Raw genomic sequence first — 288,358 nt, 5'->3', positions numbered from 1 at the left:
CCGTGCACTGAGAAGGCACTGAAAATAGCAAGTGACTAAAACAAGAGATTTCTCTTCCCATTCAAAACTCAAGGAGGGAGGAAGTAGGGCACTTTTTGACATCTTCACTTGTTAGTCCTTTTCAGTAGCGGTCATGACTTTTTAATGGTTTTTTGTGATGAAAGCCTTTGACAAGAGCATGTGTCACAGAAAGTGCAGTGGTGAGCCATGGCTTTCATATATATGTTAACCAGCCTTTATAGCATTACAGAGCCTGGGTGACAGAAGAGTAATTCAGTTAAGCTGCAGCAAAGTACATGAATTGTGCACTGAACGTCAGAAGGCGGAGGAGCATGGATCCAAAGGTGAACAGCCATGGAACAGCCAGCTCCACGGTGTCTCACAGCACCTGGTTAATATGGAAATGCCTCTGCTTGAAACACATGGGACACACATTTCTGGGGATGGTGCTGCTGTGACCACTGTGTTGGGAAAGCATACTGTGAAGAAAAGCCTTTCAAGCCAGACAAGAGTTTATACACAACTTAATGTTGAAATGAGAAATCAGGACAGCATGGGGCACTGAGGAATATCATGTTTCTGCTGCAGACAGTCAGATCTGCCCACAAGCAAAATTCTCTCAGAGACATATACAGAGTGAATTTGCCCATCCTTCCGATAACGTCCTTCCCTCTGTCCCCTCCCCCTCCATGTAAGAGGAATCTCTGATTGGTGTAAATCTGCCTTTGAATGAAACTCATGCCTCTAAACTCCTCAGGAGGTGTTTTGAAAATCTTTCTTTAAAAGCCAAAAGTCCTGGTTTTCACCAAGATAACAGTTGTGTTATTTGAAAATGACAATAGACTCAGTATCTGTCCACATTTGCAGTCTCTAAGAAGAGCTACTGAACAAATGCAAGTATTCTGCCTTAGTTTTTTTAGTTTAGTACTTTCTACAGTGGCTTAAAAAGAATCACCTACTCTGAGATGCAATTTTCACATCAACAGAATAGAATAATATAAAATCAAACATTTATGAATAGAGCCATTTATTGGACTTCTATTTCTAGGCCTCAATTAGGGTCACATAATTTGTAAAATGGTGAACAGGTGATCAAATTGCATTCAGTAAATCTTCTTAAGAAAAAAAAATAAGGAGACTGAGAGAAAAGATTTAAACAACAAGCATTAGAGACAGGAGAAGAAAAGCAAATTCACATCTACAGCCCCATGGGAAAATGTAGATGTATTTAATTCAGGGTAAAATTTAATTAAAACACTGAGCAACGGGATGGGTAACAAAATACCGGTATATAGGAAATCTTTGAGAAATACTTCTATGAGAACACATTATTATTCTGCTCATACATCTGTAAGTAATCTGTATATATGCATCATACCACTTATGGGGAGAAAAATAATTTTGTCCCATTCCCCAAGCAACTCCCAGCTTAGAGGTGTTAAAAGAGCATAACAACTTCTTGATAACATCGCAAATATTTCTATTTCATATTTATGTGCCTATCCCCAAAACAGTAGTTAGTTTATCAGTTCTGCTTTGTTTAAATCTTAAATCCTGCTTTGCCACGTAATTTTGTTTGAAACCCACCTAGAACTTATAATAATAATAATTATAAAAGAGAGAAAGACAACGGACGCTCAAGGTTTTCTTTAACTAAAACCTGCTATTGAGCTCCATGGAATGAAAACCGATTCAGTAAGGCACATAACTCATTATTAATGAAAATCTTGTAACTCATAAGGAACATTAAGTTAATGTACAGTACAAATAGCAAGCTATGTAAAACTGCCTCAGCTCTTATATACCTTTTATAAACCTAAGATTTTACAGCTCTCATAGAAAACATTTGGGAAATGCCATTGAAAGATAGTGTGAGGAAAGGACATGAAACATAACAAATAATGGAAAAGAGTCTGATGTCATCCAGAAACTGTTATATTTGATTTGAAAAGCATGCAAAGATCAAGCATGAAATACCAAGAAATAAATTACTTAAACCCTTCATTGCACAGCACAGATTATATACTGTAATTCATTTATTGGACTCTTTCTGCCAGGACACTGCAGCACCTGATGGTCCAGATCCTCAGCCAGTAAGAGCTGTTACAAACCTGTGACTCAGCTCAAATACTGGCACTGCACACAGGAACACTAAGAGTTATAAACAAACAACACATAAAAATAAGCAGCCCTACAGCAAGAGCATGCAGAGCAGGTACAAAAGGAACCTGGCAGAAGGGACAGACACCTCTGGCCATCTGAAAAGAGCACACATCACCTTTGAGGCCATGCTCCAAGCTCAGAGGATGGCCAAGCAAAAAAAATTATGTTTCAAATTTTCACCTGAGCGGAGAACATTTTGTCAGAAAAGTAAATGTACATTTTGTTCACTTGGAGAGTGAAAATATGCAGGAAGATTTTCACAAGGCTGGTTGGTTCTGCCAACTGTGTGAGGTCATTCACAGCATGCTACTCCCTGGGGACTGTTCCAGTGCAGAAACAAGCACAGCCAGTGGTCTCAAGCCTCTACACAGTGGAATTCTGTGGTCACTGTCCAAAATATAAATAGCTCCTATCCATCCCTACCACTCCTGCAGATTACTAACCCCTCAGTGTATGACTTCCCTATCCTCTCCTGGTATGTCTGTGCCTTTACAGAGGCCTCCAAATCACATTGTAGCGTGCAGCTGCAGGAGGAGGGAATTTGTGGATGAAAACTATCCCTGACCACATCAAACCCATTTTCCATATAAGTAAAGAGCTGCTTCAAGAGTAGCCACCAAGATTTTCAGTTAAACTAAAACAAAATAAATCCCAACCCCAATGTTCAAACAGCTCTGATGCTGTACACCTGTGATTCCTGCACATGCACTGGAACTCTGCACCTCTATGATTAAAACTGGCCTGTGCCCTTACTGTACAAGCACAGGGAGCCTGGTGATGAGCTGGGGGCAAACCTTGAGGCTAGGTAGTGAGAAAGTGGTCAGAAGGAGGAAGTAATAGTGGAAAACAAAGAGAAATCTATCTCCCTAAACTCTCAGTGAGTTCCATGATGTCTTTGTAACTCTAGAAGGCAAAACATTTCAGGCAGAAACGTGGATTTTTAAGTTGAGAGTGTCCCTTCAAAACTCTGTGTTCCGATGATAATGGAAGTGTCTCTTGTTCGCGTTTTCTTGGCAAAGGCTTCCAACATTCAGAAGGGAAATGAGAGAATTTGTAGAAGACAAATGAAAATGTTGCTCATTGATAGATGCAAGGAAGGCATTGTTCTGTTTTGTTAAAATGGCCTCTGTAAAACGTTCATTGCCCATCAAATAATGTATTAATTATTGATAGGGGAAAACCAGCAGGCAGCACTGCACTCAGTTTGACTGATGGTAGGCAAACATCCTGGCTTGTAACACCAAATGCAGAAAGTGCCTGATTCACAGGAAGCTGTCCCAAATGCAAAATCATTTTTAAGGGGAAATTTCTACATGAAAAGATTATACTTGTAAGAATAAATCCTGCTGCTCTCTCACTCCCACTTTCTCTGAGTAAGTGTGTATGCTAAAGGGCTTTTACTTCAGCTGAAATGATGTATCACATTAGCATGCTTTTAAAGCTTGCATTCTAAATGCTAGGAAAACACAAATAAAAAGTTAAAAATAATTAAAAAAAAAAAGAACAGCAAAAACTCTAATAGTTAACAAGAGTTCTATTATAAAGCAGAAGAAATACATATCAAATATAAATATATAATATATTTGCTGGAAGCTAGCTGGAATTATGGATGTGGTGGAAAACCCATCATCAGATTTTGTTTGAAGTCAGATTACAGTTCAGTGTGTTTTGGGCTGTGTGTCACAGAAACCTCTTCAGAATTTAGGCCTAAATATAAAAAACTCATGACACCAGCTATACTTCAGAAATTCTACCAGTGTGGCAAGAAGTTCAGCTGAATAAAAAGTTGAGGTGTATGCTCTGTGTGTGCTGGATAACCAGTGCACATTGCTCAACTGAGATGTGCTTTGAAGTTCACTCCCAAAGACATTACTGGGGATGGTGTTTTTTCCAACCTTATAACTCCTTCTTATCGGTTTTCTTCTTCCATTTAAAGAAATCACTTACCTACCACATTTCAAAGGAAAGGGTCTTCCCTGCAAAAACTCTTGGTTTTCTGCTGTTGCATTTTCCTGGCTCTCAGTAGGGGTGCAGCTAAACATTTGAATGTGTATACAGCAGGCCAGCACACTGCTCACCCACTGTAGAGACAAAATCCTGGCAGGCAGGCAGGCTGGTCTTACTGCTAACAGACATTGCAGAGTAAAAGATTCCCAAGTGCTAATGAAAGCCCCGCTGAAGAAACCAAAGAACTTTTCAGACCCTATTAGAAAGTAATCTGTAATCAGATGTATAATTACACATCAGGGTTCACTTAAGGAGTCCTACCAACCTCTGGTCTTCCTGTCCTTCTTTTCACCCTAAAATCTTTCTTTTTTCTCCTTTCTTTTCTTCTTTTCCTACACAAACTGTGCTCTTGGCCCTTTGAGTAGATTTACAAGATCTACTCCTGACCTACTTTTCCACTGTTAGTCCTGCAGCTCTTGTCAAGAAACTTGGCAGAACCAAAAGGTTTAGTAGCAAAGCAGCAAAATCCCCTAACGAGCTAAACCAGTGAGCAAACCTTCCCGAGCCTCACCCTGCCCTTGTTTCAGTTCCTTTGTTATTCAGGTCAGGAGCAAACTCTCAAAGGAAGAAGCCTGATTTCCCTCATGGAGTAACGACTCCGGAACTAAGCTCCTGAATTTAACCAGAATAGCAGTCCAAAGAAGACCCTAGGAGCAAGCAATGACATTTTTAACTTTTAAGGAAGAAACCAAACTCATTTTTCTCATTTGGAGGCTTACTGCTCTGAGCAAAAAAGTTTGATTTGGGTACCACTCTTAGAAAATGAAAACACGACACAGCTGATAGCCTAACAATAAATATGAAGATACAAACACAGTCAAGGACAAGAAAAAAAAAGACCAAAATGTGGCTATTTTGGAAAGAGGTAACAAAGAAAGTGACTAAGAAAATGTGTAGGTTTGGATTTTTTTCTACTCATTCACTTTTTGCATCTGGCAGAGTATTGTGGCTTTTCACTCTTTCAAATCTCAGCTGGTCTCCATCCCTGCAAGATAACCCACATATCAGGTGCACACATGTGCACACAGCTCTCCTGGGGCTCTGATGGGCCTGTACACCAGCACAAAGAAGCACCCCATCAGCCAGCAGGCAGGATTTGCCGCATGATTAATATGTTTCACCCTTGATGAAAAGGTCCTTTACAAAGCTCCACTGACCTCTACCATTCCTAACTAATAAAGGGAGGAAAAAGAATTAAGAAACTGAAAGGAATTTTAACAAGAGAAGTCAGCGCATGGTCTTGTTTTACAGGGTGTTATACTGGACGGAAATCTTTGGCAACTTAAAAAGCAGCTAAATAGGAAGCATAACCCACACCAACACTCCTCACACTGGGGAAGCTTCAGCTCCAGATCTGGAGCTTTACTCTGTCTCTAGCCTTCACACATCCCATTACAGCATCAGGGCTCTAGAAGGTGCAACCCCTGGCACAATAAAAAGTTTGGGTTGTCTGGGCAAAGTTGACGTTTCCAGTATCCCTAGTATTCTTGCTAGGTTACAATTTTAGGTACTGTTCAGGAAAGAGAAGCCCTTTATTATTAACTATATAGCACAGCTGATTTTCTCTAAGCAAACACAGAGTATATGCAAGTGGATGAATTTATTGCTGTAAAAGCTAAAGTATATTTTCATCCACAGTATGAGTAGAGTCACTGACACCATAACCAGCTGTTGCTACCTAAATTACACTATTGGTATCTTGACCCTTGACACAAAAGGAGCACCTGTCAGTGACACACAGAATTTTTAGCCAGAAGGGTCTATTATGATAATTTAGCTTGGTCTCTTGAACAATGCTGGCAATGTCCATTCATCCTTTCAAGAATACTAGCAAAGGAACCAATTTATTTTGTTTGTGGTAGAAGTGACTGCAGAATGGCACCTCTCAACTACTAAAGACTTCAGCAGTCCCCCCTTCTCTGGTGCCAAGCCCTTCAAGCCCTTCTTTCTCTGGTGCCAAAAAAAGCCTTTGCATACAAGTGATGAAACTACAAAGCCACACACAAACCTGTGAACAGCTGAAAATCTCTGTAGGTAATTACTGGTTCCCTGTGTGATCCAACATGTTAGTGACATAAAATCATAGCCAACATGTTTTCTCTTAGCTGGCTCTAAGTACCTGTAAACTGTGATTTCCTATTCTAGTAATAACACATATTCATGGAGCTGTTAAGCTGATAGCATCTTTTATTTAAGCTAATATTGTCTCCTTTTTGCCTGTGTGATTTCAGAGGAGTTTCCAACACACCTCACTACACTTATATAAATATCCTGCCACAAATTGTATTGATGATATATTCTCCAACTTGCAGATCAGATAAGATCACAGCACATTGTTTAAAGATCTGCCTTTGTATGTTATACAGTGACTGTGCCAAGCTGCAGTACATTGCAAAGCAAAGCCTTTGTTTATTATTATTAAAGAAAAAATAACCTCCTACTGAAGACCTTTTGTACACAGGAAACCATAGGAGTAAAATTAGAGCAGTATAGTTTAATAATTAAGGCCGGCATTTTTCTTGAACAATATACTTTTTCATGATCCCCTTTATCTTTCTTTTTTTTCACAGAAATTTAAGACAGAGGATTTTACTGCATGTTCAGTCAGTTAAGGGTGTAAACATGGTCACTGAGAGATGCAAGGTTCATCACTGTTCCTTGAGGTATCAGCATCCATCAGCTGTCTGTGCTTGTTTGCATGCACAGGGCTGAGCTAATCACCAGATTTGGAACTGCAAAGCAACCCCCTTTCAGATTAGCTCAACAGGGACTGCTGGGTTTTGTTTATCTTTCTCTGCAGCACAGTGCGGGGTCCAGAAGCATCTGCAAATGTCACCCAGCAAATCTCCAGCTAGTCAGGAGGGCTTAGAAGTGCCCTTGATCTCTCCTGTTCTCCTCCTGTGACACAATTATTGTGGCATTTCGTCTTCTAGCACAGACTTGGAGTCTGTTGTGAGCAGCCTGGAAATGTTCAGCATCCCGGGGTGATATGAGCTACAGAGCACATGACTGCGCATCTGCAGCGTGCCTTTCTGCATTTGGAGAGGCACTGACTGGACAGCTCGGGTGGTGCCATTCAGTCCTATGTCTTCAGTTTATCTCTGTGGCTGATCCCTTGCTCTGGAAAGACTGCCATGGAGAGACCTCTGCAGGGAACTGCAATCCTAGATGCACATAACTACCCCTGAGCTATTGGCTATGGGTTCATTTATAGTGTAACAAGTGAAACAGAATCTTTCGGGGTTCATCTCTATTCATCTCTACGTTTAGCCTGCATTTGGTCAGGCAAGTTCCACCTGAAGTAACAGTTCCATTTCAGGCTCCATCTCTAACTCCCAGCATCAATGTACTTGGCTTTGCTTTACTATCTGGTTGTGAAAAATACTCTTAATATCTAGTGCTAGAAAAATAAAACAACTGACCACTCTTTGTCTGCCAGCCTCACCAAAGATCAAAGTTTAGCATTCAAAGTCACCCCACTCAATTGCAGATATTTAACCAAGGCAGCTAAACACATCTTGGTTCCTGTACAACCAACACACAACAGGAGGCTACACAGTGAGGCAGTCTGCTAATCTGAAGACCTGACACTTCTGGAAGAGCTTCTCATCCCTTTTGGCAGAGGGCCAATGTGGCTGGGTTGCCTCCACTAAGTAGGAAGAATTCAGGCCTTAGAGCAGAGATGAACAAATGGGGTAGACATGCAAATGAGAAGAGCAGAGAGTGAAATGAAAGCCTCTGCAAAGTTGACCTCTGTTTTTTGCAGTGTTTTCCACACACAGATTAGAGGTGAAGGGGTTTCAGTCTGCTCACCTCGTGCTAAGAATTACACACAGCCTCCCCTCTTGCTGTCCCACCACAGCCAGGCACTCCCACGCCGTTACCGATCACGGCACCACCTGCCTGGTGTGTGCTGCAGAATGAGCTTTTTTCCTGTTTAATATCAGCCTGCAGAAGCACAGCTGACTTTCCAGAAAGTGTTTTACCCACTGCCTGCTTGCAATGATACAGACAGCTTTCAACAGAAATGAGAAGGTATTAGGGGAAAGGAATCTTCCTCTGAGAGTTTGCAGTGTTAAGGCCTTCATGAAAGATGTCATTATAAGGAAATGAATGAATGCATTTGTCAGCCTCCAGGAGGTCTCAGAGTGGCTTCAATTTTTATCTTTTCTTACCCCTTGAAGAAACTGAGAACTAATATTTGTGATGCCTGACTGAGGATATTAATGTTTTAAAAAGCTGCTATTCCTTTCAGGGCAGGAAAGAGAGTAACATCTTTGGGTTTTTTCACTAGTTTGCCTCTTAAAAAGAAATTTTGGTGTCTGTGTTTCTAGTAAGATGTGTCTGCACAAGCATCCAAACCTATCCCTGTCTATTTATCTGGTATTGAATCTTAGCAAGTCTGAATGATGTATGATCAGCTAGTACATGTGCAAAATACTTTTGTTTTTCCCTTCTTGAAATATTTTGCCGTGCTATGCACTACTGTTTAGTCTGAACTTAGAGAACTCAGAGAACACAGGTTCATGTAAAATCATGATATGTGTTTGCTAAAGCTAAAATGTTGAGTAGAAAAAAAAAAAAAAGGGTATTAAAAGGATGCTTTCAGAACAGAAAGGTCTCACAGTAACTGTTATATTGGTACCAAACCCTCTGAGTGTAATGATCTGCCTGCCTGGAGCAGAAACATTTTTATTTATAGTCAGCACAGTGAGAAACCATTAGTCCAGTTACCAGTACATTCATGCCTTGAACAAGTGTCTGCAAATATAAGGTGGCTTTTTGAAAAACCTTCAGCCACTACTGCAAGACTGGATGAGACTTGTCTAAAAGACTGTTGACGTTGCATTTGATGAGGCAGAGGGTCACTGCTGAGCACGCACTATTGCCTTGCCAGAGGCTGCGTCTATTGTCAGAGCAACACTTTTGGCCTCCATTGGCCCAAACAGCAAACCATCAATGCAGAAAACGAGACTGGAGACCCCATCAAAGGGAGATGGCAAAGAGCTTGCTTCATAAGGTTATATTCTATGGAGCAAGGATTTCCTATGTATTTTCATTCACTGTATTTCAAATTTCCCTCTTCACATGAAACCATTACCAGCCTAGTCATGTGTTCACTGTCTCAGGATTTTGCATGGAGAAGAGGACAAGTTACTGCACTCCTGAGTGACCTAGGACAGAAACAGAGCAGGCCTGCGTTTTTCAGAACTTTTTCTTCTTGATTATTTCCCCTGCAAAATTAAAATAAGCAATTTAAAAGCAAATTTAAATTAGCATATGGAGGATAGTTTATTATTTATGAGATGGAAATCAGGATCTTGGATGACTGAACTCATTAAAGACTCTTTGGAACAGTTCCCATGTATTTCTTCCATGGTACCCACACAACAAATAATTCACACAGTAATTAATGCCATGTCTTCCCAAACAATACACGCTTCCGACAGGAACTGTTCAAATAAGAAATGCAAGAAACTGCACAAAAATAGCAATAAGCTTAAAATACACCCCAGCAAAACCAGGAAGTTTTGTGTTATGGCAATACAGATGCTTTAGCTGAACTTACTAGGCCAAAGACATCCCTGAATTAGCTCACAAAGGGTCAGTGGAACTAGCAAAGAGGGAGTTTGGCCAGCCAGGCCCTGCACTGGCATAGGTTTTGTCTGACCTTGTGTCAGGGGCTTACAACAGACAGCAGTCTGTTATTCTGCCACACAGACTACACCGTGTAGCACAAGAGAAGCGAGTCTAATTTTCTCCCTAGCTGTACCCCACAGGGCTATTTGCATTGCAGTGAATTAAATACTTTTCCAGCATTGTGACTACCTGTAAAAGTCCCTAGAGGCAGAGCTACACTCTGCAACAGAGTCCAGCACTTGGATCCCCAGCCAGGGTCAGTTGAGGAAGCAGCAGCAGTACAGTTGTGTCAGTGCCATGCCCAGACCAGCCCTCTCAGGAGCTGTGGAAATAATTAGCTCTGACTCGGTTAGTGTTTTCTTTTTGGTTTGTTTGCTTTTTCTCATTTTTCATATTCCTAGTAAAGAACTCTTACCCCTATTCCCATATCTTTGCCTGAAAGCCCCTTCATTTCAAAATCGTAATAATTTGGTGGGAGAGGGCTTATATTCTCCATTCCAAGGGAAGCCCCAGCTTTCCCTGGCAGACACATGTCTTTCCAAACCAAGACAAGGGTTTATTGGTTCTTCATTCTGCAACTTCAACAAGCACCTTCATAAGTCCAGTTCACTAAGTGGGATGGAATTTTTCAGCCCCCTTCCTACCAGGCAAAGGCACATGGATATAACTCAGCCTCTTGCACATCCAGTGAGGATCTGTTCGCGCTCCACACAGCAACATGCCAGTCTGTTTTTATTTTGCTCTCTCTAAAGGAGAGCTCTCAAAACAGTCAAATTGGTTTTAAGTTGTTTTTAAATGGGAAAAAGTGGAACATCAGTGGTTGAAAATGTGCAGCAAACGAAACAGCTGTAGTGCAAAAAAAACCTCTGAAAAAACATACTTTACAATGATAATTATGACAGATTAAACAATGAGTGTCATCAATGTGATGGTACAAAGCACACAGTACTGTTTCCTACTCAAATATTTGCAGACATCTCTGATTTTTTATTTTAATGAAATCTCATCTAACTATTGAATTGATTTTAAGAACCATCCCAAGGCTCACAAGGGCTTTCACTGTCAGAAGCCCTGTCAGATATTTGAACAGCAATTTGCCCCCAATGGTTCCCAGCTTGAGCTAGAGAAATGCTGTAAACATATCCTTTCAGGAGGTGATGAGTCTAAAAAATCACTGCCTGCAAAGACAATGTCTCTGAGGAGCCGAGGACCTCTCTGGCTGTAGTTACAACAGGAATTTTAAGGATCCCCACATCTTGACAAAAACTTTTGCAGCAGGTTTTCTATGCTTCTCAAACATATCCAGGAACTGCTCTGTTGTTTGATTGAACTGTCCTCTTTGGATGGCTAAGCACCTGGAATCCTCTCCTCATTCACTACATATGTGCACGACAAGTATGGGCTGCAACCATGAAGCCAAAGGAAATCAATCTAATCCTTCTGAGGACTTTTGAGAGCTTCACAGCTATTGGATGGGAAGCAAAACAGTTTAAACAATGATACCTTATTAATTATAAATGACAGCAAGTGAATCTATGGAATTTATGTTAATATCAAATGAGTTTGTGATATAAAATAAGAAACTGATAGAAAAGCCTCCATGTGCTAATAACACCCAGATATTTAAGGAAACTGGCTTTGAATGTTTGAATTTCTGGGTATTATAAAAAGAATATTCAATGAGCTGAATCCTGAGGTTGATCCTTGTAAAACAAATTCTTGTTTTGTTTTAAGCAAAAATGTCTATTTGTTTTAATAAGAACCCTTTTCCAATAAAGGAAATCACTTCAGATGCGACCTTTATGGATATGTTTCACTGTCATATTCAATACAGTTGTCTGAACTCCTGTATTTGTGACAACCTGCTTCCTGTTGGCTCTCACAGCAGGTTTTCCTTGTTTCTTTTAGGTGTCTACTTGGACTGAGTTTTGCTGCATCTACAAAAGATGATGATGACTGCTCAGTACAGAAGGAGAAGCTGTGCTTTGCCGCAGTCACATTAATCCCTGAAGAAATTTGGAATCAGAAGACAACCTGGCATGGGTTTTATTTCTAAGCTGGCTGTGAAAACCACATGCATCTCACAGGCCAACCGCTTCCCCCACCAATCCTGTGTGCCACCCCTGCTGACTTGGAAGAAGTAGCTCTGCCATGAGCCCCAACTCTCACCACTCTGAAGAAGTGAAATACTAAGGAAAGCAGTGAAATCATTAAAAAGAAGGAAACAGACGGGTGTTTGCCAAATGGAGAAGGGCCACATGACTAGGCAAAGAATGTTTATTTTAACACTCCCAAAGTCTGCTAAAGATAGTCAGGAGTGAAAATAAACGTGAGAGCTATCACACTGAAGTAAGAGGAGTTCACAAGCATCTTTAGGGTAGCAACACAAGGGAGGAATTTTGGCGCTGTATGTGTGAGTAGGTTCTGTACCACCTACTCTGACCACCCAAACAATGGGGCACTTTGTGCACAGGAGGGTACACACTGAGAAGTGGGGTGAAACCACAGTATCCCTCATTTTGATGGATAACAAAATGCCTGTGCCAGTAACACCGTTGCAACTGTCCCCAGAGTGCTCCATACATCACTAGATATGGGTCAGCATGAAATTAAGGATCATGAAGTAGAATCTGAACACAGAAAACAGCAAAGTTCCCTGCAAGACTCTCCACAACATACCGAAATATATGCAAACAGCAATTTCTGAATAAATTCAACTTTCTTATTTGACCTTATTCCTTTTCAAAACTTCTTCTAGATTCTTCAAGAGGTAAACCTAAATAAATTGCAAAAACCTCAAATGCTTTGCTCATGTGTTTTATAAGTTTTCATATTTTTTCTGAACTGATGAAGAGAGTTATCGAAGAATGCCATGATAATTCCTGAATTTCTTCCTGTTTATTGCCCTTTCACAAGTGGCTGACTCAACAGACAACTGAGAAAAGACTAAATAAGTTTTCTCTGGGTGGCATTTTAAGCTGGAGTATTTTAAGAACTGCTATTATGTTGCAGCTGAATATTCCAGCAGACTGTCTGACTCCCTTCTGAATCAGAGTGCTACCAGGCTAAATATTTGCACAAATTCCAAGCATCGCCCCATACATTCTGCACAGAGGAGAGCAATTTTATATGCAGGTAAACAGTGACTCTTTATGCCAGCATTTGATCTCTAAAAAACGTCACCTTTAGAACAACACAAGAATAGGCAGATTCAATTGTGAATCTAGCAAAATCCATGCTTTTATAAGATTTTTTTTAGCGTCGTATGTCTCAATCCGTAAACAGACATACAATTGTATAGACACCTCTCCTTGCGTACAGAGATCGATACATCTGAAATTGTACAGGAATTAAGGCCAAAGAAAGAAGATACTTTAAAACCTTCAAAAGACAGATTTGAACCAAAGTTGCTGAGTTGCTGTTAATGATACCAATTGTCCGGGTTGGAAATTTTTGAGATAGAAACTTAGTACTTCAAACACACAAACAAGGTCAGTGAAAGATTTCACTGAATCAGCAAAATTTCTCAGTCTTTTAGAAAAAAGCCAGAAATTTTGAAGTCTATTTATAAGAAGGGTGGATTGAGAAGAAGCAGAGCTATTTTAAGAAGATTACTAAATGTAACTAATGTAGATCTGAATACGTACCTGCGGTATTTGGAGTGGTAGAGGTAATGAAACCTGGCTCCATAACCCTACTTGTGAAGCATGACTGTTTTCTAAATCACTCTTCAGTGATATGCAATCTAAAAAGGGTCCTATCACAAGTCTCCTTTAAATGGTGGTTAGTAGAACCTAAGATTATTAGGAGGAAAAACACCCTTTTTTTTCCTAACTTGCAACTCAAAACCAAAATCTTGTTTTCTGTTTATTTTGAGGAGAAATATGTCCTCTTGACCAGAGGATTGACTTTTTAAAACACACCAACTGGAACAAACTTAAAATTCTTTACTCCTTTCTATTTAAATAATTTTGTCACTAACTTGCTGACTGATCTTACACAGCTTATTAACACCTCTAGTTTTCACAAGTATTCAGTGCTTTTTATTTATATTGTCAGTGCAGAACAAAATGCAGGAATTGTCTGATTTTCACTCTGAAAACTGCCGAGTGCAGAGGCTCAGCATCTTAAAACAAGAATATGGCTCCTCCATAATCTACCCCTTAAGTCCAGTTGCAGTTACCACACAGAAAGATGAATATTCCTCTACAAAGACTGGAAGTTTCAAATATAAGAGAGTAGAAATCATGGACTCTGCCTCATAGTCACAGTAATGTCCATCTACAAAATGGGCAAAATGCTGATCCATTGTCTTTCTGGGCAACCTTAAGAGTGACTATTTGACCACTGTGAAATCTCTGACAATTTCAGTGTAACAGGACGTCTTTCTTCTGCCATTCTCCCTTATGGAGAATGTCTACTATGCTGTCAGGCCCTCCTGATGTGGGAACTGGTTGGTGTAAAACGAAACACAAGGAGAGCAGATGACAGCAGGATGTAGAGGCAATAGTGAAACAGACCAGCCATTTGTCTTGTCTGCCCCAATGCCAGTACAATGCCACACGTGAACACTGGCAGCCTAGATGGCAGAGGACGTGTAGCTCTTAGACTCACGTGCTTAGAATAGTGGCAGCAGAAGAACTGAGAACTCAGTTACGTAATTTGTAAGTCCTGATCACAACACAGAAGTCAAACTCCTTAACTCTCTTCTTGGACATAATAGCTAATGAAAGGTGTCATTTAAATAATAATCAAGAGACCTGACCAACAGTGAAGAGTTGGATTCTTTCACCATCTCCTGTTGGTTTCTACTTGTCTAAAAAATTGTGAATCAATAGCTGAAGGATGGTGGGGAAAAAAGGAGGAAACAGCCAGAAAGAGAACGGGGATTGGTCTTTCTTTTAGTTACTTTCCTGCTGGTAAAAGGTGAGGGTGTACTGTAATTTTAACCCAATACCCTCTGTTTAGGAGACACTGTTTTAGAGTCAGCTTACTAACTGAAGAATACAACACAATTTTCTTTCTAGCTCAGCAAGTATTCGTTGTGCCTGTAGCAAGGAGACTGTGGTGTAAGGCAAGGATGGCCAGAGAGGGAAGGGCGCACTCCTTGCCAGGCAGCCGGCTGAGCAGGGAAATTCTTCACAAGTGTGTTCACTTCAACTCCCACTTTACATGCAGACAGGACAGAAAATATGAGTTTATCAATGCATATCCAGGATACTGTCGAGAGACTCTTCAGTATACAGCCCTTGACACAGACCCCCATGTTTCTCTTGGAGCAGGAACAGGTTGCAGCTATGGATGGGACAAGAGGACACAGTCCTGAGCTATGCCAAAAGAGGTTTAGATGGACATTAGGAAGAATTCCTTCACAGAAAGAGTGATCAGATATTGGGATGGGCTGCCCAGGGAGGTGATGGAGTCACCATCCCTGGAGGTTTTTAAGGCAGGACTGGACATGACACTGAGTGCCATGGTCTGGTTGGTGGTGTTGAGTCAATGACTGGACTTAATGATCTCAGAGGTCTTTTCCAACCCAACTGATTCAGTGAGTCTGTGAATGTGAAAACAGTTTAAGGTCCCTCAATACCTGCACAAACACCACTCCTGGTGCCTTATGGAGCACAGGGTCCATACCATCCCTGCTCCTGTCTCTTGAGAACGTCACTGGGGAATACACGATCAGGGTGTCCAGAGCCGAGGGACACGCCGGCTGTGGCCACGACACACCGGGTGCTCGTGAGCGGACACCAAGGAGCACCAGGTCACCGCGGGCTGCGACCGCTGCTCCCCACCCAGCCGCCAGGGCAGGCGGCCAACATGGTTCCTGGAGGCTCACTGGAGCTGCTGGAGGCACACCCCCGCCCGCGGGGCCGAGCTCCCTCAGGGCCCCGGGCGGGAGCTCCCTCGGGGCCCCGGGCCCGAGCTGCCTGGCGCTGCGGGCTGTGAGGCCGCGGCCCCCGGGACGCGCCGCACAGGCAGCAGCGCTGCGGCGCGACTCTCGCGAGAGCGGGGCCCGCGCCGCCTGCACCCAGCACACACGCGGGCCTCTCGCGAGAGCGGGGCGCGCGCGGGCATGGAGGGGCTGTTCGCGCTGGAGCTGCTGGTGGAGGCGCTGCGGCCGGCGGAGCCGGGGCCCGCCGAGCTCCCGGGGCCCGCGGAGCACCCGGCCGTGGCGCTGCGCCTCTTGGACTTCCCCACCCTCGTGCTGCGCCCGGCCGCCTCCGCGCCGCCCCTGCGGCCGGGACAGCTCTTCCCCTTCGGTCGCGGCAAGCGCTGCCTGTTCCGCTGGGGCTCGGACTCGCTTTTCGCCGCGCTCCGCCGCCGCCCGCTCCGCGCCCTGCTCCTGGCGCTGCCCGCCGGGCTCGCCCCGGGACCCCCCCGCCTCCTCGGCAGCTGTGCCGTGTCCTTGGCCCCCGCCGCGGAGCTGCTGCAGCGGCCCGGGGCGCCCTCCTCCTGCGGCCGCCGCGGCCGCTTCGCGCTGCGGGACTCTGCGGGCCGCCCCGTCGGGGAGCTGGTCCTGGGCTACCGCCTCAGCAGGGTGGAGGCCGGAGAGGCGAGTCCCGCCAGCCCCCGCCCTGCCACCACCCCTGAACCGCGAGACGACGAGGAGGAGGAGGAGAAGGAAGAGGAGGAGGGTGAGGAGCTGGAAGGCAACGTCTTTTGCCCTCCGTTGCTCTATTACAGTCGTGAGCCGGCTGAGCCCCAGCGGCCGCCAGCAACAATGGAGCAATGGGAGCATGTCGAGCCCCAGAGACCGCAGGAGAAGGACAAGGGCCACAGCCCACCACGGCCCAGTGCTGGGCCCTCGCTGCTGCACCCCGCCGGCCCTCGACAGCCCCACAATAGCCCGGTGCAGCTGCCGCTGCTCAGTGCCTTGCTGGCGGAGCTGTCGGTGCTCACCCGCAGCGCTGTGCCTGCTGCTGCTGCCCAGCCCCATCTTGCCTGGCTGTACCAGGCCCCGGGGAGTGGGGACGCAGCCTCACAGCCCCCCAGCCGCCCTGCTGCCCTCAGGCCTGCAGAGACACCTGTGGGGCCTGGCAGCAGCACTGAAGCCACGAGCCCACAGTTCAGACAAGGCTGTCAAAAGGCCACCTCCCCAGGGTCTTCTGGCGTTGGGAGAAGACCCAAGAAAGCTGTGCCCCAGGGACAGCCAGCCTGTGAAAGGAACTGCAAAGCTAAGGAGAACAGACCTCCCAGAAAGAAATTGTTATATGGGCTGACAAATACACTGAGGCTACGGCTGCAGCAGACCAACCCAGATAAGCTGATAATTCATGAAAGGAGGGAGCAGTATAGAAAAAAGCAAATGGAGATGCTGAAAGAGAGAAGCCTCTTACCCAAGAGAAAGCCGGTCAGAAACACTGAAGAACAGCATGTGACGTCTTGCAAGCACTGTAGCAGGGGAGGCAGTTCAAAGCGGAACAACCAGTTGGATAAAACTGTTCAGACTTCATTAGAAAACAGTGCTCTCTCAGAGTCCATTGCTGTGACAGGAGATGTGTCCCCTGGCCTGCAGAAACAGTCTATTGGAAGTCTATCTAGGAACGATTCAATTGCAAGAAAGGAATGTTCTAAGGAAATAACTACAGCCCCCTTACCAGAGGAAACTGTGTTAAAGTCTGCTCATGAGGAAAAGAGTGCAAAAGCTCAACTCCCATCAGATACTAATGCAAAAGGAAGTTACAATGATGCAATACGCTTAATCCGTAATAAAACCGTGGAGCATGATGATGTGTCTTCTGTAAGCTGTCATAAACTAAGCCCCAGCAGAAGTGTTGAAAACAACTCTGAATTCATATACTCTGATGACTTTGTCACTAGTCCAGTGAACTCAGTTTATTCAGAAGATTTCACCAGTGTTGAGTGTGCAGGCAGAGACTCGAAAGTTCTTGACAGCAGTCCTGAACCTCTGTGGGTTGAAAGACCAAAGCAAGATAGGTCAGATACAGAGCCAGAATCCAGCAGGTCCAGAATTTCAAAGACAAGTCAAAGAGCTCAGAGTACTTCAGATCTTGTGCCAGTTCCTTCAGCTTCATCTCCAGTCCAGTCTTTGAGGAGAAACTGTGACCTTAAAACCAGCATGGGAACTAGTGCTGAATCTGCTGATTCATTTAACCTTGCTGAGATGGAGGCATCATTATTAGATGAAGAGCAGAAAGCCCAACAGATGAGTAAGGAAGAGAACAAGGGTGACCGACATACTAAAGAAATACCCACACTGAGAAGCAAACAAGTCATATGTGATACTGATCTGAATATAGGAAATGGCCAGACCTCTACAGGACAAAAGCAGTCAGGAACTCAAGTTAGCTCTTACTTGCCATCTAACATGTCTGATCTTGAACTTAGTGTCTTGGAAAACAGTATGTCAGACAAAGATGATTTTCTGGAAAAACTACATGGTCCTAATCAGTACAAAGACATCAGTGAACTTGTAATGAACAAGCTCCCAGGATATACAATGTAATTATAAGTTTTCACTATCTGGATTAAGATACAATATTTAAACTTTGTAAATTCTGTTGCATTTAGTTGCACTGTGTGCAAGCTAATTTAAGATTTTATCATGCACATTTATTACATCAGTGAATTCAGTTACAAAATCTTTAAAATAAACTACTTTTGAATCTCTAACAAATGGTGTCTGTCTACAGCCTGACTTCAGTATCCGTATCTTAACACAAAAGTAATCCAAACAGCACATTAAACAATTTACTGTCAAAGCAGAAATGGAGACAGAAGCAGCAAAAGCAGCCAGTACCCACAAAAGTAGTCCAGGATAGAAGTAATAACCTGCTACCAGAACAGCCAAATACAAAATTAATTCCTAACCAAACAGAACGTTTTATTCATCCTGAAATTTTCCAAGCTTCTTTTTCATTAGAAATAGTTACTTAAAACATATATTCACAGCCAGTAGCAACACAGAATTTTATCAACTATTCACTATAATGATGTGTTTGTTTCCCTTTTCCATCACTAAATACAGTGACTGGGACTGGATGAGCTCCTTTAGTTTCTTAGGCTTAAGTTTCACTTAAGTGAAATGAAACTTAGGTTTCAAAGGTCAGATTTTCACAATTTATTATAGAACAGTGTAAGAATTATTTGTGATGGTAAATCTGTATGATCTGGGAGAGCTTTAAGAGGTGGATGGAAGTTACTTGACCTTGAAGACTAAGGATGTGCAAGGAGTAGGGAAGAACACAGTAAATCTTCAACACTTCACAACTCCCTGATTGCAATCTCTGACTCTGGGGAAAGAGATGGGGTCAGCACCCACAGTCCAGAAACTTGGAACAAACAAGCATATTATGTCATGATGTAAAGATGTGAAGTAACGAGAAATTTGCCATGTCTCCTTTGCCATTAAGATAGTTGCACTGATGTTTGCTTTTGATTTCAGGTTTGCTTTTTATGGCTTCCAGTTTGATCACTGAACTTAATGTCTTCTGTTTAACTATGGAGTTTTTTCTGTCCATATGCTGATCACAGATTTTAGATATGTTTTTTGACTTGAATTCCTGCCTTAGTTTCTAGTCTCATGTACCCCCCTTTCCCCTCTCTTGGAGTAGTTCATCTCCTATGTCAGCTTTACATTCCTCACTGTCTCATCAGTTAGGACAGTTATCCTCAGGGTTAAATGACAGATTTATCCACTCCGCTTTTCTTTATAATTTACAATCTGACTTTTTTCCACATCTTTTTCATTTCTCACTGTAATTTGCCACGTACTTTAGTGCAAGAGCCTGTGTTGACACTTTAACATCTTGGAGAAGTTTTTTTTTTTCCCTCCTAGTATGTGTTTATTTTGTAGGAATGACTAGCTCTCCTATTAAAAGCATGAACATCTGTGAGGATTATTGGAGTATCTAGTGTTGACTTGTTAAAACACCAATACTAATATTTTTAATCTAAAGGTAAGCAGCTGAAGTTACCTATATATCAAAGAAATCTCTGGCCAGAACAATTCCTAAATCTTACTAAGGGTGTCTTTCATCAGCTACAAGTTTAGACCAGTTTTTTTTCCTTTTTCTTCCAATGCCATGGACTTCTTTGATACACTTGGATTCAGACTGTCATTTATACTTGGAAGTTACTCTGATTTTATTGGTGGAGTAATATCTTGCATGTCTTATGAGCAGAACTGTTATTAAAAGATATCGCTGACCAAACATTTTTACAGTGTGGCTATTTAAATGAGTTGCTAATGCTACAAGTGCACAATTTGAAGAACAATGTTTAAGAAAATTTTATTTCAAAAATAAAAAATTTTCAACTACAAGTGGGTTGAAACTCAAGGGCAAATTTCCAGTCTTTTTTCTATCCCCTATTCCATCTTCACTTTTCAATTTCCAGAAGCAAATAAGGTAGGAGCAGTATTGATTTTGTTTAAATAATGAAACTAATCTCTTTTCAGCTAATTTTATTTGGAATAACATTTCTAATGTTTACTGTGTAATAGCATTTATAATTTTATCAGGAGAACAATGAAAATGACAAAAAAAATGCATACTAGGAAAATAGTAGAAGACATTACGCTAGAACAAAATTGCAACATCATCCTTGCATGGTTTAGCTTTTTTCCTTTTCAAATATATACTCCGGGTAGTGATAATTGCATGGAGAGGTTAGCAGATAGTTTCTACCCCCAGGGATAAAACTCTTTTCAGATATTACTATCTTGTGAGAGTAAATGAATTTTTACTTAACATTCAAACAGCAACTCTAGTCAGCAAAACTGGGAAAGAACTTTATTACTGAAAACTCATAAACCAATATATTGGCAAGAAATAGCTGCTAATGACAAGAGGATTCTATGTCAACACAACAGAACAAAACAGAGATATTTACTACCAATATAAAATATTTTAAACATTACTGCAGCAAACTCCCTTTTGTACAATTCATTTAATAATCTACATCTACATTATACTAGCTAGCCAGTTTTGTCATTATAACTTGCATCCCTATAATACAATCCCTTGCATACATATAATTGTACCCCTGTTGTCAAGCAGTTAAGATCAGAGGTTTAATAAGAGATTTCTCTAACAGAGGTATTAAACCATTCTTTCATACAGACATCATTTCTAAACTGTAAGTGCTGAATTGCATGGATGACGTTTGTGCAGGGGACATGACAATATGCTGGAAGAAGCAAATAATAGTAGCCTGCTCACATACAAGTTTTACATTGTAAACTTAAACTTTACTACAGCAAAATTAAAAGGTGAGAAGTAATTATTTAAATTTATAGGTCCTCACTAAACAAAGCTACCTAACTTCTTACTTTAGACTTGTTATTTTAGCAAGATTGCTTTATATCTGTATATGATATTTTAGAAATAAGTTAGATGGGTGTTCATAGTTTCAGTGGTTATGGTAAGGATGGTTAAATCTCCCCAAATAAAACTGAACTTCATGTTTTACAACAAGACCCAAACCAAGAAATAAACTCTTAGATCAACACATTAATTTAGATTTTATGGCTGTTCTGACTGTTTTTAAATAGTTATTTCAGCATACTATTTATTAAAGTAAATTTAAATAGCCACTACCATGTAACTGATGATGTGATGGGAACAGCAGGAAACCGAATGCTCATAGTTTCTGGCACTCTTCCCCTTCTATTGTAATATTTTCCTGCTGCTAAGTGCTTCTTACAAGTCTTATTTCTTGATGGCCAAGAACAATGCTAAGGAGTCCTGGCCGGGTAAGTTTCCTCCACTTCATTTTTTTATTCCTCAGCACTTTGATTAGATGACAGTTTTTTCTCTGTGATTTCTCTGATGACAGCTCCTACCACCTATTTTACTACTTGTAATCCCTTCATCATTTTGGAAATCCTTTCCCTCAGTTTTCTGAAATTCCATCCAGCCTTGGTAACTGTGATTGAACTTTTGAGCTGTTCTTACTACTTTCATTTTTCTAGGTTCCAGTATTTGCCTGGTATTGTAATAATTTTATTTCTGTTTGTGTAAGTGCTGCTCAGAGTTAAATGCTAGTCATTATTTAGAAATCTCTGTGACTTTGCTTTCCTTTTCTCAGCATTTGTCACCAGCATCTACTTTACTACTTGCTCATCTTTGATTGTCTAAAAAGAAGTCAAATCATTGAATCCTGTATTTACACCCTTAAAAGGTTTTGTTGACTTCTACATACAGGACCTTCACCAGCTGCTGTGTAACACCGCTCATTCAGAGCTGTAGAACGACCGTCCAGGACCATGAACATTTGTCCATAGTTATCACTTGCCATGGCAGACATCAGGCTTCTCTACCTCTACCAAACCCTGCCTTTAATTCTTTTCTGAAGTTTTGATTTCCAAATTAACTTCTAAGATGACTGAGGCCAGCTCTATGAGAACAGATGTTGCCTTTAATTTAACATGCATTTAGAGCTAATGGCAATCACATCTGCTATAGCTAATGTTTGCTACCAGATAGCTGCTTGCATTTTCCATTCTCTCTTTCAGTCAGTATACTGCTCGATTTTAGTTTCAGTTTTGTTCACATTGAGGTTCTTCCCTCGTGTTTAATCCCTTGTATGCACACAGTTCTGTTATATTAAAGTCACTCAGACAAGCTGCAGCTTCACTGTCTTTTTCTTGTTTGGCATTGACAATCACCTGCATTAAACTGTTTCTGCTTTGGTTTGGCTTTTATGATTTCACTTGTCTGAATTATATACAGCAATTGTAATGTAAACCTCCCCTGACTTTACAAAATTGCTTGCATATTCCCAGAAGCGTATTCAGTGTTCTCTGGTGTTTTCTAGAGGATAAATTTGAGTGTCTCATGCTGGAGAAAACAGTATTAATCTTCAATTCTGCAGAGACCTCTGCAAGTGATTCATTTACCAATTGTTTAAAATAACATGGCTTGGTAGAGGAAGTGATTAAATAACATCTGACATACATTTTACTCCTAACTAAATGAACATTTAAAGATTGATTCAGGTACAGAGAATAAAAAACCCCAAAGCCAAAACAACCCACCTCCCCTCCTGAAACAACAACCCCCCCCATAAAACTAAAATGCTAACTAAAACAATTTCGGATGTCTATTATATATTTTTATTCTAATCATAGACATTTTACGAATTTCAAGTATTAGCCTAGAAGTTTTCTTCATGCCTTCATGTTCTCCACGTATTTATTAACAGAAGGTAGCAGGCTTTTACAATGAAGTAAAGGTATTTATATTGTTAAATCCCCTGAAATTCCATGAGAATTAGTCACCTCAAAAATGATTGCAGAATGGAAATCCATGCAGAGGACTCTAACTGTATTATCACTTGGAATGCAAACATGCTTTTGAAAGAAGATAAGTCATGCTTCAACAAATATTTTCAGAGGCATTTGGACAGTTTAGTGGTATCATGATTGAAAGAAACTCCCTTGGTGTCAAGGATATTACAGCCCTTTTTCTCTTGCCTTTAACTGTTGGCAGATTCAGTATTTTTCCTGTCCCTTATGCTTATGGAGAGAGTACTTAACCTTTGACTCCTCCCTAAATTTCCATGCCAACAGGATATCCAGAACCTTATTTCAGAGACATCTCCCTCTGCTTGCCCTGTTATACCTTTTGTCTTGACACCTTGCCGGTTCCAATTCCTCATCACGTATTCCACGCCATCTTTAGAATTCATCTTGCCCTACTCACCATTCAGAAAAACTCCTGACAACATTTCTCAGACACTTTCACCGATTTGTTCTCATCTTTGATATCAAAGTGAAGTTCTGACCATTGTCTTCTGGGCTCTGCATGGTTTATGCCCTTCCTGCCTCTGTGAACCTGTTTCCTTCTCTGTATCCATTTCTGTGTAACTCTACCTTCATCCATCAAAAAAAAAAAAAAAATGGAAATTGCTGTACATTTGTGTTTCCTTCCTTCACATAAGCCCTAATCATCCTCTCTCTGGGTACCTGTCTAGAGTTCTTGTCCACAGGAACATGGCAGACAGAGTTGTTTAGATAGAAACCTTCAGATCATGCATGATCTTCTCTACATTGCAGACCTTTACATTTTGTATGCTTACTCCTGACAGCTGGTGTCAACAGGACTAAGGTAATGATCAAAATTTAATAGCATATGTGGTGAAGGAAACTCGTCAGGATGTATTGTCAAACCTTGCTAACATCAAACACAGTATGAGGGAAGCTCTGGTGTACCATGGGATGCAGTTTTAATTTTCTTATCCATAATTCTAACAAGACACAGCAGTAGAATTACTGTGTATATGAAAATCTGTTTGTTAACAGCCTTTTGATTGTTGCAGGTCTCTCATCTCCCGCTGCTTCTACAGTGTTACTCTACAGCCCTCCGAACACTGTGTGGCTTTATTTGTAATGTGGAGTACATGTATAGGGTTTCCTCAAAACAGCTTTCAACAGGGTTTGAGATCCTTCAATAAAAAGGCAAACTGAACACAAATTCAAATGTACTTCAGTACATTTCCTACACACCCATTTTTAATAACAAAATATTGACACACATTCACCATTATCAAAACTTTTTATCAACAGGAGATTTGGTTCATTTTTAATGAGAGCAGCAGATTTGCTAACCTGATGCTTCCCTGGTATTCATCACTGTTAGAACACCACATTTTAATTGCATCCTTTTTTCAAATTTTTAGCTGTTGATTAAATTTCTTAAATTACACACGTGCCATGTGAATTTAGTATGGCTTAATACAGTCAAGGTCTGCATCAAGGAAAGGACTAATTGCAACCGAGTCCTAACTGAAATTTGCTTTTTGTTTTTCTAAACCTTATAGCAGCACAGTAGTCAGACAAAGAAGCATCCCTTGCCAGCTACTGAGCACATTTATATGTCCAGAATATATGTCCAGAACAGTGAGTCATGGCCAAACTTTGAGAAGTGTGTCAAGCTGGGGGCTAGGTTCCAGATGTTCCTCTGAAATTTTCTTTGCCTCTTTTGAAGTCTTAAAATGGAACTGAAATTTTGTTTCCCCAGCCTCTATGAGCTTTCTAACAAACAGAAGGCAAGACAAAACTAATTTTCTAGGAAGTGTCCCTATCTTCTTAAACATACACCAAACTTAGACACAGGAAAATTATTCAAGGAATGTTTACAGAAACCATTTGAGAAATATTTCCAAGCACTTTGCAATTCCACTTAACATCCCAAATAATTTGACAACAGTGTCCTTCACTGTACTTATTACTCCTACTTCTGATCTCAATAGGAAGAACTGTGAAGATATACATTCTGTTTTGATTAGAGTTTTGCAATAGTGTAGATCCCAGCAATCCTGCTTTTACTGGAGCTGTTTCACACAGGCCCGCCAACACTTCCACAACTGGAGTAAATACCAAAGTTATGGATCAGATGTACAGCAGAAAGCAGACTAAAGCTGTACTGATGCAATAGTAACAAGATTTTGATCCCTGCATTCCAGGTCAAAGAAAGTATGTGTTTCTGGAACAGCTCCACAAGCCTTGCATTTGACCCGTGGGACATTAAAATGAAGACAGACAGTAAAAGGAAGGAGAAAGTAAGTTTTATAGGGATGAGTCCTTCTTGGATGGAACCATTTCTTCTCCCTTGGCTAACTTAAGCATCTCAACTGGTGTCTCAGCTTTCTGATTGTCTTTTAAGACAATCTGAATAAAAATTGTTAACATATCAGAAATGACATTTTGAGTATTCCTGCACAACACACCACAACTTGCTTATCTTTTCTTTCTTTTCAGTCCAGGAGTTGTTCTGGATAAAAACAGCTTTCGGTGCCCTTTGATATTACAATTTAAGACAACAAAGTACAGCAAAATCAACCAAAGAAGCAAAAAGGAAAGCCCTGCCACTCAAAGTTTAGAAACTGCCAGAAAGTCACTAATGGTGACAGGGATTCCTTGTTCTTTCTTTTTTCATCATTTTCCTGACAGCACTGGGGAATATCAGCAAGAGTTTCAGGCACATCTGGAGGTTAAATGCTAAAAATGTCTCTTGAAGCAAATGTATCAGCTAGGAGACCTCCTGTCCCCACTCAAGGAAGTGGTCAGGAAATCCATCAATCACCACATCATCTATTATTACACTCTATGTTCCAAAAGCTGTCTTTGTGACTGTCCTCAGTTCCTATGTCTAAGAGGGTAGCTGGTTCTTTCAGTATCATGCTTATTACTCCTTAAGAGACCAAAATAATTTTGTCCATTTCTGCATGAGAGCTCCCTCTTACCATTTACTCAGAGCAGCCCACATGTCTGCTCTTACAAGAATCTTCTGCAATCACTTTATCTTCTCCTCCTTCATTATCTCACATACAGTCACAGAACCAGCTACAAGAAAAAAGGCCAACCTACCACTTCTTCATGTGCACAACCAAAAGGGAAAACAGCTCCAAGGACACAGGCAGGCAGAGAAGCAGGGTGCAATTGATGCCTGCAACTTTACCAGGCTTTAGTGATCATCCTCCCTTTCTGCCAAGGATAGGCCTGGAGCTCATGACACATGCTTCTAAGCACAGCACAGTGAGTGTATTTCCAGGCCCAAAAGGTCCTAAGCAAGAGTTCCAGAAGTATGAAGTGTATTGATGCACATCTTCTCAGTGTGTATCCTTCCTTAGATTTCATAAACCTGCTGTGCTCAGCAGATTTCCTTCATTTGTTTGTCCTGTTAACATCTACTCTAACTTCCCAGTTTGGGTATCCTATCCCATATTTTGGAAATCATTTGCCTCAGGACAATTGTTACTTTTATTACACATACTGATATTACGAGACAGTGTGACTTGAATTACCACCCTGATCGGATGATAGTTTTTACAATCTCCGAAATTCTAATTTTTTAAGAAGGACCCACTGGTTTATTGAAGTTAAAAAGTTGTTTGGGTCTCATGGAAATTTATTACTTTATATGGATTAATACTGAAGTGATTCTTTTTACATTATTTAAACACCAAGACGTGTATTAAACATTTGCAAAGTACATATAGCAGTTGTCCCAGTAACATTAGCACAAACATTGTCTGCTGCAATCCAGCACAAAATATGTGGACATAACTATTAGGAACCATCTGGTGACCTGGCACTTCCTGGTATAGGCATGAAATTTTAATTAAGTTTTATTATCAGAAAGTGGAAGTGACAGCTCCCACTTGAAACCTCACAGCCAGTAAACTGTCCACATAAAGAGAAGGATGTCACCCAGTTAATGGGTTGGATCACACTGCTTGATTACATATTTTGTAAGTAATGTGCTCCTTCCCATGTTCTTAGGCATAAATTGCTTGTGCAGTTGGAATTTTAAGAAGAACTCACCATATGGCAGGTAAATTGGGAATCCCACTGCAATTTACTGAGAACAAGGCAATACAGTAGATGAGTCACTCATTCCCCAGATTTGGCATGCCAGGATTGCATCTTGTGCAAGGTAAAAGCCCAAAGGAAAGACTGTATTGTAACAATAAGACTATTCCAGCTACCACTGCACCTGCATTTGGGTTTACCTGGAGCTGTGAAACAAAGCTCAGAAGTGTAAGAAAACTTCTCTCCTGCCCCAGCACTCACCTTACTATCAGACAGTGATTCATTCAGGTGTTGGTCTTCGGGGTCCCAAAATAGCAGCCCATCAGCACCAGATGAACAAGCCCTAGATTTCCTGTCTTCTCTCAGCCATTGGTAACTATTACTGCTATCTTTAACATTTAGTATATAACACTAAGAGTCTATCAAAAAAAAGTCTCCTCATCCAAAAATGGCTCATCTTTTCTATATTACAGTTGAGTTATAATTCTAGTTCCACTAAAGGCATCAGCTCTGCAGGTACTGACCCATGAAAGTTATTAAAGATCTGAATTTTGCAGTCAATAAACCAATTTGCGATTCAATCATGAGCACCTGGAGAAAGTCTGGTCTGCTTCTACCATCTCCAGTTGTCTAAACCAGAATCAGAATTTGCAAATAAGAAAATTAAATCCAGACTGTGACCCTTTGGGTTAATCCAAGAAAACTCCACAGATCCACACTGCTGAAGAGAGTTACAGTTTCAATCTTTGGAGAATTTCTCCAATGCACTTTCACAAATATGCAGATACACTTGACTTTGCAACACTAACCTTGAAGTGTCCATCAGCTTAAGAAGTAGAGGATTTCTTTTCATTCATTTTTAAAGTTTCAGCAATTCTCTTTTAGCAAAAGTGACTGCGCAGACAGAAATTACTGCCATCCTCTGCAAAACCAAATAATCACAGCCTTTAGATTAAGTTTCATTGCACAAACATAAATGTTGGTTAGGGTTTATATTTATGCTTTTGGGGCATTTTATGTTAAATAATGTATTTTTCACTCATAAAATTATTTCTTTTAGGCCCTATGTTTAGTAAGGCAGCAAGCTTTGTACAAACAGAAACTACTGTCAATGTTAAAAAACCCTAACATAAATTTACTCCTAAATTCAAGCAAACCTCAGTAGCATAATCCTTTTCTCAGGGTAAGCTCTGCTTGGAAACTAAATGGCCGAAGTGCTCCCAAGGGCAGCAATTAGTATTTTAGCCAGTGGATTCATTTGAGGAGACTTGTAAATTTAATGAATTCCCCAGTAGTCAATCCATCATAGTCACTAATATGCTGGCAATCTTGCTACTGATAATGTTGCCAATACATTATAAGCCCTCATTTATTGCCTTAAATTTTTATTCAATGAATTCTGCATGTGAACTCTTCTCAGACAGCGATACTTTGTGCTAATGCAATCACAGATGGGCCATTTGGGAGCATAACAATACTGAACTCGGTACACTTGGCAGGACATCACTGGGAAGGCAGGACATTTCTCACCCAAGATTCTTTCTCTCTTACCTCCCTAACACTTTGCCTCTAAACTAAAACATAATTAGATCTACCCCTTCTGGGCTTCATTTTATGGATTAGAGGAAAGCACAGGGGAGAGATCTGAGTGAAAACTCAGGCTCCCTATATATTCAGCCAGCTTTTAGATATGAATATGGAAGTGCTGAATTCAGTAGTGACATATAGAACTACAGGCAATAATGCTTGAAGAAATCAAGAATTCATCTAACCCATCCCCTTGCCCTAAGGCAAAAATCAACTTGTAACTCTATCAGCCCTGACAGATTTTTGTCTAGCTCTTTTGGAGGGAAAAAAAAAAAAAAAAAAAAAAAAAAGAAAAAAAAAGAAAAAAAAAAAAAAAAGAAAAAAAAATCAGTAAGAGATTTTGCATCTTCCCCAGGCAGCATGTTCCTATGTTTAATTATCCTGAATGTGAAAAGGTTTCCACAGTGTCAAACTTCAGTGTCCTCTGATAAAATTTAAGTCCATTATTTTCCCTCTTATATGCCACAGACAAAGAGAGAATTTTTTCCCTTCCTCTTTAAGAGAGCTTTCTGCATACTTAGGACTTGTCTTTCCTTTTGTTTTCTTTTCTGGGCCAAGCAACCACAGCTCTTTCAGCCTTCCCTCATATGCTCCCGGTCCTTCTTGTTGCTTTCCAATAAGCGCCTTGGGATACAGTATCCTAAGCTATACACTGACACTGCACTGGAAGTTTCTCTAGGACCTCATAGGACCTCACACACCTTTCAACCTCTCCCTGTTTAGCACTACCTGCAAGTATAATACCCATCCTCCCTCTTCTGTCAATTTATTTCTAATGAAAAGACTGAGTGTGCCCAGAGCCATAACAGACCCTTACAAAGCCTCACTACTGCTTACCACCATTTGCTCAGTGACCCACGGAGAACTATGCACTAAGAACACAAGATCAGCCACATGAGAAATTTCACATCCAAAGCATGTTTCCCCAGCTTATCTGCAGGAATGTGAGATCATTCTAATGTCAAGGCTTGTGACATCTATTGATTCTCCCCATCAAAACAACCTGTCTATATGGCCATAGAAAAAAAATAGATTAGTCTGATATAATTTCTTTGTGACAAATCCATGCTGGCTGTTATTCCTTTCCTTGTCAATTTTCAAGCACTAATACAATGTTTATGTGATGATTTGTTACAGCATTTTCCCTCATGGATTTCCAAAGGGAAACCGGCAACATGCAGGTAAGAGGTAGTAAGGACATACTGTCCAGAAAAACAAATGATGAGTAAGGGAACAAAACATACCTCAGTGGCTTATATCTATAAGCAACCAAAACGCTAATAGAACAAAGTGCAGTTGAATGGGAAAAAACCCAAACCTGTAAGTGAGATGGAAGAAATTCTTTATGTTTCTTACTCATCTTTGGCCATTGTTAAGGTAGACTCACCAGAACACACAAAAACTTAATAATGATAACATTAAACCATAGCAGTATGACCAGACCCCTTCAAATCCCTGAACAACTTTGCCATAACAGGATAACTTAAATGCTATCAAACTACACTAACAAGACATGCAGTTCAAGAGGCTCTGAAGAGAAGTAAATAAATTTGTATTCTACTAAATAGAAAATGCATTTCTATGTAGGCTGGAAATGACTTCTGGTACAGATCTCTTACCATCAATGTTTAGGAAGAAATTCCCTTCCAGATGTAATCAGGAAGAGCATCAAGCACCAGCTCTTGCTGGCAACAGAAGAACTCCAACAAGAAAAGAATTCAAATGCTTATGGGGACACAGTACTTGGGCTATGTCAAAAATAAGAAACTAAGTAGGCCCAGAGCACAGACCTGTGCCCTGGTACATGTATAGCCACACTGTAACAGCCTGCAGCTCACCAGCTGGGCTTTAGTTGCACCCAACAGCTTTAACCCACATGTGCAGGCTTGGGCTGGGGGACAGCATGGGCTGGGACCAACTCCCAGGAAACAGACCACGTAAGACTGTCCCTGTCCATAAGAAAAAGAATGTGAAAATGTTGAAATGATTGCAACTCTTTCACTTGACAATGGGCTGGAAGATAAACACAGCCTGCCATATTTGCTATTAAATACGTAGCCTTGGAGACTAGACTGGAAACAGAAAAGGTTTCCCAAAGTAGTGTAAAGCACCCTACTGAGAATTTGGGACAAGCTCAGAGCATGTATCTACCCAGTCCCTCAGTGCCATCTCAATGCTGTATTTTTGGTTTAGCCTGGAAGTAGCTTTCTCTCTGCTTACCACATCAAAAGGTATCCAATGGTTCATATAGAAAGGGCAGGGAAAAGGACCCAAATCCCTAAAGGCCTTGCCCACAGATCCCAGTGCATGCCTGTATAGAGCAGCACACCTCCTTTTCTCCCATTAAAGAACTGCACTTTCCTCTTCATGTTATGACATGTTCCAGTCTGCCATCTAGGAGAGATTGATATAAACCTGTTTTTCCTATGGAAGGGCATAATCTCAAAGTTATCTTTTCTCCCCAAAGGACAGGGCCCCTCCAAAACCCAGCTTTTGTGGTAGAGAGTCTTGAAGGTAGCTGGAAGGGCAGACATTGCAGCTTTTCACATGAACTTCAAAAATAAAGCAAAAATATTCATGTTTACAGATCCCACTGTCTCCACTCTTTACCTCTTTTTGGATCTGAGACCTCCAGAATTCCTCTTCATTCAATCCAGTACAACCAATTCACTTAACCATTGAATTTAAACTCCCTCTGCTATTTATTTTCACTTGTGTATCCCTTGATTACCTTTTACCTTCTTACCAATATTCAAACATTCTCTTTTCAAAACTGTAAAAGCTGTTTCACAGCTGGACTCAGGTTATATATTCCCCAAATAAAAAGCTGCAACATCCTCTCCTTCTTTAATTTTTAAAACTGTTTAGATTCAAGACACCACTGTGTCACATACTTCATGCAGAAGAGAAATAGCTTTGCAAAACTTTTGAGTTTTCCATTTATTCATTTTGACCATTCAGTTGACGTTTTCATGCCTAGAAAATAATTCTTAAGGAGAACATTTTCAATTTATTGTTATCTGAAAAACTACTGTGTATTGAGCACCAGTGTGAATACAGCTGAATGACAGTGTGATCAAAGTCAAAAGTTAGGTTTTATGTCTCAGCAAACACTGGTGGGATCTATAAAAACTAAAACAAGATTCTTTAGAGTGCAAGAAGAGAGTATTTCAAGATTTTTTTTTAATAAATGAACATTTAAACAATAATATTGTTAAGAAAAGCATATGGCATACAACAGATGGACTGACATTTACATTTCAGTAAAGGAAAAGAGCTTTAAAAGTTGGGAACTTTAAAACCAGCAGCAGAATTTGCAAAGCTAGAACAGACCTACAGCATGCCTTCCTTCATTGCTTATGCATGACTCCAGTTTTAGTGGGCTTAATAAATCATTTTGAGTCTTGTATTCACAGTGAATTTTTAAAAATATCTGTCAAATAGATACTTAACTTCTGTATTTAGAATCAATTTTGCTTTAACCATCCAAAATGTATGCTTTAAATACACACTTAAACATGTAATGATCAGAGTAGGAACTGCAGTTTCTAACTTTAAATTTGCCCCACAACAATTTCAGCCCATTCCTACTTCACAAGGGAAAAAGCAGCACTGATAAATGTATTTTGCATTTTGTGATTCAGTTTGATTTCATTGTTCATGGGTAATCCTTAGATGTGATACAAGAACTTCTTATGTTTTTTCTTAATACTCTCCCTATAGAAAGCTATTCCATAGTGACTGGGTTAGCACAGAATACATTCGTGTGGTATGCTCTTTTTTCTATGGCACATCATAAAAAAATTAACTTTTGACTCTAAACTTGGTTTCTGTTCTCAAAAGAATGAAGTACAGTGAGCCAAATTTGAAGTAGATTTGCTCAGATGGTTTGGGATTTCAGTAGCTATTGCTTTATGCGTGGATATAGAGCTTATAATACAGTTCCTATTACATTTTTCAGAAAAGGCTTGAATCTACTATAGAAAAAAAAAAGAATTTTTAACTTGCAAACAAAAGATAAAAAATTCTTAACTAAGTCAGATTTCTGAAGCTCTTAGACTGGAGGCTTCTTGGCAACAAGAGCTTTGCCTTCTGTGATACTCTCCCTTAGGCAAAAAGAAACGGGTTGCCTGCTTTTACAGAGTGGAGATACATTCATTTGATGTCAACTCTTAGCTGGAACCTATCAGATTTAACAACAGAAGTAACTTTGAATTCCAGGAGCAAGTCCTTAGTGCAAGGAAGAAGGTAGGGAGATGCAGGTTAGCAACAATATGGAGAATCTGTCATCTCACTAATGCAGTTAATAAGCATATTTTTCAGTCAACTGTTCTTGGATTAATTTCCATTGGATGCACCACATTGAAAGGTGTTAGCCCTCAGAGCATAAAAATTCAAGAGTAAGAAGCTGTAAATTATGGAACAGATTTCCCTTCAACAGAGGACAAACTGGAGAAGTTATAACAGAGCCAGAACACAATAAAGCCTGTCTTTCAAAGATAAGCTGAAAAGACCTTTCCACTGGGAACTAACCACTTAGTTAAATATTGATAAGCCAAGTTTTAAAAGCTGTTTTACCTAGGACTTTATAAAGTAGGCTGTACTGGGTGTAACTAAAGGTCCAGTAAAAACTCTAAGGAAAGGTCACATGTACATTAGCCCTTCCTCAGTGTACTTGCAGCCTTTGCTGGATGCATTGGCCCAGTGATGCAACCTTGACAACACGCTGATGATCCCTGCAGTGCTAAAGTAATCACTTCAGCCTGCTGCACCCCAGACACCTTTGCTCCATCCTTTTATCCTGTGAGAAAGGACTCATGGGATTCTCTCAGATCCTTCTGACTTCCTTTATTTTCGAAGGGCCTGTGGCAGAAACACAGCCCTTCGTGCAAAAGAGAGATGGCAAAAGCAAAGGATAATTAACAACACACACCTTAATTTTACTTTTGGAAAAGAAATCACATGAGGCTAACTACATTTGAAGCACTGGAGATGATGGCTGACCTGATGGTTGAGATACCCCAGATCAACTAAGAAGGACTGTAAGTTTAAATTAGGTTCTTTTAAATTATAGCCATTGTTCTCAGCAATCAACACAAACCATTAGTCAGTCTTTATTTCCAGCAGTACTGTGGTGAGCTTTGGGTCTTGAGATGAATGCTGGATTAACAGGTTGGGAGCTTGTGAGTTGAACAGGCTGTCTTTAAAGCAAGAGGAGCTCATTTAGATGGATGAGTCAAGCAAATGAAGAGATGGAGTTACTGACAGAGTGCTGGAAGAGGTCTGGTTTTGGAATAGCTGCTGGCAACATGAAGGCTCAGTGATCAGGTACCTCCATCCCTACCTTCCCACAATGCCCCAACCTACTATTAAGTTGTGAAAGGCTGTGAAACACGGTGAAACTACCTGAAGGGGAAAAGAGATCACTAGCCCTTTAAAATCTTCTGTAGTTTAGCACTGGTTCTACAAATAGGCAGAATATATAGCTTCTGCCAGTCTCTTTTAGTCCCCTGAGAGTCTCTTTCTATAAAAAGACATTTATTTTTCCCTTAGATATCTCGAGTTCAGAAACAATACAAGTTATACATCATTGTCAAGTTTTGAACTTCTTCCTCTTCACAATACATTTTTGAGTAATAAATATTCATTTATTGACCTAGAAAACCTGACTTTTTGCAGGCTTTTTTACTCATGGCAACACAAATACTGCATTTTCATTTGCATATTGTCAACCCTCAAATACCCATCCTCCTCTAAAAATACTATAGGTAACAATAGTAATAAAACAAAAGTAGTCTCAAAAATAATCCAAGCCCTTGAGTAACTGCAACAAATCAAGGCTGAAGGGTTTTTGTGGCAAAGGCATTAGACTGTGAGGGACCAAAACCAGGGTGATGAGATAAACTTGGTCAAATGTCCCACATGGTTACTGAATCACAAGGATTTAATTCTTAATTCATAACTTATACCTGGGAAAAAAGGTTTCTTAGAAAATTTAGTCTTCAGGTAAGCAGAGCAGCAGAAACCACACACTAATTTTTTTTAAAACCCAACCCAGCCAAGTAGCTTTGAGAGATCAGCTGCAGTCTAATTCCCTTTAATCCTCCTCCAGTTCTCTCAGTACACAAAAATAAATGACCTGAGACCTACAGAAACACCCAATGAATCTCCACTCCAGTGGCCCATGATTCTGCATTCACTCAAAGCAGTGACTTCTTCCCTAGACTCTGCCTGTCACCACAGGGACAAGCTAGGACATGAGCCTACCTCAACAGAGTCATGGAGACCAGCACTGCTGCAACATGACTAGAGCAGGGTCTGACAACCCAAAGGATTTAAAGGGGGCTCTGGATCATAGGCAGGGTGGCCCCAGCTAAGACTTGTGGGTGCCTCCAGGGCAATGCCACTCTTCTTCCACATACCCTTATCCAGTACAACATGGATCCTCCCACTGAAGGAATAACTGGTGTAAAATTCAGAGCCACACTTTGGGGTAGTTTTCCTACTGCCTTTCAAAATGAGATTGCTTGAGAGTCTCAGGTGTTCAGCCAAATCCACACAGCTCTTCCCCAATAGGAGGTGCCCTCAGTCACAAGATGGGGAGCAGCTGTAGTTCTTCCCCATCTAAACCTACCTGTGGTTGCATTGACTCCTGGTCTTCCCTTGCCAGGACACAAATCCCCCTTAATTCCTCCCCCTTTGTCCAGGATAGAGTTTGATGTGGCACATCAGCTACAGCCACTTGTAAATGTACAACAGTGCTGACTCTTGTAATAAACTGTTGCAGATTAACACTCTGCTTCATCCCCACAGCATTTGGCATACTTTATCAAACTCTTCTTTTTTCCACAGCTTCCCACAAACCCAAGCAAGGGAACAGCAGTGACAGTAGCCATTTGCCATCTCATGGCACAGGAGGGTTTCCTGCAAATACAGTTTACCTAAATGCCATCTGCTCTCCCACACAGTCAGGAATGTTTTTCTTGGGTAAGGAGTTATCCTGGATCTAGTTTATGTAACCCTCTGAGGCATGTTAAGCCCAATGCCTAATTGTTTTCAGGATGAAGATATATTGCTTAGACAATCAGAGTCTAAAATAATGTGTCCTCAAGTCCAGTTGTGGTTAATTATAAAAAGGAGTAAGAAAAAAAAAAAAAACCCTCTCATTTTCTTCTTTGCCTCTGACTGAACTCCCCCAGTTTGTTTGTGCTAGCTCTCTTGTTTATAGCCAGCGTGGATCTCACACTGGGCCGTGCCGAGATGCATTAATGGTTTCAAAGCACTCTGTTCCTCTGTGCATTCCTCACCCTGGCTACAAGAGTATCATTAATCATCTACAAGTCCCATATGTCTCCAAGCTGAAGAGCCCATCAGTCCCTCCAGAAGCATCCTCCTAAAGCCTCACGCCCGAGCCTGCCCGTCCTCCCTGCGCCTTCCTCTGCTGACCCCAGAGCATGTACAAATTGTGCTGACTTTTCAAAAGAAATGACTGCAGGTGCCTCATTCTTTGTTTATTCTGGCAAGGCTGAAAATAGCAACTGCTAACAAATATCTTGCCCTTCACAAGACTTCTCACAGAGATGCAGCTGTTTATCTCATCTACTAAAAGTGCCAAACTTAAGGGTAAAACAGACACTTAATTTGGTTAGGATAAGCGTCAAAAAGGCAGCTATCTAAAATCAGTATCCATAATGCTGTGTGGGCTCAGATCCTTGCACCAAATTCTCACTTGTGTGGTAGGGAAAAATTATTTCAACCATTTTTTGGCCATACTTGTGTCTCATGGGTTGATAGCTCTGTTTAATCATCAAAAGCAGCAAGTAAGAGGAAAATGCATGGCTGTGTTGAGGTGGACAGACACCTGGGATATAACATTAAGCTTTAGAGAATATATCACCAAATAGTTCTGAAACTAAAAACCTGCCAAGGCAAGGTGCATCCATGAGGAGTCCACTGCAGAATTTACAGTGAGACCATTGTGTTATGCTGAGTTCTGGGATTTTTGTCTGCGTCCTGTGAAAATCCACACAACAAATGGTGGAACCTGAGACACCTTTTCCCCAGTAATCTTTAGCACCTTAACACAAGGAACTTCCTGTTATTAGAGACACAGTAGTTAGTGCCAAATTTGCCAGGAAGAAATTCAGGTCTGATTCTATTAATATATGTTTCAAAATATATTGGGCTTTGGACAAACAGCCCCCAAAGTGAGATATGCAATTTTATTTTCTGAGCCTCTACTATCCATACTAAAAGGAAAAGTTGTTCAAGCACATTGCCATTTTTATGAAATAACAATTAAATAATATTAATACAGAACACAATTTGTTTTGGAAATTGAGCCCCACATGAGAGCCTCACCAAGGAACTTCTGTCTCACAGTTCTCCTGCAACAGAGTCTACAGTAAAAGTTCCAGGAGAGACTAAGCAAAAGGTCAAATCAGAACGTTTATAATGGCTTAGTTTGAAGTATCACAAAGCTTCAGGTACAATCCTTAAATCCATTTTTGCAACATTCCATTGTCCTTTTTTATATATATTCAAGAAGAGAGTCACAGGCCTTCTGACTTCTTTTTTCCTGCTCTGAAGGTTTGAAAGCTTGCCTCAAAAGCTTAGGAGGACAACCAGGGCAGCATGTCAAGATTATGTTTCCCTGCTCAGGTATATGCAACCATTTTAAAAATGATGGGGTACTATAGCCTGGTTAAGAGGCGAAAGGGATTAAGCCTGATTTAAAACATTTGAGGTTAAACTATGTTTAATATTTAAACAGAAATTGCCTTCTTGGGATTTCATACAGGCTATGTCTGTTATATGTGTTGTTTCACGTAAGCACATGACACATACACACAATAACTTACTGCAATTAAAAATAAATACACTGAATCCTTGCGTTAATCCTTAGAAAAGCAGATGTAAAGAAGATTACAACCTGAAGTTCTGAGCTGGTAAGATATTCTTTTTACCAAGCACTTACATCAAATAAGAAAAGACACCTCAGTGTTCATCTCTGACTTTTGACTGTCATTCCGTTTTTCTTCAAGTTTTCAGACTTCTGTGCCTCACTGTTGCTCAGGAAATGCTTATTGTAATAAGGACTGAAATATTCCCCTGCAACTGCCCCATGCAGTGTAAGGAAATAAAAGAAATTGCCTTCTTTTCTCTGGATAGATTCCAGCCTCTGTACATTTTTATAGTTAAAACAACAATAAACATTCAGGTCCCTCAATAAAATGAATCGTTAAAATCCCACAGTATCTCCTCTCTCACCAGGGGAAGAAAATCAGTCTGAAAATAGGCATTGTTATGGAAGAACCCTGGGTAAATATAGTAGTTTCTCACCCAGGTAATTTTTTGTAAATGTCCAGGGCCACGGTTCTGCATTTTCCACAAAAAGCATGCAGTAGAAAATGTGCAGACAAGCAGCCAGGATCTAGGGCCATGTATTACAGAACTATACTGTGCATCACAACTATCCTTTTTGTAACAGTCATCATCAAGGAGGGCTGGAAGAAGCTGTAGCTCAGAGGTCCCTCAGACCAAAAGCAACACCCATGGACTTAGCCATGGTTGCTCTGTGGACTTAGCCTATACTGGATGATAGCTCATGGAAGAGGAGCTGTCTGGCCCAGCTTCTATTGCTGTTCCAGTTGTTCCAGCTCATTCTCTTTGCTTCACAATGCTGTGATTTATGACTGGATGGTATCCAGAGTTCTCACCTGTAAGGGAGCCCAAAATAATGAGCAAGAGCTGTTTCAGGGGTTCCTGACTGAACTGGTTGGGCTCATTCAAACAGCTCTGTTTCAGAGCTTCAAGCAGGTCTGTGCTGAGCACACAAGGAGAGATAACTCCATGGCTTCATGAAACTCCCATAGCTGCAAAGGCTTCTGCATCTCAGGACAGACAGGACCTGATGTTGTAACCCTTCAGAGAGGTAGGCAGGACACATCTATTTTCCTTTTCAAGGACATACCCTGAAGAAATCACCATGTCATAGAATTTGAGAATTTCAGTATCAAATAATAACTCAAAACCACTTATATTTATTTCTGTCAAATTGTGGAGGGTAGAAAATTAGTAAAGAGGGCCTTTAAATGTTATTCAATACAGTAATCACTCCTAAATCTTGTCTGTAAAACATACATTGCTGAGGTCAACTGACAGCTTTAGTCACAAAGCTTACTTTTCCCAAAATCATATTAAATTTCAGATTTCTTAGTGAGAACAATTCAACTGCCTGACATCTAGGTTTTGGCACATCTATTGAAGACCTATTTAGATAAGCTTTTTATTTAGCTGCAAATAATCATTCTTTCAAGACAAAAGGTAACAAGTATAATCATTCATGTTGCTAAAGTACAGAAGGGGCTGGAGTTACACCGGGGAGCAGTCTGACCCACCATCTTTCAGCTTGAAATTAATTACATGAGGAAATTTACCATTTTTATACTTTATTTTTACAGGTCATTAAATACCAGTGTAATTGCTGCTCTGTTTCCTTTCTAGAACATGAATTCTAATTAATAGTATTGTATTAAGTTAATGTAATATGGTAATGACTTGAGAATAGCATAACTGTTGTCATTATAGAGCACCTGCAGATGTTCAGCCAATTGGCTCTTTCATTATCTGACCATTCTCATGTATCCATATATTGAGAAAACTTTGCCTGCAGGAAGGGCAATGAAGTATTTCCAGCATTACTACTGGAAAAAGCTTGGCTTTTTCTGAGTGAAATGTCTAAGGGGAAAGGAGGAGGTTGTGGCTACATAGTAGGATTTTTTGACATCACTGACATTTTAGGAAATTGAACTATCTCTCAATGTCTGTAACCTGAACAGCCTGTCCTATACTGCCTTCCACCTGCGGCTATTATAATTGCTTAAATTCACCCTCACATTGCAAATGCCACAAGCTCTGTGTAAGTTAAGACTGGACCAGTTCTACATCATTTCAAGCAAATTTGCATGTGAACATGATTGAGAATAACCAGATGGCATTATTTTTGCTCCATTTAGTGGTGCTTATCTAGATGTAAACAGAATTGTTTCTGGAGACCTAAAAAGGGGGGGAAATGACAAGTATACTTTAAAATTTCAATCCCTATCATCAAGAAACCTCCTTTTTTTAAGGTGTTACAGCAGTGTCAGGGTATTTGAACTACTGGCCTGTCATTTTTTTCAGTATTTGCCTTCCTAAAGATTGGCATTTTCTTTATGGTTTGCATACCTTCGAGCATAGCCTGGAATGAAAAAAAGTCAATAACAATGAAGGACATAGGCTTCATGTAAGTAAAATACTACTTCCCATATGGAGGTAAGCAAGCAGAGGGAAACAGAATGAAATGACTTTCCACAGTCACTTCAGTTAGAAATGACATAACTATCAACCTGGCATCAAAGGAAAAATAGAGGTATGGAGCTTGTCTCATGCAGCATTCCACTCCCTGCAGGGATACCTTCAAAGGCATAGCATGTTGCTCAGACACATGTCCAGTCAAGCAAGGCTGACTGTTCTCCAAGCATGGAGACCCTTCACCTTCCCTGGACAATGGGTTCCCATGCCGCATCCCCCTGGCTGTGATTGTTTTGTCCCTGTATCAAGCCAGTGTTTCTCACTGCAGTGTGTGACTGATGTCACTGCATGCCTGCCACTGTACACCTCTGGGGAGAGCCTGGCTCCATCTCCTCACTCCTTCTGGCTGCAAGCAACAAGCAGACCTCCCTGAGTTTCCTCCAGGCTTACCCAAGTCCTTTCATCTCACCATGCACTGAAGTTGTTTCCACTCAGAAGCGAGTGTGTTTTATTCTTGGCTAGAGATTTACAGATTTGCCTGTCCTTGTTTCCACATCAGGGTTGGTAGCTTTTCAGGACTGGCATGCAAGACTGTACTCTGCTTTCCTAAATTAGAGACTGCGTGCTGGTAGGAAGCCAGCAAGAGATGCTTCCTTCTCAGTGGGTGACAGTGCCAATCAACCTACAAGGAGTACCGGGCATCTGTGTGAACGTGTGGCTCCTGGCAAGTGTAGGTCCTGGGGCTCCTTCGTTCCCAAATGCTGTCTTTCCCAAAACGCTGCAGGCCCCAGCTCTTTTCTCTGCTTGGAAACCTGCCTGCAGCTAGTGCTGCCTGAGCTGCCTCGGTCATAACGACTGAAATAGATGTAACCTTGTTTCCAAAGTATTCTGCAGTTACGTAAAGCATAAAAGGACTGTTCATCTCTTTGTGAAAGGCAATGGGAGTTCTTTACAATTTATTCAGGTTCTCACTCTGCAAGTTGAAACTTACAATGTTAATAGAGGCTCTACCCTGACAGCCTTTAAATGAGAAGGAGGACAGATGACCTTTGTGGCATCTGCTCTAGGTTTCTGTAGCACAAGAAACATTACAGCACCATTTTTGGGAAAGAAGAGACGAATTTCTGGCAGAGGAGGACAACTGAGTGAAACAAGCTGCATATGCCTTGCAACATCCTCTCCTCAGTAGCAGAGATCTGATTTTTGCTCTTAGATTTATTAAAATACAGTAAAGCAACAGCAGAATTTAACAAAGAATGGACCCTTAATTCACAGTAAGATAAATGTGCCCTTTATTCTGCTTCAATATAGATCATTCTTATCTATATTTGACATCCAGGTTCACTTAGTCCAGGGACCATTGTGCAGCAGAACTCTAAAAGAACATTCATTCTGATTTAGTTTTGTAATTAATCTGAGGCCATTGGATCTAATTCAAGGCCATCTCGGTGTCTAAGTTTTTAGAAGAGTTGTTCTTATTTTATACCAGCATGTGTTAAAGAAAATATTGGCCTCTTTTCCTGGAGCTGGACTTGTGCAATGCTTACATGTAAAAATAATCCCACTGAGACCCCCCTAGCTGCTTTGATTGCAAAAAACAAAATGTTCATATCTACCATGTAGCAAGAAAAGGAGCAAAGGGCTTTGCAAACTGGAAGAAAAGACAAGACAAAAGCACAGATGAGATGGGAAAGAGCTTTGCCCCATATTCCTGGTAAGTTTGCAGAATTTCTTCCATATTCGCACTGCAGTTTGAAATCTATTCAGAGAAGCCAGCCAGCAGCCAGCCAGCCTGGAAAAGGAATTACCTTTAACAACCAGCACGTTTTTTAGTCAAAGTTAATGCTTCTTGCAGCAATGTCACCAGCACGTAGGTGCAGCTGCAATTGCCCACTGCAGCACAGAGCAGTAGCAAAGCAGCTCTGGCAGGCAGGATTTTTACGGGCAGGGCTACCACTCCCTGGAACACTGAGCAAGAGCAAACCAGTGCCACTGCCATGATGGACTGCCACAGCCCTCTGGCTGGAACAGGGCCCTCAAGCCCTTGTGCCAGGCTCCAGGGCTGTGGGGATGTGAAGCTGAAGTCTGCTGAGCAGCTGCAGTACTCACTGTGTGCTGTGGCCTTTCCTTTCTTGCTGCTGAGAAGTCTCAGGTTTGCAGCATCCACAGGCTCCATAACACTCATGCTATCACAAACCTCTTCTCACTCCAGGAAAGGGCTTTGGTTTATGTCAATATGCAGAGCATTTCAGATAGCTTCTCCTTTCTACACAAGTAGAAAGGTAGGAGGCATTTCACCAAGATGAGCAGGAACTAGCACAGAAGCAGAGAAATGACTCCTCACAGCTTCACGGGTGCTAAAGTCTGACTAGCTTTTGGCTGACAGCTAGGGAAAAAATGAGAGAGATGTGCTTTCTTTGCCCCCTTTTGCTCTCAGGAAAGATCTTGAAAGAGCTAACTTCAATAAGACTAAAAAATGGGAGAAAAGAGACAAGATAGGAAGAATAGAGATGACCCTAAACTGCCTGTTCACTCTTTCCTTTGTGATTCATTCCAACTCATCCACTTGACCTGCAGACAACTCCTTCCAGCAAAGGGGGAGAATGTCTTTTATGCATGTTAGCATGGTGCTAATAATGCCAAGGTTGTGGGTTCAATTCCCATGTGGGCCATTCGCTTAAGAGTGGGACTCAGTGATCCTTGTGGGTCTCTCCCAATAACAAATATCCTGTGCTTCTGTGATTTTTGTCTGAATAGACAATGCTCAGTTATCTACAGCTTCCTCCCTCACTGTGAGAGAGACTGCAGTCCAGAATGGAAACAGGACACCTGTCATGGCAGTGATGGTGAATAGGGAAGTTATCGGCTACTGAAACAAATGGGGTAAAAAAAAAAAGAAAAAGAAAGAAAGAAAGAAAGAAAGAAAATTAAAAAAAAAAAAAAAAGAAAAAAAAAAAGAAAAAAAAAAGAAAAAAAGAAAAGAGAGTGAGAATCTGCCAGATCAAACATAAACACAAGAGTCATTACTTTTCAGAGAAAAACTAGCTGTATTCTGTCTGCTATCTCAGTAATGTCTGAACTATCTCAAAAGCAAAGGAGTGTTAGTGTGCAAACAAGAAAAGAAGAACAAAATAGTGAAGTTTTGTGTGACATAAATTGGAAACGCAGACTTTTGTGCAAACACAAAGTACTGACGGTCTTTTGCAATTGCCGTGTTCTCAGTGTGCTCTGTCCTGTGTCACCAGTACCTCACTGACCATGAAGGGTGCCAGGCTCACAGCCAGACAGAGGACCTCCACTGTAGTGGCCTTTGCAGAATTGGCTGGAGCTGGAATGCATAAAAGTGGAACTACTTTTCATTTTTCATTTAAAAAATAACCCCCTCCCTTTTCTGGATCTGAGAAGAGACAAAAGTAAAATAAAGTCTGGATCATAAGGATAACAAATTGTCAGCTCCAGTGAATTATCACTATCATGAATGTCATTATTTTTACTTAATGATTCATCTCAAAGAAACTACTAAGTATGCACATTACTTTCTGTTAATGCATATTAGTGCATAGTAGAAGGTAGGAAAAATCTAACCAGTCTTCCTTAAATTTAGAATTCTTGTATTTGGAAAACCTTGCAATACTCTGAGCTTCTATATGTAAGTTGTAACATTTATTGTATCTTACTATATTTTGCTCCATCTTAATACAGTTCTGTAGCAGTCAGCAAAGAGTCTGTTCTGAGTTCTTCCCAGTTACGAATTTTCCAAAGGAAATTCGTTTTCCAGGGTCATTTTAAATATATATTATATTCCAAGCTGTTAGCGGATACTTTTCTTTGAACTGGTTTCAATCTTTGTTCTCCAGCAGCCAACCCACTTGCAAAGAGTAGTTCCACAGCTTGTTATTCACATGCAAGATCCCAGCAACACTACAGAACTCACTGAAGATGTGTGATATGTAATCACCTCCCCAGCAGACTGATCCTGCCTCCATGAACTTGCCATTAGAATTAATTACCTACATCCCCCATCTAGAAGTCTGTACATAGAGGGAACACTAACTTTAAAGGCTCTCCATTTTATTCTCCGGGAATATTTGAGCAATTCCTATTTGCAGCAACACTAAAGTGCCTATGGAAAGATGTGTACATAGCTTAAGTAATTGATCAAGAGCTAAGACTACTTTTTTTCATTCTCCAGTCAGTTCTCAGGCACCTCTAGGTGATGAAAATACAGTTAAACCCTTGGGATTTAGAATTGTACCTCATGCCGCAGATTCAGCTAAAAGTGCTTTAGCTGCTGGACCACAATGTCCTATTAAGCACATGCCAATTCCCTGAATCACTGCTCAAGCCTCAGACAGGCCATTTCTTTTTCTAACCATGATAACTGACTATGGGTAGTGAGTGATTCAAGAGGAGAGCAGCAAGCACTGCATTGTGGCAGTGAGAAATGCTAAACCTGTTCATTCCGTGGCTGAATTTGTCCCTTCCTGCTATCTGCCAAGGGTGACAGATGAAACATTGTGTTAACCTGATGTAATTAAAAGATAGACCTAGCAGGAAACAGAACAAGCGACAGCTGTCAAAACACAGTTCAGGCACAACATTTAAGCGTCTCTTATCAGTGTTTACTCATTCGCAGGTTGAACTAATAGAGAAGAGGTTGTGTACAGCTGCAAATGCATGTCTGTACTTGGGAAGACAAGCGGTCCTTGCAGGTTTCTCATGGAGCTGTGCAACACTGGTGCTGATTGTTAACACACCAGCTCAGTACTTCGTATCTAAGACTAGCTCTAGACAGTGTTTTGTATTTGCAGTGTAATTCATCACAGAAGTGGATCCCAATGATCCTTTGCTAAATAGTCCTGTTTCTCTATCTGAGTAACAACCAGTGGACTTCACTCAGCAGAAATTGTGCCTTTGGATATCTTCAGTTTAGACCATTTCTGGCTGGACAGTGCTGCCTTTGTATTTAAACACAAGTACTACAAATGAGGAGTTTGGCTAGATTTTACTCTCTGTAGCAGGGATGGTCAGGAAAACCACTGCCCTGTCTTACAATGGTAGCTTGGATGAGTACTTGGCTGCCTTCAGTTGGCAACAGCATTTATCCCAGTTCTTCAGGCTCAGTTTCTTAAGGAGAACTGTAAGATTCAATCCAAATTAAAAATGAGTCTTCCACACTTCATTCTGAGGAACGAATTCTAGTGTCTGAGCCATTTCTCTGGCTCCAGTCACAGGGAATGCTTCCAAGTACCCTACACTGCCCAATACACGCTCCCCTTGCAGACCACACGTGACTCAGCAACACAAGTTTGCCATTCCTGTTACAGTTCCACTCTGTCACAAAGAAGCCAAAGGTTCCCTTAGATGGATGAAGCTAAATGTCACACTAAACCATCGAAATACATTCAAAGAAATTTCTGAAACTTCTACTTTGTGAAATGCCATTAAGGCAAAGTCTGAATTACTGCATCCATTTTTGGTAGCCCACTTCAAGGAAGAGATCTAAAGAACAGAAGGTTATGATCAAAGGAAATGGGGGAGATTTAATCTGGAAAAAGAAGGCAGAGGGAAAACTGTAAGCTTCATGTACATAAAATGCTACTGTAAAGCAGGGAACTTTTCCCAATGCCTGTTGCAATAGAACAGAATTAATGGCTTTGATTGCACAAGGGAGATGCAAATTTGACATAATGAAAGCTTTCTAGTGGGAAGGTTAGTTTAGCACTCAAAGACTGTGTGTGGAAGATGTGGAATCTCCATCAGTGGAGGTTTTTAGGAGGAGATTAGACAATCATCTGGTCAGAACAGTTAAGGAGAGTGGATTCAAGAAGCTCTCACAGTTTCTATTGATCCTATATTTACAGTCCTAGGAAAGATTTTTTGAGCTGTTTCAATGGCAGCTGTTTGGTTCAGATTCCTGCTGGCAGGAATGACATTCAAGAAAAGTAAAATACCTCAAAATGGATGTTTCTACATTTGCTTACATACTACTGTGATGACTAAAACTCCCCAAAGTTTTGTGTGTTAACCCACCAAAACCATTTTGTTTCAAAACGTGTGGGGCTGTAAGTAGAAGAAGGTATGGATGTTAGGCATCATGAAACCTCAATCGTAGAAGCTCCTTCCCTTTTGATTTTATGATCACGATAAGGTTTAGATACACACACACACAAATATGAAATAGAGGGAATCAATGATATGCTTTTATAACACAAAACCTTAATTTGAGCACACAAGATGCACTCATAATGATCTCAGTTCCACAAGCCTCACTCATGCAGGTAATCCCCTGAAACCTGAAGGTACAGAACCCACGAAGAAACAGCACAGCTCATCAAAACAGGAGTCAGGACTATGAGATTTGCAAGGCCAAGGCACTAGTTTATACCAGTAAGCTACTACTCTTGCATGACATCTTTGTAACTACTGGCAGCTGGAAAAAGGAAGATGCTATCTGGAATGAAAATCAGATTAGGCAAGATTTATTTTGCTGCTGCCAATGAAAACACCAACACAGGAGGCCAGATTTTAAAAAAGAACATGTGTCAATATGTGGATATGCATGTGTTATCTTTTAAGGCTGGGTGTTCCCCACTGCTCTATGTAATTTAAAGATCTGCTGCCATCAATAACTTATGTTTCCAGTCTTGTGCACCACTGTTACATCTTACTGTTCCTATTTTCAAGGACAAGGTTTCAAATTTTGAGATGTAATTTTGTACAGGAAATCCCTGCTGTACTTCTCCTGTAGTGCTTTATTTTCTCCTGAACTTTTGACCTAACTATAAATGGATTTTAGGTTACAATATTTAATGCATGTATCAAGACAAGGTCTCATCTGAAACTTCCTCATCATTCCTTTCCCACACCTCCTCCCCTAGGCTTCACACTAGATTTCAGGATTAAGTTTTTTTTACCTAACAGTACAAAGTGAGTCACTCTTTGGAAACTCTTCTTGCAGTGAAAAAGGAGTTTCAGTAGTAGTCTGATGTGCCTTCACAAAGCAGAGACCAAAAGCATCGCTGTTTTATGACTCCCATTTGCCCATGCAGCACACATTTCAGTACACATCACATGCTCAGCAAGGGATCATCTGGTCTCAAAGTATTATTCCCACTGTGGGCATTAAATGAAATTGGCAGGTGGCAAGAAGTTCAAAGCAAATGAGAGATTCTTGATGATACAATATGTGGTTAAGCTGCAAAACATCTTAGCAGGAATAGGTGTAAAAGTGTGTATGTTCAAGACTGGGAAATTCACAATGAAAATATGTCAAGGACTCCTGAATACAAAGTTACCACCATGGTACTTAGGAAGTACCTGAGCGATAAATCCCTGGATTTTGGGGGAGTATTCTGTGGAGGGATCACATATGCTTGCTGCGTTCCTATATTCCTCTCCAGGCTTCCCCAGCTGGCTATCACCAGTAATAGGATAGTGATTAGATTAACTTTTCTCCTGTCTTTGGCTGGATCTTTGCATTTTCTTACACGGAACTGCTTGTAGGTGATAGAAGGTGGACTCTGCCCCATTTGTTCCCGTTTCACACAAGCAGATTAGTCTCAGCTACAAAGTGGGCAATATAATGCAGGCCCCAGTAAATCTCAGGAATGGAGCACAGGACCCGCTCCTTGCAGCCTCTCACGCGCTTGCAGCACAGCAACACACCCGGCTCAGAGTGCCCCACAGCGCATGCAGCCAGCCTCAAGGGCAGCGGCTGTGCTGAGTGGCTCTGTCTGGCACAGAATCATAGAACCATGGCTTTGGGCTTGGGTTGGAAGGGACCTAAAAGATTATCTAGCTCCAACCCTCCTGTCCTCACTCTGGAGTTCGAACTATGTGATACTGTGCATGGGGAGGCCCTGGAGCAGCAGAGACATGCATTGCAGAGTGGGGAGGTATCTTGGCAGGGGACATTGCTCAGGAAAGGCATACAGCAGTCAAAGGCATGCTCCCAGCTGCAACCTAGCACGTGTCCCCACCTTGCAGATCAACAGTGTGACTGTTCTGAAACCTCTTAAGTCCAGAATCTGTGCCTCAGTTTCCCCTGAAAGTAATGTAGGTACAAATAATTCATGATATCACATCTTGCGCTTGACATACTTTCAAAAACACTCAAAAAACAAACAAAAAACCCCTCTTGTCATAGCAGTTACCCCATTGTTAACCCAAAGGTGAGGCTTTTGAAATCTGTGGTCCTGGGTAATTTGCCCTGGTTCTAGAAGTGTTGCGATTCCTACTGATACCCGCTACACCCCTTAATTCAAAGTCGTGCACAGCCCATACATGGTGGGTAGAAAGAACCAAGAGAAGAAGGTGTCCATTAAGGAAATCACCAAACCATCAATGAGCTGCAATGGGCCTGCCTCACACTGTGTAACTGTAGACAGAAAGATAGACAGGTCTCTCCAGACCTGTTTAAAACACAGTACAGAGATCAAACAGCTGCCTACCCTGCTGCCTACCCTTTTATTTTTGCTTTCCTGCCTTTTTTTCTCTCTTATACAATGAGCACTGTGGAACAAAAAGTGCAGCCAAAGCAAACATCACTTAGACCAAGAGTTTGAGTTGGAGAGTTGAAGGTGAAGCTCCCAAATTCACAAGAAAACACCCACCAGAGCTCTCTTCAAGAGCACCATTGGGATAATGACTTCAGCCAATAACAAAGGAACAACCATCATCATCAGAGTTACAATTAGCCCAGACGTAAGATGAGGAAGCTGGTCCCCATCAGTGGGTCTAGGCTGCATCACTTCCTCAGACCAGCAGTGGAGAGCAAGCACCCACCCCATGAGCACCTTATGGCTCTTACTAGAGAATATTTATGAGCCCCAAATTACTAACTCAAGAGATGGAAGTCAGTGAAAACAGTTAATGCAAGCCTCTGTGATTAAGTTGCCTTTATTGCATTAGGGGAATTAATTAGTCATTCTGGGGATACTGTATCAGGTTGTGTTCAGCCTCAGAGTTCTGAGCACTCATCAAAATATGCTATTTGGAAAAGCCAATTTCAACCCATTTCCTAAAGAACAAAGTCTTATTTGTGCATATTTGCCCAAATAGTTTTAAAATTAATTCCCAAGTCTTTGCAGACTTCACACAATTCATCAATTTCTCATGATCAGTCTGGAGAGGTGCAGAGAAGTCTCATGGTACTTTCATGTTTTCTCATTAAAAAACACCCATTGGTACATTAATAAGACAAGAGCATCTCAGCAGGACATGTAGCTATGTGACATTTCAAACCTTTTGAAGAAAATGCACAGAAAGGAAATGAACCTGAGCAGCTATAGCCAGCAAGACAACAAGTAAATGAGCTTTTCGTGTGGAGAACAAAGAGACGGGATGCCAGGAATGGATGAAGTGAAGATATGACAGAAAACAGGAGATCATTCTATTCTACTCATTAGTATCAACAGACTGGAAAGAATAAAAGACTTCAGTGGTCAAGCTGTCTTGATGAGTCCATCTCAGGCTAGGATAAAAGACACCAAAAAAACACTGTTTTGTTCTTTCCTGTGTATCACACCCACTACTGAGCCCCATTCTGAAAGGCTAAACAAACTGTTTACATTTATTGAGTGTATGTGTTATATATACTCTGTTTATTTTTAAAGCTTTAGCTTCAGAGTAGCACTGCTACTCTGGGTAGCGCAAGGTACGGTAGGACAAAGACAGAGTAAACCCTGTCTCATGGTAGGATTCCAGAAACCAGTATTCCTTGAATTTGTTACATATCTCAATTTTTTTGCAGACATGCCTCTCTACTTGTGCCTATCCATCTACATGGGCCTATCCTTCCCTTCTTTCAAACAAACTTTGTCTGAAACCACACAAACCGTGCCTACACAGCTATCAGAAGTAAATCCCCCCCTTTGATGCCACTGCCATATTGACCAGCACTTCTCCACAGGGAGCAGCTGTTAAACCCTACCAGACTGTGAGAGTGAAAAGCATCTGCAAACATTGGCTACAAGTCTAAATACTGACTCACCTGCTCTGGAGCATGAGCGGCTGCTGGCAGTAAAAGCAAATAAATGCATGCTTTCCAGAAATATTTCCTGGTAGATAAAAATTGTTTTAAAATATAGATTCAGTTCTTCAAGACTGCCTTTCTATCAACCCCTGGTTTGAGAAATATAAGTTTAGTGTGTACTTGGGCAAATGCATCCCCCACCTTGCTGAACCTCCTTCACCTTAACTTGAAGGGTATCTCCCTCTAGCAAAAGGAAAGCAGAAGCCTTTTATGTATTCACTTCAATAGTTTTCACTTATTCCCGTGTGCTTGGCAGCCATCCTTCCAAGGAGCCTCCATACGTTGTTAATATCCTGGATTTATTAATCCCATTTTACAGTTTGTTGAACTTTCCCTCTAACCCTTCTCTTTGACTAGGAAATTCAACTTTTACAGTCAAAGGTAGAGAAACATCTTAATGTCTTAAATTTTCCATCATATGATCCCCGTGCCTTTTAGATATATTTGCATATTTTTGGAAAGTAATTTTTTTGGGTAGTGCCCATAAAACACATCATATTCTTGAATGTGTTTGGGGTTTTTTTTTAAACCTTGTGTTCTTTCCATGTAGGAAAAAATACTCTCACAGAATGCCACATAGCATAACCAAAACTTCAAATTTATTGTACTGTTCGGGAAATTTCCACTCAACAAACTGGATAGTACCTGTTTTAGCTGCCTTAGAAATGCTGAAGTGCAGCAATATAACATACATTTCCAAAACATTTTCCTTCTGATAAAAAACCATCAACATTTAGTTTCTAACAAGGGACATGCTTGCATGCCTTGGTCAAATTGCCTTCGTATTTTACAAAAGTTTTTAAAATGCTTCAATTAATGTTAAAAGGCTTCAGTGCTTTAATCTTATAAAACATACCTTGAATTTCAATATATGTGGATACATTTTTTCAAACATAGGAAACCAGAAAGTGGAATTGCTGGAACTTGCCATAAAAACAAAATCAGACCCCAAACAAACAAAACAAAACAAAAACCCCAACAAAAACAACAACAACAACAAAAATCCATTGTAAATGGCAAAAATAAAGACAATTTCATGAGAAGATCTGTTTTTCACCTCAAAGAAAATTCCTACATAGTTTTGGGACTTGTGACTTTTTATGGTTGTTTGCTTTTCACAAAAAACAAGCATTTTCATTAAGAAAATAAGCAATTTGCTGACCAGTTCTTTGAATCGTCTCGTATTATCTGTCCATATTTGTCACATTCAAGAAAAGAATCAAGACATCCCACAGATGGCTTCTCACATACTGACTGTAGTATTAGAAGGCAGATGCAAATAACTAATTTATGAGCTGATATTTATGGTCTTTTCAAAGTGATTAGGAATGTGTGTGTGAAGTAGTGGAACTTCCTAGCCTTAAGGAACCTTTTAGCACACCCAGCCCAAAGCACAGCACTCATGTCCAGAAAACCCAAAGACAACTAACAGAAGAAAAGTACATGGATGGGAGGCATTCAGAAACTATTCCTACATCAAAGTTAAGTTGGAAGAAAGTAGATACTGGCTTTTATGTTGGTATGACATTAAGAAACAAACATGATTTTTAATACAAAATGCTTCAAGTTAACCCTTTGCTATCAAACTGCAAATAAACTTTCAGTAAGAACTCCCACAAATCCAGTACTGTATTTGCAATAGTGCTGACAGTCATCAGAGCACTAGTTTATAGTACATTGGGTTGGCAGACAACAGCTACAGATAATAAAGAAAATGTATTTCCAGAAAACTATAACCTGCAAAAAGAATTGTTTAGGTTATACCTAAGGTTGTTTTCCCTAGATGCACAATCAGAAAATACTGTTTGCTGTCCCAGCTCCTAGAAAGGAAGTACTCACATTTTTCTTCCTCAGTCAGAATAATCAGGGAATAAATATGTTAATAATAATCTTCTTTTTACAAAATTCTGATTTTCTGCATTCTCACCAAAAATTCTCTATAGATACCAAACATGCCATTGGTTTTGATGAGTAATCAAACTAAAAAGTCCACTGAATTATTTTCTTTCCATTAAAAAATAAGTGACTTTTGGGGTAGTTTAAGGAAGTTGGCAGTCCATTTCTACTCTAAGGTAGAATATCAGCAGCCTCCACACCTCTGGTTAAGGGCAATAAGTGCTTCTATTCCTAAGTAGAGAGACTGAATTAAAAAATTGCCTACAAGGGTGCCAGGCTGTGGAGGAATTTCTGGTAGATCTGACATTTAAACTAACACTTCCAAACTGTTCCCTATCTAGAACTGAATGGCACTATTTGGACAGCAAATTGGAATCCAAAGCACATCCATTTTCCTTCCATTAGTCTGAACTGTTTATAATAAGCCCCTTCAGATACTGAAAGCAGGCATCACTTCCTACAAGAAGCCACACCAAATAAACATTATTCAAATACCCATGAATTATCCTTGTAGCAATTTGAAATGGCTGCAGGAAAAAGTCCAGGGAAGAGTTATAATGAAGCTGGTTAAAAACAAGGAAGACAAACACTGCACAACACCACACAACCTGCTCTAGACAGCAGCACCTCTGGGAGGAGCTCTATCGTGTTGAACCCACAAGCTGAAATAGTTGTATGGTGCTGTCCCAGAGAGATAGCACAGCAAGAAGAAAAACATGGCACCAAATTATACTGGTTTCAACTCTGTGTGCTGAGAGTACTGCCCCCCTCTAAACCACACTCTTCTGAAGAAATATTATATAACTATTCCCTATTTTTGCTCTTTATTCTTTAACTGTTGACATACGGGAAGTTTGAATTATCCACTGCTAGTTTCAAGAGGCATCTTAGTTTACATTTGAGTCAGGCTTTCTATGTGTATCCTATCTATGTCCTCTACATATCTTTTAAAAACTTTTAATTTAAACAATTAATTTACAATTAACAATTAATAATTAACAAGGATGATTTAAACAAAATTTTATATAGTTGCTAACAAGTAAAACATGCCACTGGATAAGTGAAGAAGACCACCAAGAGTGTGACATTATACTGTTTTTTTCCTAAGTATACTCTTGCTGTCTAAAATGGCACAAGTCTGTCTCACAGTTCTTTATTTTTCTTGTGGAGACATTAATAAGGGGTCTATTTCCCTCCTCCTTTTGGCTTCTTCCTGAAGCTTGTGGGATTATTAAATCCCTGAGATCAATGCCCTCCTGCCAATCTTCCTGAACATATTGGTCTACCTCAAACGTTTTTCATGGAGCAAGTAGACATGATCCCAAAAACCTGCTTGACTTATGAAAAAATGCTGTTAGAAGACAAGACAGCTGTGTAGAGGTAGAAGATACTCTTGTATCCCATCACACTGCACTGAGAGAGAGGTAAAACAAATCCAGCATCAGAAACACTTTCAAAATCCAGTCTGAGAAAACAGCATGACACAGCACTTGTGTCTTCAGACAAAGAACCCCTTAGAGATTTTTCTACAGTCATGCTCTCCGTGGGATTTGTGGTTGTGTTGTGTGGCTGCTGTGAGATAGGAAGGACCAGTAAACCACCTCCCAGAGTCACCCCCAACCTAAACTAAATAGACTTTTACAGCAGGACTGAATTGTTATTTCTCAATTAGGGGCAGGACTTGCAATTTCCATAATTTGTCTGACTTTTTCCTTGCTTTGTACAGACACCCATCTTTGCTTTTACTTAAATAGATCTTCCCTGAATGAAGGGGCAGGAAATATTTCTTAACAATCTACATCACCCTGTTCTTTGACAGTTTGCTAGTACAATATAAAATGAACCCTTAATGGTCGGTATTAAATGAATTTGCAGAAGGTCTCTAAAGCACACTGCAGTAAATCAGTATGTTCTGTGTGACAGTGTGACAGAGACACCACAATTGTGGAAAACTCAGAAAGTATTTTTGGAACTTTCTGATAGCTGCATGCATGTGCAAGGATTTTTTTGTCTACAGAGACAGAAAAGAAAGATTAAAATGCACTTCTTCACAGACTTAAGACAGTGAGAACAAGTTAATATAAATCCTCTGTACCAGAATGGGGAAGATAAGTTGTTTGTTTTTTTTCACATCCTCACCCCGCAACAAAAAGCATGGAATATTTTAAGCAGATTTGTAGCCCTCTGTGGATAACACAGACTGGTTTGAGGACAGTCAGTCTCTGTTAATGGGAGTGAACTCATAGCCAAACAGAGCTGGCTGTGTGTAGCGCTCTGTGGCATTGGCCTTTGAGGAACACTGATGAAAGGCTGGGGACAAACCATTTAGCTATGGATGCTTGAAAGAACAGGGGAGGGAGAGTTCTGAAGAGCTAATGTTTTGGTTTATGAGCCCTGACAGGTCATAAGCAATACTGTTGCTTTAATTTGTGGTTTCTATAACAAAATCAGACCTCTGAAGGTAGTCAGGCCACATGTCCACAACACACACACACTGGGAGCCAAGGGCAGGCCTCACATGCTCTGTATCCATGTGCAGTACATATAAGGTCAGCACTGCAAGATACCTTCCTGCAACGTGGAGCCTTGTTGCAAGACAAAGACTGTGCTGCTTCTCCCTTCTGGAACTACAATTTGCACATGGACAAACCTAGAGCAGATAATACCAAGTCATGTCATTTATAGCTTTGGAATCTCTATTGCAATTGTAGAGATGCATTCCGTAAGAACTGCTCAGTTCTCAGGCAGGATCAGCCCAGGATTGAACAGTAGGAAGAGAAGAACAGGACTATCAAGCACGGGAGACACCAACTGCAGCTAGGACCATGGAAAGCCAGAGACACAAGTAACTTAGAAACTACAACACAAGTCACTACATCCATGAAGCTGAATGGATGATTTCCTCCTCTTCTGCATCACAGAATACTCTGAGTTGGAAGGGTCTCACAAGGAACATCAAGCTCAGCTCTTAAGTGAATGGGCCATAGGGGGCTTAGACCTGCAACCCTGGCATTATTAGCACCATGCTCTAATCAACGAAGCTGATCTCAGGGTCTGCACGATCACCTTAGTCTTGAAACATGACTAACGTGAACTGAACACAACACTGAACAGGACTGTATTAAAAAGAAGGACAGGAGTCTCTTTAAGACTCTTTCTCTGAGTCCACTCATTCAAAATATTTAAAGAGAAAAAGTGACTTCTTTACTGCACCACTCTCTTGTGTGATCCTGGGCAGCCTGGGGAAGCTGCTCACACAGCTTTGAGAATTAATACATTTTCCTGTGTTGGGCACTTTACCAGAAACAATTTCCATCAAACCAAACTGACTAAAAAAACACTGGTTTTACAACCCAAACAAACAAAAACCTTGCTGTGATGAGCCACCAGCAAGTTAGTCCAGAAACCACAATATTAAAAGATTTATGCTATGATAGTGACTCATAAAAGTAGGAGAGATTACACTGACAGGGAGTAAAGTGTTTAGCTAAAATTACAGATAATAAAATCATTCCCTTCAGAGGTATTTATTCTATGAGATGGAATAAATGAAACTAAAGATGCTACAATAATGGATGATTTGGTATCTTTAAATGACTGTTTCAGCCAGGTCAGGTTCAAGCTGCTTCTGGATCCTACCAGAACATTTTCTGTGCCCAGTGCATTGATGTGCCCAATGCATTGATGGGAGGCTTTCTTATGGACGGCATCTCTTCAGAACAGCAGGCAGAAATGAAGCAGAGAGTACAAGTCAAAACAAGGCAATGGGGAGGCAGAGGGAGGGAGAAAGGAGGAGTGGGGAAGGCAGCAGTAGTCCCTATGAGACACATTCCATCTTGCAAAATTAAACATGATTTTTATTTTCCTGGAGCTCCCTCTTGCATTATTGAGAACACAGTATCACAGAATATTCTGAGTTAGAAAGGACTGACAAGAATCATTGAGTCCAACCCCTGGTCCTGCACAGCCCCAGGAGTGACACCATGTGACCGAGAGTATCATCCAAACTCTTCTTGAACTTTGGGGCTTGGTGGGGCTTGGTGCTGTGACCACTTCCTTGGGGAGCCTATTCCAGTGCCTGACCACCCTCTGGGTAAAGAAGGACCCCCTGAGTCCTTTTTCTAATATCCAAAACAGCTTCAGGCCATTCCCTCATGTCCTGTCACTGGTCACCACAGAGAAGAGAAGAGAGCAGTGCCTGCCCTTCCACTTCCCCTCAGGAGGAAGTTGTAGACTGCAATGAGGTCTCTCCTCCAGGCTGAACAGACCAAGTGCCCTCAGCCACCCCTCAAATGCCTTCCCCTGAAGGCCCTTCACCATCTTCACTGCCCTCCTTTGGACACTCTCTAACAGTTCAGTGTCTTTCTTACATTGTGGCACCCAACACTGCCCCCAGCACTCGAGGTGAGGCTGCCCCAGCTCAGAGCAGAGCAGGACAATCCCCTCCCTTGCCCTCCCTGGCCATGCTGTGCCGATGTCCCCCAGGACAGGGCTGGCCCTCCTGGCTGCCAGGGCACTGCTGGGGCATGTTCAGCTTGCCGCTGACCAGGACCCTCTGGTCCCTTTCCATGGAGCTGCTCTCCAGCATCCCATTCCCCAGTCTGTCCATACACTCAGGGTTGCCCCATCCCAGGTGCAGAGTCCAGCACCTTTCCTGGTTGAACTTCCTAGGGCTGGTGATTTCCAGGAGCTGTAATTTGTCAATGTTTCTCTGCAGGGCCTCCCTGCCTTCAAGGGAGTCAACAGTTTCTCCCAGCTTTGTATCATTTGCAAACTTGCTCAGTATCCCTTCCAGTCCTGCATCCAAGTAATTTATGAAGATGTTGAAGAGCACAGGGCTGAGGATGGAGCCCTGTGGAATCCCACTAGTGACAGGTCCCCAGTCTGATGTCACCCCATTCACTGTAACTCTTTATGTCCCACCCTTTGCACCAGCTGCTCACACATCTCATGATGTGTTTATTCAGCTGTGTGCTGAATACTTAGTCCAGAAGGATCCTGTAAGAGACAGTACCAAAATCTTTACTGAAATCAAAAAAGATTACATTCCCTTGATCAGTTTGGTGGGTTACTCTGTCATAAAAGGAAAGCAGGCTTGACAAGCAGGACCTCCCTCTCTCATGAAGCCATGCTGTCTGTGAGACAGGTCACTCAACAAATACAAGCCTATCTGTGGGAAGAACACCATAGAATATATTGTCACCTCATATCGGTAGAAGCCCATGTAACAAAGTTATCATAGACAATGTGTCCCACAGAATCCATCTCTTTGGGGAGAAGAGGGGTTATTTCCCCTTACCACCGCAAATCATATTGCTGAAGCAACTGCAGCACTTGCTTTCAGTTTGTTATAGCCAGCTTTGAAAGTAATATATTTTAACACTGAAGATAAATGGCTTGAAAACTACAACTACAGACGATCTGAATAATGAGAAGAATCCTAACAACCTCTGAGTGGTACAGAAATGCTGAACAACCTTTCCCAAATTATCAGCATCAAATTCTTTCACGGCTGTACACACAGTTTAAGGGGTTTGGATTTGATCTCCAATCTGTTACATTACAAGTAGCATGGCGGTATTCAGTGGAATTTGCAGGACTCTCCACAAGGGCTAAGAAACAGTCCAGGGAAATACTTCCAAGAGTTGCTGAAAAAGCATAGCAAGGAGTTGATGATCTGCCAGGTCTCACTGGAGATCCACTGAGGACATAGGTGATCAGGATGAGCAGAGACCACTCTAAAAAAAGTAATGCTGCCTTGAGAGATGAGCCACAATGAGGGAGAGTGTTTCTATTTGTCACAACACAGTGGAAGTATTCCAGGGATTTGCAGTTTTAAATGTGGTTTGTACTTTCAGTAAAATTGAATCTTGGGATTTTCTGTTGACTAGGAATGTACATCAACTACAAGTAAGTTTAAAACAGAAAACACTCATCTAGCCAGAGCAGACACTCTCACAACAATTCCCAAGTCACTTTAATAAGCTGCAGTCAAAACTAATTGTATGGAGAAGTGCACAATCAGATTTAAGGTCTTGGAAGTGATGGAAAATCCATCACGACTGCTACGACCCAGGAGCTAATTACCATCCCATTGTAAAATCTGGCACTCTATTTCTAATATGAATTGGTCCAATTCCCCTATTACAGCTCATTAAAACTGCCATACTACAAATCTTCCTGTGTATATTAAGATTGATATGTCACCTCAAGTCACCTCAATGGGTAAATTTGAGAGCTTACCTTTTACTCTGGGAGACTTAATGAGTTTTCTACAACACTTTTCTCTCGTCTCTTCCTTCCTAAGTGTCTTAACACCAGCACAGGATAAGGAACCCAGTAACAGGCTGTATAATGGTGGAATGTGCTTTTCTATCCCTGCTCTGGATTCCTTCTGCTACACTGCCAACAAGGACTGTGATAGCTACTCAGCGTCAGCATAGAACTAGGAATACAAGTTCAACCAACTACCCCTCAACCCCTGGCCCTTCCCTGCTATTTCTGAAGCTTTCTTTCTCAAGATGCAGCCCCCACTATGTTAGTGGGATCAGCATCTTTGTGCTTCTGAAACACATTTCATTTTTCATGTGCAAGTGCTCCTAGTTTATAATACAGCACCTTCTTCATTTATTTAATCTCACCAGTTTTATCATCTCCAAACTTCCATGCAATGCCTTATATTTTCTTCAAGCTACAGAGGAAAACTAATTCTGTAGATGAGAGAATTACTTCGTTTTCCTTAATCTCAAAAAACTGCAAGCAAGACTGGTACATTTTCTGTACAAAACATGGCCAGCATAAAGGAAACCAGTGTTGCTATTGATGGCCACAGTTCCACCAAGATATCAAACACAGGCAAAAGGCTATTCCTCCATTCACTCCTCATAGCTTATTTCAATTTATTTTGTTTTAAAGAAACAACTCAAGCCTCACAGTTCTTCTTTAACTGAGAACACTGCCAAAAGTGGTATTTGGTGGCTAAAATATGCAATAAGCATATAAAATTCATAGCTAATTTTAATCATAAAGAGCTTGATTTTGGAGCTATGTATGCTCTGGTATTTACTAGGACCATAGGATATCTAGGAAAGAAGAGAAAAATTACAGTCACCTTTATTAGGAACTATTCTCTGAAACAGCTTTTTTTATAAATACAGACTTTTCAAAATCACATGAGGTTTTAAAAAAAGAGGAATGTTACTGTTTGTGATGAGCTTTTGTTGTGGTTGGGTTTTGCTTGTTTCTTTTAATGCCATTTAACAAATCCTTTTGACAGAAAGTTCCTCAGGAAATTCAGAATTGGTCTTCTATCCCATCTGTGGGTTTAGGATAGGAAAATACAAAGAAAAGTATAGAATTCATTGTCTGTCTGCCACTACTTTAAGTGTGTCTTGCCACCAGTTCTCTCTTTCAAACTATGTTGCACAACGCGTAAAGAAGACTGGAGGAGTAGAATGAAAGAAACTGATTACCCTGAGCAAAAAGTTTCACTGATTTGCATTGCCCTCAATTTGAATGTTTCAAGCAGATTATTTTACTGAAGTCTGCATTTCTCCAGATAATTATTTTCCTTACATGCCTCTTAAATAATTCTTCTCCAGAGTCAAGGACAGCACTCTTTTTTCTAGACAGTTCTAGACATTTTGTTAGCAACTCAGTTGGTCTGTTTTCAGGATCCTCCAAGCCTGGACCAATATTGTATTTCCTGGGGACTCACTGCTTTCCAGTTTTCCTGGGCACTCCAGTGTACGTTCACATTCAACATACTCCTACACTGGTGCAGCTTCAATGCAGAGACAGAGGCAGCACAGCACAGTACCTGAGATGATCCCTACTGGATGACCCTAAGCGCCCAATGTGTCAGATTGGCAATGGCAAGGAGAGACAGAAGTTGGGATACAATCCTGGAGATCTGTCTGCCCAAATCTGCCCCTCCATCTCACAGGACAAAATATACAGAAGAGAGGTTCTTACAATTCTACATGAATAAAAGGCAGGGAATAGAAGATAATTTTCTGCCATCCCATCAGAACACAGCCAAACTTTCTGCTCAGTTTCTCTCCAGAGGCCACATTCTGCCTCTTATTTTTGGCTTTAGTGACGCAGTAAAATTCTAGTTTATTGCCAGGCATAAGACAAGGAAGCAATTTTAAAACTGATTCTGTGTGAAAAGAAGAACAAAGAGAAAGCAAAGAAACCAACTTTTCACACACCATAATTATTCCAGAATTCCACATATATCCAGTGCACCGTAAACTCTAATTGTGGGATAAACTATAAATCATGGCTTTTTTAATTTCTAAGCACAGGAAATTCTCTTTCCTTGTACCCTGTCCTCTCCTTGCCTTGCTTCTACTCTTGGCTGGGAGAAGCAATTCAACATAAGAAGAAACAAAGGAATAAGAAGTCAGAGTTTAGTAGTTTCTACAAGATAATCGGTGTCTCACACTTGCTAGAAACTAAGATGAGAGGATTAAAAAAACCCCAAATCCATAGTTTTGAAGTAGTAAGTAGTTCAGAAAAAGTTGCTTGTGGAGACAGAAAATAATTTGGAAAAACTTGTTCCCATGGGTTTCATTGCATGTCTTTGGGTTCAGCATCTTACTGAGAAGCCTTTATGATTAGCAAGTCAATACCTACAACAGTCAGGAAGCTACATCTAAAACTTCAGGCACAAAATTAAAAATTGCACTTTTCAGTAATAATAATACAGCAATCCAGCAAGTTTTAACAATGCAAGTGTTAAAAAGTGTGAAAGACTGCTTACAGTAAGTGGCATTGGGCTTGTGCACTACACATAACCTCTGTAACCATTTAAGTACGTGCAATACTTAAGGATTATTCTGGCAAAACAGCAAAAGCCTCAGTAACACCTACAGACTCCTTTTTAATTCCTCTTGATGTCCATAAAAGTAAATTGAATAATGAGCAGTGTTCACCATGCTGTGATCTCTGCTGGATTCAGTCCAATTTATATGTCATTGTGAATTACTGACAGACTGCAGCAGTGATTTTCTGTGTATGATAAAGATAAAACACAACATGTAATTTGTTGACTCATTCTCAAAAATCAATTAATCTTCTTAAATGCTGTTTGCTTTGGGGAAAAAGTAACAAGGGAAAAGAATAACGTCATGAAGTTATTCAAGTATTAGTGTCACCATTATGGAAAAAAGTGGTCAAAATATATTGTCTAATGCTCACATTTGCCTGAAAGTGCACTTAGTGCCATGAAACTTGACAGGCTAGAGACACTGTTACAAGGTTAAAAAATTCTGTACGTTCAAGGAAATAATTTAGAATCTGCACTGGTGGCTCTATCCTGACCTGCAAACCTCTGACTCTGTACACTGAATGTCTCAGCTGAAAAAAATAAGACTCCTCATTAGAAAATGAACTTTCCTAATACTGGCCTGGATAACCAAGAAAGGTTTAAAATAACTTGTTATCCCAGGAAAAAGAAGGAACTGAAGTTAATATGACTTGAATGAGGAGAGACAAATTGAAGAGTGGCCTATGGATGTTGTGTGCAGTTTGTTGATTGTTTTGAGCGTCAGTGCTTACATTGTTTACATTGGGAAATGGGGTAGATCTAAGAAGATCCAAGGTCTACATGCTGAGAACTGCTGAGAATATGATGTATGGAGTGGAGGGCACTGAAGTTGTTTCCATTTTATTTCACTCGATTACATGATATGGCTATCTGTGTTCTTTCCCTTAAATGTTCCTTTTCCACTTCAGTGAAAACCCTCCAGCATTCTGAACTGTAATACTCCTATGCAGATAATTATATTCAGCGTATTAGGAAAGTCTTCTCCTACTGACAAGATAATCCTCATCAAATCAAACTGTTTTATGGATTCCACAAGCCAAATAGGATGTCACATTGAAGTCAGACTTCTTAAGGGGAACAGAAACCTTTCAATCCACCAATATTTTCATTATGCCTCACCACAGAAAAGCAACTTGAGCCACACACTGCAAACAAGAGTTAAATTAATTTGGGGATTTACTGAGACTGGTAAAGAATATTTTTTAAACTGTAAACAGACATCTGTTTTGATACTGACAACCATTCATTAGCCGTGGTGTTTGCCAGCATAGTGCAGCAGATGTTATTTTCTTGTTATATATTTTCATAAGATGCGGTCATTGTTTAAGCTACATTCTAACAAGGACTCAGAATTAAATTGAACTAGTTAAATCAAAAATGGAATGTTATTCTCCAGTGTGAATTAATTACAATGACACATTGAAGTGAGAAGAAATAATTCATGTTCTGCAAATAGCTGCAAAATGGTTGCAATGTTAACCTTTGGCTGATCTTTATGCACAAGTGGAAATAAGAATATAATGATAATGCTTGTTATTGTGTCTCTGAGCATTCTCTTAAAACATAGATGTGTGGATAAATAATGTGTATTTGACAGAAGCACATACATCTGTGCACATATAAACACAGTCAGGTATTTAAATTTTGGATTTTTGTCCAAGCCAATATATTTAGTGGGAAATAACAAAATAATCCAAATAAACAGGAAATCTCTGGCTTTTCTCTGTTTCTGTGAACTGACATACAGTCCAGATTCAGACAGCTTCCAATTTTTGTTTTGATACAACAAATGGTGAGATGTAATTAAGAAATTTACCTTCATGTTATTTCATTTTAACAGCACAGAATGGTAAATGTATGTAAGATCTTTCTAGATTTGACTGGTTCATGTGATAACAATCTGAAGTGCTGGATGCTCATTTGGAATGAATTTTAAATTCCTGAAGGTTCACCTAACACCAGCTTATAGAACAGAACAAGAACACTATTTACTTTATATTTTGTTTTTCTTATCTTTCTTTTTTTCCCCTGAATTTGCTACTTGTGAAAGGTCAAAAATTACTGTAACTGGAGACTAGACAGGATAAAAAGATGTTCTCTTTATCACCAGAAAAACTGCCTTATCTTGTCCTCTCAGCACAACTTCAGTCTGAAACTTAAAACCAGCTGCCACATTCTAACTACAAACATGTCTTTAATCATTGTGCTTTTAGTAGAAACTTTATGGCCCAGTTTGAGACTCCCTCTTCAGCATTCAAGGAACACAAAATATGAAAAGAATTCTACAGCTAAGGACAAGACAAAGCTTGTAGGTCAATGTAACTTATTTTATTAGACCAAGAGGTACAGCTTTTTGAAAAAACTTGCATAAGCTTTTGGACATGCAATCCTTCTTGGGGTATGAAATACATAATAGAAGCAGCCTATTTAAGAACTATATAACAACAAGGAAACCTGAGAACTGTGACAATTACAACAAATCATCACAAGACCATTGAAAACACTAAATTGTGCTATTTGAAATTGAGGCTAGGCAAGATAATGACAGCAGCCAAGTTAATTATGACATTTCTTTCCTAAGAGACCATAGAGACACTGTTATTAGCCCTACAGTAAAAAAAGCACATGACTAAAAGCTAGTTCATGTCCCAGGCTGTGCAACTATGCTATCCTGTTACTATCTGTAAAACTGTAGTATCGACTTTCTACCTGTTCCACCAGACCAGGCTCACCCCAATTAGATTAATCTGTGTAAATCACATCTAGAACTTCAAAGGAAAGCACTGTAAAATACAAAGGATTGTATAATGAATAGGACTTGAAAGAAAAGCATAAAGAACATACAGTGTTAAGCCCCAAATATCCACAATTATCTGACCATCAGGTTTTGCCTTCAGCCAGAGTTCTGAACAAAACTTTGGAAGAAAACAGTGGAAGCAGGAATCATGGATGACATAATAGGAATGGATCTGAATACCATTTCATTTACTGAGGTCAGTGGACTACAACATCTGAGCAAGAACAGGTGAGAAGGGGAGAGAGCACCCTTGTAGTCTAAAGAGCTCCTTCCCTCCCAAGGCCAAAAACCCTATGAGCCTTTTTGGAGGACACAGGGGTCAGACTTGCAGGCTCAGGGGCAGCGGCAAGCCTGCTGTCTCACACTGATGGGATATAACTGCAAACATCCAGAGTTTCCAGCCCTTGAGGCAGGAAGCTTGAGAGTAAGGTAAAGCCCGTCTTTTGTTTGGATTGCAGTTGCCAGGAAGGAATGACTTTACAGCATCAATTATGAGTCAGGAAGGAACAACAGCAGAAAAACCCCAAGAACAAAAATGTTAAAAAGTGGGCAGAAGTGGGCAATAGGAGTCAAGAGACAATATAAGTTACTAGAAGGACAACGTGCAGGATATGTACGTGTGTGTGTTAGAGCCTGTGCTCCCCTAGCACTTCCCATAAGACATGGCTATTTGCCAGAACTTGGCTTACTATTGATCATGGTTACTTCAGACATCAGTGGCTGGTATTCCCAGGGAACATTTAGTATCACTACTCACTAGGCATGATGCTTAAATGTCATTCCATCCCTTGAGGAATTATATGTCAAACTTAAGATATAAATTGCTTTAAATAGTGATCTATTCTTTGCATGCTGCTTTTATTTATACAGGTATTATAACAGCTAATAGCACCTACTGTAAAAGGTGCTGGGACCAGTTTGTGCTGAAGAATGGTTAGTTGTGGGAGCTAGGATTCTCAGTTTATTCACTTTAAATAAAACTCCAAAACATTAGGATGAAAAAGCAGGAAAAGCACTGAAGAACTAGCACTACCAACAAGGAAGGAGCGTCAGAAGACTCTCCAAGAAGCATTCTGGTTTTCTTAGCAGTCATGATAATGATCTTACACTTACAGAGAATCTTTCATCCAGAAGGATTCATTTATGCGCTTTGTGCATGCCATGGGAATAAGTGTCCTCTCTTCTGCCAGCTTACAGTGGGAAGAGTTGTTTACACTTCTGGAGGAAAAGTGTTGTGCTGTGAGAATTGCAACATCCCCAACAAAATGGCTTAGCACAGGCAATGCCAAGTGCTACAACAGTTAAGTACAAAACATAGTGGGGAATTTGAAGAAACAGACCATAAATATTCAAAACCATGTTCTAGTCAGGATGCTGAGACCAACAGAGTAACTTCCAAAATGTATCATGGTATCAGTCATCCAACTTGCTTTTAAATCCCCATTGGACCTTTTGGCTCTCCCTTAGTTTCTCTCAATGTAGACTCATACAGGCTGCTCTCTAAAACATAAGCAACCACTAAGCTGAACTTGACAGTGCTCCTTCCAGGTAAGTTACATAAAAAGGTGGTAACTGCTAGCTTTTTAATGCTACCCAACGTAAAACAAGAAGGATTTTAAATCAAATAACACTAACAAAAAGCATTTATAGAGTAACATTTGTATTTTAAATGCATTTCAATAATTCTCAGTAGCTTCAACTACCCTCTTTAATTCAATTTGTGTCTTGGTCCCATCATCCTTACGTACATAAGCTGTTTTATTCCCATAAAGGTGGAAAAAACCAGGACTTCCCATGGAGATAACAGGAGCACACTCAGGACTTCTGTGGAGTCCTGAACAGAAGGAAGAAAAAAAGAAACGTAATATGAAAATTATGCACCACCACACCAACCAACCAACTAACCAACCAACCAACCAACTTACCTACCTACCCACCTACCAAGGTGCTGACCTTCAGTTCAGGTTGGGAACTCAGAAAAAGAGCAAAGAATAAATGGTTCTTGCTATTCATTCCGCACAACCCTAGTCTGATGTTTTCATTTGTTGGTAAAGAGACTTATGACTGAGGGGAAAAAGAGTATCTTAATGAACCTTAACTGTTTCCCTGTCCATTTTCTCTTCCTCTCATGATCTCCCCAAGTAAGAAAGGTACTTTTGCACATAATCTCCCATCAACTCAACAAGTCGGATCAGTCAGCTCTCCTTTCAACACCATAATGCTGTGGTGATCTTTGGATGTTACTTTCCAAAATATAATTTCCAACCATTAGATTTAATTCAAGGTTAACACTGATTTCTCCCCCTATGGAATAGGAAAAATAATAAATGGAGAGCAGTTTCCTAGTACAAAGGTAGGTATTTTCAAATCAAATTAAAAGGAAAGAGCCTTCCACCACCCCTAGGAACAGGCCATGATATTTCTGGTTCATGAACACGTAACAGTGGCAAGGCTGAATACAAACTAAGTGCTTGCAGAATGACAGCCAACCTCTGGTACAAGGTCATGAGGCAGAGATCCACCCTTTATTACATTTTAAATGTGAAATGCATTGCCTTGCTAAATCTACCCACTTGGTGTTGATCCACCTGCTTTACTCATGAAAGATTTCTACTTGAAAAACCTCTAAGCTACAAATGGACTCCAAATAACAGTAAGGCAGACAAAGCACATATTATGAACGAGTAAATAACAAGCTTTTCTTCTGGGAAAAAAACAAATTATTAGTTCCTGGCAAGGAGGAAAATCGCCGTTTCCAGCAACCACGACTTCAGAACAACAATCTAAAACTGATGAATCAGAATTCATAATGACACAAACAGAATTATACACAGCGCTCTACAAGGGTTTATAGGAGAAATTAAACTTCACTACATTACCAGTAACATGACAAATGCAGCTACCCTAAAAAACACATGATAAAAAAAGGTAACTAAAGAAAATTGTAACCATGAAGATGGTTTTATCATTTAAAAAATGAATTTCATCCATCTGATTGCTCAAATTACATTTTTTCCCACTACTGTTGAGCTGAATTGGCTATTCAGAAATGTCAATACCATTAACTGCTAATGCTGAAATAGGATTTTGTTTTTCACATCAAGCAATACATGACTGACAGCCATGCCAGAGATTGTATAGATTTTAGCACAGGAGAGACTGTTTGTTTACTCTCTGTGACTTTCCTCTTTGTGGCAGGGCAAAAACATAGGTGGCACTAGAAGGAATTTATTCAGCAGGAAAATTTCTTTCCCTTGTTCTTTTCTTGGTAGAAAAAGAAGAATAAGAAAAGTAACTACAAGAGACTTACTTTTCTTGGAAAAATATTATAATAAGCATGGGGTACAGGATGTCCCTTTTAACACCACAAGTGAGGAAGAGGATGTAACAAAAGAAATGTACAAGAAATGTCATTTGATAATGACACAAATGTAAGTAAACATAGTATCAGATCAGTAGAAGTGTCAAGTTTCTAGAGTAGACAAAGACACAACAGGATTCACTGGCTGAAATCCAAAGCTAGAAAAATACAACCAGAAAAAGAAATGCAAATTTTAAATGAAGGTAATAAACTACTGGTCTATTTGATTGAAATGTATTGGCAGATTCCTCAGCATCCCACTTGGACCCTCAAAGGACCACAATGCATTAGACTTCACACAGAATAAATGTGTAATGTGTAAATAAACTATTTCCTGGCATCTGATATAACACAGATATTAGTACATATCCATAATGGTCTCTTCTGACCCTGAGTGATCAAAAGCTTTAATCCAAACTGAATATACAAAAGAACAAGAGAATTATTTATGGCAGCTTTTTATTTAGCTTTCTGACAGCTTCATTTATGCTGATTAGTATTTTACTGGAAAATAAAATCTAACTCGAAGTAATTTCGAGGTATCACTAATGTGAATAAGGCTGGAAAAATTAGAAACGTCCTGTTTTAGGGAAATTAGATTTTGTAGTTATGCTGCCTCTCTATTTCTTCAGATTTCATAACTTTTGACAGTAACAACTAATTTAAAAAACAAATGAGATACTAAGTGTCTGAGAAATTAAATTCTTGAAGCTGATGGACCAGGCATATAACCTACTTTTCCTCACTGTCTGCAAGAATTATTCTATTGAAATATCCGTGTCTGGAGACTTACTCCAAGAATGTGGTGTCTGATCCTAGCAAGAAACCAGTCATGTTTCACAGATCTCCTAGATTTTATTAGAGCATATGGAAATAAATAATCCAAATGAAAAAGTTCATTTGGGTTTCCACCAGGCCTTTGAAAGGCCACTCACCTAAGGCCACAGAAGGGCCAAACCGCCACAGAATAATCTTACTACAGATAAATAATTGCAAAAATACAAGAAAGAAAATATAGGGGCAAATGGACATTTTTCATAATGATGAGGTTCATCACCAGATGTGCATCTGCACCCACACAAAGGCTATTTTACTCAGCTTCATCACAAATGATATACAGAAGAGTAGACAGCAAAGTGACAAAGATTGCGAGTGGTGTTAAATTATTCAGAATAGAAGAAAAGCTGAATAGAAAATTACAGATTCATAAAATTGTTAAGGTTAGAATAGACCTTTAAGATCAAGTCCAACGATCAACCTAGCACCACCACCACGTTCACCATTAAAACATGTTCTCAGATTCCATAAACACGTTTTTTGAACATGATGACTCCATCACTTCCCTAGGCAGTCTGTTCCAATGCTTGACTACTCTTTCTGTGAAGAATTTTTCCAAATATCCAACCCAAACTTCCCCTAGTGCAACTTGAGGCCATTTCCTCCTGTTCTATCACTTGTTGCCTGGGAGCAGACCAACCTCCACCTGGCCGTGCAGCCAATCTTCTACTCAGCAAAGAGCACACCCGTCCACACACACCGTGGGACGCCACTTCCTCCATGAGAATGCCATGGAAGACAGTATCAAAGGCTTTACTACAGTCTAGGCAGACAACATCCACAGCCTTTCCCTCATCCAATAAGTGGGTCACCTGGTCACAGGAGTAGATCAGGTTGGTGAAGTAGAACCTGCCTCTCATAAATCCATGCTGGCTGGGCCTGATCTGCTGCTTATCCTGTTCATGTTGCATGAAATGGACCTGGATGAATCCATATTGTGTGTACATATGTGTGTGTGTGTATGTATAAATATATATACATTACTGGGTTTGTGCAGGACAGGGTTCATTTTTGCAGCAGCCAGGAGGGATGTGGCTGAGGGGGCATGGCTAGGACCCTGATATTATTCTATACTACCTCACCTCATTGCTGGCCACAGGAAAGGAACTCTCTTGGTTTGCTGGGGAGAAGGGGTTCCTTCCTGTTGGAAAATGTGGCAGGGAAGCTCTCTGCCTAGTGCACTTTTTAGTAAAGCATTTTGTACTCTGCCAACTGTCACTCAAAGTAGTACAGAAATTTACTAATGTTCCTGCCTATTTAAATCAACAACCACAAGAATGACATTTGCTTGACAAAACTGTTACACCTTAAAAACCAGCAATGAAAAATTTAGCAATACAATTAAATTTACTCTCTTTTGCAATGTTCTTCCTCAAATGTACATTGACATCTGACAGAATTCAGTTGAAATTTGAAATTTTCAGGTCAGTATCCCTGTCATAATAACAGATTATCACAGTAGATCTGGTTTTATCATCCCATAACAAACCAAACTGCATTTTTTTTCAAAGTGAATGCTTCTTGCTATTTCTAGCAAAAATGTAAGAATATCATACAACATGTCATGCAGTTTCAGGGAGAGTCTTATCTTTTTCAAGTAGGAGGTAGGAGACTAGAAGGGCAAACCAGCAGGGTATTTAATTGAGCTGATTGAGCTCTATGTGACTTCTTCCTAATAAGGATCCTGTTTATGCTGCATAGTTCATTAAAGGGGTCTTCCTCTTATATACAGACATGTATGTTTTTAAAAATGTACAGCAACTTATTGGATTTTTTACTTTTTCCCCTCTGTCTTCAGTTGCCCTGAGGGTTCAACATATTGTACTAGGAGAGACAGAGGACTACATTCTTTGAATGTCGGTTGCTCTCTGTTGCTTACAATAGTAAATTCAATTTCACAAATACTCACCAACTACCATATATTTATTTATAACATTTGATAGATGTATCTCTATTATTTATTTCTATTTTCAGGAAATACTTTCAGAAATTTATTCTGTTTTGGGGGACATAACCATTGATGGAACGAACATAACGGATTGTGCATGACCCACACAAAAAAGCTCTATAGGTAAATCTCTGACAGAAGGAGGACCACAGTTTTCATCTAGAAGAAGCTCTGAATGTAGCTAATGGCTTATCTCTCTGGGAAGTTCAAGATTAAAGATGGTCTGTTTGCAAGAGAAAGGTCTTAACCATACAGTGAAATAACTCTGAGAGTCCTGTATCTGAAAATGGGATGAAAGAGTTCTTAGAATACCAGAAAACAAGAGTTCTGTCAAACAGTAGTGATGTTCTTAAAATTCTCCACACGCACTTCTGAAAAAGAAAGGGTTGATTTGTAAAACCTAGTAAAGCTCAGCATCGAACAAAACAACATTGTCAGGGTCTCTTTATGTGGCCTGCCTGGGAGACCAGCCAACAGACTGATTTAGTTTCATATTATACAGAAAACCTACCTGTAAAATCAATCACGGTAAGCTCTGTGCAGGAAGTTCAGGGCAAGGGTGAAGTAGCCAGTTGTCAAGTGTTGTTCTGGTGTTAATAGTCCATTCAAACATGCAGTTCTTCTCTTCAGTTCTCTCTTTAGATAAAAGATGTTGACAAACACCCACAAGAAGCTGTAAGTTAACATCACAATTTCACTGATCCTAAAAAGCCACCAGAACAAAGAACTGGAATGTAAACTATGAAAATGCAGTTTTCATTTTAGATGAGAAGGGAAGCTGTTTTTGTTACTTCTCGACCCTCCAACCTCCCAAGAGTCATGCCACAGTTGTCAGGTTTTTTTAATTAAGTATTTAAGCATGAAACATGTTCCACATGTAGTCATTCCTTCTAAGAATATAAAGAATGCAAGGAAGAGTGGCCACACATCAAAAATATTTTGTTCAGTTTATGGAAATACCCATCTACTGTGAGGTGCACTCTATCTGCTGATGTGCACATTTCATCTGGCTGACAAGGATACTCATTATCTGTGTGAAAATTGTGACTAACCATTAACTCCTTGAGAAATTACTGAAAATGAAAGCCTGACAAAGATCAGCTGAATCTGAAGTGATCCATTCTAGTGAAGCAAACAGAAATTGGCATGTATCCCTTCCTCAGCTCACTATTTTCGGGTAACCATTTTGGTGCTTCTGGCCAGGCAGGAACCAGTATTTCTTGGTGTCCATGCATCACTTCACCCAGACAGAAGCCTGTGCAACACAGTCCTCCACACAAAAATCCTTTTCCTTGATCCCTTATTGCTCCCCATCAGGGAAGTCTAAACAAATAAGGAGGCCACATGCAAAGGGCATTTTGGGATGCAGATGTCTATCAGCATCTTTGTTAAACACTCCAGACCTTCTCAATTTACTTAGCTTTCTAACAATCCCCTCGTTGTTTATCAATCCCCCTAGTTATATTTGCTGTCTGCATCCACGTATCAGACAAACTGTTCTTCTTTTAATTTGCTGGTTTGCTACATCCTGGAGCACATTGCTTACTTGAAACAGGCAAAAAGCTCTAGGGAGAGTTTATTATTATATCTCTGCATTTGTGAGATCCCATCTTAAGAACTGTGTACAGTTCTGGTGTCCCCACCATAAGAACATAGAACTGTTAGAGCCAAGTCCAGAAGAGGCCACAAAGTTGATAAAATGACTGGAGCACCTTCCCTACCAAGGCAAGCTGAAAAAGTTGTGTCTGTTCACCTTGGAAAAGGTTTGTGGAGACCTACAGCAACATTCAAGTACCTAAAGGGGGATACAGTGATGCCAGAGAGGGACTCTTCATCAGGAACACATGATGAGTACAAACTGAAAGAGGGAAATTTAGGTTAGATATTAAAGACTTCTTTCACTGTGAGGATGGTGAGGCACTGAACAGGTTGCTCAGGGAAGCTATGGATGCCCCAAGCCTGGCAGTGTACAAGGCCAGGCTGGATGAGGCCTTGAGCAACCTGGTCTAGTGGCAGGTGTCCTGCTCATGGCACTCAGGCTTGGCACTGATCTTTACGGCCCATTCCCACATCTTAACATTCTGTTATTGTACTAACATACTCAGACATATGACAGGTTAAGCTAACTAGATAAAGACTCTGGCCTTCAACTAGGGAACTAATTGCCTTTTTTCCTTCCCCTCTTCCCTAACCCTAGGTTGCGTCCTCCAGTAAACACCACGGCAAAAACCTCTGCCTGGCCCCGCCTCTGAGGAGGCCTCAGGCCGGGCAGGGCCCGTCGCGCCCGAGGCCTCGGGGGGCACCGCCCGCCCGGGGCGGAGCGGGGCCGGGGAGGAGCGGGGCCGGGGAGGAGCGGGGCCGGGGAGGAGCGGAGCCGGGGCGGAGCGGGGCCGGGGAGGAGCGGGGCCGGGGAGGAGCGGAGCCGGGGCGGAGCGGGGCCGGGGCCGGGGCCGGGGCCGGGGCCGGGCCCGGGGGGCGGAGCGCCGGACGGGGCCTAGGGCGGAGCGCGGAGCGCGGCCCCGTCATGTCCAAGCACGTGTTTCTGACGGGACCCCCAGGTAATGGGGGCGGGAGGAGCCCGAGGAGCCGGGCAGGGGTCGTGGTGCGGCCGAAGGACTGCCCTGGGACACGCCTGGCCTGGCCCGGCCCGGCCCGGCCCTCGGCGGTGCCGGCGGGGCCGTGAGGCGCTCAGAGCCGGGGAAGGCAGCTGCTGCCGGGCTCCGGGGAAGCCCCGGGAGCGCCTCCAGCTGCAGCTGTGCCCGGCTGCCCGAGGTTCCGCTGCTGCGGGCCCGGAGCTCCCCCCGTTCCCCGTGTCGAGGTCGGGGCTGTCGCGCTACTTTGTTCCTAATGAAATGCCCCTTTGCCTCTCCATGCAGTCCTCCAAGGCATGCACTTTTCCTGACGCTGCTGCTTTGTCCATGGCTTCTGCCCTGGAGTTTAGTGTTGGGGAAAACAAAACAAAACAAACCACCAAAACACCCCAAAAAACACGTCCTGGGCAACTAATCCTGCTTCGATATACAGCAGCGATTAATAATTTCTGAGCGCTCATCTCTCCTGATACCTAATTGTAGTGATTTAGCACTTGCAGCCTCAGTGAAGTGCAGGTGTAGGTGGTAAGTGGTGTCCGGGATGGGCAGGCCTTGACTGAAGCAGTGGAGTAGTTTGTCATGGTAAGGGGATCTGATTATTGCGGAAGCTGAGTGGGACACAGTATGAGGGTCAAACTCTACGGCCGATAAAGAAAGCAACCAGTTATTATGGTTGCAGAGCTTTCCTTTGTGGTGAGGGAGTAAAGCAGTGGGCCTAATTCTCCTTTTTGTGAACCTCTTGCAGATGCCAGTCTTGACTGAAATTAATTTAAAATGCTGCTGTTGAGATAGGGAAACATTCCACCCACTTCACACTGGCTTTCCAACCACTTTGAGTAAAGTCAGCCTTTCAGGAGATAAAGAAGTTGGGGCTGCTTAGGTCTTACCTCTCTTCATTTATCTGAAATTGGATGTACTGTTTTGATTAGCTAAATGTCTAACTTCAAGCTTTCTTAGTTTGAATCACTCTAGCTTCTTTGGCTGTTTAATGAATGAATGTAAACAAATTAAAGATAGTAAATCCACTTAGCAAAATTAGTATAAATTAACTCACAACAGACAAGGCCTTGAAAAGGTGCTAAATACTGAGGGTGCCACATTTGTCATTTTTTTTGTTGTTCAACTGCTAGGAAGCCCCCTTCTTCAAATGTGAAAAGTTTGCTTACATGCCTTTGAAGCCACAGAATATTTTGTCATTGGTATTGACTGTTAGGAAAGCAGTTCCTAAATCTGCTTAAAGTATAAATTAGAAGTTTGGTGTGTGCATGTTGAAGTGATTTCTGTTGGCATCTTTAGGCATCTCACATTTGGTCTGTGTTCCTTATCTCCAGGAATCTGAAGGTTTGTTCACAGGATTATTTTCTGTCATCTGAATTTCTTAGAGTGATTAAGAATGAAGTGATAGCACTAAATTTTGTGAGAGGCAGTAAAGGTGAGTTTAAAAGGAGATGGCTGGGGGATGTACTTATACAATGGCAAAGGAGAAAAACTGAAAGGATGTCTGGAACATGGCCAGTGTTCACATTATAAAAGGTGCGTCAGACCTGTGCAAGGAGCTATCAGGTGGCGAGAGTTTTAAGGACCTGTCTTACAGTAAGAAAATGAATTATAAGGTCAGAAGATAATTAATGTAAAAAGGGACTTGAGGTTTAAAGTAGTGTCAGCTATGAGGCCAAACCAGGTTGCTTAAGGCTTTATTCAGTCATGTCTTGAAAACATTAAAGCAGATGAAGGTTGCACAGCCTCTCTGGACAACCTGATTCATGGCTTCATTGGCTTCACAATAAACAAGCTTTTCTGTGTATCTAGTCAAGTGTCTCTTGATTCAGTTACCAGAAGTTACCCAGTTGTTGGGTAAGAACTTGGTATCTCAGGGACATTGAGTGCTTCTGATTTCTAGCACATCAGTGGAAGAAGTGTGTCCTTTGTGCCAGTTAGGTGTCTGGAAATAGCAGTCAGCTTTGACCTTTTGATCTAAAAAGAGGGTGAACTTAGCTCTGATCTTCAAAGTGGTGAATATCAGTGGTAGAAAGGGAGATTCATCAGTCATTCTTCCAGTAAGCTGGGATATCAGTTTTGTATCACGTATTTACCTGCCTTGTGGTAAGTTTTGTGGCCCGCTCATGCATCATCTAAGCCAACAAATTCATTGGTAGCCTGGGATATTTGTACCATTCTGTTCTGAAACTTTACAGTGTCAGTACAGGATGAACTTTAAAAGATGCTTCTGTTCTTTCCTACCATTTAGAAAAAGTAATTTGCAACCTTCAAAAGTAATCAATGCTCCCGCTGAACTGAATCATTACTGTGGCATTTGAAAAAAGGGCTTTTAGTGCAGAAGAAGATTAATGCTTTTTTCCCTTCTTTATTTTTAGGGGTTGGAAAGACTACTTTGATCCAGAAAGTCAGTCAAGCTCTAAAATCCTCAGGCGTTCCCATTGATGGGTTTTACACACAGGAAGTTAGAGAAGGTGGCAGGAGAACAGGATTTGACGTTGTCACTCTGTCTGGAAACCAAGGACCTTTATCTAGAGTCAGGTACTGAAGTTTTAATAACTGTAAGCAGCTTATTGTTTTATGTGTCTGCTCCAGTCCTTTGGCATGTTAAATGCTTCTCCAGAAGGTGATTTCCAGCACACATGGCTTTTATGGTCAAGTTCTTTGCTTGGTTTTTGCCCTGGCTGATACCTGTATTGTATATGTAGGCAGTGTCTCTGTTGTGCAGTGAAATATTGAAAATGTGCTGGGCAGGGGTGTTCTCCCTTACTGGCTGATTTACACCAGATAGGGGAAGCACTGTTGAGCCTTCTGCTGTGAGGCCAAGTCTCTTTGGGATACAGTTAAGTAGCTTATTTGGGGCAGGGAGGAAGATTTTTGTGTTTCCACCAGCTGAGTTATGGATACAGAAGTGGAAAATGTAAAGGGAAATTGCATATAGCATTGTTTTAAAGAACACTTGACTAGTCCACAAAACTCGCCTGTGAATTTTAGTAAAAAAAGAATTCCAGAGCCCCAGAGGGGAGGCCTGTGAAGTGCAGAGTCTCACAGTCCTGATTCAGTAGACTTAGATTTTTATACCTAGTCTATGTCCAGTGTGACCTTAGCACCTCATTCACACGGAGTTGATGTGAAAATAGTTTGCACTGTGCTAATAACGGAGGTGCACCCAGCACAGTGTGGTACAGCACATGCAAAGGGAGTATTTTTCCAGGATTAAGGGTTTTGCAGCCCCTACTGAGACGATACAGCTATGATGCTGTCTGTAGTGTTACATTACAAAATTCAAAGATCTGAGCTGCAGACATGAGCTTTGATTTCAGTGTAAATATACCTGCTGACTTTGAAATGCCATTGTCCTTCTATGCAGTGTTGAAATTTGAGCTTGCATAGTTGTGAAGGATGCATATGGTATATTTATTATCTGATAGCAAGCTGTCTGCAGTATGACTTACTGCATGGTTTAGACTTTCTTTCCATTCCTTTTTGAGAAGAATTAAGGGGATTTGATTTATTTGGATAACTTGTTATAAATTCTCTTGAAATGACTGCAGTGAATTCTCACTAAACTCAGTCCTTTGAAGGAATTGTGTATCTTTTTCAGTCCCAGTTCTGATTCTTCTGCTTCAAGACGTGAATACCGGGTTGGACAATATGTTGTAGACCTTGTTTCATTTGAGCAGTTGGTTCTACCTATGCTGAGAAATGTGAGTATTCTATGAAGGCTGATGATAAATGTATGCTGTATGATAGTCAGTGTTATTGGAAGGCCCTTCTCTACAGCTAGTTTTTGATACTAATTAGTGGCCTGTTTCTTGGATGTTGCCAGTTCTGATTGACTTCAGGGTCAGGAGGCTGGAGGGGCAAATCTGCCTGGTTCTCTTGTCATTACTGTGGTGTTGCAGAGATTGCAGTCCTGTGAGCAGGACCTCCTTGGCCTGAAGAGGCAGCAGGTAGGAAATTTCTTCCTATGTTATACTGGAAAGCAAACAAAATGCACAAGTGGCTTACCACTGAGAGCTGGATGGATTCAGTGGGTCTAAGAAGGCTTTTGCTGCTCCTCTTCTTTGCAGACTTTTTTCCCCCCCTCTTCCTCTGATTCCCATCTTCTTACAGTAGAAGCATTTGTTTCTTGAATCCAGTGAGTACTTTTGATTACCTTTGTATAAATACCTGCAGACTGATAATACCAGCCTGATTATTTGAGATTTAGCCTGCTGCTCAAGCAGTGCTCTGGCTGTGACAAGACTTCCCACACAATCTTTTTCCTTTTTGTCCTTTTTCCCCTTGTCCTTTTGCTAATATTCTATCACTGCTTTTTTTTCTTCTCTTTCCTCTCTCTCACTGCAACCTTTCCCCTCTCCAGAATTAAACAACAACAGATTTGATTTGGGCAATAACATACCACAAACAGTGTGCAGCAGCTGCTGAACTGTACTACTAAAAAAATCCTGTTGTGATTTTTCTAACCTGCCAAAGCTCAAGGGGAGAAGGAAGAAGGGATTTTTTTGTGAACTTAAAACAAAAAAAAAAAACAAAAAAACCAAAAAAACAAAAAAACAAACAAACAAAAAAAAAAACAAACCAAAAAAAAACTCAAAGAGGTGTAAGTAGCAAAAATAAGATTGAGGATCTGATTCTTGTTTTCGTCAAAGAACATTGAAGTCTGAGAGTAGGAACGCAAGGATGTTGGGACAAGGGAGAAGGGAAATATTAAAAAAATGGGACAACTTTTAGATGTTAAATTTCACTGTAACCATATTTATGATGTTAGTAAATAGAAAGATAGTTTATTTAAAATATTTCATTAGGCCAGTTCTGTACTTGGAATCCTTTTACCACTGAAATCCAGGAGAGATCTTCCTAGAAAAGTATTAGTAGTGTTGAATCTTTTCCATTACTTGTATAGCTTTCTGCAAGTTCAGGAAGGTGAAGAGAAGAACTGGGGCCAGCAGAGTCACACAGTGCATGTGCCTGTGCCCATAGAAAGTGCTGTTAACAGTTTTGTGGGAATGTGGGCACACAGGTAGATGGCCCAAAATAGAAGAAGAGACTGAGGAAGATCAGAGAACTGAAATAAGGAGAGACAAATGAGGAATGAGGGTATATTCTGGTTTGATGAGAGACCAGCACAGAATGGGCACGTGTCCATTTAGACTTCGGGACAGATTCAGCTCTTAAGGCTTTGTTCACTCCAGTGACATTGGGATAGATCCTGCAGTGGAAGATCTCTCTGGTTCTGCAAACTTTATCAGGCAGGACTGATAGTTTTTTCAGGTTTTTTTCAAAGCAAAATAGTCTCTTCCTCAATATGTGACCTAGTGACTAGTATTGGCTTTTTGGCTCACTGATCTATGAAAGGATTTTTAGATAAAACAGCTACTCAGTAGGGACTTAGCTTGAAAGGATTTTAGGATGCATGTTATACAGTTCCTTCACTCTCCCAGAAGCAAATACTTTGCCTTCACAAGGAGAGATGTTCCGATATTTTTTCTCTTTTTTTAGTTTCTGTATAATATGGCTCGTATTGGTACATATTCATGGACTTATAATGATTTTGAATTGAGTTGATTTTCCCCTCACTTCTATGAATAATGGAGTACAGTTGTCAGTCACTTTTATCAGAACAGGGTAGGCAGTGCAGTTGAAGAGTTCCTCTGCTCTGCGAGCTGCCTTTTCCTCAGCAGCAATCACCCTTGTTTTCTCCTGGACTTCCCTGATGCTCCAGCCTCCTGCAGCACGGTGCTGTTTGGCACAGCATTCACTTCATGAAGAAAACAAACAAGCCCAAATGTGGTTAACTGTGTGTCTCCTACTATCCAGTGGCTAGGACTATAGAATAAGGTATATCTCTGTATGTATCTGTTCTAATGTGAGAGAAGCTTGCAAATGTTGTTACCCAGACAGCTTTGAAGACAGCCAGGAGCTCTGAGTGAAATGCTCCACCATCCCAACTGCAAGAGGAGAAACTTCCAAATCTAGATTGAATGGAAGTCTTCCTTTTTTTAGATACCTGTTTTGACTACTGATCACATAATTAAATGTAATCACAAAATGCATAATTTAGAGGGAAGAGTAAAGATTGCTGACCCTCAGAGTGGTTGAGAGCTGCTTCTAGGCAAAGTGCAGTTCTTAATTGTCAAGTAGCTTGTATGGGTACATTGTGAAAATTCTGCTTTAAAGGAAATCTGATATTATGGATATTTCCTATTGTAGTTGGTATTTATACTGTACGGTTGTTTCCATCCTTCTAAAAATCTGTCCTAAAAAAGAAATTACAGATTTATAAGTCTATCATTTACCAGCAGCTTTGACTTCCCACTTTCCCCAGTGTTACGGTTGAAGTTGTTTCTTTTGGAGGTATTTCTTTTGTCAGCATAGAACTTGCTTGTTCTAAGTTTTGCTGTTTACAGTCTCTTGATGCACTTTCCCACAGGTAAACCATGGTGGTGACACAGAGAAAAGAATTTGTGTCATAGATGAGATTGGTAAAATGGAACTCTTCAGCCAGGCTTTTATTCAAGCTGTTCGTCAAACACTGGCTGGCTCGGGGACTGTGGTGCTTGGAACTATTCCAATACCTAAGGGAAAGCCACTGGATCTTGTTGAAGAAATAAGAAACAGGAAAGATGTTAAAGTGTTCAGTGTGAGTAATATTTAATATCCTTAAAGAGCCTTCTGTTCTAGGTTACTGGTTTGTATTTGGCTCTGTTCAAAAACTGTTACTGCCACTTGATAGCTGTGGGTAGCTTGCATGAAATAGGTTTTTTAGTTTCCATTTTATTCTTAATGGGCAGGTGTTCACCTTATTAAAAAAATCTCTTTTGGCACTTACTGTAGCAGTCTCACACAGCTGGCTTTTCTTCTGAGGGGCTGCAGAAGTAATGCTATAGTTGTTTTAAAAGGTTTCTTTGCTGGAGTATTATTGCTGTGTAGGTATTCATTATTCCTAAGAGTTAAATCTTTTACAGTCAGATTTTTAAGCTTTTTTGGTTTTTTTTTTTCCAGACTGGCTTGCAGAAATATTACCAGTAGTTGTCAAGGAAAAAATAAAAGGAAAAAAGGCAGCAGTGGAGTTTGCAGGAATGATTTATAGAAGAAAGACAGTTGTAAATGGAGTGTACTTTCTCTGGAGTCAGTGAACCAATTTTGGAATTCGTTATGTTACTTTTACAGACATAATTTTCAGAATATTAGGGCCTCAAAGTACATTTCTGATCAGTTACTGGGCGGCTCTCAAAAACTTACCCAGCAAAACATAGCCTGTTCCTAGGAGTGCATGTGTGAGGTTTCCTTAACATCAGCAAGTGCCCTGGATGCTTCACAAAAACAAAGGCGCCTCTCACTTGATTTATGTTGTTTTCTATTCAAAGCTGGCTTAAAAATCTGCAGTGCTCAAAGTTCCTCAGCTTTCCTTTAACTGAGGGTCCCAGCGTCATCTTCAATTTCTGTTTTTATATTAAATGCTGATTTAATTAAATGCTAAAGCAACTGTAGGAACAAAGATGAGAGATTTTTTTTTTTCCTTGCATAAGCATTCAGCTCCCTTCATTCCTTTCAGAGATAAACCTCCAGGTTTTTCCACTACCTTGTAGTCAGGCTGTGGAAAAGAAATGCACATAAATGTGAATTTTGTATGAGTTGCTTTACAGGGGCAGGACTGGGGAAGAGGGGATGGAGAAGCCTTGCTGAAAGTACCAGGCATTCAGTGCTTAGACTGCAGTCATGGCAAGACAGTGGTGCATGCATTTGGTCCTCTCATGAGAGGAAATGGGGCTGGAAGACAGCATTTGGCTTTTCAAGGAAGCTTTTGAGGCTTCTAGTGTCTCTTTTTATCAGGTGATATTCAGAGGGCATGGGCTACTCAGTCAGCCCTGGGTTTTCAGCCGTATCAGTGTGCTGATTAAATCTTTCTCTCAAGTCCTGACTCCAGCCAGCAAAGGTCTTTCTGTAAGTTTCAATGGAGCAGTGTTTTCTGTAGCTAAAAGATCTTTACTAAAACAATGTGACCCATGCTGTTCACGCTGCTGAGATTAGGACATGCAGGTTTCTTTAATTAAATAGAAATCTTTGGTGAATCCATTAACCAAAAGCATGGATGTGAAATGTGTGACAGACTGCAGTCATTCCCAGGTGCCACAGACCTGCTAAGCTGAAGTCTTGTGCGGGAGAGCATCTGTCTCTCTGGCCCAGTGTCACTGTACATGCTCTTTCCCAGCTGGTTGAAGAGTGTGCATGAGCAGGAGCAGAACCTGCCCCTGGGCAGTCAGAGGTGTTAGCAGTGGATACTGGGTCAGCAGCTGTGTTCTTCAAGGGCTGTGGCATGGGGAAACCTGAGTGCCCAAATAGCTCACAGTCAGTAATTTCTTACTAACTTGGATAGTGCCTGGAAGTGTACAGAAGTAGGTGGCTACCTTCCAAAAGCAGCCTGCTTTCTTTGTCACTTTATAAGGAGTTAGACTGCATTCAAATAGCTCATCTCAGTTTTTTCATCCTGCTCCTAGTGTCACAAGGACAGTTCTGATGAGAGAACAGCTGTTTGGCGTTTTACAGTCCCTTCTGCCTTGAAAGCATGTTTTGTTGGTGTAAGTGGGCCCAGATGCCCTAAAAGCAATTCAGCATTTGGTCCCAAATGTATAATTTATTATGTTTAGGGCACTTAACGATAGGAGCTCAGATATTTAACACATTTCTTTCTATTGTTGCCCAGTTCTATTTTGCTGAGAACTGAAGTTTCCAGTGAAACTACAGAGGCTCTTTTTGCACTGCCTACATCTGTAGTTTTGCAGACATGGTGGCATGAAAAGGATCGGGTTATCCTTAGCAGCTGGCAGATACTCATTTTCTCCCATTTTCCCATCTATTAATTTTGCTTGCATGAAACCCATTAGTGAAGTATGGTTGCGTATGCCTATTAAGAAAGAAAATAGTTAAATGGAGAGGGAGAAGTAAAGGTTCCATTTGAGCAGATTGTACATGAGTGGTTTCCTTGACGGTATTTTTAACAGTTAGAGGAAGAAAGCTTTTGTTCTCTATAGTTGCCTGCTTGGAGTCTAGGTGGTAATTTCCTCCAAATTACATAAATGCTTAATATAAGCAGCATCTACAGCTATTTTCAACTCCTTTCTAAAAACATACCCATCTGTTTGTACATTCAGTACAGATACCGGGAGATTTGTTCTCTCTGGGAAAGCTGCCTGCACAGAATGTCTCCAGATCTAAAGAGGAGACTTATATCTATCAAACACCCTTTGTAAAACAGTTGTGAAAATTTCCTAGCACTTGGCGCTTTCTCTCTGCTGCTCTCACTGGACTTCTGGCATATAGGTATGGAAAAAGGACAGATAAAATGTAGTATTGTTTTTGCTGGCTGTGAGAGAGTGGGAAGAGCTATTAAATGTGCAGAAGGTCTTTTGAAAGTCAGGGTATCAGTACACTTGCTGTGAGATTTAGAGTTTGGCTCATCTGTGCTGCGTGTTGTTTACCTCAGGGTCCCAATAGCCTTACTGAAGAGCATTCTTTGTTGTCTTGCTTGCTTTGTTTTTGTGGGGTTTTCTGTTTCTCTTATAAAGCTTGGACTGATTCTCAATAAAATCAGTGACATTTTCGGACAGATCTTCCTTTTCATTACTCCCCCCCTTTTTTTTCCAGTGACACTGATGTTGACCTACAGTCTTGAATTCAGTGGTAGGTGAGACCACTGTCTGTAGGTTTTACAGGGTTGGTTTACAGCACTTGGATAGGATGTGTGTGACTGTAAATAGTGGTAGGCTCCTGGGACCAAATTTCTCAGATAGAACTGTGACCTCTTTAACAACAACAATAGTAATAATACCAATACTTTGTCCTCTTCATTACTGACTGTAGTGTTGGAAGGGATTCAAACCCTTTTGCTCACATCCTAAATGCAGATATAGGGAGTGCACTGGGACCTTGCTGGTAAAGAGTTTTTGCTGTTCTTGGTGTTGTGTCTCATCAAACAGCTTTTCTACAACCTTGTGTGAAAGCCCTTACTTATTTTTTCGGCTCATGTGTCTTTGTCTGGTTTCTTCCTGCCCTCTCTGCAGGGATCTGAACAGTGGGGAAAATTTCTAAGACTTTTTAAAATGAGGCTTTTGCTGATGCTTCACAGTTGCTTGTTACCCTTTTTACAAGCCCAGTCATCTCCCCAGGTTTTGTTTGAGTGAGTAATGCATGGCACTGTGGGTCACAGGGCTCTGGATCAGGACCCAGTCTGTCAGGAAGGGATAATTTACACACACACAGCCCCCAGCTCTGTGCCCCTGGGAGCTGAGCTGACTAGCAAGCACCAGCACTTGCTTGGCAGTTTACAGTCATCTGTATTCACATATGCTGGACTTAAAGCCCAGCATTCCCATGGACTGGTCAGCCAAAGGCATATCTCAGCGTGCTAAAGAACACCTCAGCTTTCTCAAATAGTTTTATTTCTTTACCAGGGTGTTTCTCTCCTGTAGCAATACGGTTTCTCAGAGTACAGTTACTCTGCTAAGCCTGTTTTAGTTTTTTTTCTTTGAAGATGTTTTTGACTAGGTCTGTCACCTTAATAAATATAACCCTTTCAAGTATTGAAGGCGTAAGAACTCCACTTTATATCAGGAAAGTTAAATTTGGTAGTTGAAAAGGTTTTCTAGTAATGACAAAAGCACATGCTGGTTCTTTGAGTGATTCTTGTTAGTTATTCAAGCCCTGAATAATACTACAAAATACTACAGGTAATTAAATCCAAAGATCACTAAATATTCAATTGCGGCTTTTGTGGGTTTAGCATACTGTGTTCTCAGTAGCAGAAGGCAGGTGTTTGACACTCAACATTCCTGCACTGAAAAAGAAATGCATTGGAATTGCTGCTTTGATTGTTTTTGAAGTAAGCACTGATATGGAAGCTATTCATGAAATTACATGAGTTTTAATTTCTCTTTCTCTAGGTTACTAAGGAAAACAGAAACAGCATTTTGCAAGACATCTTGGCAGCTGTGGAATCCTGCAGAAAATGAAGACCTTTTCTGTCCTGTAAACACTAAAGCTTTCATTTCAACAAAATGTTACAACATTTCACGTATGGTTTAGAGTCTGTCCTTCCTGCTTTAGCCCCCTTGAGGCTTTACTGGAGCCTTCAGGGTGAGCAGGGTAAAGCTGGTAACACTCTAAAATGTCATAGCAGGATTGTAATTTATTCAGTTCACTGATTTAAAAAAATTTAACAGATGTGTAGCTAACATCCAGTTCCAATCTGGGCGTTTGGAAGTTAGGTGGTCAACTCTGATCTGAGTTAACCTCATGTGAAAACAATTAACTGTAAAATCTGTTTGAGATCTTTCTGAGTGTGTTTGAACTGTTCTGCCTACAGATCAATTCAATATCTGCAACATAGCCCTGGTGCAGCAGAACAGAACCCTGTCCAAAATGTATATGAGTCCTGTAGGAATATTCAGCTGTTGGTGACCCAGATTAGGTGTGTTTTAGCAGGGGTGCTGACAAATCAGCAGGTAGAGGGAATAAGCAGATGTGCTCTCTCCTCCTACCCCCAGGCACCCCTGTCTGCAGTATGAGGGTTAACCAGAGTTTCAAGGAAACGTCCTGTAGTCACGAGTGATATTCACAGAATTCCATTTTGGGAGGAAAAATAGCCAAATCTACCCTCTCTTACATGGCCCAGACACTAATTGATAAGAAGACTGCATTTTGAATTAATTTTCAATTTTCTGATGGCAATCCTTTCCCACACCCCCTTACAAATAATATATATAAAAATATTGAAGTTCATCAAATCTCGTGGTTTTCATCCTGAGTCTAAGTCATGATTGACTTAATACTGCATTTGTCTATATTAATTTTGCAACCTGCTATGTTTATTGGTACTTATGTTTGGGTTTTTTTCCTTATTCGATTCTGTACATGCCTAATGGTGAAATGAGAAGTGCTTGAGAGTATTAGACAATGTGTTTCCCTGTGAGGAATGCAAATGTGTTCAGCAAAGTGCTGCCAGTTAATCAGTTTTGCATGTTGTGAAAACAGAATTCCCTCCCAGGTGCACACTGTTCATTGTAAAATTTATGGTCACCTCTGGCTGAAGAAAGCTGTTAGAAATTCAGTTGTTTCTTAACTTTTTTTCTGTTCATTTCAATGACTTAAAATGAGCAAACTATTTAAAGGCGTCTTCAAGTATTGTTTCATTGATTTATTTCTGTAAAACACACCCAAAGTTGTATAGGGCTGGATGGGCACAGGTATTTTTACACACGCCCTGTAAACACCTTCTGGGAGCATGGAGGAAATGTCCTTTTTCTCTCCTGGAAGCAGAACAAGGGTGGTACAAGCAATTGCACCTCCACAGCCTTATTAAAGGATGCCACGGACTCATTCCCTCACTGCCTTGTTAGGACTGCCCATCTGCCCAAATCCGTTTGGATGGTAGTACTGTGTTCATCGTATTTAGGGAAAACTCCTCTTAGGGTCTGCACTTGACAATGTATAACTTCTGGCTGCTTTTTGCAAAATAAGGTGGTGCCCTAAAGACACACTAATCCCTTAATTACTTCAGGCATTCTGCTCAGACAAAACACCTTTTTAGATGTGGAGGACTTGGGACCAAAGTAAACTTTGTCAGGGCTGTATGCCATAGATTTTTGAACAGAAACCTCTCTGCACCAAGGTGTTGGATGCCCTACTGTTTCAATGTTAAGTCTCCTAATCTGTGAAATGTGCTGCAAAGGAATAGTTCTTTCAATGATTAAAGAGTTACCCAAAATCTAGCACAGTTTTAGTGGCATTGCTGTTGAGTCTTCAATGAGGACTGACCTTTAAAGCTAAATAAAAAATGGATAGATTTGACACTTCTCTGGTAGAGGCAAGGAGGGGAATTCTGTTAGGAGTCAGTCTCCTGAATTCTGGTTCAGCCGGTATTGCTGAGAGATCACTTAAAGTGGTGTTTATTCCCCTTGAAAGTAGATATATTGCCTTGCATGTAGTGCTGTGATGCCTACTGTAGTCCCATCATTTAGGAGAGTGCAGGGAAAAAAAAACCCAAACAATTGCAACAAGAAGTTTGGGGAACTTTTGATCAGTGCTTATAGTACTTTTAATCCATTGTCTCGTGGTTCAAGGAAGACCTTTTGTTCTGAGGGTGGAGTTACTAGAAAATGCAGGTGGATTTTTCCTTCTCTGGAACTGTGAGTTAAATATCAGCCCTTTTAAACGAATGCATATTTTTGCTACTGACATCAGTGTCTCTTGTTTACTGCTCTCTATCTCAAAATTGGTGAGTGTCATTAATTTGTTGTGCATTTTTAAGCCTGTTTTCTCTCTCTGAGCTAGAGTGCTTTTCAAGAGAAATAAAGAGAGGTTCTGTGATCTGTTTCAGCAGGAGAATGTAGATGACCTTAACAGTCATGTCTGGCCTTTAAATCTCAGACGGTCCTGAAGATACGATTTGCCTGTTTCAGTGTACGTCGAGTGAGGGAGAAAGTTGTATTTCCAACTGCATGTTAAGTTTTTATGACAACTTGTGTCTACTTTAAAGGTAAAAATTTATTGTCTGGTCTTGCACTAGTAAAATACTTGGAGGGCCTTGAGAGCACTGTAACAGCAAATGGAGCGTTCAAAATTCCCCTGATGGGCCAATTTTATTAATAGCACACATTTGGTGAAAAGCACCTCTGATGTACCAGCTAGATTCCAGATGACAGCATTAGTGCACCTGCAGGTTTTAATTGGTGCAAAGAAGGGGAGAATGTGGGGTACCAATTACTGTCTGGAAGCCTGAGAATCAAGGACATTTTTGGCCACAAGTCTTGTAATTCCAGCATAAAATTGCACACAGCATGGGATAAACAGGGCATGCATTATTTGTCATGCATTAGGCAATTTTTGACTTGTAAAACTGCGTAAGAGAGGTGAATCTTCAATACTGGACCTACAGCAAAGTTAATTATAAGTAATATGTCTGTGTTGCAGATTTAAGGATGTACAACACTAGTGAAACATGGTAATTAAATACCAGCTCCTAATGCAGGGAGTAATCTAAATATGGCAATAATTGGGTATTTTAAAAAAATGCATTGCAGAGAAGATGATTATCACATGCTGGAGAATCTCACTGGTAATTCTAATCTTCTATAATGAGCTGCACAAAATTCAGCTAATCTTTAACTTACATTTTCCAGTAAGAGCCATCAGTTGGTGGGCTAGAGACAAATGCAGATGACATTTCTTGCCTTATTCTAAAAAGCATTTTTTAAAAAAACTGTGAATGACATCACAGAGAATCCTAAGAACTTAATAGTGTCAGAATGTCATTCATGGATATTGAGAGTATCTAGTGGTCATGTCAAGGAAAAACGATTCACACTGCTAAGTCCTTTTCATTGAGATTTGTCTTCAGTGAAGTGAGTGCCAAGATTTTCTGTCTATGGGAATGAAGTGAGACTTTCCAACAAGAACTTCAGTTCCTCAGAGAAGTTGCATGACACTACAAAATGGAGGGAACAGCCAGCACCTCTGTTTTTTATTTTTGGAAGAACAGGAATGAACTTTGCAGACTATGTCTGTCACTGGTTCCTACTTGCTTGCTGTGGTGGGAAACAGCTGGGCTGAAGGCCAGGCTGGAGCTTGCCAGTGTTCCTAGTGGATGTGAGCAGCTCAGCAGCCTGGGCTTGGCTTTAGTAAAAAGCTACTGAAAGTCTTTTTGCCAGATCATCAGGCCATGTTTCACCATTATGAATGTAGCAACTGGCTTTTACTACATGATGTAAACAAGAGCCTGTGTGGGAAAAGAAATTTTAGCAAAACAAATTATGAGGGAGGCAAGTATCCCATGCTCAGTGCAAAGACTGAAGTGCATTGTTTGTGCTTGTTTTACCATATTATCCTCCCTCCTGTAACCTGCTGTATTGTTCATGTTCCTCCCTGGTTGTTGAGAGTGGATAAAATCACTCCTAGTGTTTGTTTTCAGCAGTGGTGATGTTATCTGAGGTTAAGCAGGGGGGAGGCAGAAAAGGCCTCCACCTCTGCATCCCTTCTGACTTTTCTATGAAAGAACTGCATGTACAAATGGTCTTGTGGATTGAGCCCTTGATTGCCTCAAAGGACACATTCATCTTGCTAACAAGATGGGAACGTCACTATTTTCATGTTGTAGAAACAAAAACATTCTGGACTTGGCTGAATGAGGTAAGTGGCCTCTGCAGCTCTGGAAAAATCAAGCATAGCACCTGATGCTCTGATGGAACTCTTGATGAAAGGTCCTTGCATGGTGGTGGTGGCATCCTACTTACATCACAGCTGTAGCAAGAGATCAGGCACATAGGCAAACTGTTAAGGCTGAGCAACTTTAGGGCCAAGTTTTAACAGTTTAGCATTGTGAAACCCATCAGCAGGGTCACAGGTGACATAAGCAAGTGTGTTTGCATTGCTTTTTTCATTTGAAGGCCAAAACCTGCCTCAAAAGTGGCATACTTCCGTCTTGCAACTCTAAGGCACTTTGTGTGTGAGGGTAAGTATCAAGCTGTTTTTCAGGAGTAAAGGTGTTATTCAAAGCCTTCATGTGTACGTAGGCACTGGTGCTGAGGACTCAGATGCTTTTTGGTGTCATGCAGAGCTGTTTGGAGCAGCTCATTGTTCAAATTAGGCCTTGTGTAAAGGTTAGGCTCCTATTTATTAGCTTGGTGTGCACCAGAGCCGTAAATGCACTTCTGTCACAAGCAGAGTTAACAGGGTCTATCTCTACCTCATGAAAAAATGGGGGAAGTCAAAGATGTGTTTAATTTATACAACCTCATGCCTAGTTGCAGGTTTCATTTCTAACCATTATGTCAGATTATTTGGTAGGATTGGCTCATATTTAAAACTGCTGCATATAGCAGTAGTCTCATTACTCGAACAGCAGACCATCTCCAAAAATATGGAGAAACATAATATGGGAGAGTTTGTGCTCATTTTGATTCATTTTTTTCTGTGTTACGCTTGTTAGCGGTCACTCTTGGGTTTTTTCAACCCACTATACTACAACAGCAACTTTAAGTCAAAATAAAAACTCTGTAAGTCATGGCTACAAAAAAGGAGCTCATATTTGAATCTTACCTTGACTCCTGTTTTGCTGTGCTTTCTCACTTTGCACAAAGGCGCTAGAACCTGCTGTTTCTGGCAGCCTCCTGGGCAGCAGGCATCTGGACTTCATGGCACAACTGCTCTCCCCAAGGAGTTATGGTCCAGGGGACAGTGACTTGCACTCAGTCAGGAACTGAGAGGCAGCTGCATTATTTTAGGATGCAGTACCAGAGGCTGTGGAGATGGTGGAGTCTTGCAGAAGATGTGCTGCTGGGGGAAGGTGCTGTCCCTGGGCCTCAATCCATGCTCAGCAAATACAGTGGTTGCCACTGAAAGGATTTGTGCAGTCATTCCCCAGTCTGGTTTAGTATACTTGAGCTGGACACACAGAATAATTTAGGTTGATTGGGACTACTGGAATTACTTATTTTTGACGGAAATTGATTCAAACTTAAAGATGTGAAAATTGGAGGCCTAAGTGATGCTAGGGAAATAGGGGAAAGTTCTTGGTGCTTTCCAGAGCCCCTGTTAGCACTGCCTTCATGCAGGAAGACAAAGCAGTGATGGTTTATCCTGTGGACTGCCATACAAAATCCTCCAAAGAGAAATGGAGCTGGTGGCTATTAGTAGGAGCCTACCTGTATAACCTCCATCCTTCATTTGTAATGAAGCACTTCATGAACAGTGTGGTGGGACAAGAGTCATCATCTGCCAGAACTGGTCAGAAGGGAGCAGCTGAATTCAATTTTCTCTTCCACATCTCACCTGGATGCTAGAGGAGGCACTATAGGGCCTGAGCTGTGCTGATGACCATGTGTCTAGAGGGCTGCATATGAATACTCTGCCTTTGTGAACATGAGCAGAATTTTTCCTAGACTGTGCTAAGCTTTATTAATAATCAACTCATCAAGATGTGAACTAAAAAAGGTTCCTAATTCTGTAAGGCAGAAAGCAAATGAAAACAATGGCAAATAGAAGACCCAGAAACTGCTGCTGCACAAAACATACTTAGATCATTTTATTTTCACTCAGTCTTACTTCTACTATTCAGATCGGAAGTGTGGCACAGTAGGAAGCTCAGAATGCAACTGAGTATTGCCTAACAGTAATGAGACTTAGCTACAGCATCTCTTGTTAAATCTTGTTAATTGGGATAAAGCCTGGCTGCACATCATTGTGTTGAGATTTAGAAACAATCTATGGTAGTTACAGTAAAGAGGAACAGCAAGACACTGATAGCTGCATTTTTTTTAATTGGAAAAAAACCACACACATGTTTGTTTAGACTCTATAGTAGAGGAAGGATTTGTTGTACCCTTTTTGGTTTCAAAGTAGTCATGCATTCCTGTAAATCAGTGTTTCCCAAACCTTGTGAAGGCATGGCCCTCCCTTTTTGTATCATCTGTCTTTATTGGCAGCCGCTCTGTTTTCTCTGGGGGAAAGAAATCAGAAGGCTTTGTAATTACTGGCTACAAGTGTTTATGGACAGTGAGTTGTGTCCGGCAATTAAAGGTATTCAGCTGTTCCCTTCCTAACACAAACACTTCCAGACAGTAAGTACAGCCTGCTCTGCACTTTTCTGTCCTTGAGCAGGACTCCCTGTGGCCCTTTTGCAACTCCTAAGGGTACTGTTGCTTAGAATTTGAGAAACACTGTTGTAAACCAAACAGGAGCACGAGATAATACCTAATTTAGGCAAAGCTGCTTTGCAAATAAGGTGCACCATATGCTTTGAAGACTCCATGCACTGGATACTTTCTTTTCTTACACTTGACTTTTGTTAATTGGTGTAGCGTGGCTTGTTCACACAGTATTTCAGTATGGCTGCATGCAGTATATCAGTCTGAGATGCTGTGTTACTGTTCAGCATTAGCACCTGCATAACACATCAAAGAAAGATGAGATTTGCTGTTGGAAAAAAAAAATCAGATTTAGCTCTAATGTTACAGGACACTGTACTGTCCTTTTATGTATTCATTGCTTCTGTTCTCTGTTCTGTTGCTTCTGTTCTTAGTTGCCTTTTGCTATATGTTATATACCAAATTTCAATTTGCATGCAATCAGCTGTTCAGTTATGGTAGGAAAGAGACGTCTTTTGTGTGCTTTTCACTGAGTTGTATTAATATTTCCTACTGTATTCGTTTGTGATTCTAACCATTCCAGGGGCAGGAACGTTTAACAGGTGGTATTCATTGTTCTAGGATTTACAAGAACCTGAGATGAAGTGGCACTGTGTGTTTTTTGGGATATCTTCCAACCCTACCCATGCCAAGGCCATTAGCTGAAGAACATCCGCCCTGTAATATTCTTGTGTAGAAGTTAGAAAAATAAACATTTGAAGATTGCTTATTACATTTGAAAGAACCTAAACCTAAGTGCAGCTTTCTGACCTGTATTTAATGCTAAGAAGCACGTGGCCCTTGTGCTAGGAATGCTCCTTACTGCTCCTCAGACAGGCTCTGCTGAGAAGCTGTGTCTTCCAGGGCCATGTCTTCCTGGCTGGCCCTTCTGCACTCCAGGTTCCGACTCATGAATAGTGCATGGGCCGGACCCGCCTCCTGCTGGGGTCTTGGTTCCGTCGCATCTGTTCCTTCACAGGTCTCAGTGACTTGCTGGAAAGTAAGAAAGAAAAAGTCAACTAGTTTAGGAAATTTCTAAGTAACACTTCAGCTATTTTTGAAGTGACAGGTGAAAAAAGTTTAAAAATTGACGTAGGGATGTCATTCTGTGAAACTCCATGGGATTCTTAACATGCATTATTCACAAGGGAGTTCTGAAGAGGTACTTGTCACACTTTGTGTAACGCATAAATTTGGAAAAGTAGACCAGGAGCTGCAGGTTTAGTACCACAGATGTACATGTATAGAGAACTGTAAAAGAATTTGGATTGAAAAGGACTTCTGGAGGTCATCCAGTCCAAACTGCTGCTTCAAGCAGGGCTGACTTCTAAGTTGTTAAATCGGGTTGCTCTGGAGCTTGCTTCATACACCAAATTTTAAATCCAACTTACAAAGAAACCTTTTCATTAAAACTGGAATGCAATTATCAGTCTGAAAACGTTAAGCACAGTGCTGCCCCACCGTAAGGAGTCCATTAAGATAAAAGTATTCCAGAACTTTGCTGTATGAACGTTGAAATGAAACGCTTCCTCGTTACTGCTTTCAATCAAATGGGCACCTGGACTCTGAGCAGTCACTTTGGCCAGGATTCACCTCATCTAAATGTCACCATGTGGATTTGCTGTGTCATTTAGGATGCCAATTGGTGGCAGAGAGATACAAGTCTTCTGGGGAGAATTTCATCCTAATAGCTCCAAGGATGAAGTGGATGAAGGCCTCTTCACTGAAAATAGAAGCCTCAAGAACCTACTGAGACATCGTGTCCAAATTTTAGATAGCTTGAAGTTGGACAAGGTGAATCCTACCATTAGTACTCAGTATTGCAGATTGGCTGAGTTCTTACAAATCAGGCAATAAACTGAGAGTTGGAATTGTGCCTTCTAATTGGAAATATTCAGCTATATGTGTAGAAATATTAATACTTGTTACAGTAACAAAGCAGGATTGGACCCAGATGACCAGTATTCAGTTGACTCCTGTTGAAGTTCATGGTGAAACTCTAGGGAACTGTACCACACATGCTATTTTGGGGTTGAGAGCAAAATATGCACAGGCCAAGGAGCTTTTTTCACTTGAGCTTTGGAGAACTCTTTGGAAACTACGGAAGTTATACACCGTTCAGAAAGATAGTAACAGAAAAGTTCTTGGGACTTATATCTGCAGTGTTCCCCTGTCACCAGTTTGGTTTCCATTTTGATAAGCCAAATGCAAAAGGGTGTCTAATTATGTTGTCTAATTGCAGTCACCCTTTATTTCTAGTCCATCTTCTCATGTTTCTGCTGTCTGGTGCTAAGGTTAATTTTCAAAATTCAGGACAGCAATGGATGGCAACCAAAGTTAAATAAATACACTTAAGTAAACAATAAAACAGTAACTTTACAATGTGAATTGAATTTTTCAGGGAAGATAGGAATAAAACTGCCAGTATATTGAAAAGAATGCTCAAAGTGTGTAGTGTTTTGCTGTTAGAAAATGCTTAATCATAGGGCATGCTGGTTTCCTTTGGTAAATATTTCATAGAAGATTCCTTTGACTAACTTGCAGCAACAAGGTTTCAGGTCTTAGACTGAATTTCTGGTCAGAGAGAGGGAGAGAAGAAATCCACTATTCATGGGAAACCGTTCCTTTTCCTCCGGATAAAATAATTTTAAGTCCTGCACAGGACTTGAAGCAGGCAAGGAAGGAGCTCTTTAGTCTGCTATAGACAGTCAGCACCTGGGCTGCAGAAAATGGAGATGAAAGTCCCTGTTTTGAGTTAAAGTCCCTGACTGTGCCCCAGTTTGCAATTTCAGGTGTGTGCATAACAGCCCCCCCATTAGTTATTCACAAACTCTCACTAAACAGTCTCATTGTGATGCAGCAAAATCCCCCCAAAATACCAAAATCCCAACTGTTTTGGAAAAAACTGTTTTCTGACCACTGAGAAGGAAGAAACCCGGTGGTGGTGAGGACAGTTAAGAACCAGACAGGCGAGCAGCACGGGACTCACACTCAGCACTGCTGGTTTTGCTTCAGCCTTACCCGAGCTGCCTGGCTCGCTGCTCTGGCAGACGGCCCCATGGCGATGTTCATGCTGCTGGACGACTGCGTGTCGCTCGTGTTGCCTCCGTCGGCAGCCGAGAGCCCAGAAATCACCAAAGCACTTGAAAAACTTCTCTTGCCAAACAGCAGGCTGAGAGTTGAGCTGGTGGAGGAGGCCAGGCTGGACCTGAGCATCGCTGCAGCTCGGTCCTGCACAGTCAGCTGGCCAGCAACAGGAACAGCAGGGGACTGAGAAAACACAGATGTTGCCGAGTTGTGGAATGATAGCTGACTACCAGAAAGCCTCTGGGCAATTTCGTGGGCAGATGTAGATGTTTGGATGAAAGGCTGGCGGCTTTCTACAATTGGTCCAGAGTGACTTGAAGCAGGGGGCCTTTGGTTTAAAGCAGTGTGTGCCTGGACAGACTGACTCCTGGGTTTTCTCCTGCCTTCAAAAGAAAGATTAAATATATTAAGTCAGTGAGCCCATTCTGATGAACCCCCATGCTATTGACGGTGTCCCATGTGTACATACTACTGTTGGCATACTACCACTGGTTTTATTAGCATAAGAACTCCAAGAATAGCAAAGGTAACAAACTCCTAAATGTATGAATCTTTTCTGTGTTTTCCACTACATCTGTTCTGAGTTTTGGTCAAAATAGCTCTAGAGGCTGTGCACAGAGTCAAAAGACAGGGAAAAGAGAAGAGACCCCAAGCAAAGCACTCGAATCACAGGCTCACAGCTTTTCTGCTGCGTACAGTTTAATCAGCCCAATGAAGACTGAACATGGTGTTGCTGTAACTCCGCTCCCCTTTGACAACCACACTAATGGAATATTGAATATGCACCTTAAATGGCTTGGTATAATTAAATGTAACAATGAAACCAAAAACCTGTAAGTTAAAACAATGGCACATTTAAAAGAATTATTCCTGCATATAGGGAGAGAGAATTTGAAAATTCAGCCAAGTGGAAGAATACAGCATTCAAGCCACAAGAAAGTTTTTAAGACTAACAGTAAACACTGAGCTCCAAGAGAGACATTCACAGTACATCACAGACTTGAAAAGATGTGAATGCTTTTAGGTAGGATATGCTATTGGAGGTCTGAGTGAAGCCCCCATAAGGCTCTTGTCCCTTTCTGGGAAGCATCTCAATGCAGCCACTAGTGGATACAGAAAGTAGATTAGATAAGCTATTCTGACATGCCTAGACAAATCTTTCCTGTACAAATACATCCCCATATTTAACATTTATATCAGCACCTTCTGTCATTCAAGCCAACAATTTCTGTATTTCTTATACTTGTGTATTTAAATAGCCATGGAAAGCAAAATAAATCACAGAATACTGGCCAGTGAACCTACCAGAAGCCTGCTTGTACTCAGGCATTTTGCCATGGGTTGGTGCATGCCACAAGCCCCAGCAGAGCCCACTGTTTCTGTAGACAGGCTCTAACCCAGGTTTACACAGCAAATACCCAGTCACAAGAGTGCCTGCTTGCATTTTTTTGCTCTCCAGGAAACTCCAAACATTAACACAAGCTGGCATTTTCGTTTCCTAGCTATAGCTGTGGGGTGGGGAGTTGATGCCAGGAAATCTGTTGAGAACCATCAACACAGAAACTAGTTTTTCTGGCAGGCATTTTCAGGCTGTTGGTAATTTTTTTTTTTTTTTTTTTTGCTTTGGTTTTCCCCAATACCCAAACTCCTCCAAATACTGAAATTTTGCTGGCAGAAAGGAATATAAATCTCACATTATCTTCTAAAAACATGACTGCTGCATTCATGCAGGTTCCAGCAATGCAGAATCTCATATCCAAGCCATTGACATTATATGGCTGAAACATGCTGTTTTATATCCACAGACCTGCTTTTCAGAGGCTGGTATCATTATCCCCATTTTTCAAATGCTGATGCAAAGAGAAGTAAGGTAACTTGGCACAAAGTCAGATGAGCAGAGCTGGGCTACAGCCTAACTGGAGCTCACTCAAACCTAGTTGGTTTGGCAAGTACTGGACACTTTCACACCTCATTTGCAATGTATCTTTAGCTCTACTTTTATACTCCAAACAATAAAAATATAACTTTCCTAAGTAATAAGATCCCCGAGATCTCTTCTGGAGAATGATGGGACAGGCACACACATGGCTCTCAGAAGCTCCTGGACAATGCTCTCAGGCACAGGATGGGATTCTTGGGGTGGTCCTTGCAGAGCCAGGAGTTGGACTTTGATGGTCCCTGTAGGTCCCTTCCAACTCAGGATATTCTGTGATCCCATGGCCCCTGTGTACTGCTCTGCCAGTGTTCTCTGTCCTTTGCGTGCAGTGATGGGCGCCAGGCCTGGCTGCCGAGTCCGCGGCTGTGCGCACGCACGTCTGGCCTCCGCAGGGATCCAGGCTCTTCAGACCCTGGGGTTCTGCTTCAGTGCTTTGGTTTCTACATCTGATGGTTATTTCAATAGGTTACCTTTCTTCAATAAAAAGAAAGGACCGGAATTAAGAACAGAGGGGCTGTGGTGTGTTAGTTTGCGCCGTGGCTAACGTGGCCAAACATCTGTGATTTAAATTGCCAAGCTGACCCCTGTCCAAAAGTATTCTGTATTCATCTCAAATGCAGTGGTTGGCATGCTGGGCAGGAGACCACCCGCAGCTACACCTAAAAATTCTGTCCCTGAAAACACTTAGAAAAACAAAGGCTGTTCTATAAACTGCATCGTGAAATAAGGACACTTGGGGGGAGAACCCCACTTGTTTCCAGTGCTCCTGATTTTGGCCTCGCTTTTATAAAGGGCTTTCACTGCATTTTGCAATTTTGCAGACTCAGTGGTACCAGGCTGCAGAACGTAATATGAAATAGGAAGAAGTTAAATGCACTTGATGCACAGATTATGAATCTAGAAGGCATTGCTATGATTATCTAGCCTGTTGCCCTATATAGCATGGGCCATAGAACTTCCCAGAATTAATTCCTGTGTGGTTTTATTAATTGCTGCTGTGATTTTTAAAAATGTATCCAGCATCTCCAGTCATGGAAAATCCACCTTTACCCTTAGTCTCTTGTTTCACTATTTATTGACTCTCCCAATATTAAAAATGTGCTCTTGATTTCAAATCTGAATTTGTTTAGTTTTGTTACATCCAAGTCTGCTCAGACCAATGGTCTTTGACCCCTTCCACTGCCCAGGTAAATACTTACAACTACGATCAAGGCATCTCTTACAATACCAATTGCTTGAAAGTGCTTTATCTTTCAATACAGGATGTATTTCCCAGAATTCTGATCTTTTTTGGTTCTTCTTTGAAGTGCTTCCAAAATAAAAATGTCCTTAAATTAGGGCACTAGGACTGAACGTGGCAGGACAACAATATTATGGTTTTTAACAGGCATAGCATAAGTTCTTTTCCAGTGCTGTAGTATTGCCTTAAAGTCCTGATACTTACTGAAGATCGAACAGAGCTTGTTTTTTAACCAGCTCTCTTAAAACCCTTCTTAAATGAGTCATTTGGCTTTGCTCAATTAAGCATATAATTTTGATAGCCACTCTTTCATGTTCTTTGTAGATGCTAGGATGGAAGGAACTGTTTCATGATCAGATCACAGAAATAGATTATCTGTGGTTTTTCCCAATATAAACCAGACATTTTGTTTCTCATTTCTACATACCGCATAGTGGCAACTCTGCCTTTCTATACAGTGACAGATCAAGACCACTGCTAGGATTTCTTTTGCTTCTAAATATTCTTTAAAAATAAACAGCCACAAGCTCGCTTTTATCTGTTTGTCCCTAATGACCCTAGCCAAAAACTCTTCTTGTTTCATTTTCTACAGTATCTCAGGAGTGAATACAGATTTCCATTTGCTACCATTTTCTTGCATTTGTTGTGCATATCTTCATTTTACCAAAAGCCAGATTGCTTTTCTTATTTAAGTGTGACTTTCTCTCTTGATTATGGTTTTCTGGGCACTCAATCAATAGGTTCTTTTAAACAACGCACAATTAACTTACTTTATTGTATGGTATGCTCAGGATCATTATATCACAATTAAGTTTGCTACTCTGATTACCATTGTGTCAAACTATGAGTATGCACATGGGGATTCCTCTAACACTAGACACAATTAAAAGCAGCAGTTATTTCATTCTTGCAATGTGATTTATATTCAGGGCAAGATTTATTCCAGTCCTGCCCATTATCTTTATTGATAGGTCAAAATGATCTAACAGGAAACAAACAAGTGTCAAAATCCTCAAGTTCTGTGCTTTAATTTACACAATAATACCACAAACTTGTTGAAATGTAGACTTAATTGGCTTTAAATTACAAGTCCTGATCCCACAGTGATAGATCTGACAGTGACCCACTGGCAAACTTAGAATCATCAAATGGTTTGGGTTGGAAGGGACCTTAGAGCTTGTCTAGTTCCAAGCTCCCTGCTGTGGACAGCAACACCTGTCACTAGATTAGGTTGCTCAAAGCCCCATCCAGCCTTGAATACTTGCAGGAATGGGGCATCTAAAACTTCTCTGAACATGTCCCAGTGCCTCACTGCCCTCACAATAGAGATTTTTTTCCTAATATCCAATTAAATCCCTAAACCCTCTCTCAGTTTGAAGCCATTCCCCCTTGTTCACTCCACTTTCTTGTAAAAAGCCACCTTCCATCTTGTGAACTCCCTTCAGGTACTAGAAAGTTGCAAATAGGTCACCCCAAACCCTTCTCTTCTTCAGGTTGAACAAACCCAACTGTCTTTGCCTTTCCTCATATGTAATCTCTCTGTATATATAAATCTATATATGTAATACAGTATCCCTTCTCTGGACCCGCTCCAACAACTTGATGTCCTTCCTTTGCTGGGGGCCCCAGAGCTGGATGCAGGGTTCCAGCTGGGGCCTCAGCAGAGCAGAGCAGAGGGACAGAATCCCCTCCCTGCCCTGCTGCCCACGCTGCTCTGGATGCAGCCCAGGACATGTTTGGTTTCTGGGCTGTGAGTGCTCATGGCTGGGTCATGTCCAGCCTCTCAGCCACCTGCACCCCCAAGTCCTTCTCACAGGGCTGCTCTCCATCTCTTCATCTCCAGCCTGTGCTGATTCTGGGGATTCCTCTGATGCATGTGCAGCACCTTGCACTTGTCAGCTGCATGGGATTCCCATGGGCCCACTTCTTGAGCTTGTCCTAGTCCCTCTGGATGGCATCCCATCCCTCAGGTGTGTCAGCTGCAGCACTCAGCCCAGTGTCATCTGCAAATCTGCTGAGGGTGCACCTGATCCCTTTGTCTATGTCATTGCTGAAGATACTAAATAACACTGGTCCCAGTATGGATCCCCGAGGGACAACGCTTGTCACTGATGTCCATCAGGACTCTAAGCCATTGACCACTGGATGTGACTGTCCAAACAACTGCTTATCCTTATTACTTAACATACATTTCCAATGCAAAGGCCACTAGTTCTACCTAGTGAATATGTCTGAAGCACGTTTGAATCCATAATTTGAGAAGGGCTCAGCTGTTAGCTGACAGAATGATTGGCAACATTTAATTTTCTCTTGGTAACTGCTATATAGACAAAAGAAGCTATTTTCCATTTGTTTGTTCTCCACATGTGCTGATGAGCAGCTGAACCAATTCCTCAAATAAATTGTCACGGTCCTTCCAAGATAATTAAGATTTTTGCATGCTTTCACTCTGCTGTTCCCTGTCAACAATAAGCAGAGGTTCACCGTGGTACAGGCTCCCTGCATCGCATGTGTACACTCCCTCCCATCTGCATTCCTCATTCTGGCATTCTTAGTGGCACCCGCTAGGCCAAAAATTACCCATAATGGGCTCTGACAGTGGCACCTTTGGTGAATCACTTCTATGTTACACCCTCCCAGTAAATACCTGGAACAATATCAGGAAGCCCTCTCCTACATGTTCTTGGTCATTAGGAGAGACAAATGGCGCTCTCTTTATAAAATTAGTTTTCCACTGGATTTAAGGATGCTCCAAAAGCATCTGCCCATGTGTTCCCCCAGGAGAAGACTCCAGAGAAAGGCAAGTAAATTGTGCAAATACCTGCCCGCTGGACCTCTTGAGATGAAGTTTGCAGCTGAGGTGTTCCATCCCTGGTGGGCTGTGAGCTACTGCTCTGGCTTGAATTCCCTGTGGAATTGTTGCTAGATGAAGACCCCCCTCCACTATCCACCTCTTCAACGTTGCCTCTCTCGTGGTGAGCTGCTGCATGGCAGTCCTTTCGCATTCTGTTTGCAGGAACACACACAGGGTCAGCCACTTGCTGCACATGAAAATTTGTGTCACCAGTGTTAAGTGCCCTCAAAGAGTGTTCTCTCACACCACTGCAGTTTCGGTGAATAGCAAGTACATTTTTAGGTGTGCTTTGGTCAAGAACAGTAACTTGGGGATGAATATTTAACTGCTGAAGCTTCGGAGCATAACTCACCAAAATCCACCACCACATTTACTCATGTTCAGAGTTACAGAAAAGGTACCCTTATTTAGATGGCATAAACAGTAAAATTCCATGGGATAAGGGAAGTGTCTGTAGTGCTGTGTTATTTGAATGGCTCTTGTTGAACATGTAGGAATCTTTAACATGAATGAGTTAATGGATTTTCTTTTGGTTCTACTTGCAGCACTGTTTTGTTATATTCTGAGTTATTTGCAATTATTTTCTTTTCTCACAGATAACAACACGGAATTACTCTCTTTTAACAGAAAATACAGTGAAACTGAGACTGCAGGTCTCTTATCAGCATAGCCAAAATTTAACACCTACCTTAACCACTTGGATTTGAACCACTTTTTAATGTTGTCCAAACTGACAGGTCCCCCCCAAATGTTCCTCAGTTGGCTGTGTGTCCCAAGGTACGAGGTGGTTAAGGGGGAAACATACATTGGATATCCCAGTGGCTGATCACAGGATGAATTAATTAAGTTCCGCAACACCTGTTTATTGTTCTGGATGCTTCCTCTCTCCGGGTTACGATTGCGTAAGAAAATCAGTTCCTGCTGCTGGCCAGCCCAAAGCCCTCTGACGCACTCCTTGTTGACCTGCAGGTGAGTTAAAAGCACCGTGCAAAAACATTTGCTGCTCAAGATGCAGAACTACAGGATCTAAGTAGAACGGCAGTGGCTGAGTGCGCAAACACATCGTGTCTTTGCACCAACAGCTTCTTTATGACCTTTTGCAGCTACTCCCTGGTAAAGCCCAGAATGTTATTTCAGAGACACAAATGTGGGTGACAAAATATAAGTCAACTGAAGAGGGTTCTTTTGGCCTCTAGTCCCTATTTTAAAAACTACAATTAACTACCCCTTTCAGCCACATTACTCAGAAACATTACTAGATACCACAGTCCTAAATGACTGCAATATTAGAAAGATGGCATGTGTACCTTGATCACCTTGAAGCTCAGGTAGCTTTTGTGGAGCATGATAACTTTGTATTCATCTGCTCCTTCATCTACCACGTGTCTCAGAGTCAGCAGCTCCTCCCGGTTGGACAGGACTGCGCTGCGCCAGGCTGGGTCCCCTTCATGACAAATCACCACCTTTTCTTCAAAGGATTGGATGGCTTCGTACAAAACTGCCGGGTCCTCGTACTCATCCGGGCATGTGAACTGGTCCTGGTTGTACAGGAAAAAGCATTGGAGAGGTCAAGTACCTTTGTGAAAACACAGAAACTATTGACAGTACACAAAATGCTGGCTTCCAAACAGTTATGAGCTGGCCTCCTCCAAGTGACTCGACACTTGATCAAGTGTCTTTCAGGAGATTCATTTAACAGTGATATAGAAAGGTACAATTTTGGTTTTATTGTAACCTGTTCTGATCTCATGACTACACTGGAAAAAGATACTTGGAGAATATCAGCTTATCCTTTTTTTTTTTTTTTAATGAAGGGTGAAACTATGGGAGGCAGAGCTTTTGGGTAAGTTGGAGAGGTACCTCCTAGGGCAGTCCACAGTTCTTGTGGAAATTCTTATTTTTATTCACAAAACCCCACCAACAATAGCACAGACTGCAAATCCATCAGCAAATACCACACTGCTGAAACTTCATCCAGCAGCACCACAGCCAGTGATAACATCACAAAGTTATTGTGTCAAAGAATCAGATACAAATTCACAGCAGTTCAGTGTCACAACACCCAGAACCATTATAAATATAATTCACAATAAAAGCATATGACACTAAATCATAATGTGCCAGAGCAAGAATAAAATCAACTTCAAGCTATACGGGGCCTAACCTGAAATTAGCAGTGAAATCCGCATAATCAATGTATTTACTTTCAATCTAGAAACTACCTTTATAGTATCCACACAGGTAAAACATTACAAGATTTTCTGCTTTCTTTTGATGAAAAATGCAGGGTCAAGCTCTGCAAATTGGTTTCAAATGGGCAGCTGGGGGGTTCAGAAAAGAAAATCAAGTGAATGCAAAATAAATAAACGCCAAACTCTGTCATCTTGGCGAAGGTTGTTTTTTAGAATAAGGTGGCAAGTACTCCATTTCCCTCTTTCTTTTTCTCTCCTTTGGACAGTTGCTAAAGTATCATATGTTTTCCTAAGAAAACAGACACAATAGTAAATGTTAAAAATAAATACATACATAAATACCCTACCTGGTGTAGCTTCAGAGACATTCGGATTGCTGGGGCAACAACCTTATGCAACAGATCCATGTCTGCAAAGACCCACTCATCCTTCGCTGCTATCCGGAAGTCTCCTTTAAACAGTGCATGGAGCCCATAAAGAAAAGAGTCCAGGCTGTAAGAGAAAGGCAGCAGTTACTCCCAGAAGCCTTTCCCATCTCTTCAAGCCAGATCTGTCTGTCTCCAGCCTCGTGCTGATCTGTGCAGTGGCCAGGGACTCTCTGGCCCAGGGTGAGTGCCTTGGTGGGTGTAAAGCAGGGTCACGTCATGTTTCTCTAATGAAAAAACATTCCTTGGGAGAGGCAGTTTTCCTTCTGCATGCTCTGTACATGACTGGACACGAGATGAATGGGGCACCCTGAATGAAGGATGTCCTGGGCATGGGTGACTGAGTCACAGGGTGCCTCAGGGCGCTGTGCCAAAGAGACCAGGTCAGAGGGCCAGCTGCACTCCCTGCTCAGCCAGCAGAAGCTGCTTCCTTATTTGAAAGTTTATTGATCAGTCCTGTTAGCACTTCTCCTTGTAAGTGAAAAACAATACTAGAAAATAATAATAATAATAGGAAAAAATACTTTCAGGAAGTCTAAGACCTTTCTCACAACATTCAAACCTAAATGTGAACACTAAAGCAGATATACCAAGAATACTAAATTTCAGAACTGTTCAGCAAACCAGGTGAGAGCAGGAATCAACCAACAGGTGCTTCCTACTGAAGCAATGAGCCATAAAGCAAATACACACTGGGTTTCTTTTTTCTACCATAAGAAACTAGATGTAGTCAGTTCTGGTGCCTTGCATGATGGTTTACCTGGACCTGAGATATGAGCACAAGGTAAAAGCTGCAAAATCAGGCAGCTGTTAGAAGATGGTTGCACAAGGGCTTTGTGAAGGGAAACAATCAACCTTCAGCTCCAATCTGCACCCCGAGTTACAAGATTCCCATGCCACTGTCACTTGCATAATGCTTGTAGGTGACTGCTGTCCCAATTTTGTTTTGAAGAAGTGATCTCAAAATTGAGGAATGCAGACCCATCTCTTAAAAACAGGCATATGTGGCAAACCCACAGGTCATGGTTTCATCCACCTGCTAAGATTTTACTCACTCTTACAACAGTTGATCTTTTAGATTGTAAAGACTCTGGGGAGAAGCTGTATTAAGATGTTAGTAGTTTTCATTACTGCCCAGCCTTTCTCTAGAGAACACACAATCTTTCCCCATAATTGAGCTTTCTTAATTATTTTACAAAAAAGAAAAAAAATCTTTTCAACATATTCTCTTCCCTGAGAGAGGAAGAGGAGAGACTGGGAGAATGCCTGGCCAACTTTGGCTCAAAGGCATTCTAATTTTGCCCTTGGTGGGTAGCATGTGTTAGAAATTAAAGTGGAAATACATATGTTGTTACCAGAGAAACAGCTGGATACTGATTTTCTCCATGAAAGCATCATGTAAAACAAATCAACTAATCAGAGGACCAAAACTAGCCAGAAGGACAGGGCTGCTGTCACTGCTGGGAACATAAGGAGTACAGAAGAACTTTTATGAATTCTTAACTGATTATTTGCATTTATTAGTTCTAAGTTACATATTAAAACATGCCTATGTGAGACAGGCACACTCAGATCTTCAAAACATTCAAGCACTGATTTCAGTGGGAGTTATTATGTGTCCTTAAGGACTGGGTCCTTGTCCCCACTGACTTTCAATCCATCATCTCCACAGTTCAGAAAATTATAATATACTCAAACTCTGCTTAATAGCTAGGAAAGCCCTAGAATAAGCCAGCTGGGAGGGTGGGAGGAGAATGGTGAGTGCAGCCAGCGTGGTGAAATTTGTGACTATCACCCCCTTTGAAAAGGCTACACATCAGGAAGGTTCCTTTCACTTTCCCACTCACCAGACCACATCAGCATACACAGCTGAATTCTTGTCTAGGAAAAAAAACCCTTCTGTACCTAAATATTCTTCCCAGGATGAAACTGTAAAAGCTACCTTCATCTGCATCTAATAATGATCCGTAGTATAGTTTCTCCCCACATAACACTTCCTGTATTTGCTCTGAAAATTTGGCTGGGACAAAGGGAGTAGGCAGGAGAGAGAACTGGTTTTTACATCTTGGGAGGCTCTCAGAGCCAAATCTGAACACCAGAGCAGACAGAGAGTTTGCATTCACATCCAAGTGCCTTACAGGCATCAGCACCAGCTAAACAGGCTGCTGTGAACAGCAGGATGTGCTGAAGGCACGGCCGGGACGAGGACAGCCACGCAAACACAGCCCAGCATCAGTAGAGGGAGCGGAGGAAAGCACGTACAGCTCTCCCTGGGCTTAGGGGAGGCTCATCCATTTGTCATCCCTCTGCATAAGAAGTTCTCCAACTCAGGGGACTTTTAAGAACAAACATGACTGCTACAAGGAGCAAATGAGTGGTGGCACTAGTTGTGAGACGCTGAGAGTCAATTATTTTATGTATTGTATTTTCCACCAGAGTGGTCTGGAGGAGATTGCTGTACTCACAGAACCATGGGCATCTTTTATTCTCCTGACAATTGTAATGAGGCTTTGGGGTATATTCTGCCTATAATGTGACACTATCTCAAGCCATTAGTTCTGTAACATGCAACCTCCTTAATCCATATAAGATACAACTCTCGTTATTCTTCCCATTGTTACACTTTCTCCTGAAGACACTAATGAGATTATTACGAAGCTGTAGAAGTCAGCCACTTTGATCTCAGGCCTGACTCTCAACCACTTTGATCTCAGGCCTCACTCAAGGTTGTTGCTGTTTTCTTGGCCCACTTTTAACATACCTCAATTAGTAATCTGGTGTAGTTACAGACTGGTTCAAAATATTTAAAAAACAAGGTAAAACTACATGTCAAAGAAACAACATTAATCTGTAAGAGACATAACTATGGTATCTGGCAACATTTCCAACCCTCTGAGTTAACAACCTGAAAAGCTGCTGTCACAACTGCAAGCTATTTTAGAAAAAGGCTGGTAGGTGCATGGGAAGCGTCAGCCCCTTGAAGGTGCAGAAAAGAGGGGATTAAGTAGCACCACAGACATCAGAGAGAGGGCAACAATGCCAAAGCAAATACTCCCTCCTACTGCACTCCTTACGCTGCTCCGACAGCTGAAACTAAAAGCGTTTGGTGCCAGCCTGAAAACAGTGTGGATGCAGACTAATGAGCTGGTGAATATCTCTGTGTGTATTTTGCATCTGCAGAGCTTCTCCAATGTTAACAGTACGTTTATTTAAGGAATAAAGGAATGAGCATGTCTGTGAGCTAGTAACAACCTCAATGTCAGAGTTCACCTGAAATATTTTCAGTGGTAGCCCTTCTAATTGGATATTTTAGATGACAGTGGTTGTGAGCTCAGAGTCAAACTTTTGTGCCCTGCTCAGCTCTGGCAGACATCAAGCCGCGCTGTCTGCTGGAACTCCCACCAGCAGTGGCAGCCCTGTGGTGCCATGGCCCGTGCCCTCTATGTCCTCCCCTTCCCTCAGATGCTGGGAGTGCAGTGGGGTCACCAGGTGGGAAAGGCCAAGTGCCTCAGGCAGAGGCATTCCTTGGAATGACCCTTTGTCCAAACTGAGATTGGGGAACCTGAGCAGCCAATCTTGGCAGTGCTGGAAGTGTCTGAAGAGAGATGCTTTATTGAGAGATTTTTGTATGTTTCCAAATCTGAAATTTTTACTAAATATTTCTTTACTAGTAGCTTTAATGGCTGAATAGAATTATTCTGCAATTTTTTTTAACAAATACACAACTAAACATAACATTCACATTTGAATAAATGAATGGTAATGTCATGTCATACTTCAAATTGCATTTTGTGCAGGATACCTCCTAATGAGAGTTTAAAAGAGCAAGTGATTTGCATTGCAATGTTCTGCCTCCTTAATGAATGCATTTATTGTGTAATCTAGTGTTAATGTTAGGTTTCTACTGACATTTACATGAACAGGTACAGTGAATAATTATTTACATACATTATATAAGAGCATTTAAAATCTTGGCTTACACAGTGACATTTGCTGATTAATAGATTAGACAAAATCATGTGTAAATGAGTGCAAATTGATAGTTTGCATACACAATGTAAACTTGACTCTCAACTCTGTAGTGCACAGCCCACGGTAACATTTTACCTTTGCTCCACTGCACAGCAGCTGGATGACTGTCACTCCTTCAAGACACAGCAAGGACAAGACTTAGTTCAGAGAAAGTTTCCTGCTGTCTGCACAGTCACCTCTGAGAACACAACACGAACTGCAGAGCACAGCAGATTCTTGGCTGGTTTCCTCCCACTGAACATCTGAAACGCTTCATACAGCGAGAAGAGTACGATGCCTACCTGGCCCTTACACCTCAAACTCATCCCAAAATCTCTAGCAGTGTTGTACACAAGATGCTTCCTTGAGAATTAACAGAAAGTCCTGAGATGATCAAGGTAAGTTCTCAGTGCTTACCAGAGTAATCTAAATCTGTATTTTTGTAATCCAGCATTTTGAGTGTGACAAGATGTGTTAGGAGCCTTGACCTCTGACAAAATGACGCACAGCCCAACAGCCAGAGTCATGGAATGGCCTGGGTTGGAAAGGACCTTAAAGATCATCTAATTCCACCTGCATACATGTGGTACAACCCCCTCTCATGCACACATCTGGCTGTGGGACCACTTGCTCTGACCATTCCTGGGAAAACTAAAACCCTCTTCGGCACCAGTAGGCTCCGAAAGGTCCTCAAAATATCATGGCACCTTTTCAAAGGAAAGGACTGTGAAGCATCACTCAAGGAAATGTTCCTCTTCTGAGGAGCTTAAGTACCTCGCCCCCATCTGACTGAATGCAGACCTGCAGCAGTCTGAGAGCTGGGGTCAAGGACCTGCAGGAACACTCAAGATCACCCATGGTGAGAGCTGCTGTGCTCTGCCAAACACAGAGAGAGGAGTGCCTGAAGACAATTCTCGTGAGCATCTCCTTCTGGCCTCATCAGCATTGCACACATTGGACAAAGTCTCCTTTCCCTGGCACACTGTATAATTGTATTCCTATTGGAATCTCACTGACTGACTGCTCATTTGTGTTTAAACAAGTTGTGCAGATCCGTCTGAATCAATGAACACCATAAGTAGGGTGCCCTTCATGCTCAAGTGAATGTATTGGGGGGATTTCTGTTGATAAAGGTCTTGATGTCAGGGGTGTAGGGTACCCATCTTGCTCCTTAGCTAATAATTTCTACTGAATTTTGTTTGTCAGTTAAGATATATACATTCTGAAAGACAAGAAGAAATGTATTTTACCTAGCTAAAGTCATAGCTGCAGCAATTTGTAGCTGCAGCAATTTATAACTTCAGCTGTGCTACTCAGATTCCTTTTCTTTCTCCAGATCCTTCTGACAGTGGAAATGTATTAAAGGTAATTTAACCAGGTGGGGAAGTGACACAGTTTTTCCAGAGTGAAACTTTTCCAGAGAAAGCTTTTGTGAAGTAGCATTGGAAAAGATACCAACAGAAGCTTCCACTTGGTCCCTTTTATGTCACAAAATACATTTTTAAAATACAATGATTTGATACTGCCCTGGAGCACTTGCTTAATAAAAAGAAAACCAGGACTTAATTGAAGATTATATAGAACAGATTAAAAAAAAAAGTGACAGAGCTGTGCACCTCAGATGACTACCCCAGTTTTTGCCTTTCTGCAGACCTTCCCTCCCCAAGAAAAGTATTTCTAAATATGGAGAGTCCACTTATCAGAAGAGAGAAAGTAATTCAGTCCATTGGTATTTGTCAGATTTTGAACAGACATGGTATAGCTGACTCCTGAAATTATTATTAAAATCTTTATAGAACACTATACAAATAATTATCCTCAACATTCGTACTTTCTATGTTAAGCTTTGGAAAGTTTCTGATAATATTATCTCCTTGCATTAGCTACCAACCATGTAAGCCAATACGAAGAGGGGACATTGTTATTGTATCTGTACCAGAGTCAAAGCACTGTAATGAAGACTTTAAGATCCAGTGGAAAGTACATGCAATGTGATGACAGTTTTAGGAAGCTTTTGTGTTATTTTTAGATGAATTCCTAATACTGCTGTCACCTATCTGTTGCAGGCCCAGATAAAAAATCACTTTAATCTTTTCTCAAACAAATATCATAAATGCACATAAACTTTCCCATAATGCCCCCAAACTCTAAAATTTGGATCATCAAAAAAATAAGACAATTAAAAAATACCAATGACTCATCTAACATCACACTAATTTGAGTGAATAGAAATGAAGGGAGAAGAAATGCAGCCAAAATGAAAACTACTACAGAAAGGGAATGTGCAAAGACTAGTAGAAAAAAAGATGACAAAAGCCACTTTAGAAAGCAGAAATAAGCAGCACAACAAGAAATAAGCCACGTGAGCCACAAACATTTTGCAAGGAAGACATAAAACAAAATGTTATAAACGTCTCAACAGATAACAAAGCTAGAATGAATATTTAAAAGGACTGTTTTATCTTATAACAAAATGCATTCAAAATCACACACGCTGTCTTTGTTTGCTTGTTAGTAAGACAAATCCTCTCTAAGGAGCATGTTGATAGAGGTCTAGGTAGCTTTGCTCACCATTCTGTGCCAACACAGCAAGGTCACTTAGAAACTGTATTTATTCAGCTTTTCCATTGTTACTAAACTCCTGTGCACACAGAGGGTTCAAATAAATCTAATAAAAACCTAAAATTATGTGAGAAGTTAAACTCCATTAAAATAATCATTATTTCATTAATAAAATGGCTCATCTATAGCACAGTGTAAATTATACTGTATAAAACCCAAACAACTCAGAACTCCCAGTGAAAATGGAAGAATCCCTAATGAAAATATAAGATGAAGAGCATATTTAGAAACTATCTCAATGAAGCATATTTTAATTAACCAGACTTCCTAGGAAGAAGTGTTTTGAATGAAAGAACAAATGAGCAAGGTAGACTGAGAACACACAAAGTTGCAGCCTCAGGAGATGAGAGGTTCTCCCTTCCTTAGCTGCCAGAATGAAGTGGCACAACGAACAGGAATGCACTCCTGAGGAATACAGAGGAGAACCCTTATACATTTATTATTATTTCGCTAACTACAACTCAGAGAGCAGCTTCTTGCTCTTCTGGAGATTTCTTCCTCCTACTGCAATGCCAGGGACAGCATTCCAGTAGCCAGGCATGAGTGAACACAAGCAATAACCATTGGTACCCATTTTTTCAATCAAAAATTCTGCTTTGCCCTATAAAATAAAGACTGGTATTAGTTATTTAGCCAGTCACAAAGAAAGAGATAACCAGGAATGACAGAAAACATTTTCTGGAGGAATGAGATTTCACCTTAATCTAATCTTCTCTTTAAGTCCTACACACATGAAAAAAAAGACAAACAGGCCTTTGTTTTAACATGAGGAGAAAGGATTCCTAAAGATTACCTGATGGCCATATTGTGAGACGCAGTCCCCAAAGCTCTCCGACCCAGTATACACAAGGCAAAGGAAAGTGTCACTAGAGGAGAATCCTCATCGCTGTCCAGGTGCTACAAAGTTTTAAAGATTAGCATGTAACTCTAAGTGCAAACATCACATTTAAAAGCACCACAATGCTGCAAATGGTGACATTTATAACTTATGCATGTAGCTGGACCTACACAGCAAAATATTCTTTTAATTCTGCAATTAAACAAAAGGAAGACCATCACCATCAGAGGATTTTTGCAAAATGCAACTTGCTTTACCCACTGGTTGGAAACAGAACATTTGATTCTCAGGTAGTTAGATCCCAAGGGAAGGCAGTTTTGGTGGTGGTGGGGTTTTTGATTCCACTCCTCCCAGACCTCACATTCTAAACTGGAAGAAGTTCCTTATTGCTGGGAGACACTGCGATTGGAAACAGCCAAAACCCTTTTCATGGAACACAGGTCCTATGAAACCTTATCACAGATTCCAGAAGTACAATCTCTTTGGAAGAGTTTGGAGGCACACACTTTCAGTGAATAACAGTATCTATCCAAATGATTTCTGATTTCCCATTTTAACAAGCAGTCAGAATGTTTCATTTATGTTTACTTACTCAGGAAAGGTTTTTAAATGAAATTTTCACAAAGAAAACTTTGCTACCAAGCAGGAGGAAAAAACTGGAACAACCCTCATGCATGTTAATCTTCAGGAGGATACAGATTATTATTTCAGTCCATGCAATGAGTGATCTCTTAGAGCTTTCTTTGACTCTAAAACTAAAGCCAATTATAACAGAGAATGTAGCTCCTTCTATAAAACATTGATTTTCTGGGTTATGTGTACAGTGAACTTGGGTTTTTTTGTCCCACCTCCCACATGAGCTTTGCTTCTCTACAGACAGTGAATTAAAAACCAAAGGTAAATATATAACAAAAAGATACGTGTGTGTGTGTGTGTGGCACCAGTGCAGGCATTAATTTGCCTTTTCAAGTCTAACTTACATGTTTCCAGCCTGATGGCATCCCTAAATCTTTTATTGAATTTGAAAATCTAAGCCAGAGAACAAGTGGAAAGGCATCAGTTAATAGCGGCTTTCCTCACACTATGCAATTCTGTGTGTGTCAGAACTTGGGAGCTGAGACATGGAGATGAGAAAGAAAAGAAGTATGAGGACATGGTAGAAAGGGCTCAGAAGACAATTCAATGAAAACAATATCAATATAATGATATTCAGGGGAACTGGTGGAATGGTACTCAGCATCAGAGACGTTAGAAGGAACCAAAGGAGCAGAAACATTTGATGATGTTTCAAGAAAGATTCAGTGATGTTACACCAGCTAAGGTCAGCAGGATGTGCAGTCTGTGATCCTGAGTTGAAAAATGCACAAATGTAGCACACTGTGGCCAGGAGAGAGACACTTCTCCACTTTTGCCACTATTAGTAATAATTAGATCAGAAAATTAGATCGAGGCAATACGCTTGTTGGAAACTGTCCTCTCACTCTGGGCTATTTTGGGTATTCCATGGAAATACAGTAGTGCGTTTCTGACAAGTGACTGCTGACCATCAGTGATCATAGTGGCTCAGAGCATGCAAATGCACAGCAGCACATCTGCCCTTGACCTTCTAGAGCTGCCAGTGGTTTCACACAGCTCTGGGGTGTGGCTCATGTTTGAGTCACGAGCGCTCAGAGGTGACCTAAGCCAGCAGGGAGTGAGCCACGCTCTCCCCTACCATCCTGCAAGTGTACACAAATACAAGCAAATTTCTGAAAAGGATACACAGACATCAGACATGTGGCAAATGGACCAATCACTGGCAACACTGAAGGAACTGTAATGTTCTGAAGACATTCTCTGAATGGAGCCTGCTCTAGCAGTACTTCTGTGAGCACTTGATACACCCGTACTTTCTAGAGTCGACGAAATTAACACTGTTGGAAATTGCACAGTAAAGAATTGGGTCTGCATTCAAAGACTAATGCTCCTTAAGACTCCAGTTTTTGCACATGGGTACTTTCCAAAATATGTTTTTTCCATTCCACAAAACATGTTTTCCGTTTACATTAAAGGTAAAAGCTTATATGAAATAAATTTTATTTGACTAACCCTGAGCAAGTAAAAGAGTAGCCATGCACCATTTCACTCCTATGCCAAGAATTAAAACTAATACTGCTGAAAAAAAAATAAAATTGACACATACCTCCACCCTTTTCCTGGCACAGAACTGAATCCAGTCCAGATAAACACTGCAGAAGCTAGCTCTGGTTATTCCTTGGAGACAGGGAACATAATCTTCGTCTATGTTCACGTTAAACATTGCAAGGTCACGTTCAATATAATGCCACTTTGCATAAGGCTGCAGTATCTTTTGGATGGATTCGTCTTTTATCCAGTCAAGGATTTTGGGAGAACTTGCTGTAAAGTATATTATACTCTGTTGGCAAAATGTACAAATGTTAGTCACTCTGAACTCTGATTAAAGCAGACATATTTTACACAGAAGAGAATAAGCCAAATAGGACCCTGTTAGGAACTATAATAGTGTGTGTGTGTGTGTGTGCATATATATATATATATATATATATATAAAATTTCTTACATTTTATTGCTTAGCATCATTACTGCTTCACAAAAGTGTTCGAGTTAGAAAGATGGCAATAATTGATATTGATAGCAGACAACAGAGAAAAAGTAATATTTTTAATATCTTTCTGCCTTACAGGAAAATCAATACAATGATAGGAATAGACAGTTCCAGCATTCAAATATGTCAATACTAGTGGGGTTCTAGAGCCTATCAGCAATAAGGTGATATCAATAATAGCTTAGGCATGTTTTGAAAAAACAGCAGTAGATTGTCACATCCTCAAAATAGGGCTCTTTTTCCCTCAGTGGACTTACTGTTTTCTGGGGATGTTGCTTTCCTAATTCTTTATTAGTCACAAAGATGAGATGTGACAGACACAAATTTGTTATTTGTCAATGCAGCAGGTAAAGAATAATAGTTTTTTCTTACATGTCAGATTAAAAAGGTGATAATTGATATAACTGAGTTGCTCTTAAACCACTGAGGGGAGAGCAGCATTTTACCAAATATATAAATGTTAGAAAGCAGCAACACACATATCTCATATCTGTGCCTGAGTTTCTAAGTTTTCTAAATGCTCTGTCTGGACACATTAAAATAATTATAAATAAAAAAAAGCAATTTAAAAAATTCTACACAAACACAACTTGGAGCATATTTTCAAAAGAATATGAAACTGAAGAAGTTCCAGTGGGTTCCATCAGCAGGAAAGTCACATTATAAGGTTTTATACTATTAATTTAGAGTTGGATTCCAAAGCAAATGAGAAGCAAGTATGATTCACGACTGAAGATGATGTAGTTCCACTTTACCCAGTCAATGGAAATAGCACTGAGTAAATAAATGTATAACATGAAAATATAGTGGATTACAAAGGACACAAGCACTACTAGCCCTTTTAAAAGCCCCAGATGCTCTCCACAGTTTTTCTTTCAAATTGTATAAAAATACACAAGTAAGAGGAGAATCAAGCAATCAGAGGAAAAAGACAAGTCAGACAGACACAGACAGGATGCACCCTTAATTTCATGGCATGAGGAGAACAATGCACTCCTTAAAAAGGATTCATGCAGAAACAATAGGAGCTGAAAACACAGCACTCAGCGAATACACAGACTTCTTGAATACTAGAAGATGTTTAAGTAAGAATACATTAAGAAGAGATGGAAGAGGCACAAGGGAAAAATATCACAGTAGTTGGGCAGGAAATTATTTCAAAATATATGCAGAAGGGCTAGAGGAGCTGACCCACTTTATTTGTGGGGAATAAAAATCCTTTCATAATAAGAAATGTATGCATTTCTAGGCTGCCAACAAAACTGCAAATGAAATAAATATGATTTAAGAATAAGATGCTCAGTGCAACTCATTGTTTAAAAGACCAATACAATAATTATTCTTGAAGGATAGAAGAACTAAAACAAAGCATACATTCTCTTTGTTGATTTTTGAGATGGAGTTTGCTTTTTTTACCATCCTCATCTGTGTTTACAAAGAAGCTGATTCAGCTGGGAAAAAAATCACACTTGCAATCAGACACAGAAACAAGAAAATCTTCTGTCACCTTATTAAATTCTGCTCTTGGTAACCCTTACAAGATATGTTTTGTGCACAAGTACATCCTCAGCTATATGGCATTTCTGAAACAATATGGTAAATATTTACAGTATTGTAAGCTACAGAGAATAAACCAGAAACATTCCAAATGCTCAATGCGATGGACGTGCAGTTCCTGCAGAAATTTCAGCCTAAGTGTTTTCTGAGTTTGTGTTTTACGTGACCTGAATACTGCCTTATCTATACTTCATCTTACAATTACTTTCACACTGTTAAAAAGAAAGTGTCAAGGACTTTTAAAATGTTCACAGTGAAACTGCACAGGGTGTTGATCTAGATTCCCCAGAAGAAAGAGTTGGGGAAGGAATGAATTCTCACTTCTGTGTCTGATACTGTTTATTTGGAGGCAAGCATTAAATAAACAGGACAAAAGCTGATCTAATACATATTACAATCTTCTCACTTTCCAAGGCTGTACTAAAGATTCTGCCAAATCTTTTTAAAGCTCCTGTTTATGGAAAAAACTAATTACTTTAAAAATACAAGGAGAAAAGATCTAGATAACTTTTGGGAAGTGACATTCTACAGAAGGGATTTCCTGAGTGCACCCTCCCTTCACTAAAGGGAGCCTCAGCCCAGGCTAATATCGAAGGTGCCAACAGGTTGTTATTATTATTTTCTGTTTGTCCTTCTCTAAAAAGAGAAGTAGATTCTGAGAATGAAGAACGACCTTCCTGAGAAGGGAGCTCTGTCAGAGCAGTATAATAATATTGGTTCAAATAAATCCAACAAGAAGAGATTTGATTTTCATGCCTTCAGAGCCATCAATGGTGCACATGAACTCTGCACAGAGTGGAGATGGAGCCACAGCACACCTCAGTGACGTGCAGAACATCTAAACCCACTCCCTTCTACTCAAAACAGGATCAGCTGACCACACCTGTACCCCCTGGGATGAAAGTTTGTCTCAGCCTTCTTACCAATGTCAGCTGCTTCTCAGGTGTGTCCAGAACCAGAAGCTCTAAACTACCTTTCAGTTGAATTTTACATCCCATGTGGTGAACCTCACACTTCCCGCAAGTCCTGCATACATTAATTCATTTAAAAGCACAAAACCAGTTCCAGTTCATGAAGCAAAATTCTTCACTGCTTTAAACTAATAAGATGCTGATTTGATTGCAGCTTAGACTGGGATTTTTTTCAATCTCATTCCCCATCAAAAGCTGAGTCATTTGCCAGGTTGCACCCTTCATGTTCCAGTTATTCAGCAATTGTAATAACATACATAAGGCAATTATGCTTATAAAAGCAATTGTAGCAACATACTTATTTAAGAAGGGTTGTTTTTTTGTTTTGTTTTGTTTATTTTTAGCTTAGTTGTATTGCTTTAAAACAATTTATAGCCACAAATCCCACTTCTAAAATGAAAAAATCATGCTCACATACAGTTTTATTTCTAATTAGTTTATTAAACAAAGCAGGTTGGTTACCAGGCCATACTGCCTGCAAAATTATTTATGAAATCCCAGAAGTAATCAACTGCATGATCAAAGCACCTTTGTAAGGCAATGAGCTTGTTTGTACTACATTGGTTCATTTGCACAAAATGGTGATTAACTTATTTACAACAGGTCTCTCTCTGAAGTTGACAGATTTTTACAATTCCAGAGATATAAGTAGAAAGGAGGTGTCAGGGATTGGAGCTTTAGCAACTGGCTTCATGGCAGTACCAGTGGCATAGAAAGCAGCACTTGGCTCTTGCTGTTTCAGTAGAAGACTGTAAAGCTCAACAAATTCTTCATTTGCTGGATTGGGAATTGTTTTGGCAGAGGATGAAGATGTCTTACTGGACTATAAGGTTCAGTTGTGTTTACAAATTAGTATCTGTGTAGTTACTGTGATCTTAATAACAATGCAAATATAGAAGTGGTGTAAATGAACTGTTGTGTTATCAATGGAATAAACTAACATCAAATGTGTTGTGGTATATATGTAAAACAGGAGGTAAGAAGGGGTTTGCACTACTAAAAAGTACATTTGAGAAACAGATCTTCAGAAGTTTCCCAAGAACGTTATGCTTGTTAATACTTTCCTTTCCCAGAAAAAAAACAAAACAAAACAAAACAAAACAAACAAACAAACAAAAAAAAAAAAACAACAAAAAAAACAAACCAAAAAAAACCACAACCCAGTAGAAAGGCCAAGGCAAGAAGAAATAACAAACTGTTAGTGATGTAAGAACTTAAGTAAGAACACTTCATCTGACTTTATCACTACAGGATGGTAACTCACCTTCTTGGATCTCCACTGAAGTGTGCCTGCCACTTTCTGTACTAACTGTAAGTATAAGTGATCAGAATTAAATTTAGCAAAGGGAGACATGAATTAATTGTCCCTATTCCAGTGGAAGGTGTCCCTGCCATAGGAGGAGGGTTGGAACTGGATGACCTTAAGATCAAACCAAATGATTCTATTGTTTTGTGATCTACCATCAACTCAGTCTGACTGCCAGACTGTAGTGCAGATGGATTAATATAAAGCAAAAAATTGCAAAAGCTCCTTCTTCCGCAGACAAACAGTGTTTCATTTGACAAACCTGCCTAGGAACAAAGCACGCTTTCCCCAGGAGTTTACCTTGATATAGTATCTGATCAGGATTCTGCGCAGGTCGAACACCTGCAGCATTGTGGCAGCGTTGTTGTCAATGATGCTGTATCCCTCCAGGATGTACTGGGTGCGTGTGATCTCCCACGTCAGCCAGCGCAGGTTGAAGGCCGCGTTACACGACAGCAGGTGAGGCAAGTGCCCAGGCTTACAACAGCAGCAGCCTTCGTTGTCTTCATCTCCTTCTGTTATAGCTTCCACTTCTCTCTGCTGGCAGTATGTCCCTTGGCAGCGACAAAAAGAGAGTGTGCTGCCAGTTATTGGGGGAGGAGGAAACAAAGGACATCTTGCAAGCTCATATTCAAAGTATGTTTGAAGGTTGCACGCACTGAGCAAAAATCTGAAAAAACGAGCTACGGCAACAAACTCCATGTGCTAAGTGAGCCTTGTTCAGCAGCAAATAAAGGGCTGTACATTACTCTTTTACTACCAGCACCTATAAAAGCCAAAAGGCCCTGATCTAGTGTTCTAGTTGGTTTTGAGCTGACCTAAACTACGGACCACAGCTTCTGCCTTTGTAAAACTCACCAGGAAGAAACACTAGAGTCTCGCTCCAAAAGGCACATTAAGCAAATTGATCCCAGTTTTAGTCTGCTTATTCAACTAACATACTGGACCCAAAGAAAAATTTTAGTTAGTCAGAGCACTTGTAAAATCTGGGTTTTAGCAAACTATCTTGGAAAGCAGGTTCCAAAAATAACATCTACCAGGTTGTTCTCTCTCCCACTGGAGTAAAAGCTACTCTGGATCAAACATCTCTAATGAACAGCACTACTGTGGCAGTACATCACAAGAACAGAACAGCTTTCTAATTAGTCTATTACACAGGCTTTAGATCAAAGTAGAGCAAATTTTTCTAAAAAGGATATGTTACCTCAAAAAGGAGTCATGAGGCAGATGCAGAAGCAATAATGCAGGCTCTGCACTTTCAGCCTGTGCTGTGCACACTAGATGGTCAAGCTGAGCCCTTGTGGATTTGAAATCTATGAATGCAGTTTCTATACCATGTAGGGCACTACTGAGAAAAACCATGGCAGACACCCATGTACTCCCCCCCAGTATTCTCAAAACACTTAAGTTTTATGTTCTTGATGTAGGCTTCTTTTTAAAATTTACTCTTCTTAGGCTGCTGCAGAACTTACTCCCCACTGAGTTTGTACATAAACCTCTTCCAAGGGACACATCTTGCACAGGCCTTCTGCCAGAGGTTCAGTATCACCCCACAGACTGCTGACTCCATCACCTTCTAAACAGACTCGACAGGAGAGGAAGGTGTGAGACACTGCACTGCAGTTCAACAGCTCCCTCCCCACCAGGACCAACAGACCTGTTGTGTCACTGTAAATGAGAGAACAATTTGGCTGTGTTCATCACCTGAACATTCAGCCAGGAAAGAACACAGTGCCAGCTTCAATTCCCTGCAGTCTGCCAGCACCCCAAAAGAGAGCCTGGAGCAGGGCAGCATCCCAAAGGCCTTTCTGTGGAGCATGTTGACAACTGCTGTGCCCTCGCCTGTCTGTTCCAGTCCCATCACAACTCTCTGGTCAACAACCTGTGACCTTCAGTTTGTATCAACAGCAGAAGTAGCATCTAGAATATTCCTTTCTCACTAAGAAAAACCTTTAAAAATACAACAAAATATGCTAAAGTATGGGTTATCACTTCTTTTTGTTGCCTGTGCATCTGCTAAAATGTGTGCAGCAAGCAAAACATATAAGTAAAAGAGAATAGAAAAATCTGAAGGAAATGTCTGAGAAAAAACAGGATCACAGCCCCAAGAGATGGAGGAAAAAGATTCAGTATATTCCAGTGTTTTCTGTTCAGTTTTCCATGAATGAAAATTTACACTGTGAACCCACTGATAAGCATTCCTCCTTAGACTTCAGGGACATACAATATGAAAAATTATTAAAAGTCTTCAGGTCATCCAAATATAAACATCTTGACTTTAAATACTGCCAAGTACAGAACATGACTTATTAGGCTGACATTTCCAGTTGGACTGGACATGAACTGGACTGCTTCTGCTTCATATTTCACAGATTTCTACATGAATTAACACTTACTGCTCAACAGCAAAAAAACCAAGAACTGCTCTGGGTCAGCAGATGCTTCTGTGAAACCAAGTCAGAAGACATTGTACTCAAATTAAAGCAGGGAAAACATGCCTTTGTAAATTGCTTGAAAAGAGTAAAACAAATGCTCCATGCTGGTGCTGTTACTGCTGATGTTATGATTATTTTTGAAAGTTTAAAGATCTTTCAGCATTACAGTGAATTTAAGAGAAGACACATCTTCATGCCAGGTGCAGAATTAAGTATTGCCAAATGTTTGCAAGTAATGAAAAATGAAAACCACAATGAACAACTGTCCTTGATCCCTCTACAATAACAGGATTTAAAGATGCCTTTGCTCAGTCTGTGTAACTATTTGTATATGTATATTTTTTTTTCTTTTGGTATGGAAATATCAGATTTTATTTCTATGGAAGGGTTTAGTCTCTGTACTACCTCTTTCAATAAATGCCAAATATTACTGCAGTTTCTGTAATTACTAGTTTTCTTAGGGGACATATTTTGTAAAATAGAGGCCCAAAGAGGCTGGTAATGCAAAGAAAAAGTGAATTCAAGAGACCCTCAATGTTTAAACTGTCATCACATGCATAACAAACAGGACATGATGGCAGAACATTATTTGTATTTTTAGCTAATTCTACAGGTTAAAATGGCTCCAAGTTGTCTTTGCTAGGTAATTTTAATCAGCTAGAGTTAAAATTATGCTACAGGGGGTGCAATCAATGTTGAACTTGAGGAGCAAGCATCATTCTAAGAGGAACTGTGTTAATACAAAAGCTATGGGAAACAACCAAAGGAGTTCATGTGGTTGTTTTATCGACTTATTCCAAAGAATGAAATCGGGGTGTGCTCTTCAGCATCTGGCAAACATGCAATTGATTAACAAAAGCTGTTTGATGGACTTGGGCACTACCACCTTGGGGATTTGGGGACTTCACTGCTTGTGGAGCCTCTGGGGTATCCCTCTTAATTTTATATCTGTAACCTGAGCCATGGCCAGTGCTCTGACAGAACACCAAATCCTCATTCCTGCTGATTACTATTTCTAAACAACATCTAATAAAAGGACTCAAGTCCACAAAGACAACATTCAGGCTTGATGCTCAAGTGCATGTTGGTTCCCTCCCAATACTGCAGTCAATTCTAGAACAATTGCCAGTAATTTCCTCTCATCTTTAACGGAGCCTCGCTTTAGCCCTTAATACACTGGCTGGATTTCAGTGCCAGATTGGCATTTTACTGTAGAATTTCATTTACCAGAGCATACATCAATCCTGGTTCAGTACTCCACACACTGGGACCACAGAGACTACGAGCATGTGCTCAGCTTTATGCATTGAGCCAGGACACAATAAATGAAGTCAAGCATTTGTGTTTGTCTTTTACAGAAGGCTGGCCCTGGACTTTTTTTGTATGCTATAAGCTGATGACTTAAACAACAATTTTTATATTGCTTCTCAAAAAATTAGCAAGTTCAAGCAACTCTGAGAGAATTATTCATAAAACCAAAGAGCAGGGAACAGAACGTGCATTTCACTTCTGCAATGTAATTAAGTGTAGTACCATTAAATATTAAAATACAGGAAAATGTTTTCACTAGTAATTAGTCATTTCAAAATCTGAGGGAAAACATTTTTTTACACTTCTTTCTGCAGTAGAAGGAAAATAATCTCGTGCACTTCACTCAAGTTTAGTCATTCACTCTGACCCTTGCTAGTAGAGATATGACCAATTCATTTGTAAGATATCTAACATTGGAGGGTTGCCAAAAATCCATCAATGTAAAAAACATGTGCCAGCTGAACAAAGCAAGGTCAGCCTGTGTGAGCTCAGGAAAAAGCCAGGGTGAGAACTTGGAGCTCTTTGTATTTTCCTGACACATCAGGATTTGAGGACAGACTTGTGATCTGCCAGAATGATTTGACCTAAATGGAAATGAGAAAACTGAAACTGAAGACTAATCTTGCTTCAAGAGGACAAAATACACCTAATTGAATGATCACCCAGCCTTCTAGAATTAAAGGCTGAGACCATAGTGTGCTTTTGAATTCAGCTGTGAAAACTCAGGGAGTGAAAAGCATTTTCCAAGTTCTGAGGGGCCAGAAAGAAAAATCCATTACACAACCACATACTAGAAGTATTCTAGGAGCAGTTTGAATTTCCATAAAACACATCAGTTTAACAACACATCCAGAACAGGGACTAATTATTGTGGCTGAAGGTAGCAACAGCTTGAGCACTGAGGATTGCTGACAAACAAGCAACCAGGATGCAAATCTACACAGAAAGGGCTCATGCCCAGGGTAACTCCTTTCCTAAGCCATGCAGAGGTCTCTTCACAGATGACTCCACAAAAATGCCTGGCTGCCCACCATTTGTTTGGCAAAACCAAGCACAAGAATGTCTTACAAATAAATGCATTACAGTAGAATTATCTGGCTGTACTTCAACAAGTTTATGCTGCAAATTCAAGTATTCCCAAATTCTGATGGATAAGGCTCCTTCTCAACCAGCATTTCTGCTCAGGATAGCAGTTTAACAAGCAGTAAGTTATCAAACAAAAAAAGCACAGTGATCATAATGACAGCCACTGGAAGGCCATCCTCTACTGAAACATGCATCAGATATGGTTCTAGAAACACAAAACCCCAAATACTTCGAAGAGGAGAGAACTGAGCTCACAAATGGAAAGTCGTGAACATCTGAATTAGACGCATTCTGGAAACCTGAAACTTTTTAGGCTCCTTCCTGCTCTTTTGCTTGTGGAACTGGGATAAAGAACAGACTTTATAAGTTCTGATAGTCTCAGCTTGTTTCAAAGAAAAACTTCTGGACCTAAAAAACTGTAACAATTCCTCAAATATCAAAGCTGTTAGGTATAAAACAGTGCTTTGGCTTTCAGCTGCTTCAGGTGCTTGTATGTATGAAAAACAGTCTGGTTTTCAAGCCAGATCAGTTGCTATAATAACAGGCATCCCCTCTCCTCAGAAACCTTTCCTTTTCTTGGCCCATAGAGACACATTAAGAAAAGCCACATGGAGATGACATTCTTTAAAGATGTTTGTTGTTGAAATTGCAGCTACGAAATACCACAAAAACTCCTCATGTCACATCTTTTGCAGCGCAATGCAACATGCAGTATTTTGGTCTTGGCAAAGATATTTTCTCAGTAAAAAGGTTGGACTACATTTAACATTTTCCTTCCTTCAGAAGTCTTTTCCAGTGCCCCACAAATACACATAAATTGTGAAAGGAAGAAAAAGGAAAAATGACATCAAATATTTATTCTAGTAAATGCTACAGAAACTATTCTAAGTCTATTTGAAATTTATAGATGGCTTCCACTGTTGGAGCATCACTGTACACCTAGAAAGGGCAAAGGGAAAGGAAAAGGAAAATCACAGATTTCCTGCATTTAAAGTATCCTCTTCCCTGTTTCATGCTGTTTTCCCCAATTAAATCACCAAGATTAACAAAACCCCTTTGCATACTTTTTATCCATGTTTCTAGTATTTCCAAGAATTGTGTCCCGCAGTCTTTGTTCTTTCCCACAAATACTGCACTTTTGGTTTTTAATCTTTTCTCCCAAGAGATGTGTCAAAAAATGCTGGTTTTCTCTGAATTCTTTGTAATTTATCAATACCTTTTAATGTTCTGAACATACCTCAAGTGTGGTCTCAGGAAGAACATGAATGTGGGCACTTTTACTTCCCAACAGCCAGAAGTGATTTATAAAAAAATAAAAGTTGCAACCACTCCTTAAATAAAGAATGATTCTTCCTAGTGCTACAGAGCCTTCAGACACAAAAATCAAACACAAATAAATATTCCTTACACTGGTAATGTACTTGCTACTGTAATAAAACTGTGCACCATACTCATGCTGCAGAAATGAGTAACTGTCCTTATTAGACATCACTGCTGTGCCTAGAGCACACAGCCTGAGCTGGCTGCTTTCATACACCATTTTGTGTGGGAAATAAGCTAGCTAGCACAGAGAGAGCCCCACAGGCAATCCCATCCTGCTGCCACAGCTGCCTGCCACTGTGTACAACTACATCTGTGTCTGCCCTGCACTTCTTGCCTTGATCCATCTAATGAAGTTCCTAGTGAAGCATGAATACTGCACGTGCAACATGAAGTAACAAAAAAAATCACAGTAGGGATTTAGAAGTTCATTAAATTACTGAAGAACACTGTACAGGAGTTAGAAAACTGCTCCTGAAGACTTCAGCAACACCATTAGTAAGTAGTTTCTACACATGTAATGCCTAAATAAATATCCTCCAAAAGACATTTTGCAGACACAGACTAAATAGGAAAACATTTTAAATCTCCCCTGTTCTACAGGGAACTCCTGAGAGGGGGATATTTTTGATATTGTTTCTGCTTGTTCCCTGACTGTGCTTTTTCCCATCTCCTCCTTTCAAATTAAATGATATGTTATGTATTTCTCCTGGCAGGCTGCTTTTAGCATTCCACTGTGGTGTGGCACACACAGCAGAGTTACTGGAGGGCCCAATTCCCCCACATCACTGTGCAGCTCCTTGGAGGTGTTCCCCTGGTTTCAGCTCATTACTGTCTTCTCTTTACTGTCCAGAAAGGAGGACCTGGGCATTTCCTGTCCATGCCTGGAGGTCTTGAGCCTCCCCTCCACTTTACACTCAGGATGAACAACACAATGGAGGCACATCCCATTGCTGTCCATAGAATGGAAGAGCGGAAAACTAATTCATCCAAGGTGTTTAATAAGAACAGGACTAAAGACAGATAAAAGGAATCCCAGATTTGCTGACTCTCTTCTTTCAGTCTGCTCAGTTTGATGCTGCCTGCAGGCATTTGATTGGGGTTGTTTTTTCATTTAAAAGCTGAGACAAATGCTTCTATTACTAGCAGTTAGAAAGGCATCTGGATCAGTCACTTACAATGCCAAATCTCAATTAGGATGGACTGCAAACTGAGGAGGCAGCAAGTACTTCCTGCCACCGTACACTTAAAATTCAGAAGGCTCTGTGACCCCTTCTTCAGGCACTACTAGTATTGCCAGCACAGCCTTTCAGCCATCACAACAAGAAACAGGCATAGGAAAACCCAGAGCTCCGCAATGCAAATATTGCTTTTGGTTTAGTCATAAACAGAAAACAGTCACAGAGAACACTGTTGTGATTCACTCATTTCCAAAGCAAACACAGATTTCCTATTTAAGGAATAGCAGATTTTTGGGGCCCTCAATTAGAATTACTTGTCTGAAATTGAAGTTAGGCAGCCAAAGCTCAGAAATTACAGATTACAAGTTCCTCCTCTAGCCCATTTCTCCCTCTTGTGGGAAACCATTCTGCACAATGAAAGGAACTGGGGTCCCCTGAAAAAAACAATGTATGACCAGACAACTAAAAATAGGAATGCAGGATGCCCAAAGCAAAGTCTGGTGCTTAGTAACTGCCAACTTGACTTTGTAACCCATCAGCTTCTTCCAGGGCAGGTCCACAAACTCTCTCACTTCTGCAGAAAAGATTCCTACTGTATTCAGTATTCAGGCTGTATTCCAGCCCTTTCCAAGATTTGAAATGGGGAAGAACATGCCCAGCCACACAGGAGATGTCTCTTGGTAGAAGCCTGCTCTACCTTCCTGCCCCTGTAGGCATCAATCCTATTCAAGGGAAGGAGCAAAGAATGCCTTCCAAGGCAGAATTTCAGTCTCAGCTTTCACACAACTTCCTTTGAATAGCCTTGGTTCATCCCCTTATAAACTTCCGCATTCAGGTCAGCTCCTCTGGCTCCTTTTAGTCAGACCAGTGCCTGAGTGCCTGGGCACCCCTATGGCCTGCAGCCCCACCAGGGCAGGTCCTTGTTGGCAGAATGACCAAACCACATACAGAAAGGGCACATTTCTTCAGCATAGTTTATTTAAAGCTCACCAGCCCTCATGGGTTACCTGGAGACACAAACAACCTTCTGGTGTCAGCACAGCACCTCAGGAAGTCTCCACTGGGCACACAGCAGATTATCTGCTCACATTTTGGTGTCCATGAGACTTTTGTTATAGTCTGCCTCAGGCAGATCCAAGCATCCTTATCTGGCTTGTGCTTGGCTCCTCTCCGGGCTCCTCTGCTTCTCCTACTCCATCCTTAAGCAGGCTTGAAATCTGTGTGATTTCTCTGGCACTCATTCCACACAGTCCAGTGGGGTTCAGCTCTCACACGCATAGCAAAAGCTACACGTTTGAGCTGGGTTTGTTTCAGGTAAGTTCCTTTATTCAACCCTACATGGCTTCTCTGCTCCAGGCCAAACAACAGAATGGCAATGCACACACTCCTAGTTTCTGTTCCCATAACAACTCCTCTACCAAATACTCTGAAAACCAGAGAAAATCTCCTTACATACCATGTCTGTGAGGACACAAAATAGCCACAAATTTTGTCTTATTCTTGGAACAGGATTATCCACTGGGTTCAGAGAAGAGATGGAGTCAATTTTTCTCTTATTTGCAACTACTTCCTCCTCTAGTATTGAGCAGTCTCTTCCCCCAGTGATACTCTGAGGGTGAGGAGGCATAGGTAACTGGATTTGTACTGAGGATGAGATAATAAAGCTGAAACCACCATTTCCCCACTCCTCTCCACCTCCAATAACTGGCAGTACTTTCCAGTTCAGTTTGCTGCTGCTCTCTTGGTCCATGCCTGTCAAAGATTCAGGTAAGAAAGAGGCTGGCTGCTTTGCAGGATGCCAGCCTCCCCCTGAGGAGTGCAAGAAAGATGGGGAAAGAGGATATTCCTCTTGAGACCTCAGCTGGCTCTCAACAGCAGTCCATGAAAGACATGTGAGGCTGTGGGGCTCAGCCCCAGCTGAATTTAAAAACCTGTTGCAGCTGGCAGACATGCTAGATCTATTCACAAAGTAAAACAGTATTAACTACAGTTAATTAACACTGAACAGCATTAGGCAATCTGCATGGAAAGGTCAATTTTCAGACACATTTAATTACTTAAACTGTGATTTTAGGGAATACAGAGACGCCTCGACAGGTGGCACACTGCAATTTTTGAGCTCTGCTCTCGGATCCAAGTGCCAAATGGCACTTGCTGGCTCTGAATGATCCTGGCTCACAGTCAAAGAAAGTCTTCCCAAACCACTTTGCAACAAAACTCTCCAGTTGTTCCCCATTCAACTTCCAGTTTATTATGCCTGTCTGCTAGTCTTGAGCATCCTCTCATATGCTTTCATCTTGTTTCCAATATTTACTTTACTTCTACTGCCTGGCAATGGTGATGATGGAGAAGGACCTAGCAGTAAGGAGCAACTGCACAAAGGAAAAACCACGTCACAAAACTCCTGTAATTTAAGTGGGAACGAGATTTCTTTCTTCTGTTTGTTTCAAATCTCACACTGAACTATTTTAACGCAAAAGGATGATCAGCAAAGATAAATTTTGGAAGTTAGACTAAAAGTACCTAGCCCTGACACAGCAGCACCACTGCTCACCATGGGGATACCCAAGGAGAAGATGAATACAAGAATACTTGCACAGATCTCTTGGAAGTTGAAGCAAGCCTCACAACCACACATGCATGACCATATATTCCTCAACAACCATCATCCAATTATGAGGCTGATAATGAAATTATCTTTCTTCCTTTCCAGTTGTTTTTCCTCACAATTCGCATTTCTGAAGAGGCATCTCATGAGGTACTACAATACCAAGCTGTTTCAGGCATCTACTGTTTTCTTTCCATGTAACTTTGCTGAGGACACAAGACTGTTATCTTCATCCCCACTACACAGGAAGGAAAGTGAACATGAAGCATTCACCACAACCTGTTCAACATCCTACATGGAGTCTGTCACAGAGTCAAGACTTGAGCCCACACATGTTATTTCCTAGTCTAATCCTCCCACACTTAAGTGCATTCAAAGAGCCAGTCTGTCGCTTATTTTCTCACACTCAACCTTGTTGAAAAGTCACCTTGACTACACTCTGTTCTAGTGCTGTTCTAGTGTGACAGAGACCATCTCAGCACTGGCTTCTTGCATGGTTTGACACAGGATATTTTCTACGGCAGGAGCCTTGTTTTGGTGGTTTTGGTTTTTTTTTCTCCCAAAGACAGGGTTTTTTGAGTTTAACAATTTTAAGAACAACTCCAGTTTTCACAGTTACGGAAGCAAATAAATAATCTGAAAACATAACTAAGTATTATGCAAAAGACCTGTGAACCAAGCAAACCACTCAACGAGTCTTTCTGAAAGTTTTATGAAACTGCAGAACATGGCTTCAAATTTCTTATCATTTAGATTTCAATGCAACATCCTTATAATGACACAACAAAGTACCAAGCTTTCAGAGACAAGTATCTGTAGAAAGAAAAAGGTGCTCAAACTTTATGTCCTACTATAGAGTTGTGATAGATTAAAAAGACAGACAGGATTTATTGCTGGTTTTGTTGCTATTTAAATCATCACGGATCCTTACCTCGAAATTCGAGCCCTCTGAGCTGAAAGGTGACAAGGCCATTTCCAATTTCGATCAAGTGCACAAAGGCATTTAAATAATCCGATGTCAGGATAAAACAGTCCCCTGTGCTGTAGTTTCCCCAGCGGCCCAGGATCAAATCTCCACAAAGAGATTCCTGCAGAGATCTTGTCAAATGCTCATAGAAAATGGAGTTGAGATTATTGTCATCATTTCCTATAACCAGAGCAGCACACATTTGTAAAAAAAAAAAAAAAAAAAAGATACAAAGCCATTCTGCGTAAAATTTTATGTTATTTTTCATTCCTACTTAAATCTTCTTCCTCTAGCTATATAATATCTTCCTGATACTTTATACAATCTACATTTCCTAGGTAGCCCTTCAATGAATGAGGTTAAATATGAATATTGTAAATAAAAGATCACATTAGTGATAACATATATTTCAAACTCAGTCAAATAACCTCCATGATTTACAACAGGAAGAGCTTCTTGGCTTCACTTAAAAGTCTCTGTAATACTGTGGTAATGTCTACATACTATTCTTAATCTAAAGAAACAAAAAAATCATTATTACTTCAGAATATATGCTTAAATTCCCCCAGGAATTTTTCAAGGCTTTGTCCATGAAGAATGTGTTGGTACTTAACATGAGGATACTTCTTTTAAAAGATTTTACTTGTATACTGAGTAAGAATGAAACACTCACCACTAGAATTGTAGCTTTGTTTCAATTTTCACCACTTTAAAAATTGTTCAATTACACATTGCTTGGACCAAATGTCCAGGTGAAAAACACCTCACCACAGTCTAGAAGTGTCATAAAGGTCTGTGGCCTTTAACTGTTTTAAAAGGAGCACTTTATGATGGTGATTTGTGAAAGAGACTGAATCCTTCACTAATGCTAACATGGTACCACATAATCCGACGTGATGTTATTTTGTGCTTGTACTCTTTTACATAACATATGCTTGATATGTTAAGCATAACAACTGCTTTCCTCTTCTGTAGTGCATCAGTGTGCCACCTTCAACACTCCTAGAATGCTGGTGCACAAATACAAGTACAAACCAACATCTTGTAGGTGCCTTTGTATGCATGGGAGTGTACGTGGATACAGACGTACAGGCAGTCATGCATTTTTATGTCTGTGCATAATTAGGAGGAGATCTAACACAGAGGAGGAAAAACCCAGAAGAGGAGGCTTGCAGAGGCTATGGCTCCCCCTACAAATTGCTCCTTGATACCAGAGGAGGAGAGGGTCTGTAACTACACTGCTTTTTGTGCCCGTAGCCATTACACACTAGCCCTGGTATGTTTGTCCATGTGTGCCCATGTCCATGCAGACACACTCACCTGTGCACCTTCTGGAGGGGTTTTGGTCAAAATTTAAGCAAGTCATAAAATGAGTCTTTTAAGCAGATACAAAAAAAGGAATGCTTTTCTTGAGCTACAGGGTTTAAAACATAATTCACCTATTAGCATATATAACAATGCTAAACGTCATTGCTATCAGATGACAAAATGGCCTTGGGAAAAATCTTAGCACTCTGCCTTAAATGATAAATAACTAAAAGGCACTATTCATGCTTCAAACTATTAATATCTCTCTTGACTCCTGGATTTAACACCCTGGATTTAATCCATTTCTGCTTGAAGATGTGTATTTGTTCAGGTTTATTTGTTCATGTTACTGATGTAATGGATAAGGATAAAAAGGGTGTGGGGGGTAAACCAGCAATAATTAAAATGTAAACTTCTAACTCTACCATACAACCCCAGCCATTCCTGTGGTAAGATAAAATTTGCCACAGAACACTAAAGTGAGAAAACCCCATATATTAAACCTTGGTCTCTCTCACTGGGATGGGATTTTGGCATCTGGCATCAGCTCCCCCCACAAAGGGCTCTGTCCCACCAGGCACTGAAGAGTGTCAGCTGATGTACTGCATGTTCTCTGTGTCCACTGATGTGCCAAAAACTGTTCTCACTTCCCAGTCTCAGAGGAACCACTCAGTGTGGGTGAGTTGCTTTGCATGGCCACAGATTGGTGTTCATTTAATGCACTGACACCCAGGAGAGCAGCCCACATCTTTCCTACTTCTTCTTCTTGCAAGCTGTCCAACTTCCCTTCTCCCCCCTCTCAAAAACATTTCTCTCCAGGGAAAAGGAGATACCTGTCAGCCCAAACTGCTCTAGTGGTAGGAGCACCACTAACTTGCTGCTTTTTTTTTTTCCAAAACCTTTCCCTGTCCTCAGCTGACCTCTGAGAGTCTAGCTAGGGTGGCTGCTGCATATTCCACACAAACCCCAATGTTACGATTAACCAAGCAATTGGCAGCCCAGCAGTTCTGTCTCATCAGTCACACATAACTGAGGAGTAAATTTACCCATCGGGTCACACAACTTAAACTGGTGCTCTGCTACATTTAAAATGCTCTGGTTTGCACACACAACATTTAAACCCTTTCATGTTTTCAGCTTTCCCAGCAAAGCCTCACCAGTGTAAATACATCACATTTTGCAAATCAAGCAAGACACCCAAGTTCCCAGGCCATACCTGCATCTTTTTCAATCTGAATTGCCAGTCTGGTGTTGGAATGGTCCGATCTTTTGGTGCTGGAAATAAAGGCATGTTTACAGCAAATTCTTCTTCTTTTTTTTTTTTTTTTTAATAAACAATTCTCACAATAAACACTTTTTTGTTTAATACATCTCTTCACTTTGTGTTTATATAATTAGGCAGTTCAGACTAATCCCTTCATCAGGCATATATAGTTATTTCTAGTCAGTATGGCTACTGATATTGTAGCTTATCAGCACATTCTTTCTGCCCATTCTGCACAGTCCGTTCAGAATTTGTACAATAAGTACAACACTGTGTACCTAAATAATTGAACTGACTCCAGAAACAGATCAGCCACTGAAAACAGTGAACTGAAAGAATATTTAATCAGTCTTTCATTCCTCCTAAGCCTTAAGGAATACACTCGGACCCAAGGAGTTCTTTGGTTGAAAACATTTCTGTGGGTGGGTGTGTACCCTCTATGGAAAAATAACAATACAAAAATACTTTACTTGGTTTCATATTTAGCTAGGCAGCAACAAGAGAGTCCCTGGTCATCCCTATTGCTTGAAAAAGAGTAAATTAGAGAGCTTTAGTTCATACAGGCACTAACCCTGTCACCCTTATAAATGGCACATTCCCTATTCAGTATTTTCACTACAGCAGTGGAATATAAACAACACAGGAAAAATGATTACAAGAGAGAAAGCAACTAAAAAGGTAGATTGGATTGAGCTTTTATTACTACCTGTAATAAAAGACACTGTTAAAGTTGGAAAATAAGGAATGAGTGAATCACTGTGGGCCAGCATGTGTTAAACAGAGGAGAATGATTGTTGTGGTGAGTAGGGATATTTAACACCAAGTCCAAGGCATCTCCCAAGCACCCAGGGGTACTTGGGGTACAAGTGGAACTCTGACTAATAAAAATGCTATAGTAAATGTCAAAAATGTCCCTGAAATACTGCTCTGGTATGGGTATATTGGGACTTCAGGACACTTCATTAAGAATATTGCCTCAGCAGTTTTGCGCTCAGTCACAAGCCTGAACAGAAGATCTGTCTATCAAATACGTAAATATGATCTCTCATTCCTTGGAAAATGAGATTAAAGCAAAACCAGGAAAAGGCCCAAACAACAGTCAACATCAGTTTACGTGTGACAGTGGCAAGGGCCCCATCTGTAGGAAGGCCTGCAAGCACAGGGGAGAAGAGCCACAACAGCACTTTCCCTGGCATGGGATCCAAGGGAGACCCCCAGGTGTGGCCCTCACAGTGTCCCTGGTGGAACTGCAGCGAGATTGGCAGGGCTGGGTGGGACTGGCTGGGGTCCAGCTCACAGCATGGGGAGCACAGGGCCCAGAGGAGATTCTGAACAGGCTGGTGATTGGCCAGTCAACCTCCACAGCCTGAATTTAACAACTCACTGTGAAAACCACAGACGTGCCCGAAGGAAGACAGAACCAAAGGGAGATCACGTATAAGGGAGGTTTCAAACAGTTTAAATAACACTGAAAAAGGCTGGTGTAAAGATAATGTTGTCTTTGAAACACAGCAGAGACTCAGGATTTCGTCTGTAAGTTCATGCTGAATCCAACCAGGAGAAGAAGGATGACACTGACGTGTTACAAAGTCTTTTCATCCACTCCCTGCAGCTTCCCCAGAAAAGTTGTGGAAAAGTGACCAACAGAAAAATTGCACACAGGTTTCCATGCAGTAGACAAAAGAGGAACAGATTTGCTTTAGTTCTACCTCCTATCAAAAGCAACTGATATTCTTCCTTAAAAAAGCATGTTCTCTAGTTTGCAAAAAATACGATTGAGAAAATAAGTCTTAATTAAAATTATTTGTAATTAATATTAGTATATTATCTACATAGATTAACATTTTATTTGAGTATTATTCATCTTCCTGCTTCTGGTTAGCTCAGCTCATTGTAACTGCAATTATCATTTCCTATTCAACAGAAAATTGCAATGGGGGGAAGGGCCTTCTAAGCAGTTTAGAATATAAAGAATCATTTTACTTTTAAAAGGTTGTCAGAATTCTTCCACCCCGATATATATTCACTGCATACACAAAAGTAAGCACAAACATTAGGTTGTGAATTGAATCAATTTTCTCTTCTCAGCAGAGAAGCACAGCTGATTTCCAAATGCGTATGTTTTAAGATTATGAGACGCTTTATTAACTTTCAGTCCCTCTGAAATCAGTGTGGTAGTGTAAGGTAAAAGTTAATACTATTCTTTACCCCAGTTTCTTACCATTTCTGTTCTGGAGGCATATTGAGACCCATAAAATCAACCAATACTTCAGAAAATTCTAATCTATAATAAACAGGAATCCTTTTGCACAGCATGCAGCTCTATTTCTTTCCCCACCCCTCCTTATTTTTTCCTTTGACAGAAAGATGCGTGAAATAATCAGGGGAAATCACAAGTGCTTTGGGATACTCCAAGAGAGATGATGCAGCCTGATTGGGAAAAGGGGAAGGAAATAGAACATCTCTCACAAACAAAAAACCCCAACAAAACAAAACCAGGCTCCATTAGGGCTTTGTTTAAGCAGCTAAAACATGGGCCTTAGGACATGAGATAAGAATTTACCTTTTCAGACACTACTAGAAAAACTCAGATCTTTATGCAGCTAATATGAGACATACTTTTGTTTCATCTTTTAAAGACCAAGGGTAATATAAACAGTTTATAAAGCAAACTTCTATGCTGACATTCAGCTTTGTTGAATAAATGCCACCAGGTAATCAAGCCTGGATTTTAAAAGTCTTCTACAATTATTAGTAACCAAAGCTGTGTTTGTATCTTCTTGAAGGCAATGGGAATTTGCATTGGATTAAACTATAATCCACTACACCTAACAATCAAACCAGCAACACCTTAACTTCTCAACCAGGACCTCTCACTGTGAACTTTTGGGATTAGAAGGTGATTTGGGCTTTCCTCCAGTGGCCTCTTGTTTTATATTTGGTTGTTACCACTCATCCAATGTGATAATTAGTTCAGTAATTGAATTTCTTCCTGAACTGCATTATTCTATGCAAACCAACTACAGCTCCTCCAGCAAATGCCCTAGAGGAAAAGTGATTGTCTTGGACTGTCTTCAGCTAAGTCTTCAGCAATTTTAAAGCCAATATCCTGCTTAGTTCTGAAATATCTACTTCATGCTCTTTTAATCCCCCATTTACATGGACACTGGGATAACCCACCGGTTTGTGTAGCACTGCTCATGTCATTAAAATTATTGCTTCCCCTTGCAAAAAAGTTAAATCACTTCCTATTATTTTCCTTCCCCAAAATACTGCCTGGAAATTTTTTTTCTCCCACTTCAGTTTCCCAATTTCCGTAGAAAGACAGAAAAAAGGCTGAGGGGGAGTAAGGTAGTCTGGAGAATACAGAGAGTATATTGAGAATCAGGTAAATTGCGGAAAATAAATAAATCATTGCTGATTTGATGCTAAATAAATCATTATTTCCAGAAGATCAAAATAAAATTCCAGCTGTTCTACCTGACCTGCTTCTGCTGACTTTTTCCCCCAAACACAAATTCAAGATTTCCAGGATTCCTGCTGAGTAGAAGAAGATCTCTGCTTTGAATGAGAACGAAACAAAGAAAAGCAGTTTCCCTCTGGGAGATGCAGAGATGCCTTTCTAGGGTTGATCCAAAGTTTTTCTTTGTCTGTGTCCAATGAATTTTAATCCACTCTTCGATGACATCTAACAGGCAAATTTAAAAGAGAGAATCTTCACTGTGTTGCAGCCCTATGATTATTCATGGGAATCTGTAAAAAAAACTTTAGTATTTTTATGTGAATGCCTAATGCTGCTGGCTCTATAAACAAAGGCTTAGCATTAAAAACACAGTAGCAGTTGTCTACAATGTGAGGGAGGAGGAGAATGATATGGCAGAATAAGCAGGCACCCATCAGTATTTGAAGGACACCAGAGACAAAAACAATGGTATTAAGGGAAAAGATACTGAAGTAGTTTTGAATCAATTTCATCTAAAAGAATTATTTCAGTAAGGTTTTAACAGCAAGGGCTGACAGCCCCTCCATGTGTGCCCAGGTTTTCTGGGCAGCTGCATGCAAGATGCCACTTGGGTTTAACTCACATTAAGAAAGAGGGATCCCTTAAAAATGAAAGCAATTTCTCCTTCTTGATCAGTCACTCCAATTTTTAGTTTTATGCTTTCTTTGTCATCTTCTCCCCTGAGTGAGTCATTATTTCATCTAACAACAATAACAAGGAGCTTTGATTGCACATTAAGAAACTGGGGGAGGGCTAAGGTATAAAAAGTTCCAGTTGTTAAAGACAGCACTGTTGAAGCATCCTTTTAAAACACAGAAAGGTCTTATTATCAATAATGCTTCCTGTTCTTAGAGTTTCTTTACTTAGAAAGGCTTTTATAACTGATTTTGAGGCTTCTTGGGTTTGTTTGGGTTTTTTTGTGGTTTGTTTTCTTTAATGTTCCGGAGGTTTTAGTTTGGGTTTTTTTGGGGTTTTTTTGTTGCTGTTGTTTGTTTAAGTGGGTGTTAAAACCAGAGTCATCTGCTGAGATGACTCAGCATGTTTATTTGGCATATTCCAACACCTGTCTGGAAGTTTCTGTACTTCTGCAGCAAGAGGGATGAAAATGCAAGGTATGAACTCAAGAACAAAAGCTGAGTGCCCAAACATAGGTTAAACAGCCCACCTTAAGTGCTCTGACATTCAAAGATTTAGCTGGGGAATTCACCTCTTATTTGTGTGTCAGGTGATTTAGGCATCCGTGTGCTTTAAAATACTCATTAATGCTTTACTAAAATGTCATCAATATTCGTGCTTTTGTCTTGTTTCTTTCCCCTTGTCTAAGAACACTTTTTATTTTAAAAGACATTTAATTACTGTCTTCAGATTATTTTTACTACACAACAGAAGAAGCTTTGTAAGTGGAAAGATTATGCAACTGCACAGTTTTTTTGTGTGCACTCTTGAGGACATAAAAAAGGTCAGAATCCTGACGTTCCTCCAAGGATGGGGCTTAGCACTGGACTCTGCTTCACAGCTGGACCTCGCTGTCTGCAGCTGAAAGAAGTGCTTTTAATTTAAAAGCAAATGTGTTAATGACATTACACAAAAACAAGTATCTGAGACAGTACATATGAGTGTTATTCTTCTGTGGGTCCCATCATGAGCCAACACAAACATTACAGGAAAGGCAGTACACTGTGCCCAGCCTGGGCAAAGAGCTCCAGAGGACTGATTCACCTGGGCTCTGCACTGATGGGCCTGTGAGTGAAGCAGCAAAAGCCTGAGAAACTACAAGGAACTGGAGAGCAGAAAAGGTGATGAGAAGTATCCTGGTGAAGTTTTCACCAGAGAGTGAGAACAGAGGGAAAAAAACAAAACAACAAATGTTGGGAGCTGCTTCAGCAAATGTGGCCAAGCTGTTTTTCTCCTTTATTCCACACAGAGAGAAACATTGTTTAAACGTCATCAAAGGAGGAAAGGATAACAAGGCATTTCAGAATTCATTCTTGATATTCTTTACTGCTGATAAATAAGTGTTTTCATGCTTTTTCAGTGTGCAATATTAAAATAGCATCTATTTAAGATATTTTAATTCTCACTTTCCAATTCCAATGTGACTACTTAATAATAAAATTACAAGATAGAGATGGCAAGAAAGTATGAGGAAATACAAGACTAAGACAAAGACTGGTCTTCCAAAGAAAGCCTGTATCAGAAATACAAGTTTAGTTCACTGCAGGGTTTTCCATATCCATATTTCTCACCAAAAGATGAAAGGAGGCAAAACAGAGGCTAACCAAGCCATTCCAGTGCTGCAAACATGCAAATGCAGCATCAGTGACACTACACTGAAGAACCACAAAAATCTTACTGCTACTCTGCAGTTGTACCAAATCCAGTCTAAAAGAGGGATAACTTTCAATACCTCTGTTTTTCTTATTGCAAGGACTGTTGAGAATGTTAGTAATTTACAGCATTCATCTTGGTATCCTCTGCAGTACTCTTCAGACTGAAAATATCTCTGATATTTGGAGAGCAAACACTGCTAGTCAAAGGACTTTAAAAGAAAAAAACCAAAACCACTAGCTTTCATCCAGTATTTACCTGGTCCCAAGTAGCACAAAGTTTCAGAGGCAATTCTCAGTGGCAATGGTGACACAATTCTGCATTTGGCACTATCTTAGAAAGAAGACATGGTTTACATTTTGCTCTTACAAGCCCCAAGGCAACCTGGGTCCAGTGCATACCTTTGTATATCAGGAGACAACCAAGACCCAAGCATGCTCAGCATGAATTGTTCTCTGCTGCTACCTGTACAGAAGGCATCTTATCACCTCGGTTAGAATGGTTACACTTGCTGAACATCTCCTCCTGGATCTCAGCTTCACCAGTTTTCACATCTTGACAAAAGTGGCTTGAATAAACACTTCCTTGAATCTAAGGTTTAGGTTTAGTACTCCAAACCTAAGCTTGTCCCTAAATGTTTGATTCAGTTAAATCCAACACAGGACGTGATTTACATTATCCAAGTGAATGGATGAGCACTTGCTGAGAACACTTATTATGGAAATTCAGACAACCCATTTAAAGGGGTTTCCAGTATTTGACATGACAGAAATCTCATAATTTAATTTGATCTCACTAGATTTACATAATTTGGAAGCTAATGATTAGATGAACAGCATTATAAATCTTTAGTACCACTGTATATCCACATACACCCTTGAAACATTACATGTCGTCTATTTCTGATAGGAATCCATTATTGTCTATTACATCCTGTTGCTGCCTTCCTTTTTACACATATATTTAAAAGCCCTCCTCTATCATGCTCATGATTTCTTCTCTTTTGTAGGTCTGAGTTCCTGCTTACTCATGTCTGTTGGGTTACCCCCTCAGATATTCCATTGTATGCCTTTTCCTTTCTGCCCACTCACTCTTTTCCCTTTCCATTTATGTCACTTAGGGTTTTGATCTCTACTTGTGATCCTCCTGATCTCAGCATGCATTCCCTTTCTGATGTCTCCCTTCTGTCTTTACTCTGTCCTTTAGAATGATTCAGTGAACTGGAGTTGTGAATGCATCTTTAACTCGGCAGGGAACTACAGAGCACTGAATCAGAATAATTCCCAATTAATTATCAAACATATGGCTCCTAGTCAATTAGCCTCAATTTGTTTTATTGACTGCCAGGGGCAAAAATTTGAGAAGAGATGTTACCATTTAAAGAGGTGCTGCCAAACATTTAAACAACATGTTTGAATTTTGTATACACTCCCTTGAGTGTCAAACTCCAGGCAACTCAGAAAACACCTACTTTAATACCAAACCTACTTGATTAAAGGTGTCTGGTTTCCTTGCCCATCCTTTTTCACGTTTTCCTAGCTCAGTGTGACTCCACACGTGGAGTCAAGCAATGAGGTGAGGGCTGGCTTGGAGAGGAGGTGTGCACGACTCCATGCTACAGGAGGTAGCCAAAGGTGCACACGTGGTCACTTGCTCTAGGGCAGATCACAGCTCAAGACACTGAAAGAAAGGTAGTTTCTAGCAGGGCTTCTTTTAGCCTGGGGCTGTACCTGAAGCAACACCCCCCACACCTGAATGCTTTGTCACTCTGCAAAGCACTATGCTGAAAGGAATTAAAGACTCCCAAACCAGGCAAGTATTGCAGGTGAAAGTCTGTGGGTAGTACTGGTGGTGTGCAAGGTAGAGAGTGGTTACACACTTCAGCAGGGAGCAGACAGGGAAGGGTCTTGAGAAGACAGTCAGATGAATAAGTCTAATGAGTAACATTTAATTTCAGAGAGCTCATGAAGAATTAAGGCTGAAGTACACACAAAGATGTTCTTTGTTCTTCAGACATTTTGGTTTTCTCTATTCTCTCCCCCAGTGCCAGAACCATGGCCACAAATGCCCCTGGAGAACAGTGCATAACTTCTCAAAGACCAGTTTAGATTCATTGTTTAAAGAGAGAAGCATGTTTTTCCAAAAAAAAAAAAAAAAAAAAAAAAAAAAAAAAAAAAAAAAAAAAAAAAAAAAAAAAATCTCACCTCTACTGGGAGATCTGCCAATCTTAAGAGAAGAGAAGCAAAGTAAAAATGGCAGCAGCTTGCTAGTATTTCAGCTTTTACACTGCTGCCAGCCAGGGACTGCCACTCACAACTGCATCAATGCTATGCTCAAGGATACCAAGTCAGGCCTAAGCATCCCACAGTACAGGCTGCAGTATACCAGTACTGGCTGGATTCTCGCAGATCTAATCACCTTTGAAATTTCCAGAAAGACTCTCACCAAATTCTACATGATTTGTAAATAGGATTGGTAAGCCCTTCTGATCTGGAGGTAACACCCCAAAAATTGGGGCAAAAACCTGTTCGTTTTTTGGTCCTATTTGTTTTGTCTTGTAAGTCTCATGCACTAATAAGCACCCATTTCAGGTTTTTCTGCACACTGACACTTATACTATTTATACTATTTTGAAGAGCTCTAAATTAACTCAACTCTCAATAAAAGCCTGGAGGAGCCCTGAGGCCAACTCAGTTAAGACCTCTCTTAGAAGAACCACAGTCACCAAAGGGACCAGCATTCATCAATGAGTAATAGCTGTGAACAAAGGCACCAGAACCTCAGCTCATTTTAGAGCAAACAGAAATACAGTGCCTATTTCTGGTCAGTTCATAAAAACAGGATAGAAATAAAGGCAGCCAGAGAGAAACACAAAAGATTGCAGTGAAATCAGTTTGGAAGAAACTAAAACAATTGCAATGAACAGTAAAACTCAAAACTACAATGTGGCTTGCAGACCAGGTAGCTAGATATATTCAAGGAAGTTTGAACCCTACTTAAGTCTGAACCCCAAGCAGGGCAGTTAGAACATAACATATGAGATGATATTTGCTGAAAGAGGGCAAACACTATCTCCTGTCAATTAGGGGGAAAAGGGGAAAAAATACTGAAACTATGCTATTCACTATAAATCAAAGTCCAAGCCAGTACTGAACTATAAACATCTGCTGCAGTTGTTCTTCTGTAAACATCATTACTATGGAGGTCTAAAAACATATGAAAAATCAAACAACACAGCAAGAAAAAGACTACGAAAAAAAGAAATCCAGTCTAAAAAGAGCAACTTGAAAGGTCTGAGTGTGAAGATCCCAAACATGGGCTGTGGACAGTTACGGGTGAATGACATTTTGTGTTTGGAGCAGCGGTTTTAACAGCTGTAACAGATGAGCAGGCTCACAGGGAAACCAGAGGCACCAGCATGTGTTAAAAACAAACATTTGGAAGGGGAAGGCCTGCTATTTTATTAGGGAAAAAGGGAGGGAGCAGACAGGTACTTTTCACAGCTCCTTTTCCCACACACGTGCATAATGTGGGGTCAACCAGAGTTATGTGTTCACTGGGAAAACTCTTCCCATTCCACCTGCAGGCTGTCTGAGATGGACAGGTTAAGTGAGCTGGCAGGAAAAAAGAAGAAAAAGCCATCTGCACTACATTTGAAGGAGGGCAGATTTTCCTCACCCTCCATTCCCAACTGTACTAACCCTACAGGTGGTTATTTTCCAGCCCACGATGACCGGAACAATAACACAGTGATACACTTCTTAAAAGGATGGAGAAAAGAAAGGCTTGCTCACATAGTCCCAAACATAGAGAGGCATCCTGTAATGCCAGTCTGAGATAACTGGCAATTTAATCACAGCCTCTTTAGAGACACCTAATTAATTCAGTTACGCCACACTGTAATTCATTCAAGACGCTTCAAAGCAAATGCAAGCTGTGACTTGCCCAAAAATAGGCACCGAAGCAGAAGAATAGAAACAGGAAGGTGCAGGAGAGACAAGCAGCTTGTAAACAGTGAAATCTCCAGACTCCTGGTGGCAGTTTGCTGTTTGTGGGGACAAGTCACCGCTGCAGCAGAGAACAAACAGGCTGTTCCACGTGATCCAGCTCTTAGACCCACTGGGGAATAAAAGTAAACTTCCTGCTCTGTTCTGTCATTGTCATATCCAAAATACAAGTGAAGATAAGAGGAAGGGAGGAGAAGGACAGAGTCAGGCTGCAACGTGACAAAGTATTTGAAGAAAAAAAGCAAAAAGGAATTGAACAATAGCATTTGGACAAACACTTTATGCTTTAAAGCGCCTATACATTAAAAAAGATTTACTGCTATTTCCCTTTCTCTCTCTGACATCTACAGCCTAATCATTCCAACAGCTGTGATAATAGGGACTAAAAGAACAGCTTCAAACTGGGAAGCAGGACCCAGGCCAATGGCTGGACAAAACCATTGTAATAGCAAACTTTCCATTGTAAAAAAACAAACCCAAAAATAACAGAGAGAGAGAAAGAAAAATTCTCATAGCTGAACTCCCACAAGGTAACCAGCTCATGAGCAGCAGCCCAGCTTCTCATTTTACTTCCCTTTCTTTTCAACAACAAAGGCAGCAAAAGCTGCAAAACTGTGATTGCAAGAGTTCTTCTTTCTCATTCACCTTCTTTAATGCCTTATTTTTTTTCTTCTTAGCCACCTTTCCCTTCCTCTCTGAAGGATCCCTGACCTCAGTGATGTACTGGTGTAGCAGACTGGTCCAGCAGTGAGTACCAAAGGGCACACTAAAGCAAACAGCATCTGCTGATTGCAGGGAGGAACACGCACGCTCTGCGCACACACCACAAGAGCCCAGACAGGCACAGCTTGAGTCCTGAATTTTGAAGAGCCTGTTAGGAATTTCACAGTTTGCTTACTATCAAAATGAATCCCTTTTTCTTTTTTTACCCACTAGAGTCCTTCAGCTCCTTGAAATAAACAAACAAGCCACCATTTGAATTCTCTGAGACTTTCAGCTCCAGCTTGCATCATCTAGAACAGAAGAAGCTCAGTCACAGAAATCTGAGGATTCAAACTCTTTAGCTAGCAAAAAAAGCGGGAATAAAAGAAACCTGGAAACACAAGATACATGTGTGTGCACACAGAAAACACCAGGTAGGGACAACCAAACCAACACTTCAAGGAACAGATGGACCAGTTGCTCAGCGCTCAGACTACGGGCCTAGTGGCCCTGTTCTATTAATAAACATGGTACTCTGTACTTGCTAAAGTTCAAAGTTTCAACTTTGGATTCACTCTACCACATATGAACTTGATTTTCTTTTCCTCATCTAAGTTCAGGCTGTTGGCCCAAATGAGATGCAAAAATAATTCTTCCTTAAGTGAAACAACAATGAAGTTTGCTTGACAACAGAAAAGTGTGCAAATACTGATTGCAATCAGTACAGAAATGACAACCTAAGAAAGCAATCTAATTTATGACTTGAAAGAAAAACAATTTTGATACTTAGACTGCTTGTCAAAGTTGTTTTCAGTTATTCCAATTAAGAGATTAAATTATTAAAGAGAAATAACCCTAGAACTAGCAATATCTAACTTCCTGTAAGTGTAAATGAATTATTTGTAGCTAATATGTGATAACGTAGTCATCAATACAGCACGGAAGTGTTTGAAAACAAGTATGCATGAGAAGCAGGCAGAAAAAAAGCTATATAAAGTACATTGAAGGTAGCTTTCCCCTGGGCAAAGTTCCTGTCAACAAGCAGTGATTATGGGGAAAAAAATCTCCAAGAGCTTCTGCTTTGTATGAACTCATCTCAGACAACACTGCAGTGAACCTGTGACTTTCCAGTAATACACTGAGCTGAACTTGGGGAAATGCACTCCAAAAAAGAAATCAGTACAGCAACTTCCCCACTTGTTTGTTCTGTTTTGTCTTATATAACCTTAAAACTCATCTGGCAGTAAGGAACTGCAGCCCAAAGACCAGGAGATATGCAGGAGCCAGAACAACTTTCCATTCCACCTCAAGTTCCTGATCCTAAGTCCACAGCTCTAAAAGAAAGCAATTATGCTATCCCTTTGAATTTTTACATGTTGAAAGGTCATAATTCAAAGCTTTAAGGCAAGGCCCATTCAGTTCATTCAATTATTTGAAGTATTTTGTACAAAAATTTCCTTATTCTTAATAAATTCTTACAAAATTACTCCCCTTCATTGCCTTTTTCTGTCTTTTCTCAGTGTCCTTTTAATAAAACAGGAGTTTTTCAGTCCAACTCTCACTCATTCCAGTTAGTTCCTCATGTGAAATGGAAGTAAGGCAAAGGAGAATCAGAAGTAATAGAGACAAAATGAATACAAATTTAGGAGGAGTCATTCCATGTACATATTCTGAGATGCCACAGGTTCAGGCAAAGACTTATTTCACTTTGATGACAACCTGAACCTTCTACAAGGCTGTTTTCTACTTCTGAAGGTTTTCGAGAGGCAAGGTTGTGGTTTTTGCTTTAAGTGAAGTCATAGAAGATACAGTAGAACTTCTAACAAGAAACAAAGCACAATGCTTTTACAAAGAGTAACATAAGCCTTCTGCTTGAAGACAAATTTGTAGTTGCTGCTCATTTTGAAAGGACAAGCAGTGGTGGTTTGAAGTACTAAAAAGGTTTGGTCTTCTGCACTTGAGATTTTACGGTTTATGGATAAAACAATTTCCCTTGACAATAACCTAAAGACACTAAGCTAACTATATGGTAGTGAGGTGCCTTCAACAGAGGTTGGTTCTCTAACCAGTACCTAGAAAGGGAACTGCATGCCCTCAAAATACTCTGGCTGAAGTAAAATGTAGCAGATGTTAAAATTCTCACTTCCTACTTAATACTGTTCAAAGTTTCCATCCAAAAATGTATAGCTGTCTGTGGGATTAGCATTAGCTTCCTGCCCTTCCATAACTGCCCTCCACTTCACTCCCTTGAAAGAACTTAACTGCTGGCCCAGTAAAAAAGATGTGAGAGAGAATTTTGTTAAGATCTAGTCCCAGTGTACAAAACTCAGCTCCTCTTAAAAGGTTTCCACAAATCTCACCACATTCAGAAAGCAATACAAAGCCTCTTTTATACAACTTGGCTTTGTCTGACTAATTTCTTTACAGACGAGTACATATTCACTCACTGACACAAGTCCAAATGCAACAAAATAAAACTCTTCAAACTGAGATACACCAGCAGCACCAACACAGGAGGTGTGGTAAGGGTACAGCCCCCTCTCACTGCTGAGGCCAAGCCCTGACTTGGCCAATGCACTTTCCCCCTTGTGCCTCCTATCACAGCTCTGCAGCTGCAGTTACCTGCGGCGTCCCACAGGGCAGCATTCAATCCTCCTAGTCAGTATAAAATGTATTTATGCAGTCTGACTGCTAGTGCCAAAGGCTTCACAGAATTAGTTGCTAGCACTAGCAAGCAAGACAAAAAAGGCTGACAACTGGGAGTTTTACTGCTTTTTTCTTTTTCACAGCTTCGTTACTGTGTGTCTGTACAACAAATGCAACATGACACCTCATCCGTAACATACCCGATAATTGCTTAAATACATTTTCAGAAACAGCCAAATAACCATGGGAAAGTAAAACACCAGAAACAAGATTCAAAATTAACCTTTCATGCTCTAATTAAAGGATTACCTTTGGAAACAAAAACACCACCAGAAATGAAACTAATGAGATCAAAACCTTGACAAATAACAAGGGCAGAAATTTTTGAATAGTCTTACTTGTAGTTTTTCTCCCAGAACTTGATTGGTCGTGCATACGATGCAATGAAGATGACGCTACCCAGAAACGGACTCAGTGGTGTAGAAAAGACTGAAGTGGCCAGAGTTTGAAAAAAAAGCATAGCAGAGTCTGAAAATTGCAAGTTAAGGTAATATGGGAAGAGAGGAGGGCAGGCAGTGCCAAATATCACCATTACCACCATGTAATGGGTGGCTCTTCAATGCTACAGTTTTATTATTGGGGTGACTAATCTCTGCCCAAGGACAGATGCTGGGCATAGGCAGTGCAGCAAACACCATTTTCCAATTACCTAAGTTACCTTCTGTAACATAAAAGTGCCTTTCCAGTCTGACACAGAGTTTAAAACTCACACACATGAGGAAAAAAATAACCTCTTGGAATTTATTTGTTCTCCATACTGAAGTCCTGCTTTCACCATGTCCAGTGTTCCATTCTGTGGGTTTCTGCTTCTTTTGGAATGACCTGGTATGTGGAGAAACCTAGCCTCTATTCTCCAACCTGCTGGTTCAAAGCCACATTGATTTAACATTCATTCTTACTGAGAATTTACTATTCCATGCTGACTGACAGCTAAAAAATGACCAGCATTTCATACTTTTTGAAACATCTAAGGAATGAGAAGGTGAGGTCAGGGGAATAGTAAGTACCACACATAAACATCATAATGAATGCCTGAACCCATGGTTTACTTTAAAAGTAAAGTCATAGTTTAGGCTGCTGGAAAGCAAGCTAGGAGATGGAAAAGAATACTGAAAAAGATGCAAGTTAAAAGGAACATAGTTAAATAAATGCATGCAAATAAAATGTTAGGCCTAAATTCTTCATTAATTCATACCACATCTGTGAAATTAAAGGAAAAATACTTTTAAACTGGCATAAGAGTCCAGCTGTCATTCCTTACACCTCTTGTGGGAGGGAGGTACAAAGTAAGGAAGCCATGAACTAAAGGAACCTATCAATGTACAGCAATCAAGCACATCTCAAACCAAATTTCAGGTAAAATCACCCAATAATCAGAGTGTTTTAGCTTACCCTCTTACAGCAATATACTGTACATGTGTCCCACAATCCCTGAGACTTCACAAAAAGCCCATTTTAACAAAGGTATCAACATCATTCTTGGTACAGCATTTCCATAAAACTGCTAGCTAGCCATGCTTTCAAAACCATTTGCTACATTTCTACATGAAAAAATGCAGAAACAAATATTTGCCAAAAGATACTTTTCAAATCTCTCAACCTTACTAAAAGACAGTGGTCTGGAATGGTGTCTTTGTGCATTAGAGAGATTGAAAAATGAGCTGCCCTGAGAGTCTAAAGTTTAAAAAAGTGACAGAGAGCACAGAGCAGAAAGCAAGTGCATCAAAAAAGTTAAATTGTCACATTACAGTACAGTCATAACCAAGCACTGGCTGTGAAAGATGAACAAGTATTTACAAGTGTCAGATAAGGGAAGGAGACATGGGAGCTGAAGAGAGGAAAAGAGAAAGAGGACAGATAAGGGCAGCAAACCAAGTTTTTTAAAGTTGGTACTAATACAGTGATTGATTTAAAAATTGCCACCATCATGAGCTAAGACATTTTGCACACCACTGTGAACTATTTGTATCTTAGACATAATCAGTAGCAATAGGGGGTTTTTCACTCAAAAGACATAATGCTCTCCTAAATGGACAGTGGAAGACATTACCCATTTGATTTGTGAAAAGTGATTTTAACTGTTTCGTATCTGTAAGTAAGTAACAGCATCTGACTCTCTAACGTGTATCTAATGTCTGCAGTGGGCAGTTATCTGTCACAGGGGTATTTTTATTTGAGGATATCCAATTTCTTTGTATTAGGTCATTATTTATTCACTTTAAATACTAATGCTTTAATTATGTCTAAGTGAAAAAGAAGTGTCAAAAACTTACAGGCATACTTTCTTACACTATGACCCAAGCCAGGTTTCCTGTGTACCATCTTTATTAGGCTCCATTGTCTAGAAGCAGAACTTCTTTCTTTGTGAATAATGGATTTTCTTTCTAACTTGGCCAAAATCAAATTTTGAGAAGTAAAACCTCAAAGCTAGAAACTCTTCTTTGAGGATTTTTTTCTTTGAGGATTAATTCTTGCAATTTAAAAATCTGTTTAAATTCAAACCAGCTTCAAAACAAGTAAGTGAAAGACTGACATTTTGAAAATCTTCCATCCCTTTCTTTTAACACAAAAGAATGCAATAAGGCCTGCTCAAATCCTCTGTTTCTCAAAAGTCACATTTTTACTTGCAATTACTACAGGTCCCTTCCAGGCATACAATCACTTAGAGGATGGGAAAACTGACTGTCACAGGACTCTGTTTTCTGATGTTAGAGCTGTAACCCCGAAACAACCAAAGCAGAAACTCTCCTAAACAGGATAAGCTCAACTACAAACTCTTTTTTTTTTCCTCCAATTTCACTGTTCCCTTTTTAGATAAAATCTGACTTTGAACTACACTGACTTTCTCAGTGTGCTGATATTTATAAATGTATAACCTCATCTTACCCACTTAAATGCTGGGAAGTGAAGTTGCAGATCTGTCCTCAAGTCTGAAGCCCATTCCTGTTCCTGGTCTTTTAGGATTGAGAGGGACTTTGAAGGGTCACCTAGTCATCTAGCAGTCATAAGCAGGATCAGCTAAACCTATGAGACTCCTGATAGACATTTACCTAAAATCCTGAACGTTTCTAATGGTGGAGGACTCTACAACCTCCATCAGGCAAAGCTCCACACGTGTTGCCCTTCATGCCCTGCATGCTGCCCTCAAAGTCATTAAAGTATGCTGGACTACTCATATCACTGAGCTCTGCAGCAAAGTTCACCCAGGCACTTCGAAATTTAAAAATTTACATCCTGTTTGCAGAACTGATGGAAGCAATTAAGAGCCACAAATAATTAACTCTGTAAAGAAATGGCAGGTTTAGTACCTCTGTAAACTGCAACATGCATTCATCATTACTGTTTGCAGGGTTATGATAACAACAAATAAAATTACTGTGCAAAGAGGCAGAGTTATTGCTGTTGTGGGAATATTAACTTCAGCATTTAACCAGTATCTTAATTGCAGCATTGCCTTAGAAGACAGATTTGCATTTACAAAGCATACTATAAATATAAATAATAAAAAGCTAGGCTAGATCACTTTAGCAATAACTCTGTAAACAAACAAAACGCTGGTTTAACTACTTCCTGTTTTGCAAAATTTAATTGGTAATTTTATCAAGAGCAAAGTTAACACTGCAGAAAATATTTGTGACTAAAGGGAAACTTGTTGAAATATACTACTAGCTCTTCAACGCTTTGCTAAATAAATTCATATACACTTCCCCAACAGAAATGAAAATATTTTTTTGTTGTGAAATTCTGGAAGAATTTGCTACAAATAACCTGAAACTCCCAGGACAGATCACTGCTTTTATAATGCTTTCCTGCTATAAGGAGACAATCTAAATTTTTCCCTCTGGGAGTTATTCTCTGTGCATTTCCCTCTCTGAGGCTTCCATTTATTCTTCCCATCTAGAAACATAAGCATTGTTACTCAACATTGCTTATGTTTCACAGAAAAGAGCAGACGGAAGAAATCACTCAAGAGAAAAAAAAAACCAACCCTGTGGGATGAAAGGGACAAAGACTTAAGAGCATATATCTAATAAACTGTACAAAGTAAACTATCAGTAGGACTGAACTAAAACCGCTTTGTCAACTCTTGTTCCACAACTTTGGTTAGCAGGGAAGCAAGAAATTAAAGGTTAGTATCTGGCAATGCCTTAGATGTTAATAAATTTGTTCAGTTAAAATGTTTCTGGTTGGATTTTTTTTCTGTATTCAATCGAGTTTCTAACAGAATTTGAATTAAAATTGTTCTAAAAATTCAATATGAGCTATTTAACCCCACAGACAGGTCATCTGAAGGTCATTGAACTCTGTGTTTTACTTCCCATATCCACAAACCTGGAGGCAGCCCTGTAACAGGCACCAAAACAGTCTGCTTCTGAAAGACTGCCTTAGTGCTGATGAATATATATTGTTACTCATAAAGAGAGTGGAAAGGTTAAAAGGAAGAATGTTTCTCAGCATCCCAATGAAAAAATTTACATTAAAATGTAAAAATCTGTCTGCTTCTGAAATTGAAAAAAAAATCAGGACAGTTGCAGCAGAAATTGGCTCACTGAAATGAATTTGTATCTGACATACCAACTAGAAACAACTGAGAAAGAAACTAATATTTGAGAGCTCAGTCAGCCATAAGCCCAGCAATATGTCTGTCACAACAGTTCTTTCTGGATGCATCAAAACTCAGTGCTGAGAACTAGGGAAGTAAGTGATCTGCAGAATGTGGCTGGGTGGGAATAAACACACCAGGTTGAGTCAGAGTTCAGTTTCCCAGTTCCAGATCCCAAGCAGCCAAAAAAAGAAAAAAAAAAAAAAAAAAAGAAAAGAGAAAACTGTTTCCTAGAAGATGCTCCAAGATTTTCAAATTTTAAAGTAAATTACCTAAGAATTTGAAATCTCATTCCAACACTGTAAATAAATTGCATACATGAAGAGGAACTTAAGAATAAAGAACAACAAATTCATAAAGGATATGAGGTATTGCAAAGAGCTGAGCGAAAACATGGAACGATGACCCCCAGGCGATCTGCCAGGGAGCAATGTATGTCATGATGAACTGCAACTTCTGCAGTAGGTCCCACAGCTGAAAAAAGAGGAAAAAAAGAAAAACATGGTCACTTTTTAGGCACTGAGATAATTTCAAAACTAGTATCTGAAAGAGACACTTAAAAACTGTGCCCTGGAATAAACATAATATTGTATTATTAGCTTTTATAGGTATTAAGGTCTTATTTCAGTAAGTTACATTCTTCATTCGGAATTCAAACTTGCAATGAGGTACATTTTTGACCACCATACTGAGGTAACTCCCAGATTACATTTCAGAACTATGTCTGCTCCCTCTAGAAAGTGGGAAAACAGGTTCTGATATTCACTGACTATATGTGACCACAAGTCAGACAGTTACAAGAGAGGAGACTCCACGGGAAATTGGATACAGTGAACAGAGAAGGTTCAATGTGTGACATGTGGGTGTGCACGTGGAAATCAGACTTACTTCTCAAGAACACAACATTCTCATTTGTTGACTCAATGGGAGAAGCTATCACGATGTAAGCATACACATGGCATTAACCATGAATTATAGCTGCATTTTCAAGACCATTGTATCATAAAAACATTGCATAAATACGAGCTTTTATTGTTGTGCAGTACGAACTGAAAACCACAACGAATTTACTTTTGCTTCCTGTAAAATATGCCTGGTGCTTCAACAACCAGTTTCTGATTCAAGAATGATGTGTACTTATTCCCTGGAATACATTTCCCCCTCCCCTGTCATTTCTCTTGGAATCAGGCCAAAACAGATCTTATGTCTCATCTATTGCAGAGTGGGTTCCTGACAAACTGTCAGGAAAGATTTGGCCATCAATAGACATTAGTGCTCAACACACACAGAAGTTGACAGTGGAACAGGAGTATATCCAATATTTCATGCTCATATAGCAAATATGTTGAATTTCTTAGAGTTTTTTTTTTAATTTGAGTTAGTGAAAAACATGACTTTGCCAACATCCTGAAAGACACTGAGACTGTATCAATACTTGCACGTTAAAATGCTTCCAGGGAATGTTCTCAAGCACTGATATTGTACATATTTTTAAACTGTCAGAAAGGTGTCTGGGAAGGTTCTGGTCTGGCCCAGCTAACACTCTTCCAAACAATCTCCAGGAATCCTTTTGAATGAAAACCCTCCATGGTTCATTTCCAGGTGGCAATTCCACACCTCCACCTTGCACACAGACTGGGAGAGTGCATTAGCACGGATGCCAGCTTCCCTGTGACAGCTGGCCTCGGGGACAGAGCACGGTTCTGGGCACACTGCATGTACCATATGCTGACTGTCACAGAGGACACACCTGCTCCAGCCAGCTCCTTTCACCCCTCCTTACGTCACCACCCCCAAGTCCCACTTGGCCATCTGTATCCACAGTGCAGTGCACTCACAGGATGTTTCACTGAGCTTCTCCACGGACTGTAGTAAATAATTTCATATTAAATATGAGGGAAGTAAGAATCACTTGTAGCATTGACCTGCTGTGGTCTTTGTGCTATGAAACTATCAGAGAGCAGCTGCTAACCCAGTATAAGCAGTGTCATGCCAGATGCAGTTACAACTAACATACCTTCCAGATGAGACGCAAGCAGTGACTCACACGCTTTCTTTGCTTTGGCACGACTCAAATTAGGAGCAATACGCAAAGCATAGATTACACTTACTTTGCACTGATATACTACTTAAAACCACCCCGATAAAAACAAGCTGTTACAATCCCTTCAATGCACAGCCCGGTTACCCCAACGTAGTTTGAGAAACTCATATCTTGCTGACTTTGTTTTTTGTCAAAAATACTACATGTGACTTGCAGACTGCAGCATTAAAGTAGGCAAGTAAAATGGAATTGAAACTCAAACAGACATTTATGTATTTGAATCTTATTTAGCAGGTTGTGAAGTTGCTTTGTTTTGCTTCATTTTTATTTATCTAAAACATCACAATAAACAGCTGAAAGAAAAATTTTATCTGCAAAAAGATTTAAGTGAAGGGCTGGAAAAAGCTGATGACTTGCATTTGAAACCTCAAAAATTCAAAACTGCAGCACAACCCAGCAAAGTTCTGCCAGCTACAGATTGAAATCACAGAGCCATAAATCACCCCAGCTGTGCTCAAAGCACAGAATTCATCAAAAGACTTCCAAATCTCAAATAAAATTCAGGTACTGCATTTGCTACGAAACCAAATCCAGGAGGACACCCTTCTGGCTCCTTGTTCCAATATATAATTTTTAGTTGTTCTTTAATATTTACACCTTGCAAAACTTGGCCCATGGAGCCAAGTTCCCTGTTGCATCTAACAAGTCCTACTGCTTCTGCATTCACCACTGCTTGAACTTGCTCTTGTTTCTTTCAACACTTGCCTCTCAGCTAACACTTTCACGAGACTGGCAAAGGAGCTCATTTCCATTCACAAGAACAAGCAAGAACGCTTTAGTGAACCTCTCTTGGTTTTCGAAAGCCTTAGAACACCGCACTTAAAACCCTGGAAATGTGTGATTTTCAAGCTACTGCTTTCATTAAAAGTTGTCAAGTGCCTCTATTACCTCTTAAATCCCTGCTTCCAGGGCATGTTCTGCAAAACGCCTTCAGGGTAATATGCCATTAGCATTTTACATCTCTAAGTATAATTGCTAAAGGTGATGTCATCTACCAACTACAACCCTGATTTAGGAAACGAGGACTTGGCTTTACATTTTCTCTTTTTCATTTTGCTAGAATGATCTAAGAAACTGCTTCTCCTTACCAGTTTCATCCAATTTGCAATATGCTTCCTCCTATATCTGACAGGGGAACTCAGCTTTTCTCACAGAAAGAAACTAAAGTGGCTAAAAGCTGCCTTTATAAATAGGGGAGCCTAAGTTATTCTCACATTTCAACTACAACTTGCTGCATTTCAACCTTCAGTCATCTGAAGACATGAGCTAAAGAGGAAAACTTTCCTCTTTTTTCAATTGTCAGAAACAAATTAGAAAGAGAGAGAAAAGGCAAAGCCCATCTGGAGCTGAATCTGTTGAGGAAAGTAAAGGCAACAGAAAGAACTTCTACGGGTGTATCGACAACAACACACAGGCTGGAAAAAAATCTCATGGACCTGCTGATGGATGGGGCAGGAGACCTGGTGACAAAGGGCACAGGGAAGGCCAAACTACTCAATGCCTTCCCTGCCTTGGTCTTTACTGGTGACCCTTCAAGTCAGAGGCCCCTGAGACCTGTGAAGAAGCATGGAGAAACTGAGACACCCTACATAGCAAAGGATTAAAGGCACATTATACCAAACTAGGAAAAAACCCACTTCTTTGGGACCTGATGGGACACCTGAGCCCTTCTGTGGTTCTGTGAAATCCACAAATTATCCCCAGCACAGTTTTGTTTGAATGAGGGAGGGTAAGGTGAGGCAGTGCTAGATACAAAGAGGGAACCTTCCCATCTAAAGTCAAGGTGAAAAAAAACCTCTGGTGAATTTTAACCCTCTTTCTATAACCATTTCCTTAAACATATATAAAAAATTAATTTTTTATTCATGACTTCTGCATCCCAGTTTAGAATGATTTATAAAAGAATATTTGTACTAAGCCTTATTAGATCTTCAATGTTTTCTACAGTTCATTAAGCAGAAACTATTATATGTTTATATATTATTTATAATACATAATTATATATTATTTAGGGGGCATAAAAGTTCTATTATTCCTAGATATCTTTATGCATGTGACAGTTTTCCTACAGTAAACAGCTTTTAAAGTCCTTGATAAAGACTTTAAATTATCAGCACATTCAGTGAATTTAAACCAGCACATTCCCACTACCATCAAGTAAAAGTACAGAACATGCATTCATCTCTCATGTTTCTTTTATGTGGACACACATTTTATCTTAATCATCCTTAAGTCTTCTATGAGTTCCGAAGCCCCTACAGACTTCTGGTGCACCAGTGAGTAATAAACAAAGCAAAGGCAAAGAATAATCTTCTCAGGATTTTCTTTAAATCTGGTTATTCTTACTTAACCAAATTTAAGTACCAGTACAAACAAAGTTAATGGATGATCTAGTTCACATACATGAATAATGAAAGATTTGTGGAGTCTGAAACATCACTAAAATGGTACCTCCTTTTCTCAGTTTGGTAGATTTTAATAAACTAGGCAGAGGTTAACACCTGAATTTAAATTACTCAGTGAGAGATGGAGACTATGCAATGCTCTCAGCTTTTGGCGGCCCTTCTGTGTGTTTGGCATCTGTTGGGCTTCTGTGTGGGCAGACTTCTTGGCAACTCTGGGACTAAATTATACATAAACATTAACATCTTCTTGCTAAGTTTGAATTTTTCTATGTTTTTTAAAAAACTGTGTATCTATATATACATGTTTTAAACAAAAGTAAATAAATAAATAAATAAATAAATAAAAGCAATATGCTCTACAGGCAACACAAATGGAGATTAAAAAAAGTTAAGCACAGAAAGAAATTATTTCCCAGTTTGAACAAGTATTTCTTTATATTCCTACTTAGATCCTGAGAACTTCAGATGATTTGAACTGAGACTCTGAGAGGAGTACTTACTTTTTCATGTTAAGCTACTTCTGATCAAGTGGAAACTCCAGCTTTCGGAATTAAATTCTAATACCTACTGGTATATTTTTATTTTCTTTTTGGTATGTAAGTAAAAATTAATATACATCAAGAGGGAAAAGCTGTAAGTATGTATGTGTTTAAGGATATCAAATTAAACTTGGTGGAATAATTTCACTCCTGTTCATGGCTTTACTTTGCAAGTCACTGACTTTTGGGTTTTTATTTAATACTATTTAAAACAAACTTCACCTATGAAATCCTGCAAAACAAGATTTACTGGAAATACTAAAAGTTTTAATGCTTGTGTCTTAAGTCATTGTGACATTCTATTTGGACAGCTGTGTTTGAACCAACAACAAATACTTTCCAGGATGTTTTTATCTGCAAATGCTCACAGACACTTGAAGCCTTTATATTGTAGGCTTCAAAATCATTGTCTAATGCAATACATACAAGAGGATCAAAATATAATCAGTCCAAGTCTCTGATATTAAACCTTGGAGGAAAGAATATATTCCTCAAACACAACATTCAGCACTTAACACTGACACTGTACAAAACAGGCGTGTTTTAAGCAGTTTGAGTAGCAAGCCTTGAAAGCCTTACAATTGAAGTTAAATGTTAAACAGATGTAAGTATTGTAAGGATTATGACAATGAGATGATGACAAATCCTAACAGAGCCCTGGATCTGCTCATGGCAGATGCTGCTTCTTCCTACACTGTCAGCTGATAGCAAGAGTTCAGGGAAGGAACCTGTGGGACTGTAAAAAAACAGACTCACATATATCCCAGGTGGGCAAAAAGGACAAGATCTCTGGTGAGACCCCACCTGTAAAACTGCATCCAGCTCTGGGGCCCCAGCACAAGAAAGACCTGAACCCATCAGAGTGGATCCAGAGGATGGCAAAGAAGAGAGTAAGAGGAATGGAGTGCCTCTCCTAAGAAGAAAAGGCTGAGAGAGTTGGGGTTGTTCAGGCTGGTGAAGAGAAGGCTCCAGGGAGACATTAAAGCAGCCTTCTAGTACCAAAAGGAAACCTACAAGAGAGCTAGAAAGATGAGTTTTAAGAGGCCTGAAGTGAAGGGAGAAGGGGGAATGGTTTTTAACTAAAAGAGATAAAGTATTAAGAAGAAATTCTTCACTAGGAGGGTGGTGAGACAATGGAACAGGTTGCCCGGAGAAACTGTGGATAGCCCATCCATGGAAGTGTTCAAGGCCAGATTGGATGGGGCTTTGAGCAACCTGATCTGGTAGATGTCCCTGCCCATGGCAGGGGAGTTGGAACTCAATGATATTTAAACTCCCTTCCAACCCAAGCCATTCTATCATTCTGTGGTAAAAGTGGACATAAGAAAAAACACCAAGTCTGCACTGAAGTACTCCAGGTTTCTCTTTCAGTGGAAGAGAAACCTAGAGTTTCCTCTTAATATTGGAGGAAGAGACAACACAGACAGAACTGGTCTCTATCAGCACAAACGCACACCTCAGTGCATACTGAGCCATACTCACCCAGGAGTGGGTGTACATCTCCCTGAACCCCCAAATGCACTTACTTGCCCCAATCTAGAGAAAATAAACAAACAACAACAAAAGCACCTAATAAAAGAGAGAGAAAACATAACTCAGGAATAGTGTATGAATGAAGTCTGACAAAGAGGTCAGTGACATAGGCTGAATGAAAAATCAATTAAACTCTTCCTCCAATATTAAGAGGAAACATGAACTGTACAGTGCCCAAGAGAGCTAAGGAGTCTATGAAAAATACCACTGGGATTATCCTGTCAAATATCAGATGTAGCCTTGGGTATTTTACTCAGCAGAAAGTGTCTTAAAAGGGTTTATATGCCAGATATCAAAAGTTGAGGAAACAGCTGTGAGCCAAGAGGGTACAGATGATTAAGACATTGGATTTCAGTATGCACAAATGGACAGGAATGGATTAAAATATGAATTGACAACTTGGAGCCAGAAGCTTTGAAGTGAAACATCGGATTCAGAGAAAGATGAAAAATCAGAAGAGGAAAGGAAAAAGAGTGAGGCTTTTGACTTATAAGTAGCACCTAAATCAATGAGACATGCCAGCTAACCAAGAGTTTTATTGCCACAAAGGCAATAAAAAGATCCAATAGGTTAATTACTTGACTTCAACAAAGCACCAAGAAGGTCAATGCACTTGGCAACACCTTCTCATAAAATGAAGGAAAACACAGAAGATGTGAAAATGACACACATAATTTCTTTCCTGTCCAAGGGATTGTGTTGCAGATGTTGAAAGTTAAGCCTGATCAGCACAAGTCTGCCAGGTTGCTACAAACTGGCTGCATTAGCTGGATCTACTTTGACAAAGATCATCCTCCATAAACATGTGGTCTTGGATACTATGTTAGAAAGAAGTATACAGAAAAAGAAAAAAATCTTACAAAAAAATGTGGATTCCTTATTAGCCGGAAAATGTATTCTGAGAAAGGCGAAAAAAAATCAAACAGGGAAACTGTATATTTAAGTGAGCTCAGCGGGAGTAAGAGTACTTAGGCAAATAAATTCAGTGTTAATGAAGGCAAATTTAACAAGCTTCTCTGATTATTTTGCCTTATGCATGAAGACAAATTCAAACCCTCAGAAGACTTGATGTTAAGAAAATAAAAGGTGATTTCATATTTTTGTATTGCTAATTAGTTCATCCACACACACAAATTAGGAGGCCATTAAAGTATCTGACAGTAACATATAAGACAGTGAAAGAGATAAGAAGTTGTAGTCCTATACATTAGAAGGTTAATGGCACTTGTGCTCATCGTTCCTGTTCAGATCCGTGGGTAGATGAGTGCGTAAGCTAGGGGTGGCTCACTCTTTAGGGCTTAAGGAAGCTGCACAGATTTGTCAAAAATCCATATTCCAAAGTACAAGTACCATTTCTCAGTTGTGCTGTAGAGATGAAAGAGTTGCTGGTAAAAGCCAGTTTAGCAGCACGTTCCCAGTAGTGAAGGGACTGGCAAGAACTTCCCACTAGGTTTCTGTAGTAGCCAAGAGCATACATACTACAGCCAGGAAGATCCACAGCTACACTACTGAGTTTTTTTGCTGTCTTTGCTCCTTCAGCTCAGCATCAGCTCTGCTTGAGGCTCCAAATGCAGTTCAGGGAGATTCTGTGACTCCTTTCCACCAGCAAAACTTAGAGGATGCCTCTGGCACTGGATGAAATGGGAAACCACATTTTTTAACAGAGCATGGCAAAAGCTGGAGACAAGTCTTGCCCTGAGCATCCTTGCTAACATTCAGCCAGTTCCAAACTGATATCCCTGCTGTTTGAATGATTTGCATTTGCTTCTACTTCACACTTAAATACCGGTTCATTCTTGAGCAGCTGCTCCAGACGTCCTTCAAAAGCATCTCATGCATCTGCCACAGAAGGCAGTGCTGGTACATTACTGTTTTACTTTTTGTTTGTTTTTATCACACTGAAGAAAAATGGACTGGATGAGCTGTAACATCTCTTAACCATCCGTATGCTCTTCCTCTCACAGCTTTTGCATGTGTTAGAGCTTTTCCTTAGTTAGATATTATGTCAGTACACAAAAGGATGGAAAAAAGGTCCATCTTTTTATCAGTTCCAAATAAACTATTCAAACCACTTAATATTTCCACGATTTTTTTACTCTATTACAAGAAAGAGTCCCAGAATTTTTCCTAGTGTTAAAAGTCTAGGAAGAAATCTCCTAAGTCCTATTATACGTCCCATCTTTGCTATGCCTATGAAGAATATATTCTCTGTTTTTTGTGAGTTTCCATTTTCACTTAATGTGAACATTCTTATTAACCTTTAAATTGACATTATCTCCTAAAACATCCAGGGAGAACAACTGGCTCAGTTGAAAAGTTTACATGGAGTTATGTAGACCAAGACTGTCTCGATTATCTGGTTTGACTTCCTGCAGAATACACATCAGAGCATTACACCCACGCATTGTGAGCAACCACATACTCTTAAATCAGAATCAGTCATTCAGCTCTGATTTAAAGATTATAGACAAGAGGAGTTTTGGACAGAAGAATCCCAGGTTGTAGTCAAGGACACAACCTGGTCTCGCTACATGGAAAGTCTTAGTTTAAGAAAGATGGAGAAATCCTGTTTCACTTGACTTGAAAGTTGAAATCATTCTCAAGAACAAGTAAGAGGTTTCTTAAATGTTTATCTTGCTGCCTTCCCAAAGCAATCTGAATTACAAAACAGCACACTCTGTATATGCCTAAATCAACATTTAGTGTTTTCACATTTTGTGAATTGTCAAAATGTAAACAGCTAATCATATTTTTAAAAGAATTGAATTAACTGTGTCGCATTAGTAAGTCCTATGATGTTAAAAAGACAAAAAAATAATAAAAAAATAATCTCAGGAATAGAACTGAATAGACTCTCTTGTTCTCTGTGTTACCTCAGTGGGGGTGTTTTGGCTAAGAGAGATGAAAATCTGTGAGCAGCAATTTGGACTTCCGTGTCCCATCTTTTTCAGGGAGCAGTATACTCATTTGGAGTTTCTGATTTGACTAAATTACATTAAATTAACAGCACAATGGGGAAAACAAAGGAAGCACAATCAGTGAGCTATTTAGAAATACTCTACCAAACATTATTAGCCAAGTTTTATTCCATTAAATCTACATCGAGTGACTAGTGCAGTTGTGAATGTCTGTTGAATTTAGACTCTTTCTTCCCCAGTGCCTGTTAGAAGAAAAAAAATATTACCACCATGTTTTGAAAGCATGCAAAGCTTTTTGTGGGTAAGCTTGCTTAAAAATTGCCATCACTATGACTAAGACACAGTGCTTCTAGTGTTCCTTAATTAAGAGAGTGGCAATCTGACATTTTCAATGTGCAAATAGAAATCAGTCATGACTGTGTAATAAACTCTGTATAGCTAAAGGTGACAGTAATAGACAGTATTTCAGATTTTGTTTGTATTTGAAAAAATAAGTGCAAACATAAAAATGACTGAAATACAGAATCTGTGAAGACCCATAAAGCCTTTAGGAACAAAGATAGATGCAGCTTGCTTAGGCCTATAGTATGAAATAAACACACATCATCTTCATCCTCAAGTGATCACATCCTTTACTGAACTTCCACAATGCTGAGCTAATTAAAGCTCAAACCTTAATTAGGGTAAAGAAAACTTATGCCCTTTATGATTTGAAATTAAAAGGAATTTAATTGCTATCATCTGCAATGCTATTTTTCATATTGGCTCTAATGGTCATTGTGAAATTGTGCATGTGCTTTTGCAATATAAATAATTCAACCATTTGACTTAGAATTTTTAAATGGAACAAGGACAATTCCACTTGCTGAACTAATGACCTGCAAAATTTCAGATACTGTTAGATATGAAGATGGAAGATCAATGCTAAAACTACATTTTCAAAACATGTCTGCAGTACAGTTTTCAGTCTAGTAGTCTAGTTCAGTCTACCAGTAGTTATTTTAGCAAACATCTCTGCTTAATTTAATAAGCATCATTCGTTATCTCATTTTCATTGCTAACACTATTCTTTCCACTGTGAGCAGTAGCTTTAATCTACCCAAGTAACTCCGTAAAAAATATCCTTTATAAAAAAGACTTTATATTTCTTTCTTACGAAAGCATGTGACAATTCACAGCAGAATTTTTTGATATGCTCAATGAGGTCAACATTTTCAATAATTAACAAATAGTGGAACTTTCAATTCTGACATGCTGATTTTTTGACCCTGTAAAGAGTTTTTTAGAGAATGAGTTTTAGGACTAAGTAAACCATCATTCAGACATTCCACTGATGCACATCAGTGATAAATGTCTCTGGTGACAGAAATTTACCCCTTTGGCTAGGAAACGTGGTAATGAAACAAATACTAAAAACTGGCATAATGCAAACTCTGCATCGCTTCTGCTGGTTATCTTTCACTCTAAGCTAAGAAGCTTAAAAACTTGCTCTAGTCCTGTTTTAGGATCAGAGTATGGTGGAGGGGGATCTTGTTAAAGCAGAGCTTTGTCTCATCTCTTCCACTCCTCTCCTTCTGCCCTTTCTCCCCAGCCCTTGCCTTCTCACCCCAGCAGAGAGAATGCAAAACAACAGTTCTGAGGGTGAAGGCTTGAAGCAGGTGAAGCTTCTGCTGGAGCATGGTCCAAGAGTTCAGCAAAAAATGTGAGCTCAAGTTACCTCACCAAGTTGTGACTCCTCCTTTCTCATCCTCCCGTACAGCAGCACAGAAATAAACCAGGAAAAACATTTAACTTCACTCTTCCCATAAATGACTGGGAACTCCCAATGTAACACCAAGTAAATGGGCCTTTCCATAATAACCCTGAAACTTCCAGGTGGGCATGGACAACAGTATGAGCTGGTGCCCCTTGTGTAGAAGGGCTAAATATCTCCACAGCACATGCAGCAATCAATACAGAACCATGTCTTTCTTCTCTCGGAAACTAAGGGATGCTAGCTGGGTCACATTCACACATATAGTAGGAATATTTTAGAAAAAGAAACCAAGCAAAGAAGCCTGAGCAAAAAAACCCCAAACAAAACAAAGAACAACAAAACCAAACACGTCACCGGAGTTACCCCTGGATGAATACTTTCAGGTCTTTCAGTACTTTCCCATGTTTTCTCAAGGTATCGGTTAAGCCTAATTCTTTCAGTGAAACAGCTTAGATTCCAAACAAAGACAGGGTCTGACCTGACTGATGCAGAAAGGATTTGATAGTTTTAAATAAACTCAATTGAGCACACTTCAAGAGTTAACAATGTAATAGAGAGGAAGGAGCACTTAGGTTAAGGTTAAGGGCAGCACCACAAGTATAACAGACTGAAAATAGGAAAAGAAAAATGTTAAGGCTGACATTAGGAAAACATTTATTATCATGAGGGTGATTAGATAATGGCATAATTTCCCAAAGGAAGTTGTTGAGTCAGCCACTAGAAGCATTCAAAGGAAACCGAGATAAAAACACCAAGCGATTGATCTGGAGGGCAGCCCTGCACTAACGACCCAAGAGGCTCCTTCAAACTCATTGGGGATTCATTCTCCTCTTGAAAACAACAATCCTGAACTTTATATAGCAACACGTGAACAAAAAGAAGATGAAAAACACTGCACAAAGCCAGAAAAAAACCCCCACTTAATCAAAGCGTTTTTCAATTTAACAGATTTTTTCCTCTATGGTACCAATAATCTGAGTCTATGTATGCATTCATTACTTCTAAAAAGTCCTACCACGTATGGATCAGCCAGGTGACACCAAGAAGGTATATTTTCCAAAGAAATTACAGGAGCTCTAAAACTTGCCTTATGAAACACAATGGACATCATGAAGAAATCCAGCAAGAAATTTTCTGAAATGTCTCTGTAGTCAAATCGGAAGAAGATCACAGTAAAGCTCAAAGTAACAAACTGATTAATAGGATTACAGAATGAGGAGCGGAGGAGTTTCATCCCAGCAACTGTTATCAGGATAATGTCACAGCTGTAAGAAAAGCAGAGACAAAAACCTAATCAAGTCATAAGGCATCAAATTAAAAAGCTCTTAAATACAAATATCTGTACCAGAGGTATTTTAGATTGTTATGCATATCTACCTTTACACATCTTATTTATTAAAAGGGTATAGAAGTAATATCAGAAATCATCACATTTATTTTACTTAGGTGAAATTTTGTATTTTTCCCTTATCGTTATGACACATTTGCAAGTTGTAAAAAAGAACAAACTCTGTACTAAAAAGAGTAGTAATGACTACTAAAACCCAAGAATCAAGACCAGACATTTTTGTATCCCTCTTGAAATAAAATTTCAGTCCAAGAAATACCTTGGCATTTTCATTAATATATTGCTGTAAGTTGAAAAAAAAAAAACTTCACCTTAATTTTTTTTATTACAACAACTTTCATTCGATGACAGAATTTATAATTTTACTTGTAATTTCATTATGTGCTGCCAAAATTCTGGAAAGAAACACATATACAGATGTGAAGTGTTTGAAATTCTTACCACTGTTCTTGATCAGAAAGTTGACTATTCTATATTATAGTAATTCATCAGATGAAAATAAGTTGTGTTGCACCTATGTCTTCCAAAATGTGGGGACTTCAATGTATAATGAGTGAGAAACAGGCCAAGTATTTGTAAAATGCATGGAAGAGTCTCCTTCATCCTGCTGCTAACCAGAAGAATTACTGTGGCCATGACTGACACTTGGCAGCCTAGAAAGCTCTCAACAGGTTTCCACCACCCTCGCAAGATTCCTGTTTTCCAGACTGATTTTATTTTATGTGACATTTATTCATTATTGTGTATCTCCCGTAATGCAGATGCAACTTCATGTTGAGTGCTGGCCATTCTAAAGGATCAGCAGAGCATTACTGTTGGAATGAAACACCAAGCTAACCTTATTTTTCACCTTGTCAAAGCTGTTCTTTTTAATTTGCCTCGCATTTCTGAATGGAAAACGTAATGACTAAGCTAAATAGATTCTGAAGCCACCAGAAGCCATCCCAGTGTATCCTACATTAACCAGTTGTATATCTCATTCTTCAGAAAGCAGCCAATTCTTGCAACATGGAGAAATTTTCACACAGAAATTTACAGATTATAGAGCAAAAGGAAGACATTTTTGTCACTGTGCCTGTTACCATGATGAAACTTGCACCAAAAAATGACACTTAACAAAATAATGCATTCAGAGGTAACAGAAAATAATTTGCTCATTACTCCTTCTTCCTTAAAAATACTGCCACACAAGGTGCTTTTCCTGAGGCCTCAACTCCTGGGAAAAGATGTAAAGGAGCATGAGAAAGGGGGATGATTTCCAGTGCCTCTTTGGCAGGTAACAGGGGCAGGCACTGTCAGCATGGGTCCTGCTAATAACCAGCACATCAAAGTCTGGAAAGCTCAAGCAAACTCCTGACTATAAAGGAGTTGTTCTGCCTCCTCCAGGAGCAAATTGCTGCAGTCCTTTAAATCACAAAGTGAGGTGAAGCTTCTTTAAAAGATAAATTCAATTTGAGGAAAACTCCAACATCAAATCACACAAAATGTACCACCTCAGACACTTTCAGATACTGAGTGGGAGAGTGTCTTCCCTTCCCTAGGGCATGATGCAGTCTGATCCTTGGGTGGGTCAATAACTAAGGAATGGCCCAGCAACAGAAAACAGGTATTCATGCATTAAAGCACAGCAAGTACAACCCTCAGTAGCCCTGTGTATGGGAAGTAGCAAGGAGAATCCAGGATCCCTCATGGGTTTGCAGAGTTAAGAAAGAGGTAGGATCTGAAGAGGAATGCTTTGTGTGTGGTATTTGGGTGGCAGCTGTAGGGAGAATGTATTAAAGAGAGCCAGAGGAAAAGGGAGTTTCATGGATAGACCAGAGTTACAAGGAGAAAGCAGGTTTTACACAGGTGATCACACAGACACAAGGGGGAGGGGGAGGAAAGGACTGCTGTGGTATTCCCCCACAGGCCAAACAATCAGAGGCAGACAACTGTAATTACTTTCTTTAATCTCAGGACTTCTGGGGGTCTGACTCATTTCTTCTGAACACTTGAGGGAGGTGATACTTTAAAGTGCAATCTAGCTTTCAGGAATGACTATGTAAAAATAGCACCTTCCTAACCCTACATATTTGCTCCGCGCATGTGTTCAGTCACGTCTGCCAGCTGGTAACAAATACCATTCTGACTACTTTTAATTCTCCTAGCCTTGCAGAACTAAATAGAGGGATGAGTCTGGATTCACTGTCACCCTGGACAATACACCTGAACTCTTGAATAACTTTGGCTGTAGCATGGCCTGGGGGGAAAAAAGGTCAGTGGGGACGCAGAGGTTATCAATGAGTCAGTGGTGAGAGCCTCTCCAAAAAAGCAGTTGTCTGTGGGAAATATGCAGAAAATTTGACTCATGTCCTAGTCTAAGTTTCAGCCCCTAAAAGCAAGGGCTGCCTTTTCCTTGTAGTTGTGTAGTTCCTAAAGCTGTGTTGCTCCTCAAGAGAGAGAAATAATTCAGTCAACATGCAATTTTTACATCAAAGTCCTTTGATCTAATATTTGAAATTAAGAATCTGTATTATTATGGATACCGAGGAACTCTCCCCCACCTCCCAGCAGTTTTTCTTGCTACTGGAACATTCCAAGGCTGTTTCTTTGTTTTATCATCTGCATCACTGTCATTCTGATAAAAAGACTGCAGAAACTCTGCTCACTGGGGATACTGCAGTCACTAAGCCTGCTGAATATCTGCAGTAGGCAAGTCGCTGACTAAAATACTTCCCATAAAAGGCTGGCGGCAAGGATCACACTGTGAGACCATGGATCAGCACCACCAGTTCTGCTCAATATCCAAGACATCAGACTTCGTCACAACTTGTACCCCCACCTTTCTCAAACCACTCTTAACACAGGACTACTCATCTTGCTGCACTGTTTAATATTTTATTCCGCCTTAAAAGACTTGTGTGTTGATGCTTCTGATAACTCCTTTGGGAGACTACGGCATAGTGTTAAAAATCCTCGGTTAGGAAATGTTTCCTGATATCCAGCCTAGATTTCTCATTTTCATCTGATTAATTCTAGTTACCCCACTGAGTTTATGCCCATCAAACACCTGCAGCCTGATATAGTGTGTCTTGCTTTTAATTGACATTTAGACCTTTCATATATATCTATATATAGCTCTTTAATCTTTTAATTTCACTCTCTCTCACCGCAGACATATTTTAGTGTGCCAAGGTAGTTTCGCATTTTTTCTTTCAGCAAAGCCAGTGATTATAGTATTTTGAACTAATATGCATGAAAGCAAACCGCGACAAGATTATAGGCTTATTTAAAAACAAATTCCGTTTCTCAGTCTTCAGTCCAAAACCAAATATTCTACTAATCACATGCTTTGAGTTATAGTCTACTTACTGTGTTCCAAGCTTCTTGTATTTACTAATTGAGAAAGCATCAATGGTGAGTGCATTCAGTATTATGGCTGGATATAAAATGTATTTCTCAAAGCACTGCAGCCACACATAAAGCCTTTCAAACCACATCAAATGAGCAGCATCTGAAATGGAAATTCAGATAACAGATCGTGTCATCAAATCATCAGCATTTTTTGCACTGGAGTACCATAGAAGACATGAGTTAGCTCACATTAATATAGTCAACCACCTAATTTATGAAACAATGGAATTCATAATTCTTTGGCAATAGAGAAATAATTTTGTTCTCTGAGTTTAGAGAGTATCTGTTTTGCTGCTTATAACTGCACTCCTGAGACACATTCAGAAAAAAATAAAAGATAGTACATGCTAGATGGTAGTTTTTACATCCTTCAATTATTTAGTCAGTATATTAAATAGTACTCTCAGTGGATGTAATGACCCCAGAGAGGCCCTCTCCAGCTCTGGCACCGACCTGCTGAATCACCTAAGAGACCTCATTTGAACTCGCTGCCTCTACTTCCCCACCTTACAGTAGCAAAACACTGTTCATTAGACTGTAAATTATCATTGACCTCACTGATAAATGGAACACCCCTTGAGATTTAAAGACTGAAGAATTACCAGGAGCTAGAAACTGTCATAGATGTTTCCCAAAACACTTAAACAGCCACTGTAAGATCTGCCAGGATCACATCTCACATCATTCCTCCCTAAGGAATAGCTTTTTTTTGCAGTAGACTTTTCTAACTATACCACAGTGCTTAATATGAGTATTAAACAAGAACTGAGTGCTCTGTGCAATTCAGCTGCTGTGACAACTTAGGTAAACTGAATGCAGAAACCCTCCTGTACTGACAAAAGCAATGTCTTTTTCCTCAAAGCTCAGCTAGACAAGGTTATTGGAAAAACAGTGAACACAAAAAGGCAAAACTTAGTATTAACTCAGAAATAAAAATGCCAGCTACTGAATCTCCAATAATCATCCCTGCAAGATGAAAACAGTTATATGTAGACACCCCACCCTCTTCCATACACACCTCTTCAGTGACAGACAAAGAAGACATGCTGAATCAATGGATTTTTACGTTCTACAGGCACAGTGGTATATTGCATAGGCTAAGAGGAACATCTAAAAGCAATCCTTCCAAATTAGGTTGAAGTAATGCTTTGCCAGTACCTTAAGCTAAGGCAATTTAAAAAAGATCCCCCTTCAGAAAACATAATTAACTTCTTTTTCTTGCTATAACATAAAATATTTCCTCTTCATTACCTAAAGGCCACCTCCTGAAAGTTCATACACACAGCAAAATGTCCATCTCAGAACCTAGCTGTTATTCTCCACTCCTCTCTCCTCCTCCTAAGCTCAAGAACTTCAGCCTTGTCCAAAGCTGTGCTCAGAGTAAGAACTCAGGCTTCAGTAAAGAGATAAGCATCCCACACAAACCAATAGAAGGTAGGTGCAGGAGCAGAGAGAGATCTGTTCAGACAATGGAGACAAAAAGAGCTCACATTCAGAGGGGCACAGGGAAAGACGTGGATGATTTGAAAATGACTTACATGAACCTGTGGGGTATAAAAGCAGTAGTGGGGAGGAAGGAGAAGAAAAATTAGGCTATTATATCAGTATTTCCTTCTCATTTAGTCCTGCACTAGTTTCTACACATCTATTATACCCTAAGTTCATACATCTTGACCCAAGCATTTTGTCCTGCAGCCAGCCAAGACAATGACAGGTAATAACTGAGTTATCTCACAGGGGCATCACAAGAACTGGTGTGGTAATTGCTATTCTGTGGAACACAAAGTTCAAGCAGGTCATCCAGAGTCTGTGCAACAAAAACAGTAATAAACCTGTGGAATTGTCATTGCCAGTTGTTTGTCTAAGTGCAAGCAGTCATTTCTCTTTCAACAGCACTACCCTTGTCAAAAAAAATAGATTCAAATTAAAATCTATGCAGTAAAAACTCCTCACAGCCATCTTATTTTGTGTACTCGTCCTTTCATTGTCTGCACCTGACAACTACTGGGGTACTACTGTCCTTTTTCCAAGTTTCTCTTTCTATACAAACAGGGAACATTTTAAACTTTTGTTCCTACATTTTTATTACAGGACAAAAGAAAGAAGACAGCCTGTAAAACATATCTATCAAAGGGATTACCTCTTCCACAGTCTGTCTTATCTCAGGCATGATAATAAACCTCTGCAGCAGCCTAAGGGCCTGAAATATTTATTGATTTGTTTGTTTATTTCTTTTTAATTCCAGTGTTCTAGCACACAACACCAGCTACATTGCAATAATACTTAGACCCCAAAGTAGAGGAATGGTCTGCATATAAAGGAGGACTGCAAAAGAAGCAAAAAAAGCCTGTTCCCCACAGTGGGCAGCATGAGAAATGCAGCTGAATCTCAAAACAGAAGGAAACCCATCTGTGGAAATCAGTCCAGCAGGTCTCTACCTTCAATCTTTTCAAATGCTGAGTCACTGCATTTGGGAAAACAATGTTTTCTGACAAATGAAGACAGACTTAATCAGGACAAGGCATAGAAATTCTACAGTGGTCTTTTATGATTAAGTGCTGAAACAAACAGTGCAACTTGGGTGTTTATCAGAATTACTGGTTATCAGGGACAGGAAGTCCTGGACACTGTTTTTCAGCTGGGCATGGTGCTTAATAATATTTATATTTTTATTACACCTTCCTTGGCATATTGCAGTAAAAGTTAAAAGGCAACCTTCCATCAAGTCTCTTGGGTACTTTTTTCATACCTAACCCTTGTTTGAAAAGTAATTGTTTTGAAAAACACATAATTTTTTTTAAATAAAAAATATTTAAATCCTTAATGTATGGTTTTTCAGAGAGTGATCTCAACTCTTTTGCATTCTAGTTGAAGAACAAAGTCCTTCAACAGACTGTTCTGCAAATGCTGCCTTCAAACACTTCAGAAACATACACTGAGAATTATTAAGGCGTGGGATCCATCAAGAAATGACAAGCAAGCTTTTGGCTGGTAGCAAAGGCAAGAAGAGAGCTGGGGTGGAGGGGGGAAGCTTTGCTTCTCAAAGCACACTGCCTGCTTCAGAAATATCTCTAGCAGAACAGGAAATCAGATCCTGACATACTAAAATATTGACTGATATTCACATGTATCAAGGCACTACCCACTGAAGCCAGCAGACATAAGCAAGAACAAATCTTAAAGAAAATTTCAGTTCCTGGAAATTTTAATGTTTCTCTAAAAGTGATACAATTGAAATTAGAATGCCTAAATTGCACTACATTTGCTGATATGTCAGAAAGCAGAAAAAAAATCTGCAACAATTTCATCAATTTTTTAAGTTTTTAAATAATGTAGAATGCCAATGTATTAGGCATGAACTAAATCACAACAAGCATGATTAAAAAAAAAAGAAACAAAACAAACAAAAAAACCCCCCTACCAAAACAAAAAACACCCAACCACCACAATTTGAAGCAACCTCTCTTACTGTAAGGATGACTGAATGCTATTACAAGTTGTCCAGAAAGGTTTTAAGAGTCTCCATGCTTGAAAATGTTAAAAACTGGACACAGCCCTGAGCAGCCTGCTCTAGCTGACTGTGCTGTGAGCAGGGACATCAGACTAGACAAACCCCAGATGTGTGTGCCTGGCCTCAGCCCGTGGGCAGTGGCCTGAGAAGACAACTCCTACAGGTTCACAGATCTGCTGGCAGTGCAGTGGCAAAATTAAAACTATAAGATATGTGTGTTACTCAAAGTGAAAGGGTAATTTATTCTCCCAGCTCTGCTACTCTTGGATTTTTCTTTTTGTTCTTCAAACCAAGGCAAGCTGAAGTCATTGCATCCCCTGTTTAGAAAAGACTGTGCTACAAACCTCTCACTTCCCGCTGCTGGTGCTCTTTGCTTTTGAGGATGGGGTGGGAGATCCACAGCCAGGGGTGGTGCTTGCGGAGCTGAGGAAGGATGTAGTGTGTTACAAATCCCACTGTCCATGCTAAAGCAAACAGGACAATGCTGAGAAATGGCTGGACCAAAGCAGAGAAAAAGGAAACGTAGTTATAACTTGCATACAACACTTATGTATTTTTTAAAAAAACAAACATTTGTAACAGTTTCCATAATTCTATTTTTGTGCCAATAATTTTTACTCCTATGTTCAAATTCTTGACTGTAGGTGAATATGGATTTTGACATATGTGTTTTGCACAGGCAAATTTTTAACAAATTAACAATTTTTTCCTCCATACTTGGAGGAAAAAAGGCAAATTGTCAGGCTTATTCATTCTGTCTTCTGGGTTCTATATCATAAGAGCTGTGGAGATTTAAGGAAAGAGATGTCCAATAAGTAATACTGAAATTAATACAAATATCCAGAAACTAACTGCTTTCCAGAGGTGATAGTGTTATCATGACCAGTAAATACATTTTCACTAACTTCTCTTCCCACAGTGTCTATTCTTTCCAGTTAAAGCACCCTGTGGTTTTGCATAAGAGACATAATACCTAAGGGGCAAAAAAAAAAAAAGGATAGATACACACCCTTAAAGACAGAAACACAGTACTGGCACTGACAGCAAATGACAGAACAGCAACTGCTGTGCAGACAATGAGATCCGATTTCAAGATTTCTTTCTGTGAAAATAATTATTTTACACAAAATTAGTAAGGCAGCACTATTTTAACCGAAGTCCATTATTCTGTTCTCAATTACTTACACTCTGCATTGCAATAAGGCTAATTGGCACTCCCTAATCCAAAATTATTTTCTCCATCCTGCTTTGGGAAACTATTTCTTCACACTCCAGGTCTGTTGAAGTAATCACATTTAAATTCTTCATGCCTAATTTTGAATTATATTTTTAAATAACAAACTTATAATATTGGAGAAATGAAAGCAATACATTTTAATACTGAATCTGATTCTGCTTGAGTAATGTAACTCTTTTCCATTATGACTTTTTTATTTCTGGGAGTCAAAATTCTGGCTTCATTTCCTATTTTTAAAATCTACTATTTCTTATTCTCTTTCTCTCGCATTACCGAAAAAAGTCATGCTTTTTTGTAACATCTTCTAAGACACAACATTAACACATTTATTATGTTCTAAAGTGACATGTCCCATTCTCTGATTTTCTTTATTGGAAGTCAAATTGCAGCAAGATTTTGTGGATTTTAGACAAGGCTTTTTTTCCAATGTCATTGAATGATAATGAAAGGACACATCTGCCTTTATGTAAAGATCTGTAACTATGGTAGGAGTAACTTTGTTTCTAAAGACTGGAAATATCACTGTCTTTATAGCAGGTTTTTCTTGTGATTGAAATGTCATTCCCAGTAAACAAATAAACAAGAGAGCTTGTGATCTGTGTGGTCTTCTGAACTGTACTTCAGAGGTCACACAAATGCTTTGTGAGTAAATGAAAATCTTGTCTTAGATTTATGAGAAGAGCATTTAGGTTTAGCACTCTGTACTGCTGCTAAGCTACCAAATGAGAAACTATTTGTAGCTCTTGGTTTAGAAGCTGACTTATGCTTTACTTCAAAGATACCTAGAAACAACATGTGAAAAGGAACACTTGTTAGAACCAGAGGTTCATCTGACTTCCTGGAAGTGCAGTCTAGGTAGGTTTAAGCCATCTCATCAGAGAAAAAGAAAGAAAACTAAAATAATGATGGTAAAGCAAACCTACAAATAAAGGAGATAAAAAGAAAGCAAGCAGAACAAGCAAAGAACAGAAGGGTTGTGAATTACCAGGAAAGCTGGTAGCAACCTCTATATTTAGGTTGCCTATCACTCCCTGTTATGAAAGATGCTTTTCACTAAAAGGTCACCAGCATCAGCACTTCCACTTACTGCAGCAACCCTTTGAAATGGAGCAGGACTAGAAAGCCTTCAGGCTCAGAAAATACTTTTGCTTTGTCCCAGGAGACTCCAATACGGCTTAGCTGAAATCTCAAGTGACCACCACGGTCTTTGCCCTTCGCAGGCTGCTCAGGAGAATGTACATACCTCCAAAAGAGCAGCATCCCTCCACTCTGGGAGCCATCCTTCTCTGGACAGCCCTGTACTCTGCATGGGCTACATTTGCTGGGAAGGTGTGGGAGCAGAGTTAGGTCTTTTTAACTCCTCCTGAGCATCTTTCCAAAGCACAACCCTGCTAGCCTTGCTCCTTGGATGTCATTCAACAGAAGAATCTCAACATGAGGGAGCTCACAGGACAAGCTTTCTCTTCCCTGACTAAACCTTTGCTCCCTGACTGTCCCCAAAGGTCTTCCTGCTCAGTTCTCTCACAACTTTATCTCACTAGCCAGTAGCAGTACTGAAAAAAACCACAATCTAATAAAAATGAATAATGGAATTATTACCAATCTATCCAATGGAAATTATTTTTTTAACCTTTCCAGATATTTTTAAAGATGTTGCATACAAAATCTATGTGAAACAGCTGTAGCTGAGAAAATTAAGCAGTGTCAAATTTATAAGGCACTATTTCAGCCCTTTTGTAAATACACAGCATGAAAAGTCTTGATCAAGTATCATTTTCTGCACAGCTGAATTCAACTATTCAATAATCTAAAACAAGCTTCTATGAACAACAAACACGCTCCAATCACATTCACAAGCTCTTCCATACAACCCCAAAGGCTTACTGTTAAAATTACTGATTTCTCTCACAATCAGATGACTGAAGAAGCTGACACTTTAAAAACCATGTAAAATATTAAGAATTTAGTTGTAAAATCAGCAGAGGCAATAAAGATGCACATTTCAGGGAAAGGTGGAATCTCAACTTTTCATTCCAGGCCAGATCATGAAAGAGAATCTTTTCAAATATTACATTAAGAAGGGAACTTATTACACAAATTATATCGCACAGGACTTGTATTTCCCATCTTTCGTTTTACAATTGTCCTTTCTACAGTGCTCTCATTCCTTTTGCCAATCCTATACAGAAAAAGGCCCATGCTTTTAGGGAAATTATTATTATTCAGATATTCAACCCCAAATTTGACAATTGCTTTCCATTTCTGGCAATATTGAAAGTGTTTAAAGTATCATATATGTCCAGGCTTGTCCTTCTGCCCTTGCACTGAAGTGTTTCAAAATGCAAATACACTGCTCAGCTGCTGACTTGCTCAACGATCCCCACAGGAGCTCCCCCTTGATGTGGCCAACACTTTCAAGCTTCTTACAAAATTCAGGCTTTTTTCCTTTAAAACAAAGCTGAGCAGTGGCTGCCTCTGCTCCGTGTGACTGCACAGGGGACAGGGTCTCCCAGGAAATGGCAGTGATCTCTCTGGCTGAGAGGGACTCACAGCTACTCTCCAGGAGAAAACCTTGGGCTTCCACCTGCTGGGGATGGATCTGTGGCTTCTGGCCTTCCTATGGAAGGCAGCTAGCTCCTGACAAGCATGTGCCTACCTTGGACCCAACTGGCTAAAGCAGGATTTTGGATGTCATTCCCAAGGCCAGGAAATTATGAGTTGAATACTGAATAGCTCTATAGAGTGATGCTCGAGCCCTTCACTACAATTGGTCCAAAAATATAAAAATTAAGCTCTAGTCACAGTTCAAATCTCCCCAGTGAGAGATAGTCACTGTTATAGCTTGGGCTAAAGCAATTCTACACTCTCCATTTTACACTCAAGGGAGAAAAAAAGAAACCTCACACCAACACTGCTACCTTTGATGCCTTGGGGATTTCACATGCAGAATGTATTAGAGTGGCACTTTTTAGTTGTTTTAATTATTTATCACAGAGTCATAGAATTGTTTATGTGGAAAAGATGTTTAAAATCATCAAGTCAAACCATTTTTTTCAATTAGATTTTTGGAGCTTTGTACAAATCCTTTTACTAGCTATCTAAATGTTTGTACTAAAGACCAGGAAGGAACCTTGAGCTTGAATGTAACACATTATCACCCTCAGGCCAGTGCTTAATCTGGTAATCAGCCATGTGGATGCCTACAGAAATTAATTATAATGGTAGGAAGCTCCATTCTCAAAGTTGAATGGTCAATTATCAATCACAGCTGCTTCATAATTCAGGCTTCTAAAGCTGGCAATTCTTACACAGCTATTCAAGGAAAAGAAAAAAGTCATGTAACTAGACATTAGAGAAGCTGTATTTATTACTCCTTACATCAATGCAAAGCCATCCAGAAAACAACACATTAATTTTCTATATTAACCTTGTTTGCTTTCAGCTCCTTGAGAAAGCAATTTGGTTCTGTATGCCTCTGGCTTTCTGACTAAAGTGGGTCTTATTTAAATGGTGTTATGTAGAGCACACGTCACCAAGGCAAGGCTGGCTTGTGTTGCATCTTGCCATCTCTCTTGCCACTGACAGGGGTTAGGAATCCTCTCCTCGCAGGGGAGCGCTTCAAGAAAAAATGAGCTACAATCATGAAATCTCTTCCAAATACTGATATATTGTTTCACACAGCTTGTGAATTGTTTGAAGATCCCATTACAAAATTTCTGGAAATTATTTTAAATTGGCTTTGAAGAGTCAGCCAAGTGTACGTCCTAAACACGACTGCTATTGCTGAAGCAAGCCAGCAGGGACTATGGTTTGATTGTGCTCCTTGAACTGGATGCATGTGCATGTTCTCCTGCCTCAGCTCTTCCCCACTTGCCCTGTCAGCACTGCATTGGTGACATAGCAGGGGGAGTCACCTCGGTGTTCAACTGAGACAAAGGTAGTACGTAACACAAGGGCTAGACAATGAGCCCACATTAATTAGAAACTGCCCTCTCTTTCTGCAGCTAATTTCTTCAAAATTAGCGCTGCTAATTGACATAGTAAGCAAACATTTTTGCTTATAATTTTTATACAGATTGAAGAAAGCCCAGACAGAGGAAAAAAAAATTAAGGCAAAGAACTAGCAAGCTACAGCAACATTGAAGGAAAGCAGCTCTGCCTAATAGCAGCAGCAGCATGGAGTATCAAATGTACAGAGCAGAAAAGTGCCAATTCCCAAATCTAGGTATTTCCTGGAGAGCAAAGGCGCCAGGAAGCCCACTTAATTAATCCTAAAAGTGTGACAAAATGTGACAGGAATGAGACATTGTGAAGAGATGAACTGAAGTCCTGTGTCTGGCAAATCCCAGTGCAGTTATCCCTATACTTCTGCATCTTCCACCCATTGGCTCAAGGGCTCAAGTGCAGCTGTGCAGTGTTAGTCCAAAACAGCAGATCCCTGTCCATGTCACTGATATAAAAATCGTTAGAGAGTCTGCAGAATTACTCCACTTTGGAAACACAGCCAGGATCTTAGATGCAGATTTTTTCCACTATTTTTGGGTCTTGTTTTCAATATATTAAAGCCTTGCTCAAGGTTTCCCTCTGCACTGTGAAATTAAACCAGTTAAGTGGACAGCTGCAGTAACTGCTTCAGTCCCCGGGCTGGGCTCCATCTGCAGAACAGATGAGATCAGACTCTGTACTCCACCAAGAAAGGCACTATCAGCAAAAGACAAAACTACTGGAGCATGAGAAGCTTTCCATTACATCTGCCATACAGTCCTCATGTACAAGAACGGAACAGCAGTCAACCATGGCAATAACCTACACACCACAAATACTACAGAATACAGCAAAGTTCTAACAAAAATACTTCATTTTTTCACTCTGTTTCGAGATGCACATTCATATTCTAGTATCAACTGTTGCAAACAGTTTAGTTTGCAAGAAATTGCAGCTCAATACAAGCAACAAGACATAGTCATATCACTTAATCTTATGTAGGCCCTATTAGAGGAAGCAGTTTAAAACAACATTATACCTGGTAAAAATGATAATCTAAGCAGCAGCTTAGAAAAGCAGAAAGCATTGGTAGTGTGGGATCAATGCATATGCTGAATGTAGGCTGTGTAACACCTTATAAAATGCCTAAGAAATGATTCAAGATGTACATGAAAGATGCATCCCTTTGAAGGGACATCTGGAGGCCAGTAGGAACTATGGACTCCCAGGTCACGTCTAAGGGTCAAAAAAGGCAGTCTATCTTCCAGAGACACTCTGAATTTCAGAGTGCATTTAGAAGTTTAGGAATAGCTGCCTAGGCTGCAAATGCTCGGATGCAGGTGCTGGGGATGTGGTCAGGAGGAAGAGCTGTCTGACAGCCAGGAAGCAGGACAGTTCACATGACTGACAAATGTCAAACACCCCTTAGCATTTCTGGAAACTTGATGATCTTCCCACATGAATGTCTTATAAGATCAACCTCCCCTGGGTAACAGCAAAAATTTCTTTAATATAAACAGACGCAAAAAGGAAGATGGGTCACTTCACGATGTTTATGCTGAAGTGAGAAATAAGCTGACACAAACTTAGAGCTTCCTGCCAGACAGTAGTAAATAAACAGCCTGCCAAGCTAAGAAGAGATGATGAGATGGCAATGCTTGGCACCAGGCATGTACCTCCCTCTCCCATACTATCCCAGTTTCATGTGCTTCTTCCACATCTAGGTGCCAAGTCTGACAGTGTGCTCCACTTGGCTCGGCTGGGGTGGAGGGCACACAGTCAAGAGTATTTCCTGGCACAGAAAAGGCATTCCTGAAAAACAGGTAGCCCTAGCCATAGAAAAGTAAAGAATAAGGGCTGTTTTGAACACATGTAATTCTGTGGACCAAATCTTCTTCCTCTCCAGCACAGACAGAGAGTTTGGCAGGACCGCTCACCTTTTCAAATGCTTCTTTAACAACCCTGCCTACCTTGGACACACCAGATTGCCAGGCTGTAACTCTGCACAGAACCTGCATTAGTTCTCTGTGTACTGGGATGAGAGATGCCCCACTCCCAAAGCTCGAAGAGTGCTTTCCCATGGATTACATTAAAGAATCAATGCGGCAAAGCCCTTCAAAGGAGGCTTCCAGAAAGGAAAATGGCGTGCATCCCCCTTCTCACTGCTGGCCTCACTGTAAAGATCATCCATCTGTGCTTTTAGTTATATAAATTACTAAATGACAATATTTACAAGGTTCCTCAGTGAGCAAAATTAATGAGAAAGGGAGCTTTGAACACAAAGAAAGGAAAAAGCCTTACCACTGATTCTCTCATTTTTTCTGGTAGTGGATCTTCTGATGAATCTTCAAATCGTTGGCGTAGATAGTGAGGGACATATTTACACTGAATAAGGGACCTGTTTAAAAAAAAATTCCTAATTAGGATACTTCTGAACATGTGCAACAGATATGAATATTCCTGAAGGACAGAGAAAGAAGAGCAGCCTCAGATTTCCTTCCTCGTGTATACATTTGCATTCTTATCTCTGTACAGCTGGAGATTGACACAAACCAGCTCTACCTGTGATCAGGGCAGAAATTCCTCATCAGAATCCTGAGGAGTCTCAGTAGCCCAATCAGTGTGCCTCAGTCATTTAGAGGAAAGAGCAGAGAAGGTGTTGCATTTATGACTCTTCTGTTTCAGCTAAGCTGAAACCAATATGAGAGCTCTTTAGACCCATATTAAAATGCCCAAGGAAGCCTATTCTGTACAAACTGTATATTAATTCTCTCTTCGAGATTTATGTGATACCTCCTCATCCATCTTGGATTTTATGCCATAGGCCATACCTTAAATACTTTTTCCCAATCTCCTTAACTTATTTAAAAGAAGTTTAGAGCTGTTTAGAGAAAAAAAATTAAATCTCTTTTAACGATTATGCATTTTTACAATTGCAAAATAAACATTTGATGATAATAAATTTTTAGATTTTTAACAACCATTTCAGTTGCTGAAGATTTCATTGCAAACGTTACGAAATTGTTAGGTAGATTTAAAAGTTAAAATGCATTTAATAGTCTAAGATTACTTCCTTAAAAGAAAAGTTTCAAGGAAGAAAAGTTTCTGTTTTATTAAAGAGCTTCATGAACTGGTGTGTCCTTTCTGGGAAGTGAGAGAAAAGGATACATTTAAATTACTTCAAAATTGAAGGAACTCACAATTCCATGCTGATTTGCAATTTACCTGTGTATATTTTACTCCAAGGCTAAGAACTCTCCCTAACACAGCACGTAGCTTCACTCCCTTCCATACCTAAGTTCCATACTATGATGGCTAATAAACTACACACCACCCACACAAAGCTTGATCCAGGTCCACCTGACATCTGTCACACATAGTAGGCTGTGGGTAAAGTTCATGGCAAGACATGAAAGCAGTTCTTGTTGCTTTGCCACATCAGAACCTAGTAATGTATAAATGTCAGATTCCCTGAATCTTTTGGATGGTAAAAAAAGAATTTCTCAACTCCTCAGTAAGATTTACTTGAGATGACAATTTCCTGCTAGTGCTCTATATCCTTTCCTTACTCATCAGTGTGGCTCTGCTTTTTCCAACTTTCTCTACTAAAAGAGAATCCTGAATGGCCTAAAAAGCTCTCCACTTCCCCTTTCTCTCTTCTGCATTGCAGAATTGTGCATAATGAGCCTTGAGTCTCACTTCATGAAACAAAGGAGACAACACACTTCATGAATCAAAGGAGACAACCTGTGGGTTTCCTCACAGGCCCCCTGCACTCTTCTAGGATAAAACTGAGCTATCTGTGAAGCAGAATTCCAAATGGCATGGTGATGGCTGCACAAAACCCACTTGCTTGCTTAGCCCCACAGCCACAGATGCAATTGCCCAGCTGCTTGCTGATCCCCACAGCCCCTATGACAGCCATATATCACAGTTTTCTCACTGGGAAATTCACATCTGCTGCCCCTGAGCTCTGGATCTATTGGATCTTTCTTACACATCACCTCAACATGCAATGTTGGGACTTCTCCCCTTAATCTCCCTTGTTTGCAATGTCAGCTTCTTGCATACACTTCCTCTCCTCAGTTACCTCTAGCAGACCATGTCAAAGAACAAAAGAAAGGATGGAACCTCAAACTGAGAGGCACAGCCTACTATAGTAACCCTCAGCAAGAGCTGGAATTCAGCCATCTTCCCAGCACACTGAATGTCCATTCTCTTGGCCCCAGTACTACCCAATGCACATTCTGCAACTCTAGTTGCCTGAACCTCCTTCAATTAAATCACTGTCCTCTAACCTGGCAAGCACACAGCCTCCCAGAGGAGAAAATCTGCTTCAGAGATTTTGCTTAGTGCTGCTTAAAGAGCACCAGCTCTGCTGGTGATCTGACTGCAGCACTTCATTCACAGACAGGACTGATACCAACCATGCAGACATGGTGAGGAATTTCATCTCATCACAGCACTTCCAGGAAGCAACCACTGTGGTTCTGAAACCCAGGCATCACCCTGGCTGTGTGCTGTACAGAATAATCAGCAAATAACATTTACAGGCAACTTACATCAGCACAGTTGGGTCGCTGCTTTGTCTGCTGAGGTGATAAGAAAGTGCAACTAGCAGACCACAGAAAGCAGAAAACAGAGCTGGAATGTGCTGTGCATCCCAGGGTTCCTGAGAGGATGACAGAAAGCAAAGTTAGGAATGCAGAACTTAAAAAGCCAAAGAGAGTAGGTTAAGCCATACATCATACATGCAATGTTACATGCACAACATCTAGACTCGTACACCATCTACCACAGACTAAAAAGCCTTTTTCATATCAAAGTTTATTACTGTGAAAAAATACAGCAATTAAAGGCATGTTTTGTGGTCATATTATGCAACTCCCCTATAATCAGCAATTAGCTAGGAAACCACATGAAAGGCAGGCTTTCTTTCCTCTTCAATGAAACGTTAGAGGAAAATTCTCATTAAAATGAGATCCAAGTGAAATCAACTGCAGTGTATTTATCCACACGCTAAATTGATATGCAATTACTTGACCTGTAGCCAGACTGCACATAACAAATGACAATATCACGTAGGTCAGGCAGTGGGGTTTCTTTCAGACATCTTTCTGCTGCCTTGTGCATTACACCCAGGCCCTGCCTGGATGCTAACACAGCAGAGAGGGAGAGCACTTGCCACCGTGTGTGACATCCCCCAGCAGGGAAAGAAGAGACAATGGACACACTTGCCAAGACACTCTGGACATAACTGAGATGAGAAACTCTCTCCAGGTGACTTGAACAGCTAGAACTGGCTAGAAAGAATAAAAGATGGAATATAAAGCTTAAGGAGCACTTATCAACATTAGCTTTATCTGTGAAGTTGTCAAGTACAAATCAGGGATCCTAAGACATACTTGTGAGTCCTGTCTGTGAGGAACACAGATTTCGTCTGTAAAGGACATAGAAACTTGGATCAAATCCATAGCCATTTCACTTACTAGTTGTGCTCCTCGCCTCCACATAACTTCTACCTGATCAACCAAATGTGAACTCACCAGATCCTAGCATCAGAGCACTTTCTGGACAGGTTTTGAGAAGCAACACTTGTAGGATCTGTGAAACTTCAGGCTAGTGCAAACAAGTCTTCTGCACATTTATCTCTTGCTTTAAAAACTCAGCAGTTAGTTCAGGACCAATATTTTCAGATGATAAGCTAGGCTTATTAGCCTTATTTTGCTCAGTTACATGCATGATTTCTTAGCATGTTAGGAAACACTATTTCTTTCAGGTGCAATAAATACTGAAGACAAACTAATTTTCTTTAAAGTGTCAAACATCTAACCCATTGCAGCATGGAATTTTGCAATTTAACTCTGATATTCTTGTTATCCTAAGAGTAGTGCCAAAAAAAAAAGGAAATTTTAATTCCAAGAACTATCTTCCCTTCATCATACTACTGAACATCACGAAGATGAAAGACAGAAGAGCCAAGTTCTATGAAATTATCCTACCCAAAACAGTAATTACAAACAAAAGAGAGATTCATGTACTATTATTGAAAGAATCCAGAACCATTTATTTGACAATTTAAATTTTACCATACAATCCTACTCTTCATTTCATTGTTCCCAGTTTTGGGGCCAAAGATATTTTGGGTTAGCTTTTCCCATGCTTAGTCTCTTGTCATATTCAATTCATATTCTTCAAAACATCAAAGAAAATTAACTAAAACCAAAATGTTTTGGAAATGGCCGAATCACAGCCTATCCAAATATCCTTTGCATTTTCAGGGCAATACAACTGTGTACAGATCCTCCCAGCAGCTTCTAGAGCATGGCTGCCCCTTTGCCCTGCAACTCCTTCTGAAAACAAAATACTATCAAGAGTTGGGCAATATTTCTGATATTGAAATTTAGCAGCAGCCAGTTTGAAAAATCATTCCATCCTCTTTCTACTATTCAGCATGTGGCTGAATCCCCACATTAATGTCTCAAGAATTCTATTTACATGTCTTTTGCATATTACACAGAGCTTCTGTGTGGTCTGTGTTCCAGCTCCAAACTGTCATTGTCTCCTCAAAACTCAGACATCAGGGAGCCAGAAAAGCAGGTAGGACAGACATCAATATTTGCTATATGCCTAGAGAACACGATCTTCCAGAAAAATGCTACACAATGTTGTAGAAAAGATGAAAATGAACAAAGGTGTCATTTCTCCAATAACAGTGCAATGTACTCTCTTCCATTTTGTCATTTTCCTCCCCCACCAGTGATGCCTGGTAGCTTTAAATTAAAAGAAAAAAGAAAGAGAAAAAACCCAATATAGTTGATAATTGAACAATAATTCTTCTCAGTGGGAAAACAGGAATGACAGGTTTTATTCTTGGAAGCTGGTATTATCTGTCATAGTAGACAGGGACTTTCACTTCCTAGTTTACCTCGTTGGGTTGAGGTGACATGCAGTGCTTTCACACACAGTTTTGATTTTGATGCAGACACTCACGTAGTCATTTCTAAAACAAGTGAAACAGACTTACAGGGTTAAGGATGAAAGCCATGAGTTACAACAGACACAGTGGTGGGAGTGGGGGTTTTCCATTCCAACCACAGAATTGCCTAATCCCAAAACAATCCACTGAAGGGGGAGATAAAGGTGTCTTTGAACTTATGAGCCTTCTACCACTGCTAGAGTTGGAAAGGCAAATGTATTTTTAAAAAGTAGCGTTAGTAGTTTTCTGTCCTACATTAGTTATTCTTTTTACTTCTTTCTGCTCCTAAAAAAACTGCATGTAGTACACTTATCTTTCAAAGATATGCTCAAATAAATAACATGTTCTACTCCAGAGACAAAAAGTGCTCTGAACAGAGAACCAATTATTCTAAGTAGAAATTCTTGTTACTTTTTCTGTTTTCTCTCTTTATTTCAGAGTGGTCCTCTCAACTCAACGATGACTTTGCAGATTACTGCAGTGACAGCATCATTGAAGGTGAAGGTGTTGGCACAGTGGCTGGGTTTTTAAACATGGAGACAAACTCTAGTTGGTCTTCACCTGGTTTTGCACTCTCATGATTTCATCACTATTTACAGAGTCAGAGAACAGCCTGGGTTGGAATGGACCTTTAAAAGTCACATACTCCCTCGTGCAATTCAATCAAATTTTCTTGGATCTCTCTCCTTACCTCCACACCCCATTTCATCATGGATCTTTGCCATTGCTCACACATCAAGCAATAAGCAATAAGTCTGTATGTTTGATGGTAAAGATGGAAATAAATACTATGACTCTATTTCTGAACATCTAAAACACTGACTTTCTGAAAAAGATAGTAAAGGGGAGCCCTCTTCACCCCCCCAAATGGGAGAAAACAGTAAGAACTTGTTCTCTACAAGGTTAACTATATTAACTATAAGCTTAACACCATATTACTACGGGTACTCCTTCTCAGTGAACAATAACAACCAAAATATGTGAATTGAAGAGCCTCAACTTACACAGATTAAAGACAAATTCTAGGAAGAGATGCCCACCAGCCTTATCTTCCCATCATCCATGGGAAACAAAGCATTGCTTTCCCAGATGAGCTCCAAAAACATGACGAGTGATAAGTTACTAGGATACAGCCATCACTGCCCACTCCAAGTAACATTGGCCCTCTTTCTCTGCAATTGCTGCCATCTTGGACTATCTTCACTGCTAAAATTTAAAATCCATAAAGACTGGACTGATACAGAGGTGTCCATGTGTAACATGCCACATTACACAACAGGATCCCGGTCTGTGACTGGAATTCCTTGGGTAAAAAGCAAGATGAGCAGCAGCTTCAGGCAGGAAGCATGGATACTCATATTTCACATAACAGTGAGTTTATCCCAAAGAAATAGTACAGATTTCTACATTCCTGTACAGTGACATACAGTGAGAGCAACCCTGGGCCATGTTGGATTCTACAGGCATAATTTCTTTTTTCAGTCTGGAAAACAAATTCTGATTACACACAGAAAACTAAGACCATAACTACTGAAGTCGTATCTGCAGTGCAAGACTTGACTATGGCTGCACACATCACTTACTGAAAGGCATGGTATCTAGGAATACTCTCCAAAATTAACACCCCTAACAGCTCTTGCTTGAACCTCAGGGGTCACTAAATTGGAAAAAACGTTGCCTCCAAAACCTCCAAAAAGACTGAGAGTATTTTATGCAGCAGAAATAAAGCTGTCCAATAATATTATATTTCTATTTTTGGTCACCTACACATCCAGGAATTCTGTCTATACACACAAACCTATTCACTGCGGTCTAGAAATTTATTTGGGCAATCTTAGCAGACTGAGGGACATGTATGCTTGCAACTCTTTCCCACCATAAAACCTTAAGACAAATATTCCAAAATTATTAGTACACAGATGAAGACTGCATCACCGAAGACAGGAAGCAAGAAGCACTGTTATTCTGATTAATTAGTTTCAAATTCATTAAACAAAACAAACTACATCAATGTGAGCTGAGAACAGTCTAAAATCTACACAGGATTTTTAGTAACTGTCCACTGAAGCAATAAATAAGCCACCAGAAAGCACCTTCTTCAGGTATGAGGTAACGGAAAATATGTAACTTACACTTCAAAAATATACATTTACACAGAGCTGGGAAAAGCTGGTGTGCCACGTATGAATACATTTAAATCAGTGTAATTTTTCTGACCCAAGTCCAAAAATCTTATTTTTTTTTTCCCCACGCTGACTAAGATAAACTGCAAGTTCCATAGAAAAAAACCAAATAAATAATAATTAAAAATTTATCTGGACGACAAGTAATTAACTGGTTCTGGATACATTTCAAATCCAAACCAACTGATATGAACAGAAGGCAGAAGACAAGGATTGAATGATTCCAGAAACATTCCGGGATGTGCCCTTCTGCCCCATAGCAAAACCTTGGAACACTGGAATGCTAAAGACTGATATCAAGATGGCTAAATTCCAGGCCAAATATTTGTAGAAAAAGTAAGAGGGCATACCTGACTTTTTTTTTGAACACCTCTTAAATATTTGGACACAGACCACAAAACAGATGGAGCAAGAGACAAAAATCAGTACATCGTGAAATTATAGTCAAGTGAAAAAATGGCACAGAAATTCCCATGTCTCCAATCTGATGGATGTAACATCTGAAAAATAAAAACACCTCCTCCTGGAAAAAGAGAAAACCCTTTCGTATATCAAAGCTAAGGTAGCTATTAGATCTGCCAATTTCTGTTCAAGATTACAGGATTGAAGATGAGAACAGAAATAAAGCCAGGCTGAAGTGAACTCAGGCAATATTAAACTAAGTTCAGTTACCCAAGAGTTTCAAAAAAAGCAGTGACCTGAAAAATTGCTGCTATTGGATGTAAGAATCCAAGGAATGAACAAAACAGCTGATAAAACCATGCTTAGGATTTAGAGTTTTGTATTATGCAAAAGTAAATTAAAGCTCATAGAGAACCTGGAAAGAATTGGAATAAGGAGCGATGATATCATTAAACAGAGGTCTGGGAGATAAAGACATTTCAAAGAAGCAGGAGAAACTCAGGGTTTTGCACTTTGGAATTTAAGACATTTACCTACATGCTCCCCTGAAACCATGTTTACAGTATTGTTATATGCAAGGATAGATAAGCAGCTGGTATCCTCACTGTATCCCTCATGATATAAATGTGTTGTGGGGAAAGTTTTATGAAGAGAGGCCCTACAGCACCTCAAACCTGTAACCAGATCACCTTTGCATCACTGGGATAGCACAACAGGAATCTATCTATGTGACTTCACATCATCACCACAGGGAACAACTTCTGCACCAGCCAGGGCAGGTGGACACTTGTAAACCTGTTCCACTCACAATACACTGCTTTCACTGACAGCACTGGTAAGTAGTGTCCTGCCCATCAGTCCTAAAGGCCTCAAACACACAGAGACCAGCTATTTTGTGCTCATGGCTTTTATGGAGAAATTATCTGTTGTAATTTCAGACGCAATACTCTGCACTTCCTACTGTGAACAATTTTGGGTTACTTTTTCATGTGACAGCTTTACAGAAAATGAAAACTGATCATCCCAGCAGTAGCACCACAAGAGGAGGTCCTGACAAGCTGCTCCCCCACACCAATATCAAGCAAGGGCATAGCTGCTCAGGAGTGCTATGAGGACGGGAGCCATTGCCTGGCCACGGCAGCTGGGACAAGTGCCCAAGTCACACAGCGCACACACAGGTACCATCATCCTGCAAAGAGTTTGTGCCTGCTCTGGTGACAGTCTGTCCCTTAGTTGTGTGAAAGTGCACATTTGGCCAGATAACAAACACCCAGGTCTGCCAGGTGAGCAGTGTGCAGCCTCTCCCCAGAACATGGCACGTGCTTCTGACCAAGGCCTGTGATGGGACATGACAGCAGCCGGACACCTGACCCGGCCCGCAGCCCCACGGTTCACACAAGACTACACATCTGTCCATCCTTTTTCAGGTGCTGTGTGCATTTTAGCCACGAGAGAGAAATATTTCTGGTCATGTGATGACAAAGGCACTGCAAGGTCACTCAGAAAGAGTGACAGGGCCAGATGAACTTGCCGGATGTGCCAAACATTGTCTGCAGGTCACAGGATGAACTATCAACTGAGAATACTGTATAACAATTTTCCTCAGGCAACTTACCTGAATGAAAAGCCATGAGAATTGTTAATTACTTAGATGTAAGTTAAATGATACATCCATACCACAGTTGCTTTTTCATAAAGGCTCTCAAGTTGTCTTGTACAACATAACTCAACAGCAAAATCAGTCTGGACAAGGCACTGGATTTCAGCACAGGCCTGTTAGTCTCATTTTTCAGAGCTTTTATTCACATGCTGAAAGTTACCTTGAGTACTTACACTGTTCTGTGGATATACCCCAAAACAATTCCTACTTCCTCATTTTCTAAAACTGAAGTTGTAGAGAAAACAATTAATCACTGTGAATTTGCTATTCTAAATGAATTTCAAAATCTGAGCACAACTAAATCACACTATTGTATGTATATATAGCCTATGCTCTAAAAAAGAACAAGAAAAATTCACTTAAGAACACAGATTTATTATAAAATAAGAAACTGTTTTATTTTAATGAAAAAGGAAAATAATATAGTACATTAATTATTCTTCCAATTAACTTCTTCAGGAGTAATATATTTCCTTTCAGAATAATTCATGTACACAGAGAAAGCAGACTTAGACTATTAGGTTAGACTATTTCACCCTGCAAGATTATAACTAGAACACAAGAACCACTTAAGGAAGGAGAGAATCAAGCCTGATACCACTGGAATGTTCTTCAGGCTGGGCATTTGATGTGAGCAATTGTTCACCAGTAAAAGGCACAAAATCACTTAGAGATCCATTCTCCTCTGCAATTTATTTCAGGAAATAGAACTCTGGTAGTTACACCTGCTGAGCTATAAGATGTTCTGCCAATAAATAGAGTTGACATTTGAGGATGCTACATTTCAGCCAAAAAAATACACTTCGCAACCCAGAAGTTCTCTGCCAAAGAGAATCTATCATGTTTCCCTGCCCTGAAAAATTTTGATTATGGTGATTTTTTTTTTCTTTTTTGACCTCCATAATTATTGAAAATTTTGCTCTGTTGGTTTTGGCAAACTGACCAAAAGAGAACAGAGTAAAATAAGAATAAAAAATAAATAACAGCTATAAAGGGCAAGTATGGAAGAGATGCTCCTAGCTTTAAAGAAAGCCATGTTACTACTGTTGTGCAAACACCCCAGTGGAACAGACTACAGCATTTGCTCAGTTTTGAGTTAAACTCTACAATTTCTAGCGCACCAAAAATTAAAATCTTCACTTGATTAAGATCATAAATTAATGCTACTACTTATCAAAACAGTTTGAGTTACTTACAGGGGTATTAGATGCCCTTTCACAGTGGGCCCTATTCAGGAACAGATTAACCCCATTCTTACTCTTCCTCCATCAACCAAATAATCATTCTCTTGCAACACTACAGAAATCAGTTCAAAATAAAAATCTCTGGCCCTGACTGAAGAACAAGGAGGTTTAACACAAGGTAAGCCTTATTTCATAACTTTTAGAAGAAAAAATGTATGAAATTTCAATCACCGCAGCAGACTGAGATTATGAACTGAAGCAAGAGGAATCATTTTTACATGCTTTAAATTAACCTTCTCAGAAGGGCCTTCACAAGAACAGTGCCATTAAAATTCAAATTAACTTCTGTGTGAACAGAAAGTCTGAACTTAATATAAGTAATTTACAACAGATATCTTGTAAATCTTTCACAGCACTCAACTTCAGGGTAGCATTAAAAGCATATTTCTAAGCAGTTTGAAGCCTAATCTACAAGGAGATTGCTTATCTAAAAAGCCACCTGCATGCTGTAATTTAAAGTATTATGCTGAGAAAAGAGTATGTAGACTATGTTAAGTGGATTTTTTCCCCTTACTGTTTACAAAAACATGTTTGAAGTACCCATACCACAACTTCCCTACTCTCAACTAGTGAATCATCCTCTGCTAATCTTAGGAAGAAAAAAAAAAAAAAAAAAGAAAAAAAATCCTTCCCCAGGTATTTGCCTGTCTAACAGTAGTTTAACCCCTGCCTTCCATGTAGCTCTTTTCATTTTTATCAGTTTCTCATCCCAGTTACGCATTTTCTTGCTCTGTTCATCCTTAAGGAGAGCCTCCTTCTGCATCTCAGTTGCCAGTTTCCAAATGGTTAATATAGCCAGAAAATAGTAGTAGGAGTACTGGCTACTTTTGCAGGAAACTGCACCAGCAACAGTTAAACTTCGTAGCATCAACCACACAGCTGGGTCAGGTCTAACCAATACAACTGATAAACTGGGTGAGCCAGGTGACAAGAAGAGAAATTGCAGGAAAGCAATATAAAAACACTCAGGAAAAAAAAAAGTATTTTAGAACACAGTCACACATCCAGTGCAGGGAAAATAAAGAAATATGCATGACAGCAGAATAAGAAATTGTTATAATAAATTCTGAAGATTATTCAATTTGGATTATTCAATCTGGGAGAACACCACACATCCAAAGACATTTAATTTCAAGTGTCTTAACACAGCAGCTGAGTTGCTATAATTTATTTTTTAAGGACTCAAGCTATCAAATATGTTTAACACATTTTACCTTACTATTGGGAGTGGTTAAGAACACATAGCCAGCTCTGATCATCTGCAAGTAACCATTAAGGCATTTTAATTGTCCTTCCTTGATTTAAGGCTACTGTTCAAAATTTCAAGCAGAAAACTTCTTGGAAGCCACTATAGAAATGCTGATGTTCCTAAAAGAATTCTCTTCAACAAACACTAGACTGCCCCTCTCATCTGTGTGAATCACCAGCCTGGGTGTTGACATGATACATCCTTGGCAGCTGCAGAACCTCATACTGGCTTCTCCATGTGTGCTGTGCATGTGCCACCACAAAGCTTCCCCTGACATGTGCCCACAAGATGTCAAGGGCAGCTTGTCAACCACAGCACATCCTGCTGCACCCCTGCATGGACACTGACAGCACCCAGCCCTCAGTGAAACACTGCCAAAAGGCTGTCCCTTACAGGATAAATTTTCTTACAAGTTTAACATGAAATTCTGGTCTTGGTGTGTTCCCTGGGAAGTTTACAGCTGACTTGAAGGCAGACAAAATTTCATTGCCATTTTTAAATGCCCCATGCAGAGGACTACACATTAATGCACTGCAGATTAATATATTAAAAAAAAAATTAAAAGCTTTAGATTGAATATTGCCCAAAACTGAGCATCACTGGGAAGGGAACCAGTCCTATGCCAGCATAGGGAGCTGTGTCCAACTGCATCCTGAGCACCATACACAACTGACTCTCCACACCTGAAGCTAACAGCAGAGCAAGAGACGGCACAGAGCAGGGTGACTGACTCTGAGAAAGCAGCTGCTTTACAGGGAGACACGAGGAAGGCTCGGACTCTCCAGTTTAAAGAGATGGCTGAGGGAGATATATCTGATGCCTGCAAAACTGTAAAGGCAGCAGATGAAAAGAATGCAGAGCAGGCTTTCCACAAATCCTACAATACTAGGCATCAAGAAGACCTGGTGAAATTAGCAGATCAGCTTAAAACCAATGAAGGACAGCACTGCTCTGTACTGAGCACAGTGAACATATAGAATTTGTTGGCACAAAGCTATGGAGTCAGAGAGGACCAGCACACTCAGGACAGCACATTTATTCATTCAATAAAACTTGACAAGTTCATAGACAATCCACAGACACCAAATGATACAAGGACACTCGCCAACATCCCTAGTCTAACCGTTGTGGGATATTAGGGAAAAAAGTGGCAAACCCAGTCATCTGGCTTGCAATAAATTCCTAAATTGCATTTCCCTGTGGATGCAGACACATTACTTTCTTAGATGGTCCACTGGTCTGCTCAACATTGAAGTTCTTAGGCAGATTGTTACAAAGCAACAGCAAAAACCTTACTAGGAACCATGAGCAAATGTGGCCTGGCTATGCAGGTCAACAGAGACTGCAGCTTTTTAAGTCAAAGCTGCTGCTTATGTTTGTAGAGAAAATTCAGTGGATCATTTCAGACTGATACATATAAGAGGCAAATAACCACAGGTATTAGATACACATTTACTTCAGAATTTCTGCTACAGCTTCGGTCTATTTCAGTGTAACTAACATCCAGAAACTGAAGCATGGCTTGCAAGGCTTTTCTTGATAAGCAATGACAATGTAGGACCAAACTATGCTAGTCTCCCTAGACAATATCAATTTCCAGCTTGAAATTTTGAATTGTTCCAGTGTTGTTTTTCTGTCTTACCTTCACTGCACTGAAGCAGAAGGCATATAGGACAATCAGAACAACAAAGCTTCGGGAAATGCTGTACAGTGCAGATACAAACCCAGCAGCAGCTGAAATAGAGACATGTGGTAAGTGGGAAGAAAAGGAACTTTGTTTCTGACACAAACTAAGATGACAGTGTAGACGCATCTCAATCTTCCCTGCCACTTCAGCTATAATGAAAAACAAAAAACTCACTACCAACAAAAAAATCTCGATGCTTCATCTATCAAGGGCCTTCTTTAGTCTCTGAGTGAAATAACAAAAAAAAAAAAAAATCACACATCAAGTGTCTTGTCAATATGCCTTTCTGTGGAAGAACACAAACTTTTTTCCTAGATCTTAACAGAAAAAGAAAGTTAAAGGTTTTCTTTTTTAATAAATATAGTAGAGATTCACATCACTCATGCCAGGAAAGAGCTTTTTGATATCAACCATAATCTGCAACCTATAGTTTTGTATACAACTTCTCCAAAAGCAAAAATAAATCTAATCAAATGGGCCTTGTAAGTATTCACCCCACTGCTCGACAGTATCAGCTTTTTGAGCTTTAACATGCACTGTGCTATGTAACATGCAATAATATATTCTAACTTGAGGTTATAGGGCCAGAAAGGGATAGCTCAGGCTGCAGATGTCTACTTACCAGAACCACCAAAAAGCAACATATCTATTTGTTCCAAAAGATATATGCAGAAGGTATTGATTTGAGGGAAAAGTCCAAGAAGAGAAATTGCAGGAAAGCAATATAAAAACACTAAGGAAAAAAAAAAGTATTTTAGAACACAGTCACACATCCAGTGTAGGGAAAACAAAGAAATATGCATGACAGCAGAATAAGAAATTGTTATAATAAATTCTGAAGATTATTCAAGTGAGCATACCTTAACCTTAGCAGCAATGATTACACTTTCCTCCTGATGTATTCAAAATAAATAATGCTATTTTACACATAAGAAACTAAAGCTCAGAGTTAACCTTAAGATTGACTTTGGGATAAAAACAGTGGCAGGAAAAATAGCATTACATTGACTCCTTACTGCTTCCCAAATACTTTCAAGGTTATATTTCTTCCTTTCAAAGTAGAGAAATTTTAATTTGCAGACTTTAGAACTTGAATCTGAGGTGGTTCAAGAAGAGCTATAACAATTCCATATAAACAACAAAAAATATTTTAATGGCTAAGATCTGAAATATCTTGGCTATCACAATATCCTGCCTCTCTCAGCAATCGAGAGCAGACCCTTATAGCAGCCCCTAAAAATGGAAGAAACCTATAGCAAAGCTTCTTCCAACGAACATTCCCCCAGCTTCCAGCAAAATGGACTTTAACTTCACAGTACTGAAAGACCATCGAAAATAGGAAAGAATTTTCAGGGGTAAAACCCATTCTAACAGCTTTACATACTCTCTTTCTGAATAGAAATGCTAATTTTAATGGCTGCTTCATAGACAAGGAAAACGAGGAGTCGTAATTCAGGTAATCATGCCACTAGTCTTACAGTCTGTTCACTTCCAGCAGTCCTCCTCCCCATTGATGCACTCCCAGCTCCACCACAGAAAATGCTAAGCAAGGCTGCCAAGCAAAGCATCTAAACACACATTTGACCCAAGTGTAAATATTCAAGGATACACACACATATTTAATCATATTCTTACTGCTTCATTGTCCTAGTACCCCAACATTCTGTATGGCAGAAAGAGAGTGTGTCAGCCACTCGTCCTTGTAAACAAGTATGTCTTTGCTAATTTAGATCCTAGGAAGACTGCAGTTTCCTCCTCTTCATTCTCACAGAAAGCCAATGAAACAAATCACTAGTACAACTTATTCCCCATTCCCCTGGTCAGATTTTTGAGAAGGAAACAAAAGGATTTGTGTTCTTTGCTGAAAACTAATTTCACATCTGCCAGCTCATCTTACTAAGGCATCTTGCACTAAAAGGAAACAATACACCAAGTTTGATCTGACACCCTTTATCTTCATTATATTTTACTCTACTGTTATTTAATACTGTAAATCTTGCTGAGAAAGTCCAAGACAGGAGAGAAAATGACATGCTCAGGTGTTAAATACAGACAGCACTCATTTAAGTATACTTGAATTCACAATGCACCTTCAACACTACTTCCCACTACTGGCACAAATTATCCTTATGTAAGAATATGCAGAAATTCTCTCTTCTCAGCCTTTTACATACTCTTCCTCTATTACTCTGCACATTTTTAGATATCCCCTCAAGTCATGCCAAGCCAAGCAAGGACCACTCTTGAAGACAGGCAAAATGGCACAACAGAAAACTGCTCAGCAGGTCATGCAGACCCACCACGGATTAACTATCCCAAAAACACACTGCTGAAACTCTTAGGAGATATTGTTCTTTCCGCAAAGGATTTGCAGAACTGCCAGAACTCATCTTAGACTACTGACTTACAGCCCAAATGATTGCCTTTGCTGTAGCAACCTCAGAAAAAGTGGAGTAAGAGCAGTGGAAGGAAGGATGAGATTAAAGAGTTGACAGTACACCAAGATATATAGAGACAAATGTAAACAAGGAGGGAAAAGTTAGTTGACTGTAAAACTGTCCTCACCTCACCCACTCTCTATTAATACCTTGAACAACCCTAGCAACTTCTTCAGCTAAGGCAGTTTAGTTTATCTCATCCTGCACCAAGGAACACACAGGACAGGAAAATAAACAGTTTGTCACCTACAAAAGGATTAAACTTAGAAGTAGCAGTTCCTCTTGTGGGAAGCAAACAATAAAAGTAACTGTTTAATCCTTTGAAATTTCATTATGAATTCCAGAGAGAATTCTTGAAGCATCACATTTTCATACAGACCCACACCACCTTTAAAAGCTGGACCACTAAGAGATCATTATGTGAGCTGCTGCATTTAACACTGCCGTTTTCCTCTCAACATATCACGTATCACGGAAATGTGAGAGGGAAATGCAAATTATGACTTTGTGTCTTCTCAGAAACGTAGAATGGCAACATCACATTGCAAACATTTTAGACATTTAGAAAAAAGATTACTTAAAAAATTTGTATCAGAGTAGTAAACCATGTTTTTTTTCCATAAGGAAAATAAAAGACACTAATTCAGTGAGAAACAGTCTTTTCGTTCTCCCACTCCTGAACATGAGAGAGCATAACATTCGTAAGCTTTCTTCCCTTGACTGAAGCTCAATCACTGCTGAAAGGAGCAGGACTCGCTATCACAAAATTTTGCCACCTCTTCATTCTTAAGTCTTCTGAAATATCTGCCAAATAATTTCACTTACCTGTTGAATGTTTAAACTGTTTCACCACAAGAACTATCATATATAAAATACACAACTACTTTTGTCACTAACCACACCTGTAGCTCCCAGTGACTGAGGCTGGTTGTTTGTGCCCTTACTTGCACTTCATATGTTAATCTAAAAATGTTAACTAAAATAAGGAATTGAAGATGAAAATCACAAGTCAGAATTAAAGTCATGAACCCCCAACTAATAGAAATATAAATCAACAGTAGAATCATCACCAATTTAAAATAAAAGAGAATCAGGTCATAGAGACTGAAAAGAAATTAATGCATTAAAAACCATGTTTCATAAGTAATTAGGTTGCACATCTAACAAATCTGCAATTATTTTCTGTTATGACCTTTCAAGAGTTTCAAGACTCTTATCACAGTATGATATGCGGCATCACACCAGCTCTTTGGTACATTCTATGATTTCCATGGGTGTTGCTTTCTATCGTAATAAACACTTGAAATAACAGACTTTTCCTTTCCTTGGTATTTGCAACACACAGTCAAAAATTCCTTGATTTCCAAACATATCAACTCCAAATACAATAAACTATGCATAAATTATGATTAAAAGATAAAATTAAAAGTCACCTTATGATGACAGTCCAAAAGAAAGAGATTAAAAATACCAAGCAAATAGGCAAAGTTGCAAGGCAGTAGTAAGACTTTACTGGGATTCAGAGGCACCAACTTCCCTCATTATTTTATAGCCCAAACCAAACACTTCTATACCTTCATTACCTAAGAGAACCTACAATAAAAGTGCAGCAAGACGACACGGGATGCTGGACTGCCATGCTTACAGAGGTCACTGCACTTTGAACAATTGCAGAAATTCACAGCAGACAGAGTTAGGACTCCCATACAGACAAAGCAAGGAATAGCCAAAGCACAGCACCAAACATCACTTGAACCAATACACCTGGGCAAAACAATAACAGGGAACAAGTAAAGGGAAAGTGTTTCTTCTCTCTTTTTCATTAAACACCTGCCAGCTGGGGAGATGAGCCTGTATTTCCTCTCTCCCCCACCCCCTCCTGCTTCTAGAACATGCTCTGCCATCTCTTTTGAGACCAGCCAAAATTAACACATTTATACCCACACTTTGTTTTCTTTTGCTGGTTGCTATAGTTTTTCATTTATCTCTATCCCAAGTGTCATCTATGATTCTTGTTGAATTATTTATTAGCATTTTTACTGCTCACCTTTGACAGACAGAGAAAATAAGATGTAACGAGAAACTTAAATGAGACCAAAGGAAAGTAATGAAAAAAGCTAATCAAAATAAGTGAGATGCATCTCTTTGTATTCCCCTGTTTCTGGTGAGAAGAACTAGTAGCCATAGTAGCCATGTTAAGGACCAGGAGGCTTCCCTAAAAATAGTATACCTTTCAGGCAGTAAGTATGACCTGAGTATGGCAAAGAGCAAGCACAACTGTCACAGGTAAACAAAGATCTTGAAGGTCATACACTTTATCACAAAAATGTTTTTCTTCTACTACATTAGGTTCTGGTTGTGAATTCACAAACCAACAGGCCATCTTTGGTACACTACAACACAGCTTTCCAGGAATTTTTCACATCTTTGACAGTAAACCTCACATTTCCCACTTTGTACCTTAACAGCGTTGCACTATTCATGGGAGTAACATCACAGTTACACACTCTAAGTGTGGTGTGCAACAGGAAGAAGTGTCCTGACAGAACAGGGTAATGTCAGCTGTGGCCACTCCAAATTAGTGCCAAGGGATCATCAAACCTGTCTTGAGTCAATATCAGAGTGTCCTCAGCAACCTCAGAACACAATTCTAGAAGGAAAGAGGTTGAAAGAGCTACTGCACAGTGGCTGCTCCACACTAACTGGTCACATGGGCAGTATGATTAAACTAAACCAAGATAAAGCACTTTCTTCATGATCAGAAGATTGATGCCCGTGTGAGGAACTGGCATGGATTAGCTTCCAGGCATTAAATTTGAAACTCAAGTTATTCTGCAGTAACTGCTCCACACAGACAAGCCATTACAAAGATTAACTGCATTTCACAGATGATGATTTTTGCTAATAACATCAGTGACTTTTAGTTTTCTATGGAGACATTTCTATGAGCCTCATTTCATTAAGAACTTTTGCATGACAGAAGGTTGCCAGCTGCCCCCTGCCCCATCTTAAGACATTCCAAATGTTTCTATCAATTTGACTTTGAGTTGTGCCTCCGTAACTTGCATTTGATTGCCAGCATGGGAAAACACAGACTCACATTTTATTCCTTTTTGCAGTCCTAGGAAAAATATTGACTCACCTATTACATGGTCTCTGGCTGACTGGAGAGATCTGGGTGAGAAGAGCTTCAGGCCATACATTGTATAAACAGGAGGATTTGTGTCTTTAGACCCAGCATCTAGCAGCAAAATAAGGCCACACAATATACAAAAATATACAGGTCTGCTGTAGATTATGATTTTATTGTGTCCCTGGAAGAAAAAAACCCAAAAAGTTGTAATTTTATATTCAATCTTCTACTGCATGCACTGTATTAACTTGGAGAGAGGGTCAGGGGTCAGACTTATATATAATGAGTTATACATAATAATTAGAAATAAAAACATTGCAAGGTATTTTACCTTCTCCAGATAAGACTTTCAAAAGGCACAATGAGCAGTTAAGACAGACTCCAGCAATCATTTATGTTTTTGAAAACCTACCCTTCCAGACCTTTTAAAACTTATTAATTCCAGGAGTCATCTTTTTATGTGGAAAAAAAAACCCGTCCTCAATCTGTCTGAATCTTTCCTTTAAGCAGAAAAAGAATTTATCTCTATATTTCTTTTATTTTAGTAAACATCTGCTTCAGAAGGCTTGACTTTTTTCTTAAACTTTATGAAATATAAAATTAATAAATTTTAATTGAATCCTGGAAAGAAAAAATAGAGCATATCCCCAAGTACAGTGTGAGGCATGAGCATGGATTTTTCTTCATCAGTTTAATTTTTTTTGTTTCTTTGAACCACCTGACAGCAAATCAGCACACCTTCTGAAGGGGGTGACACTTATCAGCAGTTTCTGGTCTGCTTCTCATGGAGCACTTTGAAATGACGATCCAAAGGAATTAGGATGTGGAAGGAATCTCATCTGATGTCTTTCATACACATCTCTCACACAATTGATTCCCACTAATCCTACAAAACGCTCTTGTGGGGCTGCAGGCCAGGGAAACGAACACTTAAGAAGAACCTTAATGGTTCTCCTGATAGCAAGCTTAAGGGTAACTAAGATACCTTAAACACTGATGAATCAAAAGATTCCTTGAGTGTGAAAAGCCAGGAGCAAAGTGACAAGAATCCAAGTTTGCCTCGCATAAAGCTGCCATGCAACTGTTCTTATTTGAAAAATGTAATTTAAGTGAGTGTAATAAAAGATCACATCTTTTTTTGAGTCTACTTACCGACTTGAAACTGTGGCTGTGTTTGTTTGGCTGCCAGCCAAGCTCGTATGTTAGACTGCTATTAACTGATCTGTACTCTCTTTTGGGATCAATCACTTAACAAGGTGACAGATTACAGGGAACTAGTGGGCTTACATCGTGCCTCACATCCATGGAATATGAATCAAGTCAGGGACAAAAATCCTTGCTGTTTAATCAATTTCACTGTTACTACTGCCTTTTTTTTTTTAATAGGACATGCATCCACAAAATAATCTGTGGAGAATTATAAAGGTTAAAATATGACTTAAAATAAGAAAAATAATTTAAACTATTACTTTCTGGCCTTTTAAAAACTTTATTTATGTAAAATATGAGCTGTGCCTTAGGTAAAGAAACCAATAAATATGCACCTAAACAATATCCTCGTGTTTTACATCCTGACATTCACTCCAGACCAAAGTCTGTTTTACTGTGATGTTACATTCTTGTCTTACCTCTTGAACTAGGGAAGCCAGTTTTATCTTTGCATGGTGATTATTTGAAGGCAGCTGGGTAAGACAGTTGATGGCTACACAACTGTTTAACTCCACACACTTTGCAGTTCTATGCAGAACACTGACATACTCAATTAGGATTACAGTGCATATTTAACTCTTACTTCTAAAGTAGTTTGTGGTGCGCTGGGTGAAGAACTGGCTGAAAGGGCTGCAGTGAAAGGGGACACATCTGGCTGGTGACTCACCAGCAGTGAAGTTCCTCAGGGCTCAGTTCTAGAGCCGGTTCTGCTCAACAGATTATCAGTGTAGGAACTCAATGCACCATTTAGCAGGTTTGCCAAAGATACCAACCCCAGAGGTGCTGTTGACTCTGTTAGGGTCAGGTGGCTTTGCAGAAGGAACTAGATAGACTAGAAACATTGGGCAGTGACTAACAAGATCCAGTGTTAGATTCTGCTCCTGGGATGGAACAATGCCGGGCACAAGTGTAAACTGTGAGATGAGTGTAAGCAGCCCTGCAGAAAGGGACCTGAGGATGCTGCTCACCAGCAGGTTCAATGTGAGCCTGCTGTGAGTGCCAACAGCCAAGAGGGAAAATTGCATCTGGGGTGCATCAAAAAAAGCAACGTGAGCTGGTCAAGAGGTGATTATGCTCCATTGGTGCAGCCCCACCTTGAGTGCTGTGTGTTTTGGGACTCACAATTTAAAAAGGATGCAAAGGTCCCTGAAGGCATCCAGAGGAGGGCAACAAGGCTGGTGCAATGGCTGGAAGGAATGTCCTGTAAGGAGCAGTTAAGGATTCTGGGCTTGTGTAGCCCAGAGAGGACAAGGCTGAGGGACAACTTCATTGCTCCCTACAGGTTCCCAGCGAGGGGAAGTGGGGAAGGTGGTGCTGATCTCCTGTCCCATCCAGTGACAGGATGTGTGGGAATGGCTCTAAGCTGCATCAGGCAGGGGAATTTCTATGGAGAAGGTGGTCAAACACAGGAACTGGCTTCCTAGAGAGGTGGTTGATGCCCCAAGCCTGTCAGTGTAAAGAAGCATTTGAGCAATGCTCTTAACAACTTGTTTTGACTTTTGGTCAGCCCTGAAGTGGTCAGGCAGTGGCACTGGATGATCATTGCAGGTCATTTCTATCTTAGAATAGACTAAATCAATCACTCTTACCATGTAATGCCACTTATGATTGAGGAAGCAGATTCCAGAGGTTTTCTGAAAGCTGCAAAACATGAGCAAACACTACCTTCCCTGATTCTCAGGAGGTGGTGGTGGGTAATGAGACCAAATCTTGAAATCTTTCTAGAATCTTATCAACAGCAGAAAAGCAATGCAGCACCAATACACTCAGAAGAGCAGTGTCTGCACAACTCTTGCACTGCTTGGGATATCCTCAAACTGAATGAGCTTCCCAGGGCACAGCAAATACTCCAGTCCCCATATCTGGGGGACATGCAACACAGCAGAAGAAAGAGGAACTGCTGCAAGTATTAGTGTGGTATTTCACTGTCATTTACATGCTTCATGTGAGGGGCATTATCTGGGACAGGACTGGTTTGAGGGCCACAGTGGACACCTTCTGGGAAAGGGAGGATCGCTTCCCAAAAGTCACAGGCAGGGGATAGACATTACATTTAATAAAGGTTTTAGAAATGAAGAAACAGAAAAATAGAAGAAAAGCGCTCCTGTACCTGTCACTGTCAGAAAAAGCTAGGCACCCCTTCATCAAAATGGGCATGTGGAGCAAAACCTGTTCAATGAGGTATTTTAGATATTAAGTGCTCATTTTGTTTTACTAGCAAGCTCACCAAATTTTGACATGCAAAACTAATTTAATCTTGGTGAAATTACTCCACTCTGCATTCTTGTTTAGAAGAATTGAAATAATGAAGGAGAATTCCTTTTATATTTTACATCTCATTTGTTAAATAATCTTTTTTTCCTTCACTGATAAAAATTCCAGTGAAAACTCTTCTTTTCCCAAAGTCTGCTAAAAAAAGTCACTTTTTTCATGTCCATGTTTCTCATTAATGTTTCAGATACATATTCACATCTTACCAACATAGCAGTGATGTATCTCATATTTCTATAAAAATATTAAAACTTTCCACAAAGAATAATTTCATAAACACTTCCATTTACAAAAACAGTAGTTTCAACTGCAAAGCATTTTGATGAGAAAATTTTTAAAAGATCTAATGGGGTTTTTTTTGCTTGTGGGTGCACACATGTAAGAGGAGAAAGACAGAAGGCTTTTTATATAAAGAAATGTGCATGTGCTCAGTTCTACAGAAAAGCTTACAGGGACAAATTAAAAATACTTTATAAGTGCCTTATGGGATTTAGGAAACTGCTTATGGTAGCTACACAACTGAGTTAGCTATCTGCTTTGGCATGTAACAGGACTGAGACAATGAACTCATGCAAGAGATTCTCTGAATCTTGTTAAGAGCACAACTGCAATCTTTCAAGCTCAAATGCCTTTGTAAGCCCAAGACAGAGCCTGAGCTATACAGGTGTCTTATGAGGTACTCAGAGCAAGCTCTCCTGATCCTTCCATAGAGCCAAATTTAAAACCTTGCCTAAGGTTTTTCTAAAACCTTTGAATACACCTGACAAGGATCTCTTGGATCTCTGAATTTTAATGCCTTGCAGTCACCAGTAGTTGTTTGTATGAGGTCGCTAACAGCAAAATATGACACACTTTGGAATAGACTTGATTTTCTTCTCTCCACCACTCCAGTGAGGAGGCTGTTCCCAAATTTCACCATCCCAGATTCACATACCCCTGTGTAAACAGCAGCTAAAGGCCACCAGCTCTCAATGAACCAGAACTGGCTAAAGCTCCAGCTGACAGGAAAATTAGACTCTCATCTTATACCAGTACTAAACCTGCAGCAACAACAAATGCCAGCTCTTCCTCAACAGCAGCAAGTGAGTACATGGCCACTCAGGAGAAGTTTGGAACAAAAGCTTAAGATATCTCTAGATACTGTGTTTTTTGAGCTCACTGGATGCTATTTTAAAGCAGTCTTTCAAAACGCTCAGGCTAGAGATGACAAAGTCACAAAGTCTCACCAAACAGTAACAAACTCTGCACGAGATAGGGAAGAAGTCTGGAACCTCCTTGGCAGCCGTGGATAATGTAAGGCATTAGCGGCTACTCATGGATCCGTGAATAGAACTTAATTCACCGTGCAGATCTGAGCTCATGATGGTTTGCTTCACACTCAAAAAAAAAAATCTCATCTGCATTCTCATTCATGGTCATGGTATAGATCATTCTTTAATCCCTCTGCTGTTGTGCATCCTTACATTAACATCAACTCCAGCCACATGAATTATGAAACAGTACATGGAGCATCTCTTCTCACCTTCTCACTGTCCTACTTCTGAGGTGCTCAGTGGCTCAAGCAAGCCTTTACAAATACCTGTTGTGTTAAAAAGCTATAATGTAGGAATTGCCAATCTTCTATTTTAGCATAACAACACCTCCACCTTTAAATCCCTTAGTGGAAAAACGTTCTAAATCTTATTTCTGCTGGAGTTTGCATAGTGCACCAAAAGTTTGCAAGCGAGAATCCCTCATAAAGTTATAGGAAAGAAAAGCAAGAGGGAATACAGCTATTGTTACTTTGTTCCACTGCTGCATGACTTGAACAATAAAATACAGAGAATAACACTTGTAATAGGACTGAGAACTTGAAGTTCAGACCTGGGTTCTGCACAAAAAAAAAAAAGTTCTGTTTAAACACTACCTTGTGTTTAATACTGTAAAAAATATAGGCTGAATAGGTTCATAATGAAGTTTTGATTTGTTTGCCACCCACTTTAAACATACACATTTATAATGTCTGATTAAGTGCAAACTATTTGATTACAGTTCACATGATTATATCTAGACTGATGTCAGTTGAGCTGACAAATTATATTATTTTACTCACAAGGTCCCCCAACTTTTCACTGAGCTTGGACTACTTTTTTAATGTATTGAAAGTATTACCATACAATGGGTAAGTTGCTGTTTATTACCTTTCTCTACTTTTTATGCAGACAGGTATTTCCTATGAATGCATTATAACTCAACCCACCATAACTTCACCCCTTTATAATTAGCATGGAAAAGAAACTGAGAATCTTCTGAAACCTGTCTAGTGAAGGGTGTAGCATACATACATAAATAATATCAAATTCAGCCTGTATTTCTGGCCTCTAAACTGACAAAAATAATTGTTCCCTGCCAAAGGGAACTAATCCAGCAGCAGACCTGAAATTTTCAACATGTCATTTTTGAAATCTGAGGGAAGAGAAGGTATCCTCAAAAATATTTAAAGATCTTAATAAGAAACATAAGCAACTAGCATCCAAGTGCAAAATAAAGGAAGAGGCATTATGGCCACTGAAATGTCTCTCAAGATCCACAAATCAAAAATGCTGAGACACCATGACAGATGAAGTGGTAAGGTTGCAGTTGCAGGATGATGCCCCCAGAACAGTACTACAACAAGGACACACTTGTGTAAAGAACTGGTTCTCTGCAAGGTGGTTGGCACCATCAGAGTTCAATTTCTTAGATATATCCAATTTTAAAAAAATAGCAGTCAGCAAGGATATTACATCCTGCATTCACTCAAATATTTGTATACTTCTTCAGGACACAAGCACAGAAACTGTGACTATATTGAAACAAAGGGAAAACACCTGTGCCATTTGATGAGCTAATAATACTTTTAATAAATAAATCTTCAGTAGCATATTTAAAAAATAAAAAGATCAAGCCTCAATTTCAAAGAAAAAAAAAGAAAAAAATCCCAACTGAGCAATGACTGAGCTGCTAGTATGGAACTTACGCTCTTTTCTGTTTCTAAAGGAGAGCAAAGAAAAGGTTTGTGTGATGTCACAGGATTGAACATCAGCAAGATAGTCCAGAAGAATTTTTTTACTGCACATATTAACCTAAAGAAAAAGCACTTTTCTAATAGGAGTGCTATATTTAAATAGCTTTAAAATAATTAAACCTAATACCAAGTCTTGAAACCACAGATGTCTTTTTCTTTTCCATAAATCAGCTAGAACAGCCAATGACTAATGACCTGTGTTTCCCTGAACAGCCAGCTGTTTCACAGTACACAAGTGAAAATAGAGGAGATAATGGAGGAGAAAGACTTGTTTTACTGACTGAGACTTACATGTATTGGCGAAGCAGGATCAGGCTGAACACTCTAAAAACAAAACAGAAAAAAAATGTTTGCTTATGGGTTTTTTTCTTTGTAGAAGTTAGAAGAGAATTCATCAATTGGCTATGAACTTGAGTCCTACCTTGAGGAGAGAATACTGGCAGCTGGCCATTACGAGACAGAATAACAGAACCCAAATGTCTTTACAGAAGCCTTGGTTCAGAGTCAGGAATCCAAGAAGTGAAACAAGAACTACTAGAAGGACAGCAAACACATTCTCCTTTATATCTTCTGTCCTATGTGAATAAAAGTGTTGGAGAAGTACAAATATTTACAGTTTCATTAGAGCAAGGCAGGTGCCTTTGTAGCCGGTATGAACTGTCAGTGCTGCAGCTATCAGAATTCACTGGAATAACTACATAACTACATTTCCATGTTCAACAGTATTTCATCCCCATGCCAAAAACCTTATCCAAAATGACAGCTAAAACATATAGGGAAAAAAGCCATATGCACTGAAGTCTAATATCCCTTCCTATCTCACTTCCCTAAAATGGAGATGATTTGAATATAGAAAAGTTTATGCCTATAAAAGCACAGACAAACACACAAAAAAATTTAAAACCCCAACACAAGAACAGCTACAAATAAAATCAAACATCCAAACACTTTTAAATGAGGAAATAAGGCATTCCATTAATGAAAAATATACATCTGACAGCAAATAACTGTATGAAAGACCAAATTTGTCATCTGATGTTTTATTTATCTGTTCTGTTAGAATGTGGAAGCTGAGATAAAAAAATGTTAATATTCATGATGTAACAAAAGAGCTTATCAGCAGAAAATACTTCCACGCAATTGAAACACAGAGATAAGACACCACAGGTACGTAAGTATCTGCTCTGGACTTAAAACTCCCTGACATGTAGCCTGATTTCTGCATCAGGTAAAACTGTAATCTGAAATTTCTGCTGTGGAACCTATGTTAACCCATATGGCACAGCAACTCCAAGAGAAGCAGAGACAAATAAACTTGAACTGGAACAGAGGCAGCAGCTCAAAAATCTTCACCTGAATATCATTCTATAAATCATTTTCTTTTTTTAAAGATTGGAGTAGTTGGTTTACATCCTGAAATCCTTCTACTTCTGATTTTCTCATCAGAAATCATCACATCTAAAACATCTGTGAATCAAATTATAGACTAGTCCACAAGCCTGGCACTCACATGAATCAAAGTCTCTGCCTGAAGACAAAGGCTAGCAAGAACCACTGAAACTAGCCCTGAACTTCAACTTAAAGCAAAACCACATCTATCTCCGCAACCTGAATTTTCCTTCTCTAGTGTCAAAATTGCTTTATGGACATCTGGAGCCATCCGCTGCAACACTCCATAGAGCAGCTTTAAAAAAAAGCTTACCTGTCCAACAATGCCAACAAGGCAAGACGATCATACCAGACTTTAATCCACTTGCCAGGGAATATCACAAATCTGTAAAACTGCCTGTTCAGCTTCCGTTGTGCTGAAGAACATGAAGAATCCTCAGGGTCCTGGCTGGGCTGCTGTAAAAACAAACCAGAAATACACAAAATACATTCTCTCACACTCACACACAGCTGCCAGAAAAACAGGTGTTGAAAAGGCCAAATTTACATGAAGTATCAGATTTTTTTTTTACTACTAAAAGAGGTAGTGAGAGCATATTAGCATATTTATTTTCCTAATTTTAAATTAGAAACAAAATTATCACACCAGCTTAATTGTTGCAGATGAACAGAAGCTATATTAATTATGTAGCTCAATAGTGACCATATGCTTTAAAAAATAATATTAAATCTTCATTTAAAAAGTAATTATTTTTTAGTTCAGATCTAATACTTGTCTAAGGTTTCTTTTTGAAGATTTTCCCATGTATCGAGCTAATTACAGTGCAACACAAAAACATGACAGGACAAATCATCTTTTTAAATAAATAAAAAAAAAAAGTAGGCTTTAAGGCCTAGAGGTGTGACTTATCAACTTCTCTTCCATAACACAGCTTTGTTTATCTTTCCTGAGATGCTTTGAATACCACCTCAGGTGTGCCTCCTCAAGAGCAGCAAGAGGAGGAAAAAGAATTGCAAACAAGCACAAATAGCATAAACAGCACTAATTTAAGAGGCTCTAATCTTATCATCATAATCATAAATCCACCCTTTTGAATACTGCTTTTCCCGGATTCTAAGGCTTTTTCCAACTCTTCTCTACAACTCTCCTCCAACTATGTACAGACCATCAGCCAAGCCTGCAACGCTGGACAACAAATGAAAAAAATCTCTGCAAAGCAGTGATTTCTTTCCAAGGTATACCATTACTGATGTTATGGAGGGGGGGAAATCACTTATTTTTCTTTCAAGAAGAAGAATGAGATTTCAAATCACAGTGAAGTCCAGTGGTTTTCAACCTCCTCCTAGGCAGCCTTTTCCCTGCCCCGCCTTAAGATAATTAATTAACCAATATACTTATTATATATAAGCAACTCTACTTATAAGGGACTCTAGGCAATGCCTACATTAGAGTTATTTAGGTTAGATAAACTTTCCTAGTCAGGGAAGGTGATTTCTGTGTGAAGTAATTGATCATCAAATTATAAATGCTAGCAAAGCACAGTTTTTTAAGCAACCTGTCCACCTGCACAAAGGAATTGTTACATTTTTTCTCAGAATATTGGAATAATTTCTAATCTTAGTTTTCCAGGAAAAGGAATTTTACACAGAGTTTACAAATGACAATGTATTTCTGTGCATCAGCTGGGAAACAACTCATTGATATCCTCAGTCTGCTGGCAAACAAGAGGAGAAACAGGCTAGCATAAGCTCTGGAGAAAGAAATTCAAGTTTAGGCATTTTATCTCATGCCTGCAATTGACTAAAAGTGTACAGCCATGCAAGGCCAGGGAGCTCAAGGGCTAGTAGTGCAGGACAATCCCTCATATTTCTGAGCATTAAGATGTGCAAGGGGATGCTGGGTTATTTGGCATTCTTCCTTTTCTGAGCAGTTTAAAAGCCATGAGACCAATTGCAATCCTTTCACTATGCTGACTTTAAAATCTGAAAGTAGTTTATGTAGTCCAAATTTTAATATTTTTATTTCTACTTTAAAAAGTAACTTAAACGTGTGGTTGGGGTATTTTTAAAGAAAAAAACATGTTTTAAAATATTACAGTTGCTAATACTGGCATCGTTTTGTTTCTCTTGGGTCCTATTACCCAACAGAAAGTAAAGTGAAGCTCAGTCCACAGCAATCATTAACTTCACATATCTAATGCAGATTGCTCAGCATAACTAGATAAAAAAATCAAAACAGTGGCAGAGAGTTCACTAAAAACACCCGAGGATGTGATCATTGAGTCCCCAGAACAGCCTAACGCGCCTTTAGCTGAGTGCCTAAGTGAACAGTCTGGCTCCTGAGGAACTGTAACCTTTGGATGAAAACTTCTGTGTGAGTCTTGTAGTGCTTGGGCGAGAGTCCCATTTTTAAGCGGGATTTCAGAAACTCTCTGACTAGCCCTGAGCAAGTTACTCAAGTCACTGTTTTCCTGTCAAAAAACAGCTTATAAAATTCACTTCATAAATTTATATGGTGTCAGCGACAGCCTGAAATCAGTAACAATGCTTTTCTTGACTTACATAGGCTCGGAATTAAGAAAAAAAACCATCAGAAACCAGGACATTCTGAAATTACTGCCTGGCCTGGCTACAAATTTGCTATTTGACAGTGAGGAGCAGTCCTCCTAAAAGAGAAAGAAGAAATGGCAATTGTTCTCTAATTTACAGGCAGTTTACAAGACTATAAATATCTGGAACACATCTGAGCCTTTAAGATGTAAGACACTGTCCAAATATGAAACACACAATTTGGGACAATTTACTGATTTTTAGTGTAAAATAATTCCTTTATACAAGTTGCTTCTAGCCTAACGTTCCTGAGTGAAATCTAAGATGAAACGCAATTAATTGATATTTTACTGTTATTCATAAATACCAAACTAGAACTTGACACGGCAGAGAGAAAGTCAAAGGTATTATAAAAGGAATTGTAAAAACAGATTATAGCCCTGGTTCAGAGACCCCAAACACTGCAAAGTTGATGTCCACATAAGACCATGCAAACTGAAGTCTGAGGGCCTTTTTCTTTTACTAGCTGCACTGAGGAGGTGGCTTCAACATTCCACAGCATTCAGAGGTCTGGTTGCCCAATTCAGAAAAGTGAAACCAGACATGAGGTTTTATGACAGCAATGAATCTGGATTAAACACTTCATACTATTAAAATCTGGTGGTCTGTCTAAAATCCTAACAGCTGTGTCCTCTTCCAAATGAAATACGATTAAAGATGGAAGATGAACTTTTTTGGTGATGGAGTCCTTGAACACTCCCCTAGGACACTACTGAGTGTCACTAGAAAACAGCTGAGTTGCAGCCATCAACATAAAACACATCTTCTCCCACACAGGAAAAGCAGTATAGCAAAATCAACAAAATTGTCTCAGGAACCAGCCTGCAGCATTTGTTTATGGAGCAGTTCACCAAGATGCTAGAAACTCAGATATTAAAATGTACCCGTGGGTTTTCTGAAAGAGTCCTTCTGGCCACCATCAGTAGGAGCTGCTGCTGAAGTGCACTGGCTGCTTGATCTCCAGAAGATGGTTCTTGGCTCTCTGAAGTGGTAGTACTGGAGGAGCTGAACTGTATTTCACTGGGCACAGAGGACAGGAAAAAAGGAGATTGTTTTAGGCAGCAATACTTTCCTAACAATTCTGAAACATTACAGAGAGAAAGCCTGTAATTACACCACTAGTTGGCTCACAGGACTTGGGAACCTTCCACCTTCATATCTGAAATCTAGCACCGATCCACAAAGCAGTTAACACCCAAATTCAGATGCACTTGATTTACTACATCCACCACAGAGAAACAGATACTTCTGTATCACAGTTTTTCTCATTCTGAGATGAACACCCTCAAGGAATCACACTTCAGAAGTGCCTTTTTCTGTCCATTGACAATTTAAGTTTAGAGATGCACATCTACAGAGCAAAATTGCAAAGTAGATACTGCGGAGATCCCTGAATAGCTTCCAATGGGCTCACTTAGGTACCAAGCTAGTCTGGTTTCACCTGCGCTGAATTCGATGAGTACTGATTAACCCTGCTGAGAATTCAGACTACAAGAACTTCCTCCTTCCCTAGCAAGATAACAATACATGAGCTAATTCATAGAAGGTTACTTCAGATATTCCCCATATACTGAGTGCAAACTCACCCTGAGCAAGATACTATTTATTATTTTTCCTCACATTTACTGTTTGGTGTTGTAGGCACAGCACCTAAACACTCACGAAAATCTGCACTTAAAGCAGCAGTGCCTGTTGGGTTGCAGAAATGGTGTTACCATAACATGACTGACCGGGTTTCAAAGAAAACTTCATTGAAATGAAATAATTGTTACCTGGGGAAGAGATCTACTTTGAATACTTCTTCCTAATTCTTTTCCAAATGGGATTTATACATCAGGCATTCTGCTCCAAGTTCATTGCCCCACTGCCTCTGGTACCTGCCTTGGGCTCTTACTGCTTTTCTATCTACATGAGGTGAAAGCACCTAAGTGCTCATGCCAGGTAGTCAATATCTGTTGCTCTTATTTTGCATAAAGACAAGCAGGAAGAAACTAGAGCAATCTGTCTGCAGTCAGCCAGGAAGCCTATGGCAGTGCAAAGATTAAAACCCTCCTCTTGCATACCCTACATTTGCCCCAAAGGCACCTTATTAATTTTAGTTAACTCAAGTTTCCTTGCTTTTGGTGGCCAATTCCCAAAAGCTGCTACGTAACCCCTGTTAAGGCATTAAAACTGTGGCTGTCCTGCACATAACTGGCTGTTAACTTCAGCTGCAGTGGTTAGCATTGTTCTGGAACATAGTTCAAGAAGGGTTGAAGTGTCACACCAACAGGTTGAAATGCACACACTGTCTCCTTCCCTCCAGGATTTTCTAGCTCTGCCTGGACCAACAGGAACACAATTTGCCTCGGGATGTCAGCAGAGGAGCCATCCTGCCTCTGGTTTCTGAGCCAGGTAGTTTATTGTTTTCAAATCCTTGATTGCTATCAGGCTTGAATTCCAGACCTGATATTCACCATCTGCCACTCCAGCAGAATTCTCAGCTGAGCAGAAATGAGAGCACCCCATGCTCCTGACCCTAAGGGCTTCCTCTGCACTCCACACTCCTGCTGCTACAGAGAGCAGCATGATCCAGAGTCAGGAAAGCTGTCACGTTCCCTTTGGACAGCACCAGCAAATGAGAACCTGGTCCAACACAACCCACTTGTCCCAGCCACAAGGCAGCCCTCCATAACAATCATCTCCTTTGTCAGCAGTTATTAAGAAAACAGTACAGAAGGGATGGGCACTCATCCAAGATCCTGGATCACAACCAGAAGATTTAAGCAGGAAGAAAGTGGAGGAAGCCTTGAGGAATGTCTCCCAGGAGTAAGATTCCCACAGATACGGACTATAGAGCAACCTTGTCCAGTCAGAAGGAAGGCAAAGGATTTTTTTGTTTGTTTCCTCAGGATGAGCTGTCCCATTCCTTGTCATTGTGGGTGCAACCCTGAGTCTCCCTGTTCACAGCAGGAAAAAGGCAAATTTAGTCCAGGCTATGCAGGAACACTAGCCTGGGAATTCCTGCCCAAAATGTGACTCAGTAAAAGAGAAGGGGAATAAAACAGTGGTTGCTCATGCCTTCCTGAATGAAGAGTCAATCTTCACTAAATTTCTGCATCTTTAGCTGTCTTTCTATAAAAGCCAAAAGTATTTTGGGATCGGACCACATCTTTAATCCCACATTCACCAAAAATGGAAATAGCAGAAGTATAGATGGATGGAACACAATACCAGGGGAGTCTACCAGTTCTCAGAAATCAAAAATCTTTTACTATTAGGACTTCTTCCATGAATAAACAGGAAATCAAATCATCTCCCACCAGACTTGAAGTTAACCAAAAAGCCAAGAGCACCCCATAGTCTGTTTTGTGTTTACATTAAAAATCCACAGCTCTGCCTTACAGCAAGTGGTAGAGGAGACCACGAGCAGCCAGGACATTGACCATGGGGAAGAGTCAGAAATTTTATAAACGTGAAAAACCAATTAGGGCAGAGAAGTTGGGAAGGCAGAGCTAGCAAAGCAACAATTCCAAAATCAAAATCTGTCATCTGTCAGTCATCAGCCACATTTCTCTGTATCTTCTTATTCTTTCCTCATCTCCCATTTCCTTCAGCTCCTGTTTGCTGTTTTTGTCTTCCTTATCCCTATTTTGCACACAACCTCTGTCTGACATTCACTCACTACCCTCAAAGATGAATTGCTTGCACAGCTACGTAGAAACTGTACATCTCATCTGATGACATTGCTATCACACTGACAGCAAACACCAGTAAGAAATGCAATGATGGTGTTTGTGTTTTTGTAAGCCTATAAACTAGATTCTATAAATTTATTACCATATATAAATAGGAGCAAACACTCCCTAATCATAAAATCATTATAATGGAGCTGATCGCAATATAACACAGAATCTTGCTAAATAGAAAATCTGTTCATTTGCAGAATCAAATTAATATTATAAAGATCTATCACAGTAAACTGCACTGCTAATGTAAGCAAAGGTATAATTGAACTAAATTTTGAATAATAAATTATTAACTAAAAATATCTTTGATAAATATATAACCTACACAGATTAAATTCAAAAGCAACATAGCACCCTCTACTGATAACTGGGTATAAAACCAGGATTTTTTTTCTGGCTCATAATCCTATTTTGTAAGAACACTCAGTAAGCATAAGGTAGTGGAGCAATCATCTAACACATAGGATATTCCAGTATAACTACAGAGTGCCAGAAAAATCTTCCTTCTCCCTCTCTGTTTAGCCTGTTGACTTAAACCACTGACAACTTGGCCTGAGCCATTCAAATATAACCCAGCCTAAGTTGTCCCCTTTGTTAGGATTAGCTAGCCTTGGCTCTGAACCCGTCTAAAGGTAAGTTCAATACACAGGCACACCACAAAGAAATCCCTGTTAATAAAGCTGTTTTGCAGGTTTTGGTTAAATTTCATTTTAACCTGCACACTGGAGAAAGGCCAGGTCCTCACATGCTTAAAGTCAGGAAGATCCCTATGGACTGCCCAGGGGATCTTTCTGTCTGGGTCACTACAGAGTTTACAGTGTACAATAAATATCCATAGAAATAATGAATAATGTAGCTGAAAGCTATGTATAATACTCCCTAAAATACTGCCCTTAGGTGATGGTAAACAACTACAGCTGTGAAGAGGCAGAAGGCATCTCAGAGTTGGAAATGTCTTCTCCTGCACATCCAGCAAGCAATCGCTTCTAGGGTACTGGCACTGAACTGAGACCTGAGCTATGTGCTTGTACAAGGCCCAGCCAGTGCTGACAACACAGCAGGAACTCAACACACCCATGCCCTTGTGCTCTTTCAGAACAGTCAATTTGTGGCTCAAATGTAGCAGTCTGAACTGATGCTGCTCATTAGGTCTCCATTAGAAAGCTGTCAGCACCAATCTGACCAGAGTACTGCACAGTTCAAGCCTGACCCTAAAGTTGTAGATGTTGCTTCTTTAAAGAAAATGATGGCTTACAGTTCTCAAAAAACCAAATAACAAGACTTACACTAAAAGCAACTCAAGAGCATGCAAGAAGATTGAAATATGCCAGCGATAGCTGCATTAGCAGTGGATAATTATGTAACAAATCCAAACACAGGAAACAGAAAAAACTCAAAGAGGAAGCACTCTTCATTTTTTTGGTAAGACATTAGCACTTTCATAAAGTGTAAAATTAATTCAGAATGTGCATCTTAACTTTCTTCAGTGCTTACATCTGATAGCTCAAGCTAAAGATGAAATCTCTCTTAAATCTTGTTCATATTTTGCTAGTTGTACAAATGTGTATTTATACACATTTTACATCAGGATTTGGAGACAATTTTTGGCATTTGTTTCAACTAGCAAAATAACACCCCTAATGACAATAATGCAAAACATTTGAGTTTAGAGAATGTGAAAGCTGGATGTAGTGATATACTAAAATAAAAGGCAGGAATGATATCAGATCACTGTTGCAGTGTTGCAACAGACTGCAAAACAAGCAGTGGTACATATTAAGTCAGGTACTGCAGATGGACAGAAAGGCCTTATAAAGCACGTTCCCAAAGGCACTGTGGTCAATATGAAGGCAGGAAGTGACAAACACCTTCTTACTCAAATGTTAGGAATGGTGTCCATTCAGTACACTCTTACTTCCTAGTATTCAGATACTTTTGGTTTGCTAATAAGCATGTAAACTGATAATCCGCAAGCTTATTACATTTCAAAGCAAAGATAAATATACTAAAAACTTTTAAAACAAACAGTATGAGTTAGCTACTAAACTAGAGAATGCATTTTGAGAAGATGTATTCTTATTGGAATTAGCACATTAATAGTTTCCACAGTTGGGTTATCTCCAAAATACTTTAAAACATTCCTTTTAGCTCCTTATGGAAGGAAAGGCAGGGGACTGAAGAGAAGCCAGTTCCAACACATGAAGCACTCCACAAGCTCCTCGTCCTGAGCAGGATTTTGCTGCCATCATGTGGCAGCATGGTCCCCTCTCTCCTCTGAGTCTCATTCTGTTGAAAGCACTCGTGTCCTTGCTCAGTGTTCAGTGAAAGAAGGGCTAAAAACCCCTACACAAATAGAGGAAAGGATTTTAACTGGCCAAGCTTAACGCAACGGTTTCCTCCTGCCCCTTGCAAGCCATCAGGAAAATGCTACTGAGTTTGTAAAGAGTACTTCTCAGAAAAATCCATGGCTTCATTACAAGACAACATCACCATTTTCAGTGTGCACACCCTGTTCATTTCTGTGTTCAAGCAGCTCTGTGCCCAGGGGAGCAGCTCATCTGAAATCACTGAATCTCAAAGAATATTTGTCGCATCTGTTCCAAAACACTTTCAGCTGCAGAACTGCACAACCTGACAGGCAGCATTAAGAAACCTTTAAGATTCAGCAGCTTATTACAAGAGCAGTGAGGGACTGTGCTATTTGGGTCACCTTGCTGAGAAATACAAAGATGTTTTAGTGTCATACTTTTTGGTCACATTCTAAATCAACATTCTGAAACACCAAAAAAAAACCCCAAAAAATCTATTCTCTCCTATGAGAAATAAACTCAAAGGTACAGGACCTTTTCCAGCAGCGAACACACTAAATATTAGTGGATTTATGAAGGAGACATATAGTACCACTAAGGCATTCAGATAGACTTTCATATAGTATAGCACACTCAAGCAGCTTATTCTGGGATGAGAATGTAAATCAAATAAGTTAGCTCATTGATCTGACATTCTCTCTTTTGCTCAGGGCCAGAAACACCAGCACTCTGCAGCTGTACTGACAAGTACCTTAAATTATTTTCTTAGTACTTGTCAGCCACTAGTTTGCTGCAAATACTTTTTTTAAACTTTTGGCCCCGATGATACCAAAAATAAAATTATTCTCAAAACAAACAAAAAAAATCTAAGCAATTGTTTTAAATTGAGGTCTTTGTTTATATGGCAAAATATTTTAGCTATAATGTAGGTTTTTAGAAGCCTGGTTTCAGTGTTAGAGCCTCATGTGAAAAAAGTGAGGAGTTCAGAGGATCAACTGCTCAGACAGAACATGCAAAGTGCAATATGAATGCCTGATTGTATTGGTATGGTTGAACCATGTGTAGTAATGAAACACAAATGAATATAATTTCATCCTACAAAAAGCGATATTATTTTAATAACTTTACAGGTAAATGAAAAGATACATGACCAAGAAAGGAGGAAAAGGCTCAAATTGGAATTTTTTTTTTAAGTTATAGAGCAAGTTGGGTTGCATACATAATTGATTCCAAATGAAAGCTTATGTGTCACACAGCAAGGAGAATGTGCACCTAAGATAAAGGTGTTTTTTGCTAAGAGCTGGCTAATCTCATTTCTCTTTGCACTGATTTTGGTTGGGGTAGAGTTAATTTTCTTAATGGTATGGAACTATATTTTAGATTTGTTTTGGAAATAGTGTGGATAACATGGTATGTTTTAGCTGTTTCTGAGCAGCCCTTACACAGCCCCAAGGGCTTTTTCTTCTTCTCACAGCACCCTGTCAGGCAGGAGGCTGGGGGAACAGAAGCAGCTGAGAGGACGCAAAGCCGGGACAGCTGACCAGAGGAGCATTTCCCACAATATGGTACTCAGCATATAAATCTAGGTGAAGAAGGAGAAAAAGAGGATACTTGGAGCGATGGTGTTTGCCTCTCCAAGTCACCAAGCCTCAGGGCAAGCAGTTGTTCCCCTTCAGCCACCGCCGGGAAAGCCAGGCTCCATCACATGTCTGGGTGATTCATTTCAGAACAAACTGAAATGGTCGTTTTGTACTAATTTCTAACATAATCCATGAGCTGGGAATAGAGTTTATACCTTTGTCAAAGCTTGTCACAATGCAATTTATGGCTAGAGGTGAACTTGGCAAAGTAATAGGAGCATCTAATTTAGACACAATTGGCTCAGCAGGAAACCCATTCCACTGGGACTGCTGGCAAGAGGTGTTGCTGGCAAGCCCACACACAAAAGTGGGGTCAGGGTAATCACACTGACAGTAAGTGTTGACTTGATTAGTCCTGCCAGTGTTTAAATAATTTACCAAACTCAGTGACAAGAATCACCCACCCAAGTGGGGATTATGTTGAAAAAGGAATTATCTACTTTTGGCAATAACTACAACATAAAAACCTTCACAAGATTTAACTTGGCTAAGTTTTCAACTATTTTAAAAGCTGGACTGCTAGACAAGTGAAAGACAATTTGGCAAGAACCAAGTACAGAGAAAATTTGAAAAAATTCTAATTCTCAGTAACCTTTAATAGAAATAAAGGATAATTCTACATATTATTAATAAGAAAGTGTTTATACTACATCTAAGAAGCTCTGAAAATTTCCCAGGACAAGGACTGTAGGTACAGGTAATATTAGGACAGCTACTATAGTTGAAAAAGCCAACAATAAAAACTAAAGAAACAAAACCAAACAAAGACAGAAAGTAGAAAATTATGAAATATATTCATATTGGAGAATACTCCGAAGATCATCTCGCAACACTGCGGAACCAAGAAGAGGTGATCGACCACTGATATTTGACAAGACAAAGTCTAATTCCTTTGAACAGTATTGCCTGCAATGTCAAGGAATCTCAGAAGGAAGAAACCAGAGACTCCTTCAGATTTGGACATCTGCTTTCTTTGGCACATTGCAATCCATTGTTGTTCATACAGCCCTTCCTAAGCAAATGAAAAGCAGGAAGCACACAAAAAACAAAGAAGAAAAATAAATCCATAACACATCCTCACTTCTGTGACAATGACATTGTTAAGATTTTGAATTATTTGTGAGAAATTAATTTCAGATGCTATGCCAAAAAGATAAAATGCTTATGGGCCATAAGAATATTACTTTAATTTCAGTTCCTAATAGTCTGATGTGAAATGCTTAAGCCTACAAATGGAGTAGACAACAGTAGGACTCAATAGACAAAAATAGAAAGTTATAATTTGAATTGAAGATCATAAAACATTAGTTAGTCTGCCCCAAGGCTTTCTTTGGGAACTTTTTTTGAGTAGTATTTAAACATCTTCATTTTTGCATAACACTGTTAGAAGATAATTACCTTTGGCCAATTCATAAGACCATTATTTTACTCTTGACAAATCAGGCACAGTTCATACCCTCTCCAGCCAAAATTCCTTCCCCTTTCACAACTGCAGCATTACCCAGGAGCATCACAGCTCCTAGACCCCAGTGACAGCTCTGCTGCCTTTCCCAACAACACCCATAAAGCAAGAGGCCTCTTGTCATCCTCTGTCCTGGGTCAATTCTCCTCATAAAGAAGCACATCAGGGCATAGTCCATTCAAATCCACATGGTTACTCCGCTTGGTCAACTCAGTTTGACATTTTCCCCCTAGGAGCAGCTTAATCTTAATGGTATAAAGCAAGCATGATTGGTGATAAGTGTTTTAAGAGCTCATGCACATCCACTACAAACCTTCATATTGTTCTCTATGCTTAGTCTAAATTCTGAAATCTGGGCTCCACAAGACCAAAAATCTACCCCCTCCTATGAAAGGAAGATGACACCTCTTTTGGCTAGGCCTTAATTTTCTCCTGCATCTCTTGAGTTATGACACCTAATTTGGATGGCTCATTAATGAATTCAGACACCAAGCCCAAAGCTACTGGTTGTTTCTGCACCACTTCAATTGCTCACGAAGACGTACTGTCAAAATCATTGTCTTCTCCTTAGTTAATGTTTTCATGGGCTGGTAGATAAGTCATGCTCATCTCAGAGGCGCTTTCTGTGTCTCTTTTCTAATATCCTTCCATAACAGCAGCACCTTCTGTTGGTATGGACTACTCTTACGATGGAGATCTTCATCAGACAGGGCCCATCCTCAAGAGAATAATTTTTGTCAAGGATCCTCCACATGCAGACACACAGAAGAGATTAAGTGAAGCACTTGCTGATTACATCTTGTGCTTTATTTTATCCTATTTGCCTTTTTCTTCACTAATAACCTGTCCTTCACTGACCATTTGGTTTATCTTTAGCAAAAAAGAACATAACCTGACACAACTGATGAGTAAGCCTGCAGGTAGGGACAGGGGAGAGGGAAAGATGCATCATTCCTGTACTGTCCTTAAAGCAGGTTTGCTCCTCCATTTTCTACATGCTTTAAGTGCTCCATATTGTCTAAACACAAAACTATTTGATGGTGAACACCTAAAGAAAAAACAAAAACCCCTTCCTTCCTGTGCTACCCTTCAATCTACTCACAGATGGTAGAAACTGCCAACTGAACAAACAGCTCTCACTAATCTCTATGGCCTAGATATTACAAACCGTCCCTGCAAAAACCAGCCTAAGCACACTTCAAGCTTCTTGTCCCCTTTCCTTATTTTTCATACTAACTTTTGCTTTACACTTTCCTTCATGCTGCTCTCTTCTTCAAAAATCTCGTGTTCTGGCTTCCCATTAACTCCTACAAAGAAAGACCTGGGAACCCACTCCTCTTTGCTGATCTGTTCCATTCCCTGAACTATCACTATACTCTGAGACTTCCAGTAAAGGTGCTCATCTTAAGAAATTATATGCATGTAAATGCCTATAAAGAATATCTGAACTTGCTTTTGTTAACAGGGTTGAGTTTATTTAAAAATAAACTTCATCCCTTAAGGTCTGCAAACCACAACTGAAAAACAGCGCTTAGCATAGGAAGACAGTGGTGTCACATCAGCATCTAGCAAAGGCAGATTCAGCATGACCTTTTACTAAGAGAAGAAAGATGGCCCTTCCTTTGATTAGAAACAAATTAACTGCTAGAAGTCAGGGGACAGAAGACTATTTCTGAATTTAGGACAGATTCAAGTTCATAGTTGTAGGAAGGGGGAGCAGAAGGGTATTCTGTGCAAGGTGAAACAAAGAGAGTTGCAAGAAATAAATAGAACCAGAGTAAAATGTTTGATTTTTCAGGTCGAAACTGAACTCTACCAGGATGAAGGGGAGGGGGTTATTTTGCTAGAGACAAACAGAACATATCTACTACTCAATTTTTTCTTATTTTTTGACTCTTTGCCCACTGACAAAAAAACCCCACCATTATTCTCATGTTTCTTATACTAGTGTTTTATCTAACATGCTAATGCTGTTTTTAATATGGTCCCAAGTTTTTCAAAAGTCTCCATTAAAAGCTAAACACTTGAACAGTATTTGCTATTAAAAGACGACCATTCTCACTCCCTCACTCAACTTCTCTAAATGCTGTAAAACAGTATGAAAAACAAAATTATTTCTTTAAAATACTTATGATCAGCTAAAATTCATTTTACAGATATACAAACAACAGATCACATGAAAGAGTGTATATACAGCAATAAATATAGGATCTGTATGGATCACTCTAAAAAGAACTTTTGAAAAAAGAAAATTGTTTAGATACCTCATCAGAGCAGCAAATTATCATTACGAGATTTCATGCAAGGTGAAAGGCTCTGCTGCTAGAATGCACAGGTCAGTGACTGACACAGCACTAAAATTTCTCAAAGAATGTAAGAGGTATGGGAAGCAAATAAGACAAGGTTGATAGAACAGTCCCACTTGCTTTATTTACAATTTTATTTATAATAGCTGCACTTGACTTTGGCTATTCCCAGAAAGTAATTAAAGCCAAGTGGATAGTTCTGATTTTCATTTTCACTTCTTTCCTATGTTCTTATAAAGCTTTTTTGTCCCTTTTTTACCAGAAAGTGAAGAAATTTTCATGCTTTGACTTCTTTAGAAAAGGTTAGCACATTTATTCACCACTGTACTCCCCTTCACATGCATCTTTCACAGCTACAGTTCAATAGTTTCCAGAAATGAAAACTTTCAACGTTTCTAAAAATAAAAGCTTACTTACTGAGCATTTGACATACAATCACAATTTGATAGCTGATGTCTAAAATTTCCTTCCTTCTGACAGCCAGCTTTTAAATAGCAGGATCTAATTTCCCCTTTAGAAAATACAGAGGGAAAAAATGTCAGTTCAGTGATGAGATCATTTGTGTACACAAGAAATTTATAAAATACGTATTTTAGGTCAGGCATGTTTATAAATATATATTTTTCAGTCTGTGCATTAGGCTTATTTTAGATTTCAGAAAGCAAATTAACATTTGAACAACTGAAAACCTGAGACAAATCAAAACACAAAAGTCACAGTGACAATTTAAAAGGCATGTAAATGAAACGCAAAGCACATTGATTAATGTAAGTTCACGATAAAATGTGAAATCAAATTTTCCCCTTTCCATTCACACAGGTGAGGTCTGTAGGTACCAAGCAGCAAAAAAACTCTGCTAGAAGTGCAGCCACAGCTCCTCCCTGTTTGCAGAGGCAGCACAAAGCCAAGGGTAGGTGCTGGCTGCCCCAGAGGCTGTGTCACCTGCCCCACGGGCAGCTGCTGCCCTTCTGCCCAGAGCACAGCGGCTGCAGGCTGCCAGCAGGGCCAGGACAAACAGGCAGAAAACCAAAGTATCTCCAGGGTCACAGACTCAGTACCATGAGCACTCACTCCATGCTGACTTTGAAGGCAACTTTAAAGGAAATAGGGCTTTTGGGACAGCTGTCTTTCAGATATGAGCCAGTACCTCAAAGGGGACTATACAGGACTCAAACCCATCCTACAGCTTCAGACTCCAAGAATAGCTTCAGAGCAGTGGCACCCCAAGTGTATGCATGGGGCAAGACTGGGTCACTCATTAATTTTCTTTAAAGGAGTAGCAGATCACAACTCCAAATGACAGCAAGCATCACCATATCAAGAGGTCATCTTGAGCCAGCTGAAGAGCAAAACTGTAAAAAGAAGTCGTATTTTGCCCAGCTAGGTCAGTGCAAAACTTCTAGCCAGGCAGAAAACACCAGGGGTTCTTCTGATGGGACAGAAGTTGTCTTCTGGCCCAGCCAGCATCTTTTGAGGATGATGATTGGAAGATAAACTTCAGGAATTGTGTAAGGTTTGGCTCTATGATGGTCTGGATTGGTGGATTTGGAAACTATTTATTGCTCATCTGACTTTAAATTACTAAGCCTTTTTTTGCCCACACACACAGAAAAACATGCAATCAGTAACAGTCTGGAGAAAATATCCTTCCAGGACATCTGAACTGTTCAGAAATTTCCTCATGCATTGCCATTACCCCAACTAGATAAACTCACCGTTTTCATCTATGAACACATGCATTGCATCCACGGAGAGCTCATCTTGCACAGACGCCTCAGGTCCACTTATTACTTGCAAGACAGAACTGTCTTGCTGAGAAGTTACCCGGTAGATTATCTGCCTTTGCCTGCTGCCCTGGTAACTTGACACAAAAATGTTTCAAAACTACTATGAGGATTTTTTTTCTTGTTCTCAATAAAACAAAAAGAAAGAGAGGTTAATTAAAAGTTTATGTCATTTCTACTCAGTGAAACAAAACAGCTTACATCATATCTTTGAAGTACAAAATTGTAAAGTAAACTGGCCTTACAGTGCTGCAAATTTGGCAGACTCTGGTAGCACCGGACTAGTACTAGCACGATCTTGGCTTTGTACATCTGATCTTTCCTGTTTAGGAAGTTGCTCACAGTGCTTTTCTGTTCCCATCATTTCTTCTTTTCTCTCCGTCATCTGGCTATCTGGAAAACAGGGCAGTGAAGTGGAGCCACCCTCCCCAGATGACTTTCAAGAGTTTCGTTCATTAAATACTGAATAAGAGCATCTAAAAATGAAAATCTAAAACACTGCAGTATTTGCTAGTTTTATGGAAAGCACTACCATTACTTAAAACAATACAACCACAAATCTGGATGAGGAGGTACTATGACCCTCATGAATGAGCTGTTTCAAGAACACACTGTGTGAAGTACAGGACAAACAAGAGAGAATTTTTGCTTTGCCTCCCCTATTGTTTCAGAGGGAAGCAATCTGTTCCTAATCTAGAATGGCAAGAGGCTGCTTCCCTGAGGGCTGTAATTTGTTCCCAAACTGTGTATGCCGGCAGTGGAAAAGCAGAAGCTCTGGCCCATTCCCCTTTTACAAAAGGGAAAGCAGGACCTTCAAAGGAAATAGAGCTCTTAGACAGGAAAGCAGATAGCTGCCTAATCCCTCCTCCCCACTGCCCACACACCTGGTGCAGGATAAAGGGCAAACTGGCAAAAAATTTCACAGCAGATTATCCTATGCTTGGAAAACACCGAACTATAGATTCAAAAACACATAGAAGTATTTGTCCAATTTTTGACTATTTTGAGTACCAATTATATTTCTACTACCTCTCTACACATGCATGTCATTTATTCATATAAATTAATGTGTGTACAACATATTCATGGTGAATAGCAAAACATTTTTCAACTGTGCTTTGTTTATAAACCAAAAAAATTACCTGTTAGGGTTTTTAAGTACAACTAAGACAGTGATTTCATCAGTATCCTGTGCAGTTGTGCAATTAAATGCTTTAAATGGAAAAGAGGGGTGTTTGCTGGAGATGCCTCAGCAAGTCCTGTAGCTTTTTACACCAAGCAAAGTGTATTGAAACCCTCTTACCCAGACTTCTTGCAATACCTGCTGTTTAAACATCTCAGATCAAGGAAAAAACGACAGAAATTTCACCCCACTGAAAATTCCTTATCTTAAGCCATATTTTTCACCAATATAATTACCATCCTAACCTGCAAGCATCACCAGTCAAGAAACAGTGGTGTCATATCTAAGTCAGTCTAAGGATAAAACAGAATGAAGGCTTGTAAAGAGATACTTTTGTAAGGTCAGCTGATAAAACTGAAAAAAGTAAACAAGCTTTTGCATATGCAGACCTTTCAGATCATCTGTCTTGTTCTCCTCAAGCTGCTATATCAGCTGATCTACCAACACATTATTTCTACAAACAAATCTACCTTCATGAGCTAAAACATCTCCACACCAGTTTTAATTCACAGGACAAAGCCTCCTCACACCCTAAAGCCTGTGCTATAAATACAATGAAATGAGCACAAGTTGGGTATAGGGAAATATTTTGCTGTGCATGGAGGCAAAATTCAATAGGTCTTCCAGGTCTATTTTATTCTATCTTGGGGGCAAAAAAAAAGCAATTACGGGAAGAGACAACATTTTTTTCCTTTCCCAGTTAAAGATTTAAACTTCAGGTTAAGCAGAAGCTGTCATGACTGAAGCACCCCCTTAATGATGTAACCATACCTGTGGGCGGTGATGGAGCCACAGATACCTAATCAAAATGACCTTCCTAAAGGCTTGGGCTGTTCAAGCTGTAAGAATAATTGATAGAGATCAGAAACTGTGATTTAAATAACCTAATTGGTCCCATAGTGCCCCAAACTAGCTTTAGGGCTGGAACAATTAAGAAGATTTTTTCAATCTGATTATCTAGTGGTTTCAGAATATGCTTCTCTCGTTTCCATTCCAAACCTCAAGCCTTGCAGACTTCTGTTTCCTTCGGTGGTAGAGTCATAAGAACAAAAACCTAAACATACTGCTTCTTACAGGCTTTATATGCCAGATAATACCATAGTGATGAGTACTTCCACCACTGTAAAAGTGGGCCATGATGGCTTTGCGACTGGTTTTTAAGATTATTACTCATCTTCTTCCAGGTGACTTACACCTTCAGTATTTAAATGAAGACAGAGGTGTCTAGACTAGGAGTGTCCTGCCAGAGTACGCAATCCAATCAGCTCTACGTCACCAAACGCTCCCTGCACGGAAATTGTGCTGGCAAAGCTCAAACACCAGGAAAAGCCTTTTCCAAGGGCAAGAGCAGACCAAAGAGGACAACATGGCAGTGTACTTACACTTTTCCCTGTGCCATTTACCCTTATCCACTGTTCCACATGTCTCCAGCTCATGCATGGCTGGGGTCACATTAGTATCAAGATCAGACCTAGGCTCTGCAATAACCACATAATTTATCTGGAAATTATATGCCACATGACTCAGACATGTAAGGTGTAACTATCAGGACTCAAGGCTAAATCAGTCTTGGTGCAGGGTGATTCAGAAGAGTCCTGCATAAACAGCCAAGTTTTGGTCTGTGTACCATTTTCATATTCTGATAGAGCACAAGACACAGGCTTAAATTATCATCGTTAAATACTTATGAAAAGGAACAATTCTTATATGTCCCATAAGATACTTTCAGTAAACATTTTTTCTGCACTGAAGACTTTTAACAGCATATCAACATTACTTACAAGTATACCATCCCAGTACTGACAAATGAACTCCTAATTTAAAAGCAGTTACGGTACCATAATTTCTTTTGCCATGTAACCTTTTCACTTGCAGAACAGATTTTAAGCATCCCAAGTCATCTTTACAGACAAACCCTTGTTCTTGTCTAGGAGGAAGCTGCGAACAACTTTACAGCTGAAATGAAACAGCCTTTGTGTTTCATTCACTCATACAGTGAGTCCAGAGAAGGGCCACCAAGATGATCAGAGGGATGGAACCTCTCTCCTGTGAGGAAAGGGTGGGAGAGTTGGCTGAGATTTCAGCCTAGAGAAACCTCCAGGAAGACCTAATTGCAGCCTTTCAGTACCTAAAGAGAGACCACAAGAAATCTGAAGAGGACTTTTTAAGAGCGTTTAATGATAGAACAAAGGAGAATGTCTTTCAAAGGAAATAGGGCAGGTTTCAATTGGATATTTAGAAAAAATTCTTCACTGTGAGGGTGGTGAGGAACTGGTATCACTTGCCCTGGGAAGTTATGGATGCCTCATTCCTGAAGTGTTCAAGGCCAGGTTGGATGTGGCTCTGAGAAACCTGGTCTACTGGAAGGCATCCCTGCCCAAGGAGGGGGAGGGCAATTTTTTAAACCTTTATATTAAGGTCCCTTCCATTCTAAATCATTCTTCAATTCTGTGACACAATAATCACAATAACTATCAGTTTATCTCAACTTTAAAGTCACCTTATTATTAAGTAATTAGAATGAAGTTTTATTACTCTGTAACTTTCCTCCAAAACATTTTTATTAATTGTGGCCCCTTACCAGAGTCTTCCAAACCTTCTTCCTCATCTTTTACTTACATATCCCTATCCCAACCGTCACAGCTGACTCCTGTAAAACTAAATGCCACTGCTGTCATAATTTCAAATACCATCTGGTTTGAAACCTGGGCAAGCAGAATTAAGCTAATTAAGCCTGTCTCTCTTCTGTTCATTAATTGCTTTGCTACAGAATCCACTTTCTTCAACAACATTATGTTCCAAAACAGAAATTTTCATGTTAAAATATATTTGCTGCCTGTTCAGGCACAAACAAATTATTTCAAATCACTCTATGCTTTTGGTAGTGCCAGCACGAAACCAAAGTTCTGCAAGCTGTAGAACTAATCCTTTTTTCACCAATTGCTTTAGCAAAAACATCTAGCTTATACACTTTATTCTCAACCCAAATTTGCCTATTATGTCACAAACACATTAAAAGAAAAAAACTGACATGTAAGTTGGTCATCTACCAAACAACTGGAATGCCAAGAGAATAGTACACCATCCAAGAATTGCTACAAGAGTTCGGCATGGGCACTAAAGAAGCACATGGCATTATCCATTAATGAGGATTGCCACATTCATTCTGAAGCAACAGGAAAAACTAGCAATCGGCATTGTACCTGCTACAGGAAGTGACTTGCTCGAAACAATCTCCTGTGTCAGCAGCAGAGCCAGGATTAAGTAGCCTAATCATTATACATACCAATTACATCAGAATACAGACCTCTGAAATAACCCCATATTTTCCTTGCAGATGTCAGACTTGTCATCATACATACTACTACCTCTTCAATTTAAAGACTGAAATTTTAACATTTTAAACTGTAAAGCCTTACACATGGAGCACCAGATTTGGAGAACTAAATTCTGCACACCAGTTCCTCCACATCCAAAGAGGTTCACCACATGCCATGTGGCCCTTCTCTGGCACAGGAGTTCGGGATGATACACAGCTGCTCCAAGAGATGAGCTAGTACCAGGCAGGGCTTTATTTCCTAGGTGCTACACCCCTGCCAGCAAAACCACGTGCTGTCACTTCCCACCACGACTGTCAACTGCACCGGTGACTCAATGCACAAGATCCCTCTTCCCCATGACTACATGGCATGTGATAGTCTTCTTTCTCAAATCCAAGGGGTAAAAAATAAAAGGTCTAAAAATACCCACAGGAGTATGTTTTAGTTTTTTATAGGAGAAGGGTAATTGCTTGGGATCCAGAACAACTCACTTGAGGTTGTGGTTTGTGCACTGCCCAGAATGATGAGTACCTTTTCTAAAAAGAGCCTGCAAAACATCCAAATTCAGGCCACTCAGTCCTGGTTTAGTTTCTCCCGCACCAGTCCCCACCACTCCCACAGCAGGCTTTGCTCCCTGGGTGATAACACTGCCTGTCCTAGATTACAAGCCAGCTGTGCCAAAGGGGACATACAGGAGGTTTTGCCCTGCATAAGTCTGATGACCAACTGCTCTTATTTGGTTCAAGACACATCAGAGGGACCCAGGTCAACCAATAAACCCAGGTCTTCTTCCACTTCTCAAAGACTGAAAAAAATTTGCAGCTGCTCTACAACACACTTTCATCGTGGGTGATCCAAATGTTATTCAAAACTAAAATGACACTGGTCTGGAAGTCAGCTTTAGCAACAGTACCAGTGGTATTTTTCTCACAAGGTAGAAGAGGTGGAATGGCTAAAGAACAGCTCTTAGAGCTTTCATATCCTGTACTTTAACGGGTTAAATCTGGCACCCTCAGAAGTGTAAAGAAAGGCTTTCATTTTCTCGTACTGCATTTTACCAAGCTGTCTACAGGCAAAGGCTTATGTGGTCAGGATGACAACTCTTCTACTTCATAGAACACACAAGTTCTGTGAGGGACCACCCGTAAGAAAGATCCATCCATGACATTCACTCACTTGCCAGACTATTATGAGCACTTTTCCCTACCTTCCAGGAATTATGCAAAATATCAGCTTTCTTCACACAGCTCTGAATATCCAGCTTTCCAGGAATTTGCCAAGTTTTTCACATTACCTAATAAAAATCTTTCTGGGGCGCATTTCACGCTCATTTGCACCCAACATCTATCTATTGCTAACTTTTGCCAATTAGACAGTTTGCAAGGTTAAAAGAGCAAAAACCAAACAACCAACCTCCTCCTTCAAAACAACTGGTGCACAGCTCAACTCTCTATTCCCACACACACACACTTTTCTTAACAACCACTCTAATGTGGGAATAATGTTTATTCAGATCTGTTCCAAGATACTATATTATTAAAGCATATTTGCAATTGCAAGGCTGTAAACAAATTAAAGGCTTTCTCATTCCTAAAATTCAGTCTTGCTATGGGGAAGCTGCCAATAATGACAGTAATTTATTTTAACAAACAGCACGTTCTGACTGGGCTGGAAAACAAAGCCTACTTGCTCTTAAAAATAACTGCCTTTGAACTACCTCTCCCAAGCTCAAGGAGTTCAGATTGAATCTCCTTTTTCCCACAGCACCAGTTCAAGGTGCAGAATCCACAGCTGCCATCCCTGCTCCTACAGGGCACCCCCTTTCCAGTCCCTCTTCTATTTCAGGATGACACTTCCCGAGCCCACACTGCAAACAGAAACACTTAACTACACATGTATGCAGCTCAACTTCACTATCTCACAAAAGTACAGACTTAAGGAAATAGATACAGGAAGACTTAGAATAGGTATTAGGAAGAAATTTTTTACTGTGAGGGTGGTGAGGCACCAAAAGAGGTTGCCCAGACAAGCTGTGGATGTCCTATCCCTAGAAGTGTCCAAAGTCAGGTTGGATGGGGCTTTGAGCATCCTGGCCTAGTGGAAGATGTCCCTGTCCATGGCAAGGTTTTGGAACTAGATGATATTTAAGGTCTCTTCCAAACAAAACCATTCTATGAAATTCAGTTCAAGTCACTAAATGAGAGCTTGGTTTGAGGGAAGAGGACAATTCTTCTGTTTCCTCACGATCTTGGGTAAGAATCTTGTTCAACAGATCTAAAGCACAATAACTACACACACGGATAAGTTTTGGGGTTGGGGTTTGGGTTTTGTCTTCACTGTGGAATCTGAATCTGACTTATTCTGATCATCCATTGCTTTCTTTCAACCTTCCCTTCGTATTATCTGAGGGCACTTGTCTGAAAGGCCTTTCTAGATTAGCTGCACTCTCTCTTTTTTAATTTTTATTTAAATTTACCTCTGAAATTCTCTTCTCCAGCTAAGTCACATCACTCAGAGGTACAGTTATTGTGTAAACACTCCTTTTTATGGCTGGGGAACAGAAAAAAAACCACAATCTGCTTGCTACACCCCTCACGTTGCTGTGTGCTGTTGTGCAGGTAGGTGACTCTGCACCCCAGGAATCCAGCAGGGCTCAGCAGGCTCAGGTGAGAAGCAAGGCTTGCTCAGCATTTGTCTTGGGCAACCAGAGCACAGACTGGAGCCGGCAGGGCAGGCTGATAAACTCAGAAACTGCAGTGAAGAATAAACAGCCTGAGAAGGCGGGAGAGATGGGTAAGATACACCAGAAGAGAGGCAGCAGGTCTAGGAAAACCAAAATTACCTTCTCCTGTACTTACCCTCCTCAGCTGGGAAAAGAGTAAGTACAGGAATGAATGCAAGCTGTGGGGAGGCAACAGCTTTAGGTGGGCTCAAGAGAAAAGCCCAAACTAGCAACAGAGTGGATTGCTAGGAAGAATGGAAGGAAAGGTGAGAGCACCAATATGAAGGGAAAGAAAAATACGGAGGTGGCACAGGAAGGGAGTGCCAAAACTGAGAAGGGATGATTGAGGAAGGAAAGGCACAAAACTAGAAAAAGTGGAAGAAAACAGACCCAGGTGAAAGATGGCATGAGATAGGGGTGTAATACATTGGCTAGGACACACTTAGAGAAAGACAGAGTGAAAGGCAAATGGAATGTAAAAGAAAATGACACACTGAGAATATAATCCTACTTATTTTTTTTAACAAGATGAAAGCACACTTTTCAAAGTAGTTTTTAAAAACCTTTTAAGTCTGTTGGGCATTTTTCATGGAAGGCTTTTGCAGGAACAAGCTGGTAGAACAGGGAGCAGACAAAACAGGAGTGCCAAGCTGTTCTTCTAGGGTACCATCAAGTTTCTTACCTTCCATGCAAACTAAGTGCTGAGACTGCATCCTCTTAGGCTTTCTTTAAAAAGTTTATTATAGGATCTAAGGTAAAACAAACATTTTGGAGAAGGGGAAGACATGGGTTGTCTTATTTCACTTTGATTCATATCTTCTAAATTGATTGCACTGACCACTTGGGGAAGTGCCCCGAAATTGCATCTGCCTTCACTGCACTGTATCTCACATCCTCATTAGATGGCCCTACTAATTTTGTTGGAGGGCTGCCAGATATACTAAAAACAACCGTCCTTCCCATAGAAGGAACAGAAAAGGGTCACAGAGTTCAGTGACAGCAACGACAATGATGATTAGAACCAGAAATTTCTATTAAACAGCTATAAATTATACTGCATATAAGTTTTTAATTAGCTGATTGAGTTTGTTTTCAATAAAAGCCCTCTTGACTAAATGGAAACTTGCATGGGAATAGATTTTTCATTTACACACTGGGGGCTTTCACTGAAAACAGCCACCAAACCTTCATCCTTAAAACGCAAATATTTCAAGTGACTGAAAATCAAAACTCTTACCTATTGAGAACAAGCACATGAATTTTCCTCTTTTTTTTAATTATAAGCTAACCCACAATCATTGAGGAAATTTAGAAATATATATATGTGTGCACAGACGTGTTAGCTAAAAATTGAACCATCTCCAGTGACAATTGCAGCTTTCAACTTAGAGGCACACAGAGAACCCCTCAACGTGCACCTGGTAAGATGTGCAAGGGCAGGTGTAATGCTATAGTTATACACGTTTTTGCAAGATAACTCTGGTATTCCAACAATCTAGGCAAACTATTTTAGTACAAAATAGTAAATACATAATGGATACCTACCACACTTATCACTAGGTTTCCTAGAGGAAGAAAAACAGTTTTCTTCAAGAAGATAAAAATATTTAAAAGCTGCAGTTGATACTATCACACACTTTCACTAAACCACTTTGTCTCACCAAGTCCAGCCCGACCCTGGCCCTATTAGCAAAACCAGACTTCCTCTGGTTCTATATACTGCAGATATCCAGCTAAACTGCTCTAAGTAGTCAAACTCTTCACAACATCTTAATTTCTAAAGAATTGTAATCCATGCATAATACCTCCAACAAGCCCATTTTCCTTTGTCGTCTCCATTTTGACAGAGGATTGATTAGATGTCTTCATCTTTGAGGTATTAATGGATTCCAAGAGGGAGACAAATTCTAGAAAGTTAGATTCATTGGGCATCTGACCTTCTTTAGCTTCCAAATCTGATTTAGAGGTTGGTAAGGTCTTTTCTTTGTCAGATACCTCCACAAAATTCTTACTTAACAGCACATCTGTCCCACTGTCTACACTCAACACCCGCATGTGCCTCTTTTCATGAGCAGTTCTACAGGACTGCGGGTCTAGGTTATGCAGGTCTTCCTTAGAACTTAAATCCACAGTCTGGACACTTTCCACAGCATTTTCCTGATTGGGATCTGAACAAGTGTTAGTTTCTAGAGGTGTATTTGCTGGGTTGCTGAGGTCCTTCACTGCATCACCCGATTCATAGCCAGAGCATTGGTTGGATGACAGCTCTGCCCTCAGCATTTCTGGAGTTCTCTCACTTTCACTGACTTCTGAGCAAGGCTTAGCTTTACTGTCATCAGACAGGTCAAAGGTGATAACAGGGATTCTGAGCTGCTCATTAGTTTGCTGACTTGACCAGCCTGCTCTAACTACACCAGAGTCAAGGGCTGAGCTTGTTCTCTCACTTTCCAGGGCCTGTAAGTGGACAGAGCCCGGCAGGTCACTGAGGGTAGTGTTTGGTGTAGTACTCATTGTGATGACAATTTTAATGGGTTCACACAGCTGGTCTCCAGGAAGAGAATTGTCCACAACTGCAACAGCAGTCTCACAGTCTGAGCAATCAAGGTCCTCAAGGCTATTGCCAGCACTGCAAGAATTTTCCATCTGCTCGTGCTCTTGGGTTGCAACGGCACTGCACTGTGGGCAGTTGCTGGTAGAGCCTGTCTGTGGCGATCCATCTGGCAATGTTTCTCTTTTGTAGCTTTTAGGATTACTGAAATGCTCTGAAAAAACTGAATTTTCACTGTCCCATGGCTCTGAAGAAACTCCAGTCCTTAAAATATCACCTTGTGATGAAGAAATATTGGAGAAGTTTTTAGCTATGTCTCTGTCCACAAGAATATCTTGGGATCCATGGTGGCTACGAGGCTGTCCATTCACTCCATCACCAGGAAATGTTTCCATAGCAGCTGGTTTTGTTGCTATTGCTGATGTGGTGGCACCTGAACCAGAGGTTGTAGAAACAGGTAATATATCTGCTTTGATACAGGGTGAGGTAGATGAAACTGGTGGTGTAGCCTGCTCTTCTAGTACCGTAACACCTAAGAAAAAACGTTTGGGCATTAGGTCTCACATGAACACTAAGCATTATTAAAGTATGATCTTTAACCAACAAAACATGATCCAGAGCAGAGCAAAGGAAGCACAGATGACACAGCTGATCAGAACAGTTCCAAAGCAAGAAGGGTTTCTTTTTGGTAGCTAAATATGAAATACTACAAAAGCAAGATAGAACCCTTCCAAGTCAGGACAAGCACAGCAGCATGTCTATTTAAATAATCAAAACAGCTAATTTCAAAATCAAAAAGTTTTACAGAACTACCCCCACTTAGAGAGCGGTGAAAGAAGGAATAAGCCAGTGCTGCAGGTTTGCTACACCATTTTCTGCAATTTCTAAATGGTCACACAGGATACAGTGATCAGCCTTAACAAAAACAAAATAATATTTAAAATATTAAGACATCTCAAGTACCGGAAGTGTAGGCAAAGTAGGGTGCACTGGAACATACAACACAGAGCTGAAGGCTGACAGTCACAGCAGAAGTCTACAGCCAGATATTCAAGGGCTATAAGATGCAATCCAAGTGTTAGCTTCCTAGTTTAATGCTTTACAGAAGCACAGAGCTTCCCAAGAATGTGGGGAAAGGCTCTTTCACCTCCCTGTACCAAAATGGGGAGAGCTATTTGCACAGCCCTCAAAAGGTTGCATCCCTAAGAGCTTGGCTGACAGCTCAGGAAGCTTAGTCTGTTAGAATGCCCTTGAAATTTAGTTCTGGCTCTTCAACTCATATCCAAATAGGAGGCACAACAGAACCTGCCACGGGGTCCTCTGTGCCATTACTTTTTGTGCCAAGCAATGATTAAACAACAGTTTCAGGGGATTTATAAAGCCTTTAAAGTACCTCTAAGATCTTCAATAGTTTCCCGTGTTGGCAGGTCCTAAAAAAATTAAAAGAAACACACAAGATTAACATGCTAATTTATTAAATTCTGTTGGGAAAAAGATATATCAATGTAACTGCTATCAGTAGCTATCTAATCAAAGGTTAATCACAGCATTGGTAAGCCACTTAAAATTACTGAAATTTGAACACGTACCTTGCACAAAATGCAAGGGGTGGGTGAGGGAGATGGTTGTAGAACAGTCATGCTCCAAATTGCATCACTGCAATTGTGTGTGATATTTGGGGAGAGGAAAGAAAAGCAAGACGTTCTTTAAAAAAAATTTTGCAGTGCCTAATCCAGATACATTTTTTTAATCATTAAGGAATAGAATGTGTTCATCTGTTCCATTTTTCCAGCTATGTGTTTCCAAAGCAATAGAATGAAAAGGTTGGCCTTCAGCATTAGCAAGTATTTCTCAGTGGAAAACCAGAGGACAGAGACATTAAATTCAGATGGAATCATTTAGATTCCAAGACAGCTTTGAACGTAATTTAGTCCAAATCCCCTCTGCCATACACATACACTCAAAGCAGGTACAGTTTGAGCAGGTTGCTCAGAACCATCTCCAACAGAGCTTTGAATATCTCCAAAGGAGATTTCACAACTTCTCCGGAAAACTTCTTCCAGTATTTGACCACTCATTTGGTAGGGAGAAAAAAAAAAACAAGATACCAACCATCAAAAACCAAAACAGCTCACACAAAAAACATTAAACGTAATTGATCTAACTGTAGCTTTCCATGACTGCAACTGTTTCTTATCCTGTCACTGGAAACCTCTGAGAAGAGTGTGCTCAATCTGCTGTGCATGTTACTATCAGAAAGCTGAAGACAGCAGTAAGCACTACGTCTGTGCTTACAAAAGAATTTAGCCTTACAAAGGCTAAAACATCCCATCTGCCTGTCCTCACACAACATGTTCCTCAGTCACCTTGGTGGCCTCTGCTGGGTTCTCATCTGCAGGTCACTGTGCATGGGAACTAACTGGGGAGCTCAAAACTAAATACAATACCCCAGAGGAATACTTCAGGAGTTTAAATTCAACAGCCTAAGCGCTTAATTAAGAGCAAGACATTGAAAAAAATTACTGTGGCTCTCTCTTCTGACTGACCGGCACCAAAACAAGAGAAAATTATTATTATTTTCTAAAATTTCAGGGTGGTATCCTGGCAGCAAGAACAGGAGACTTGGTTTGACAAGACCCAACCTACATGTTTGGAAGTAGGAGACTAGGATGAGATCCCAAGAAGACATAGGTTTGCAGAATGGACAAATACCAGAATACCGGAGAGTAGGACAGAAACAACGTGAAAAATATTTTACCTCATAAAAAAACAAACCAAAAGAACTATTAATGTCTGTGAATCATACAGATGCTACAAAAAGGTAAAAACCACTTCAGGAAATGAAGAAATAGTTCTGATTCACACCAGGATTTTAACAATTTGTAGTAAATAGGGATAAAGGGTAGGTAGGAAGGAATATGAAGACAGAATGAAGTATCAAATAGCCACTTATTCAGAAATCACTAACCATCCTCTGCACTGACTGAGGCAGGAGTCCTGTAGAAAAAAATAGCATGGCATCACATAATTAAAGATGTTATCACAGTATGCAAGGGGAGTAGCTTAAGATTACACAGACAGTTTTATTCTGTTTCTTAATTTTTTGAAAATTTCTTCAACCCATCATAAGTGTTCCCTATTTTTTTCCTTTAATAACATTTATATACATCACCTTCATCACGTCATGTAGCTTCAATTTATTAGGCACAGCCAAGGGCACTGAGCGCACATTTGGGTACTTTTAACCTCCTGTAGACATCTCCTGGATTTAAATGCCTTTTATGTTTTGTTTAAATACTGAAGAGATGTTTTCGGTTCATTTTACAAGCACAAGTCTACTTACACAAAACCAAATTACTAATGCTCCAGGAGCAGTTCACTTCAGAGGAAACAAAATAATGCTGATTGCATTAGCCTCTTCCTCCTCTAAAAGCAGCCCCAAAAAAATAGTTGCTCTTGGCAAGATTTACAAATGCCACTTGCTATCTGTAGAGCAGAAAGAGCCCTCCTAAGAAGTGCAGCATTATGTATGACAGTTTCAACTCTGCAAAGCCAAACCTTTAGGACAAGGCTGACTGGCAGCAGTGGCATACCCAGTGGATGCATGGAATGACCCTTCCTGCTTGGAGCAGGCCTATGTCACAAGCAATGAGTGCCTGGCAACACTAAACTGTGTGTGGTGAGCTGTGGACTGCACGAGGTGAGGACACTGCTGGAGGAGTGTAAGTGCACATACTAACCGTGGCTCCAGGCGAGTCCTGCGAGGGCGGAGCCTGCACTCTGGAACTGTCAGGAATTGTCTGGGTAGAGTCGTTTTGGCTGGTCTCACCGACGGCACGATCCCTCGAGTTATTGCTGAAGGAGAAGCACGAGAAAGATAAAGCAATGCGTCCTGCCCCAGGCCATCACAGTGAGTTTTGGGAAGCAGCTAATGAGTAAGAACAAAATGGAAAGAAGTAGCACAGCACAATGAAGTAACAGCACTTCTTTCCCCTCCAATGAGGAAAGCACAGGGCTGTAAAATACTGTAACACCTTTCTGCACTTCCTTCCTCACCAGGACAACTTGATAAAAACAAAAGAATAAAACCCCCTCAATGTAAAACAATTACGCTGTCCTCAGAAGTAGAGCTACAAGAAGTACAATGACATCTCTTCAACCTCCTCCCTATGCACATATAATGCCATTTACCCTGCCTGACACACACACAGATTTACTGGCACCAAAGGCTATCTGGGGCTTTTCAAAAGCTACTCCTTTCACAATTTTTACTTTCTAAGTCCTTGACTACATAAGCTTTAAGTAACTGCCTCTTTATCTAGAAATCTCCTATAGAACACCTACTTGAAATGAAAGACAGAGAGTACTAATATAACCATTAGACCAGAAAATAAAATTTTTGCCCTGATCTAGGCAAAGCAAATATACAGCCATTACTAATTTCATATATTATAAAGCAATTTATTGACCAGTTCCTTTGTGGATGCACTAAACTATCCACTAACTCCTTTTACACATATGTTCTACTAGCTTTTCCATAGATATAAGCAGGTATTGTTGGACAAGGTTTACTATCAGTAACCTACAAATATTCTCTTTCTCGGGTATAACATAACTAAAATTCAGTTTAACAAAACACCACACATATCGAACAAACAAAAAAAATCCAGAAAAACACCACAGTGAAATGTCGAAAAGCATGGGGTTGGGCTTTTCTATTTGTTTATGGGGTTGTTTTTACCACCAAAAATTTATTTTTAAAATTCCCAAGCTGTATATAAGCTATAAAATTATTTATCTGTGTCTCTATCATCTTTCACAATTTTTTTTTTAGTTAACTGGCTTCAAAAACTTGTTCAACCAATTTGCCAACTATAAAGGTCTGTTTAAAAAATTCTGTCATCCATCTAGTCAAAATAATATTAAGTTCTTAATTTTCTGACCAAGTACTAAATAACAGATTGTTGTGCATACACAACTCAAACTGGGAGGAACAGTCACGTGATTTAACATGCAACTTTTAAGTCATTCTACCTTTACTTCTCAGCCAAAACAGTCTGAAAGGCATAACCCCATCTAAAATTAAAATGTCGTATGGTTAGTGACACACAGGCATTTCTCAGTAGAGTCTTGATGCAGGCAGACCTTGACTGTCCCAGCAACATCAGTGACAGGAGTGTAGCACAGATGCACATGTGTAAAGACACAGAAGAGCAGCAGCACAGAGGAACATAAACCATCTCGATACTACTTAGCTGGCACAGAACTAGCAGTAGCAACCACAAATGCATTAAAAAATACCCAAAGTTCTTTTATAGAGCGCTCTCTATTCAAGCTTGACTGGTAGTTTTAACAAAGCTACTCAATTAAGGCTTGCTTTGGACGTTTCTATGCTTCTGTCACTTTTAGATGTACCTTATTTCAGCATTTTTCACATCTGTCAAAAAACTTGGTATCACTGAAAGCCATTTGTCAGCTTCATTTGTTTGTATGACTCAAGCTTGAAAAACCAGCAGGAAAGGTCTCCATTTATTCCAAAGAGTGTACAGTGGAACATTCTACCAATACACAAATCTGGAAAATGTCAGTACTAGTCTTTATCTCACTACTATTATTACCTTTAATACCATCACAGCCTGGAAGCAGCCTCACAGATCATATTCAGCAAAGACTAACAGTACTTGGCTCCTCGGTAGGGAAGCTACAACTACCTACCAAATGCCCCTGAGAAATAAAAGCAGTACTAGCTTTCCTCGTGAACAGGTCCACAAAAGCACCATAAGCAGTCCCAATAAACCACAATGAGAAAAAGAAAATTATGCATCTAGCTGTGATCTGACAGGGAAGTTACTACAAGCACACAAAGGCAATCTGAGGTTGCCTTGATTTCCAAAGCCATCATATTAAAACATTTTCTTTACCAACAGGTGCCTGCCACTTCCTTGCCTCTTCCCAGCAGGTAAGCACAGTAGGATGAGGAAGGAGCAAGCATTTAAGGCTTCCCCAGAAAACTTCTTCCAGGTTTTCTTCAGGATTTGTTAGCACCTCCACTACATATCTACTCTACCACCTTCATGGTGCCCAGCTGCTGCCCAACCTCTGAATCAGGAGCAGCTCTGCCTGCTTCACCACAAGAACATTTCAGCTACCAGCTGGAAAGCACTAAGCAAGCTTCTGAAAGCGTCATTTTTCATACAGCTGTAAGGAGCACTCTTGCATTCAACAGACATTTCTGCTATAAGGACCATGGTGCAAACTCACCCATTTTACATGATGTGCCAGCAACGCAATGAAAACCTTACCTACAATTTGAGGACTGAACCGCTTCTCCTTTTTGAACCTCTGTATCTTTACATTGCCTTCCATTTTTTCTTGAGAGCTTTTGTTGAATTACTTCGCCTTTATCGAACATAAGGTGCAAACGGTAGCTGATCACCTTTATTACCGTGAAGAAAACTGTCACCGAGCTGCAGTACACAAAAACTGTCACTGCATTTGCTGGAAAAGCCTACAGAGAGAAATATTGAAGACACAATGGGAACAGTTTGCTTTGAGAAGATGTTGCTAAAATTTTTAAATACAATATATATATATTGAGTTCTGCTCACAGCAAAGGTTTAAGCAAGTTTCAAACCATTTCAAAAGATCTATTCTTTTTATTAGCTGTGGATATTATTTGTTATCAAAATCTAACCATTGACAAACACTATAAAGCTTTTGAAAATACTGCACTCCCACGTTAACGCAGCTGCAGCTTTTCCTAGACTATGAATTCATAAAAATACAGACACAAAATGAAACATTAGTTATCTGCAAACAGGAAACCTTTAGAAAAAAATTCTGTCATCTTACCCCATATGTCAGTTATAACTCAAGAATGAAACACTGTAGTTTGATGTCCATTTTCTAATGCCACACAACATGTAACCACTGAGGAATTTTAAATAATTTGTTGGGACTAGTTAAGGCAAATGAATAAAAACACAGAGAGGCAGCCTGTCCTGGCTGAGGCTAGAGGAGTGAGCGACTGGCAATGTAGTGCTTAGTTGCCAGCTGGGGTTAAACTATGACACAACCTCTTTGAATTCTTCTCCTAAAGTACATAATTGTTAATTTGCAGCTGTCTGTGATCTGTTTGCTGATCTGTGATGAGCACCACAGCTCTTAGTCATTAAAACTAATTACAGTTCAACTATAGTCTGTAAAGTTCTTTCACAGACATGACATACTAACAACTTTTTTATACACAAATACTTCCTTACAGTAAAGGGCAAATCATAACAATGGACACTTGCAGTTATAATTGAAGTACCAAAGCCTTTATCATTGTAGTCACAGAACATGCTTAAGTATTGTCATTACACAGTTGCAGTCTCACAGTGAGTTGAATCTCTTTTCAAGTTTTAGGGGTTTTATTTAAACAGAACTTTACTATATTCTCGCACAAGAACAACAGCAAAAAACCCCTAGCAACACACTAAAACAAAAAAGGCTTTCAATACTCAGGACTTGCTAAAAGCCTGCTGAAGGTAATTTTTAAGAACGGTCTTTACTTTGGAACTAAATCAATCATTTTTTCAAATACATAAATAAATCACACCGACCACACAGGTAAAGGGAAGGGAAAAAGGCATGCTTATTTCATCTTTAGAACAAGTCACCACATTTATCTTCATGTTGAAATTAGTAAGTTGAATCATTACTGTGTTGTGACAAGCAAGCGGGATGCAATTCTGATGCTGTTTTTGGCTCACTGGGACTTCATACCATCAAGATGTACACGTGAAAATTTTCAGGCGAATCCTTTTTTATAACTATTCTGATTCAGATACAAAGAATCTATTGCACAATAGTGGAGGAGCTATTTAGGATGAACGTACTACCAATGATCCCTAAAAAGACAGATACGACTTTCTACAAGTTGAGGCTTAAGTCTGTTAAGAGTACTTCATGGTACTGTGTAAACACCAACTCTCAGCATACCCTTCAGTTATTTAGGGAACTCGGGCCAGAGAGAGGATCCATTTGCAAGGTCATGTTCTCAGGGTGTAAGGCTTAGTAGATGAGGTTGAAAAACTTGAGGTTAAAGAATTTGTGGTTTATGACTAATGTTTTTACAAAAGGAGTAAGAAATTGCTTGGTTTCACAAAGAGTGACAGCCAGTTATCTGTAATGACTTGTTTAAGAGAGATTTGTTCACCTTCCAAGGAGTCTCTTCAACTACACACTAAAAGGCACAGATCAACCACTCATTATCAAATAACAACTCAGAATGGCCCACAAGAACAGAAGTGCTTTACAGGTGACATTCATAAAGCTTAATAAATATTATATGAATAATGTCAAGAGGACACAACAAAAATAGATGTCCAGTAGCACAGCCTATGCGTGCAAAGAGCACGCTACAGGACAGACTCAAAGGAAGCTCCTAGATTTTTGAGTGGGAAACAGGGCCAGTTTTAGCAAATGCTGAGTGCTGCATGTCCTCATCCCTGCCTTGTGACCAGACCTACTGGAGTTGCACCCTGAGCCAGCCCGTGGTCTCTGTGCCCATCTGTCCGGGATATGCTGCGTTTTAGTGCACTCACACACCAAGGCTGCCAATGGCCACTGCATCTTTAACACTCGGAATCCTGGGGCAGGCTGAGTACTACAAGCCAGCAGGTTGCTCTCCGTCCACAGGAGGAATTAGGAGAAAGATGAAGCTGCTAATGGAAAGCCCTCCATTCTCTGCATCAGGCTCTTGCATAAGGTACCAGTGTCATATGACTGCAGTTGGTGTTCCCAGGGACAGACAGGTAAAAGCTATCAAATCCACAGTAAGGAGGAACTAAGTTATAGACCACTGAGGAATTAGATGCTAGAGTCACTTTCGATGCACTAGTTAAAATTAAGGTTTCTATGAAAATGGTTTTCTATGAAAATGAGGTTTTATAATCACACCATGTGTCTGTGTATTCATCAACTCCCTCCATCCCCTCAGTTGATAGGTAACCAAAGAATTAAAAAGTTATTCAGCAAACTTGAAGAGAATACACCCCACTGGGCAAGGTCACAGCAGCACACCTCCTCCATTAACAAGAGTAACCCACACAGCTCTCTGACCTTTTGATGCCACCCTAGTGACAGGAAAAGCTTCAATTAAGCTGACATCTTATTAGAAGCTAGGAAAAAAATATCCACGAATTCATTAGCAAGAGGGCTTCATGACTTCCCACAGGTTTGTATGAAAGCTGTAGCCCTAGTTTTCTTCATTCTTGTCCTATTAAAAACTCTGCCATAATGTACTTTTTGTTCTACAGTAGCTTCTGTTGTTGTACCCTGCACCAGAACAGCATGAGGTCACAGCCAGAAATGCAGGCTGGTGTGCCCCAGATGTGGCCCAACTTACTGCTGCAAACGCAACAGAGTTGACCATGTAAGGAGCATCTTTGCTTGGGGCTTCTGCCTGCCCAGAGATTGTTCTCAGAAGAACAGCCACATTCTCCTTCACAGGTCTACTGACGTTATTTGAGTAGCACAAAGGTGGAGGTGTCTGAGATATGTATATAAAGCTATGTAACCTTTGAACAAAACACCACTCCTTGTAAATTGGGCTGAATGATAAAGGGTGCTTAGACCCAGACATATCCCACCCACTGCTTGAGCCCCTGAGGCATTCAGAGCAAGGCAGTGCTGCACCTGGGCCTCACTGTCTGGTGTGCTACAGAACACAAATGAGTGAACTGCCGAAGTCTGCCACCACCATCAGAGATATGCGTGGGAGATACGACACTGGGGCCAAAGATCCATGTTTATATGTTGGTTAAGGTGAATCAATACTAAGAGCTGTTCATCACACAATATAAAATACGGGAAAGCAGGTAGCACACAAAATTCCAGGAGTGTACATTGAGTTCCAAGTGTGTGTCCTACTACACAATAAATATAGTACGTACCAGGGTAGCCTGTCTCTCTGCTCTAGAGAGATTATGCATCCTTAACTTGTACAGAGAGATAGAGCAGGGTAAAAGGTGGCCAAGTGGGACTGGAAGCAGCTGACAAACTGCTGGTTTTATCACAGTTTACCTCTGAGTAATTTATGTGCCCACGCCCTTATACTGCCGTGTTGTACTTCTCCTATCACAGCATGATTTGAAGATCTGGTGCGTAAGAAATAACAACCCTGAAGGTTCAAGGGTTCCCTGTCCATCAAAAGGCAGGAGAAACATTCCGTTTGTTACTTTGGGGCATCACCCAAACACGATGCGCATTTTCTCGCAGCTTGTAAAATAAACTATAGTACAGGTATTTCCCAACTTGCATCTCTGCGTCACTGCTGTTTTACTGGGGCTGAATTCAGCCCAGGGGCTGAATACTAACAAGTTATCACTATTTTCATGTGCAAAACACCTAGGGATCCTCAAGTTTTCGGAGGAATAGGATAACTTTAATTCTTAATATATTATGAAAGTTGATATGGCACAGTTAGAAGAGATCTCATTATAATTTTGAAAGTTGATTTGAAAAGTAATGATGCTCCTAATACCCAGTGTATATTTTTAATGTTTAAATGATAAAGGAAATAAAGTAATGGAAACAAAGATCTGCATTTTCAGGGGCAGGGAAGCTAATAAAGGAATCCTTAGTACCAAAGTAAGCTTATTCAGAATGCTGAATAAGCTAGAGAAAGAAATTCTCAAACCACACAACAGAAACAACTTGATACTTTAAGCTTCTCAATGCTACCGTCAGCACGCCTCTGCTGGGCCACTGTGAAAAAACCAAAAACAGACGGATGAGGTTTGCCAGTTGATTCAAATGCCACTGTTTCAGAGGCTTCCTGACTTCAACAAAGGTTATCCCAAGCAAATGAAAAATTTAAAACATAGTACTCTGATCTGTTTTGATTTTGCCATTTCAAGAAACATAATTGATTGCTTTACCTGAATACAAAATATTGGTGTCAAGTATGTAACATAAATATCACCCTAAACATTATTGAATACTATAAACAAAATTTCTTATAAACCAGAAAAAACCTTTAGTTAAAAAGCAGGTTCAAGTTTCTAAGTGTCAAGAATAGATGTCTTGCATAAAGTTTACAAAGCCTTGGAAACAAGCCACTTGAAAACATGTAAGGACACAATTACTGCCATCATAATAAACGCATTATTCTTATCAAGGACAAAGAATTCCCATAGCAATATGCAAGCTCAAGAACACAAGTCCTTCATTTAACCAGATGATTCATCAGAAAGTCAGTCAGTCTGCAGAAAAAGCAAGTCCACCTAGATAGGCAAAGAGGATGTCCAAGAGAGTTCAGTAGATAAGTTACATTTTCTCCCCTTTAAAAAATGACTTCTACTTTAGCTCTGACCTACTGACCAGTGCTCTTTTGTGCAACCCCCACACTTTGCCCAGTTCAGAAGTTTCCCACAAGGGATCCTTACAGTTACATACTTATATCAACTGGGACAAAAAATTTAGCCTTCATTTTTTTCCCTTTTTAATCACACATATGACTCGGATAGCAAATCTTACAATGCAAGACTCTTGCTGGTTTGCATAGCAAACATGCAATCAATCAGAAGAAAGCATATTGTTATTCTGGTTCATTAACTCCATGAGCTGTTCTTACAGGAATTCACTGCAATCCAAGTCACTAACTCCAATACCAATTCACGCTTAAAAAGACAAGATTTGCTTTCCACTGGGATTGCAGGGGGAGTCATAAATGCTCCTTGCTTTTGATAATCAGGCCCACATCTGACCATGTAGGGTGAAGAAACCTATTTAGAAGTTGAGGATTCAGTTGAGTCACTCCAGGAACCAAATGGATGGAAACTGCTTCTAACTGAAGCAATATTACCCTACAATCACTGAAGGACACACCAAAATAGATTCGATGATCCAGCATACTTTAAGCTTTTCTCACATGGTAGGAAAACACACAAAAACAAGAGTAAAGTTTCAAGCCTTTCAGGAAAATAAATTTTCAAGTCCGGCAAACAAACTCTAGCTATTATTCACTTGCAAAGTTTAAATTTCAGCAGGAAGGGAGCTGCATGTCACAAAAAAGCCGTGTGATTCACCAGTGACATTCAGCAAGGCGTATTAATTACACGGCATCTGGATTTTTCCATTTATTTACCTAGCAGGTAAGACTAGATCAAACTTCGAAAAAACTAAATAAATAAAGCCGAAAGACCTGTCTCCGAAAGAGATTTTTGAACAAACGTCCCCACGATCATTCAGCACTTGCAGAGGCCGGCGCTGCACCCCTACCCAACTCCAGGGGCTAAGGGTCCGGCCGCAGCCTAGCGCAGCGGGCGGACTCACCCCGTTAACCTTTAGACACAGAACCCTCAGGTAAAGCCCAGAATGCTCAATATTTAAGCCCACCGGGGGTCACTTTCCAGCCCGCTGAGCACACCCGCCCCGGCCGCCGCCGCCTGAGGGCCGGGGCCCGCGGCTCCCATCCCGGCTCCCGCTCCCTCCCGCCCCCAGCCCCTCTCACCAGGTGCAGGGCCATGGGCAGCATCAGCAGGAACAGCCACAGATAGAGGTGGCAGCTGTTGGTGAAGGCGCCCTGCTCCGGGTCGTGGTACCAGCCCCCGGTCAGCGCCGCCCACACGCCCTGCCCCACCAGCCGCGCCGCCGGCGACACCATGGCCGCCCCCCGCCGCCGCCACCGCCGCCCCTCAGCCGCCCGCCGCCGCCGCCGCCATGCCGGGCGCCCGCGGATTCTCCCATGGTGCCCCGCGACGCCGAGCATCCCGCCCGCCCCACCCCGGGCGCCGCCGCCGCCGCCGGGAGGGCGCCGTCACGGGCCGGCCCCGCCGCGCACCGCGCCCGCTCGGCCCCGCCGCGGGCCGCGACCGCCGCGCCCCCCCGGGTCCGCGCCCGGCTGCCGGCAGCGGCGGCAGCGCTCGGAGGCCGCGGGGCGAAGCGGGGCCGGGCCGAGCCGCGGCGGAGGGGGGGCGGTTCTGGCGCGGGGGCGTCCGTCACGGCCGCGTCCCGCCCCGGGCACCGCGAGGTGCGTTCACAGGTGCAAAAATAAAAGCGCGACACGGGGACAGCCCCGGCGGCCGCCAGCTGGGCTGCGCGCCTCGCCGGCCACTCCCCCACCGCCGGGTTCTCACTGATCCTGCCCGATACATCACGAGTTTCCGATCCGCGAGCTCTGCCCAACTCCAGTGTCACCCGTTTTGCGTTGACTTGAGATGTGTTTTGGGCGGGATGTGGGGAAATTCCTCAAAAAAACCATTCGGATTTTTTCAAGAATGGGTTTAGGGAAAATCCCAGTCTGCCTTCGTTGAAGGGTTTCACGCAGCTGACGTCAAACTAGCGGAGTGAGGAGGCAGGGGCGGGCTGGAGGAAGCGGTGGCGAAGTGGGGGAGAGTGGGGCTGAAAAGGTGATGGAGCTGAGTGGAAGCCTTGAGCAGGGGAGACTGAAGTCACTGAAGAATGAGGCATGAGGATACCAGGTATAGTCTTATGGGACAACCCCGAAGGAAGGGGTGTAAGGGTGGTTTGTGAACACCAGGGCTGACCACACACGGCGTTCATCACCTCCCATCCCCGACCATCAGGAAATAGCGGTGAAATTCAATTTTAAGTCTCTGACCAGCTCCTTCTAGGGACTGTTCCATATGTATAGACCTTTATTACAGTCAATTTTGTGAAGGATGCATGTATGTAACGGATACATGTATCATCTTGCACATCACCAGATTTACCCCACTTCAATTGTTCCTGACCGTGGCTACAGTTTCACAAACCACATGCCATTCTGCTGTGCTTTGTGTGGATTTTTTTGGACAAAGGTAGGAGACCAAAGATGCTATTATAGTGTCTGTGAGCTCATGAACCACGAACCTCAGCTTTCTTCCTGATGTCTCAGGCGATGTGGCCATGCTGCATGCTTGTTTTGGCCTGGTGGGAGGGATGATACAGCACTGTGAACAAGCAGTTGGGAACAAGGGAGGAATGGCATCGTCCCCCTCAACAGCACTGCCACCATTAGGTGCTTGAGGATCTACAGCCTTGGGGCTTGAGTACTTGCTCAGTGAGCAGCAAAATTTCCTGAGCTGTTCTTGAGCTGTATGGAGGCACAGTCCTGGCCGTGCCTCATGTGCCACTCCTGTAAACACATCTTGCCCAAACTTCTGCCTTGTTAAGTGAATTTTTTTAATCCTTTGCAGGTTCTTTTCAAAGATGACAAAGTTTGTTAAAACAATTGTCATGACTGAATCGAGTGCAATATGCAGCTATGGATAATGTTTTTGATGTATAATAACTAAAAATGTTAAGTTTCAGAAACTACTACTGAACTAGTTTTCCACAGGCAGACTAGCAAATAATTTACATGCACAGTTCCAAAATAGAAAGGTGAGCAAACAAGGGTGTAAATAGAAAGCTTCTTCAAAACCTCCTCTCTCTCTCTTTTTTTTTTTTTTTTTTTTTTTTTTTTTTTTTTTTTGACCTCAACTCATGTAGGTAATAATGTGGAAGGCCTTGATAAATACAGACTGCAGCTGATATTAGGTTGACTTCTTGTCCTGATTTTGGCTGGGATAGAATAAATTTTCTTCTCAGTAGCTGGTACAGTGCCATGTTTTTGATTCCAAATGAGAATACTACTGATAACACACTGATATTTTGATTGTTGCTATGCCATGGCTGTCTTAAATCAAGGAACTTTTTGTGTCTCATGTCCTGCCAGTGAGGTGGTACAAAAAAGAAAAACTGGGTGGAGCATAGCCAGGACAGGTGACTGAAACTGGCCAAAGGGATATTCCAGACCTTAGGACATCATGGTCAGTATATAAAGTGGGGGGAAGAAGGAGGAAGAGGAGTACATTTGGAGTGACGGTGTTTGCCTTCCCAAGTATCCATGGTGAGGCCCTGCTCTCCTGGAGATGGCTGAACACCTGCCTGCCCAAGGAAAGCAGTGAATTAGTTCTGTGTTTTGCTTTGCTTGTGAGTGTGGCTTTCCTTTCCCTATTAAACTGTCTTAACACACAAGTTTTCTCACTTTTACTCTTCTGATTCTCTCCTCAGTCCTGCTGGTGGAGGAGTGAGTGAGTGCCTTTGTGGGGCTTGGCTGCTGGCTGGGGTTTAACCATTACATTTGTCCACACATCACTCAAGTCTTTCAACTCTTCTTCATCTTTGGATGATGCTGACACCAAGTATTTTTTTGGTATAAGGATTATTATTGCAGTTATGAAGGGTTCCTGTAATTTCCAGGTCAGGATATGTGTTCTGGACACAATGTAGATGCACAATATTGTAACTACACAGTTGCAGGAGTGCCAAAGATGAAAAAATGGACTTCTTTTCTCAAAAGAGAGATGCCAGTGAAGGTCTGAGCTGAAAACTCTGCCGTCTGTACGCCGCTCTTTTAACCAGTAACTCCACTAGGTGGTGCCGTCATGAAAGTTAAGGGCACTTTACACAGTTTTGGGTCATAATATTTCCATTATTGGAACTGCTGGGAACAGCAACTATACACCAAGATCCTGGAGCACTGGGTGTTGAAGAAACACTGAACAAAGTCTAACCTGAGTGTAGTGATTGCTAGTGAATAGTGGCACTTCAGAAAGGAAATTTTAGAATAATAGCTCTAGACAAATATTTAAACGTTTCACTGTATTGCAACCAATACCTTGTCTGACCCAAAACATTCCACACTTAATTAGTTCCTGCAGATTCTTTTAGATAACAAAGTACAAGGTGGAATTTGTGTGGCAGAATGCTTGTATTACAACATACTTTATGGCTTTTATAATAAGGCAAATATGCAGATAAGGGAAAGGCTTGTAATTACCTCTCTGAATAGCTGCAAGGCAATGTTATATTAAAGGAAATGGGAGAAGACTTGATAGACATGCTGGTTCTGCATTCTTTCTTTTTGGTTAATGTGGTTCAGTAAGTCCCTTTAGCATAATTATATTTTTGCATTGTGTAGAACTATAAATACAGTGGGATAAACAAGAATTTATGATTTTTAAATGTAATTTTAATTTTTAAAATTACTGTCTTTATGCTCAAATCTTAGTTCTGTGGTATCCAGCTGCAAATAATTTTGGGTTTATGTAGAGATGTGCAGTGCTCTGGATGTACGTTTTTGTGCAAAACATTGACTGTTCATCACATGAGGTTATTCAACCCAGCAGTGCAGTTTTAGATTGTTCCCGAGCCTTTACTGTCCTCCTCGGGGCCTCTGCTGGCAGCAGCCACATCCACAACCACAGGTCCCACAGCACAGTGATTGGCTCCTGGCGTGAAAACTCATTTCCTTCCACTTTGAACCACGGTTTCCCACCACACTGGCGAGACGGGAGGGCGGCCCCAGCCCACACACTTCCCTCCAACTTCCAAGGAAAAGACAACTGTAGTTTAGAAAGTGACACGATCTTTCCACTTAAAACCAGGAGAATCTTTACCCAGAAATAACACATACACAGCGTTTGCTATTTTCAGGCAACCTCTTAATTGAAAGGATTGTGTGATCGTACCACACAGGGCTGGGACTCAGCCCATGCGTGGACAGGGTGGTGAGCAGGGGAGAGTTGGAGTGGGTCCAGAGGAGGGAAACAAAGATAATTAAGGGCCTGGAGCATCTCCTACAAAGAAAGGCTGAGGGAGCTGAGCCTGTTCATCCTCGAGATGACTGAGAGGGGACCTCATCAATGTCTGTCAGTATCTAAAGGGAGGGTGCCAAGAGGATGGAGCCAGGCTCTTCTCAGGGGGGCTGAGCAACAGGACAAGAGGCACAACAGGCAGAAACTGATGCATAGACGTTCCATCTGAATATAAGGAAGAATTGTTTACTGTGAGAATGACTGAGCATTGGAACAGATTGTCCAGAGAGGTCGTGGCAGCTCCCTCACTGGAGATGTTCAAAAACTACCTGGCCTCAATCTTGTGCCAGGTGCTCTAGGATGACCCTGCTTGAGCAAAGTTGGACCAGATAGACCAGACAGACCCTGTGGTACTTTCCAACCTGACCATTCTGTGAGAGCCCACGAGCGGCGGCAGAGCAGGCACGAACAGAGGAAGCTCGGTTTCTTCAGAACTCGCTTGGGGTTCGTGCCAAAGAAGCCCCGAAGCCGCACAAGGAAGGAGAGGGGAAGCTGCGGCTCAGGCACAAGCCCTCATCCCGCTCTGCAGCCCCGAGGGCCAAGAGGGGCGCTCACAGCTCCCTCCGCCCCGGCCCCTCCGCCCGCCGCGCCCCGCCCACGTGACGGCGCCGGCCAATCGGCGGGCCGGACGGGCGGGCGCGGGGCACCGGCGCTGCCCTCCCCGCCTTTCCCGCGCGCGCCTGCGCTCTCGCTGCCGGAGCCCCGCGGCGGCGGCGGCGGCGACCGGGCCGGGCGGCCCCGCCCCTGCCCGCGCCCCGCCCTCCCCTCCCGCGGCTCCCGCTCGGCGGCGGCGGCAGCGGCAGGTGAGGATGCGGCTGGGCGGGCGCTCCCGCGTCGGCGGCGCTGCTGCTGGTGGCCGCCGGGGCTGAAGTCGCTGCCATGGCTCTGCCGGGCGCCGGCGCGGCGGCGGCGGCCGCCGGTGGCAGCGGGGGTCCGTGCCCGCTGTGGACGGCGCTGTACGACTACGAGGCGAGCGGCGAGGACGAGCTGAGCCTGCGGCGAGGGGACGTGGTGGAGGTGCTGTCGCAGGACGCGGCGGTGTCCGGCGACGACGGCTGGTGGGCGGGGAAGATCCGCCACCGCCTCGGCATCTTCCCGGCCAACTACGTGACCCGCCAGCCCCGCGGCGGAGCGGCGGCGGGGGGCGGCGGGCGGGGGGACCCCGCGGGTAGCCTCACGGAGATCGACTTCCAGCACCTGGAGCTGCAGGAGATCATCGGCGTGGGGGGCTTCGGGAAGGTGTACCGGGCCACCTGGCGGGGCCGCGAGGTGGCCGTGAAGGCGGCGCGGCAGGACCCCGACGAGGACATCACGGCCACGGCAGAGAGCGTGCGGCAGGAGGCCAAGCTCTTCTCCATGCTGCGGCACCCCAACATCATCGCCCTGCACGGGGTCTGCCTGCGGGAGCCCAACCTCTGCCTCGTCATGGAGTTCGCCCGCGGCGGATCCCTCAACAGGGCCCTGGCCGCCGCCCCCGGGGCCGCGGCCGCCCGCGGGGGCCGCCGCATCCCCCCGCACATCCTGGTGAACTGGGCGGTGCAGATCGCCCGCGGCATGCTCTACCTGCACGACGAGGCCATCGTCCCCATCCTACACCGGGACCTCAAGTCCAGCAACAGTGAGTCCCGGGCGGGGCGGGGGGGGAGGGAGGTGACGAGGGACCTTCGGACCGCGGCGGCGAGGGGATGTCCCCGCCTTAGGCCGCCGGGCCCGGGGGACCCCGGCGTGGCGGCGCTGGCCGCCGGGCCTGGACGGGCTCCGTCCGGGAGCCCTCTTCCACCGGGGATGGGTGTCGCAACTCGGGCACCCAGTGCCAGAAGCTTGGGCAAGCTGCAGGTTGGTTTGCCGGGCTCTGAGCTGGCGACGAACTCGTGGAAAGGTCGGGAGGAGCCGGGGGTACCTTCAGCGCACGCAAAGTCCTGCCCCCTCGGAGGGGAGCCCACTTAAAGCGGGATAAAACCACAATTGCAGATCTACAGGGCTATATTTACTCCGGTGCGCTGTGTGGTCCTGGCTTTTAAAACTCACCCAAAGAACCAAGATTTCAGAAGAGTATCGCTTCTGTTTTACTGCCGAACATCATATGTGTTTCTGGTTTTCACTGCATGTATTTAACATTGCTAAAATTTACCCAGTTAGCCAACACTGAGGTGGAAAAGAGAAGTACTTTAAAACTAGTAGGAACTGTTGTTCAGATGCCAGATTTGCTTTCATCCCTTGGCATGGACAAATGCACCTGCCAGAATGAAGGAGTTGCTCAATTCGTGCTTAATGGCTCCTTGGTCCATCTGACTACAGAAGCATCTAAGATTTTGGCCACTGTGCATTTGGAAGGCTGGCTTACTAGAATAGAGTGTTTATGGCTTGCCGTTGTAGTTGTGTTTATAAATGATGACCTAAAAGTGGAAATCTGTGTGTTTCCATAAATATCTGAAACTATCTCAACTCTTTCCTTTTTGTTCTGAGTGCTCCAAAAGCGCAGCAATGTGTTTGTCCTTTTTTTCCAGTTAGGAGTCCTTAAGTAGTCGAGTAGAAATAAAAAAGCTTCATTCAAGTTTGAAGCACTTTGTTTAAGAGGCTGTGTGTCTTGAAGGTCACCATGCATGGGCTGTTAAGACAAGGCTCAGTCATGGGACTGACTGTTCTGAGAATACTTTCACTATTTGCTTGATAAAGAAAGAACCTAGCTCAGCGGTATTTGTGGTTCTGTATTTCAGGCCGTGAACTCTCGGACCTTCAGCATCATGGACAACACCTTAATTTCTAGCGAGTGGTCTGTAGGCAGCTTGTGCCCGTTTAGTTAGCTGCTGTGTTCAGAATGAGCTCTGCACCTTGAGTATTTAGTGGCTCTCCTTAGACTGAGGGGGCTGCTGCATGCTAGCACTGTTAAGTGACAGGGACAAAGTTCGTGTCTGAAATAAATTCATAACCCTGTGGTTTAGCATAGCACTGGGAGCTACATTGGGTACTGCTGAGAACTGATTACCATTATCATCTTTTTGTATAGGGGTAATGGCAGATAATTTCAAAAATACAGTTCTGATTATAACCTCAGCTTATATGCCTATTCACTGCTTCCATAACTAACTCCTGTTCCAGATGCACTTAGCTTGAACTAGTTAGATCTCTCACCTGTATTTCTTAATTTTAGCAAGAGACTTGGAACAAACTTCTTAGTTTGAGGAAGTATTGAGTATGCTAAATAGAAATATGCCTCTTGATCATCCACATAAATGATAGTGTTAGAAGACAATGGTGCACTGGTGGTAACATACACTGTTCAACAACATGAATTTAAAATGACTACAAGTCATGGCAGTATCCCGTGTTCTGGTAACTCATCCATTCATCGAAGATTTCCCTTCATTCTTTTTCTGCAGTCTTTCTCAGCCTTGCACAGTGGGAGTGGAATGCTGCCAGGGTTGGCTGAGCGGCTTGCTCGGCGTGGATAGCTACAGTTCTGCAGTGGCTGCAGCTCCAGACAGGGGCTGGCAGCACCCGTTCTTCACCTTCCGTCGCTGCTTTCCAGGCACTGCTCGCCAGTGGTGGTGCTTCAGAGCTCTTCCTTAAGCAGCTCTAGAGAGTATGCAAATCTATCAGTTTTATTCTAGCTTAGTTACTTTTGTAAGGAAGGATGATTTTTTCTCCTTAGACAATAAATGAGAAAAATGACTGCTCTTAATACGGTGTGGTAAGGACTGCTTCTCAAACTAAACTATTTCCCTAGCAAGTAGGCAGGACTTTTTCCAGCCAGGGAAAGGGAGCCCCTTCCACGGGTGTATTTGATCCAGAAAAGGTATGTGTCTGGGCTTGTGGTTGGCAGGCAATAGCAAGCATCTCAAAGGCAAGCATGTTACTTCTCTCTGCAATTTTATGGAGCTGGGAATCTCTATAGCACATCTAGTGTGGTTTCACTAATGCCAAGTTGACAGGACTGGAGAGAAAGTGCCACAAACAGAAGAGCCATGAGAGCAGCCAGCTTTTATTGACAGCAGTGACTATCTAGGTTTGATGTTCCTTTTGAGAGATGGGAAAAGGTTTGTGTTTCTGCCAGAGCAAGGGAAATTAATAGGTAAGCAAATGTTTTCCATATTGGAAAGAAAAGCTAGCAAACTTGGTTTTGAGGGCTGAACAAGGAAGTGAAGTGTAACTCCTGCGTTTTAATAACAGCAGAGAAAGTTTCTTCAGTTCTGGAGTCCATGTAAAATAGATTTAAATTTACAGGCTTGTCAGAAGCAGACAAAACAAAGGTGAAAAGAACACTTTTGGCTTTATATATGTTCAATAAAATGACACATAGTAACCATGGTCTCTAATGTTGACTTATGAATGGTGGCTGCTTTGTAAAACCTTGTGTGGTTGAAGTTTCACTGACAAAGATGATAGTCTGTTTTGAGGATAACTTCTCATAAGCAGTTATATTCCTCAATATACTTCATAGATTAAGGGCATAATTTAAAATTAAAAATTAAGAGCTAAACTTTACCTAATCTAAAATCTGAATAAAAATCTTGGAAGAAAGTTTGATATTTTTCAAGCCATCACTGTTAGTGAAGGATATCTGAATTAACTGATACTTTAACTGAAAAGGAGATGTCTTTAAAATTGTGAAAATACTTGAATATTCCTAACTCTGTTTTCTGAGTAGGAACTTAGTCTTGATTAAGCATGCCAGCTGATTATGAAAAAAAGATTAGGTTTTACTGGAAATAAAATTAATCAACAAGACACTAATAGTTATGTGTGTCTTTTTATCACATCTCAGCTGTTTTTCTGGCTCTTTGGAAGGGCAACTTTTTGCTCTGAGGGAATCAAATTTCTTGCTTCTGATCAAGTTAGTTACAAGACCTGTGGTTGTGTAGGAGTTCAGCACAGTCTTCCATGATTATTTCATCCTGAAGAAAGCTAGTAATATGTTCAGCTAGAGTGTGCTACATTTTGACTTTCTGAAGTTAAGTGTAGAGACAACAGAGGTTTGTGATTCTGGGGTTGATTTCAGACTGCACTGCTTCTGCCTTTAAAAAATGCACTTCATCTCTAGTGCAGCAGCTTTGTGTACTTCTAGGAAGCACTGCTATAAGTTCAGAATATCTTGCTTATGGCATAGACCTATCCATGATTACAAAGTTGATAATGTGTAGATTAAGTGTACTAACACAGTACTGATAAAGTGCTCTGTGCTCCCTTGTCATAGATGGATATGCCAGAAGGGTGCAGTTTGCTGTGGCTTTCACCAGCTTCTCCCACAATCCAGGTCCTTTGCAGCCCTCAGCTCTCTGAAGGGCGTTGAGTTTATCTTGCTTTTTGAAATTGTCGAGGTCAGCTTCAGTTTCAAAGATTGTTGAATACGACCACGGACATGTCAGTGCTAATGAAAACTGCTTGGAATTGGAAGGAATCAAACAAACAAGAGGACAACCCACTGTAATGTCTGGTTCTTCAAACTAGTATAATGAGAAGCAGTTAGAGAATAGAAATAATTTGATTTTAAAACCTTAAAAGGAAGTGTGATGTGTTTTGACAGAACTGTTGAATAAGTTGCTTTTGATGAGGCAAGGTGTCCTGGAGTTTGAGAAAAGCAAGAACAAATTATCTCTGGTTCTTTGTTTTTACAGTTAATTTGCAGCAGAATTGCTCAAGTTATGCTATTAAACTCCTTTAAAGTAAGATGGAGTTGTTTTCCAGAATTAATAAATCTTCTTTCTCTCAAACTTGTCTCTGTAGCAACTTTAGGCCAGCTGTTCAGGGAGTGGAAGAGTAAGAAACTATAGTTAAGCCTATCTGCCATTTTCTGAACTGATTTTATGTATTCTGAAATCACTAGGGTGCATAATTTGTCTCTTAAGTGTTTTGAAGAGGTTAAGACTTGTTCACATCACTAGTACAGCTGTTATTAAATGTTTGAAATTCAGAATCTTGCACAGCTACCAAGAGAATTCAAAATTACGTTATATTGCAATTGTCTTTGGTAGTTTTGAGACAGAAGAGAAATGGCTTTTAAGTAGATTTGAACTTCAATGTAGCTTCCTTTGAAAATAAAGTTCCAAGATGCCCACTAATGGCAACGAAACTTGAGGTTTTTTCTGTCAGTAGCACTGTGCCAATTACTGCTCACCAATTGTAATATAACAAAACTAAAGAACCTGATGTGTTCTGTGGCTATGAATTCTGCATCTCAGTCTCCTCCCCTTGGCACTCCCATTTCTGGAGCTTACAGTCTCATACTTCCACCTCTGCAGTGTCCCTGGTAGGCGAAGCCTGGCTGTCCCAAGGTGCCTGTCTCCAGTGCTGGGTGACTCAGGCACCTCCTGTAGCATGCTGCTTATGCTGTAGGTGGTTTGACACTGCCTGTGCTGCCTGGCTAACTGCTGAGCTCCTGGTGGCTGGTGTCTCTGAGGTCTGGAGGGGAGAGGATGTTTTTCCTGCCAGAACTAACTGAAGTTCCTCTGCCATAAGGCAACTGACTTTCATAAAACCCATAGGAACCATGTCTTTGAGAATGTGGGATCACTTTGATAAATGTCAATCAGGTACAATAGCGGGCCAGAAGTTATTTAGCATTTTAAAATCTGTATGCTGTAGTTTTCCGTGCTGTCTTTGTATAGGAAGTCACGGTCCTTAAATGCCTTACACTGTTCTTAATTACTTAAAGTCGCATAAAGCTAGAAGCTATGCCAGGTGTACCAGGGTCCTATCCCATCTCTGAGAGGCAGTAGCCCTGCCTTGTGCTTTGCTGTAAAAATAGTGCTGCTGCATTACAACATTAAGAGCTGATCATACATCCTGGAGCATCTGGAAGTATATAAGCAGGAAGGAGCACTGGTTTTCATAATCTTGTTGGCTAAGTATTCTTTTAAAAAGCCACAGAAAACCAAAATCAAGCCACCTTCATGCAAACATCGGTAGGATTGCAAAATTTCATTAATTTGGGAAACCACACCTGTTTTAAAGGTTATGATCTACTTAAAGTTAGCATGCCATTGAGTTCCAGTAAGTTTTTCTTTTGAATGTCCTTATATCACGTGAAAGAGTTCTGTGTTTCATAAAACATTGCTCCCAGTAATTTTTTCATTATTTCATGTATGCTCAGGCTATGTAGATAGAGATTCTATTTTTTGAGAGGCCCTGAAGGCTAGCTGGACTATGTGGGAGCATCAAATGCTTAGCAGCCTTGGGCTATCTTTTTCTGGTTCATCAAAGGCAATGCTATGTGTTATGCCTGTTTTAATATTCACTAGATATATTTACTTGTTGCATATAAATGTGTTGTATATTTTGTGTTCAGAAAGATGCTGGAATTAAAGAGAGAACAATTTTGAGTAACTGATTGCTGTGATTGTCTCAATCCACCATAGAAATAACTAAAGTGTTAATAACTATAGTGCTAAAATTTTGTAGAGGCCAAATTTCCAGTTGAAGGATGTGTTTCAGCATTTAAAGTAATATTCAGGAACATTATGATTTTAATACAATATCCGTCAGATGAAATTTTGTGAACTGTTCTGTAACACAATATTTGTGCAGTCTGAGCTTTCAGAGGAGGAACAATATCCAGCAGTTATTTTATTTGTAGATGAAGTCTTAACTGCAGCAGTCATTTATTTCACCTCAATTACCGTCTTCCAAATTTGCTTCTGTTTGATGTTTTTCTGTGTTGCAAGTCTGGACATTAACAGGTGGAAAAAATTGCTCATTAAATTAGAACAAAGTCCCTCAAACTTAACAAGGCTGAAGTATATTTATGTATACCACTTAATGCTGAAAACAAGACTCTAGGCTGAAACACTAGCTTTATGTAATTTGATTAATTAAAACTCCGTGAACTTTTAATACCCCTATTTATAACTCATTTTTAATACAGACTTAATTTTCATGTTTTCCCAATTATGTTCAGCTCACAACTGTAGAGAGTTGCTTCTTTTTTGGTGTTGAGACTGCATCTCTAACAAGTAGGATTATTAAGTCAAGAATAACATTACTTTGATCTTTCTCTGGATCTAACTTAGTTTTTCATGTCTTCTCTCCATCTTTGTTTTGTCATTGTAAAATACCAAGTGATCTGGTTTACAACTTTTGGAAGATTGTTTTATTTCTTTTTTTTTTTTTTTTTTTCTTTTTTTTTTTTCTTTTTCTTTTTCTTTTTTTTTTTTTTCTTTTTTTTTTTTTTTGGGGTGGGGGGGGGTTGGGCAGGCAGGGAGGGGGTGGGCAGGCGGGTTTTTGGGTTTTTTGCTGCTTTGTGTTATACTCATTCCTAGCAGGTTTCTGCAGGACTTTCATTTGCACCAGGGTTTCTGGTCACCTCTTCATGGAGAATGTGGAGAGTCACATTTTAGTCTGTATGTTGTGTTTGCTCCCTGTTTTTGATGACAGAGTTCTGTTTTGGGGTAGCATTATAAATTGAAGTGTAGGATTTAGGATAAGAGTGTTTTTAAAATTTGTGTATTGAAGAGGACTTGAAGCATTATTTGGCTCAAAATTTTTTTTATTTATTTTTGAAGCTGGTACCCTAAGGATATGTTCATATAACTTTCTACCTCTGAAAATTATACTGAGCAGGCAACCCATTTCCACAAAGGCCAATGGAAAAACAGCCAACTAAACATCTCCCATTAGCTGTTAAAATACTTACACAGTTTTGTTCATTCCTCTAAACAGTGAAAAATAAGTTTAACTGACTATAACACTTACTAAAAAAGGTGTTGTACTTAAATAAACAGACTGCAAAGTGTGGTTGGGATTTAGACATTGGTAGTGTTATCCAAGCATTAAAAGAAATTGAGATATAACTGAATTTTCAGTTACAGATTATTCCCCCATACCCATTGGAACTGCAGGGACAAGGCATGTCTTTGGACCCTCTTAGTAAATATTTAAAGTTCCATGAAAATGTTCTGTAACCTCAAAAGAATAGAGAAGTAACACATCACTGAACTGTATTTGGATGCTGAATGCTGTTTTGTGGTTTCTTTGACCTTAGAAGAGAATGGCTTTTTGTTTGCAATATGTAAGTTTTCTTACCACTGAGTATGAACTTTCTTCTAAATTTGCTTCAGTGTTTCAAGTTCTGAAACAGGCTGACCTTGTATGATAAACATTTGCAAAGAGTGGTTGCAGCATAGGGTAATTTCTGACCTTGAATTTTATTCCTGATTATTTGTTAAAATTTAAGGCATTGAAATTTGTTTCAATGACTTTCAGTAATAATGCTTCTAAAAATGGAGACTTTTTTTTTTTTAGTTTTAGGATTGTTTTATTTATTAGAAGCAAAATTAGGGCATTGAAGTAAACATAAATGCAGATTATATATAGATACAAACAGATAAATATCAAATTACTTGTCTGTCTATATTCACAGTACAAAAATAACAGCTGGTGTAATGTACATTCCTAGATTGGTAGCTTTAAACTACATTTCATCCTTTTTACTTTGCTTGACCATATTACTAACAGCCTCCCTCAATCCAGTCACTGAAAATTAGTGGATGTTTAAATTTTAATCCACTTACTGCACATTAAATTCATGGATTAAATATGGTAAGTTGAAAAATTAGATATTTGTATAATGTCACCACAGAAATATTCTTCTTTCTTGGAGCTTCCTGCCAACTGTAACCTTTTTTTTGTGTGTGTGGGGTCATAGCTCCACTTAAATCAGTCCTAGACATGCCAGTGTTGGCTACATAATCATTCTTTGTTCTCTTCATAGTGACTAAAATCTGTGTTTTGGCAGGTGTACTATTAACTCAGAGCTGATAAGTCAGCCTTCCCTCTCAAAAATGTAGGAGTAAATGCTTCATTGCTGTGGTTCATTATGGGACACGTTAACCCTTGGGAACTGGTTATATTTTAGTTCTAAATGTTCAGGCAGTTTTGTGATTTTCTTTTCTTGGATTAGATGCCACTGTTCTTCCTGAAGCTAATTGCTTTTATTTCCTCCTGTAAAAAGGAAAAAAAAAGGTACTTTTTAACTCACTGCTTAATGATACACTAATTATTTAGACAATCAGTTTTCCCTTTCATTTTCTCTTCTCAAGAGAAGGACAGCACTGTCAAGTTTGCAGAGTTCTCATTTCAGAATAAGTGTTTTCACTTTGCTATTGAAGATTAGAGTTCTTGAGAATGCACAGTCCTGAGAGGGTACTGAAGAAACTGCAAGGATGGAATGCAGGAAACCTACCCCCACAGAATATATTTTGATGGGATTTTTTTCCTCCCAAGTTTTGTATTTTTTTTAAAAAAAAAGTGGGCTCAAAAATTGTGTTTTTTCTCTGATTTGTTTGTTACAGGTTGTTAGGCAATTTTTTTAAACAGCAAGACTCTTTCATAAAGGAAACTGGCAGCCTAAAAATTCTTTATAAAGTGTAACCTATTAAAATTCCTCACAGAAATTATGTTAAAGGGGTTTCATGTTAACTGATGAGATTCTAAAAAACTCAATGCCTAAACGTGACTAGACATCTACAACCGGGATTTGGATTCATAGTGGTTGGCATCTTCAGAGGGACCCAGGATTTTTTTTCTTTTTCAGTTTATTTAATGAGTTCTTTACAATAGTAGATTTTGTTAAAGGTGATTTTATAATGGAAAAAAAAAGTAGCAAAGCTGGATCCTATCTTTAAATCTCTGACTAAAACTAGATATAAAAGGGTGACCTGTTTCTGAAATGTTGCTTGACTTCCCGCTTGTTGTAACAGGTGTCGTGTGGCTTCCTTGGGCAGCTATAGCTGCACCAGGAGCTTCCCCACCCAGCTCCAGGCAGCTTCTCCCCCTCCCACCTGTCAGCAGAATCTACACATCTCAGTCTCTGCCTGTGTGGTCAATAGATCAGGTTAAATCTTCAGAGAGATCCACCAGGAAACTGCTCTAAGCTGGTTTATTTGCAGACTTCATTTTCTGCTGAGCTGCCTGGCTGGTTGAGTCTCCCAGGATTACCCAGTTGGTAGACTCAGTCTGGGGGGAAAAAGCTGTACAGGTTGAGGAGCTGTAAATGAGGAGGAGGTTAAGGTAAGTATTTCAGTGGTAGCAGGTTCTTACTTTCTTGGTTGTGACATCTGACTACACCTCTTTACTTCAGCTTTGCTAGTAAGTAGAATGCATTTAAAAGTAGAATGCATTTTTAATTTTTTAGGTATGTATCTATATAAAATGTGATTTCATTTTGATGTGACCTTTTTTGTGTTAAATATTATAATTTCAACACATCAAATGCACCTTGAGACAGGTCACAAAAATAAAGCAACAAGGAAGTTCGTAGTTGCAGAGTTATGATCAGGAAAAGTATGTGAACTATGTAAATACTTCCAAGTACTCAGAAGCTGTGTATTCTTCTGATTAGCTTGAAATATCAAACTGCATCAAGTCATGTTCTACTGACTTCAAAAAAAAAAAACAACCTATAAATCCAAGCCAAATTTGAATGAAATATTCATGGCTTTAAAACTAAATATTGAAAAGGTGATTTGACTAACGATAGATAACTTAAATTGTTAGTTCTGAAAGAAGGTACCCTCTGTCAGCTCTTGCCATTTGGATGCTATTTGTGAGATTATAAATCTCCTCTGCATTGCTTATTAAATTCTGTGTATTGTATGACAAACTGATTTAGGGAATGGTCAGGTCTTAAATTTGGGTTAGGTTGGAAATTAATGTTTTCTCATAGTTTCTCTTGGAGGAAACTGTACCTAAAGTGTTATATATTGACAAAGGCTTCTTATGCAGTTTGAACGTAATAGCTTTAGTTTGCCTTATATTTTGGTTTTTTTAAGAATAGGATGAAGTTCCTTAAAAAAATAAATCACTTTTGTCACAAAGATGGTGTTCTTTAAGGAGTGGATTCACAGCCACTTTATTCTGCCGAGTTTGAAACTAGAACATTACCTTAGGAATTCACCACCTAACTCTTACCCATCTCATCTGCCTCTGTTTTGGTCACTGGGGGTTTTTTGTTTGTATTTTTGTTTGGGTTTTTTTGTGGTTTTTTTTTTCTTCAGAGTTGCCTTTTAAAAATAGCAAGTGAAGAAAGTAATTGCTGCTTTAAGTAAGTGAGGAAGTTCTTGGTAGATAGCACACAACTGTGTGTTTTGAGTTTTAAAGCTGAGTTTCAGTATTGACTGATTTCCATGTAATTAATTGTGAAATTATGGGGGAATTGCTTTAATGAGGTTGTTTTTCTTAAATTTAGTTTTTAAATAGAAGAGTTAAGTTTAATGTTTATTAAATATTAATGAGAATGTTTGGTGTCCAGTCTCCTTTTGATTTTTTGCTGATGTAATATCCAAATCCTACATTTTTCAGAATTTACTGCTGATCCAGTGTTTAAATTATGATTATTTGAATGTATAATTATAAATGCTTGTTACCTCTAGCATTTCCTCTTACAGCACAATAGGAATTTCTGTTTTGCATTACAGATCTGTCTGAAGAGCAAGTGAAGCACAAATGGCATGCAGTAAAGTAACTTGCAGCATCTGTACTTAGTGCCAATAACTTGTTAAAACTGCTTCTTTCTCTCAAGTTTCCATTTGCCCAAAGTTGCTTTAATAATAGTTATTAAAGAAGTAAGGGGAAGCAAAAAAATGGTGATGCAAGGTGTGTTGGAGCTGTTGAAATCTCTTGTCCCTTTTCCTCTGTTTCCTTTTCCCTCCATTTTTCCAGAAGGCAGGTGACTCCTAGTCATTCTCATCATTTGGTGCTTTTCCTTTGCCAGCCACATATCCTAATATGGGATGTGCTTTTCTTATAAGGTTGGTTTGTATTTGTCAATTCATGATGTCAAGGACTTTTTGTGTCAAGTCTTGTCTTGTTTTTGCTTTCCAACTAGGAACATTTTGTTCAGGATTTTTTTTCTTTTAGGCTCCTGGGAGGTACATTTTTTGGGTTGTTGGGGTTTTTTTAAGCGGGATATTTTTAGACAAATACATTTAAGAACAAACTGTTCCTTTCAGTTAAGTGTGAAAATTAAGAACTGGTTATATGCCTGCTGTAAAGGGAGATATGTAATAGAGGAGAATAAAGAAGTCTCCTACATAGGTAATCTGTGTTTTAAGGATAAATTTCCCTTGCTGATGGTGACTTCTGAACTTAATCCAGTGAGACAATCACAGTCTGACAGATACTAGCTACAGAGAACAAAGAATCCATCCTGAGAGCCAACGGGAGAGGAGGAAAGGTATTTAAGAAGTGGCGCTGCATAGGCAAAAGTAACATCTTTTGTATATACAGAAGAGTTCTGATCAGTTAATGTTTTCACCTTGATATTTAATTTGTGGTTCACACACCCATTTTTTTCCACTCTGATACTTATAAAACCTGGACATGGCCTCTATAAACAATGCTGAAATTTTCATTTCCAATTACAATTGGAGTCAAATGGTGGAGGTGGGTCTCTTAATATGGACACGGTATTGTGTTACATTAATTGAATATACAACATTTAATGAAGTTTTTTTCTGCCTGTTAGTCCCCAGGTAAAGATACAGGGTCACCCTGCTGGTTTTGTTGCATATTGATTTAGTGAATTAACAGGAAGCAGATTTGCTTGCAAGCAGTTGGAGAGGGAAGTGGCTGGGTGCAGGACTGACTGCTACAGAGACAGTAGCAGCATTGTCTGGACAATCTCTGTGTGCAAGTAGAATTGTACAGCATAACAACTTTCTTTCCTTTATAGAATTCACTAAGAATGACTTTATCAGTGGTGATAAATGTAGTGGATATGTAGGCATTCTTACCTGTAATCATAGTAACTTAAATGTGGTATTAGCTGTGGTATTAAATAGCTTATATTTGCAAAACCCATGATAATCACCTGTTTAGCAAACTGCAGACAAACTAGCAAGAAATGGTTGGTAGCAATTGACTAACTTGGGAAAATGAGGTTGCCTAATGTTTTCTTTTTATTTCTAACATAATGGGTAATATAAAGAGGGTATAATAGAAAGTACCAAGATTATAGGAGAGATAGAGTGGACTTCAGTCTTTCAGGATGATTTTTTTTTAAGTTTAAGCATTAGAAGATAGTTTGAATTCAGTATATTTAAACTACTAAAAAGGTGTTCAATCCTTTGCCTTGGCTTCTCTCAGAATACCTTTTTTACTTAATTATTCTATATGTATGGTAACTGAAAAAGTCACCTGAAAACACTGAAATGCATTGTTCATGCGATAAAACTGATACTAACTGCATCAAGTTTTTGGCTTTCAAAAAAATTTTTCAGATGAAGTGTTGTCTTAAATGGGGACTTTGGCTAGATAAGGTTGGAGAAATACAATCTATATATATTTAGAAACTAAAAGAAAACTAAGACCACAGGAAATAACCTGCATTAAAAGAGTAGCATTAAAGAGCTTAGTTCTAGGTAGAGATTTCCTAGATGTCTTGCCTAAAATGTCTGTCCAGGCCTCCCTCAGGCTTGCTGTAAATACTGTTTCTTAAGTTACATGAGGCAGGAATGTGAGCCTTTTATTTAGAATTATGCTTTAAACAAAGTGCTTGCAATTCAAATTAATACTTCTGGTTCTTCTCTAGGCTTTCAGTTTACTCTTAAAAGTAGCACTGAGGGAGTCATTCTGTACCTGAGTTTGGCATATGTGTGCCCCCAGAAATTTGGGTTGTCTAAATGTGCTCTGTTCTATTATTTCAGGCTCATCAGTCCATATGTAGGCTCTTACTGAATCTTTCCTTTTCCCCAGTAAAATTTCAACCCAGGCTCAAAACAACAGAGAATGCAATTCTTTCAACTCTGGCCAGACTTGGTCTTTATGTATATCTTACCTTTTGCTCACGTCAAAGAGCACTTTGCTTTATTACCTGAGTGGAGAATTCAGAGATGGGAGTGATGGGATGGGAATGGCACAGGAAAAGGAGTGGCAACTGGGAGCATTTGGGATTTTCCTGGGACCTGTGCCTCCCTTTCAAGCCTGAATTCTGTGCCTTTCTTGACTAAGAACACCTTGTATGGAAACAGAAGTGGTGTGGCAAAGAGTTGTTGCTGGGTCTGTTCTAGTTAGGGGAACACAGACTTGGGAAGTACTGTGTGGCTCCATGGCAAAGTGTTAGATTTTGGGTTCTAAAAGTGTGCAGAACATCTTACCTGCATACTGTTACACTGTGAAGTATTTGCGTAGTGCTGTAAGACCAATAGAAAAATGTATCCAACAACGATAGTGCAGAAAGCAAGAAAGATTAATGGCACTATTGTTTCAGGAACCATTAGGTTTAACAGGAACGTGTGTTGGATCTTGCGACTTTTTTGAGGAGTAAACTCTGCTTTACACTGCAGTGGAGGGCTGAAACGGGGATGAAAGAAAAGAGGCAATAAAATTCCCCACCCTGCTAACTCTAGATCTAGAACTGAGTTTAATCAGAAATGTATCTGTAAGAGGGATCAGCCAGAGCACTCAGGAAAATATTTTGTGTTAAGAGCACCTGTGCTGTAAGTCCGCAATCTGTTTCTAGGTATGGGTAACTTCTGTTCTCATAAACTTCTCTAAACATTTGTTTAGCCTAGCAAAATGGACAAGCTCTTCTTATTTTATCTGTATAAAAGATATTACTAGATCCTAACTAGGATCCTAATTCTATTTCGTGTGTGTGCTTCAGTTCCTGTTGTTGGACATGCATGTGCAGGCTTAGTCATTCAGTATTTCATAAAAGGTGTTATACTTCAAAAAATTCTATTGATACCTCCCTGTTTCTACCAAACTAAGCCTTTTTTAGTGTCTTTTAGAACTGAGTGAACTACTTGCACAGCTAGCTTGCTAGTTTTCCTTCTGTTAGCCAAAACAGCCAGGCATTTCTTCTTCCTTCAGCTCTTCTTTATAGCTATAGATTTTACCATTAATCTTATGCTAATTTGCCTGTATTGTAGTATGATGGTCTGTTCTTTCTTAGGGTGGGCACTGCCTTCTGACTGTGCTGCCCAAGGAGGTGGTGGACTTACCATCTCTGAAAATATTCCAGAAACAAATGGATGCGGTTCTTAGTGCTGTGGTTTAGTTGACATGGTGCTGTTTGGTCAAAGGTTGGATTTGATGATCTTGGAGATTTTTCCAACCTTTATAATTTTATGATATCTTATCTACCACTTTTAATACCAGTTTACTGCATAGCATTTCATTTTTCTCTCTGACTTACCTGGCTTTTACCTTTAACTTGTTGATTTATATTTCAGGAATTATTGAAAATAACATCTCTGTTTCTGGTCGTGCGCTCTCTCATATATTCAAGGAGTGCCTGTTACATGGCACCCAATCCTTTGTTCTGTGATGTTAATAAATTTGCTTTCCCCTTGATCTCACTGCAGAAACGCAGAGTCACAAAAAGAGATGTAATAACTCAGAATTTAGTTGAAAATGTGTTGCTGATAAAAATCATATGCAACCTTAGACTACTTGGTCATTTTTTTATTTCTGGCTGGAATGTTTGGGTAACAATCCAAGGTAGAGTTTTACATTTGACCCAAACTTAATCGCCTTTAATTTTGAATCATTTAGAAACATAGTATCTGGCTTTACTTCTGAAAAATAAGCAAGGTGTTAGTTAAGTATCCTTTTGTTATGTTCTACTTACACGTGAATAAGTAAGCACATAGCATTTTCCTGCATTTCTGCATACTTAATCTAATCTGTGGGGTTTAGTGGGTTTTGTTTTCAAATAGTCTTTGTACATCTAAATATTTTGGGCTCTGCTTCCCAGGAGCAAAGCTCTAATGTAAATACAAACTTCATTCTTTGTAGAAAATAAAAAGTCTGAAAAATATTGAAGTAAACCCAAAAGTGCTAAATTTGCTCTTGCCCATCTTAACATTGCCTGTATATTGGAGCCACAAAAGACAATTTAAAGGGTTGGAAAAGAAGCAAGGGGGATGCTGAGTTAACAGGGCAAACTGGTGATGATAAAATGACTTCTCCCAGGCTGGCAGCCAGCGAGGGCTGGGCGGCTGTGGAAGAGGCAGAGGGATGCTATAGTAAAGGTTGCTAGGCTACTCCAAGGTAAGCTCTTACAGAGTGCTACTCAGCTATGCTGAACATTTTTACTGCCCAGCTGCTAAGTAATGTGTGTGTATTATTGTTTGCCTGGCTACCAGCCGGAAAAGGAAGTTTGAACTGCTAAGAAATGTTGTCCCTTTGTAGGATGAAACTTGGTCACGTGCCAGTTATTACCTTTTGCAAGACTGACTGTTTTTGGTTTCGGTCACATTGACTGACAAGGAATGTCAGGAATTCTGCTGAACATGTTTGAAATGGAACAGCAAACAATAGGTCTTTGATTCAAGTATAAAAGTATAAAAAACTTGCATGAATTTAACCTGTTCTGGTGGTTCTCCTTGGGGATCTCTTGGTTTGTCTGTACCATTTTGGCCTTCATTTCTTTTGCTCTGTTAAGATGCTTATTGAAAATGGAATGTGGATTCTTTTCCTTTTATCTGGATTTGAGGTAGTTCTTGAAATATTTGTAAGAGTTAATCTCTACCAGTAAGAATTATTTCTTTCAAATGTAAATGCGAGGTCATCAGTTTTTCTTCTGTAAGGGAGGGTAAGTCTTCATCTGCTTTTTTTGTTAATAGTTCTCCTGTACTGTATTTTGCTCTACATAGAGGTAGAAAACACACTTTTATGCTTCTTACGTGTAATTTAATTTTTGGTCCTTGTCCCAGGAGATCATGTTAACAGAAAGTTAAAACTGACAGTTGCTCTCACAAACAGTGGCAGAGGAACTGAATATGGAATTAAAATTATGGTGTGTTAAAATGATTGCTTTCTATCTTTTGTCTCTCTTCTTGTAAACTCTAAAACAATAACCATTGCCCAGTTCTCTTCTTGCTGTTTCCTGAAGAGGTGCTACAACTGCCAATAATGCCTCATGAACAAAGTCAGACACTGTAGGATGCAACAGCAAAAAAAGGATAACTTACTCTGTACCATTCATGAAGGTGCAGTGTGTATAACATGAAAGGGACTGGATCCAAGTCTAGTGGCCAGCTGGGGATTCCTAAGGCAAACTAATTCCCCGGCATTTAGTTTCTCAACTTTGTTCTGATTTGTGGCCCAGGGATTTCATGAAAATAAACTAACTTTTTTTATATAAATTCCCTGTATCTAGTTGACTTCTGTGAATTTGTGGAGATGCTTTTTAAATCTATGTTAAGTAATAATACTCACATACCATGCCAAGAATTCCAAAGTTCAGAATCTTGTTGCAAAGTTCACCTATGTGTTGTGTGAACAATTGACACGTGTTTGAATCTCATCTCCTAGTTTTACCCAGTGGTGTCCATTACTTGTAGTAAGAAACTTTGAGCAATTATTGCCTCTAGTTTTTTCTTTAATGAGGCATTGTTATATAGATTTTTGTTTGCAAATGTTTCTTTTCTTAGGGGAAGCCTTTTGTCTATTAACCATTCCTTGTAGCTGTGGTTATATTCTTTAGAGTACTCTGTCCTTCCGTACACCTCTTCCAGTTGTTACATGCTTTCAGAGATGAGTAGGGGCCAGGACTGAGTGCACTGTTAAGAATGGATTTTATACAGTGCCATGATATATCGTGCTTTGCTTTACTAGTCTTTTATAAGAATTCTTAACATTTGGTTTTGGTTTACTACTGCTGCTGTTTTTATTATTCCAGAATCTTGTTGCAAAGTGGATATTTTTTGACAGCCTGTCATCATCTGGGATATTAGGATTCTGAGCTTTCTTAAGTGATCTGATTTACTTTCCATCTCCAGTGTATTTCTTGTCCTAATTTAATACATGCTCCTACAGTTGCATAAAGAGCTTGTGACACTGTAGGGATTTCTTGGTCTTATAGCTTGGAATATCTTAAAATTATCAAAAAAAAAATTTCTATGCATATAAAGATGGCAATCATATTTTCACAACACTAAAAGTATACAATTATATGTGCAATACAAGTTATATGTGAAATGAACAACAGGAATATATTTTTTAAATTGCCATTGCATTAATTTACAAACTCAATCTTTTGCAGTTCTTTTGCTAGAGAAGATGGAACATGATGACATTTGTAATAAAACTCTGAAGATTACAGACTTTGGTCTGGCTAGAGAGTGGCACAGGACAACCAAAATGAGTGCAGCGGGAACTTACGCATGGATGGCTCCAGAAGTGATCAAGTCCTCCATGTTTTCTAAAGGAAGTGATATTTGGAGGTAAGAAGTTCGTCTGCTGAAGACCATGTTCAGTGGAACTGTGTTGAGGGTTTTGACAGAATTTTTTTTTATTCTGTGGTTTGCTAGGTTATTGCCTCAACATATGGCCAGTTTAGCTCTTCTAAGAAACAAACACATTTTTTGTTATCTACTTCAGTTGTTAGACCTTTTGTTATCCATTACTTAAAAACTGGGGAAGAAGAGGGAAAATAAAGATTTTTTTTTCATAAAGCAAGCTCTCATTAAGAGAAGCCTTTAAAATATTTGTTGGTTAATATACCCAAGTGTTTCTCTGGAGTCTTAATATAAATAGCTGTATGCTCTTGATACATTAATTTATGATTGATCTCATTTTGGTAGGTTTATTTTATAATAGATGTCTGAAAACTCTCAATCTGCTTGAAAATGGGACCAACAAATTACTGCCTTATATGCCTGATAAATAATAATAATAAGGTGCAAACCAGAACTTTGCCAAGTGAAGTTGAATTAGTGCTCAGTTTTTAGGAATATGGAATGTGCTTGTGTGTAAAAGTTAATACTAGGTTGAAGTATCTACATTTACAGAGATTTTGCTTCCAGTAGCTGGAGTAAGGAGAGTGTATTCAGCACAAAATTGTTTTAACTTGTGCTCTAATTTTAAAGGGGGGAAATGCCCTGTGTTGAATTTGTTAATTTCTCATTTAAGATTTAAGATGTTATTGTGGATAATATAAGTAATAAGGCTCTCACTGCTGATGCCATTTTTGAGTGGAGTAGTGTGGGATACATGTACTGTAGAAAGGTAATTTAAACTTTCATTTTAATTTAGTTTGGTTTTGTGAGTGCAGAAAAGCAGTGATTGCACAATAGGCTCTAAAAGCTGCTGTGCCCCACCTTGAAGAGTCTGCATTTCCTTTCTTTTTGATATGTTTTCTCTGAAGGGTCCAAGATAGCTATTTGGGGAAGGAGGGAAGGACTTTAATCTGTTTTCTCCTGCTACTTTATGCATGCTCTGTATTGTATAATTCTTAAATAGGATCCTATTTTGCTTAAATGCATGATATTCTACAGCATGAAGTAATACTTTTGGTATTCTCGTGATGATTCTATAGATGATTCTGTATCTGCTCTACTGTTTTGTGACACTCATTTGTCTTGTCTCTGGAACCAATTTTATTTGCATTAGTCTCAGTTGATGCCCAGTTGGGAAGCATCTTTGGCCTCATTCTTTTTTCTTTTTTTCCCCATTCTTTCTTACTTTTTTCTTAATTTTTTTTTTCTTTTGCGGGATGGAGGTTGGGTGTAGGCGTTTCCCTAATCAGCTGTATTCCATGCTTAATTACAGGTCCTGTCCAGTCTTGTTGCTGTGATTTTAGGTATCTGAGGGGGTATGCTTTGGTGCAATTATTTTATATTCTGCTGCAACATTAGTTTACATTTTTGGAACCTACAGTATTTCTCTTCTTCGCCTTCTCTTCTGCACGCCTCTCTTGTAAAAATGTAAGTATTTAGTTCAATGATGGAAGTCTAACAGGAGAGGTTTTTAAGTAGAAAGGCTGTATTTTGCAGTATAGTTTCAACCTTCTTAGCTTCTAAACATTTTCTGCTCACTGCACCTTGATCTATTCTGTTGCTTATCTTTTCTCTTTCTTTAAAAGAAAAGCAAATAGAGAATATCCTGATTACAGGAGTGGTTTTTGTATTAAAAAGCCTTTAGGTTATCAATTTAAGTATATGGGTCTCGTTAAGACAGGAACACAGTATGTTTCAGCAAATTTCTAAACCTCAGTTACACATACTGAGTGCTGAGGCTCTGCATGAAATCTTATCAGGAAAAAAAAGAGCAATTGAGGCTGCTCAAGTCGAGGCAACTCACACTTCCAGCTAGTCTTGCAGAATCTGCCAGTACTCGGAAATGTTGTGGGAGTGTTTTCATGCAGAGCCTTCCAGGCTGGATGTTCTCAGGTGTCATCCTGGATAGCAGAACGAGCGCTTTCCAGGCCCTGCACGTGTATCCTTCTGCTTTCCAAACCAGACCTTTAACTGCTGTGTTTATTTTACTCTAGCACGTGCTTCCAAATTCCCGAAGAACAATTTTACTCTTCCAACCCTACCTTTCCATCAGTCATCATACATTTCTCAGTGGTGTGTCAGTCTTGGTTTTGTGTGGAGCCTGAAAGTGCAAATCTGCCCACAGATTTCCAAGTGCTGATGGTGTGCTTCAGCAGTGGCCTGTGGAATAACCTGTGTCCTGGCTGTAAAACCCCTTGGCAAAGCCAGGAAGCATCTCCTGTGCTTTATTAGCAGAATTAGCAGTTGCTTTTGCCTTGAACATTTGTATAAATTTGAAGTGATTCATGTGGCAGTGCTTAGTAACCTCTGCTGTAGAAGATCGATTGTAGAGTAAAATAAACTTCGAGAACCTTACCTTCAGATTTTCAGCTCCTAAAATATGTAAAATCAGCAAATTTTCACTGGAGTGAGATATAGTAAGGCTTAAATCACATTTGATTGAAGGAAAATAATTTTAATAATGAAAATACTTAGCATATATTTGGAAGTGTATTTGTTTTTGTGGTTTAAAAATATGTATTTCAATGACAGGCTTGTGGCTTTGGCCTTTCGCTGATGATGGAAAGGGACATGGCTTTTGCTCTTAAAAAAAAAGCTATTTCTTAGAAGCTCAGGCTGTATGCATAAGACAATTGTATGTGAGCTGCTGAAATTTCGTACACAGAGTAGCTACTTGTGTAGTTAAGAGAGTTAACAACTAGTTGTTTTCCTAGATAATGGCAGGTTATCCCAGAAACTCCAGCATATCAAGACCATCACGTTTTTAGGCTTCCTTCTGGCAGTTTTTCCCCCATAGTGCTAGCTCTTGGTACTTGACATTAGGACTGCTTTCATTAAAAGGCTGTTACTGTGTTGACCTGTTTGAAACTTTATAACCACCTTCTTGGCACTGTTGAGAAGTCTCTAAGATTAAGCGCTTGAATTGTAAATACAACTAAAGCTAATAGTGTGACACAACTTTCTTTATAAAAGGTGACTTCTTTTTAGTTAAATTTAATGTTTTGCTTATCTTCAGAGTTCATACTAAAATACATATGGAATGGTCTGAACAAGTGAATTACTTGAATTTAGAACAGTCTGTACTTGCTGAGAGGGTTTTTTTTTAATGCTTTCTCCAAGGACATAGATGAGCTGTAGTTCAGGAGAATTCCTCCATCAGGCACAAAATGTGTATGTACCACAGGAAGTATTGTATTCATTATGGTCAGAATACCACTGTTTAAAACAAATTGGAATTCTTTATTTTAATCTTCTTTCAGCATACAAGCAAATGTAGAAATTAGACCAGAAAAATCAGGAGGAAATTATTAAGAAGCCCAAGACTTTTTAAATTCCTTTTTCTTTTGGCTGCAGGTGCAGACTCTTTTCTTCAACTTCTGATGAATTGTTAGCACTGTAAATTCATTAGTTTTTAAGATTTTATGAGGTGCAAAAATTCTCAGGCAAACAGACTATAGATAACGAGTACTGCTGACATTTGTGCTGATATTGTGTAGTTTGCTGTTTTATTTTCTATTAAAGTGATGTTGTCAGGTGTGTATAATATTGAGTGAGATTTTCTCATTAAGCAGACAGTGATAGGAAACCTTAACTGGTGTGTGTGTTCTTCTCCCTGTCACATCCTTTCCACTTGAGGTGTCCATTTCTAGTCCTAAGGGGTTCACAGCCCTCACTTCCCCAGTACAGAATGCTTTTCTTCCTGTGTTGGAGAGTTCAGTCTGGTTGTGCAAAACTTGCAGGTGGTTTCTTTGCACACTTGGAGAGAAGGGGCAAGAGCAATAGTTTGTATTCTGTTTTTTCCTTTGCTATTCCAAAGCAGCAGTAGGTTGTTCTTTGTATCCTTGTTCTACAGGTAGTGGTTCCCTGGCAGGAGGAGAGGTGGAGGTGGTGTGGGGTTGAAGGGAGGAACCACACACCAAATCCAGTCATAAGGTCCACTTTAGGCTAGCATTGTGGAAGGAGTAATTCTCGCTTTCACAAAAATGACTGTGAGAGCTGTCCATTTCAGTGGTGGTAGGATAGGAGCTCTGGAGCCACAGCAGCCAGCGTGCTGTCCCTTGGTAGGGAGTAGGGGCTTGGGTCATTTGAACAAGCCAAGCATTGGGCATACAGACCCAAAGAAGGTAAAAGCAACACCCATCTCTTTGAGTGGAGAGCATGGCAGAAATTCTTATGGTTGTTGTTACTGTAATAGGAATTCCCATGATTCTTGATTTAATACCCGACGCTGAGAAAAGATCTCTCCATGCCACCACCTTTCACTGGAAACAATCTTGTTTTGTTTGGATTTTGTGTGGGGATTTTTCTAGTATGAAGAAATCAGTTGTGTGTTGATGAAATAATTCCTCAATCTTGTTGCATCCTCAGTAGGAAGTGACAAATTAACTGGCCTTTATATATACATGATGCGAATAGTAATGTTAACTTTCAGATAGAGATAGGAGTTTTCTGTATTTTTTATTACTGGTATTTAAAAAAATTAAAAAAAAAATATGTCCCTCTCAGTAAATTGCTGCGAAATATTTAGAAAAGGGAATGGCCTAAATGCTCTGCTGTCATTTGTTTTTATTGTTTGTTTGTTCGGTGGTGGGGAGAAGGTTGCTTGTTTTCCTGTCATTCAGACACCGCATTGTAAGTCAGATTTATATGAAATTAGCATTTCTGTAGAAATGGCTTCAGGCTTACGATTTGAATAAGAGTGTGAGCCAGTCTTAAAGTCGCATCCAATTTGCTCAATCACTATAAGGGGAAAGGTGCACAATGACAAAAGTAGACCTGACTTAAAGGCATTCACCTTTGACTAGGAAATCCTCATGAATTTGAGTACATGGTTGGACAGATACTTGTTTGTGTTTTCTTGTGTTCTTGTTGTTTCTTTCTCAGAAAATAACTGTTTTAAAAATTACCTTTTTTAGTTACGGAGTGTTGCTGTGGGAACTGCTTACAGGAGAAGTTCCTTACCGTGGCATTGATGGTCTTGCTGTGGCTTATGGAGTAGCTGTCAATAAACTCACTTTGCCCATTCCATCCACCTGCCCTGAGCCATTTGCAAAACTAATGAAAGGTATCCACGTTGTTTTTTCCTGTGTATTTAAATAGTTAAGTTTTGGAGGTATGAAATAATCATGGGGTTGCCAAATAAGTACCTCATTTTGCAGTGTGCTGTGTACCAAGTATTTTGTTTTTCTTTACACAGCCATCTGGTGTTATAGAGAGTTGGGGTGTTTCTGAGGGAGCCATACAGTGTAATGGTGTTGCATATAAGTTTTTCAGTAGCAACAGTACAGTTTGTGCTCTGATGTCACAGATTTTGCTCTACTCTGAAATTGCATTAATCTTCATAAATTACAGGATTATACTCTGCATTAATACAAGATAAGATTAAAATCCCAAGGGAAAGAATTGGCAAATTCCATTTTTTTCCATTGTTTCTTCCTGAGTGTCAAAAATGTTTTGGAAATATTTTAGAGAGAAACAAACATTGGCTAATGGCTATTTCCTTGTATTTAATGAATTTTTCTACCTTTTTATTTATTCCTTCCATACAATAGTGCTAGTTTTGCTATTTCAGATGCTAAAAATAGACAAAAAAAATTTACTGTTAATACAAAAACAATCCTCTGAGTACAGGTAGGTAGATGTCTCACCTCTGTAAACTGAGATAGGATGGAGATGTCTCTCAGGTAAAGAGAACACATTACAACTTGAAATGCAGTAGGAAGTAACTTGAAATTCATGTAGTTCTTCAAAAAGTTCTATGTGCTATTACAAACTGATGGGATTTTGATAAATTCTAGAATGCTGGGAGCAGGACCCTCATATCCGACCATCGTTTGCCTTAATTCTTGAACAGCTTACTGCCATTGAAGGGGCAGTTATGACTGAAATGCCTCAAGAGTCTTTCCACTCCATGCAAGATGACTGGAAATTGGAAATTCAGCAGATATTTAATGAACTGAGGACCAAGGAAAAAGTAAGTTGATTTTTCCAATTGCATGGCAGTGAAGGAAGCGTATATGTGTATGTATGTTTATGTGATACAGCAGTTTTGAACTTCTGAATTGTTGCTTACCAATGTACTCATGCAAATATGCAGACAGTTGAAAAAGAAAGATGTCCACACATGCCTCCCCAAAGAACAGGTTGTAGATGTGTAAATGTGGCATTGTAGGCTCTTTTTTAACATGTGGGTGTTTTTTCTTGTATGTATGCACGTGTCACTTAAATTGAGTTTATCCCTTAAGCTAATCTTTATAACCGCAAGTTTTCAGGTGCTGTTGAAGATTCTCCTCAGCTGTGAGAATGAGAAGCCTTTCATCCTGTTATGTGACTGTATCCTCCCATGGCTTCTCAGCCAAAAATGGAATTGTGTTTTTATCTCTCTTCTTGCTGAACAGACTGATCATATGGATGCCTTTCAATGGTTTGGAACATATTCTTGGCATATTAATAAGGTTAAACTCAAACACGTGAATCAGCAAATCTAGTTTCTTACATTTATTTCTGTCACTGATCTTCCTTCCATACTCTCACATCACAATGTTTGTACTAAATGAGTACTCACTGTCAATTCTCTTTGTTTTCTCTTACACTTGCTTCAACTTGGTTTTAACCACCCTGAGTTTTATATTTTCCTTTAGAAAACTTGATAAGGGTAGCAGTCGGAATAGGCCAGGTGTGCTCGAGTCTCTGTTAGAAATGTTTCTGGAAGAAACAAATTCCTTCTTTGCAGGTGTTTCTTGCAGTATGGTTATTGCCCAGTGTGTATTTGCTGTTATTTTTCATGAAGTGATTGTAGACAATGAAGACAATAAATTGGGATGCAGTGACTTGTGAAGAAACTTTGTGGAAGATGTAGTCACCAGATTTGATAAGAGCAAGAAGTAAACTCTCGTCTTTCAAGTCACTGTTTGTAGCCTTTGTCCTTCACTTGTTCTCATCAAATGTGACAAATGGCAGTGTGTGGATTTTTGGCTAGTGTTGGGTGTGACATTACATATGTACCATAATATCAGCATAGTGGTGTTGGAATTTACTGATCACCCATAAGATTGCAGTATCCTTCCATACTTCCTATCTACTGTTTCTTCTACCCTCTGCATTTCCCTCTTCATTTTGGTTCACAGAAGCGCATAAGTATGTGGTGTGGTCTGCTGTGCCTGCAGTAGGCATACAGAGCGCTGGAGCTGAGCTGTGTGCCTCAGGAGCTGTCAGGTCTCTTCCTTATAGCTGAGTTATAGTCCCTCTGCAGAGAGTAGAGGCTTCCTTTTTTACTTGCCGTGGGGTCACCAGCTACGGTGTTCACTTGCCTCAACCTGCCATAGAACATAACTCTGTTTTTGGCCCCTCCAGCAACTGCTCAACCAAACATTTTCCTTCTTTTATTCTGGGAGCAATTGTAACAGCCCTTCCTGTTCAGGTTTTTTGTTTATTTTTTGTTTTTCTGGAGGCATTACTCTAGTATGAGATTTCCTATCCAAGAAAAATCTGACTAAATCAACCCTAGGGTTAAATAAGCAGGTGAAAATGTTTACAAGAAGAGTCATATTTTTGGTGCAAAAGTGAGTTAAGCTCAGTTAGGAAGGGAAAAGATAAAATGAAATTTACTTTTTATATGCCAAAGTAAATGCACCTCCAGAGGCATCTACCCTGATGAGGTATACTTTTTTAAGATTTAAAACATGTAACTTTGACTTAGACAACATTTTCATTATGCAAGGTTTTTTAATTTGGCACATTATCAATTTTGCTATGAGCTACTAGAGAGAAAGTAATGTCTATAAAGTATTTATATAATAATATTGATAAAACAACAAAAATCCTCTGCATGGAGTCTCATTCCCCTTATAAAAGAGGAACTTCCGTAGCTGGAGGAATTTCCTCAAGGGCTTACTGCAAATAAATGATGGTGACGCCCACTTGAGGAGAAGATCACAATCTTATTTTGACAAATGTTTCTTGAGCAACTGAAACAGAGAATTCTTTCCAAGTTTCCTTACAATGGGTGTTTTAATTGTAGAGTGGTGTGGAAACATCGCCTAACTAATTGCAGTAAGTCTGGTTTTAATTAGTTTATTTGGAAAAGAGTAAATACTTAATCTGTCATTGAGGAAACACTTTTACTTCTTCTAGACTGTCTACCATTTCAGTACAGGCCCTCAGTTTTTGCCTGGTTGCTGAGCTCTATGGAACCTGGATTTGAGGGCTATGAAAGGTGGAAAATCAACAGTGTCTCCTAGTGTACCTTTATTACTATGCAGTACTAATGCAGCAATCAAGGTCTTCTCTATTGAAACTTTAAAGTATCTTTTTTCTGAATCTGAATTCATGTAGTTTCTGCTTTCAACCCTTGTTTTAGGTTGCCATGTTTTGAGTGGACGCAGGAGGAAGAAAGTGAGACTTTCAGGAGTCTCTAAATTAAGTTATTAAATGTCTTAAAAAAACCAGAAAAGAGCAAACAGAAGAACATAACCCAAAGCATTAGTTGCTGGCATGAGGACAGGTTCCTTAGAATTTCCAAGAGGCAGAACTGTCTTTAGCAAGACACTGTATGTTAAATGGATCAATTAAAAAAAAATTTGGTATCCAATATTGTGTTGAAACAAGCTCACACACAGTTAGGATACCATATGAAATTTGTCAGTCATATCACTTAAATTTTAAACCCACTATAAGCAGTGTATGTGTGCTATAGCTGTAAAAAAACCCAGAAAGTATCTTTCTAAAGAACAGACACTTCTCACTGAACCAATTTGCTTCAGTGCCAAGCTGTCTTTTGATATTCATAGTCTTTTTGGCAAGAACATTGGAATATCTCCTCGTTTGAAAACACTGAAGTTATATAGTTCAGGAAATAATCTTTTGCTTTAACAGTATGAAATAAGGAATTTTTCTGGCATACAGCATTACTGGATACCAATGAGCAAAATTAGGTAGTCAGTTCTGAAATAAAAATGAAACAAAAACAAACAGAACCAAGCAACATCACAATTATATAATTGTATAGTGTAAAAATTAATTCATTTTAAATAGAAACAAAATTCTTATATATCCTTAACTTTTAACATAGCTTTGTTTCAAATGATGGTTTTCTGAGTTGAATTAAGTGGAATTTATACAATCATGAAATAAATATGTTGTGAGAAACATATATAGTATGAGTCACATTTTGTTCTCCTTTTCCTATACTTTAAGTACGGTGTTATTAGCCATATAGACTGTAAGTGTTCTGTCTAAGTCTGTTCCCTGTGTAATATGCCCCATACTATTGAAGGAAGGTCTAAAATTAGGGAGGTCTTAATTTCAGATGTATTTTAACAGATTTTGGAAATTGAAAATGGAGATAATTTTAAGACGCTAGGTTTACAGCTATTTAACCTTGAGTGTATTCATTTACCCTGAAAAATCAACTAGCTTCCTTGCTAAAGCTTTTCCTTTTCCAAAATTAAAAAAAAATAAAAGAGCAACTCTTCTGAGCGTGGTGGTTGGGGAGTCTGTGTGCTGTAATTCAGTGGTTAGTTGCTGTTTGATGTTACAGATACCTGCTAGACTTAATTAAGAAACAGCTGTCCTATGACTTAGTTTATCCCATTGCACTAATCCCCATTCCACGTAATACTGATTGCTTTCCTAGATAGAAAAGTGCTACTTAATACGTGGCTGAAAAACAGGAAAGGTTAGAGAATTTAAGATAAAGGCAATAATTTGTGTATTCAGGTCACTGGCTTTATGTTAAAGGTAGGAGCTATCCAATAGCAGCCCTCACGCTGTGCAAGAGTTGCTCATCATGTGAAATACTTGAAGCGCATTTTCTGCTGACCTGTTAGCTGATAATCTTTGATTGCAAGTGTTCTCTCCGTTGCCACTGCTTACTAGCTTTAAGTGGAGTGACTCAGGTTAAATGGTTTAAAGGAAATCTGTGTAATGCTTCATTCTGAATACAGAATCTGAGTTTATTCAGAATGAAGTAGTGGCAGAAGATTGGGCATGTTGCGTGTATATAGTGCATCATAGAAATAAATCAGGAGATAGGAAGTATTGGGCACTTCTTATGTCCTTGAATACTGCCTTCACTTAGTTTTACTTTTCTGAACCTTGTCTTCAGGAGCTTCGATCACGAGAAGAGGAGTTGACAAGAGCAGCTCTTCAGCAGAAATCTCAAGAAGAATTACTGAAGCGCCGTGAGCAGCAGTTAGCGGAACGCGAGATCGACGTACTGGAGCGCGAGCTGAATATCATGATATTCCAGTTAAACCAAGAGAAACCCAACGTAAAGAAGAGGAAGGGGAAGTTTAAAAGAAGCCGGTTAAAACTCAAGGATGGACACAGAATTAGTTTGCCTTCAGGTTTGCAATTTTTAAAAAGTTCACTAAATATGCCAGCTTCTTCAGTTTCATGGTTCATGTTTTCAGTGTTGGCTCCTATTTTATTTTGTTGCCAGGTTCTTCTACTGGAATGCACAGAAGGGTTTGATAAAAATTGTATAGCTCCCTCCCTTCAGGAAAAGCTTTCCCATATCATATTCTCATGAAGTAGTCTTCATTTCATCTGAAAGAATGATTCAGCTAGAAATCCATCCCATTTGGAGGGAAAGGTCACTAACACGAGAGCCACATGATTTAATACTGGTTCAAAGTTCAGATTTTTGTTATCATTGTTTCTGTACAGACAGAAAAGTACTTCTTAGTACATGCCAGAACTTTCTAATATGATCAAATATTAGTGCTGTTTGCCCTAAAATTGCAAATACTGAGCAGAAAAACAGTGCTTCGAGAGGACTGGGAGTATACAGATGCAGTAGGTCCAAACTGCACACTTACTGCAGTTGCAAGTAAAACACAGCAGTTAAAAATTTCAGTGACTTATTTCTTGCAAGAAAACATTAATAGCAGCAGCAGATGATTTCAGAATGCAAATATGTATGATTTATATGTTAAGAGCATTTCATTCCACCTATGAATGCATTAAAATGCCACCTTTGCAAAGGAGGCATGTCTGTAGACAGTGAGGGTCTTTCAGTTCTCAGGGGCTGGTTTAGAGGTGCCTTTTTAATGTTGCCACCAGACAGCACTACACAAATTCATGATTTCACCAATGGTTGGAAAGCCTTCATTATTATTTCAAATTTATTACCAGCATCCTGGGGTTGATAGGCTTCCTTCCAGTGGCTTCCAGGTCAAGTCTGTCAGTTTATTACAAATGCACTAAGAACTTGATGCTGTGTTAACACAAGTCTGACAAAATTGTAGCTGTCTGGTAGCTGGAAAGACACAAAGGGAGCAGTAATATTTAGAGTACTATTTCAGCACTAGTGAAATATTTTCCCTTAGTTTAAAAATAAGAGCAAAGACAAAAGCCACAGCCTGCTAGACAAACATAATAGATTTGTAGTTTATAGTTAGATTTTGCTGGATTGCAAGCTTCAGTTGAATATTTGGTCCTTTTTTTCCAGTTCTGCTTATATTTAACTTGAAACAGTGATAAATATTTTCATTCAGAATAGCAGTTACTCCTTGTTATTAAGAACATCCAGGTGAACTTGTCCTTGAGACAACTCTATTCTAACAGTGTATAATATAATTGCACTGGTGATGGGTATTAGAGTGGCATATTAAGGTTAATTTCATAAATATTTTCCTCCTCAGTATTTGTTGGGATGTTTTTTACTACCTTGCTATAAATATTTATAATTCTGTTGTTTACTGTCATGATTTTCTGACATAAATAAATGCAGTTTCATTGTTAATGCCTTTTTTAATATTCTATATGAATTACATGTTAAAGAAAACCAGGCAAATCACATTGCCATGAGTATTGATTCATTTGAGATGAAATACTGGGGGGGTATTTTTTGCCCCTACTGTGACAACCAAAAGGATTGAATAACAGCTTGTGGTGTGGATGTGTCTCAGATCAGGTCCACTTGGACCTACCTGCTGTTGTTCATGTTCTTGTAAGACTATCACATGAAGGTGTGAAGTCCTACCTGTTTGACTCAAAATCTTAATTGTTACATTTACAGTTTTTCCATGTTTTTAATATGTCTCTCTCTTACCTGTATAAATAAATTACATAATGAAGTCTAATTCATTATATACCCTTGTTTTAAGAAGTATACCAGCATATTCTTCTGAGAAGTTTTTTATTCAGAACATTAAAACTGATTTGTTTTACTCTCTTACAGATTTCCAGCACAAAATAACAGTGCAGGCATCTCCCAATCTGGATAAGAGGAGGAGTTTAAACAGTAACAGCTCTAGCCCATCAAGTAGCCCCACAATAATTCCTCGTCTTCGAGCTATACAGTGTAAGTCTCCACTCATTTGATCAATAGAGGGTGTGCCATATACATACTGAGATGTTGGCAGTAGTATCAGATTCCAGGCAGATTTCTGTCTGATTTGCACATCCCTTGATTGGTTCTAACAGCTGCAACTTCTTTGAAGGGAGGGATAATCTTGCTAAAATGCTAAATAATTTTCAGTAATTCAAAATGATTGTGAATGCTTTAAATTGTATCTTTACTTAATTACTTTGGGAACCAATTTGTAAACTGACTGGGATAAAACAATGACAAATCAAAATTTATGACAAAAGGCAAAGCATCACATTTAGAACCCAAGAAAGATGGAAAACAAGTTTTTATTAGCTATTGGAGTTGATGAAGAAAGGTTCAGAGAGTAAGGGAGTCCTGTAAGATGGAAACTTCAAAAAATGAGCTAATGACCCAACTTTCTTACGTCAAAAGGGAATCAAGCTTTAAGCAGGTATAAATCCAGAAGAAAACTTTAGGTTTTTTGAAGGTAGGAAAAAGAGACAAAAAACTCCTGTGAGTACATTTGTAGGTCTACAGTCTGATGTATACTGATAACAGAAAGGAAGGTATGTTTGTGCTCACATAGTGGAGGTACCAGGAATATGATCATGTTCTTACAGAGAAGCATGCATTTATAATTGGGAATGAAAAATACACAGATAAAACAGTTCCTACAGGAATCACTGTTTGCATTTGTGCTGTCTGATCCATTGTGCAGAGTAGATTGTCTTACTATCCATATTTAGAGAGGAATGCCTTAAACTTCTCTCTCTTTATGAAATCAGTGGAACATGTTCCAGCTGATTGCTTATGGATGTTGGCTATCTTCTCTTGGAAGCACAGTCACCTGTGAGGGAGATGACTTGAGAATCTGGCTTCGTCAGCTATAAATGAGGAGAAGGGGAAATCAGAATGCATGAGGATTTTGTTCCATACTGTTCTGTGGCTAATCTGTAAAGATTGATTGAATTTTTGACCAGCCTGATACTTAGTTTAAAGTTTGGACAGAAATCAGATCTCCCATCCTCTTTGTACCACCTCTCCCTTATGAAATCATTTCCATTGTTAATGTCTAAGGGGCAGCAGTGGTGTATTCTCTGGCATTTCAATATTTGAGCTGCAGTGGATAGAGTTGGCAACACTGTAGATAAAGGAGAGAGGTGGACAAATCCTGTCTTGCTTTTCATAATGAGAATGTGAGATGGAAGGAAAATCAACTGGAGTCTTTTTCAGATGTTAACTGACAGAGCATCTGTGTTGTAAATAGTTTCCCATCCTCAAAATGTGGTGGGTTTTTCTGGTTAGTTGATTGCTTTGCTTTTTGCAGAAAGGTAAAGAAAGGCTTTTCTTAGTAAAATGTCATGATTATATATAAACTATGTCATTTTATCTTTGGTTGTTCTTGCCCTGCGAGGAAATGCTTAGAAATGAAGCAAATATCAGGTATTGGCACGGTTCTGAAAAATTGAATTTTCTGTTTGTTTTTTTAATTGAATAGCTTGTGTAAGCTATTGCAGTGCCACTCTTTGTATGTGTGCTAAGTGCCACTGAGGATTTTTTCTTTTTTTATTTGAGCAGGCATTTGTATTCATAGGGCTTGAACATGCAGAACAACATAAAGGCTCTCATTTAAAAGAAGTGCATGTCTGCTTCTGAGTATGGATCTTTAGGTTTTTATCTAAGAGCTTATCAAATATCTTAGGAGTATCTAGCTGAAACAATTTAACTTCCACACCCATCTGCACCTGTGCAAAATAAATTCCCTTTCCCACAGTAATGTTTTATCTTGATTTAACTTCAAAGTGTCTTTGTTTCAAGACGACCTGCTCAAATAGAGGTGATTTGAACAGACATATATAACATCTGGTTACTTGACTGCTTCACTTTGTCTTGAGCAAGTCTAGCTTTCAAATCTAAACATTAAGTTAAAAGAAAAATCTAGTTAATTTCTTATTAAAAGAAATTCTGCTGGTTTTGAAAGGAGTTTTGGAGGGAGAAGGAAAACCACTAAGGTACATATTCCATCGGAATGTGGTTGAAAACAAGAGTGTAATGTAGGCAAGTGAAGCACAGTGGTACAGGGTGAGCTTTGCTGCCCAGGTGTATGGTGAGGAAGGAGGAGAATCTTTACAGTGCAGGAACAGGAGAACCATGGGCATGTAAATGCCCCCTCATTTATCATGCTGTTGTAACTGGCTATGTGGTTTATCTCCTAGGCCTCTCCATAGTATCTGTAAGCATGCCATCAGGATACCAAGCTAATGCTTCAGTTGGTCTGTGGCATTTTGAAAATCTGCCCTCCCAGGTTGGGTCCTAGAAAGAGGATCCTTTAAACCCTACCATGAAAACCCACCATTAGAAGATACTTAATACCTTTATAGATACAGGCTTTATGACCCAAAGATAAAAATATGAGGGAAACAGTTCTGTTTCTGAAATCATTTTGACTAAGATCTCTACTACGTTCTCTTAATTTTTCCTCAGTGATTCCAAAAACAGATACACATGCAGCTAATGGCCGAAGAAACAGTGTATATGTGTACCAGCAGGATGTAGATATCACAAGTGAATATGAACTTCCCTGTGGGGTTATGAAAAAAGGCAAGATTTCATTATGTTTCCTAGGTGCTGGTTCTGTTTAATTTATCAGCTGAGACAGTGACAGACTAAGCATTTAATGGAGGCTGGACACTTTAAAGCATCATTTGTTTTGGTGGAGTGAGAAAGAAAATGTTAATCATGATCACAACTGGACTATTTTGTTTCTTTTGATACCAGTTGTCCATAGAAAATATTTTATTCACTGAACTTAAGTGCTCAGTCTAATTCACTTGTCTGAATTACCTAAATAAAAGGTTCTTCGTTAAAGGAAGCATGGAAAATGTGATTGCTTTGCTGCTTTATCTTTAATCTGGGTCTCTCATCAGCTCATAAATTACTTTTCTTTCTTGCTCATCTTTTTGGATCAGTGAAGTTTGCGTGGTGCTTTTTGTAAAGGAAAAAAAAATCTCAATTTTGTTTCTGCTCCAATGTGTTAGTGTGTCAAAATGGTTTTGCAGTGCAGAAGACACTCTGTTCTGTCAAAATATTTTGGGTTTAGAAATAGTATTTATGTGTGTGGGTTTTGTGTTTTTAAATCCAATCTCTAGTAACTTCAGATGAAAGCAACAGAACTTGGGGAAGGAGCACAACATATCACCAAGAAGAGTTTGAAGATGTGAAGAGAAATTTTAAAAAGAAAGGTTGTACATGGGGACCAAGTTCCGTTCAAACAAAGGATCGTGCAGATTGTAAGGACAAGTATGTCTACTACATTTTGGTTTTTTGATACTACTAAAACATTCTTGGTAGTGGTATAGGTAGTGAGCGAAAAAGTGTTACTGTCTCTAGATAGAGCAAGAACTCCTACCTTTTAATTAATTTAGAAATTACATTACTGATGAGTTGCTCCCCCACTTAATCTTGAGGATAAAACACCTACTTATGTTAAAGTTTTATTGATTCTTATCTATTACCCTTTATCATTGGTTCTTTAAGATTTAGAACATACTGGGATGCTGAGCTACCAGTGCACACCAGACATTCATGGCCTGTCTTTCTTGCCCTTCCTCACATTATTTTGAGGAATTGCAAGCATGGCCTCCACTGGGTACTTTCAGTATGATTAAGTGAGACTGACTTATTTGGCATGTATGAGGCACAGTTCACACCAGCAACATCCTTTATGCTGATAGAGGGTGAAAGGGTTATAAAAATCAGCTGGACAGCTTTACTTACAGATTGTTTTCCAATGGCTCAAAACCAGAGATAGTAAGAATTCTTTTCTTTGTTTCTCTAGTATATAAAATTATTTATAGTGCCTTTCTTTATTTTTCTTGGTAGGGATATCCACTCAGTTACCTGTGTCAGGAGTTGATTCCAGACAATCAGTTGGAACTAGCTTTATAGTCCTTTTGTTTGTTTAAAAGTCAGTATGTTTAATAAACTTCCAGTATTCACATAATTTATTTGAGACAATGAAACTATTGTCCAGGTTTTCACAAACCTGTGTTGTTCAATAGGTTGCAAAGGCCCATTTTTCATTGGCTTTCGTTTTAGGCATGAGATTTTTATCATAAAAAGAATACCTGACATTAAGGTGTGCTTACATTTATAATCATATTATTCAATGGTTCTCCATCTTCTTTTCACCTTTGGAAAGGTTTTCAAGTTATGTACTGCAGGTTTATAGTTTGGAAAGAAAATAATTTTCTCACAAAGTTTATGTGAGCGTGGTATCTGTAATCTCAAAATAATTATTGTTATTGCAGAGTAAGACCCCTTTCAGATGGCAGCAACCCTTGGTCAACTGTTTTAATGAAAAATCAGAAGGGTGTTCCCTTAGCTTCACTATTTGTGGACCAAGGTAAGAGCTATTCTTGAAAAAGTCAAAGTAGCCATATAATAGTGTTAAGATTACCTCCAATGTTATAAATTGTATTGCTTGAATTCCTTAAAGGATGACACATATTGTTACAAGAAAAACCATGCTGCCAACCGTTTTCCTCTTCAAAAAACCCTGTATTTACATCATTAGCAAAGGAGAAATACACATAGTCTGTGAACAGAACCATGTAGAGATTTTTCCATGTTTTTGAGTTGCAGGCTATTCTGTATATGAGGTCTGCAGTCACCACTTTTTTGTTTCTTTTAAAAAGAACCTAAATCAGTAATTGTCTTGACACTTAAATAATCATTGATGACATTGTTGTGAATCTGCATAGTTTTTGCAAAAATGCATAGTTTTTCAAAAACATGTAAGCACTGATATATTCCCAGATATTAGTTCCCTGATTTTTTTGAATGAGACCTATTATCCAAATTTTCAAGACAGAAATGTAATTTCAAATCTTAAAGTGTTTTAGACAGCATGTTGATATTTACAGATAGAATCACAAGGAAAAACATACTTGACCCCTTTAGGATCAGGAACATAATAGCTGCATGTTGCTTTTTATGACCATTACTATAATGGGCCGTGACGATAAAATATTCATAATAATTTTAAAGTTTGCCTCCCCTCCCTTTTTCTATACTGTGGGTTCTCTTATCTGAGAAAATTAAGTTAACATCTGGAAGAAGAAACAGTAAGCTGCTTGGACACTGCTGGAAAAAGGCATTTTAATCTTCATGTGTAGCAGTAGGGGTATAAATCAAGGCTTCGCAAATAGTAATTTTATAGATTTATTAGCTTACTACTATAACCCTACACACAAAGTTAACATACTTGAATTTCAAATACTTCTGTGTTTATTCTCTAGCATTCAGTAGTTTATAGTAGAATAACACATGCAAGTCAAATAATACCTCCTTTTCATTTGTCATTAGGTGTAAGATGTCGAATTTAGTTTTTACTCCAGACCACCATGACCTAATGAATTAATTGGAAAAAATTCTAATAACTGACTGGATTTTGGAACTCAGCTGAATTGAAAGTATTGTAAATAATATATTCCAGATCTTATCTGCCTGTTTGTGCATAGTAAATTACTTCTTTGTAATCCATACAACAAAATATTTTCTGTGTTATTTAAAAAGCATTATCAAAGTGTTGCAAACACCAAGAGGTTTAGGTGTAGGATGTGTTTCTGAAACTCAGAATGTGAGTCTGAGCTTCTAACAGCATCTAAATGGATTGTACAGTATCCTTCAAGGTTAATACTTATGCATTTTAAAGGAAATAATGATGTTCGTATGCAGACATGCAATAGCCAAACAGTTGAATTGTGATCTTAAGGAATACTGTGATGTTTTACAGGTGCCTGTACTGATAAGAAACTTACCCCTGAAGGTTTGGACAGTAAAAGACCAAAGCCAATTAAGTTGCCCAATCAGGCCTATATTAATCTACCTCTTTGGAAAGATGATCAAGGAGAGAACACAGTTGAACACGAGAGCTTTGAAGAAGGAACCTCTGCTAGTTCTACAAACAGTACTCCTCAAATGACACCTACAAACAGCCTGAGCAGGACGCTGCACAAAAAGAAGACTGATTCAGTGCTCTATGGGTGTGCTGTCCTCCTTGCATCCGTTGCCCTGGGCTTAGATATCAGAGAGCTGAACAAATCGCAGGGTCCAGATGAACTCTTGCCCAAGGATGAGAGGAAGAAGCGTGATGGAATATTTCAGCGTGCTTCAAAATTCCGCAGGAGTGCCAGCCCTGCAAGACTGCAGTCCAAGAAAGAGGAAACAAGTATTCCATCCCTAAATCCAGCTACAGATACTGTGAATCTTCTCTCTATGCCCTCCATTTCCACGAAATGCCTACTTCAACCTGATAGTGAAGATGCTTTTGTAAGCACTCTGCTTGGTGATTGTGGTCAATGTAGTTCCACTGACAACTTTTCATCTCACACTTCTGAAAGTAAGAGAGAGCAAAGGATACAGCTGGCTCCTAACACAATTTCAACACAATTGAAAAACCAGCCTTTTAGTCTTGGTTTGAAACAAGAGTCTCAAAAAATGCCAAAAGATTCCTCCACAAAGCTAAGTGTGTTGGGTCACAGACGAACCTTATCAGATGGGAACCATTTTCAGACCACAGGTAGGTAATTAAGGACTTCCATGAATCTTTAAGCTGCTGATAAAAGTTTAAGCTCAAAATAACATCTTTAAATCTGGTTTGCATTTAAATTGATAAGCTCATGATCAATGAGTTTTTGAAAAGAAGTTCTAAATTTCAATACTGATATTTTGGGGTGGCTTAAATGTAGTATTCTTCATGATACTTTATGCATGTGTAAATCCTCATAATAACTGGAGAAGTTAATGGGACTTTATTCCAGTATTAATATTCATTCAGTTATTGGGGGGTTAGTGCTTTTTCTCTTTTGTAGCAATAAAAAGTAAATTGTGGTTGCCAGTTGCAGTGAGTCTAGATGTGAACATGTTACTTTGAGCACCACTGGTCTTAGGAGATTCCCCACAATGTACAAATGTCTTCATTTTTTCTGGTGGAAGAAAAGTCACTAGTGTTTATGGCAGCCCAGTTTTACAAATGGCAAAGAATTCAAGAAGTCACATGGTTTAAATTTGCATTTTTTTGTTTGGGCTTTCTTTCCCCTAGCTAATGGAGTTGCTTCAACCAATGATGTCTCCGGACTCCCGGTCCTGTCAGTTCCTGGAACTCTGCCCTCCCCATCTTTTCGACGAAGCAGCAATCACAGTGGTGTTTCAAATGAAAAGCAAAGCGCTGTCAATACTATCTCAAGGCCTCGACCTTCTTCTCTAAGAAGCAGAATAGATGCATGGCAGATTATTCCACGTATCATTAAACCAAACTCTAAAGACTCTGAATGTTTAGAGGGCGGTGTAGATCCAGATGGTAAATTCTTGCCAGATACTGAGGAAAGAACTAACTGCCACATGCCCTCATTACTTGATATTGACGTGGAAGGTCAAAACAGAGACTGTACTGTGCCTCTATGCAGAATGAAGAGCAAAACTTGTCGGCCATCTATATATGAACTGGAGAGAGAGTTTCTGTCGTGAGTGCCTTTCATTTTAAAAATGTTTGCTTCACAAAGGGGAACAAATATAAAATTCTTGTCTGTCTAACACTTTGAGCTGCTGTTTTCTGATGTACTGTGACAAATAGTACCAAAATTATTAAAATGGGCAGCTGATTAAGTGTAGTAGGTGCCTTTTTCAAATTTTCCTTGGAATCCCAGCTCGTAACTCTAAAAGCACAATGCTGCAAAATCATATTCTAGGTGAACTTCGTAAGTATATTTTGAATGATTAAAATAAGATGCCCACCTCCCTCTGCTGTGTCACAGAAGTTTTTTTCAGGTTTGAGAGGATTAGAAATTCAACTTTCACACAATAAAAAAACAAATGACATATGGAGCAAGGTTGTCTTCTGTAAGGAAGAGTTTCACCTAAGGAGTGGTGGTCTGAGCTTGCCTCTTTGTCTTGTAGGTTCAGGGAGAGGGACAAGGGCTTTAAGGTGCAGGTACTGGAGACTCTGTTCCCTCCTCATTAGGGACGTGGTTACTCGCTGTCATTTGATACTGAAATTGTTTAAGAACCAGCAGCTGAATTTGCAGGTTTTTGCCCTTGGATATTGTGAGAACTTGCTTAGTTTCTCCAGAAAGTTACAGTGCTTGTATAAACATTTCAGTTTCAGCCACCATATCGATTGGAAAAGGTAAACTTCAGTATTGCAATGGGAGTAAAGGTATTTGACATACTTTGTAATGTGAAACAACATTCCTTGTAGGTAAGGATACACTGGAACGTAAATATTTGTACTCTTAACCTTTTGAAGACTACAGTGTTTGCACTGAAAGCAATATTCTTGGGTTTGAATTTTTTGTTTTTAGTGGAGGGGTTTGTCACCCTTCTTGTTTTTTAAACTCTGCTGCACCTTGTATTGAAGAAAGTTGGTGGGTTTTAAGGATAATTGGTTTTAAAGTGAGCCAATGGTGCATTTTATTGCACTTAATTTTAAAACTGCTATAATTTAATATTAAATCTTTCAGTATAATCTCTGTAGCTTTTCTTCCTAAGGGACTACTGAGTGCCTGCTTACTCATATTTAGGAATCAAAGGACAGAAACAGATGTGCTTGACTGGTTTTCAGTGATAGAAAGTTTCCAGAAAATTCTGAGTAGTTAATTGTGGGGGGAGGAACATTTAGCTTTGATAACACTGGTAGTTTAATTTTTTACAGTATCACTAAGTGAATGATTAAATAAAACCAAATATACAGTATACTTTCCCTGATGAAAGCATTTTTAGAATTAAAGGAATATCCCCCATTTTCAAGTATCTGAAGTCTTAATTTTGCAAATCATTTGACATTTGAATAGTTTTTATAAATAAAATTAGGTAATGTTAGACTAAAACTACTGTGTTCCTATCTGAATACTGTTTTTTTAAGACCTGTGTTTAAATCTTTTCTTCTCCTTCACTCTGGGGTGTGGGAGTTCAAATGGACTACACAGTTGCTTAAAGCTTCAAAACCAAGGGATTAAAAAAGAAAGTTTCTGTTTTAAGACTGTATGCACTACAGTGTCCACCTTGAAGATGACATACAATTATACAAACAAAATCATGAGGTCTTAATCACTCAGAGCAGAACACAGAAAATGAACCCTCCCAGCTCTCAAAGGGAAAATAGAAAAGAACTTCCTTAAGTATTAGTTTGCCAAAAGTAAAGACAAAACCACTAGTTGTCTGTAAATCTGAATGCTTACATAGCAGATTGCTACTACATTTTCTTCAAACTTGTTTCTGTTGCTGTATTCTTAGTTTTCTGCCAACATGGTTCAAGTCACATACTGTTCGTCTTCTGTTTCAACTTTAATTGCATCAGAACATGTTAATAGATTGTCTATTCTAGTTTTAATACAAAATGTTTTCATATAATAAAGTCATGAATCAAATTTTAAGTATAGATTAATTAGCACATCTACCTTCAAGGCTTAATTAGAATTTTTGAGCATTATGTATATTTCAACTCCTTCTTGATCAGTTATTCCTATGTAATACTGAGAGAAAAGGAGCTGATTGTATTGTGTGTTTCTGAAGAAAGTATCTCTATTTGGCTTTCTACAGGAAAATCTCAGGTGCTGAAGTATTTTGACTTGTAAACTTCTGTTAAGTTCTGTATTTTTAAGGTTTATATGATTTCAAGTGTTGAATTTTGCACCCTATGTTTTGTAATCAATAGTATCAGCATAAAAAGCTCTTTGAGCTAGATTGTTTTCACTTATTAGTGGCTTATCTCTCTTGTAATTAAACAAAGATTTCTATTCCTCTTAGATGGATAATTTCCTGTAAGTTTGGGACATATGATATGGCCAGCCCAATGCATTCTGAGTAATTTAGGAATTTGTATTCGATCTCTTATTCTGAGACAGTTTAGGTAAGCCATCCCAAATATTTCTCTGATGTGATACAGTTTTTTTAAGCTATAGTCAGTAGTGTTTTCTAATTGTTTTTATAGTTTAAAATTATTGGCCAGTCTTCACTGAAATTAAAAAGAAAAAAACATTATTTCAATCATGGTTTCAGTCTGTAATTCACATATCACCAAGACATTTTCTGTAAAGATATGGAAATCTGGTATGCATTAAGTGACCTGTCTTAGTTAAAAGGATATTTATTTCAATGTAGATTGATAGCCTGACCAAATAATAATTTATGTTGATTTTTTTAGCATAAAACTGAAGGTGCTTACACTACAAAGATTAAGAAAAACACTTGATATACTGTTTTACAAACCTGATGATTTAAATGTTTTTATTTAAAAAATAAATGTTTTGTAGCTACTGTATTGCAAAGTGACCTGAATTTTCTTGAAAAATGTATTCTAATGTTTTTTTAACACGTACTAAGGAGTTCTCTGGTGAATAAACCAGGAGCTGTAGACTATGGCCAGCCTGTTCTTGGAAGATTACAATATAATTGTTACTCTAACATTAAGAATCCAGTACAATAACATGAACATTCCTGTAAAATCTTGCACTTGATGTGGGCAGAAACATTTGGCATAAGCTTGGTTTTTTCTTTGATGTGACCAGAATATTATTCTGATGCTTTACAATGTTGGCTGGGTGTCTTAGAGGAGCTAGAGTAGTGGATATAAATAAACTCAGCATCAAGAGTACAGGTAAGTAATAACATCCTTTTGTTGAGGGTTTTTGTTGGGACAGTCCATTGGTTCTTTGTGGGATTTTGTACTTTGAGGGTTTTTGTTAGGTTTGTGGGGGTTTTTTAGGCAAATGAAGCCAGTATTTTCCTTATAATATTTTTAACAGCTTTTGTGAACTTCTCTCTTCCTTGATCATGTCATGGCTGCATTAGCCCAGTTTTCAGTTAGGAAGAGGAAATATCCATTTATACAGTGACAACAGGTAAGATACACTGAGATTCAAATACAAAAATACTGAATTTATAAGGATGCAAGCCCAATCTTACTAGGATGTGCCTGCACTCAGCTTGTAGTGAAACTGGCTGCATAACAAATATTTATGTGGCCTGTGAGTGTCAGTATGGAGCCCAGATTGTAAACCAGGCTGCAGAGGCAGTTTGTTTTATACACAGAGTTATAATGGTAATACAAAGGTCTGTGTACAAGTGTGAGGTAATAGAAAAGATCACAGTGTCACCAACCACCTTCCTTTTTAATGTAACTGTTCAGATCACTGTGGTGTATGCACTGTGAGGAGCTAAGGAGACTCTGTTATCTGATGCATTTTTGATGCAGTTGGTGGTGCTTAAGATTGCAGTATTAGGTATTCTAAATTAGGCCCAGAGTCCTTGCAAGGATGTAGTGGAATTCTTCCTGAACAAACCAAATATGAGTCAGTTATCCCAGTGGTAACAGAAATCCAACATCCTTGATATAGATAGTCTGATAAAATAGTTTCATTAACCAAAATAAGTGCTTTTTCATCTAATAAGTTGGAGAATGGAATACAGAGCTGTGCAGGTAGGATGATTTTACTTTTTGTCTAACAGAATCACAAAGTCATTTAGGTTGGAAAAGACCTCTGGAGATGAAACAGTTAAAGCCCTCTGATAAAGCAGGCTGTCCAAGACCATGTCCATTGAAGGTCTGGGTATCTCCACAGATGCAGACTCCACAGCTTCTCTGGGGTATCTCTTCCAGTGTTCGAACATCCTCACAGTAAAAACATTTGCTCATATTCAGATCAAATTTCCTGTTAACTGGGGGATTTGGGTTATTTTGGGGGTTTTTTTGCTTGTTGATTCACTGGTTTTGGTTATTTGCTTTTTGGGTATTTTTGTTTGTGCCCATTGCCTCTCATCCTGTTGCTGGACACTGCTGAGAAGAACCTACCTCTCTCTTACCCCCTGTTATCAGGTATTTATAAACAATGATAAAATCCTCCTGGACTCTTCTCCAGACCCAGCTCTCTCAGCCTTTCCACAGATGCAAGTCCTTTGCCAGTCTTCATGGTGCTGCACTGGATTTGTTTTACTAAGGCTGTATCTTGTACTGGGGAGCCCAGAACTGGACCCAGTACTCCAGGTGTGGCCTCGCCAGTGCTGAATAGGATGGCCTCCATCAATCTGCTGGCACCATAACTAATGCAGAGCACTGTTGGCTGTCTTTGCTGTAAGGACACATGGCTGGCTTCTGTTCAGCTTGTTGTCCATCAGGATTCTCAGGTCATTTTCTGCAAAGCAGGTTCCCAGATGCTTGGTCCCCAGTGTGTACTGGTGTGTGGGCTTGTTCCTCCCCAAATGTATTTCTACTTAATAAGATTCCTCTAAGCCCAGTTTTCCAGCCTATCCATGTCTCTCTGAATGGCAGCACAACTATCTGGTGTATCAGCCACTCCTGCTATTTTAGATTGTCTGTAAATAGACCCTTAAGGTTGCCGAGAATACACCCTATCCCATCATCCAGGTTGGTAATGGAGGTGTTAAACTGTATCACCTCTTGTATCAACCCCTGGGGTACTCCACCAGTGACATTTAAGCAAGTTATACTTAAAACCATCTCATATTTTATTCACACAATCTAAAATATTTTTCCTAAGTGATTTTGGTAATTGCAGTTCTTCAACTGCCTTTTTTGTTTTTTCTTCTTTCCATTTCAAAAATCAGGACTTAATGACCATTCTCAGATCTAGACCTTAGTGAATTGCTTCAGTTGTTGAGATTTGGCATCAGGATGGCCTGAGTTCATTGCAGCTTGATGTAACAGCTTAAATCTGTTGAAAATACTTGCAGTTTGCTTTAGAAGCAAAGTCATCAATTCACCCCAGGTGACCAACAGTCAGGTGTCACACTGGTGTTCCCTCTTTGAGCGGTCATTAATATGAAGTCACATGCTCTGCAACACTGCCAAATGGACTTTTTAAAAACATTTGTGTTACATCTGACAACGTCAGTCTTCCACCACATCAAGTATGCAGTTACAGGGTCTGACCAGTGAATCTCTTACAGCTGAAGACGTTGATGAGTACTCAGATCTCTGAAGGAGAGGCCACAGCTGTGAACTCCTCAGCAATAGAACACTGTTAGTGCTTCTCCAAAGAAAGGTACCCAGGGCAGCCATTCCTACTGTAGCTGTTGAGTTCTTGCCATGCCAAAGAATTTGCACGTGTGCTGTTGTCTTCCTGCCAACTTCAGATACACCTAGGTAAGATCTTTGGTGTAGCAGTAGTCACCATGAACAGTCATCTGAGGGCTTGCCAGTCCTTATGAAAGCAGGTGGAAGTCTGCAAATTTATGGTAAAGGAGAAAATAAACAATAGGGCTGTTCATTCTGCTCACTGTTTTGCAAATCACTTGCATAATTCAAAAGTTTCTGAACTCCCTTTCATGGCAGAGGGAATTAGGCAATAATATTTTACAAAGCCTTTTTACTCTCTGCTGCCTTCAACATTTGTGCCAGATGCCACTTATTCTGCCTGGTAGATGCTGTCAGTGTTTGGGAGGATGCAAGCTTTTATTTCCAAGCCTGATAGAGGTAGTTGTGCTAAGCAGCAAGTGAATCAAACATCAGGTGTATCTGCCAGCAGTCTGGGTAAGGGAAAGATACATACTAGACATACATTCTCCAGTCACTTCAGTTGTACTGAGCATGTGGCTCTTGGGAGTGCTGGAGAGTCTCTTGGAGGCTATTTCTAGGGGCAGGGTATTCACCCAAAGGGAATCCTCTTCTGTTCTAGAAGTGGCCTTCACATGGCTGTATGCCTTTTTTACTCTGCCATTAGGGATATGTGTGTGTCTCCTTCCATGTATGTGCCACCTGAAATGTTTATGGCAGCAGTAACAGTGATTTTATACTCTTCTATTACACTTTCATCAAAATACTTATTTTTGTCACTGTAGAGCCCCGGAAATTAGTGACATTGGTGGCTCCACTCTTGATAGTCAAAATTCTCATCACCAAGGCCCTGATTCCTTCTTATTTGTGATGCAGCTGCTTAATGACTTTGGGGCTAAGATACCAACATCCTAGTTTACCCACAGGAAATACTTGTTGGACA

The 288,358-nt window shown here is 40.0% G+C and overlaps 4 protein-coding genes across 11 annotated transcripts; 3 read left to right on the top strand and 1 right to left on the bottom strand.

Moving 5' to 3' along the window:
* The first annotated feature begins 15,839 nt into the window (after positions 1 to 15,839).
* On the top strand, positions 15,840 to 18,521 carry MAP10 (microtubule associated protein 10). Its single transcript, XM_063390487.1, has one exon. The coding sequence runs from the start codon at positions 15,887 to 15,889 to the stop codon at positions 18,278 to 18,280; it is 2,394 nt and encodes a 797-aa protein (XP_063246557.1). The 5' UTR covers positions 15,840 to 15,886; the 3' UTR covers positions 18,281 to 18,521.
* Positions 18,522 to 72,113: 53,592 nt separating this feature from the next.
* NTPCR (nucleoside-triphosphatase, cancer-related) lies at positions 72,114 to 84,455 on the top strand. 2 transcript variants are annotated; one of them, XM_063390484.1, is made up of 5 exons: positions 72,114 to 72,239; positions 74,648 to 74,810; positions 75,874 to 75,976; positions 78,706 to 78,915; positions 83,216 to 84,455. In XM_063390484.1, the coding sequence occupies exons 1-5, from the start codon at positions 72,206 to 72,208 to the stop codon at positions 83,282 to 83,284; spliced, it is 579 nt and encodes a 192-aa protein (XP_063246554.1). In that variant the 5' UTR covers positions 72,114 to 72,205; the 3' UTR covers positions 83,285 to 84,455. The 2 variants fall into 2 exon arrangements, with proteins under 2 accessions (XP_063246554.1, XP_063246555.1); XM_063390485.1 differs by lacking the exon at positions 78,706 to 78,915.
* A 147-nt stretch (positions 84,456 to 84,602) lies between these two features.
* On the bottom strand, positions 84,603 to 238,950 carry PCNX2 (pecanex 2). 6 transcript variants are annotated; one of them, XM_063390480.1, is made up of 34 exons: positions 238,676 to 238,942; positions 232,479 to 232,684; positions 229,917 to 230,031; positions 227,570 to 227,606; positions 225,434 to 226,708; positions 216,649 to 216,796; positions 216,335 to 216,480; positions 215,037 to 215,130; positions 204,059 to 204,194; positions 200,878 to 201,020; positions 199,597 to 199,750; positions 199,467 to 199,499; positions 192,659 to 192,830; positions 187,701 to 187,811; positions 187,034 to 187,125; positions 176,237 to 176,346; positions 173,976 to 174,072; positions 167,463 to 167,555; positions 166,798 to 166,948; positions 162,901 to 163,042; positions 159,289 to 159,466; positions 147,312 to 147,420; positions 142,682 to 142,811; positions 129,051 to 129,109; positions 126,491 to 126,706; positions 115,919 to 116,172; positions 111,341 to 111,574; positions 109,114 to 109,217; positions 101,610 to 101,754; positions 100,378 to 100,608; positions 99,876 to 100,033; positions 99,038 to 99,222; positions 92,975 to 93,423; positions 84,603 to 90,946 (listed from the first exon to the last, which is right to left on the bottom strand). In XM_063390480.1, the coding sequence occupies exons 1-34, from the start codon at positions 238,931 to 238,933 to the stop codon at positions 90,773 to 90,775; spliced, it is 6,339 nt and encodes a 2,112-aa protein (XP_063246550.1). In that variant the 5' UTR covers positions 238,934 to 238,942; the 3' UTR covers positions 84,603 to 90,772. The 6 variants fall into 6 exon arrangements, with proteins under 6 accessions (XP_063246550.1, XP_063246548.1, XP_063246549.1 ...); XM_063390478.1 differs by having other exon boundaries at positions 99,759 to 100,033; positions 238,676 to 238,940; XM_063390479.1 differs by lacking the exon at positions 187,701 to 187,811 and having other exon boundaries at positions 99,759 to 100,033; positions 238,676 to 238,940.
* A 4,604-nt stretch (positions 238,951 to 243,554) lies between these two features.
* MAP3K21 (mitogen-activated protein kinase kinase kinase 21) lies at positions 243,555 to 284,664 on the top strand. Of its 2 annotated transcripts, XM_063390475.1 has the most exons (11): positions 243,555 to 244,425; positions 261,793 to 261,973; positions 266,944 to 267,092; positions 267,826 to 268,001; positions 272,133 to 272,373; positions 274,212 to 274,334; positions 276,828 to 276,944; positions 277,493 to 277,643; positions 278,654 to 278,748; positions 280,141 to 280,926; positions 281,449 to 284,664. In XM_063390475.1, the coding sequence occupies exons 1-11, from the start codon at positions 243,687 to 243,689 to the stop codon at positions 281,871 to 281,873; spliced, it is 3,183 nt and encodes a 1,060-aa protein (XP_063246545.1). In that variant the 5' UTR covers positions 243,555 to 243,686; the 3' UTR covers positions 281,874 to 284,664. The 2 variants fall into 2 exon arrangements, with proteins under 2 accessions (XP_063246545.1, XP_063246547.1); XM_063390477.1 differs by lacking the exon at positions 276,828 to 276,944.
* Positions 284,665 to 288,358: the final 3,694 nt, after the last annotated feature.

Source organism: Prinia subflava, chromosome 2, assembly GCF_021018805.1.
Source record: "Prinia subflava isolate CZ2003 ecotype Zambia chromosome 2, Cam_Psub_1.2, whole genome shotgun sequence".
NCBI lineage: Eukaryota > Metazoa > Chordata > Aves > Passeriformes > Cisticolidae > Prinia > Prinia subflava.
The sequence above is the reverse complement of the archived record's forward strand: the minus strand, read 5'-3'. Positions and strand labels throughout refer to the sequence as shown.

Bases quoted from the DNA above. Each gene is read 5' to 3' on its own strand.
- MAP10 (XM_063390487.1), top strand. From the start codon at position 15,887: ATGGAGGGGCTGTTCGCGCTGGAGCTGCTGGTGGAGGCGCTGCGGCCG.
- NTPCR (XM_063390484.1), top strand. From the start codon at position 72,206: ATGTCCAAGCACGTGTTTCTGACGGGACCCCCAG. The intron at 72,240-74,647 runs GTAATGGGGGCG...CTTTATTTTTAG, and splicing joins GTTTCTGACGGGACCCCCAG to GGGTTGGAAAGACTACTTTG. The intron at 75,977-78,705 runs GTGAGTATTCTA...ACTTTCCCACAG, and splicing joins TTCTACCTATGCTGAGAAAT to GTAAACCATGGTGGTGACAC.
- PCNX2 (XM_063390478.1), bottom strand. From the start codon at position 238,933: ATGCTCGGCGTCGCGGGGCACCATGGGAGAATCCGCGGGCGCCCGGCA. The intron at 199,751-200,877 runs GTAAGCTTTTTT...TTATTCACATAG, and splicing joins TTGTTGGCATTGTTGGACAG to GACAGAAGATATAAAGGAGA. The intron at 174,073-176,236 runs GTAAGTTGCCTG...TTTTTTAAACAG, and splicing joins AGCGACCCAACTGTGCTGAT to GTCCCTTATTCAGTGTAAAT.
- MAP3K21 (XM_063390475.1), top strand. From the start codon at position 243,687: ATGGCTCTGCCGGGCGCCGGCGCGGCGGCGGCGGCCGCCGGTGGCAGC. The intron at 268,002-272,132 runs GTAAGTTGATTT...CCTTGTCTTCAG, and splicing joins AACTGAGGACCAAGGAAAAA to GAGCTTCGATCACGAGAAGA. The intron at 277,644-278,653 runs GTATGTCTACTA...TTGTTATTGCAG, and splicing joins CGTGCAGATTGTAAGGACAA to AGTAAGACCCCTTTCAGATG.